Below are 244,157 nucleotides of genomic sequence, written 5' to 3' on the forward strand. Positions count from 1 at the left end.
AGAGCCTGAATGCCATCTAGTGGCTGCAGCAGGAGGCCCGGCGGAGGCGCTGCGGCACAGCAGGAGGGATCAGAGGTCACGGAGTGAGCGACTTCAATGTCAACAGCACCCCCTGCAGGCCGAGGCCCGCACTGCTGCTGCCACACACAACATCAGCTGCTGTGCTGGCATGGAAGTCTTCACTTGTTCAACACAGGCTGGTTAAATATTTAGTCTTGCGCTCGTTAGAGAGACGTATGAGAGTGAAAATCATCGACTGTGCCTTACATCACGATTGTTGTTTTAAACTCGTTTCTTCATTTGTAGGCTGACTTTGCGTTGCAAACTTCACACCAGACCGGGAACTACACACGAAAAATTAGCCTCTTTCTTAATTCTGACATACATTCAGTGATGCTTATTAATATAATACGCCCCTGAACGAGGGATTGTAACAAAACCACATCAGTGATTGTTAACCTCCGCTACAACAGGTGCAGTGTGACAATATAATAATTACTGATTTAAATTAGCCTGTTTGAAGGTATTTATAAAGGTGCACTAGGTAGTTTGGAGAAAGAAAGATACTCACAAGAGAAGGATCTTCACTGATTCTTTTTTTATTTTATCCAAACAAACAAACTTAAAGTTTTCATGACCGAATAAACAAACTCAACTTAAAGGACAACACAGCTTCATACTGTTTTACTTTGTTTATATGTGGCGGACCCTGCCACTTTACTAACTTCAAACAATGTTCTGTGGACCTAACACAGTTATGGAAAAAATAAATATCTCTCAGTTTGTATTATTACCTTAGTAATATGGTAAATATTATACAATTCTGAGTTTGAATTTGATCTCCAAATACTACACAGCAGCCCTTCAAATATACACGTTAAAAAATAATACTTATTTAAAACAGTTTTTCAGGCAAGGAATGAGCAGCAAAGAGCTCCATTTCTAGTTCTCACTCACTTTTTGCTCCTCATTCATCTTCTTCATCCTACCGATGCACACATTACAGTAAGTAACCAACATCGTACTCTTTCGTTTTCCTCCAAGCAAACTGGAAGCTTTCAGTTTCTAATTGTGTAGCTGTCATCTATGGAAAGAAACTTACATAAAATCACACATCAGCCAGTTATAGGGGCACAATGTAGTTTTTGGAGATGAAATTCAAACTCATAATTGTATTATGTACAGTTCAATGAGGGCATAATACAAACCCCTACATTTTTTATACAACAACAAGCTGTTCTCAGAGGAAAATAAGGCCCTAGAACACTGTCTGAAGCTAGAAAGTTGGCAGGGTCCGCCGCGTATAAACAATGAAAAACAGTATGAAATTGTGTTGTCCTTTAAGTTGAGTTTATTCAGTCATGAAAACAAAGAGTTTGTTTATTCAGTTTGTTCAGGCTTAAAATAATCAGTCACTGAAGAGCTTTCTCCTCTGGTCTCTAAGATTTCTTCCACAAAAAATACAGCGTGCACTTTTAACAGCAAATAAAATGTATAATAATACTATGCTGCATAAGCAGTATACTATACAACTCTCATAAAAGCAATGCAAGTTTATTTATACAGCACCATTATGACACAAGGTCATTCTAAGTACTTTACAGGGGCATGGAAATACATTCAAAATAAGAACATTTTGGAAATTGCGTTTAAAAGGCAATAAAAACTCAGAGATTACGAAGTGATTATATGTTAAAGAAAGGGATAAACAAAGTAAAATGTATATTTATAAATAAACCCATTGATTTTACTGTAGATCTGGCGTGGCAGCGTGTCGTCAGTGACTTTAATATACATTTAAGTAGAACGGATCAACACAGTAAAACTATAGTTGAGCGATTTCACTGGATCTAATGCAGTGCAGACTCTCCCTCCACATTAACGTCCCAGCGGCCATCAACATTCAGCTGGTGAAGGGAAAACAGGGACAGCGGATGGGCCTTCAGTGTGTGACTGCGCTGTGAAGGAGCAGGGGACCATGGAGACTGACAGGACACACACACACACACACACACACACACACACACACACACACACACATACACACACACACCCCTTACAAAATCGCATGAGTTTGTGTGAGTGTGCATTCTCTCAAGGTGTGCTTGTCTATCTGTGTGTGTGTGTGTGTGTGTGCGTGTGAGAAGCTGTGGATCTCCTAATTTAGCCTCTAGAGAGCTGAGACGTCGGGGTGTCAATCTCACTGCGCCGCTTTTTTCCCCACTTAACTTTTTAACCGAGTTTCCTCCTCTTTGCAATCCTCTGTATTTATAGCTGCCAAGCCTGGAGCAGCCACGTATGTCTGTGTGTGTGTGTGTGTGTGTGTGTGTGTGTGTGTGTGTGTGTGCGCGCGCGTGTGTGCATGTGTGACTGCGGTATTTACCAACATTAAACTCTTTGTGCTGTGTGTGTGTGTGTGTGTGTGTGTGTGTGTGTGTGTGTACGGGTGTGTGTATAGCTGCACAGCTGTTGATATTGTGGGGTTAGGGGTTTGGTATTTCAGTCAATTTCCACAGAGACGAAGATGAAGCGCAATGCGAGAGAGAGAGAGAGAGAGAGAGAGAGAGAGACAGAGGAAGTGTGGAAATCGCTGGAGGAAAAAGAGAGAGCAGAGGAAGAAAGAGAAGGAGGTGAAAGGGATGAGGAGGGAGGGTTGGTGGTGGGGTTTGAAGGGGGTAGAGGGATGGATGGAGGGATGAGGCAGACTTCTGGCCGGGCGAGCTGCTCTGAGACTAATTAAGGTGAGGGCAGTGGCAGAGACGAGGTAATGATGAAGAAAAGGATTTACTCCCTCCATCCGTTCGTCTAAGACACACACCACCACCTCTCTACCCATCACTCAGCCCCTTCACCTCGCTTCCTTCAACCCCCCCCCCATCCCCTGTCCATCTCCCCCCCTCTCAGTCCTCCTCTTGTCTTCCACTGCTTCACCTCCATTTCCTCTCCTCTCTCAACAAACCAGTTTACGACCATTTTCATGAAACACACTAACAGTGATTCGGCTCCAGAAACTAATCCAAACAGGATAAACATCAGTTTCACGTAAGGAAAAGTTGACAGCAGGCGACAAACGAGGCGTTAACATGTCACTCGAGAGCAAACAAGACCTGAGGATAAGCAGGTGTCTGTGCTGCCCGCTCCCGTCAGTGCAATCTGAGATTTTGGGATAAAATTGGTATCACTCCCTCAGACCACACTGAATAAGGTTCCCTAACTTCAGCAATTTGGGAGCTGCAAAACAATATGATCAAACAAAGAGAAATATGAGTCACAAACACAACAGCACAAGAACATGCAACTCTTGAAACGACACAGGGATGGAAAAAAGTTGACATGCAAAAAAAATACACAACCCTAACACACAAAGCATGGAACATTCACACATGACATAAATTGCGCCTCAGTTTGTTTAAAAATTGATTCAAAACACGGGTGGCACTCGCCGCCGATTTTTTGGGTTCATTTCGGCCCCTTCTGAAAACGGTATTTTGCAAAGTGATTCAATAAAAAGCCGCTTCTTTTAGTGTTCTCTTTAAAAGCTGTTCCAAACAAATCACTCCTTAACAAAAATGACAGGTGACCTAGTGCAGTGGTAGCGATGCATATCGTGTACTGTGAGACCTGCAGGCAAAAAGCGACGACTTTAAAGGCGATGGTAAGTCTGTCTTTGGGTTCGTCTCTGTTCATGTCGCTCTCATTATCTTTCAAAGCACCCAACGTGAGGGGGGAAACACTACCTGCATGTAATTTTGGGGAACATATTGGTGCGGAAAAAATAATAAGTGATCAAGTTTAAACACGATGAACAGTCTGATGTAACCGTGGTATCAGATTATCATTACTTTTTTAAGACAACGCTGGATAAACCTTTATGATTTGTATCTTTGAAGCAAAAGGTTATAATAATCTTAAGACTGCAAACACGTTTCAACATGATCATTTATGCTCAGTCGGCCACTGGCAGATGATATGAACACAAAAGTAAACAGCATTAAAACAATTCTGGAATAAGTTAAATTATTAATAAACACATGAAATCTTTTGCTTTCATTCCGCTGCTCTGTTCCACTTTGTCTCCCTCTAATACTCCGTACAGCAGCGCCGCCGTCTGCTGAGGCCCTCACATCTTCACGTCAACACTGATTTGACAAACTAAAGAGGAACAGGTTTGGTTTCAGCTTGAAGGCTGCGCAGTGTTGTAATGTTATCAAAAGGTTTCCGAATACCAGCGGTGGTGCATCTTCCTCAGACCATTATCTTCGCACCAGTAAAGTAATGCGCAAAGTGCGCTGCGTCTGTGGTTTAACGCTTGTCGTATCAGGCGCAGACTGTTCTTCAAAACGATGGGATGACACCTGCTGTCACCGAGCGGGGCGAAAAACGATTTGGGAGGGTTTTCAGGCACTGGTGGGAAATCAATAATAATACCAGACTGCAGGTGTGCACGCTCAGTTTAATGAAGCAGCTTTTGGAACTGATCTAGTTGCCATTTAAATCTGTGGTGTCACCCTTTAGCACCTTTTGAGCCCTTTGACCTGTCAGTAATTCTCCTTCAATCAATCAGTTAGAGGGACGATTTGTTTGTAATTGACAATTTATAACATCAGTAACTTTTTGGGGGGTTACTTTTATGTGATGTTGCTGTGACACAGGTTGCTGTCGTATAAAGCTTTGCCATATTTCATTATGCAATGACAATAACGGTATCCCTCGACCGTAGCTCTTTATTTCTTTTTGTTGATACATGCCGTCTTATTAAATCACATTAAAAAAAAGTTCAACTCTGATTGGTTTCCCTGATCTCCCCCAGTAACTACCAACAGAAGAGAATACAGCTAAAACAAAGTGGTACATGGTCTTTGAGTCACCAAAACAATTTAAAAAAAAAAAAGAAGAAAAAGAAGTAAGAGCAGCACAAGATAATAGCCACAGAGACTGACAAAAACAGTTCAACACAACGGTGCAAAAAATACATCTAAGTTCTTAAACAAAATTAGTTTGCTCATAAAAAGGATTTAAAATGCTGATTGCACTTGCAACCGAGATGTTTGGACCATTTTGCTTATGAAAATGATATTTAAGCAACAATGTACTTTTTAAAAGCTGTTGCGATTAAATACATATTTTTATTGAAGTATCTGATTAACTCAGTAAAATATAATAACATATATTCAAGTATTTGATTGAGAGTTTCTTATTGTATATACAGGTTTTTACATTAAACTTAACCACTATTTAGCCTTCACGTCTTGTACTGTATGTGCATTTTAAATTTAAAGGCTTCAGAAGGAGACTTGGAGACGTGAACTTGCTTGAACATTGCTGTCCAACTCATCTGACCCTCATCACCCCCCCCTTCACTGTCAGACAGGTGTGTCTGCTCGCTCGCTCCAGCTGTGATTCCTCCACTGTTTTTTCTCCTCCCTCCATCTTCCCCTCTTCTGCTCCTCCTCGGGCATCTGTCTGTGGGCAAACAGGCAACTAAGGCGGCTTATCATGAGGCCTCCTGTTCCAGCCCCGCTGACTGTGCTCCTGTCAGCGAACAACACCACTTCCTTCTTCCGAACAATCACCTCCACCCACATTTTTCCTACACCTGCTGCTTGCAGCGTTTTGGCCTTTTGTTACATATTTGCGTAGGTTTTCTTGTCATATCCTCTGTACAGCCTCTCCTGTTGTCGGAGACTTTAGTCTGAAGACTTCAATGGAATGATTGCATTTGACATGATATTGCGTGGCCGTTTGTATAACCTGCACTGAGACAGATGTCTCACGGTTATGGGAATGTGATTTACTGTAACGTGAACCCTAAAAATGCAATTTTATTTCAGTTATAAGGAGTAACACGGACTTAAAAGAAGTCTGAATGGTCACATAAAACTATGTAACTCTTGAAAACTTAAGTCACATGTTCACATTTAAGTCTATCCTAAAATAACACTCATGTATAAAGGCGTAGTTTCCTCCATAACCGGCTATTTAAACAAACAAAAATACATTTTTAATGTGTTTCCCTTAAAAGAAACAGGGGACACAGTCCACAGTCTTTGCAAAAATGTTTTCCAAAGTTCAGATGAAATTAATGTAAATCTGAGTGAATCCAATGAGGGTCACAATCTGGTGACACTTTACAATATGGTACACAAAAATATCAGTAGTTACTAAGGAACAAGTGAGGAACAAATAAGGAATGACCTAATAATTAATGACTCATTAATGAGTAATTCCTGAATAACTGTGTGCACGTGCATGACGTGCTTGAAATATGCACTTTTTCAGGTGTGTTGTATGAACTGAGTTAATTCCTGAAATCTGGACCGGAGAACTTTTCTTTTAAAAACCCTGTCCACAAAAATCATAGTCGTCAAGACTGTATTCCAAGATTTGTAAGCGCGAAACGGCAGGATATTCTTCATGATGGACCAAGGGGGCAAAAAATTTTATTCAAAAGATTTATGACAAGAAGTCAGGACATCTCCAGCCATATTTAGGTTGACTAACACAGATATTGATCATGATCTTTTCCTCACCCCATCACGTGGTTTTTGTGCCCACACCTACTGTAACCAGATCATGAGCACAGCATTGTCTCAACATAAAATAGAAAAACTGAAAGAAAAAGTTGCAACAAAAAATATTTAGTAGAAGAAGAAGTAATTTTAACACAGAAATGTGGTGGGGGGGGGCAGTGAAACTGGATGGCTTGCCTGGTGTACAAACATCTCATCCACTTCGAAACTAATGTATTTCAGTAAGGAATCAGAGGGAATTCAGGCTGACTCTGGTAAAGATGATTTAATCTTTTCAAATCTAATGTAATTATTTGTTTCCTGCGAGCACGTCTGCTACCAGCTCAGTGAACCACCACGAGATGTGAGGCAATGTAGGAACAACCTGCATCACTAATGGGTAGCTTTTTATTCCTGGGGTTTCAATGAAAACATGAATTCTCTTGCTTCACGATGCTCTTCCTTTCTAGCTGATTTTCCAAAGGAAGTCGGTGAAATGAGCTGCATGAAGATCGCATGTTTGATCACTGAGCACAACAGACGGAGAAGAAAAAGCACCTCAGAGGAACTTTGGTGTCGTTTTTTTTTCTTTTTTTTCCCCTCACAGGCTCGTTCTGTAACTACTACTACAGTGTATAAATAAGAGAAAATAAAACAGCGTAGTTTTGGGCTGAAAGAATACAGTACACAATCACTGTCTGGGGCTGTTAAAAAATTCCTATAGAAAATAAAGGTCAAACATATGTCTCCCTTGTAACTTGATTATCGCTATGAGTGAAAATTATTTGCACACACACACACACACACTCACAAAAAAACCTATTACAATAAAATACTATATCAGTAACCTTAATGGTAGAATTATGTCTCCTGTAAGCGTGGGAGAGTCATCATGAATTTGTGCCATGCAGCGAATAACAGTTTTTTTTTTTTTTAGATTATCATAGGGATACCAGAGTTTCAGTGTTCAACATTAAAGAGGAAATCTGGACACTAGCTTTCGCAGACCACTTAGGTTAGACCTGAGGAAGGCCCTTGCTGGATCTGATCAGTTTCAATACCATTTTCTCAAGCATTTACTTCCTGTTTGCACCAGAGAGATTTTCCCAAAGTATCTCAGGACGAGGTGTGCAGTAGGACCAATTTTGATGAGCCGAACACTGTCCTCTCTTAGGGACAGGAGAAATAGCTCGAAGTAGCAGGTCTTAAAGGTTTTACCGTGTCATCACAGGCTCTAGCAGCTTTTTAACACAAATAGAATTAAGGGGATGTGAGTTGAAAATACTGAACTTGAGCAAAATTTTCATGTTGTCGCTGTCTTGCAAAAGCCCATAGCCATTGGCATTTCACAGTAATGTCATGACAATAACGTCACTGATGTCAGGACATTCATGATCAACAATGTAGGAGAGGATAATAATAATCCAGAGCTATACAATAACACCTACTCATACCAAGACAGGACAAATAAGGAGCTGCCAAAGAGGGAAGTGAGTGAGAAGGTCAGCCTGGTAAGTTTTGGAAATACAACTCTCGGCTGGTATCGATCCGAACTCCATTCAGTGAACAAGCATTTAAAATGTTATTTGCTCATCATCTGGCCTACACACCTGACGAAGCCTGAGTTCAGGTTTTTTACAAGATGGCATTTTGATGTTGTTATTTTGACATTCTTCTGATTCATTTATTGCCATCAGATCACAGAGAAACACAAGTAGACTTGATTAGAAATGTATAACCACAGGATTGAAACTCATGTGAGTAACGTAAGGCAAACATTTTCCTCACATTTGGTCTGAATACCACATGAGGTTTTGCTTTTATTTTGGAATTTGTGTATGTTGTGGTGGTCAACAATTGGCTGACGTTAGCAGACTCTATTACTAAGTTAAAGTTCACTAGATGTGCACATTGTCAACATAACAGTAGTTACTATTGTTTGTCTATATTAGCAAAATCAACTACTGTTAGCTAACATTAGCCAGCTTGAACTACAATATCACCTCATATTTCACATGTTGCCGGCGAAGTTACCTTTGACTATTCTTTGGTGGGTGCTGGTGGTTTATTGACATTAGCAGACTGTATTTCTATGCTAATATTAGCTATGTTGCACTGTAGGGAGCAGAGGTGACACAGGGCAATGAGGAGCACACCTGAACATCACATCCTTTGGATTTTCACCTAAAAAACCCACAGGCTGTTCGAGGCAAGCAAGGAAGTCAGGGAAGGTTTTATTTATTAAGTTACTTTACAGTCTGTTTTGCAGTACAATGTGATCATTACATGTTAGTTGCTTATATGATTCTTGTATTTAATGTGAAATGTGAGCTACATTAACAAAATAATCACCACTGACATTGACTGTTGAGGTGGCTGCAGAGCAGAGCTAAACTACACAGTCAGTCACAGTGGCATCTCATTGAATTGACAATGAATCGACCTCTCAGTGACTGCTACCTTTGGACTATGGTACATGTGATTGTGTTTTGTGTTCTGGTACAATAGTTTTGTGGCATATTCTGTATAATTTGAGTTATATATATATATACTTTTTTTTTTTTTTTTTTTACGAAAAGCTGCCAAACTCAAGACAACTGTCTGGATCCAAAAAGAGACTGGATTATTTGTGCACGGTCAGCAATCTGTTATGTCAACTCCCACATGGTGCCCGTCCCTTCCTGCAATGCTTTCTGAACTGATACTTGCATTCAAATTACTGCCTATCCAGGTGAAGCCTGAAGAAGAAGAAGAAGAAGAAGAAGAAGAAGAAGAAGAAGAAGAAGAAGAAGAGAAACAAGTCTTTACATTGCAACTTTCATTCACTGACCCTTTTAAACTAACCTTAATTTATCTTAATTCTAATCCTAATGCTAATGATTTCCAAAAGAGGGATTAAACAAAAATAACTCACTTTGCAAAACATATCCTCATTACGAAGATCAAGGACAGAAGCACAAGGACACACACCTAGAAATCAGTGATGGAGTCCACGTTTGAGTAAAGGAGGGGTGAAAACAAGCCTCTGACAAATGGAGTTTTTGTCTGCAAAATAGTGAGAAGGCAACCTTTGACCCCATTAGATTCCAGCGCCTAAGAGGCGGAGCCCGCAGCCCAGCGGGCGCTCTCATTGGACAAGGTCGTTGGACATTTGAGCTCTGTGGGGGGACGTGATTGGAGCGCGAGCCTTATGCAGAGCACAGGATGCGGGCGAGAACAAGAGACACCGCCACAGCATGAGACACAGGCAGAGAGAGAAGGAGGCTGAGACGAGAGAGGGATGGATGGATGGAAGGAGAGGCGGTGAGGAAGGTGCGTGTGTGAGCATGTGTGTGAGCATGTGTGCGTGCGTGTGTGTCTGTGTGTGTGTGTGTGTGTGTGCTACAGAAAAGCCCGGATAGCAGTGTGTCAAGAGTGCTGTCAGTCACTCATCCATCCAGCTGGCTAATTGGCTCCTTACCCTCTCTCTCTCTCTTTCTCTCTCCTTCTCTTTGCCTCGCTCACTCTCTCTACCTACCTCCCTCCATCTCCCCCCCCCCTCGCTTGCCCTCTCTCTCTCCCTCCATCAGGCGTTGCTCCTAACTGCGCGCCGGAGGCCAAAATGCAGATGAGCTCTGCCTCGCGTCAGGGGGAGCTTCTGCTCTGCTTAATTATCTGAGTGTGTGTATGTGTGTGTGTGTGTGTGTCTCTGTGTGTTGTGTGTGAGAGATAGAAGGAGAGAGAGAGAGAGAGAGAGAGAGAGAGAGAGAGAGAGAGAGAGAGAGAGAGAGAGAGAGAGAGTGAGAGTTAGCTTATCAGCTTACCAGCCCACACACACGCACATTCACACACACTGTTCATGCTGCGGCTGCTGTTGCTGCTATGCTAAACAGCAAGGCATCCTGGGAATTGCAGTGACAGCTCATTTTGGTTTTTTCGCAGTCTATGTATGAAAGCTGCTGAGAGACAACCCTTCCTCCCCCCCTTTGCCTCCCCCCTTACAACACACACAAACACACACTGACATATACGCACACTCGCTCTCCGCGGTGCTCATGGGAACGGGTCCGGGGCCTGTCACTAACCCTCCCCCCCATCCCTTCCTCCCCACATCACCCCACCCTTCCCTCATCGCCGCGGTGACAGGGCTTGTTGACAAACGCCAGCAGTCATCAGGGCACCATGGGAAATCTTCTGCCACCATTTTGTCAGCAGAATGACAGAAGTTGTTAATGTCTCGCCTCTCGCCCTGACACGAGACGCCGGGGCTGACAGACTCTGACACGCGGCATACACACTCACCAGACACACACTCCTTGAGATACACACTACCGTGCGCAGCCGTACACCGGCACAAATGTCACGCTCAACACCGACACAAACACACACTTCCATGCACACACACACACGACATTCATGTCCACATTTTGTGCCCCCCATCCTTCACTCTCCCCCCATCTCACTCAACTAAATCAGTCAATGTGTGTGTGAGAGTGTGTGTGAGAGAGGGTGTGTGTACGTACGTGTGTGTGTGTTGTCTGAAAACTAGATGTGTATGGATGTTTAGTGTGTATGACTTGGGAGTGTTAATGAGGATATGTCTATGAGTGTGTATGGCTCCTAATGAGTTGTACTCTAGTGTGTGTGTGTGTGTGTGTGCGTGTGTGTGTGTGAAAACAGTGTCTCAGCTCTCGTTATGGATGCGGTGTATGCGTCTGATCAATAACATTTACAATCCCGACAGGAGATCGAGTCTGGCGGACAACCCTAACTGACCGTTATGAGAACATGATGAACTCCGGACAGAGCGAACACACACACACATACACACGCACACACACACACACACAGATACATATGGGCAGCTTCTCTGGACAGCCAATTACCGTTCCTCATAATCCACTTGCTCCACACACAGCCTCTGACATCCACCTGTGTATAGTCAGTGTACAACCGACAGATGTCGAGATGTATTTCTCGGGCGTATTTCTCAAGTGTGTGTGTGTGGTGGTGGTGGGGGGGGGTTGCTGAGGATGCCAAAGTTCCCTCATGAATCCACAAAGATACACCGTCTTAGGCACACAGGCCCCTGATCAGATCAACATCGGTAGTTTACCACATCTCGCTGCACCGGCTGCACCTGTTAGGAGCTGAACTCTCTGTTTAATGCAGGATTTCATTGAGTCGTACCTGCAGGGACGGACACTGCGGAATCTGTTGGAAAAAGTGGAAAAAGACGTGTTTATATAGAGCTTCAGAGTGTGAATTAGAATTCGATTGGTTGTTTCAGGAAGTGGAAAAGAAGCCCAGTGAGTGAGTAGGAGCATTGCCAGTTTGAAAATACAGATAACGCAATGTAGAGGTAAGATCGGGCCTAAAAAATCCAGCCCGACCCGACCCAGGCCCGCAGGCATTAAAGCCCGATCCAGCCCGAGCCCGACCAATTAACTTGATTTGCAGGCCCGAGCCCGAAGCAAACCCGAAATTTCAATTTATCCCATAGTATTTTACGTTCACGAAATGTCCGCAAAGCCGTGCACAAAGCGTGCTCTTGCTCTGCGCCTCCTGTTTAGTAGTAGTTATATAGCAATTACCTTACAGCGCCGCCTTCTCTGTTTTATCCAAGTTATTTATTTACAACAAGTATTCCTTAGTTTAGTATCCACACATCGTTTTAGTATACATTTTTATAAACATATATTTATTTAAAAAAAAGTCAGCGAGAGAGAAGCCCGAGCCCGACCCGACCCGAACGTAATGATTGACATTTTAGGCCTGACCCGACCCGAATTTCGGGCCGGGTCGGGCTCGGGCTAAAGATCTTACCTCTAACGCAATGTGACATCTCTAAAACAAGACATGTGGAGGCCACTTGAGTAAAAGGCCATATTAGCCGACAGCAGGTCTGGAGGTTGTTTTGATATTAGAGAACGCAGGTATGTGTGTTAGATACAAAAGGATGGTGATTAACCATCTACTCAGCGCTTCCACTCAATTCATCTTCTTACACTCTAAAATTGTAATCGGAAGAGAAAGTTTTTCATTGACTGATTTTCTTTTATGCTTGAACAAATTTTTTTTTTTTAAATCTTTCTTTTCTTAACAGAATAAACAAACTGACCTTAAAAGGACAACACAATTTCATACTGTTTACTTTGTTTATGTGTTGTGGGCCATGCCAACTTTTCTACCTTCAAACAGTGTTCTGGGACCTTATTGTCCTCTGAGAACAGCTTGTTTATTCAGTTATAACATTTTCTTTTTACATTTCTGAGTTTGTATTGTTACCTCTGTTAATGCTGAACATATAAACAATTCTGAGTTTGAATGTCTTCTACAAAACTACGTAGTGCACCTTTAAGTTAATCAAACATATACCAGGGAGTCTCAAGCATCTTCCTGTCATATTCACATACAAGAGGAGGAGCACAATTGTTGGTGCAAAAAAGATGTTATTGTTGATTTAATCTTCATCTCAACACCCATGACTCTTCACTGCAAAGTCTGACCCAACCTGTTCGGACATCAGAGCATGAAACTTGCATATTACATATGATCAGTGGGATTTGAGTGACTCGAATGTGGGTATTTGCTGCTTTTTTCTGTTTTATGTCATTTAAAGTGAATATCTTGGGGAGTTCAAACTGTTTGTTGGACAAAACAAGACATCTGAAGACATCTTACACACTGGGAATTTGTGACAGGAACTTCTCACAATTTGTATACATTGGAAAACTGCACTCTGTACTTTAGATACTTTGAAATGAAGGTATATCACAGCAGTAATCAAATATCAGTGACCTGCGATAACTTTCAAATCTTGTGTCATCAAATTTTCTAAACCAGGGATGTGTCACAGTGGAGGGTGCTGAGGGGTCAGTCTATGTAATGATGTCATGGTAAATGGTGCAAGACATTCATGTTTTTGTATTCAGTTGAATGGCCGTGGTTATCATGCATCTGATCGTTACTGACAGTAATTCACTACAGTTTGTTTTGTGCTATAGCAGACGGCATGAACATGAACATCAACGCGCTGAAGGTCGAAGCAGCCACACTGACTGCACTCGGCAAACCGCAAGGGGATGAAGAGGCAGAGGGATTCCCCAGACTCCCTCTAAAAATGGCTCGTTTTTGTGAGTTGTTTAATTAGGTGAAACTTTATAAACTTTGTGAAGTGCTCTCTCTGACAAATGCTTAATTATTTGGGTCGTCTTGTAAATTCTGCATATGTTATAGACTCGTTTTAGGGTCGCTGCAGTCCCCTCAGCAGCTCCCACATCCATATCGCTCGATCAAAATACTTTGGGGGCACCAACTTCTGTAAGCAAATTCCCACTTACCATCTAACCTGCGAAGCTAAATTTACTAGCAATATTTTGAGCAACGTTTCGAATGTAATTATGCAAATTAATTGATTTATCCAAGTTAGACAGTACAGGGATTTGCTTGCAAGATCTCATCTATTCGTCCCTCTCCTAAGCGTTTCAATTTTTCTTCTTGCATGTCGATGTCCATAAAAGCCTTTTGCTTAATAGTGGTAGACAGAATTTACGGGGCGAATGAGCAGAACAGAACCAAACAGTATTCATCTTTAGAGTCCCCCAGTCTACAGCACGTAGAGTCAACAAAAAAGTTTGTCTCTGTACACAGGGCTTGCCCATGATGGCCATTTGTTTGTAACGCTTGTATAACTGCCATAACTGTCTTTCCTAGTCTATTCAGAGCAGAGTTCTGACTATTAGACTACCTAAACTGGGTTAATAGTATCTACACACACACACATGCACACACACAGTGGGGCTCTGACATTTTTGCAGTATTAAAAGTTGCACTCGCTTGCTCCTTAACAAACACTGTCAGAGCTCTGTCACTTGTACAGTAGAGACAGCAAAACTTTTAACATCACACACGCCCACTCACACTCATTCTGACACTTGTACAGTATGTAGGCTGTATGGAAACCTGTTAAGCATCACTCACATACACTCTCTCTCTCTCTCTCTCTCTCTCTCTCCCTCTCTCCCTCTCTCTCACACACACACACACACACACACACACACAGACACTGGTAGAGATTATTGGAAACTAGAGGGAAGAGCTTGTGAACAAATGCTACAAACAGTTGCTGTCCTGGTTGTTGGTTCAGATGAATCATCACACTTTCACTGGAAATGCTTTAGAACTTGCCTCTGTAATATTGTCGGTTGTGGTCTTGCCAATAAAGCTAATTGGAAATTGAGAGGAACAGAGTGCAGAGATTGGCTGAGCTGCCTAAACCCTACAGATGAAACATTATACCATCATTATGTGAGGGTAGGTTGTCACACAGATCTGCTCTAACACTGTCATCTCCTCCAATCAGAAACAAGTTGGAGTGACATCACTCAGCCCTCTCGTGTTCATTAAAAGCAGATCTGTTCTTTTTTTTCTCGTCATGATTTTGTAATTGAAAACAATGACCAAACATGTCCTGTCCAACCCCGAACTGGAAACAAATAGCTTAATGTTCTCTTCAGCACTGATATCATCACAATCATGTTCAGTGCATCTTAAAATATGTCAACATAGTTTGAGACCTTTCAATCGCTGAATATGTCTCTTATTATTAACAGCAGGTGATAAACAATATTCACTAAAGGTCCGCTTGTGCTGAGGCATCATTGATGAAGATCTTCAAAAAAAAACACCAAAAAAACATAACAATCTGCAGTGTTTTGATCCCAAATGAAGAAAGTCACAGTTTGTGGTAAAGTAAAATACCATGTAGTTTTGTATTAAACATGTCAGACAGGATTAAAAAAATGTTTTGTCTTCCTCCTTTCACCACCTGACTAAGTTACCACACAATCGCATTAGTGATGTTGTCTCCCTGAACAGCCACCAAAACCCCTGAATTAAATATGGTAGGGTTGCTCCTGAATGTTAGCAGCTCACACAACTGACACAACTGACACACATCTACACTCTCACATAACTACGGTCTTCGATATGACCAGATTTAGTGTGATTGTCACCTTTTTAGTACAGTTTTCTGCACAGTTGGCTGCCATGTTGGTGTTGGTGGTGACGCATGTCAAGCCAGACAATGCAGTTTGCCAGCTTCAAAACAAAACTAAATAATATCTTATTTTATTTACAACAAACCCTTACTTTCTTGACTTAAAAACATACCTTTTAAACAGACAAACATCGTGTGCGTGGTTTGCAGCAGAAAATCGTCTGTGGCGTGGGGCAGCGACGTCCGGCGAGGTCCACCGGAAGGGGCGTGGCTTCGGCTCTCTATAAATGCACAATGAGGGCGTGATGTGGAGAGACATGCTACTAACTTTATAGTGTAGCTATAATTTTACCATTTATTTTATTTATTTATGTATTCTTATTTTTTTCTAGTGACAGACCCTTGACCCTGACTTCTCCTTTAGTATTTTTCTCGCGTTCCGGTATATTACAGCGCAGTGAAACTTGGATAAACACATACACGCACGCACGCACGCACGGAGTGAGTGAGTGAGTGGAGGAAGCGCGCGAGTCAAGTGCAGCTTTCAGCAGGTGCCGCCCCGCGTGAGCCGGCGAGGACGAGATGAAAGACACCGCTGCACATCGACTCCTCTCTCCTCTTCTCTCCTCTCCTCCCTCCCTTCCTCCCCCCCCCTGCGCAGGCACCCCGTCCCCTCCCTCCCATCCTCCCCTCCTCTCCTCCCCTCTCGCTCGCTGAGGCAGATTTGTAGTGACAGCAGCGGGTGCATTCGCCAGTCATTCCCCATAAAAGGTTCCGTCTGATCAAAGCCCCGCTGAGGCAGGGAGAGGCAGGGAGGCGGCCCCGCTATGTCGGCGTGTGTCGGTGTGTGTCTGCGGTGTCTCGCAGGGTTGAGGCGGGTTTGAAGCTTTAAAAACACAGAAAAAAAAAACTCCTCTCTGTCTCTCTCCCCGCTATTTACATTCGAGCTCCGTTTTGCCTCGGCAGTAAAACATTGTTTTTTTTTTTTTTATTCCCTCCGCCTGCAGCCCGTGTGACAGCCAGGCTTCGGCTGCATTAATCAACTCCTCCCCGCTCAGAGCCAAGGATCCCTTAAACTGGGAGAATTAAGCCTTTAAATGCGTTTTAAACGGAAAGCGTCTGACTGAAGTTATGTTAACAAGCCCCGCAAACCCGGTGCGTGCGTGCGCGTGATAAGCGGGGCGCACTCCCCGGTGAGCGCTGAGGGGATCGAGGCCCCGCACATGGAACAGCACGAAGACAAGGGAGGCAGCGTGTTGATATAAATGCACCCATCCGCTGTCAATTAGACAAACACTTATAACAGGGTGTGGAGAGAGAGACAAAAAAAAAAAAAAAAAAGAAGTTCGGGCCTCCACAATGGGAACACCAAATATCAGGGAGGCGGCAACCGCAACATGAACTTTAAAGTCACCTGCCAGCCATACTCCCCAATCTTTATTTATTTATTTTTTTCGCATATTCATGTTGCTTTAAATCACCAGGAAGCCCGAGCATCCCTCTTTACCTCCTCATTATCATCAGTCGTCTCGTCAGGAGCAGACAGCGTTGTTCACCATCAATTAAGCGCGCAGGAATCCACAGCCAGCCCGCTGCTGACACATCTTGATGCAGGATGCAAATGCAAGGGGAAACAATTTTGGAAATGCAAATTTTGGAAGTTAAAGACTAGACTCCCCCCCCCCCCAACAACACACACACACACACACACACCACCCAAAATCTTTTTTTTCTCACTGTTGTTATTATGTGCAGCACAAAGCTGTCTATACATTGATCTTCTCCTTTGCAATAGTCCCTCATCCCTGCTGAATTAAACATAACCCATCAACACCGCTTGAAGTTGTTGTCCGCGCATCAAGGCCTTCAATCAGCAGCAGGCGGAATGTAAGAGCAAAGAAAAGGAAATAAACTGCGGTGATTCTTTGCCTTGTTACTGGAAACAGTACCGCTACTACTTAAAGTGGCACTCTGTTGTTTCGGAAAGGAAATAAAAAAACTCAGAAATATATATATATATATATATATATATATATATATATATATATATATATATATATATATATATATATATATATATATATATATATTTATATATTTATTTATTTATTTATTTATTTATTTCTCCATAAGTGAACAAGCTGTTCTCAGAGGAAAACGCTGATTGGAGCCAGAAAGGAAAGGATAATTTGTTTATTTAGTTTGTTTAAGCATAAAAAAAAAATCAGTCATTGAATATCTTAAAAATTCTCCCCCAAGACTACATACTGCACCTTTAAATGTACTAATCTTATCTAATTCTACTCAAACAGTTTTGGGTGTTTCACATGGCAGATTTCTGCATTTGGGGATGTAATGAGTTTTCTACTTCCCTTCTCTCAGGTGCTGCTCAACAGCTTTGTTTGTTAGTTTAGTTTATGTAGTCTTTTCTTAGTTTCCTAGCATGGCCTGACTTCCTCCATCTTTTTGTTCATCTTGGCCAGACCTCTAAACACCCAGAGTTTTGGTATTATTTTTAACTAAACACTTTATTTTGCATTCTTGTTCTAGGGTATGTAACCCCCTAACCACCAAATTAACTGTGTAAGGCCTGTAGAACAGTGATTAAGTTCACCAGTTGGACGGCACGGTGAAATGTATGTAGGCAGCAATGAGCAATGAGTATGTGGATACTAGTCACGCTTGCTCAAAAGCAAGAGAAAGAAAGACACCTGAGTTTCCGCCACACTGCTGGATTTGGTCTGAAACCAGCATTCAGCGTCATGTTTTACTGGGACAAGTTACTATAAATGAACCAGGGGGGTCAAAAAAGAATAGCAAACCCAGAACTGAGTGTCAGTGTGGTTATCATCACACTATTTAATCTCAACAGTTGGTAAGAAAAAAATATTACAGCATATATAAACATTAGGATCACTCAGGCTCCTCTGAGTGCTTAAACTTCGCTATGTTACATTCGACTCACTGACAAGTCCACAAAATCCAAGGCAACGTTCCTCGACAACATTCTGCTATAATTTAACAGCCTCTAAGCAAAGTTGAATTTACACAAGATTCCTCAAACACACTCACACACTGTTTCTGACTCGTCTCTGATCAAGGCAAAGTGGTGCTAGTATGTACAGTCTGTTGTGTGGATGTTAGCGTGCGTATAGCCGTCATGATGAATCTGAAGATCAGGTTGTCGATGTCATTTTAATTTACTGGGGGTAGGCTTCGATCACCATGGCATGACCCTAGAAATGTAAAAATACAAGTACAAAAATAGGGTTAAGATTATGTTGAACAGCTAAATATTAAAGTGCTGTCAAATCTGAGCAGCCCAAAAAGTATGTAATTTGGAGGAGATGACCTCCCTTGTCATCAGATAGGAAAAAAATACTACAAAATACGGTACACACATACAAAAACGTTTGACTTTAAACTGTGAAATTTGAACTGAACGACTTGTGTGACTGCTGTCTCATGCACATTACCTGTCCTCCAGCAGCGCAAGCCGCCACAAGTCCGTACTGTCCTCCCTCCTTCTGCAGCCGGTGTGCCACTGTGGTCACCAGCCTGCAGCCTGTGGCACCGAACGGGTGACCCAGAGACAGAGAGCCCCCCCACAGGTTGAACTTCTCCATGGGAGGAGCTCCCACCTGCACACACAACAGACACAGGATGGTGAAAATCAGAATTCAACATTCAGATGGGTGGGGGGTATAGACACACACACTGACTGCCAGAGTTAAACCTCAAATGAATAACTTTTCATTTTTCAACCCATCTTACAGTCTTCTATGTTACTGGATGCAGTTAAAATGGAAAAGACACACTGAAACATCCATTAACATGAACACTTTTGTTTCTTTGTAATATCCCTTGATGTAAATTAATGAAATTATCATTATAAGTATGAGTTTCCTTGATATTATTTTGGACATGAAACATTATTATGGTGTAAAACTAAGGAAAAACTAGGGATTGTAATATAATTAGGTGTGAAATCAATAAAAACTGGTAAGGGTCTAAAATCTGTTATTTTCTATTTCTTCTATTTTGTTTTTTGTTTGTCCATTTTTTTTTTTTTTGCTAGTCGTCAAGAGAGAGAAAGTGTATCCATCTCTATCCATCTTGACCAAATGTACTCGATGTTTATCTATTTCAGCACGTTGTTAGCATCCACATGTTCTCCGCAGATCCAATCTGACCAGCAGTCACATGTACCTTCGATTTCCTGCCCAAGTACGTCTGGCCAAACCAATCAGAGTCCATAGCCTTCAGATTTGCCATTATCTGGCCCTGGAAAACACACACACACACACACATACATACATCCACAGTTACCATAGATACCAGACAGAAAACACATTGATTTCTACTGATTCAGAAGTCCAGGATATGAGGAAGACCAATCAGATCTTCCTCCTCGTTGAATAACACAGAAAAAAAAATTGGATCATGGCAGACAGAAAATTGAGAGTTTAATCAATCAAGTGATGCATCTGTAACTTAAAACATCTTGGAGATTGACAGGTTATTAATAGATCACTGTACGCATTCAACAACCACTACACATTTTTTCCCCCACTGAGTGTGCCGTGATGACTTACTGCGAATGCCTCGTGGAACTCAAAGACGTCAATGTCATTCATGGTCAAACCGGCCCGTTCCAGGACCTTTGGTGTGCCGTACGTTGGCCTGCAAGAGTTTGACAGAAGACAGAAGAACATTTTGCTTAAATAACACATAACCTAAGCAGTTTTTTTTCTATTATGGTTGCATTGCTGCCTGCCGTTCTTTGTGTGTAACAAGCAAGAGAGCAAGCAGCCTTGTGACTGCGGTGAAAATGTTGTTTTTGAAGCTAAACGCCGACAAATCTGGACTGTCTTTACGAGTCGTGAAACAATCCCGTGCAGCCGCCACCGGATCTAATTCTGCAAGTACTATAACACTAATAACATCAGTTTTATCTAATCATTAATTAATTATCGGAAACTGTGCAGAAATGCAGGCTTTAAACAGAATGATTAACACATACAAAAAACAAAAGAAAACGCTACAAAACATTCATTATGAGAAATGCTTTGAAGCTTCAAACTATTTAGTACAGCCCTATTACCTGCTGACGCTAATGTAAAGCAGATCAAAACATGTGCTGCCAACGTTTATGAAAAATATATAAGCTTCACAATTAAATAAGAAAAACAACCATCAGCTGACATTTTCACCAGGCAATCACCTAACACAGAGGGACTCACCCCAAAAGCAGCTGATCTTTGGGGTCTTGAGACACGTAGACAAAGTCTCTGCAGGGATGAAAACACAAAACATGATCAGCACCTCAACTGCAATAGCATCCCTGGTGAAGCTGAGGCTGCTGTGCCAAACAGAGAAGGTGCAGTTATACCTGAGGTAGGCTTTGGGCTTGTAACCCATGGCCAAGGCTTTCTCTTCAGACATGATGAGCACAGCAGAGGCACCGTCGGTCTGAGGAAACACAGACGAGCAGTTTGGTTCAGGGTTCACACAGCTAACAAGAGACTGAAAATCAAGCACTTTCAAGGTAGCTGAAATGAAAATTACAGGATTCCTTTATACCCACAGCATTTAATGTATAATGTGACCTTGTTTAATTTACCAACTGTTCATATTCTCTTTGATTAAAAATATCAAAAAAACCTTTGGTTTAGATGAGTGATTGTGCAGACCAAACACCACTTTATGTTGAAAAATTGAGCATTTTTCAAGGAGTATATTCGGTTTCAAGCACATTCCTAACCTTGAAGACTGGTTAAAACATTTTCTAAACTTTAAAGACTTTGTACCAACTTGGTTACTTATAGTCAGGAGGACAGGTTATGAGTTTTGGCAAATGTTTCCTCTTGTGAGGTAATCAGTTTAAGTAGTTGGCAGCGAATCAGTGGGGGAAAAAAAAAAAAAATCATAAGCAAACCCAGAATGTCACCAGAAAATTAAATGATGTGTAAACAATGTGTAAACAAGATAATAAGAAAAAACTGAGCTAAAGTTGGTTAACATTGTTTTGCTTGAGGTAATTTACAGCTTTGTGTTTGCAGCCTGAAGTGTGCGCAGCTGTGTGTGTTTGTTTTACACACAGAGACAGATGCTTGTGTCTATGTTGAAGGTGTTTATGAACCAGAAAGGAGGAAATAAGGAAGGCTGAAAGTGCTCAAGGGTCTGATGAGAGTGTGTGTGTGTGTTTACCAGGAAGGAGGAGTTGGCAGCGGTCACTGTGCCGTGAGGTTTGATGAAGGCGGGCTTCAGTTTGCCCATTTGCTCCATGGAGGAGGGGCGGATTCCATTGTCCTTTGAAACAATATCACGACCTGGTGAAGACAAAAAAAACATGAAATATATGAAAAAAATGTTTAGGTTGTGCTTATTTAACATCGTGTTAAAGACAAAGAAAATACTATGCTGCAACTGCATGCAACCAAGTGCATCTCTTATACAATCAACCTTTAATCTGACTCTAGACAAAAGATAAATACAACAATATAACCAACAACAATTAATGCACACCCAAGTATGAATGTATCTCAGTCATGTCTACCTGGCACTTTAAAGGAGATTACATCCTGCAGCAGACCGGCATCCTGAGCCTTTTTGGCGAGAGTGTGTGATCGTAAAGCAAACTCATCCTGTTCCACTCGGGTGACCCCGAACGCAGCAGCCAGACGATCTGCACTGTGACCCATCGTCTCAGCTGTGGAGAACTCAGCCACAGCAGGAAGCTGAACACGGACGCAAGAAAAGGGTTAGAGGAGGAAAGACTTTACTGAGTCCAAAAGAAGAACTTCCAAACCCAAATTGGTGCAGCACTTGGTGCTTTTATGTGAATATGTACCTCTGGGGCAAGGTGTGCCATCCGAATGCTGCCGATCAGACTGAGCTTGGCGCCGAGGGTCTTTGCCTTGTTGAGGGACAGCATGGTCTTCCTCATCTTACGGCTGTGACGGATAGGAACGTCGGACATGAACTCCACCCCTCCTGCCACGACCGCATCACTCTGGCCTGCAGCAATCAGACCGACACCTGGAGAGGGGGAGGGAGAGAGAAGAGTCAAACAGGGAGGCGACCAGAAAAACTAATTAGGAAACTTAAAAAAGGTAAACTTTTACAAAAAACTACATATATACACCTCTGTTTTTTGCAAAGTATTTTTTCTTCCTTATATCAGTGAGAAAGGACACGTGATCTCAGTCTCCTGCCGTGATCACCCTTCTTTTATCCCCTTTCATTGTCAAAAGACACCTAGGTGTGCCATACTGACATCCTGAACTTGGGCAAATTGCTTGTTTTATAATTAAAATGCTTTTTTAGTCCTTCAAATGTATTCTCAGTGTACAAAACTCAAAACACCAAATAATCTCACTTTTGTTTGCAGCTACAATGTAAGACTAAGTACATAATTATAACCCCAGCCCAAAATATAAAGTAAATGTCAGATAGAGGAGGCTTGGTGTAGAGACATACCTGAGGTCATTGCCTGGTTTGAGGAGATACAGGCCATGGTGACGGTGTGAGCTGGGATCTTGTCAGAGAAGCCTGCACCCAGGGCTGCCTGTGAAACGGAGGATGCAATATATGAAACATTAAAAAGGCACGCAGATTCTATAACCATTACACAGTGTACTGTATGTGTGTGCAATCATACCTCTCTCGCTACGTTGCTGGTTTTGACCTCCTGAATGACTGTTCCATAGATGATGTAGTCTACAGCGTCTTTGGGTAGACCCGTTTTATTCAGCAGACCCCTATTGAAACCCAGATCAGACATTTTAAAATCCGCTCTAAAACAAAAAACATCTTTCTGTCAAGCATCAAGATCCTAAGAATTTGAGAAACAGTCTTGTGACGAAACAGAATGGAAACTAATAAAAGCATCCTGAGTGAATTTACTGTGTGAGAAAAGGGACACAGGCAGCTGTTTTTTCCAATAACAACCTGATCACAGCTCTGTTAGATTTTAGCTGCAGTGTTTTTCTATCACTGCTGCTCCCTAAACCAACATGTTTCAGCAGTTTCCAGCTGTTTAATACATATGAAGGCCACCCATAATTAACAGAGGAAAAAAAAGGGAAATGACTTCTGTTGTAATGAACATTGAGAAACATGACCAGGATCAATTGACAGTGTAATGAAATGACTGTACATATCATTTACTATGGAGAAACCCTCTTTAATGCTACTCCGCCTTAGTGGCAAGTATTGAATAGAACATCGGGCAGCTCATTGGAACAACTACACACAAAGTGGTGACGGTGGAAAAGAAAACACAACCTCAGGAGACACTTACTGCAGAGCTGCTCTGGCCAGGTCATGGGGCATTAGGTCAGCATATCTGTAAACACACACCAGAACAGTTTTATTTTTAACGCTAACGCTTTGTAAAAATAATTTGACAGGGTTTCATTGTCAAATAAATTAATTCATTTTTCTGATCATCTGAACGTTTTTTGAGTGATGTTCTCATTAAAGCACCGTAAACTTCTGTCTTAAGAGAAGAGTTGAGACGTACGTTGTTCCAGACAACAGGAAAGGGGTTCGAACTCCTTCAACCAGAACTATGTTCTTCATACCAGGCCGAGCCAGCGACTTTTTGCTCTTTGTCTGAACTGAAGGAACAGACAGACGGACAGATATATACAGAAACGGGTAGATTAGATATTGATAGCTGTAAGTTGACCTGAAGAATGTATTTGAGTACCATCTCAGTAGCATTTAATGTATTTTCAAACACTTAGATTCCATCTGGGGAAGACAGTTTTGCTGAGGTTCTGTCTAGGCAAATAAATAAATCAATAAATAGAGGCTTGTAATGATCAGCTCGAATTTTAAATCACTGTGATCTCCACAAGACTATAATCGGGATTTCTATGTGAATATCAATGATTTCACTGAGAGTAATGACTTACCCTGAGCCTGAAGCTGGGCTGTCGTACTGAGAGAGCGAGCCCCTGAGCAACAAAGACAAAAAGATTCTTTATCATTCTCGACATACATATTTTTTTAAATACTACAAACTGTGGTTGGCACAAATTTCCCAAAAGATTGATGATAATGATAAAGGCTAAATAAACAGAAGTGACACTGGCCAAAGATAATATCATCATGACAATTAATATACTGTATGCGTAACATTTAAAAAATCTATTAGCTGTCTGTGTTGTATCTTGCATTTGGTCTTGTATTTACTGTATTTTCCTGTTTTGGCAGAATGGTGCTCTCATTACTTGGAGATATATCTGACAAGAAAGTCTGTATTCAGCTTACCAATCCGCATCGCCCAGGAAGGGCTGACCGGGCAGCTCCGCATTGTGCTCAGCAACATGGAAGCCATTATGTTCTACAGAGAAAGAAACTGTAATTATTACTTCCAGGATTGCAACTAACATTGCTTTTCATTAACGATAAATCTGACCATTGCCATCACAATTAATCCATTAACTGATCACTCTATAAAAAGTCAAAACATTTTGGAAAAATGCTCATCGCTAACTCCCTGTGACGTCTTCAAATTGCCTCTTTTGTCCAACCAACAGTCCAAACCCAAACACTTTCCATTTACAGTCATGAATGACAAAGAAAACCAGCAAATCTTTAAACTGAACTGCAAACTATCAGCTAATACAGTATGTAGAAAATCCCATTAATATAACTTTGGCTAAATAACAGAACCACCTACCTATATAAAATGAGCAGAAAACTGAATAGCACTGCTGTATCAGACAGCAACATTTCTACTTAATAAACTGGGAAATGGCAAAGCATCCTCTCAAATTCCCATGCAGTGACCAATTTTCCTGGTTTTCCATGACTTCCTCAGACAACCTGCCAAAGTCTTGGACCTCCTATTCTTAATTCAGGATGACAGTTGTTTTATTCTTGACACCACCATAAGGATGTCATTGTCCTTTAATACTTGTATTTAATTGTTTTATTCCTTTTTCTTTTAGTGCCTCATATTGTCATTTAGTGGGGTTTTTTTCACATTTTCTGTTGTGTTTTCTTGTTTTATTCTAGATTAAACAAGGCTTCATTGTGCTCATCTTGACTGGTGAATGTTAATTCTGTAACACTGTTTTTCTGAGTTTCTTTTTGCCTGCTTATTTATTATATTACCATTATTTACTGTGTGAGTGTGTCCTTAGAGTGACATAACCACACTACATAGCCTCGGAGGTAACACTCAGATCTGGCATTGTAGGTGAAAGGTCAACCTGGTACTGGGTTGCTGGATCAGACTCTAGACAGATAAAACTGTCACCTCTGAGTCCCATGGTCAGTTTGACTGTTTATGACCAGGTAACTCATATGACTCTACAACATATGAGCTGATAAGGTTGTGATGGGGGAATTGCAATATGCTTGAAAGATTTTCCTATATTATGGATTGTTGAAAGAAAAAGCAGCTAGTGTAGAGAGAGACACCATACAACATACAGCATAAGAAAGTGTACTAATGCAATGATAACTTGTTATTTAGTACAAACACACACACCTGGTAAGTATATCATAACCCTAAAGACTTTTAATTATTCCTTTATAAACTTTAATGCGTTTTGTATCTCCGCATATGACATATCAATGGGGATCTTAAGTTTAGGCTGTGAGGAATAAATGTGTAATATGTCCTATTTTATCTATCCTAGTCTTTTATTATGTGGGCTAATGTGACATATCGTTGACATTCACCCAGCCCTACCCCCCTTATCCAGACTGTGACCCTTCACCTACATTCCTAGCTGGAGAATGACAGAGACAGAAATACAGGATCACGCGACTCAATCTGGATCAAAACTGTTCTCAGAACAGCTAAACATTTGGTTGTAATAACCTTTGCACGCATTTAAAATAATAATGACAATGAAAAACAGTGGGCAGTGTTACAAAGGGCACAACGATGACGCTGAAGCTCCATACAAGCTAATAAAGCTAGTTAGCTACCTGTTAGCTAAAGTTTCCACTAAGTCAATTCGTATTTCCTGTGTTTGGGGTACACACACACATTTGCAGAGCTGACACCATACCTTTGCTATTTTTGAACTGTATTAGTCACAGAGACAGATAAGTTGAAGCTTACCTGTACCAGTGTTCTATCTTTGCCGACAGCGCTTCCCTGTCAGACGATCAGCCAGACTCAGAAGCTCTGCTGGACTACGCTTTCAAGGACCCGTTACCGGTACAGCTGTCTGACATAATGCCTGCATAAAACACACGGGTTACCATTGCGTAGTCACTTACCTACTTATGTCTGCGAGGTATTATGATGATGAATTGTAACACCAACATGATAAAATATTCATATTTTACAAATTAAAGATAATTATTTGAATACAATAACATTTTAGTCCAGGGCAATCTTTCAGTGTGTTTTGAGGTCCTTATCCTGTTTGCAACGCTACACTGTTGGCTCTGCTCTAGCGCCTCCAACGGTCAGAATATGTTATGTGCACAGAACCTGTGATAGGTGCGTTGAATACACTTTTCTCCATTATTGACAGGTAAATAACAGCTGGGTGACAATAGCACCATCTCATATACTCTCATTAACTGGGCCAGACTGATGGTTGACCAAAATATCAAGCCATTTCAGTAGAAGTATAGCTGTGTTATAATGTGAGTGACTTCCTATGATGTGGAAGTTTCAATCCTGTAATAGTTATTCAATTCGGATGTTAGCTCAAATTATCCTTTATTTGCATTGTCAGTATCACTAACAAACTGATTTAAATGTTCCCAATGGAGTTTTCCTGCAAACTCTCTAAAGTTATGTTTACATACACTGTGGACACATCAAGACACACTGTGTGTATCCTTGATAGTTTGATGATAAATTTAAAAGTACTTAAAAGATTTTCTTAGAAACAAAGTACAGAGTACAAACTGCACATCCATCTTGTCTCCAAAACAATATTTTGACAACCGCCACTGTGTAATCGACACTGGCCCTTTGCGGTTCACTTTCTTTCTTTTTTTTTTAATTTGACATAAGGTCATCAGAGCATGAAGGATGTTTAGTTAAAAAAAACATTCAATGTTAAATGTTAATGTTAAATGTTATTCAAATGTTCAGTCAGTTGGTGACAGGCTGGTTCCCTCGCCCTCACAGTGCCCTATACACCCTTGAGCAAGGACACCATTCATGTATATTTGTGCAATATATGCTAACAATACTACAACTTAGCATTATACAATACTGGTAGCCCACTGCCTGACGGCCTCTCATCTTTTGTACTCTTCTCTCCATCAAGCTCCAACACACGTCAGCTACCAGCTCAAGGATGATGTGGCAGATATACGACTCAATGATCCAACAGCCAAGGTGTGTGTGTGGGTGTGTGTTTATGGAAGAGAGTGTGAGACAGTACATGCATGTCAGGGAGACAGAGAGATTATGTTTGTGACAGTCCTGACTGCCTGTCTCTGTCTCTCGCTGACAGATGTGACATGACTAATCAGTGTGTGTGCGTTTGCTGGTGAACACACCGACGGCGCAGATGAAGTCTGAGCCGATGGAGGCGATGGGAGAGATCTGGTCGAACGGAGCTGTGATGCACTGTCTTCATCTCCGGCAAGCCTGGCTGCTCCATCACCGGAGCAGATATCAAGTAGGCTTGCTGCAGTTTAAACAAGTGTTTTCCGTACTTACGTGTGGTCGCTCCTACATTTGTATGTTGTTTGAACCAGAGGTAAAACGTTAAGTATGGTGCATTTTGACATTTTAAACTTTCCAGCAAACTGAAGACAGTCACACGAGTCACAACCATAAACATATTTTGAGAGTGAATTAGGCCTGACCATCAGCTGAACATCAACACCACCACCAAAGACCCCTAGGAGCTAAGCCTTCTGATCCCCCCCAAGTAAAGCTTTTCTGGCAGTTATTGATACTTTTGATGGATCTGGGTCAACATACCCTCTTTAACGATCCCCCGTATCTGTACTTCTATAAAACTGTATCACTTTTTTCATTCCGATTACGGGTTTTTTGTTGCTCATTATCTTGTGTGGCCAGTCCTCTTCCAGGTCACCATGTCAGAGTCGAGTTTGTGTGGCTCGGGCACCACTTAGCGATGTCGTCCCCTGGATCCAAACGTTTCACATCTATTTTATATAATTCCATTGTATCAGTCCATGATTTTTGTAAACTGTGTTTTTGTTGTTCTTTTCTGTACATTCGACATATATATTGCATGTCTGTCCATCCTGGGAGAGGGATCCCTCCTCCGTGGCTCTTCCTGTGGTTTTTCCTCATTCGAATCAAGGGTCTAAGGACAATTTCGCTCACTGTTCAGACTGTAAAGCCCACTGAGGCAATGTGATTATGATTTTAGGCTACATCCATGGAATTTATTTGATTTTGATTTAATTTGACCCGTTTTTTTTCGAAGGTAACTTTTCAATGTAAAATCACATTTTGCTGATGATCTTCATGGACACATCACGATGTATATAATGAGACGGATTTAGGTCAGCTAAAGATGGCAAAACACTATCTAATTACCTGACGTATAACGTTTAAACATTAGCTATCATTGAATTTGAAGGAGATCGCCCGGTGTCAAATCTGCCAGCTTTGGCTAAACAGGATCACTTTTGCCACATTTCTTTCGATTGGTCAGTCTTCTTGGCGGGTTTGTGCCCCACAAGCCATCTAGTTCCATTGTATTTGAGAAACTTCTCCAAAGCTTACGCCTAAAGAAACTACATGGACAAGTAGCACTACAGGTATGAGGAAAAACATGTTTTTTTGATTTTGGGTTGAACTGTCAGTTTAAAGTATTATGTCTGTCCCCCTTACGTCTTTACTCTCAGCGTGACTTAATCTTGTGAGAGCAGTGAGGAGGTCACCCATCTCCCCTGGGGAAGGTCAGAATAGACTGAGAAGGCTCCAGATCCCTATCTGCCCGCGCCACTCAGAGACCGCCTCAAACAGTCTGCATACACACTCCCATATTAATCAGTTATTCACTTAATGTCTTGAAAGCACTGTCACAGTCTTGCGCTGGTGGCTACTGAGTTCCACTGGAGTGTATTAAGGTCAAGAGGCTCACTTTAGGGGATATCTGCTCATAATATCAGCAACCGGCTCGTGTCATGCCCATTTGGTGTGTGTGTGTGTGTGTGTGTGTGTGTGTGTGTGTGTGTGTGTGTGTGTGTAGGTGGGTCTCCGCGGAGCGTCTGACATGGTGCTGACAGGCAGGAACTTCAGGGCAGATAAAGCCATGGAGATGGGTCTGGTGCAGCAGCTTGTGGACCCTCTGGGTATGTTCTACGTGTGGCATTTCTTCGCTGCTGAAGAAAGATAGTGTTGTTTTCCTGCTGTAATCTTCTGTGGTTTTGATCCTCCCAAGGGAACGGGAGGGGGATTAAACTGTTGTGCCTGTTAACTCCAGGCCTCGGTTGTGAAGCCTGAAGAGGAGAGAAACTGCTGAATACCTCAAGGAAGTTGCAGTGGACGTGGGCCAAAATAACTGCCAGCAAGACAGTCTATTTTTACCTTACACTGCTGTGTCCAAACAGCCTGTCGATCTGTCACTGCCTCTGACGGCTGTTTTATTTGACCAACTTCTATGCACACGTCTATGTAACATCTATGTGGATGAAACACAGGAGGATAACTCGCTTTCCAGAGGTCATTACGTTTTCTATTTATTTCGTATTCTCTTATTTATTTCTTCATCGCTCTTCTTACAGTGGCCTTGCAGTAACATGATCACATGAGAGAGAGAGAGAGAAAGCGAAAGAGAGAGAGAGAGGATGTATGGAGTTTCTGTCATCAGCGTCAGCGAGCAGCCTCTGACCCGTCTGCAGCCTTGTCAAGCTGCGGGAATGTTACGGAATTTAAAGAAAAATTGATCTCAGACAATACGAGAGAACAAAGGCTCGAATGGCAACAAGAGAATCACAAGAACTAACACACAGGATTACTTTGACGTTTACAACAACATAAATTTGCATTTTCACAGTTGTCTGGCCGACATGGATGATCTTGATTCTTGTAGCTGAGGCTGAAGTTCCTGGTTAGTTAACATTTTTATCATCAGGTTTTCTGATTTCAGACTCAGACTTGTCTTATTTTTTTAAGGTGTTTTTAGTTTTTTGTGTGTCACCATAGATCAAAGTAGTAGAATAATTATTAGATTTTCTCATGTTCCATGCACCTATTTTGATTATGTCAGGTAGAGGATACAGCAATTTATTTAAATGTCGGGCTGTTACTCATTATTGTTTTCTCAAGCTTTCAATCAGTCGAGTAAGAGTTAAGTGCAGGAAATTTAGGAAACTGATGAAAAATGACCATCGAATTCCCTCAGCTTATTTCAGAAAGTTTAAATGAGAGATGTTGCTAGAAAAATTGATCATTACCTACTAAAAGTTTATAATTGTATTATCTATTATTGGGCTTTGTACCTTCTCACATTTCTTTCCTGCATTTGTTTTTCTTTTTTTTCCAGACCTATTACTTCCAGGCAGTCTTCAGTGTGTTTTTGTGTCTCGTGATTTGTAGTGAAAGCAAATAATCAAAATAAAACATCCCCAAAATAATATCTGGGGAAGTTGTAACTTCTATTAAAGATGGCAACACATCTGTATATCTGACGACAGGCGGACAGACATATTGTGTCACAGAGGAATGTAAAATTGTTTAAAGGGCATGTAAAAAACAACTGTATATTGAAGTTCAGGTTCATAGTTCAGTGAATCATTGATCGGTACCACACACTCAATCAGTACCTCATTGGGTGCTTCTAACTCATACTTTCTTAAATTCCTTTTTTTTTATGTTACACTTTAAACAACTAACTCTTTATTGGCTCCTCAGAACCACTTTGTCAATTGAGCCAATTGCAGGCTGCTGAGGCTCGATGAGACGGATGAAGGACATTCAGGTAGGAACAGATTCAATGTTACATCTGTGTCATCACATGTCACCAACAGAGGCTGTAAATGCCCCTCATAATGAAAAAAACAACTTACATGAAACCTTCACTGTTGTTTGAACATTTTTTCTCTGATGCAATATTCTCCATTAGTTAAAATATTGTTTCTAGAGAATGAAAGAATTTTTCTCCCCTCACATCAGATTTTGTGTGAGGGTTGCACAGATCCACGTAGAGCTCAAAACCTTTTCGCTGTCTCGGAGAATGAAGAATGTGGTCGAAAAACTGCCCAGATACAAATTGAAGTGGGGCGCTCTCATCATGTGGCCCTCTGTTGTAGTCATTTGTTAGTAAACTAGTCCCAGTCTGTGATTCAGACAGGAAGTACACAGTTAGTCTGGCGTGAGAGCCAGTCAAGTGTCAGTCCTACAGTTTGACCACAGGGTGGCGTCGTTTCCTTTAGCATAATCTCAACGCTAGTCAGTCGTGGCTCAGCAGCCAGTCGGTCACAGTGGAAGGCACATTCAGGACGGCTCAGTAGCCAACAGGCACATTATCAGGACAGTGTGTGTGAGTGTGTGTGTGTGTGTGTGTGTGTGTGTGTGTGTGTGTGTGTGTATGTATTAGATCTTGGGCCTCCAGCCCTGTATGAACTGTGTGATCTTGGTGACATGGAGTCGGCTCAGGTGGAAGTCATGTGACAGGATATCGTCAGTCAGCTGCACCAGGAGACTGCCGTCGATTCGCTCCCTCTGGAACACGGCCACCGCGGCCTCTGATAGGCCGATGAACCGCAGACAGGCCGACACTTCCTCCAGCGACAGCACCGACAGATCAGCAGGGGGCCGCCAGGTAGGGTCAGGGGTCGTGGACAGCCCTTCAGTGACCCCTGTGGACGTCCCGCCACCCTCGGCACCTCTGGAGGAATCTGTTGTGGGATTGCCTGCAGGCTCAGGCGAGGGGCAGGGGGACTGGCGGTTGAAGGGGTTCAACGCACCGAAGGGAGCAAATCGACTCTGTGGAGGTGGCGGCCTTAGTCGCGGTCCAGAGGAGGTGAAGGAATCTACCCACGGCTCGGCCCAGGTGGCCTGTGCTGGCTGAGGATTGGCTGTGATGTCTACAGGGAGGGCAGAGACCGGCTCAGGACTGGCAGGGTTAGGAGCGGGGCAGTCCGCCCACGAGCAGGGGTAACAGTAGAGGGAAGCATCCGGAGAGGGCGAGCAGCTGGAGCAGAACAGGAGAAAGAGGCATGAGCTTCTAGTATCAGTCAACATGACTCAAAGCACCAAAAAATTAAATATGAAAAACTAAAACCATACACTTTTTATTGGGGTATAGTTAAGATATTCCCATATATTGAGGGTCAGAAGTTATCCAGACCTGTAGGTTACAGCTGGGCTGAAGTTTTTTCAGTATTAGTTCAAAACTTATTATTTTTTTTATTAATTTTTATTTCCCAGTATTTAAACGGGCTTCGAGGAACTTTAAACTGTTCATGAAACAGTCCCAAATTAAAACTGATGCCTCTATACAATCTATCTCTCTATTTATTTTTAATGCCAGTCACTACTTTGTTTATTTCCTACTTATCCAGATTGAATAGGTCATAAAATAAAAAGATATTTTTACGGTGGAGTGCTGAGGATGAATTTAGGGCTCGGACAGCCAGAGGAAAGAAGATGCTCTGTAGTCTGTAGTCAAACGAGAACAAAGTTGACTTTGTTTCACCCTCATCATCTTCTGTCCGAAGGGTGCAGAATCAACAAAAAAAAGGAGTTCCTTGTTGCACCTTAAAATGTACTTGAATTCAATCTCATAGTCGATTAAACAATCTCACCACAAGCTCCCTCAATTAGCTGCTCTGAAGCTTTGATCATATCACATGATCATCAGCAGATGGAGTTTGCCCAGTTGCCACAGAATTGTAAATCTCAATATTTCCACTTTTTTTAGCACTTCAAGGACTTTGTTGTTTGTGTCGGCTTAACAGCTGAGGTTTAAAATATTGAAGTGCTAAAAAAAAAAAAAAAAAAGTTTCAACATCCATCTACTGTTGAAGATCCCGTGTTTAAATCGAACGCTATAGAACAGCTGCTACATGGAGCTTTTGGTGAGACTTTTCCAATATTTTGGTTAATCTGGTCACTGTGTAAAAGGCTTTTTAAAGAGCAGAAATTATGATATTTTGTGGCAACCTCTGATTTGTAAACACAGCGTACATTAACTCAGTTTGAGCTGGAAGAGTGTTGGCCTCTTGTGCGATGTTTGTGGGCTTGTTTGTGCGATGAAGCCCATCCAAAGTAAAACAGTATCAGTCCTCTCAGTAATTATACTTATGATTTAGGGCTGCAACTAATGATTATTTTCATTGCTGATTCATCCATCGATTCTTTTCTCAAATTAGCTGTTTGGTCAAGAAAATGTCAAAAATGTCAATTCGTCTTTCCAAAAGCCCAAGATGACGCCCACAACCCAAAGATATTCAGTTTGCTGTCATAGAGTAAGAAAACAGAAAAGATTCACATTTAAGAAGCAGGAATCAGACACATTTGTATTTTTTTTCTTAAATCATCACTCCAACTGATTCATTAATCATCAGAATAGCTGGTGATTCATTTGATAGTTGACAGCTATCGGATTAATAGTTGCAGCTCTACGATGATTCTAATTAAATGTGATATGATTTGTTGCATGTTTTCACACTCTACCTGTCCTGAAGTCCAGAGGAGTAGAAGGAGAGGTTGGGTCTCGGGGAGGTGGAGGCTTTGGGGAAGCGAGGTGGGACGGGAGGGCTGGGGGCCGGACTGGAGATGGAGCCTCCTTTAGAGCAGCGGGGGGGAACTGGAGGGGCGATCAAGTAACGACACTCCTCTCTCACCTACACACAAAAACACACAAACACCGCACAGAAACATGAGACACAGTAAAAAAGTTAACTCCTGAAACTTGACTTCTCAGGAGGCTTCGTGGAGGGATTTTGTGCATATGTGTGCGAGCGTGTGTATGCGAGCGTGTGTGTGTGTGTGTGTGTGTGTGTGAGTGAGTGAGTGTGCGTGTCCGCTGGCTTGTCTCAATGTTCTGCTTGGTAAATGTCAAACTTGGTGACCTTTACACCTCAAACGAACTCCCTCACACACAGCAGCAAGCTCTTCACACACACGAGTGCACACACACACGCACACACAGTCTTGGCAGGCTAAATATCAGGGAATGAAGAACGCGGTGTGCGACAGGGTATAATCCAGCTGCATAGCAGACATCAACACCCACACACCCTCTGTGTACTGCTGCTAGCTGCCTTCACTTTGAAAGAAAAAAGTTAATTGAGCAAAACAAGCATGATAATTTTCCCCTCACAAACGCAGACAGGCCATATACACTAACATATGAACACCAATGTTGGTGAGCAACCTAATGGCTCCAAAATAAGAGCAGCTCAGCTACGAGAACAACCTTGTTTGAACCATCACACCACTATCTGGTTCAAAAACTATTTCTTTTTGAGACGTATTTACGTATGCAAGTAACGTGAGAAGCATCACACAAAAAAAGAATACAAAAAGTTTGAGAGCAGCCACAAAAATCTGAAAAAGAAATTGAGTGACACATCATGTATTACACATGACATTAATATTCACAACCTTCAGAGATATTCTAAATAAGAGAGGTGTCTCTTTCTATCAAGAGATGTTACACAGTGATGTTCTGCCTCATGTTGTTCATGGAAGCCTGTGCTTTCTTACTCTCTGATTGATATAGTATGTTGTGGAAATGAACAGGAAGATGCATTTTCTGTTTCCTCGTCATGTTCCTCGTCAGAAGAGGAAGAGGAGTTTGGACACCAAAAATTTCAAATACTACTTATTCAAGTATTCTAGATTAAAGGGTAGCCAAATTTACACATTCAAGTTTACATGTCTCAGGGACTACGATTGCATATGCGAAGTGTCCAGAAGAAGCTGCTTGTAATCTGACAAATTGCCCCCTGTTATGTCACTCCATTGTTAACATGCATTGTGGGTAATGAACACACTAATTTTTGAAAAGCGGTCCACTGGTCTGCATTACACTCTTGTAACAATGTTGGGCTTTCATTCCTCTCATTCTCCTCCTTTTTTGAAACCTGGGACCTACAATTTCCCACAATGCAACTAAGCCATTGAGTTACATCACTTGTGGCTTAGTCTTCAGCAGTACTCCCCAAGACCTGAAGACACACTTTAATCTGTAAAATTGGTGGAGTTACCCTTTAAGATCAAGTGCCTTACCTCTGTGAGAAAAAGGCAGAGTCCCCCCTGCTAATCACTGTTCCACTAGCATTATGGGAGCTTTAGTTGTTGAATATAAACAGAATAATTGCTATTTTACTTTGGTGTAATTATGAGGTGCACAAAACTGCTACCAAGGTACCGTAATGCTTAAAATATATACGGCATGTTAGTTGTTAGACCCATTTGTAAAGCAAATTTCCCACTTTTCACTGTTTCATATATCTGAATAAAGAAATTTAATCAAATACATCTAAGAAAAAAAAAAAAAAGGTATTTCAAGATTCCACCTGTTCTGTATAAAGAATTAATTTAAAATAAATATAGATTTTGTGACTAAAGACCTTCTACAGGCAATAAGGCCTTTTGATAACATCTCCTCAGTAGCACTTCATAAATGCTAGGCCAACAAAATCAAATATCACAATATTTTGGCAAGGATTAGAGCAACAGGCAGATAAGATCCGAAAATAACATCATCTTACTGTAATGCAGCTTTAAACGCAAGAAAAAGACAAAATTTTGGCTGTATAACAATATCTAAAATCTTGGACAATATACGGTCTCATATAAGATTAGGGATAACATTTTGATATATTACACAGCACCAATGCAAAATAAGTTGCATTACTCCACTTGAAAACACAAGCTTGCACTAGAGGCAAGAACCAAAATGGTCGAGAAAAAAGGGCAGGCAAAAAAACGTGTCCGAAATCCAGAAACAAAAATACACTGTCCGCTCTGTTTGACTGACAAGTAATCTTTTGGGAAGTGGATAACCTCTTTTACAGGTCACTGTCACTTTGTGGCTGGAAACAGGAAACGATGAAAATAAATGTTTTCACTATGTACAGAAATACTGCTAGACGTAGAATGCATAACAGTGAAGTACGATAGCTTTTATGTTTTTTTCTAATCATCAGATTTGATTTGACTGTCACTTTGTGGCCACTTTATGTCATGAAATCCATAATAATTTGGTTGTTCTGAAGACTAAAGTGACCATCAGTATTATACTACATTACTGGAATGAACTGACTCCCAGCTTTTTATTTAACTCTTGTGTTTAATGTATTCCAGGATACAGCACACGTGTACCTGCCTTCTTGGCGATGCTGACGCATGTATTCATGTGCTGTGAGTGTATGGCAGCCTTTCCAGGAAGTCAGTGGGTGTTTGTGTGTGTGCGTCAGTGAGGTTTAAAAGCTGTGATGTATGAATAATTCAAGGCCAGGCATCCTGACTTTTAACAACCGGATGCTGCTGTGGACAGAAATGCAGGATGAGAGATGGAGGGATGAAGAGAAGGACGGGAGGTGAAGACTGAAACTCACAGCATCAGATTTTGGAGGTACAGGTGGCGGGGTCGACACTCTTGTCACCACGGTGCCAAGAGAACCGTCCAAAGAGGAAGACGAATGGAAGGAGATGAGGTTTGGCTCCTTCCCCAAGCCTTCTGCATTCTGATTGGTCCAAAGTTCCTCATAAGGGATTTCCTCACTGGTCCTCATTTCAGCCTCAGTCCACTCAGGAGTCACATACTCCCGCTCCTCACCTGGCCCCTCCCCCAGCCGCTCTCCAATAGAGTCCCTGCAGCGCTGTGATAGGCTGTCCGAAACCCCACCCCCATACCCGCACATGGAGAGGCGCTGTAGCGCCGGTGCCAAGGAGTCCTGGCCCGACACACACATTCGAGAGCGCCGCGGGCTCACACACTCCTCCGTCATACACTCCAGCTCTGGCCGGGTCTCTCTAACAGCCCGAGAGTAGGCATCTGGATCAAACGAGTGTCGCAACAGGAGGCTCTCTAGCGCTGCTGTGTGGACGGAGGCCTCGGCCACGTTGAACCGGGGCATGCAGCGCAGCAGCAGGAAGTGGGAGGGGGAGACTTCCTGTCGGCGAAGAACCATGCAGAGCACCACCGTCTTGCTGACGATGTTGAGCAGCTTGTACCGGTGGCCCTCCCGGACCGCGTGGCGGTCATAGGGGTTCCGTGGTGGTCGTGAAGGCACAGACACATTGACGGGGAGGCGAACCCTCTCGATGATGCTGCGTACCGTGTGCTCCCCCCCCAGCATGCCTTGCTCCAGCGGGGAGCGTGTGCAAAAGCGTCCACGGCAGCCGAAGGGCAGGCTGACGCTCTGATTGGTGCGATGGTTCATACAGACCAGACAGGGAGTTTTACCTGAGGAGGAAGACAAAGGTGGATTAGGTCAGAGAGCACTAAACAAAAAATATATGTGTGGGAAAACTGTTACACACTTAATCGATTAGATGTATTTGGAGACAGTCTAGATTTAAGGTGCCTGGTGGGCAACTCACATGCAACGTGCTGGCGACCCTTGCATTAAAGACATTGTAGATCGTACACTATACAAATGATCTGTCCAAGTTGTTTGTGCTCTGATTTGCAGTGAAAATACAATGAAGGAAAAGAAAAGAATACGGGTGCAATAATTGGAGGCAAACAAATATATTTGTGATGCCAATATATAATGACAGATACTAACAGACTGTCTGCTCTCATTAGCATGTTGCTGTCCCCTACCCCAACCCGTTCCATTACATGACCAAGTTTATAGCATGCTCTTTTGGATATCTGGGAGACAAGCTCCTGGGCTGCGTCTCTGAATTGTTCACACATTGGGAACAAGTGCTGATTTGCCTCTCATAAGGAGCTTTTGTTGCTTTTGTCTTTGAGCAAGTTAAAGATCAGGATTAAAGTTTTATAGTGGGAGCCTGGAGCCAGGAAACTGCTCTTTTTTCTTTAACCCTGAAAAATGACTTGATGTCATAGTTCTGGTTGGGGTTATAAACATATCTTAAGCGGAGTTTGTAATTTACAGTTTGGCAGTGCGATGTACTGAGCATGGTTGACTTTATTTCCAAATACAGTGCATCGCTGGCAGGTCACAGCTGCATGGTCAAAGTTGAATAAACTGCAAGTCCATAGGGACTGAAACAGGAAACAATGAAACTAAATGTGATCACTATGTACATAAATGCTGCTAGAAGAAAATGCATTCAAACAGCTGCAAAGATCACTCTACCCCTTTCAATCTTTGAAACAAGCCAATCAGATCACAAGGGGGAATAAACGTCTCACCCCATACAGTTGGGACAAAGATTTCAGTGATTCACTTTTCCCTTCCTTTCATGTGCCTGAACAACGACTGAAATATGACTCAGCAACTCAACAGTTTGGTCTTATTTACTTCTAGGAGTCTTGCCCAGGCGTCTCAGGAGCGCGCTAAGTCCCGTCTTTTCCTTCGAGGGCGTGGCGCAGAGAAGCTCCGCCTTCCCCATGAGTGACAGCTCGTCTCCAGCCTGCAGAGTGAAGCTGTAGGGCTCGCTGTCCTCGCTGAACTCGCCTGAAACCACCTGCATTAAGCACACGTATGGGCATGTGGACATGATATTGCATGAGAAGAGCTTAAACATTATCTGGCAAAAGCAAACAAAATGCAACGCAGTGCACAAAAGTACTACTAAATAAGGAGATGGGGTAAAGAACCATGTGTGAGTCTGTAAGAAAAACAAACCTTGACGCTAAATGTGATCGTCTCCATGACAAAGACCCTGTCAGGGAAGACTCCAGCAACTTCCTCAACACTGGAAAAATACTGGACCGGATCCCTGACGTCTCGGTCTTCATCCAACAACTTGAACTTCCCTGCAGAGAAAATGGAAGCAGGACAGAGGAGAGAGAAGAGGCGGGTGAAGGAGGTTTAAAAAAGGAGGTACAAAGATGGAAGGAGGAAGAAACTTGTAAAAAGGAAGAGAAGGAAAGCAAGATGGAAGAATAAGGTGGAGGAAGCCCAGAGGGGAGGAAAATGTGGGCAAATGAGGAGGAAGGAAAGAAGGTAGGCAAGGGAAGAGGAGGAAAGAGAAGGAGGGAGGAAAGGGTAGAGGAGGAAAGCAAGGAAAGGGAGGAAAAAAGGTCAAAAGTTGTTTTTGTTCTGCATTTTGCTTTTTTTCCGGACTCCCCGCAGTCTTACTGAAATCACACACACACACACACACACACACACACACACACACACACACACACACACACACACACACACACACACACACACACACATCTGCAGGAGACACTATGTGGATGAGAAGAATACAAAGACACCTCCATGACCTATGACCTGGCACCAGCTCCCGGCCAATCAACAGCCGGCGGGGTTGGCATGGCAACCAATAAAGGACCCCCATTCTCACGCAGAGCAGAGACACATCACCATGGAGACACTCTCACATACACACTCACGCACACATATACACACTCACACACACACACTCTCTCTCTCTTTCACCCTTTCTTACTCTTGCTCATCCCCTCCTCCGTCTGATGATCTGTAAGTCTTTCACATTCGCTCCAGTAGCTGTGTTTGTGCTCTCTGTTCTTAAAACTGTAAGTGTTTTCGGTCCGTGCCACATTTGATGCTGAACCACTCCAAGAGGCTCCAAATCAGCCTTGTTAAAATCAAACCACCCTTTATTCTTGATTACAGTACTGAATTGGAATTAACTACAACAACCCTCCAAGGACCCCCTTCTCTTTCTCAGAGTCAAAGTGTTTGTGTGTGTGAAGGAAAGAGAGAGGAGAAAGTTTTTGTGTCTGAGAGGCAGAGCAGAATACCAAACTCCACCATCCTCTCGCCAGAACCTCCCTCCCTTTCTCACCCCCTCTTTCTCCTGCTCCCCCCACCTTCCAATTCAATCGGAGCCCCCAGGATAAGGAGCCTCCACCGGCCAAACATTGCCAGCAAATGCTACTTTTCAACACAACCCGCGAGAAGAGACCCCGTTTTTACCATGCTTGACTTCTGTATTGCTTATTTATCTAATAATTTAACAGTAATTTATATGAAACCATTAGCTAGCTAAGTTTGATTAGTCATTCTCAGCTGAGCTTTAATGTTTGCTAGCTTAGTTAGCAAGCCTCTTACCCTTGTGCAGATGCACGCTTCCTTAAGCATTTGACATTAGTTAACTTAGTTAGCAAGCCACTCAACCATGAGTAGATGCATCCTGGGTTTTAATGTCAGCTTGCTTTGTCAGCTTGGTTAGCATGCCTCTATGAGTACTCTTCCTACTGTGTGGTGACAGGGTTAGTGTTAGGGTTGCTGGAAAGAGACATTGATTTTTTTTTTTTTTTTTTTTTATGCCATTGTCGTTTTAATGTGTAATAATGTTTAGTGCGTCTGTAGATGATTTTAAGTCCCCAGGTCATGATTTCTGGAAAGAGACTTTACTGTTTGGTTTTCAAATTGTTACCATTTATTTCACTGAGCACCAGAAGTCGAATGCCATCTGGTTCCACTGTATTCAAGAGAAGGTTTCATCTCCAAAACTTGCCCCATAGGTAAGCGGGTGTCTTTTTGAACTGTCCCTTTAACAAGCTACTATTACTGTGTGAGAAAATGTTGCCCCGATAGATAAAAACAGAATCAGTCTGAGGCTTTTAAAATCCTCACACAGAGGGCTTTGGCAGCTAGTTCCACATAACAACTGTGGCTGTGGCGCCACTGGCTTCCCTGAAACCCATTCATTCAGCTTTTTCTGCCCTCATCCTCGCCTCTCACTGATGGACAGAGGAGGATAACAGACAGAGAGAGAGAGAGAGGATGAGAAGGAGGGAGCTTCCTGTTGTCCGTCCCTGGGGGGAAACCTATATTGCTCTCCTCCTAAGCTTATTTAGACTTCCTGTATGAAGTCATCACACAGACATTAGCTCATCACTGGCGATGGCCTCTGATTCAACAACTACTCACCTGTCATATTTAAAGAGACTTGTGTATTTAGGTAGCCCTAAAAGTATGCATAAATCTCAACTGGCTGTGTTGGCTGTCTCGCTCTTGTCTACCGGAATGCAATCGTTAAAACGACTCACAGGGATGATTAGGTTGATGTAATGCTTCGGGGTCTGGCAACAGAACTGCCCCCAGCAATGTAAACGCATGCATTATTTTGCCAGAAAAACCTCCCAGTCTGAAAGAACCCTGTGGCAGCCCTTTTAAAGTTGTTACTAAGACCTATTAAACCCCATTTAAACCAGTGAAACTGTTTTTGTTCCTTCTCAACGGTAACTTCCATTTGAAAAAAAAGTCCCGGCACACACATTACTAATGAGCTAAACTCAAGAATGTGGGTCTTTTTGAAAAATCTGGCAACCAGATGATTAAAAAAAAGAAGGATCAGCAAGAGAAGGCAATGTTACAAAAAAAAGGAAAGTAAATAACTATTTTTTGAACAGGTCAGAATATCTATGATTACATTGTACAGATCAACTGACTGACCAGTTAGCATCAGAACCCCTAGTTATGTTTGTCCACTGTTAACTGTATTAAAATGTATTAAAAGAAAACAGCCGCATCTTCAACAATGTTGACCATAAGAGAGTAAAATTTGAATTCTTACTTTCCTATAAAAGGAAGTACAGTCACTTATCTTTTGACAGAAGCCCTGGGGGGAAAACTGGACCGCGAAACTGCTCAAACAGCAAGACAGCCAACCAAAACTTCTGATAAGCCAGAACTCCATCTGATTGTAGATCTGATAGAAAACTATTTTTAGAGGTAATTATTTGAAAAGATTACTGCAGTGTACTTTAATTATTAGATTCTGGATGAAGTTTACTGTTTCAGTGCACTGATGTAATTTTAATAATAGAATTTTATGGATTATTGCAAAAATCAGATAATATTTCATACACTGTGGGTATCAGCATCGGCCTCAAAATCTGATCATATGTCCAGCTCTGGTTGTAACTTCCATGAATGTCAAGCAACAACGAATCTGGCAGGAATTTGACCTGGTTTGGTTGGAGGCGACCCAATCAGGGTGAAAATCATGCTTAATTTGCACAGTATGTGGTTGACTTTAAGAGGTGTAGATGTAAACTTTGAGACAACAATGGCTACAGAAAGTTTCCACCATATTTTCTAACATTACTGTGGCTTGATCGTAATATTTCCATTATTTTTGTTTTAATATATTAAATTATAATGCACAATGACGAGGCTTTTCCTTTCACCTATAACCATTGCGGCTATTCTTGACAGTACCTGTGAAGTGGGGGGAAGGCAGAAACATTGTGTACAAGGAACGTCTGAGCCACTCTTGGAAATTTTGGTGAAAAAGGGCCTTAAAGAGATACTCAGGTCAAGTCAGTGCACTTGCATTATGAGAAATGTAGGATCCAATTTTGCTACTGAAACACTGTAATTGTCCCTCTACCATATCGAAACAAAGACCATTACTACTCTCTTAGTATTTGGACTCGGCCGTTAATTTCTCCAGTATTGGTGGTCACACACTTCCGATGTGAAAAGCTGAAATGTCTAAAATGACAATGATCTCAACATCCCCTCCCCTCCCACCCAAAATGTTCTTTCATTCTTCCGAAAAGGAGCCTGAGAGGCGGCAAGCGGAGAGAGGTGACATCAGCAGTCCATCAGTGAAGGAAACAATGAAGAGGAGGCATTAGGATCCAGTTACAGAGCGAATAATGTGACTGGTCAGACAGTCGGAACAATGGGATAGTGGGGATAGAGCTCCGGTGAGGTCATAATGACTCGACTCATTCAGCAGGAAGACAACAGGTCAATGGACAGGAGGAGTCAGGGAAGGTCATATCTACAGGAGCTGGTGGGATGAATGAATGTGAGCTGCAGTGAGTGTAACGTCGCTGTTTTTTTTTTTGTTTTTTTTTTAAGCCTGAATCACTACTGTTAAACGCAAACATTTATTTGGAGAAATGATCACTTGTTTTTTCACAGTTTCACACAAATTACAATTTTCATAGTGTCTGTGTTCACTGTACTGTTAGTGAATGATGTGGATGTAGTGACTGAAGGTCAGAATTATAGCAAGTAGAACAGCCTGGGAGGAAATGTTCCTGTCATGCAGCCTTTAAAGCAATCTTATAACAAAACCTTTCCCTACTTCCCACCTCCCTACTAGTCAATCAACTGATATGAATTAATTGAGAAACCCAGCATTTCCCCAATGAGTGAGCACTTGGCGATTGTGGCGAGAAAAACTGCCTCTTAACAGCATTTGCATTGCTCACACCTCGCCCATTTTCAAAACAAGCAACCCTTTTTTAATGTATTTTCTCAACTGTACACCTATAAAGCTCCCTGATTGTTTCTTGCAGGGTTCTGATGCGAACTGCGTTGATGAAAATCTGTCCAGAGACATGCAAGCACCTGGCAAAATACTCAAAATCGCTCCTGTGTTTGTCCCCAACAACAAAAGGTGTCGCTAGGAACACATTCTGCTGTGTGTACTCGCACACAGATTCACATACTGAAAACATCAATCGATGCTGTCACAGCTGGTAAAAATCTAATACCAATTTAATCTCATTTTACAATAATGTTAAACTATCAATGTATTGCCATTATGTCTGTATTTTTCCATCAAAGGGAGAGATGTCTTACGCTCCTAAGTCAGTCTGACATATTGCCCATATCTTTGAAAACTTTAAGATGTTTCCAAGGATTTCATCTTTCTGTATGTTGGAACAAATGTTGTCTGCACAGCATGAGTCTGTAACAGACTGGCTCAAGACAAAAGGCTAAACAAGACAAATTGCAGTGGTATTTCTTATGCCCAACATGAAACACAAAGAAGGTCATGAACATAAACTCTGAGATATATAACACAAACATACAATTTTACTGCTGACAGTTTAAATCATAGATGGTAGTCGGGACGATTGTGGGAAACATATTCACTTTCTTTAGAAAGAAATCTGTCATGACTCTGGGAGTTTATACTTGTGTTCCCTTTTACCTTGGACTTGAAAGGTCTGAGCTAATCCGTCTTTCTTTCGGGGAGTTCATGTTTTGGTTCTGCGTTACACTGAACTTGAAAGATTTGGGATGTTGTCTGCCAAGTTCATGATGAGTCACCAGAAAACCATAAAATAGGAGACCGCTCCACTTCCAAATGTCTTCTCATTTTATCTGAGCTCCACTAAGACAAACTCTTATGAACTTGGTTCACATGGGAATAAAGTACTGAACTTGAGGTTACTGTATCTCAGCTCCAGAAATGATCTTATCTTAATCTGAAGAGACAATTTCCCCCCCCCTCCAGAAAAAAAAATAAAGGGATTTATTTTCCCCTGGAGGAAAAGAAAATTTAGGGGAAAACTGGTATTTGAAGGGCCAAAAAAGGGCCGAAATTTTGACTGACTATTAAATCCTTTTGTGCATGCAAGACTAGAAATGCTGTGTGTGTGTGTGTGTGTGTGTGTGTGTGTGTGTGTGTGTGTGTGTGTGTGTGTGTGTGTGTGTGTGTGTGCGTGCGCTTGTGCGTGCATGTGTGTGTGAGCGAGCGTGCTCACCCTGGTATTGCAGAGGGATGTCTATCTTGGGTCCAATGACGTAGTGTCCCTCCTCTAAGCTGTGGGCAGTCACTGTGGTCCACTGACGACAGGAGTGTAACAGCACCACATCCTCCTCCGACAGGCCCTCCACACATTCACCTGGAACACACACACACACACACACACACACAGACAAATGGATTAGGAATAAACTAATAGTCTACCAACAAAAAGATAACAGTTTTTTTCATTATTTCAGAGCTCACAGTAAGTATGTGTAAGTAGGGAAAACAGTTCAACACTCCTCCTGACACACACGCATCCAGCTTCCATAATTACCACCATCAGTGATGGTTCACTAAGCCTAACCTCCTCATCAGGACGCTGCTATACAATTGGCAACCCACTATTACACAGCCCCCATACATACACACACGTACATTCAGCCACGCACACACACACACACACACACACACACACACACACAGAGCTCTCCAGCTTTCACTAAAGCCATCATGTCGCACAACAGCATTGATTTCTGCTGATAGCACAGTGGTACAATTCAATCACATCACACACACACAACCACGCACACACACACACACACACACACACAGAAACTCACACAGATCGCCTCTTTTTGCTCTTGTTGCTGATGGATAGCTGTTAAACCTTTTAAACTAACAGTCATGTTGATGGATGGGTTGAACACACACACAGGACACATGATGAGAGACTGTCAGTAGAAATATAAAGGGGCCCTCTGACATGGTAATTATCAGCTTCTGATACCTGTATGAGTCAGATCGCTCTGGCCGGTGAACATGTCAAAGCCTTTCGCCCAAAACACCAAAAAACAGACACATGTCCCTCTCATCCCATCTGTACCGGCTGCCATCTCTCCTAAAGTGCATGGCTCCTGGATAACTCACAGGCCCTGATATGAAACGTTTTCATCAAGAAGGATTTCCTGCTGTCACGAAATCCGTCACAAAGAAAAAGACAGTGAAAGGAAGTCAACTGAACACTTGTCTCCATTACAGACAGACAGCAAGTTTATTATCTGAGCTATGATGAACGTCCACTTGATCGGAAGCTAACACGACGTGTTTGCATTGGTGACGTGTGTGGAAGGACGGCTGTGTATGTGTGTTTGTTAGTTGATTGGTTGCCTGGTTGTCGGTCGGGGTTGCCTTGTCAGCAGGATTACACAAAAACTACCAGACGGATTTCAACAAAACTCAGATGGAGGATGAGTCTCTGCACGGAGCAGAGCCCAGTAAGTCTTGGTGCAGATTCAAAGAAAAGGAATAGTAGCCTGTAATGTATATTGTACAGCTGCAATGATTAGTTGAGAAGTTGTCAGCTAAAAAGTAAAAGTCCAATATTTCCCTCAGGAATGTAGTCAGGAAGGACAAAATAATGACAAAGGGGTACTTCAACATTGAGTAGATAAACTTTTCACTTTCCTTTACTGGCTACAACCTCGGCTACTTCCACCCAGATTACGTGTTAAAGTGTTGTTTTCTTGTGATGAGTAATTTACACTTCATTTCACTGACACGCAGACTGAGAATGCATTTGTGTCGCCTGATTTACCTCGCAAACAAGGCCATACTTCATCCGTAAGGCAAATATTTAATCTCGAGTTTAAGTCTGGAGCGTCTGCCAGGTAAGCCAGTGAAATACACCCCCACACTCACATACCACTGAACAACAGTCTGTCCATGCTGATGAAAAAAATCAGATTTTGTATGTCGTTTAATAGGCACTTTGTGGTTTTGGAGTAGACATTCAAGCTCAATTTACAATATTAATGAGGCGATAATACAATGTTTGCCATAACCAAATGAAGGAGCTGTTCTCAGAGGAAGATAAGGAACACTGTTTGAAGCCTGAGAGGTGGCAGGGTCCGCCACATATAAACAAAGTCATTGTTTACTCAGTTTATTCAGTCATAAAAACAAAAAGTTTGTTTATTTGGTGTGATTAAGCACACAAGAAATCAGTCAGCGAAGACATCTGAATACAGTTTCTTCCCTCAGACCACACAGTGCACCTTTAATATCTAATGAAGGGAAAATCTCGCCCCACCGCGCTGACTGACATCACGCCCTGTTGTAAATAACTAACCACCATCTGTGTTGGCCGTCCGTGCAAACAAACAGGCATCCGTGGGGGTGACTACAGTACGGTTAATAAACACCCACTGGGTGCTGCCGTCCGTCCCTTCACACAACGACGCGCGCCCGGCAGCGGTAAGGTGCGTAATTTCGGGGAGCGTGCCACGGCTCGGACGCGCGCTTCTCTCCAAGAAGTAAAGTTGGAGGTTTTTCCTGCTCGTTAGTATTCACCACATTCACCGACAGATTACAGCATTTACATATGAAAAGAATTGAGCAGCACTTCAGCAGCACAACAGACACTTTGTGGCTTTCCGGGCCTCGCTGGACTGGAACAACTTTGGCCATGACACCCATCGACCGTTCCCAAAGTAAAGACCCCAGATCGGCTCGATCACGCAATCACGATGATGGCGGCAAATATAACAACTGATGAAGAGAAAACCGAACATGAATGTTGCATAATGACCCCTCCTTATGCAAGTCGGTGGGCTGATGTGAGCTAGAAAAGTCAGTTTCCGAGAATAAATGCTGCAGCTGCGTCAAGGTGGCCCGATTTAACCGAAGTCTTAACGGACATACAGAGATGGTACTTTCAAAATAAGAGCACCAAATGTTTCCAGGCAGCTAACCCTAACCCAGTCACTAAAACCTGTCAATACACTGGACATTTATTGACAAATGGCTTTGTTAATGTTTTGTTCAAATACATCAATAATGTCCAAAGCACGTGTTGAGCAAGTAACAGCTGCTGTTATTTGATGAAGCTTATAAGTTATATTCAGGAGAAAGTTGAGGATGAGACTCAATAATCAGCTTTTCTAACAAATAGCACCTTTAAATGCAGTCTTGTATTCAGATATTTTAAAAGAAACGTTATTTATACACTCTGTACTCTATATGGATTGTGAGTCTGACTCATCATAGATAAAATGTACTTGATGAAAGTAATTTCACTTGTCTGTCACTTACTGAATGTGTTGACATGGTAACCAGGAGCGGATTCATTCATGTGATTCATTAAGTATAACACAGGCTCATAAGCAGAGATAGTCTCTAATCTACAAGTGTCATCAGTAATATTGCAGTTCTGGGTAATGGAGTTCCAATTTATCATCCAGTAGTGTGAGAATGTTGCAAAGTCAAATTTGGGTATCACCCTGTTGTTAGTGAATAAAGGGTAACTATAAACTACTTTTCAGACGGTATAAAGCAAGAGCACTGAGACAACGTCTTGCTCCACTTTAATGTCCACCTCATCAATAGGACATCTGAACACTGACATCACCTCACTGTCTTACATTATGTCACTCCGCCAGTATTGATCATCACTGACATTACAGGCATAATTAGTTCCCTATCTAAATTAAGGAACAGAATGAAAAACATATAATTTGTCTAATTGCCATTGATTACATTACTGCAGCTTTTTACTGCTGCAATTATATGATTGGGACGTACTACTTCATTATCACAATGTACCTTGAACTTTGACCCTCTTGCTCCTATATCTGTTGCAGCCTTAGCAGGACATTTTGGAGTCCAAATGGAATGCACCAACCCTGCGCTCCAATACCCATACTACCATGCTATTTAGTATGTCAGAAAAAAAAGATTGAGAATGTACCAATATTAAGACTGAGAAACACAGGATGCCAAAAACTCCAGGATGCCGTATTATATTTGGTCAAACTGTTGCAGTATGGAAGCCAGCATGCTTTTCTGGCTATTCTGACACACAGTCCTCTGCTCAGTGGGAGATATGTCACAAAAGTCATGGTGTGTCATGCAAATATAAACACAGACGAGATAGCACAAGCATATGACTGCTCACTGACACCACAATAAGGGATGAAGGCACATTTAAGTGAAAGTACTTCCTTCCTTGTCCACAAAATTTCATGCTAAGGCTGCGACGGATATGGGAGCAAGAGGGTGAAGGTTCAAAGTGCACTGTTGTGACAACGTCGTACGTCCCAATTGTATGTATACTGCATGCAACAGTATGTAATTTGTAAGGGCAGCCGCAGTAAAGCAAAACGAGAAAGTATGCAATTCTGAACACACCTTAAATCCTTTTCTGGGATACTAAATAGTATGGTGGTATGAGTATTGAAACGCTAGTATTTTCCAGTTGTACTCCAAAGTTAGTGCTAGGGCTGCAACAGATATAGGAGCGAGAGGGTCGTATTCAAACCCAGATCATTATTTCACGATACACATGGCACCTTTAACTTAATTTAAAACTCTTGCTTTCTACTATTAGATCATCGCTATCAACATCACTTTATGATCCCTCTGATAACTGATTACATTCGTTTATTTTATTGTTTAAAAACGGTTGTGGTTTTTACAGATACATGACAAAGTTAAAGTGTTTATTTTGAAAGTTCTGACCGGAAGTCGTGCCCTTTCCTGTCGCACTTGACGCCGTTAGAACGCTCCACAGATTCCTCACTAAATTACTGCACTCGTTCATGAATCCCACCGTCGTTTTGCTCACAAAACCTCACAGAAACGCTCTTTCCTCGATGAAAGTTAAAGTTTTCCCTCTCTCCCTGACTGTAAAAGCACATTTATCGACATTTGTCATCACTCCTGTCACGGTTCATCTCGACTCTGGCGACGTGAGACGACGGAGGAGCGTCCGAGTTAGCTAACAGTCGTGATAAAAGTGGCTAAAAGTTTTTTTTTCTTGTCAGCGGCCGTGCTGGAGGGTCGAGGCACCGGGTGGAGGTGGACTCTTACCGTGGGCCAGGCGGACCAGGGTGGGCAGACGGAACTTGCTGACCACCGCGTCCAACGGCAGCGCCAACGGGCTCCAAGATATCTCCGACAGGCTCGCCGACAACTTCTCCATCCTCCCGGGTCATCACGGTACCGGAGATAATGGTGATGGTGATGGCGAAGGTAACGAGGGTGGCGTCAGCGGCGAGGAGGGCGGCGAAGCGGAGGAGGGTGAGGGTGATGATGATGATGGTGGTGGTAGTGGTGGTGGTGGTTTAATGTCAAAGAGTTTCGCCATGTTTGAATGTGGGAGAGAGGGAGAGAGAGAGAGAGGGGGGAGCGCAGTCACAGTCGGTGCGCACGGGCGGTGGGAGGGAGCGAGAGCCCTCTCTGTCTCCCTGTGTCATTTATCAGCGTACACCACCCACACACACACACACACACACACACACACACACACACCAGTGCAGGGTCAGTCAAACTTTAATCTTAAACAGTTTGTCATCATAATAGAGGAGAAGATCAAACATATGAATCAATCAAACTTTATTTATACAGCACTTTTCAGACAAAATCAAAGATCAATTCAAGTGATTGAATGAAACATGGTGTAAAATCAGCTGTAAAGACTAATATACATCCATATCAATAGAATGGATAGGAGAACAAGAAAAGACTAAAACAAGCAATAAAAAAAATGTTGTTAAAAAGTAAATTATTTAACAGTGATATGTAAACACAAATCTACGGAATATAGTACAAAGAATATAGAAATATATAACCATAAATATTGTAATACATTGCATAAAAGCCAGACTGAATAGATATGTTTGAATTTAAAAGTAAATGGACTTACATTTCCACAGTGCTTTCCCAGTTTATAGATAGAAAATCCATATAAAATGAAAATGCTTACATTGTTTTAAAATAAAATAATAGGGTAGATAAAATAAAATACTGAGGTAAATAAAATATTGAGGTATCGAAGAGAAAAGGTAAGTGGAACATAAGGTGCAGCTAAAAGTGCTCTGCAGCACTTGTCACATTAACTCACTGATGACAGAGGCTGCCGTGCAATGCAAGGTTCAGTATCTTGCTCAAGGATACTTGGACACGTAGCCAGGGACTCAAACCAGCGACCTCCTGATTACTGGATGACCTGCTCCCCCTCCTGAGCTACAGTGGCCCCGTAGTACCGATATTTCCAGCTCCTCTCAGATTCTCCAGCAGGCTGTTGGAACGGCTCGGACGTCGAGCCTCTTATCTGTGCCATTGTTTGATAATCTGACTCATATCATCATGTTTTCCTCATCAATCATTGCACCAGTTTGTCCACAGAGGTACCCACCCACACACCTGCCTGAACAGTAGATTCAAGGACTGTTTGATCAGGATTTCACAACGTTTTCTGGCCTGCTGTAGGCTCGTTGTAACATCCCAACATTTTCATGAGCCCAGCGATTACAGATGTGGTTTGCAAGTCGTGTGAATTTGATATTTTCTAACCCAGGTGATCAATCAAGCAATAAAACTTCATTTATACAACATTTTTCAAGCAAATCAAATGCAATTCAAGACAAACAAAACAAAAATGACTTTAATGCATTCCCTGAAGTACAGTGCTCGAGATTTATGTACATGACTTTGTGCTACACCTTCCATTCACTACATTTGAAAGGCACTAAATGGACACTTTACAGTTTAATACACAAAATCAGTATTCAGCTAAAATGTGATACATTGCAGTGGTTCCCATCCCAACCTGGGTATCATGATCCCATGCATTTCAAAAAGAAATCTTGAGGGTCAAGAGATGATTCACGGGACAGGAATGTAAAACTTACTTCTGCTTCAGAATGCTACTTAAGCAGTGCTTAAATTAAATTATTAATGAATTAATGAATCGTTTTCACTTGTGATAATTTCAGCACAATGGTCTGATTTGAAGAAGATTTTCTACAGAAAATTTAACTTCACCTTCGATGGGGGAAGTACTTTGTGTATTTAGACATCCGTGGCATGATATCCTTGGCACTCGGAGCAGGATGGAACTGTGACAGCTCTCCTAGACACTCAGACAAAGACATTTATTTAATGATGTAACATTTTTTCGTCAAAAGCCATCAATTCATCTCAGTCCCAAGAGAGCAACTCTACAAAAGACTACTGTATCTATGACATAGACAAAGGACAGTCTCATTATTCAAAAAAATAATAGGAAAACAAAGATGTTTTTCGAGGCACCCAATTATGTTTTGGGGGTGGATTTTATGTTTAGCTTTGACACAACAAATGAGATGCAACTGAGATTAACCTAAACTTCGATCTGTTGGGTGGTTTCTAACTAAACCTGTTGAAACTAAACAACTTCCTTACAATTTCAAAATTTGAAATAGACATATCAGTTTTAAACCACTGTTGAAACATGCTTTGTTATAATAAAAGAGGTAACGCCATCTTCTGTACACCAGTGGTGCACGTGCATGAAGTATTGAACCTCAATATCATATCAATCCAATCACCAGCATACACAGACAATAGTGATGTTGTGGAAGCGTAATCACTTTATCCACCTCTTCACCCAGCACTAAACTTCTGGCCCTGGGCAGGACTCTGGCCGACTCACTCTCGGGTCAATGAACCAAACTGTAAACAGATACTGATTTATTTGCTATTGATTTTCACCAACAAACCAGTTGTGATGCTACGGTCCTTTGTGATAGAACTCAGAGTGAGCGGTTCAAATTCAAAATAATTTGAATTATTAGCTCCCAGTTGTTTGAATTATACAATTGGGAGCTGGAGTTCTATTCAAAGAGGGGGGTTGTGTGTCAAATGGAGATTAGCATTATCACACTGGCTCGTGCCATCACAAATATTGGGTGAAATGTGTGATATCTGGCTTCCTAGAATCACCCACCACGCCCAGGCTCACCGAAGACCAAACATGGCAGTGCTGTGGCTTTCTCGCTGTTCAGTCAGTTAAAATGTAAACTCAAACTGTGATTCATTCGCTATTAATAGCTCACTCATTCATCCACAGCATACAACAGCAATGAAATAAGAGGATACATTTTCCCAAGGACCACGGAACCTGCACTGAACCAACCAAAGAACTTTAAAAACTGATTATAGAATGGATTTATAAGTTTCAATATTGTTCATACTCCTAACTGAAACATCGGATGTACCATTAAGCATGACACTAAATTAGGATGCATTAGTCCATTGAATTTTCCTGTGTTTTTCTTTAAATCAACACAGCTAATTATCCGTGTTTCCAATGTCAACTAATATCTCGTTATTATGTGTCAAAAATGTAATCATGTTATCCACCTCAGTACAAATCTCTGTAAAGGCAGAAGCAACAAAATTATTGACCATTATAAAGTGTTCCTACACCTCTTACATGGCCCAATTCCAAATTATCCCAGCAACTTACATTTGTAGTAAATTACATATTTACAGATATATACAAATTATTTAACTATATTACTTTTATTTTGCTATAAACAACCACAATTATGTTTTATGTAATTCCACATGATGAAAAAATTAATAAAAACTAAAATATGTAATATTTCAAAATGTGTCTCAGGACTCTTAGATTTGCCATCTGTCAAACGTTGAAAATACCGCTTTAAAATGCAAGTGTTTCGAAGGATTTCCAGCCCTAGCAAGAACCCTTAATATACATATTAAAAATATATTAATTTTCTGTTAATCTGCTGCTTCATGTCAATTCACATACCGCTCTTTTGATTGATTTTGATCTTTTTCTGTCAACAGTCACCACTGCGTTTCAAAAAAAAAAAAAAACAACTAATTTTGCATTAACTTATAAAAGGACCAAAGTAAAAAAACAAAGAATGGACAACAATGAAATGATTAAAGGTTTGGATAGCAACTTTATTTGTTCCATATTAACAAAAATTCTAATATGAAGCTGAACTTCTGGACAAACGGCAAGGGGATTATTTGACAACAGGAGGGGGGCTGGTCAGCATGTTGGAATACTCAATGGGCAGGCTCTGTAAAAAAAAAAAAGAGGACCACAAAAAATTAACATTTAAACAGATTGCTGAAATAATACCTTTCCAGCCAAGCATGGGAAGACCAAAAATCTTCAAAATATCAGCCAGTATTGACCAGATTAGCCACCTTTCAGTGACATCTACAAGAAAACATCTGTACTTGCACAAAATCAAGTTCAGTTTTAAAAAAACCCAGGTAGTACTGTTATATATACAATGGACACAGAAGTGGACAACATGGGTAAAATTCTCCAACATGATCTACGCATTTTGTTATCTCGCTAGAAAGATGCACATCTCTATCTCTATCTTTCTATTCATCTTTATAAACAATTCCCATTGATGCTTGTTCTCATTCATTTGTAACATTGCCCACAGTGGCCAATATAGCCAGACATCAAGGGTCATTTTAGATATCTAGGGGTGGGCTAAAAAATAATATCACAACATAAGTGCATTCATAATTCACATCTAAATTGCAATCTCTTCTTTATTTTGAAATGTCCTCTAGATAAAAACTAGACTATGACATGGCCTATCAATGTCTAAATTAACACCATTAAAGCACAATATTGTAATAAAGATGACACATCCTCATCCACCACACTGCTGGCTATAACTCCCATTGCATCATCTGCAACCACCCAAGTAAGAGTTAGAGCCCCATTCAAATTCCTTCAACTAGCATAGCCATCTACTTGCCTACATTAATCCACTGATTTGTTGAAATAGTACAGATCTGCCAGTCAATGAGGTTGTGAAAAGCTGGGAAACTAAACTAAGAGGACATTAAATACCACAACGTCTAAAATTCATCTGAAAAGTTGAATGTGGTTCAAGATTGTTCACCATCTAAAATCGTAAGGTCACCTACCCCTAGGGATATCTATAAATGGTATCGCAAAATCTGTAGGTAGACACAATTTTATCATCTCACAATATCATGTAATCTGTCTTTCACTAATTATTAAGTATGAATAAACAGAATGCAAGGTTACTCACTGTCCTTTACTGCCTTCTTGCCTGGAATAGAAGGAAAATAATGAGATATTAGTTGCTTTAACTCATACCACAGAAACAAAAACATAACAGAAAAACATCTCAGTTCATCATCATACAGCTGCTTACATTACTCATATTCAGCACTATCAGAGCCATTTATTTCAGTTGTGTTCACAGCTACTGTAATAATAGTGACAATAATGTAACATAACAACATTATTATGATACCATATGTTGTTTGTATAATGGAATACATATGCATTTTCAAACTACAATATCAACCATTAAGTCTTGAACTCACCCCCGTAGGAAAGTTTGTAGTAAGCATAAGCCATGATGCCTACTCCAACCCAGACCTCCTGGTACGCCTTTGAGTAGTATGGGCCCATCTTGGTCCACCAAGCTGCAAAAATGCTTCCAGCCATCTGTGGAGACAGCCACAACACAGTATCAAAACAGTGGTTAGGCCGGTGCAAATGCTCCAACATCATATAACACTTTCTTTAAGTAGAAGCGTGACTGCCAGAAAGACCAAACCAAACTCCATTCACAATTCTACCGATTTACTCAAGTATTGCTTTTAAGCTTATCTGGCAGAGTTACGTTTCATCTTATATAGTCATATTTTTGAGCGAGATATATGTAATTTATACATTATGTGAACTTGTTTGCAGCCCTGACCCTCAGCTGTGATAGGCCTAGCTAATGACTTTGGCCACCTCTGAAAAACCGATCAAAAGAGGAGGCACCTACAATGGCAACATCATTTTACTCATGTCATCTGTGCTCTTCGCGAAATGGGTACCAAAGCATTTCACTGGCACATTCAGTAACGTATCTTTATTGAGACTGTGGATGAATTTACAGTAACGTAGCTGGCTAACGCTAATGTGCTGCTGCTAATATCACAACCTCGGATTTGACAAAGTCAGTGGTAGCAATAAATGTTAAATTATACGAGCCGCTTAAAAATAATTATAAGGACATTCACACGCAGCCAGAAGGCTGACATTTATATTGCGTTCATTTAACAATACAAGCGTACTAATTCAATCAATGAATGGACCCCGACTAGCATTAGTATGTACTCTACTGTAGAACCAGGAATGAACGCTAACTAGCTTTAGCTTGAGGCTAGCTAGCTAGCTGAGTACACCTGCAAAAGTGGCACACACAACAACAGCAAATAGAGATGTTAGCTTGCTCTTTTAATTGTTGTCGTGAGACATACTATGATTCTTTGTTACAACTGAAGTAACTTTACTTACTTAGTGCAAACTCTTCTCTTACCTTTCAGTTTGTCACGCTACAGAGAGAAGGTCAGGACAGCCGATGTTGCTATACGTCAAAGTCGTGGGGGAAGTCTTCTTCTACGCTCCACTGTGTAAGTGTTGCATCATGTTTTGGTGTGTAGCGCCACCAGATGGAGGTACATGAGTAACGTTTTTGATCTATGTGTAGTTGTCTCTTGGCTCCACCTTGAGGACAAAGCGGCTTATGTGTGACATACACCATGATTTATATTGACATATTTCCATTAATTAAAAAAATATATTAAACACAGTGCAGTCCATTGATAGTGTTGATGACTGCATTCATTGTATTTTAAACATCTCAGAATTGGATCTGATCTGATATCATACAGCTTATGAAACTCACTGAAATTACAATTTTTATCTGGCAGTGGAAACATGATTTTAATCTTAATTCTGTCAAAATGAATGAATGATGAATAATGGGAATCAAGGTAATTTAGGCAGTTCTCACATTTCCTTCTATTAATGATTACTGAGCAAAGCCAACAGTATGTTTTTCAAAACAGTTCTGATTTGGTCACCAGAAATTCATTCATTGCGAAATTGTATGGATTGGTCAGCTGTCACACATTAAAGGTAAGGAAGGCAATTTTGGGGAAAGACCTTATTCCCTGGTCGTCAAATATCCGTTTGGGTCAGTATTTGGCCCTGAAATTCTTAACCAAAGCGTCATTAATTGACGACCCAGACATGACACTCATCAAACAACTATCTTTCTCTAGCATACCCTTCCATCCCTTTAATGTGTGGGGTAAGAGGCTGGATATTGGTAAGTAAGAGTGTCTGGCTTTCATCTAGTTAGGTTAAGGGTTTGATGTTAGAAACTTGTTCATGCAGTTAAACCAGACACTACTTTGCTTTAATCGTCGCTCTCATGATCTGTGCTTTTCTTGGTCACGGACTATAACAACCTTCTAATGTGAAAAACCTCCTGCCTCACTTTCAATTTCAGTCACACGCTCTAATCGTGGTGGATTTTTTTAGTGATTAGTTTTCTTCTTCTTGAGGTTACACAGTTTGAGACTTTCCAAAGGAACAGTTCAGTTATCTTATATCCTCTTCTGCTCTTTGGTGGTTGTGCCACTGCCATAACAGGGAATTTGAGGTGCAGCTGCTACATGTATGTGGCACACAGACTTTCCACCAGCTCTGTCTGCTCACCATAGTGATTCAACAAATAAAACACTGGCACTGCTTTCAAGGGTAAAGATGGCATTGTGTAACGTGCCCTACTGTCTGTGCGCCCTCTTTCACTCCATGTGAAACTAATAAATATCGAAATAAAAAGGGATTTTGGCTCTCGATTTATATTGCATTCAATTAAAGCCCTAAAATATCACTCTAACTCAATATGAAACTGACTCAGAAAGTCCCTGTGTTCTTTTTTTCTGTGCTGTTATGTCATTGCAGAGATACAAACAGAGAGACTATCATTTTTGTTTCCTGGAACATCAGTAACAAGTAAAGCTGAAAACAGAACTAATCCACAGTGGGCTTTGTGAGGACATGTTTTAGCCAAAGGAAACTGAGTTGTATGTGCGCCTGCGGGAGTGATTTGGGCCTGCAGTCAGCGTAGGCGGGACTCTCCACCCTTTTTTTGTCCTCATGCTCCAATAGGCAAGAGGTACCTTGTTTCATTTATGAGCACCTAAAGGCCACATCCTATTTGAAGGGACTCAGCACAGTGAACAAACGTAGACCTGTGCCAGTATTAAAGGACACAGCTGAGGACATTTATTGTACACAGTCTGCTGGGTTCTTCATTGTAATGCAGTCAGCTGCATTAGCTGTCTTCACTGACCACAGCCCTGCTACAGGTATGTTAAAGATCTGTGACCAGACCGTCTATTTTTGTATATTTACATGATGGCAGTGTGAGGCCGGCTCTTTACACCGCCCGGTTATTCCTCCTCTTTGAACGCTTTGTTTAAATGTTTGCATGTGTCTACTTGCATCTCTGTGGTCATGTAATGGTGCGGTGGGTGTGTTCTGACTGCAACATGACTAATCAGGCTGTAGCGGCAGCTAACTAAAATGTTTTGGACAGAATTATTCCTCTGGGTCACTGTGGATCTCACATGGGTTGACAATTTTACTTATCCATGTCCCTTGCCCCCCCTCTGAGGTTGATCTCGTGTTGTGGTTGGAGACCACATGGCCTCAGGTGGAGCAGGGGAAGACGATGGAAGCATTCCACTGGATATTGACAACGTGCACATGCTCCTCCAAGGTCAGTCTATTCCTGTACTTTTGTAGATGTTGTGACATGTGCTGTACTCGGGAATCGCAGTGTTGGCCAAATCATGAACTGTGTTGAGGAGATACTATTTCAGTGTCTCCTGCATCACTTTCATTTGACATTATAATATGTGCTCTGAAGTCATAACCAAAAGAAAAAGAAGCTTAAAAACTGAGAATGAAAGTGGTGGTGTTGGGTGAGAGTGGTGGTGCTGGAGGTTTACTGTTTTTTCCAGTTTCCTAGCCACAACAGTTACTTTCAAAATGTATTAGCAGCAAACAGCTCTGACCTCAGACACACTGAGGATGTTCCTTGTGACAGATTGCAAACTTCACCATGATACTGAGGGAATACTTTTGCAGCATCTGTCTTTATTTTTTCCGTTGAAACAGAAAATGAATGATTTGTTGTTCGGCCCTTCCTGCTGAAATAGGGAAACCTGCTATGTTTGCTAGAGTCATGCCAAAAAGCTTGCATGTGACTCCACCACTAATTGGATGAAACAGTTGAGTTCCTGGTCAAACTGGTCTTTAACCACATGATAAAACATTTCGTCCAATGACGAATCAAATTGGTCTTCTACTGCAGAAGGCAAAACTACTGTACAGTAATTGTGTCATGATGGCTACAGTAATGAAAAATTACCTTGAAAGTCACTGTATTCATCGACCAGACTTCTTTGCACATCTTTTTTCCTCTCTGTAAGCAGTGCGTGTCTTAAATCTTACCATGTTTTATGTGAGCGGAAAATAGTCGTTGTGATTGCAAGATGTGCAGCATTTTGTCAGCTTGGCTTGGCATTTATTTCACGAACACAAAGGAGATGACACGACCTGCCATTAACATGTCACTGCAGGCCTAATTATCAAACTTAAATAAACTATTTAGCTTTATGTGTTAACTTTACATTAAACTGTCATATGTTGGCTGTCATAAGACCATCAGAATTGTGTCATGAATATTTTTTCTGACCTCAACTACAGTGGTACAATTTGAGCTCATCATTAAAGCAGAGAATAAGTACCAAAATTATTTTGAGAGGTGTGCTTGTTGCCAAAGTAACTTAATTGCCACCTAATGTTAGCTGTAGCTAGTTAGCTCATTCGGCTTTGAAGCTACTGTAGCGCTCCTATTAGTTTTGTCAGTCCTTGCATGCCAGGAGCCAAAACCACATTTGTTGTACCCTGCTGTCTCAAAATGACACTTTATAACAACTGTCATAAACATACATAAAAACTTTATCACGTTCACAACAGGTGTCAAGTCAAGGTTACAAGACATCATATCGTGTGTTTCCTTAATATGTGATGCTTCAAGAACATGTGCTGTGTTTCATGGTGTCCAGTACCAGCTATATGTTATTTTTTACATAATAATTTAACTGCATGAGGGAATATCAGACACAGACAATTTTGACAGTGCATCATGATTAAGTGCCAGAGTATGAGAGTAAAATAAATTCACATGGTAATTTAAAATTGACACTCACATTCACAATTGATATTACATTTTTCCACATTGCATACTCTCACGGTTGTATTTGTGTTTTGACAGCATGAGAAAACTGATTTGTTTGTCTGATGCCGTGTTACAATGACCTAGAGCAGGACGCCATTACTGACATGTTGAAGCCTCTTACTGCTGTTTGTACTGGCCGTGTCAAGTGAACTGCCAGGTTAACTGGGTGGAGTGGAGTGATTAAATATTATCATGAGTTTCCTGCCTCGACAGGCTCTTAAACAAACAGCAGACCCACTGAGTCAGATTCAGGGCTTAATCCCATTTGCACGTGTGAGTTCAGCAACCCAAAAGTTAGCCTATGTGTGCTTTTCTGATGACCTCAGACTAAACATCAAGCTCCTTCAATTCAATACCGACTGAATCGTTAAATAGTCTCAACAGATTGTTATAATGTAATAGTAGCAACACTGCACACAGATACAGAAAGTAGTGGTTAAATTTAACGAAAGTGATGCAGAATCATATGATTATTGGCAACATCTAAAAGTTCATGTTGGGTACAGCTTGGATAATTCTTAAAAAAGTGAATTAACAAAGTAAAATAATTTTACTCAATGCATTAAATGCAAAGTATTTCTAAAATATACAATGGACACAAAAAGGGCCTGTGTGCTCCCAGCTGATCACCAGCTCCACTTACTCTAAGTATCAATATACTCTGACTAATACCAAAACCACTTGCCTGTGTTTTTAACTTTCCTGTCACCTCCATGATACTCTAATTCAGGAGGCCTTTATAATGTTATATATAGTAAGAGGTTCATGTTTTGGAAACAGAAGCTCAGGATTTGGTCTACCTACTCTACTCTTTGGTACCTCTCAAGAACCATGCATGATCAAACCCTTCACTGTGTGTGTGCATATGTCTGTCAGGAGATTCAATCTGTGAGCTTGTCTCTGTGTGTATCAGCTGTGTGTGTGCGCGTCAGTATCTATGTCTGTCACTGCCCTGGAAACGGTCCCGTCATGTAGCAAGATCCCTGCCAGGAGCCTTACTTTAGCTTAAAGAGGAAGTCTGCCACTCGGGGTCGACTTGTATTAGCTCAGGCATACATTGTAGCCCCTTCACTTATTATACATGGATTCATTTGCTATTAGTTGTAAGCATGGAGGCTCGAAAAGTTGTTCAGTTCTCTGATGTCGGTGAGTAGTTCACGGCCTACCTTTAGCTAATATCATGATGATTTATAGATTGTTATAAACTTCACAGGAGCACATGTCTGACAGGAAAACGTCAGGTTGCTTTTGAGGAAAATGCTCTTATGTATTCTGTGCATGTGTTTACATTAGTTGGTGTTTTCAATCCAGCTGGAGTTTAAATGAGATTAAAAATGATGCATGAATGAGAATTTAAAAAACAACCATTTTATATCAAATGCCAAATTTCAACTGTAAATTAGTGGAACTTTTGTAATTAATTAATATGCTGGACTGTATTGAAGTATTTAAAAAAAAGTCGACAACATAAAAGCAAATCTATACATTTATATAGCATTTTAAAATTGCATTCGCCTATACCTAAAATGAAACAAAATAAATAAATAAAATGGGGAGAAGTTGAGAAAACCCAGGGATACATTTAACTAATTAAAGAATGTCTGCACCTGTGTGCTACTGCCAGCACACACACACTTCCAAAATCCACAAAGAATCATCATTTTCCAATTGAAACTATGTGTTTTTATGTTACAGCATTCCATCTCATTGATTTTCGTATCCAGTACTTCAACTGTGTTGATGCCAGTGAAAATTAAAATGCAATGATTAGATTGATAGATTATAATTTTTTTGTCTGTTTCAACAGTGGAGCATGAACAGATTCAGAAAAGGACATTCACCAACTGGATAAATGCTCAACTCTCGAAGGTATGTTGATGCGGAGTGAGTGAGTAAATGAATTAACAAGAAATAAGTATTTATTAAGGAAGACAAGAAACTGCCAGAACCTCATTTTTGTGAAAAAGACGTAACAAATATATGTATGTATCTATCAAAAGAATCTAAAAAGTGCTTGGATGGTTTTACATCTTTGGAGACAATATCTAAACTCTAATGCTTTATTAAAGCAGCATTCCTGCTGTTGGTAGTATCAAACAGCTGATAAGTTTCAAATAAAAAAAGACCTGATGCTTTTAGATCAACTGTTAAATAGGATATATCTTCTGGAGATTATCTTTGTTCCAGTTAAATTACATGGTGAATTAGAAAGAGGCTGGAGCGATGAAAAAGTAACACAAGGCTGCCAGTCTACATGCAGCATCAGCATGTAAGAAGGACCTTGTCTCTTCCATGCACTGCAAAGCTTATCTTTCTCTAATATGTGAAATATTCTGTCTGCAACAGAATGTGTATTATTATTTACATGTTTTTAAGTAGTCGAATGTGTCTAGTTTTCACCAGTTTCATTATGGTTGGGGGGAAGTGAATCAATATTTTTAGGTTTCATCCACGCGAGGCCTTGATGTGAGCTGTGTGCACAGGGTAGGAAACACGTGTCGACGTCAGGTTTACACTCTGCATCAAGTTTCAAACAATACACCTGTTGACCTTTGACATAGATTTCTCTTAAGGTTCAGCAAAAGTTGTCATCTATATATTCCAAAACCTACTTTTAATTTGCCTGACGTCTCAACTAAATACTAATCAAAAACCTCATTTGATGCTTTTGCTTAGAGTTGAACTGTTTTTCAGTTTGCAGTATTTGGAGTGAAGAGTGTTAAAGTATAAAAGTAATGTTTGGGAGCGCTCTACTCAGGTAGTGTTGGAAAATGACATGACATCATGCTGTGGCAGAGCTGTAAATGATATGAAGCAAGCTGCAGACATGCTGACTCATTGTTCAGACAGCAGGGTGCATTGAAGCAGCTCACCGTGGATCTCAGTGGAAAGAGTCCTTGAGCGGCTCGTGACGGACGCCAGGAGTATAAATAGTGCTTCAGTGAAGCAGGACAGCATGTAATCTGAATCCAGCCACCTCTTCATAACCTCAGGTCCATATGACTCCTCGCTAAAATCACCGGTTCATAACCTGTCATCTGTTACAACAGTCCACTGACAACCCCCAACAAGAGAGACTTCCTTTATGTCTCGAGGACATCGGTCACCGTTTGTGACTTTATCTAAAGCGTTGACCTGGAAACTTTTAAATGCTCCCAACTCAGTTTCAGTCCAGTTGGATGGATGGATTAACAGGCTCTGACCTTTTGGGTTGTGGATGTTTATGTGAAGCAGCATTTCAAAAAAAAAAAGATCATGTCATTGCAAAATAATTGTTGAGTGTATTGTTTCTCACAAAGTAGATCCCATTTCCCATAAACCCCTTTACTTCCCGTCACACAGTTTTCTTCTGTGCTTTGACGAACATTCGAGAAATGTTTTTTCTATCAGCCTTTCGCTTTTTAGTACCACATGACATGGAAAAACCCTGAATAACTTCCTGTTTGTACAAAATGATGCAGCACGTTACCCACCAAATCTGAAAGGATATTATATGGATTCATTAACAGCTGTTTAGTTTGTGATCTAATTGGTGCTCTTACTCAAAATGAATGTTATGTGATGATATTTAACAGTGCTGTATGTTTGGTCTTCTGCATCAAAAATTGAGGAGCTCAGATGCCTTTCTAAGCTCTGCTACTTCCTGTTTTGAGGTTTGAGGTTTAATCTGCTTTGAATGTGCTCAATACCAACATCAGAAAGTTTGAAAAATAGATAGGTTTTAATAGTTTTACTAATTATGATTTCATGAATAGTCCTGTCAGTTATTTTTAATATCCAATATATTTGGCTTGTTTTGCATTTTCTCGTCTGCGATCTGAGATCTAAAAAGATTTAAAAATGAAGAGATTTAATACATTTGATTCTTATTTTAAACACACAACTTTAGGGTATGCTTCTGTGTTGGTATCTTAGTATCAGTACAATCAGTATCATCTCCGATTGTAGCAGATGGAACAGTTGAAGTTAATGTTGGGTCATCACCTGAGCTCACACGCTCCTTTATTTTGATGTACTGTGCAGCTGGACATATAAATTGATAACAGTATTTGTGTGATTTGTTGCAGAGATGCCCTCCCTCATTTGTGTCAGACCTCTTCTCCGACCTCAGAGATGGGTCGCAGCTGCTCGACCTGCTGGAGGAGATGAGTGGCCAGCGGATGGTAAGTTACTACAATGTGCTAATTAATAAATTCCATTTAACTCCGATAGAAACGTACTTGACAATTAGAAAGCCTAAATGACCCAAAAAAATCCTGCAATAGATATTAACGTTACAATGAAGCTGATGTGTTATTTGTCTCCAAAGAAAAGACAAAGAGGCCGTGGGGTTTTCCAGCAGAGGGCCAACATCGAGACAGCGCTCAACTTTCTCAAGAGAAAATCTGTAAGTTTCAACAGAACAAAAACCCAAACAAACAAACAAAGCATGACATCTGACTCTACAGTTTGTGTTACCAACATTTGTCATATTTGGTTTCTGTAGATCAAACTGGTGAACATCAACATCTCAGATATTATAGATGGACGGCCCTCCATCATCCTCGGTCTCATATGGACCATCATCCTCCACTGTCATGTGAGTACAGATGCTGAACTAGTGCTATCACATAACACATACTCATACTTATGTGAAAGAGAAGAAACTACAGCAACAGCATCTTGTAATACATGAAATATGATATTAAGAACGTACAGATTAGAAATATATGAGCATATTCAAAGATACTGATCACTGGAGATACAAGATATTGTTTTATTCTCTCTGTTTTAGATCGAGGAGTTGGCCAACACTCTCTCCTTCAGCTCTCGTCATTCCTCCCTCGACTCTCTGTCCAGCCTGGACTCCTGGTCTGGCAGCCCAGTCCCAGCAAGTCCGGTCCCTGGGGGACGGACATCGCCTCTCCACAGACGCTTCAGAGTGTCTGCAAAGAAAGCCCTGCTCATGTGGGTCAGGGACCAATGCCAAAGGTGGTTGTTCTACTATACATATGAATGCTTGAAATTAAATCTTGATCACTGGCAACCTGAACAGTTTTCTGGGCAGCATTGTGTCACTGATCCTTCACAGGAGGAATGACAGTCAGCCCTAAAGCTGTCTTTGTCAGGTTTGCATGTGTTTCCATAGTTTGCATGTCTTTTTTCTTAATCAAACTTTGTTGTAGCAAAGTTCAGACACATGCAAATCAGATAGACAAGCTAAATTGCTTGTTGGTAGTGACGATAGAGTCAAAGCAATAACTGAACAATTACTGATGTTTTGCTGTCACTTCAAGACAGATCGGCTCAGACCCTCTTAGGCACTTTCTTCTTCTTAATTTGTGTGTATTTCTCTAGGGTCGGCTGCTCTGTCAGTGTGAGGGACTTCAAGTTAAGCTGGAGAAGTGGAGAGGCCTTCTTGGCCATCCTGTGCTCCCTCAGACCACAGCTGGTGGATCTTTCACTAGTCAGGTCCAGAACCAACCACGAGAACCTGGAAGAGGCATTTCACCTGGCTGAGAGGGAGCTAAACATCCCCCGCCTACTGGAGCTGGAGGGTGAGGCTCATTCAGTAGTGACTCATATTGGTTCTCAGTATCTTTAAAGGAGAAGGTGAAACCTGTTGCTTCAGAGGGATAGTCAGGTTACGCAAACTAACAGATTCCTGCTCCTACAAAGCCGTGAGAAAAAGTAATGTATTATTTTTCATCATGTGTGAACCTTTCTGTGTTTTCACCTGAACCTCAGATGTTGACGTGAAAGACCCTGATGAGAAGTCCATTATGACATATGTTGCCCAGTTTCTACAGTACTCTAATGACATGCCATCACCTGATGATCATCTGCAGGTAGGACCTGAAACCCTCACTGCAGAACTGACTTCATCTACAACTTCCCTTCTTGAAAGCTTTTGTCCCTGCTGCTTATCTTTCTAGTTTGAACCCACAATCTCCTGCATGAAATAAACCTTTCGTTACCTTACCTTTTCTCCTCTGGTGGTGCAGCTGTTTCCTCTGGTCCAGCCCTCTTTTCTTTCACCTGAGAACTTGCCTGCTCACTTCACCCCAGCTGTTGCTGTCTCACCAATACGTCAGGTAGCTGTATACTGGCCGAGGATGTCCTTCCTCAGCTATTATTTGTCAGTCTTTTTAAATGTCTTTATTTCCATTTGTTGCATTGATGCTGAAAATCTTATTTACAAACAATTCAGCTGCTGTTTATAAGATGGATGGCTGTCAATGCACAGGGCTTCTTAAAATTTCAAGAAATGTTTTTTCTTGCTGCTCTTTACAAGGATCAAAATCTTTTTTCTCTGAAACCTTGTCGAGGTAAACTCTTAGCTCTGTTTGAGTATGGCACGTGATTCTTACATTTATCCACGTTTTTTTTTTTTTTTTTTTTAACCTAGACAGATGTTATTAATGACAGTCTGTATTTTGAAAATGTAGGTCTCTCCAAGTGAGCGTGCACAAGAGGTGACTTGCTGGCTGCAGCAAACTTACCAGGAGCTGTCCAAGTCTCAGACAGCTACAGAGAAGTCAAGCTTCGCAGAAAAATACCAGGTAAGGTGAAGCAGAGGAAGAGCTGAGAGAAAAAAAACTAACTAACTGAAACTTAATTAAGTTGTCATAGATTTGACATTTGTGTAATCACTGTTGCCTCAAACATTTTAATCTCATTTAATTTTACCATCTGTAAATTAATTGACTTAATTAAAAAAGTCAAAATTAGTTATTCAGATTGAGCTCACTCTAATAACAATATTCTGACATGAAACCTCTGCATGGAGCCATATATAAACAACCTTTATACTTAGTTGCCATTCTTGAGTAAGAAAATTGATGTGCCAATGATTCAGTCTTAAATTTGGTTACAACTTTTCATGAAAACATCAAGTGTCTGATACCTCTTGACATTGTTTTAGAAGTTTGAACTGTATTTGGATCATTAGGTGTTTCAGAACTTCGCTGATTCCTTCACTGAGCAGAGGAAACCAGTGATGACCCTCCTTGCCGCCATAAGACGCCGTCCTGAGATGAGCCAAGAGCAGTGTGCTCTCAAGGCAGCATGGGATCGTTTAGAGCAGGAGGTGAGGAGATCCACTGAGAATAATAAGCAGTATGCTCAAACTCTGCGCCCAGCAGCTTTTTAGTCTCTTAAAGTCTTGGTCATTTACTGTTTCTTGTGTTAAGTGTTTTGTGTGTGGTGCATTTGTCTGGACCGTTGCTCCTGAGGTTGCTTTTAATCTGGAAATTGGCTCCTGCTGTGTCACTTCCTTTATCTCCAGATGTGTCAGACTCATTAGACAACGTTACAATCAGCAGATTTGTGCTCATAGCAGGTTGTTTATGTGTGTGTCATTCCTCAGCTGCAGCGACGCAAAGCAGACCTGGACTTGAGTCTCCCTCCTCCCCTGGACTCAGTTGTCTTGTGGCTGCAGCGAGCAGAGGCAGTGCTAACAGGAGAGGGAGGAGGAGGGAAAGATCACGCAGATGCTGCCAAAGAAGCAAGATTTCAACAGGACACACTAAAGGTTATTTTTAATTTGACACTGCAGAACAAATCAACAATCGAAATGAAACATTTTCTAGATAACTCTGAAGCAGCATATATGCTGTGGGACGAGAATGTTGCATCTTATTTTTTGTACTTCTAGTCTTTGCTGTTTTTTTCTTCAGACTTTAATTAAGGAGATGACCCACCACGTCAGTATCCTTGATACCTTCCGCAACATGGATGACACAGGAAATGTAGTAGTGCCACTGGAAAAGTTTGATGAGATAAAAAGACGGTACGTGAAATAATTGTTCAACCTCTGTGATTAAAAATGTGATAAAAAATAAAATCCGTAAATCTTTAAATCTCTGTTAAATGTATCTGCAGTTCTGCTCCTATGAAACACTTATGTAACGCATTCACACCTTCTTTGTTTATGAACAGTTTAACCAGTGTCCGAGTCACTGCCAAGTATCAAGGGATTAAGTTGGAATACCAGGAATCCCATCACACTGTTCTGCATCTCCTGGGTCGCATCAATGATAAGCTTCAGACCTGGAAAGCTCCCTACAGATCTCAAGAGACCGTTCTTGTGCTTCTGCAGGACTGGCATGTAAGTATCTGAAAGAGCTAGATACAAAACCTTGTAAAACCAGTTCCAAAAACATACCAGTGGTATAATATCAAAGTCGAAAACATCAGAAGTGATTGCCTCTGTTGGTATGTTGTCTAGGACACAGTGGAACGGCAGGGACTGCTTTTGATTCTAATGGATGCTCTCCAAAACCTAAAGGAGAAGGCGAATGCTTACACCAGCAAGGCAGCGCTAGGTATGTGCTAAATGGGCTTGTTCTATAAGCACAAAAGCTCAGTTTTATCCTTTCATGAAGATTCTTTGTTTTCAAAAGTCAAGACCTGAACTCCACACACTCTTCGCTCCACCAGGTGAAGGTTCCCAGTGTGTCACTCGTCAGGTGAAGGAAGCAGAAAGCGAAGCTGAACTGGTTGCACAGGCTGTGACGGCTGTCAGGGAGATGATGGAGAGGGTGGTGTCTGCGTGGGAGACCTACAACAACTGCATCACTTCTCTGCAGACGTGGTTGGCACAAAAAATACATTCACACACCCAGTCTCCCGCTGCAGGGACGCAGGTAATCTCAGCTTTGTTTGGTATTTTTGTCAGTGAATGAACTTAAAAAGATTTCTTTATGACTCTCACTATGAAGTCTAGCGTGGAAGCTGCACCAACCAATGTTAATGTGTTAGATTACTGTATATCCCCTTGATGGCTGCAGAAGAGAAACTTTGCATCCACCTGATTTTTTTTTTTTTTTTATCTTGGTTTGGTTTTTGGTGGACTGGTTTCTGTAGGGTATGAGTGAGTGGACGTCATGTCAGGCTAAGCTAAACCAAGCAGGGAACTTACTCATCGAATTGACAGAATCTTCAACCAGCCTCGCTCTGGCTGAGCAACTCAGCAAGGTCAACATGCAGTGGGCTGAGTGCATGAAGAAGACAATGTTTGTAAGTATGCATGCGCTCACTGCTTTTTCCATTGTAGTACAGATGTGAATGGATGGACAGTTCACGTGAAATTGATGTCCAGGATTTTGAATGAAGTAACTCACAACTTTTTAAACACTGTTGCTGCTTTTCATTTGAAGCTTTTGTTTTATATATTTTGAACATAGTCTTTAGACATGAGAACAACAGGACATAAAGACATAAATACAGGTTGTCCCTCATGAAGCACATCTTTCTTAGGAAGTATCATCAGAGCCCAGTGTCGGTCCCCTCTGTTTTCAAATGGTGCATTCACTGACCCAAGAAGCCAGCCAGCTTCTGAGGCAGCCACTGGATGTGGCCTCTGTCCCACTGAAGGCTACCAGACAGAAGTTACAGGTTGGCAAAGTTACAAGTAGATAGATATAAATCACAGAAAGAAACATATAGACACAATCGTTAAGTCTTTCTGTGCCCGAGCTAATCTCTCTTTATACTTTATTTTGTTAGCTACTGAGTAAGAAGATGGCCGACGTGGACCTTTCATCCCTCACTTCATCCCCAGACTTTCAAACAAGCCACATAGAGAATCTCATGCAAACTCTCCCACAGGTACAAAAAGCTGTGACTAACTGTGATAAATTTTAACATTATGTCATGTTCCAGTTTTTGACTATGAATTGTTTCAATTAAAACATTTCCATAAGATGAGTTGTCCCATTATTGGTATTATTTTTTAGTATGACAAAGTAAGGATAGGCTTCACTCCTAATTGCTTGTATATGTACATTAGATGCTTGCTGAAGCAGAGAGGAGCTGTGGAGAGCTGCAGAAGGCTGCGTCCAGGCTGGAGGGCCATCTGGCTGAGCTGGATCACTGGACCACAGACGCCCAGGACTGTCACCAGCACCTAAAGGAGAAAAAACACAGAGGACGCCCTGCTGTGGAATCTACAGCCAAAGTCAGCAAATCACAGATTTCCGCACCTTCAAACTAAGCATTTTTTTGTTTTGTCATTTAAGACATCACAAATTATCAGAGAGCCTGTTTCAGAAAAGCATTTGTTAACATGGATAGAGCAAGTGTTGGCAGAGTTACAATTTGCAAATTACTCTCAAATTGTGGATACATTTTAGACTCGTGTTTGGTTAAGCTCAATAAAATGAAACATTAGAGAACAGATAATCAAATATAGGCTGTATAATCCTTTCTAGGTCCTGGTCTCCCGAGGCTTGCAGCTGGAGAGCCAGGTTGTAATGGAGGGACAGGATCTGCAGAACCTTGTGGCACAAGTACAGAGAACGTCTCCTCTGCAGCACCTCAGTACTTCTGTCATGCAAGATAGGATCTCAGAGGCAGTCTCTCACTGCCAGGTGAGTTAGATCAATGTAAATAACCTTTTCAAGTTCTTCAACACTCAAATTTATATGAGACAGTAACATTTGTAGATGTTTTGTTTTTTTCAGGAGATTCTTGGGAGGTTTGGTTCCCTTGGGTTTCTGCAACACGTTGAAACAGCCGATCAGATGCAGACGCAGCCACAGTCGGGGTTTTTGGTTGTGGCCAGAACCAAACATGTCGACCAGGTTGGAAATGTTGTGCTGCAAGCTCAAGACCCAAATCAGGTTTCAGCTGTGAGCCCATCTCAGACACCTCAACAAAGAACAAGAGGTCTCCAGGGTTGGCCTGAAAAACAGCACATGGACACACAGGAGGAACCATCCATTGTGCTACCACATGTTCAAATCCAGATGCTGCCTCAGCATTTGGGGGCACCAGGATGTCATATTCACTCTCAAGTTTCAAGCCCAAGTCAAAATGATCAACTTTTACCTGCATTAACCCAAGCTCCTGCTGGATCAACTGGTCCAAAAAGTCCAGTTCCTGTGGAGAAGGAAAGCGCATCCTCCCCACAGATCCACAAGTCAAAACCCAGAATAAGAGGGCAACCAAAAACCCCACAAAGTAATAATACATCTCCACAGCCACCAGTTTTGGTCCGCAGTGAAGTTCATTCAAAAGCCCAGTCAATGGCGAGGAGCAGACTGGAGAAGGCCCGGTTTCGTCTGCAAGGACGCATCCAGCAAGCCATCAAGTTATTTGGTGGCAAACAGATTTCAGAGTCACAAGCCAAAAGGAAACAGGTACAGATTTGAGTATTTTGGCTGTAGTATTTTTCATTCATCATGAGAAAAGTTTCTCAACAGCAAAAGTAAATGAATGAATAATGATTTACCCTGAAAAAAGGAACTTTGCAATTGCGAGTAAGTGTTAATCAAAGTGTCTATAAAGTTGGCTTTGCACCCACTTGTTGCTTAAAGAAAATGCTTTCATGCTCAAACATCCAGACCTTGGAAACTCAAAAATGTAAATCAGAATTGGGACACATTTTTTAAAGGTCTGTGCTGTTTTGCTTTGCACAGCTGCTGTTTTTGTCTGTGTATGTTTGTCCAGTTATGTGTCTTTCTGTGCAGAGAGCTTTAAAGATTCTGCAGCCTGCCTTCCTGGAGGAGTTCCTGGTTGCAGTGGAGGGTTTGGGGGCCTTTTGCACTGGGCCCAAACTTCAGGACTTGATGATCCTGTCTGACTCAGTCAGAAAGCAGTGGGAGGTACGACAGAGACTGGACACAGAACACTGTTGCACCCCTTAGAAGGGTTTCAGTCACCTCTGTCATAAAGAAAAGTTTAAAGGAGCTTTTGAACCAGTCTATAGGCTTAATCATACAACCGTACACTATATCCCTGAAGTTTAAGCTGTTTTATTGTCCTCAATCTTACTCTTAATATGGTTAACACCCAAACACATTTTCTTACATTATGTAACTTTCTGACTTATCCCACCTGCATCAGTGTAGTTCATCATCATAACTCATAACATAACCCATTTCATTCAGTATTTTACTGGTTGCCTTCAGCTTTAACAGCTATGATATACCATGATAACGCTTACGTCACTTACATGTTTCTTAAGTGTCTTGTTTGTGTCAAACTCAGGATGTACGCGGAGAAATGGCGGCCTATGTTCCCGTCTTATTGTCTAAGATCAGAGAGGGAGAGCAGTCTTTATCTGTTGTGCAGTGTGAAATGCAAACTAACCATCTGCATGAAGCCACTGACCAGACTGACCTTGACTCTCTGTTGCGACAACAGGTATTTGCATAACTCTCTAACATTCGCATTAACATCTAACTGTGTCGTGTAATAGACTGTATGGTCTGGGAAACGTTAAGATAGCCAGACAGAAAGAAACTTGAGTCACTTGTCTCCCAGGCTGTCATGGACGATGCTGCATCTGCTGAGGAATGTGTTGAAACGCTCCAAGAGCTGTGTGAAACACTGACGCCAGGTGAATCCTCCTGCCTGGAAACAGACCAACTGAGGGAGTCAGATGAAGCACTGGAAACACAGCCTAGTGACACAGTGCTCCCATCCGACTGGTAAGATAATGGGGCCGCATGAGGTGTGATACATTGCAATTCAACACATTTAAAGATCCACTCCACTCCACACATCTATTAAGGCATATAAAGACAGAGTCTGAGAAGGTTTTTGCAGAAAATCATTACAAAAGTATAACTGCATTCGAATCCTAATAATGGTCACACCTCCGACATTGTTTAACTGAAGCAGACAGCTTATTTATTAACCATTGTCACTCTGTAATCCCTCAAGTCTATTAATCTTAATAAGCTGCCTGTAGGACTGAGTGGTTCTAACCGTCCATCATCGACCTCCCACTGATGAACACTTCTTAACTCAGCAGGGGACAGCAGCTCTGGGGAAACACCCCACTGAGAGCGACTGGCATGTCGGCTGACACGCAGCAACAGAGCAACAATCTCCCGCATAAACAAAGCGTAGACAGCCCACAGCAAGTCCCGTCACCTGGGGGAAGTGGTGGGGATGTCGCGACATTGCGAGTTCAGGATGTCCCAACAGCGAGCGAGGGAGACCTCACACAACTCTGCGGCGGTGGGTCGGTGAAAAATCTGAAGCCATCACTTCGAGCCAAAGAGCAGTCGCTGAAAGTTCGTCTGTTGCACATCGCAGGGGACAATCAACAAACCCAAGCTCATATACAGGTATGAAGAGGGCTTTTATTTAGATTCTCTTAATATTATGAGCTCTATAGGTATGTTATTGCTCTTAGGGCTGCAACTAATTATCATTTTCATTATCGATTAATTTGTCAGTTATTTTCACAATTAACTGATTGTTAAGTGACAGCGACATCTTCAAACTGCTTCTTTTTGTCCATCCAACATTCCAAAAGCCAAAGATTCTTCACTAACCATCATAAGTGACTCAGAAAAGAAGCAAATCTTTATAGATAGTAAGCTGGAATCAGCAAATGTTTGACAGTTTTGCTAAACAGAAATAACTGAAATGATTAATTGATTATCAAGACTGTTTTTAATAAACTAGAATCAACCAATTGTCAGAACTAATTGATTTTTCAGCTCTGAATTTCAGCTAGAAACAACGATCAGCATTTTTATTGACCTAGCAAAGACGTGAGTGGTGAATCGACTTCTTTGGGTGCATCAAGTGCTTCAGTTTTGTTGTGTAGGCTCAGCAGTAGATAATAATAAAAAAGAATACAGCACATGACATAAAATGTATGCTTTAAATTAAAGAAAGAAGGGGAAAGCTTAACAGCCATCACTTGGATTTGCCCTTTTTTTAAATCCTGGACATCAATGTCTGTGAACATTTGGCCTCCTGCAGCAAAGAAAAACTTATTAGTAACCCTTTCTGCCTCTTTCTTTGGTTTTCACTGCAAGCCAAAACCTCTCTACAACCCAATTACTATGTTGGGATGCTGTGTTTAACATAAAAAAAAACAAAAAAAAACGACTGTGATAATCTTATATTTCTTTTTGAAATACACTTGATTGTAAAAAGTGCAAAGACAATATATTTAAGGTTTCCCTTTATTGATCCACTGATTTTTGTAGATATATGCTCATTCTAAATTTGATAACAGCAAAAACATCTCAAACAAGTAACAAAAGACTGGGAAAGTTGGTAAATGCTCCAAAGGGTCATTGGTTACAGGTGATGGTATCATGATCCTCCTGGTCAGAAAAGAACTCAGCAGTTTGGTTGGCTGTGACTGACCTGGAGAAGTCACAGCACCAGCTGCAGGGCACTAATCCTCTGTAATTGGATCGGCACGCTGCTTCATCTTTTCCTCTGTTCCTCGCTCAGCTGTTACAATCCAACTCTCCCATCTCTCAGGCGGTTGTCAGAGGCAACACTGTGGAGACCAAGCAGGAGGCAGAGTGGACCGTCATCAGAGAGACAGCCGCCCCACCACAGGAAGAGCACCCCCCCATACAGGAAGCACTGGAAAGGTGTGGGTTAATACTGCTGTCTTTCTTTTTTTTATTTTTGTTTAACTGTGTGGAATGTGGAATTACGTTTTAACCTGACATATTATTACAGTAGAACATAATCCAGAATAGATCTAATATTCATTTGCCTTTGAGGAACATCTGGTTCAGCATTATCCTTTCAAATTGATCATTTAATTTTTTTCTTAACAAATATTTACATTTCATTGTGGGTTTACTATGTTATTGACTGTGTAAACCATTTAAACAACAATATCATGCCACGGACATGCCAGTCTTCCATGTTCCTTATTATCACTGTGGTGAAATAAGAATAAAATCCACAATAGTGCCATGAACTGGATGTTACGGATTTTGCAGCACGCTCTGTTCCCATGTAGCCTTTCAGTGTCACAAATGAATCAAATGTTTGGTTCAAACAATGTGTTACTCTTTTATTATAGGTACAGAAAGTCCTGCTCCGAGTTTCAGTCTCAGCTTCAGAAGAACAAGCACCATTTGGATGAGTTTATTTCGGACTCAGTCACCGTCTCCACCTTGCAGAAACACAAGAAGCAGCTACAGGCAAGTTTAAACGTCATTTCAACACTTAACATTCATCTTCAGGTATGTTTTGATCCATGTTTGGAAATGGTGCTCTCAGTGCAGAGTGAGCTTGGCGTCACTTGCATTTGCATTTCTACAACCTAAAACAAAATAGCTGTTAAACAGACATTTGTTCACAAGGTCAAACTTCACAGTATCAAATAAATGCTGTGTTTCTTTGTGAACAGATTTTAAAACAGGCAACAGAGGCACTATGGTTTGAGTTTGAGCTCCAGTACACCCAGCTGTCCCAGTGCTCCCATCTGATGACCACGGAAGATAAGAGCAAAGTGGAAATAATCTGGGTGCAGCTGACTCAGCAGTGGAGAGACCAACAGATGTGCCTACAGAGCAGGTACAGTACATCTTTCAGATTAATCATTCAGTACTGACTCAACAAACAAAAGCACATTTGTAACACGGTTCCTTGTTGGTCACTTCATAAAAAGATACTTTACCACAGATGTTTTTGACTGACAGATACAGTACACCTGTTCCTGGCCATGTACGAACAGTGTTATTGGTTTTAATCATTAACCCCATCAAATGTATTGCACAACTGTAATACAGATATAATACATAATGTTTAAAATGTCTAAAAGCAACCTTTGTTAAACATTTTGTTGAGTTCTGCATTGAGATTATCCCAAATGCTTCCAACAATGTTCGGACCCAGAGAGAATCTGTCAGTTCGCTCAAAGTAATAGTGTATTTCATTTTGTCATCTGTTATTATATGTTCTGTGGAGAAACCTGATGCATCAGGGAGAGGAAGTCAGCAAACATGACTAAACTTAACGTGAATAAAAACTTAAAAACATGACCTCTTCCGTGAACAACAGAGTTCTGTTGTTCTGGGGCTTTCAATGTTATTCCATGATCCTTATCAGCGGATTCTTTTACCTTGGTTTGTGTCAGGATGACATCTATAGAGAATACTGCGGACCTGTTGGAGTCTGCAGAGGATCAGATGGAGATGATCACAGAAAAACTCGACCGGATCCTCAGAGAGTCTGTGGACATCTCCTCCTTCATTTTGGTTGATCCTACACTGTTGTCTGATTTAAAGGTACATCCAAGCTGTTTTCAAACAATTAGCACTTTAATTCTGAGAGTAAAATATGCACATATTAATCATAAACCCCTCTTGTGTTCCCTAGGAACTGGACGACAGACTGCAGTCAGAAATGAGAAAGCTATCAGAACGAGGCTCTGAAGAGGAAACACAAGGGCCAGATGCCACATCCCCCTCACTCGTCTGCCTGGCTGTCCACAACAGTGTCCATCATCTGGAGCAGCTCCGACAGCGGCTGGAGAGAGTTCAGTCAGCTGCCCAGGCTCTGGATCACTTCCTGGCCACAGTGAAGGAAGTCAAGGCTGATATCCCAAAACTGCTGGCAAACCAGGAACCCAGCAGACAGCAGAATGATGCAAACTGGGAGCAGCAGAGACACTCTTGGCAGGCAGCAATGCAGCAGAAGTTGCAGACTGCTGCGGAACAATCTGATAGTGTTGACAGCACTTTAAAGGCAGTGGGGATGACTCTGACTATGGATGGTGCAACAGTGACGTGCCAGGATGTGTTGACATCATTGTCCCAGCAAGCCGTGGATGTGGGAAAAGAACTGATGAGTGTCAGGAGGATGGAGAGAAAAGATGAACTGTTTCCAGTGGGAAAAGAGCAGATCCAGGAGTTGAATCCTCTGGAAATAGGTCAGATAAAAAATTGGGATGATTCATCACGGGAGCAGCAGCATCCAACTACAAGTAGGATGGAAGAAGAGTTAGGGATAGAGGCCAAAAGGAGTAGGCTGGAGGTGGATAGAAAAACACAAAGGGAGGATGAGGCTGAAACATGGAAGTCTAATGGGGGTCTTTCAGAAGCCAAAGACCAGAGAAGAAGGAGAAGCAGCCAAGTTAAAAAAGAGGAAGAAGAGAAGGAGAGTTTGTCCCGGAGGAGAGGTGCCTTGTTAGGCACACTGAGGGAGATAAAGGAGGCAGCTGAGCAGCTGGGGTTACAGGAGCCCACCCTGCCTGCTCTACAACAGAGGTACAACACTGATCTGGGTCATAAAACACATAATTCTTAGTACGGGTGTAAAATTAATCAAAATATTATCAAAATTGTATTATATTATACTCCCCTCGTCTAGTAATGATTGTGTCCTCCTCTGTAGGACACGTGCTTTGACTGAGCTGAAAAGTCGTCTTGCTGGCCACCTCAGTGAGCTGCAGCACATACGAGATGCATCTTCACAGTCAGAAATCCCCGATGTGAGTCAAACCCCAGAAATGGAGGATGTCTGGGAGGAGGTGACAAAAGCTGTAGCTGAAAGGTAAAGAGAGCATATTCACTCCTTTGTGATTTGCTTTGATGACTTGTAGTTGTTTGCTGAGTTTGTGTTTGTCACATCATGGATCACATGCAGGCTGGAGCGATGTGATATCCTAACAAAGCTGCTGAAGAGGTTTCAGAGCATTCGTGGTGAGCTGAGTGGGTCACTGCAGAGGGCAGAGAGTACCATCAGTGAACAAGCTTCCTACATGGGGAGAGACAATCTGCACCGACAGCAGACTAAGGTATATCACAGTTAAATTGAGATGATGAACGGATGCAACAAAAACAAAATGAAAATTATTTTGTTGTCCCTGGCAAATTGTTGACTACTCTGTGTGTTTCTTAGGTCCAGGAAACAAAAGCAGAGCTTACCAACCTTGGTGACGGCATAGAGGAGGTCCGCAGTGTCTGCAGGCAGCTTCACACTCATTTACGTCACCTCCCAGAATGCACCATCGTCCCATATGACGGTGAAGCAGATGCTCTCATGGATCGCTGGCTGGATGTGAGTTCTGTCACTTTAAGGGTGCACTTTGTTGTGTGTGTACATATACATATATATCTGTATGCATATAGTATGTTTACTCTTTCAGAACAAAGCAGAATCTAAATTGACAGGTAACAAAAAGATTAGAAGTAGAAGGCCGAGACAAACACAAAAAACCTGAGGAGAAAAACTAAACTTAACTGAGAACAAACCAGTCAGACACATGAAACACAGGAATACAGATGAAAGATAAGCTGCAAATGTAAACAGACTGATAACTGAAAAAGGGAAACACACAGGAGGCTAATCAGAGACAAGTGAGACCAATCAGGAGAATCAGAATGGCAGGATACATGTAGAGAGTAACACTTTCACAATAAAACAGGAATTTCACAAACTTGTACCCCAAACCATGACAGTTCATTTACGTTACAGATATCAGAAAGAACAGATTTCTACTTTGAAAACCTCTGCCATGGACTGACTCTGTGGGATGGGGTCCTCCAGCTGGGAGCAGTGGTGGAGAGCTGGACTGCCAATAAACTGGCAGTATTTGCTGAATCGCCGTCCTTTCAGACAGAGGAAGACATCAGTGCCTTGCAGGTAGAACAGTCTTTCTGTTTTATTTTGTAATGCACAGGTATAGACCAGTTTGGACAGCCTTATGGGAAGGAAATGTTCTTCAGGTTTATACTTTTAACAAAGATCATCTCCTTTTAACTTCATTCAGAATGAGATTGTGGTCCAGGAGGAGAATATGGAGCGTTTCCACAGACGAGCTACTGAGATTCAGACGCTGCTTCAAAGCACGGAGCCTCCTCTGGAGCTGCAGGTACAGCATGTGATTTGGTTTCCTGTTTGGGATTCGGGTGCTTCAGGCTGAATCACTGTAAAGCTGCAAGGACTGACAGATAAAGTGTATAAATATAGTACTGAATTAGTTTTCAGCTCCAGTTTAACTTGTTGAACCGAACTGCTGTTGTGAAATGTTGATGCCTCTATTTCAAACTTCAAACTTTATTTTGTCTAGGTTGTGGGGACTCAGCTGAGGAAGAAGATGGAGCAGCTGAAGGAGCTTGTTTCTGAAGCTGAGGATGTTTACAGGCAGATGGTGGCTGCTAGGGGGCAAATTACTGCCAAGATGGATGGATGCTTTAACTCCCTTCAGAGGATTCAGGACTCCCTCCTCACACTGAGTGCTCCAGATGCTGCAACAGTCCTCGCAAAACTCAAGGTGAGGACCTCACCTGTGGTATACAGTGAAGCACACTGAGGCTGAGGAAGATCTTGCATTTGATAAAGAGGGTAGTGATACATGTCTGAGGCTACAACATTAGATAACTGGTGCTTTAAAATGCTTTTTCACTTACAGTAACTATCTTTCTTTCCAGGATTCACTTAATGAGCTGCAAACCCAGGATGAGCAGGCAGAGAGCCTGCTGGAGGATCTGTGTATTTTGGCCTCCATAGTGAGTTCATCCAGCCTAGAGAGTCTGACTGTGGATGCGCAGCAGCTGCAGGATAAAGTCAGAAACACCCAGCAGCTCCTCTCAGAGGTGGAAGACCAGACTCAGAGAAATATCCAGGCTCTGGACAGGTAGCAATAATGTTTTGGATGGAGGAGTAAGATTGGGAGATTATTCAGGCAGAACCTGTTAGTAGGATGAACTAATTGTTGGTGTTACTGTTTTCATGGGATTTGTGAACAATCAGGACAATATACAAAATATATCCCTGAAACTCTGAATGTAACAGACTAAAGTTTGAGTTAAAATAGAGATTAATGCAGTTTAAACTGTAAGAGAAAAAAAAAGACAGCAAAACAAGTTCGACTTGTTTTCTGAGGTCTCTCCTGTAATGTTTCTTGATACTTCAATCTACAGTGCATTGTACATACTGTATATAGGTGTGTTTGTGTCATGCCTGGACTCATAGTGTATGATGTATATGTTGTAGGCTGCAAAGTGAGTGTGAGCAATTGGACCAGTGGTTGCAAACCGTTGAGGAAAAAGCTGCAAAGGAGGAGGATCTTAATCTCCTGCAAGAGGAAGTGCTTCAACAAAGGTCAAACTGTTTTCTGATTTCAGTTATATGTGGTCCAGCTCTGTATACTATGTATAAGTATTTTAAAGTAAGCTACAGTTGATATTCTCACTAAAAGATGCTAACAACTTCCAAAATACGTACAAAGAAAAAGAAAAAGGGAGATGCAGATGTGCTAAGTTAGACCCAGAGGGGTGAAAACTGTTACCAAAGTCTGTAGAAACCAGGACAGAAAGTAAGACAGTCTGCAGCAGGTAGATAGTTTATTCAAGGGGTGTGAGTAATGATACAACTTATTTTTAATGCTCAGTTTTAGTTCCCATCGCTAACATTTGAAAGTGTGAATAACCTGTGACTGAACATTAACACTGTCCATATTATTCCACTGCAGGGGGAGGACAGAGGCCCTCAGTCGGCTTGTGTCATCCTTACAGAGCAGCACACTCCAGCAGTCTCCTCTGGTGCCAGAGAGCAGCAAACTACTGGAACGATACAACAACTTTCAAACAAACGTTCTGTGTGGCTCCAGTGAAAAGCAGAGCTCTCCAAGCAGAGATGTGTTTCAGACTCTGTCAAAGTCAATTCAGTCCTGCAGTGGACATCTGGGACAAGCTGTTGACTCTCCACTTGGTGAAGCCCGCGGCCTCCAGAGTCCTGTGGCGCAGAGACTCCACAGTGCGCAAGTGAGACAACATACTCAGTTTCTCTACATATCTGGCAAATCACCCATTTTCACACAATTTTCACTCTATGTATTGTTAGCACCCACTTAAAATCAATGACAGTGAACACATTTGGAATGTGACAGTTCTGGTCATTGAAAGGATACTTGAGCTCGCCTAATAGGACATGTCAGACAAAAAAAAGGTTGAAAACCGCCAGTTAATCAATATAAATGATAAGCTGTCTGATTTCGACTTGGTGTCCCTGAAATGTCCACAGGGTGTGTGTTCCCGCCTCGAGGAAGGTGTGAGTAATGAGGAACATTTTGGCCGGTTGCTGCAGGACTGCCACCACAAACTGACTTCCCTGCAGGAAAGGATGTCAGCCTGTCAAGCTCCGACAGAAAGCGCAGCTGGACTGATCACAGCTCTGGAGGTGATGTCCCTTAAGTAAACTGACGCAGTTAATCATGCATAAAAGCTCCCTTACATTTCCACTCGCCATGATAAAGGACATTTTTAGGAGGCCACCTATATTGTTATTTGTGTTTATCTCTCACCTCTTCACTTTGCAGGATTTGCTACAAGACGTTGTAGATGTAGATAAAGAACTTTTACAGATTGAAACACTCAAGGACTCGGTCACAGCCAGTTCCACGGCCAGGGCCTCAGCCAGCTTCTCCCAGCAGGTTGACAACCTCAAAAACCACAAGAGGGCGCTAGACAGCAGCATCAGAGAAAATCTGGCGCTGCTCAGAGACAACGGCAATCAGAGAGCTCACCAAGTGGAGGAAGAGGTCTCCTGTGTACAGACTGCACTGAAAGACCTGGCTGAAAATGTTTCAAATCTATGTGAGAACCGTGGAGTGTTGCCTGATATCAGCCAGCTAAAAGTGCAGTGGAACACAATACAGGTATTATTTAAAGATCCGATGAAATATTGCTTTTCTCTGAGTAAAAGTTTAACAAGTTAACAGACTTATCCACACACTCACAGTGTCATCGGAGGAGCATTTATCTCTCTCTCTCTCTCTCTCTCTCTCTCTGTCTGTCTCAGGACTGTGATACCAGGCTGACAGAATTGGCTGCAAGCATTTCCGGCCTGCAGAAAACTGGAGAGTTGAGCATCACACAAGAAACACTTCCCGCAAGTGTCAATTTGTCTGTTGAAGCAGTTGCTAAAGACCTTGACAGGTATTTAACCTTGTTTCAAAACATATAGCTTGCATGCTTCACATTGGGAAAAAAAAAAAAAGCTTTTGGAACCAGTTGGTCAACACTAGGACAATTCTCAGACACTAGCATAAGTAAAGTAAACAAATAACAGCTTGGCAGAGAAAATCTGATTTCTTTACATAGACTTTTACACTTTGTGAAATGTACATGAACACACACAAGCTCAAAATCAAATTCTTCCATTATTCTGTCTCTTTCGCTCTCTGTTGTTCTCACTGTAGCCTCAGGTCCATTTATGAACAAAAGAAACAGGAGTGGGCTGAAATCACTGCTAACAGGGTGAGACAGGTCGTCAGTCAGCTGCAGAAGTTGAGCCAAACAGTTCATGATGAACCATCATCCCTCTGCCAGGTAAAACAAACCAATGTGTCTGTACATTTCTCTGTTAATCGATTTATTGATAAACAGAATATTAACAAGTATGCACATTTGACAAGCTTAAAAAAGGTTTCTGTAAATTTGCACACTTGTCTTGACAATATAGAAAAACTGTTATTAAGACATGAAGTCTAATTTATTCAATTAAATTTCAAGTATTGGGCTGACTTAAATAAAAGTGTCATGAGCTTCTGTTGTGAATTGGTGTTATATTAATACATTTTACTTGCCGTGACTTCTTATCTACTTTTACTACTGCAAGAAGTAACCATGAAAAAGACAACTATTGGCTTTTTAGTTTCTGTTTTCATTCCTAATGACAATAAAAATCTGTAAAAACAGGTCACAAATACTGTGTATATTTTTACTTGATAAAAGGGTTCCGGAGTCTCCTGAAACAGCTGGGAACTCTGAGCAAACTCACAGCTGAACATTTGTTGGGGGTCTATCTGGTGTCAGTGAGAGAAATGTAGAATAAAGCCAGATTTATCACTCGATATGATAAGTTGATCTTAACATACAGGTCTCTCATCAACTCTTAAATAATACTACAGGGGGGAACCTTCTTTCCTTTGTGGTACATGGTGAACATAAGAGTCCTCATAAGAAGGTTGTGTCTAAATAGGTTTGGTCCTTGGCATTACTAAGGATCGGGAACATGTTGGAACTCATTTACCATCTGCCAAAAACCCTTAATCTTTTGTTCATTTACCCTAATGATGTTAGTCATCGCCTGACTTTTCCCTCGAGTGCAACCATCAGATATACTTTTTGCAATTTTTTGTGTAATGGCATAATGTCAGCTCTTGGATGTATTGCCTTAAAATTCTGTTTAGACATTCATGTTCCTAGCAGTTTTAATAACTTTGGCAATCCATTAATTCTTCATCTGGCACTGACATAAAACCAAATCTTACACTTAGCCTAAACTTAAACCCTTATAATGCTTTAACTAATGACCAAATATTTGTAAAGTGACAAGCAAAGTAAATTTTAAGATATTCAAAATACGAAACTGTCAGATTGCTTCTCGTGCTGGTTGTTGCCTTCTCTCTTCTCATTGCTTAGGTCAAGGATCTCAATAAAGGTATCTGTCTGTGTGTTCTTATAGGTAGCTCTGGATGAGGGCTTGATGCATCAACAAGCTCTTCGTGAAGTGCTCTCAGAGCGAGACTTTCTTCTAAACTGTCTGGGAACGAACGTGACAGAGGAACTGCAGAAAAGGGTCTCAGATGTTCTCAGTGAAACACCTGCAGTTGAATCCTTAACTAAACACCTGGTGAGTCTCTCCTCAGACACAGTCCTCTATCAGCCAACATAGTAATGTTAATAGTGTAAAGATGTTTTTTATTAATATTTCCGATCAATTCAATGTGTTTCACAGCTCAGCCATGGTCCTCGTGAAGGAGAATTGGCCAAAGTTGTTTACGAAGCCTTTAAAGGAGAAAGTGATGCACCACATTTAGCTTCAGCCGCTGAAACTCCAGCTGTGTGTCCTGCTTCCTCTCCTTCCCTTTCTGAAACAGATGACAAGGGAAACTCACACAGTGGTCAGAATGACTGCAGAACAAAAACTCAAGGCACTTTGGAAACGGCCAGAGAAGATGCATTTGTCCCTCATCAGTTTTCTTGTGCAGAAACCCCAGATGATTTCAAAGCAACAAACCAACAAGAATCACATTGGCTAACATCAACTCCACAATATAAAAACTTGACAACGGATGATAGTGACACATTAAGGAATGGTAGTATTACTTCAAACAATGGGCTCAGGACACTTTCTGGAAATTGCTCAGAGCCTTTAATGTCAGGCACCCCTCCTACTCTCAACAAAAGTTTAACAGCTCTGCAAGAGGACACTGAATCATTTCAGGGAGATGCAACCTCAACCCAGGACTCAAAATTGTCGGCTATAGGCACAGACCGTGCCAAAGAAATCGATTCAGAACTCTGTATCCAATCCCTGGTTGGATCTCTAGCCACAAATCCAGACAAATCCCCCGTTTCGACCCCTGGAAATGTATCTGAACCCATAGCAGCACAAGCGGAGATGTTTAATTGCGAGGACGAGAGCATAACCCCACAGAAAGTGTTTACAATAATGTTAGACATTGAGCCGCAGGACATGCAGAAAAATAAAGATGTTCATCCAGATATTATCAGATGTTTTCAGGGAGCAGTGCTGTATGACGCACAATCAGACACATTTAAGTTTGTTACTGATGCTCAAGAAAAGGCGAAATGCTGCGAGGAATTCAGTGTGAAACCAAATGAAGTGTCGCCTGAGAAGAAATCTGGATTCTTTACAACAGTAATCGGTCCTGAATCTGATCAAACAGACTTGAAGATCCACCATTTAACGAGTGCATTATGCGACTCTCAAGCAGCAGAGTCACTACCAGAAAACCCTGCGGCATCAGTAAGTACAGAATTTGTCGAGGTAAAACCAGCAAGCGCCAAATTATCCTGCAAAGAAAACAGAGACGCCTGTGACCTAATTACCAGTGAGGTGTTGAAATCCTCTGAATTATGCAGTAGGTTTGCAAATCAAGCGGAAACAACATGTCCGGATGTCAAACATGAGGAAATGACAGGTTTCTGTCACAGTCAGGAGCAAACAATGAGCTCAGTTGTGAGCATGGTGGGGGAAGATGTCTTAACTGAAACACAAATACCTGCTGGGGACAGTAAACAATGGACTGCTGCCAACACGGCGCAGAGCACAGGTACAGGACGTTTGGAGATGGCAGAGGGAGAAACCATTGAAGAAGAAGCAAGTGAGCCTGACCGCCCGAAGTGGGGATGTTTGAAAGTGCCAAGAAGACGAGTTAAAGCTCCGCTGCTAATAGAAGAATGTAAAGTTAAGGTACAAAGCAATGTCCACTTCTGATTCATCAAAATCTGTACCATTAATGAACATTTATACCAAAATTTGTTTACATAAATGTATAAAGAGCTTAATTTTCCAGTAAATCTAAAAAAAATAACCAAAGATTAGAGAACATGTTCATCCTATATAACCAACAGATGTATTTTGTGACCCCATAAGGGAACTATTGTTTCAGTGAGAATCAACTTGATTATCAGTGTGCTGCGCTTTGCAAGACACACAGCTGGTCGTGGGCAAGAAACTGTCGATTCCACAAACCTGTATTAAGTGTTGGCAGTGATTAAATACAGTATATAATCAAGTTAAATCAAATACTGGCTTCAAATTAATCATCATCAGTCATCTTCCAGTAAAGTGTTAACAGCTGGATGACTATCAAGATGATCAATTCTACTGTGCAGAAATAAAGTTATAACACTAAGATTACAGACTGACAGTAACAGGTGATTGGATGGTACAAGTCAAAGGCACAGAGGAATTCCTAAGAACACCTGTCATTATAGTGAGTAATAACAGTGTGAATTCTCTGTGACATTTGTTTCCAGCGGTGAATGTTGAGCGTCCTGAAAATGTTCACCAAAATTTGTATTTAAGAAAGCAGTAATTGGCTTCCTGACCTTAATTTGACTTTCCTGTTCTTTAAATTCCATATTATAGTGGAAAACCACACCAGAGCACTTCTACGTTATTCTCCTTCGTATCGTGTTTCCTGCAGCGAATAAGAAATCTGCTGCACGTTTTCAAATCCCCTTCCTGCTCCACCTGCACCCTGCTACAGCATACATATTGGTCATGTCCAAAACATTTCAAAAGCCACCTCCCATGTTTGTACAGCCTGGTAGCGGTGCAGTTCTTGTCATGTTTTGGTGTCTAACCAAGTTATAACAGACCAATTATTTCTTTAAAGAAGCAAGGGAGGCTGCACTTTTTAGATGAATAGACCATGTCTTTCTCCCTCAGGGCAAACTGCTCCCTACTCAGGCACATTCTTGTGTTAACTGTACTGACTCGCCTGGCTGCTGTCAGTATAGTAATATTTACCAGCGTGGAGCGGGGTAAGAACAGGAAGCTCTGTCATTATCTATGGACAAACAGCCCCTGTCCTCTGTGTTTGTAGCATCAGATCCAAGAAAGCATGGAGCCTGAGAGCACAGCGCCGGGTTTGGCAGCCGAGGAGACATCTGATGGATCACTGGAGTCCTGCGAACACGAGTGCAGCTTGCAGGATATTTTGTCTGAGATCCAGAGCTTGGTGGAAAAAATTAACATAATAAACGTGAGTATTAGAGATGCAAGATTAATCAATTGCTAACTGATTGACCGGGAAGACGAAAAGTCAAAATTATCAGATTCCAGCGGTGTGTGAGTATTTTCCATTTACTTACCTATTTTATGACCGTAAACTCAATATATTTAGTGTTATTTAGGAGTATAGAAATGAAAATAACCAATTAAACATTCAAGTGTTATGATTTTTAATATAATTGCATTTGTTCAAGTTTCCAAACAGGCCAAGAGGTCAGTTTTAATTGCAATAAACAGTGAGGCAGATAAGAGCTGGCAGTGTTTTGATGGATGTCTGTGTATTCCCAAGATGCTGCTGACAGGAAGGTCCACGGGAAGGATCTAATGAGGCTCAATGATTTCCTGCAGGGTCATTAGTGGGTTTAATTGCTCACAGCGTCCAGTCTCTGACCTGCCCAGATAAATGTTCTCTTATTTTAATGTTTTCTGTATTATTTTCAAAAAGATGATTCATCAAGTAGACCCGTATAACCTTGAAAAAGAAGAGCATTAAAAGAGGCAAACAAAGCCTAAAAAAACAGGATTTCATCTGGTAATCACTGGCGCCCTTGATGACCATTTTGTAAACAAAAAGTCCTTTCAAGGCTGCAGTTAGACTCATATTTTTGAATTCCAAGACGAGAACATCACGAGCTGTAATCTGATTACCCTGCTTGCTTTTTCTTGTGCAACTTTATTATGCTTATTTTTCTCCTTCTTTTATACATTACAATCAAAACACAGAAACAGTTCATTGATAAATTATTCATACATGTAAGCCATTTTTCAAGCAGTAATACAAAACATTGCCCTTTGTGTCATGATAGTAGTTCAATCCTTGTAGCTGTTGGTCAGACATAACAAGCTGTGTGAAGACATCAGTTTGGGCTGCTCAAGATGTAACAGGCAGTATTTTGCAATAACAACAAAATGAAATGAGACTTGGAGACTTAAAAATCAGAAGGAAACTCCAAGACACTCTCTTTTAAAACAGTAGCAAACCATTAGACTCCCTGATAAAGGCTTAATGCTGACATGTGAGTTCGTTTTAAGGTCTAACTTGAGCATGCCATGACAATAAAGGGGTTGTATTTTTTTTCCAGCAGTGTAGCAAGTTTATTTCATGAGTAGATTTCTCTTTTTTATTCTTTATTTTGTGACAGCGCACACCACACATTGACTTGAATTGGTACCTGAAGTCCTTTCCCGGTGAACCCGAGATTCGATTAGTAAGAACTGTTCAAAAAGTCCTGGCATGTCGCTATCAACCAGCGCAGCTCGACGTCACCGTGATGGCCAAACAGATGCAGGAGGCGGAGGTATGTACTTCTGTCTCACAAGTTATTTAGGGAAATGTTACGAGCTGATGTCAGCTGATGTTTTTTGTCTTTCTACTGTAGGATTACAGGCAGTCTGTACAGGAACAAGTGGCCACCATGAAAAGCACGAGTGCCACCAGGATTTGTGATGCAGGTGCCCTGAAACGTGTTGAAGGACAGTGGAGTGCTGCACTGCTGGATGCCTCGGCCACCGTGCAGGTCAAAGCAGCACAGCTGGATCAGGTGAAACAGTATCACAAACAGATGAGGATCATCAGAGCTCTACTGGAGGTTCTAGCTGCTGAAAAAGACAAAATGAGCTTGTGAGTAATCCTTTGATCCTTTTATAAATAACTTGTTTTCACACCCTAAGCTCAGTTCATTTGGTCCAGAATAGGAAAAAATGTATATTCATTGTTATATTTAAGTTCTGGTCCGATTCCTGTTTATGTTTACTCTTGTTTCATTTCTAAAAAGTCACTGTGATGTTAAACAGCCTGACATGTGAATCATGTGTGTCACTGGTGTTTGTCATCCTCCATTATGTGGCCCTAAGCTGAAAAATCAAATTCCAGTGACTGACAGAAATGCAGCACTTTAATGCTTCTGATGTATATATTTATGTTCTGTAGTGTCGCAAAGAGACTGCGGAGAAATAACCGATTTTCAGAATTATTAGACTCCGAATAGACCACATTTTATGAAGAAGAAACCGTCGTACACTGATCTCACCAGCAGCGACGCCTATCAAAATGGTAACATGACTCAGTAGTCATCACTACACTATTACATGTAGACATTTGATAATGTAGTAACAACTACACACCCTTTGAAGTGTTGTGAATACATCTTGTGACACTGTCACGCTGAAAAGAATCTGTCCACATACAGAGAGACAAACAGACAACACCTGGTAAACACCTGGCAAAGTACTCAACACTGATTCTGTGGTTGTTCCAGCTACAGTTGGAATCTCCTGGACCACATTTTGATGACACACACACACATGCACCAAAAGTAAAAACATTACTAAGTGAGATTGCTAATAATAACTAACATGTCGAGACAAGATGAAAGGAGGAGTCTTGTAAAGTAATAAAAGTGACTGTCAGATTGGTGTTACTCACTTTTTAATGGACTAGATAAACCGATAAAGTAATCTGAGTAGGATCCCAAAGCAGCTGTTTTAAAAACTTCTGACCCTTTAAACAGGGAAAATACATGTGCTGACTTGTGCAGGTCTTAAAGTATATGGGAAGAAAATATTGCATACAATTAGACATGGCTCACACAGATCATTATAAAATCACTTCATGTACGGATTTCATGATAAGCTGATGGATTTGTCAGTGTTTCAGCTATGTACCATCACAAAATCACTTGTGGTTGCTTGCTTTCACTTGACAAATGAACCGCAGTAGAGTCCACTTCGTAGGGCTGGATACTACCCTTTCATGGCAACTTGGCCCAATTGTTTTATCTCGCACCCCTGTTTTGAAACACTTGCTTCAAACGAGCCAGGTGTGAATACACTTGAAATAATTTATTGTGTACCTGACAAACTATACATTTATATTCTTTTGTTACTGGTTTTGTCAGAAATACTTTGGGAAGCAGCAGCCTTCAAGCTGACAAACTCCAAGCCCTGCTGAACACCATGGAAAGGAAAAAAGACAAGATGGAAGAACTCCTCCATTTGAGTAGCCAGCTGTCAGTCCACTTGAGCGATGCTGAAAGTTCAGGTGCTCTTCTTGCCCAGCTTGGAGATGTGCAGGAGGAATGGAGGCTTTTGGAAGGAAGTATCAAAAGAGCTCTACAGCATGCTTCAAGCTCCACCTGTCAGTCCTCTCTTCTTATAAAACAGGCCGAACAGCTTAAAGGGAAGCTTGAAGCGCTTCAGATATCCACCTTTGAAAGCCAGGACAGCAAAAGTGCTTTAGAACTTGTTTGTCTGACCACAGACCTAAAACTGTACAACCAGCTTTATCTGCACTTAAAGTCTCAGTCGGATGCTCTCGTCAGTTTCTCTCTGGGTCAGAAAGAGAAGGATGAGATCAAATGTAGTCTTCAGGAACTGGGGTCCTTGCTTGATGACACCAGGAGCAAACTTGACTTTTCCACACACAGCTGTGGAGGCATTTCTTCAGCTAAGATCAATAAGCAATTAAAAGATTTGATTGTATGGGCAAAGCAGGCAGAAAACCACATCTCTATTGGGCAAAAGTTGGCTCTTTTCCCAGAAGAGGCTCGCATTCAGATAGGTGAGATGAAGAAATTTCAGACTGATATTTGGTCTAGAAGGTCCAAGATGCAAGTAGAAGTTGAACAGATTAAAGATTTAGCACCTGACACAGAAAAGGAGGAAAGCGACCAAGTATTGAAGACAGTAGAAGAACTTTATGAAGCTATTGCCGACAGCTTGGATCATGTCCTGCGCACCATGAAGAAAAATCTGCGGGAGAGAGAGAAACTGTTATCCCAGCTTGCTAGCATGGATGCCTGGTTAGCAGAGACGCATGCTAAAAGAGACCCCTGCGCCCATGTTGACAATGTTTCAAAGGCTGACATTAGAAAGCTAGAGACTGAGCTGCAAAACCACAAATTGGCCACAGCGGAGATACAGAGCCAACTGACGCTGGTGGATGCACTGACAGTGAATTGCAGGGAAATATCTGAAGGGTTGAGTCCAGCAGAGAGCCGCTACCTTGTCAACAGACTGTCAGGCCTTTGGACTGAATTAGATGGATTGCTAGCTCATGAGAAAGCAACCAGCTGGGAATTAGAGGAGCTGATTCATGAGAGAACTTCCTCAGATGAGGAGTTATCCACCATCCAGGCTAGTTTACAGCAAATTTCCACCAATCTTGAAAAGCAGAGGTTCCCTTTAACACAGGAAATCCTCTCAAAAACTAGCAAATGGAAGCACATGCTAATGGAACATCAATGTGAAGTACAAGAGATTCAGCACTGCCAGGAGGCGAAACGAAACTCCCTGCTGTGCACCATTGGGGAACTGCAAGACCAGTGCAAGGCTCTTAGTGTGAATGCCTTCGAGCAAGACAAATATCTGCACCTTAGGAGACAAATGGAGGAATCTAGGGACATTGCCAAAGAGCAAATCCAGTGTACCAAAGATAAAACAATCAGTGTGGGTGAGAGGTTCAGACTGTGCCAGACGCTTTTAGTTGAACTTCCTCTGGTAAAGACACAGTGTCAAGAGGCAGCAGACCAATTGGAGGCCATAGCTCAGGAGTTGTACCCATCTGAGCTTAACTCAGAGAGGCTAAGGATTCGCCACACAGTGGAAACTTTAGTCTCCTGGGAGTATTCTGTCACAGGTCACATCAAAAACCTAGTGGCCGGGCTTCTACAAAGTATGCATTTTTCCTCCGAGCTTCCTGTCTTAATGGAGCTTTTCAAAAGAACAAGAGTGGAACTGGAGGAAGCCGAACCAGTAAATCCAGATGAAAAAGCTGTAGACAATGCACTACGGAGGTGCTGGGTCATTTGGAGAAATATAGACTCTGGAATGAGGGTGTTGGAAGGTCTGGGACGAAAGGAAAAAATAAACCTCAAGAACTACGAGGAACTTTACACTCTTAAGGATACAACCAAGCAAAAGTGCCATTCACAAATGGTAAGCTTAAATTTTCTTACTTTTGAAGATACTCAGCTTCATTTTTCATCCTTTTGTGTGTTGTTTCCCAAACTGTGCTTGATCATATCACACATATTCAACAGGAAAGTTTATCCCAGGCCAGAGAATCCTTGAAAGATTACCAGTGGGCTGCTCAGGGAGCAATAGGCTTCCTTCATAATGCTGAAGCCACCTTCCTATCAGCTCCTGGAGGGTTTTTGGACTGTACTGAAGAGCAAAGACAGACTCAGCAGGCTCTAGAAGCTCTTGAAGAAGGATTTCAGGCTCATATCAGCCACCTTGGGGAGCTGCTGCCACAACAAACCTGCCTGTCCCGACCAAAGACTGAGCAGCTCCACATCAGCATCCTCAGTCAGTTGTTGGTGGGAAGAGCCATACTGGAGGCCCAAGCTCAGCTTAGGCTGGAGTCTTTGCAGAGGTACTGGCAGTTCTTGACTCACTGAAGGATTTATATATCACATTGTTGTGATTATATTTGTCTTTCTTTCTTTCTGTCATAGTTTTAATCAAGTAAAAAGACCTAAAAGCACATTTTCTTATAGGTGTGAAACAAGACAGCAAAGCCACAGGAAATGTCATGAGGATATATGTCAGCGTCTTTCAGGGCTTGAAGCAAAGCTCTCAGAATGTGCTGCAGAACAAGTGACTTCCTATGTAAAATGTCTCAGCCAACAAAAAAGAGCTAAGGTAAGTTTGCAGCCTTATTTTGCGGGTGATTTGCAAACGTTTGTACATCTTCACATATGCTGGATCTACTTAAACTTAGAATGTTATACACATATACATTTTTTTGGTAGCCATATTCATGACGTAGATGGCGATGGCGATTGGTTGGTTTCTTGGTCCATCCGCCATTTTGATCCGGGCTAAAATATCTCAAAAACCATTACATGGATTTCAATTAGGTTCACAGTATTCATGTGCACCAGCGGACGAATCCTACTGATCTTGAGCAGGTTGACAGTTTTTGCTATTTAGTGAAACCGCAGTCGCTATTATATTAGACAGATATCCACGTTAAATCACACCCATGGTGATACCCTGACTTTTTCCCTAATCACACCATGATATTTGTGGTTTTAGATGAAATATCCCTGAAAATATTGGATAGATTGCAATGAAATTCGGTAGAGAGTAATTTCTACATTTATCATGGACTGTAATCAGTTGGATGATGACTTAACTTTACATTAGGCATCACCTTCCAGTCAAAATATCAGTTTTAGTACTTCCATAAGCGAGTTAGCATTTAACTATTAAAACACTTTTGCCAACAACCTGACAGAGTTGCTAACATGACTTTGGACTCTTAGACCTGTTGATTTACCTGTCCATGTGCCACATACAGACATTTTGACTGACATATTGTACAAATAAATGGACAACTGCCTGATTCAAACTTTAATTTGAACTTCATTTCATCTCTCCTTAAAGCTTTTGATGGAAGAGCTTCGCTGTCTTGCTGGTAAGATAGAAGAACTGAGAGCTGGATGTCCAATGCAGGGCTGTGGGGTTGGAAGGGACGGTGAACTGGCCGCTCTGTGGAGGCGCTGGGTGTCATTACGACGAGGCGTCGGCCATCTGGTGGCGCACACAGAACAGAGAGGAGAGGAATGGAAGGACATCACAACAAGTGTGAGTTATAGAACAAATCCTCATACTTTTGCTTTTACATCAGTACTGTAATGCACAGTAACATGTTTAACTTGATGCACACAAATAAATAAATGCAAAATCCTGCATATAAAATAGTATTTTTTATGGGGTTTTTTTCTGGTTTCTGGTTTCCAAATGTCTTCAAGGTCAGATCTGGTTCCCAATTAGCCTTTCTTTCAGGAAAGTTGTACTGTTTTTATGTGACTTTTATTGCTTTCCAAGACAAATTTAATTTACTGACGCATTGCATACAGGATGTAAAGGAGAGGATAGTAATATATGGATTTACTGAGGATTAAATAGCTATTTGCTGAAGTGTTGATGCCCTATGAGCTCAGATCGGATCCTCAGGCAGTGTTTTTTATCTTTATTCCATTTGTTTTTTATCATATATATTTATTATATTATATTTTTAAGCCTGGTTTAACAATGCATGCTAATTGATAACTTGTTTTGAAAAGGTCTGAATAAATAAATTCTTGTAACTTTAGATGGAGCAGTGTTGCAGCTTTTTGGCCAGTCTACAGGCAGACGTTCCAGACTCCTCCATTGTGAGCTTTGCTCAAGAAGAACCCCAGGAGCTTCTGGCTCAGGCTGAGATGAACCAGGCTGGGCTGGAGCAGGAGCAGCAGGCCTTGGCTTCCCTGGAGCATCGACTTGAGCACGCTCTGAGCTTATCTAGTTCCCAGGATCCCATCAGCCCTGGACCGGTTGGCAAAACCCTAGTGAAGATCCAAGAAAACGTCAGGAGGTGGGGATGCATGCAATATGCATGTGGAAAGTGATTACTCATTAATGTGAGAGATACTAAGAATATACTATTCTCCACAGCTTGAAAGAGAGAAATCTGCTGCTGGTAGCTGCAGCCCAGGCAGAGGAGAAAGAGAGACAGCAAGTCCAAGAAGAGATAGGAGCAGTGGAGCAACACATGTTCTCCATTCTTTCCTCCCTGAAGGCCTGTTCAAATCCATGCAAACAACAGGTCATGATAATTCTTAAGCTTTTCTCTTTTAAAGATGGAGCCAGCAAAATTTGTGCAGGGCTGTTGTTAGCTCTCCTTCATCTGTTAACTAGAAAATAAGTTAAACAAATTTAGGAAAGATCTCAAACTTAACGTAACCTCTAAGATTTTCATTGCTACTGCTTGATCAAACTTGTCTTGCATTTCCATCCTGACAGGAGCTCAGAAAGGATGTGTTCTCCCAGCGGGCCAGACTGAAGATTATCATGGAAGCTGTGCAGAGGCGGTACGCTGAGATACCAGCTGACATCAGCAGAAGGTTACAAGAAGTTCAGATGTCTCTACAAAGAGAGGAGGACAAGGTAACTCAAAACAGGATAGAATCCAGCAAAATCTCCAACCAAAACCTGTTTTATTTTGCTAAATGCTCGCGCGCATGTGTGTGTGTGTGTGTGTGTGTGTTTGCATTCTACAGTTCATGGAGAAGAGCTACCCAGTCCAGAAGCTGAACCATCAAGTCGTGGAGCTGGGATCAGGTCTTGAGAAAGTGAAAGTGTTACTGGAGCAAAAGAGTCTGACAGTAGACAAAGCACAAAATTTAATCAAGGTGTGTGTTGGTTTGTGTTCGCATGCGTGTCTGTGTGTGCATGTTACATAAACCTGCAGACACGCAAAGACATGTTCCTCTAACTTCCGCATTAATGTCTTGAAAATAAGTTCCAAACTTCATTTATTAATTTTTTCTATCAGTCACTTATAGATATCTCATTGTTTTTAGCATGACTAAGATTATGTTGAAATCTGATGTTTGCACACTGCTTCCAGCCACCAACACAAGCCGCTATTGGCTACGTTAGCTATTGTGCAGAATGTATGTAGTCTAGAGGGAGTGTGGCTAAGAGACCAGAAGCTACAGTGGAAACAAATATTATGACTACTAAATACATGTTAACAGGTTATCAGTGTCAAAATAATCACATTCTGGTAAAAAGTAGCACACAACTTAACTATGTTTGTTAAATACTGACAACACAACTAGAACAAATCGACTGTAACAGCCACTGTTTCATGAGAGCTGATGACAAGTCAGGATGACATTGTCACTACATACTTTACATTGTTTGTTCTCCAGCACGTGTGGGATGAGCTGGATGCTTGGCACAGCCGCTTGATGCTCCTAGAGAACGAGGTGCAGGATCTTGCGGAGGACTATCCTGATCAGGCTCATCTGCTCATTGACCAACTCACGCAACCACTGCAGTTCTACCAAAATGCAGCACAGATGGCCGAGCAACGCACTGCTTTCCTCAGCAAGGTCAGGAACATGATTCTATACTCACACCAAGTGACAGGAGCCATGGTTTGACTTTTTATGGATCTAAAACACAAATACATCTATATGGAAAGTGGCCTCTAAAAGTGTAAATGTCTTTGTAAAACTGCAATTCTGCCTCCCTTATATTTCCTCTACTCCTTTTGTCAGATCCCTGCTTGTCTCCAGGAGTTTGACGGTATTTTGCACGGCGCCACCTGCTGGTTAGATGAGGCCCAGGCGTGGCTCAGTGCTCCCTGTTGCTTTACAACAGCCAGAAGCCTCCAGAATCATGCAAACTCCTTACAGGTCAGAGACCAAGCAAACAAACAAAAACGTCTGAAGAGACAATACTTTTGACATGATTCAATATTGACCACAATTTCGACAAGCATTTGCAAATATTTCATGTAATCAATGAATTTCATTTTCAAATCATGAACTAAAGCTGGTGCTGGATGACTCAGAGAGGATCAGACACGCCCTGCAGGACTTCAGGCCCGTCTTGGAGGAGATCTCCGCTGTGTGTGACATGAGCACCCAGGAGAAGAAGCTGGACCAGAATGACCAACAAGTCCACAAGATGCAAAGCAAGATCGTACAGCCACTGGAGCAGCTGTTGCAGGCTGTTGTGGTAAACATTTTTAAAAAGAGGAGTTCCACAAATTTCAGGTAGTCAGGTGACAGTCAGAGGAAACAGCTGGGGTGGGTTTTTTTTCCTAATGCGTTTTAGCCCACTCACAGAAGGTTTTCTTTTATTGACAGACCTGACACCTGATGGGATGATCCTCTGTATTCTGGTCACATTTTGACATTGATAAAGTCAAAGGCAACACTAACAGTAGCATCTTGGAAATGCATTGCTTTTTATGAGCAGTTCGTACAGCTTTGTACAGCTTGTGAAACTGTCTTGATTATAAAATTATAGGTCAAGTTAAAAAAAGTTCCTGGTAATCTTCATTCCAGGTGGTGGAGGCAGTAGAAGCAGAGCTGAAGACGATGGAGAAGAATGTCCCGAAGATCAGAGCGATTTTATCCTCCATGGACAACTCCAACATCACTCTGACGGAGCATCTTCAGGACCGACAGGTGAAAGTTGAAACTACAGTGATACAGTAAAACACTTTTTAAGATTTTTTTTTTAAGATTTTAAGAATAAGAATCAAAGTGTCTAATCAAAGACGCATGACATGTGTAAAACAAGTCAGGGATGCATTATAATGCTGAGCTAAATCAAGGACTGTATCACAAAGACAGGAAGCATACAGTTCTTACCTAAGCATTATACGACATTCTTATTATTAAAATTATTAAAATGATGTCATCACAGATGCTAAATGTTATTCATGTGTTAGTCACACATGTAAAATTATTGGTTAACAAGCTTCTCTGTTTCAATGTGAAGGTGATCCTGGCCAATGTGCAGTCGATGCGGAGGACATTGGAAGAGATGGAGAGATGCAAAGGAGATCTTCACCTCCCTCGAGGAGCAGAGGAGAGCTTGCTGGTGTTCTCCAGAGCCAGACTGCTCCTGCAGCAGCTGGAGGAGCTGGAGAAACTCACCCAGCAACAAGCCACGCTGCTGGAGGTACAGCTTTAAGTCTCGTTTCAGAGCACATAGGAGAAATAATTATTTTGATCTGTTTCTGCAGAAGAAGAGCAGAGAGGTTTCATGAATACTAACAATCATAATAATTATTTTGTTAGCAAGATTGAAATTCATTGAATTCAAACTGAATTAAATAGCTATGGTTTCACATTCTCCTGTCTGTTTGACTAACTTAGAACAAGATCAGTGAGAAAGATCTTGGCACCACCACAGTCTCTGACACTCCTGAAGAAACCCAGCAGCTAGACAGATCTGCACAAAGACACTTTGGCCAGGTAATAATGATTAACAGTCATAAGTTATAATTTTACATCAGCTAAAATGAGAACATGTGTGATGTTTGAATGTTGGAATGATCTTTGGAACTTATCAGACTTGTCCTCTCGCTCATTTTATGTTGACAATTTGTGTCAGTCAGCTACTTTTTTAATTGAACTGCTTTGGGAAATAAAAGTGGCAGTTGCCAAGTCTGTAATTCCACAATTTTTGAATGAGGGATTAAGAAAAATTGGTTGTAAATTGCCGTACCTGTCAAGTAATAATGTCAAAACTGAGGCTGTTTTTTGGGAAAATTGTTATACTATTGTCATACACCATGACAATGTATTCATATATTGCACACAGTGACTGGTTAAGTGTATATTGGTATTATTAAGAACAATCATCTGGACACACTCACGCTCATAAAGCTCAGCCTCCAAATTTGAGATTCGAAGACTGCACATAGCAATTTAAAAAATGTTGTTTCGTGGGTAAGAGGACAAGTAATGTGTTAAATCGTTTTATTATGAATCTTCCCCAAAAAATAAACTTTTTATCAAATACATATTCACTAAGTTTACATGCATTCCTCTCGTAGACTCCAGACGTTAATCCTACCTTTTTCTGTAACACAGTATAATTCTAAACTGTGGGAATAATTCATAAAATACATTTAAAATCATATTTGTTGTAAACATTATGTTGTAAATAATGCAAAAAAAAATAGCTGATGACTGCTTATGGAGCTGAGCATCCTGAAAAAATAAACCACTTCTTCTCACCGATAGCGTTTGAAGAAAAGTTATAATTGAGATAATTGAGGAAGTTGTTAGAAAGGCAATTTGTTTTTCCATTTTCCTGTAAATCCCAGTTTTGATCATATCGTTCACCCTTATCACTAAAATCAGGAGGCTTTTGAGGTGTCTAACTCAGAGGAAGAGGAGGATGAGGAAAACAGGAGTTGTCACTCGTCGTCCTCTGACACACTAACATGCAGTATTCCGGAGGTAAATCTAAAAAGAGTATTCTTCTGGGGATCTTCTTTTGTTTGGGTGTCATTCCAAAATGACAGAGTGTAAAAACTGCTGTCAATAAAGTTTAGCTGTTAAAAAAGACCTTGAATTTAATGTATGTTATTCACAAATATATACATTTGAGACTTGGCAAGGGATTCGCATGAAATATTGATTCTAAGTGGTTTTGGAGTGAATCCCAAAATTCCTTGGGCTCCTTCTTCTCAAAATTCACTTTTGAGTTCCATTCCATTCACTTTTTTTTTTTTACTTTTCAACACTAATATTGCTTCTTTTTCCTGTGTTATGGAGGCTTTTAGCAGATTTTGCATGTTTATGTGATACCTTTTTAGGCAGGCTGTCCTGGTGAATCTACTCTGGTACTGTCAGAAGCAGCTGCTTGAAATGTGTTGCTCCTCAGAAACCTGTCTCCTTTCCTTACACACACATGCACACACAGACACACACACACAGAGCGGCATGTGTATTTGTATATTTATACGTTTCGTTTTTAGGACCCAGACGAGACATTCACCGCTTCAGATGTGCAACGTGAGGATATAGTTGAAATTAAGCCACTATCAGATGTGAAGGTAAATAATATTTTTCATTTCATAGATTGGACCCTGGACACTGGACACATTTGTTTTTCTTGTTATACTTGCATTTAAAAAAATCAAACAGGTTTTGCTGTGTTTTGCATTAATCTCGATTAGTAGTGTATTTTTTTCCTCAGGATAAAAGAATACATCTATGCAGATTAATTAACATGTTAGTTACAACGAGAATGACAAATTGTGATGGTTTTTTAAATTAAAAAATCTGTCTACACCAATGGTGTCTGGTCATTTTCAGTTAAATCATAATTAATCTTGTCTTTCAGGCACTCGAGAGCAGAGAGTTTTCTTCTGAAGTGAAGACGAGCTCAAAAGTTGAAACTTGGCTCGATTCAAAAGAGTCAGAGGATGTTGGAACTGGATTAACAACAATGGATTCCAAAGCCGATGTAGGAAAAGCATTTAATCCTGAAAAAGTGACAGCAGAGTCACTTATCAGTGCAGCTGAAAACCAGCCTGCTGCTGCTGCTCCTGCCCATGACCAGCATGAATTACCAAACCCTGAAACCCTCGTCCCCAACGCTTTAACAAAATCCCCTCAGGCAGCAGCTACATTGGAAGACACAAGATTGATTCCTGACAGACCTGTCACTCCGTTTGCTGCTACGAGAGCTTTGGATGAGTTTATAGAAAGGGAAGACAATGATCTGCCTTTGTCCACAGTTCCCTGTCGAGATCTGGTAAGTGTCTGAGAGAGAAAGAGGCATTTTTTAAAATCATTTTCAAAACTTTGCTCCAAAATGTCTAATCTTTTTAAAGTGGAATATTTGCCAGTTAGTGATATCCAGCTCTGAACTAAGGAGAAAAAATAACTGCATTGTTAACATGTTTTAATGTTAAGTTATATTTCATATTTGAAATGCCATGAAAAGATTCTCAATAATGTGTTTGTTTTAATTGTGTTTCTCTTCCGACTACTCTTAATGCGCTGAAGGAGCAAAATGAAGTCAGCATCAGTCACAGTGGTTTGGTGGAAGAATCCCAACAAGCCCAGGGGTCGTCTGAGGTGCCAATCAGGTAAGAGAAAGTGTATGAGTCACATGCGTTGATGACAAACTCTCAAGCATTCAGCATACCATAGACTCAGGCGTATTATGTGTTTCCTTTGGTCAGTAGCTTGACTGGAGGTGAAGAAGAGGCCAAGGAGCCACTGAGGTGGAGCCGACTTCATGACCAGATCTCTCAAAAACTGACCACTTTGAAAAAGGTTCAGGAGGAGCATCAAACCGCGATCAGCTCAGACGATGGAGGAACTGGTGGAAAGGTGGGAAAATACATAAAACTAATAAGATTGATTCTGATTTTTTGAGGCGATGTGATGTGGATGAGTGATGTGATGGGACCACAGCAGATAGAGGGAAAACTGTTTCTATGAAGTGCATGGTAACAGTGGGTTAAGCCTTTGGTTAGCAGGTCCTGTAGTAAAGTGGGAGGAGGAACGGAGGATTTTGTCTGCGCTCCTTTCACTTTGAGATTTAGAAAGATCTTAGTTTTACAATTTCATTAGAAAATAGGATAAAGGGAACCAATAGGATGAACCTTGTAAGTATAACTGATTGAAATTATTGTCTTATATCAAAACAGTTATGACACAAATTTGTCCTGGTAGGAAAATGAATGAATTTCTATGTTTTTTCAGGTTCCAGAAAGGGAGCTGGTATCAACTGGCTCTGCTTCTGCTGTTCTGCAGCGGCTGCATGGGTCCATCGCCTTGCTGAGACAAATGGTACGTACAGTAGCGACAGAGGTTAGATTTTTGCATTCAGTTGTGTTTCTGGTGGAAAGGACTTGTAGCTTGTACCAGTAGCTGCAGAGGTTGTTGACTCTATGAAATCAAACGCTGTGGTTTTGATAAATTGTACCACAAATGATCAACTAACATGGATCTCTGTGGCTTGAAAATGTATTGAAAAAAAATCCTTTGATTCTTTGAACAGCAAACATGTAAACCTATATGGATTTACCTTCTTATAGTTGACCAAATAACTGAGCTTCTTAAAATCAGACCACTGGGGGAAAATGCTTCTTTACTAATTGCATAAACATTGCATTGAGAGCTGACATTTGTGCAATTTTTGCTTCTTAGGTGAGCTGTGCAGACGGCTCAAGTCCGAGTGTGAATGAGGACTTGTACACGACAGTACGGAGGGTCCTCCTCTGTCTGGACAATTTGACCGACCTTCTGTTGACTCCTGGTGGCTCTGGTGAAGGGGACCCCCAGCTGTGGATGCTACAAGAGGAGGTGACTACACATTTTAGTGGCGCTATATTATGAAATCTACTGTATTTAAAAGAACTGCTGCAGGTAGATGGATGAAGGACCAAATCTTTCCCCTTTTTTAAAAAAAAAAAAGGTGTCATTTTGTTTTTACTTCTCTGTGTTTGACTAAATTCCTGCATAGTGTGTATCGACTGAGTTGGTGACGCTGGCTGAGCTGCTGAGTAAAGTGGAGTCAGACACCAGACCTACACTCTCAAAGGAACAACCAGAAGCTCTGTGCTGTTTGACATCCCTTCAGGATTGCCTACAAACAGTCCAGCAGGTCTTCACCTCATCCCAAAACCAGTCTGCAGAACATCCGGGCATCACAAACCAGGTCAGAAACACAAATCAGTCACAGAGTTCAATACAGTGTAAATTAAGTCATTTCTCACAGCCAGTGAAGTCACAACCAGTGAAGTCTTTTTGGGCTAAACTTCTGCTTCTGTGACTTTGGCAGAGAAAGACTTACAGTAAATTAGATTGTATTGATGCATTAGCATTGATTCGACTACTGAACACCATAGAAAGTCATTAAAACCAGCGTCAACATGGAAATGCTGCTTACATGTCCGTGCATCAAAAGCCGATAATATATGCTATTACTTTAAACCTAGGTTTTGGTGATAATATGTCTTTGGTTTGACATTAGCAGCATTTTTAGGAATTTAAACTTGTACTCAATTTTCAGATTGTAGTATTGATGATTTTACTTCAATAAGGGATCTGAATACTTCTCCCACCCTTGTTCTGAAACAGAAGCTCGTCTCCAACCAGCTGTGTATCTTGGATGAGTTTGAACTTGGACAAGATGAGATCTTCCCCAGTATAAAAGATGCTCCCAGTTTGGAGGTAACCAGCACTTTTTAGCTCTTTGTGTGTGTGTTTCTGCCAAAGTCTGTGCACACTGGTATAAAATGCCTGGTACATCTGTGTCTAGGATACCCTAATGTTGTTATCCAAGAGTGGAAATTAAAGGGCATAAGTGCCAAATTAAGATCTATAACGACTTTGAATAATGAATGGCCAATATTACAGGTTTACTAGAGGGTCGAAAAAACAAATTATCAGTTAAAATCAGTAATTTACCAGCTGTAATTAAAGAATAATATCAAAGCGGGAGTGATGTAGGATCTTTCAAAAGTTAACAGAATTTTCCCCTCAACTTTGTGCCTTTCCTGCATCTCTCAGCAGTGTGTGCTGGGCAGACATCTGAGGGAGAGGCCAGGGGAAAAGGCCAAGCTACAGCAAGCTTCCCGCTCCTTGCTTCAGGGGATAACGCGCCTCCTGGACCTGGGTGAAGAATGCATAACAGAAGGGCAGATGGGCCGGGTTCACAGCCGCAGCCGACTTCAAGCTGCTCTCTGCAGACGCAAGGTATCTCACTGTGCTTTCAACAAGTTCTTCAACAGGCGGGCAAAGGCCAGATTCAAGCCAGGCACCTTCCCAAGAGTGTGTAGAGGCAGCTTGATGTTTTCAAAGAGATGCCCAGTGCTAAAACAACTAATTTTTGTGTGGTTTGTTATTGTGATGCAGCTGTGACATCATAATACATAAAGTATCCCTTCTCTATAAAGATATCACATGTAGTGTCTGTTTTCACATCTGCTGCTCCTACTTTGTAATTATTACATTTCTCTTCTGGTCTCTTGGTACTCCAGAAGCTCCTGCAGGTCCTCAGGTCTCAGTTGGCCTTTGTGCAGCATCTTTTCCAGCGTGAGCCAGAAGCACTCCGGTGTCAAGAGGATGAGCGGGTACAGCTGGAAGTCAGAGCCAAAGCTTTGCTGCACCAGGCTCTGGAAGACGAAGTGGCTTCTCAAAGGAGGATCCAGGTTTGTAGTGCAGATTGCTGCGGGCCATACAGATTCATACATAAACATAAGTGGATTTTCTTGCAGAATAATTTCTCGTATTGGGTGTTTTGTGCTGTTACATGAAATGTTAAAACTGATGAGTGGACGTGCTGCAGGAGTGGACGCGTTGGGAGGATAATTGTGGTCGACTGGGCAGGCTGCTGGATGATGTTGAAGCCTTCATTAGCAGTGGGGAACCAGAGGGAGACAATGAGAAGTTAGCACAGCAGCGACTAGACGCCTGCCAGGTAAACCCTGTCACACTGAAACACACTGAGTTTGTTCATTATCTCATCAGATCTGTCCGCCTTCCCTTCTCACTTCTTCTCCTACTCTTCTCTACTTCTTTTTTCTTACTAGTTCCATTTCCTCAGCTTTAAGTGCCCATTTTAATTACATTCCCTCTCAGGTCTGCCTTTCTTCTTTCGCTCTCCCTGCTGCAATAATGTTTTGCAGGATTATACGTCAGGTTGCCTCCTGATAAGACTTAAGTTACTGATTTTTTACATTTCCAGCATGCCTCCAACAGCCTTTAGGGAAAATGCCCGAACTACTTTGCACTGTATGTCTGTATTTTATAGATGGGTGGTGGGAGCAGTGGTGATGGCATTCGCATTATCAGGGCAAGAGAAGAGAAAAACCTAGTTGGACTTTTTAAGCATGTTGCTATGGAGTTGTTTCAGTCAAAGTTAATGTGTCTTCTTCACCTATGATGAGGTCTTTTTTTGAGAGCATTAATTATTCAAGGAGAGTTCACTGATCTAAGGTGCGCCCTGATCAGATTCACATAGTTACACATTCACACCTGGAAGCTGCCCAGTTTGATTCACTGGGGAACAGCTGGGGTGAAGGGCCTTGCTCAAGGGCACCTCAGTGTGGTAATGAGAGAGAGGTAAGCACTGCCTTTCACTTTCCCCACTCAGATTCATCCTGCTGGTCCATGAATCTTAACCTGCAACCCTCTGGTCACAAACCGGTAGAAACATCTTTCCCTGAAAAAAAAAAAAAAAGAGTTTTTCTTGCTTTTTAGTTTTACCGTTAAAGTAACATTATGTAACTTTTTTTTACCTTCAGTGATAGATAGTTGGAGTGGCATCACTTAATCAAACTGTGGTAGTTGGTTTGGTGTTTCTGTATTCATGGCAGTACTTCACACTCATGTTTCCTTAACCTGTGTCTTTTTTCACCTCTCTGCCATCCTCTACCATTTGTATGACATTTCACTATTCGCCTCTTAACCCACCATTTTCTCCACTTTACATCACAGTCAGTCCATGCTGTCTCTTCAGTCATTAGTGTGAAATAGGCTTGTCAAGAAAAATGTCACGGAGCTTGATGTAAACTCGATGTAAGCACTGTTGGTTCTCCTTTTCACTCAGCGAATGCTGGTCCAGCTGGATGAGAACAGAGCTGCTTTAGGACTGCTCCTGGATCAGGGGAAGGTGCTGCAGACCGAGCCAGAGTTTGCTGCCACAGTCAGTCAGGCACGAGGCGCCCTGGAGCTGCGATGGCAGAGCGCCTACAGCCGGACAGAGCAGGAGCTCCAACGCTGCAGAGACATCCAGGACAGCCGGGTCAGGTGGGACAGGCTCTAAAATACCAACATCCATCTTATGTTTAAAAAAAGTTTATAGGTTAATACTCTTTCAGCAATCACACAGTTAGAACCTAATGAAATCTGAATCTAGGATTATATGTTATTTTAAAGTTCCCAGGTTGCACTATGTGTGTTTTGTGGGGTTCTCACTATGAATATGTTTTGAGTCTTGTAGTATTTATATGCATTTTAAAATGTACTGCTATATGTTTTAATGTCTTGTACACCCAGAAAACCTTGAAGGATTTCTAATGATTTGATGTCAGTGTTTTTATTTGATTTCAAGAGAATCACTCATCTCTTTTTACCTATATTTGGCAAAAAAGTTGTTCTGTAAGAATAATAATTTGCATCTCAGTCATCTGGGTTTGTTTGTCATATGTTCTTTAAGTATTCCTTGCTTTTACATTTTTTTTTCCTCTTTTGGGGGATGATAAAGGTTACATTGGATAATATAAATAGTTTTTTCAACAGATGTAGTCGAACTCTTGAGCAGTGAGGCCCAGTTAGAGACGACGAAAAGCGCGAGCTCACATCCATCACAGTGTGAGATTAATACAACTTTTTGGAAAAACTGTTATACTGGGTTTTAGTTTTGTCCAAAGAAATTCCCCCTCGATCTTGTCAATCAATATGAGTGAAACAGATTTTATTTCTGTGGGGGATTAATGCCTAAATTCTTCCCCCCACAAAACAGTATCATTCCAAAAATCTGCTGTTCACAGTCTACAGTCTTGTTCAGCAGTGTTAGACCCATGCCCGAGTCCTGAACATCACTCTTTGTCAAGAAACCATCATGTTCTGATCCACTAAATAATCTGTTTTTCTCATCCTCCCCACAGATTCCAGACTGACTTTGCCTCAGTCAGTGAATGGTTGATTGATGCCAGCAAACACCTGAAGACTTGGTCAAACCTGGCAAACACCCCTGACCTGAACCAGGAGTGTATTCACAACCATCTGATCAAGCTGCTGGTGAGGCTCTCTCATCTGTTTAGTGTGTTTATATATCATAAGCCAAAGATAACTATTGTCAAAATGGTGGTGAGGTTTTTGACCGCTTTAAAACACACATCAAAATGTCAAACACATCAGTGTGGTTGATAAAGGCAGATGCATTTTCACAAGTTTATAACAAATGGGATGAACAGCAAAAATGACTGAAATAAACACATTTCTTACAGGTGTGTAAGAAAGCTGCTTGACACTGAAATTGAAAGTCAGGAGGCAGTTCAAAATGCATCAGTCACGCGATACACATGTTTTTTTGACTCAGGACTTCTCCATGGAGACTGAAGCCATATCAGTGAAGAGGGCATCTGTATCCAGGGAAGCTTCTCGGCTGCTCAACCTGAGGGAGGCTGACTGTCCCAGGCTGAGGGCTCAGCTCACTAAGATGGAGGTCAAATGGAGCCAGCTGACCCCTAACCAGACCAAGATACAAGAACAGCTGCAGCAGGTACCGTAGTCACAAAGAGACGTCCCCCTCTGATCAAGACGAACAGAGTTTAAAATAGTTGCACCAAAACTTTTAGTTGAACTGTAGTTGCACTTTGGTATAATTATCATCAATAAATTATTCAGTAGTCACGATGATCTCCAGCCTTTATCGGATATCAGCGGTAGTGTTGGTGGTTTTTCCAAACGTTGGATCAAATGTCCAATAAACTTTGACATTACTGTTTTCCAGTCCAGTCCTCCAATAATTCAAAATGTGATGGTCCAAATGGACGTGCTGTTGGTTTTCAAACATAGTTAGGCATTGAGAAATCCCCTCCTCCTGAAGGGGAGTGTTAACCCTGATGAAATCTTTTGGGTGACTGAGGACAGGGAATTTGGGAGGACTAAAAGAAGAGGTGAAGGACACTTTTTAGTTTTTACTCAACATTTATCACCAGTGAATGAAACCAGATATTCTGCTGTATAATTATTGCACCAGTGTTGCCAGGTTTGTCTAGCTGAAGGTTCATTTTTATGTCTTAAACTTTGGCAGTCACCTCAGGAAAGGATGTTAACTTGCAAAGAATAATTTGGACAGGCACAGAGGTCAGATTGTATTAGAGCTGGTGTTTACTGTATCACTACATTAATGGAAATATGACAGGTGGAAATGAAGGTTTCAAGAATTCATGTTAAGGGAAAGTCACTCTCTTCTCTGTTGTCTTGTGTCTGTCAGCGGCTCCTGGAAGCATGGCCACCGGTGACGCTGCTGTCTGACCTGGAGGACTGGCTGAAGAATTTGGAGACTCGACTGAGCACGGAGAAAGAAGCAGCCCTCGAGGCCAAAAATGATGCTCAGATCACTAAAATCCTGCAGAACTATAAGGTGCTAATACATCCACTGTCTACACTGAGTTTCTTATGTGAGTCTCTTTCAAGAGAGGTTCTATTTGCCTATTTGTTCTTAAATGCCAGTGCTTTATTTTAAACTGTGGCCATTTACTAATTTGCTTACTATTTAGAGAAATTACCATGGCATTCATTGACATTGATAATTTGGTCATCCTTAATGTGTTTAATGTGTAACACTTTCTGTAGTAAAGTGGACACAATATCGTGAACTGCACTGGTCAGTTTTGACATTTTAGGCTTTATTGCATGTTTACAATCGTTTGAATGTAAATATATATATATATATATATATATATATATATATATATATATATTTTATTTATTTATTTTTTTTTTAACCTTATTCACTTGTAGTGTCTCAACATATTCTTCACAAGAAAACATGCATTCTTTGAGAATATCCAGAATTTGTCTTGGATTCAAATTTCCTTTACTTTTAAAGACAAAGATGTAGGAAAAAGAAACAAATCTATGATTGCAATAAAAAGCACTACAAATGAGATACGAAGCTACAGTAAGGAATTGTAAGAAATAAGCACATAAGGGAGGAAATGTTTCTGCTGCAACACCTGAAATAGAAAATAAAAAAATAAAAATCAATATACAGAAGCGCAACAAGGTGCCTCCATTATATCAGAAAATGGCTGACTTGTACTTATGTAGAAAATTAGAAAATGTTTTTTTGTATGTTGGAGTGTTTGTATTGATGTAATTCTCTTTCTCAGGAGATAAAGGCAGGCGTGGTCAATGGGCAGCTCCTTCTGGATTTCCTGTGCCAGTCTGGGCCTCGGGTAGTGAAAGTGGACAACAAGGATCTGCGCTCTGAATGTACAATGTTTGCAGAGAAACTTGGCGCCCTCAGACTGCAGTGGTTGCACCTTCAAAGAGAGCTGGAGAGCCAGGTGTGTTCATCAGCTATCGATGCACAGTAAAATCTGAAGTTAAATGTTCCAACTGTGACTCCTCTCTTGATTTTCTGGTCCAGTATGTTTCATTAAATAAGGTTGAGCTGGCTAATATCTAGGTTGAGGCTTATCTAATCACTGGAAACCATTAGTCAAACTATAAACATAATTCATTATTTGCCAACAGCAAGGGAATAAGCTGTCCTACTTAAAAGAAATCTGACTTTTTTATAACTGACTTTTGTTTCTTTGCATGAATCAGCAACTGTGTAACTTTGTGCCCACAGACTGGTGAAGCTGAGCGTTTGCATCACACGTGTGCAGACAGAGAGAGACGACTTCAGCGTCTCCATGGCTGGATAGAGCAGCAGAAAAAGCAGCTGAATCAGAGGAAACATTTCACCAGTCAAACTCTGGCCCATAAGACTCTGCTGGACTTACAGGTATAGTAACAGGATGTGAGCAGCGGGTCTGTGTTTGAACTGCCTCTCTCGCTGCTGTGCTCTGATCTGAGACTGCTTTGTTTTTCTTCCAGGCTGTTGCAGGCAGAGCGAAGGACGTGGCTGCAGCTTTACAAAAGCTGAAAACAACTCGAGTTCATGTTGACAAAAAAGAGGATCACCCCTGTGATATTTCTTTCTCTGGCCAAACAGAGATTGTGTTTCAGGAATGTGGGGATCTTAGTCAGCAGGTGAAAATAAACCTGTAATGGCAGTGAGAGGCACGGAAACATTAGTGTCCGAAGAGAGCGAATCAGAGTTATTCACCAAGATTTCTAGCCTAGTTTAAACCAAAACTGAGCAAAAAGGAGAGTTAAAATTTGACTATCAACTGTGTGGTGATCAGGAGCAAGACCCCAAATAAATGCTAATGTTGCTCGCTCACGGACACTTTGACAGTGTCTCTGAGCTTGTTGCGTAGAGCAGACAGGCTGGGTGGCGGACTGTAATATCGTGGCGCAGAAGAAATGGAAGGAAAGTATATCAAGGGAATGCGAACATAGTAATTCTTGCGGGGACCATTCGGAGGCTTCATAGTTTTGTTAACAAATTAGGCATGGCAATTGTTTACCAGCACATTAGCCATATTGACTTCATAAGGCCTTATCATTCAAAACAATTCTGTGGTGGCCTGCAACAAGACTCAAATTAAACACAATTTGTTGTCATGTTAGCCATGATTAATTGTTTATCTCTCTATGATAAGTGCAAACCAGTAATAACCTCTTGTGTAGTCCCACTAAGTTTGAATATATGAGTTATCTATGGTTTAGCATAATGCTCTTTATTTATTGATTGTAGTAATGAATGTTAGCATAAAGCACCAGAACCAATGGTCCATCAGGAATGCCTGGATTTGCCAGTGCCTTTACATCTTTCAGTCAGTTCAGACAGTCCTATAGTTCTTTAAAACCAGGAGTAAATCAGTTTTAGTGTGAGAGATGGTACTTCACCAGACATCATCCTGTCTTTCTTTGCAGATGGCAGCTCTAAAACCAGTTCTACAGCAAACGGTGGAGGAGTGGGGATGTTTTGAGAAAGAACTGAGGGAAGTTTCTCTGCACACCACCAGGGTGCGCTGTGCTCTTCAGCATCAACCGCTGTTCTCTCTACAGCAGGCTGAAGGGTACATGGATGTCCTGCAGGTGAGCAAAAGCACTGAACACGAGTGGCTTTACAGCTATAAGAAGCCATAATCGCATGATGTATTTTAAAATGATGATTATCACAGTAATTTGCAGCTTTTAAGACACAATTTAGAAAAGCCTAGAAGTAACTGTGTGTGTAACAGCCAGTTCTGTGTATGAGGTTAAAAGCCTGTCTAGTTTTGACAGTTTCAGTACAGGTCTGGGTGTTTATGGATGTAAAAACTCTCAGTACTTTACAGTGTTTTGAAAATTTAAAAGGTGTTTTTCTTGCACAGCTTCTCCAGGAGAAGGCCAGCAGAGGGGAAGAGCTCTTGGCATCCGTGGACAAATCATATCAGAGTCTTGTCAAGGCACTTTATTGTGAAACAGCTCAGGTTCTGGAGGCTCAAATAGAAGGAGAGCGAAAAAGGTCAGTGGCCTGAAAGCCAGAACAGAATCACTGAAATAAACTCTAAATTCATAAATGACAGCACAAATGAATAAAGTGTTCTTTGTGGACTCTTTATGGATAATTTGAAAAATAAATTGTCAAAAATCTGAACTGAACACAGTAACATTGCCTGTTACTTCTGCCCTCTTAACTCATCTTTTTGTCCATGCATGGGTACATCAGAATCAGGAAGAAAAAAAAAGTTCAAATATTATCCTAAAGGCAATATATTGTGTGCTGTTTTAAAGCTGATCATTGAATTTGTGTTCAAAAATGTCAATACAATCATTTTCTACAGTGTAATCAGACAACTGTAGCTTTAAAATATTCATGAAAGAGTCATATAGAGTTATAGAGGACTAATGTATTGTGCTTGTGTCAGGTGGAAGGACGTGGTGCAGGAGCTAAAGGACGAGCACATGAAGACTGCAGAGACACTTTCCCTGTGGCAGGAGTTCACTCACCTCTCTGATCAATGCTCCCTTCAACTGCAAAAACTGTGGCATCAGTGGGAGGAGCTGTCGAGATGTTCACCTCAACAAGACACACAGGCCGCAGTTCACCTGGTAGAGGTGAGTTCAAGGTGCCATTCAGAGAGTTAGAGTAATAAGCGAAATGCAGTGATTGTTGTACATCTACGGTAAGCTGACTGATTTAGAAATCTTGAGGCCGAAACCATTTTTAAGTGTGAAACTTTTTTTATATGAACACATAACTATTGTACAGGACACCTTTGTTAAAAGAATTGTGTCAGGGTCTTGATTGAGACACTCAACATTCAACAACTTAAAGTTTTTATTTTTTCTATTGCAATGTACAGTGGTAGACTCCAGCTAATTGCAACTGGTGTCCATTGACATTTAGCTGTTTTGCACATCCATGATCAACAACAAGCTTCAATTCTTTCAACCATGTAATTCTTTTCCCTTTTCAACCTTTTAAAATAGTACACTGAAAGGTCTATTTATGGTTACTTGCGTCAGGAACATCTGTGGAAAACAGGCTTTCCATTGTTCTGGAGGGAAAAAAACAGCTAGAATCTCATGAGATTTGATTTTTTGGCACATTGCTGAACAGTCAAAAAGATTGTGGAAGGCGATCAGTGCTACATAATTAAATTAAATCAATTAAAAGCCGCACAGAAAAACATAAACGCGTCATTGTTGTCTTCATCCTCTCATTCCTCAACCTAAGTGGCTGTTTTTTCTCTCACTCATTAGCAGCAGCTGCAGATAGCTGCGATGGATTTGCAAAGCCGCATGGGAGATGTTCTCTCCGCTTCCAAGCCTCTTATTGGACGACTAGAACCACTGGGCGCAAATTTAATCCAATCAGAGACCAGACTACTGTCACGTGAAGTCCTGCTGCTGAGCCAGGCAACATCACGGAAAAAGAAAAGTCTTCGGGTGAGGAAATGAGCAGAAATAATGCCTTATTATGAATAAATTATTAGCAGAAACATTTGATTTAACTCGACAGTTTTTTTTGTTATTATGACTTAGCGATGAGTTTCTTTTAAGTTTATCGTGAACTGTTAATGGTCAAAATTGATGGATTCAGTCAATGTTAAAATCACCTTTCTCTGTGTGCAGGAGGATTTAGAGCAACAGGAACTATTTAACACACAACTGGAGGCTGTTGAAAAGCAGACACAGAGTATACGCAATAAACTGAAGGCCAACATGAATGACAAGGACCCTGTGAAGGTTGGTCAGAATCCCTGAACATTACGTCTGTGCTTCATGCACATCATACCACCTGCTTTAAGATTCACTGTCACTTCTCTTATTATCTTCCATTGTGGGAAACCTGCAGTCTCTGTACACATGCTTACATTGCAAATCAGGAACTTCTAACAGTTACATCAGAAAACTTTTATCAGTCAAAATGTACAAGAACATAGACAAGAAATATTTGAAGCTGATTAAAACAGTACCTTCATACTTGGTGTTTATTTTCCCCCTTCAAAAACTTGATTATGGGAGCTGCATAACAAAACTTGGAGCACTATTATGCCCCAAATATAAGTAAAGTGAAGAATAACAATATAAGTGACAAAATCCAATAATAAAAACATTTACCTTGTTGTACTTTAAGTATCTGTTGCCCTTAGTAAGGCTCTGAATGTCCAGTCAATATTGTTCTCACAAGGTTGCGGGCAGTCTGATGATACAAGACCGTTTTGTTCATTAACTGAAAATGCGCTATGTGTTTTTCTTTTCTCGGATGTGCTGGCAGGTTCTCTCCGAGCTCAGCGGCCTGTCTGCGTCACTGGTTGACGTCAGGGAGATGAGTGGCTGTGTGACCCTTAACAACCATGAGGCTGAGAGACTGCACATGCTCAGGAGACACTGGGTTGAAAGCATGACTCATACAATGGATATGAACAGGTGAGAACATTCGGCTCATAAAGATGCACAAACAGAAATCCATTTAGTGTGGAGTTGTGTGTGTGTTTTCACGTTATTGCTTGTTCGTGGAATTTGCACTAAAACATGAGCTATGATAAATATTTCTTTGTCATTTCAGTTATATTTACCATGTTAAGAAATCCATCTAGTTATTTCACAAGACAGAAATGAAATGAAAAGTTTGAGCTGTAATGTTATAAAGTGGATCTGTGCACTTTGAGGGACTCTTGCCACTTGTCCTTTTTTGTCTAATGTCGAACGTCAATTTTTTTCTAATTTCCATTATTTTTTCTCTCCAGAGAGCATCACGTTGATCATCAGCGCTCCCAGAACTTTCAGGAGAAGTGTATGAACTTGAAATCTATCCAGAAGAAGCTTGAGGAGGAATCAACATCCAAAAAACCTCAAAGCTACTCCAGCCTTCAAGAGATGCTCAATGTCCATCAGGTACCAATACACCTCACCATTTCTCTACACTTCTTTTGTTTCGTAGACATTAATTAGAAACTGACTAACTGGAACCAATTTTTGAATGGCTTCAGGGCTTTTTTCTCAACTCCTGGAATTGGCGACAGAAATCATAGATAAGTCGAATTGCTAAGATTTGAATCAAAGTGTCACTGTGTTAAGTGTCCCTAGAAGCAAAGTTTATTCTCACTTGTTGAAAACTAGTGTCAAATTGATAGGATATGCACATACATACATTTTTAAGCCGATACCGGTAGCTACCAGCTTCTCTCTACTCTATTCATCACCAGTGTAAAACTAGTCTGATGATTGACACTGTGATTGTTCCAGGACAGGATGCTTGTTTCAAATATTGAATATTACAGAAAAATGTAGTGTTGAACTCACGCTGGTTTAACTGCTGGGTTAAGAGTCTAATGAAAGATTTAAGCTATTGCTCTCCTCATGTTCTCGCTCCTGTTGTTATCTCTCCCTCCCACAGAGCCTTCAGGCTGAAATAATCATCGGACACCAGCTTCTGCAAGCTCTTCTCTGCCATGCAGTCGGATTCATGGAAAAAGAAACGGGAGAGAAAAGGTAGGTGATGCGTGACTCTTCGAAAGCATTAAATGACAGTTTAAAACTTAACACAACTCTTTGAACGTGTAACAGCTTAATGAGGTTTGAGTAGCAGATTGTTCCTTTAAGACCTCATTGTATCTGGTTCTTCCCTTCATTAACACGTTAATAAATTCACAGGATCGTAGTGTTCCTCATTTTCAGGGGTGTGCTCAGTTCAGCATGCAGCTCATTTTGATCGGCCGTTCTGATTCATTTTGCATCACATTGGCACCAACATGGCCCCCATAATTCTTAGTTATTACAAAGTTTATTACTGGATGTTAGATACAATGAAATATTTGAAAGCATTACTGTAAATAAGGTAGTGTGTCAGGGATATTAATTACCACTAAGCCACACAACTATACAAGCTACTTACAGGCTCTCCTCTGGTGATCTCACAGCTTTGTGTTGGTTTCAGACTATTTAGGTCAACATAAACAACACAGACAAAAACATACACATAATACGTCAGGAATGAGGGCTATTATTCATTGTCCAGCACGAAAGGAGTTACTTGTTACTCCACAGCACGTCAGCTTTTTCTCTCTGCTGGTCTTTCTCCCTGAATTTTTGTTGTCAAGGTTCAAGGTTTCTCCGTCTTCGACAGGCTCATATTCAGATAAGATGCACAACACCAGTCAATAGGAAAATGACAACCACTTCAGGGGAAAAAGGGGAGGTTAGACTGAAAAAGATAGAACAAGAAAGATTGTATGTAAGGTCAGTGATTTAAATAGTATTCAGATGTATTCTTCTTGTATTGTGAAGTAAAATTATCAACCCCACACTACGAAAATACTGAACTACAACAAAAAGTCCTACATTCCAAACATTAAAGGTCCAGTGTGTAGTATCTTTCGAAACTGATCAGAACCAATAATTGGTTTATCCATCCCGCGCTACTGTAACATGGCGGTGCAACATTGCAGACTCTATGGACGAGTACCCACTCCCTTTGTACATATAACAGGCTTGTTAAGTTACGAAAAACAATTCTTAGCCATTCATAGACATTTAAAACAGGACAAAACATGAGTTTATTTAAGTATTATCAGCAATTCTCTTAAAGTTGTAACATGTAAGAATTATGCAGTTAAATGTCTAAAAAATATCCAGACCTTTCTTATATGTTTTGTTGAGTTGTGTTCTTGCATTGTCCCAAATGTGTTGACAATGTTTAAAATCAGAGAAATCCACATCTCCGATCTGTGTTCGGATGCAGTCAGGTTGATAAATGGGAGTGAAGATAAATCTTCAGATAAAATGAAACTTCTTCAACCCAAACGTCCTGAATGCTAAAATTGTGTGATTCTTCCATTTGGGGATTAATGAATGTTTTACTCATTAGTTTTGGTATGTGGACCGAACCTGGCAGGTTTCATATTGGCACAAGTATTTAAAGAATCTTTCTCTCTGTGTGGGTGCCGTGCTACAGGGAAACTGTGTTATTAATCTGAGTCATCAGAGCGTGCTGAATTGCAGTCTTGTGCTCGTCAGAAACCCAGTCATCTGATAAAGTAATTAGATTTGAGGGTTTTTGGTTGCATTTCGTTCTTGGTCAATAAGACTGACACACATTGGGTGTTTGCTGACACAGAGGATCTGTGTGTGTGCAGGTGTTTCCTTGCCTGGAAGTGTCACAGTGGATGTCTCTTTCCCTAAATCATCTTTGGAAAGTTTGGAAAGAAATTCCGATTTTTTTAAGAAGCCAACAGAAATTTTGTTCTCTTACCCCTGCTGAGATTTCTACTTTGGGCTTTAAGACAGTCTTTAAAACCTGCTGATTTTGTGTGGATTTATCAATTGCCCGTGAATGAAGTATGACAGACTCATTTGTATTTTTCTCTTTCTACCATGTTATGAAGCATGAAAGACTTTCCTCATAATGTCACAAATATTCCACTTTATAATTTTATAATTTTATAATTTTTTTGGATATCAATTTGTAAGCCTACATTTGTCAGCAGCATTGTTTGTCTTCACATATATAGAAGTCTGAACCTCTTTTGTGTCTTGTCATGCAGATCTGAGCTCATGACACAAGCGGCCTGTGTGAGGCAGAGCTGGTTGAGCTCTGTGGCTCTGGTTGGCCAGCGAAGGTCCTTGATAAAAGAACAACTGGGTCAGTGGAGGGTCTACCGTCGTGGCTTGAAAGTTCTGTGGAAGCTGTTGAGCGACGTTGACCCCTTACTGCCTCCTGCTGGACCTGCTCTGTGTGCACTGCATCAGCAGTGGAGCTGCAGGGATGATTACCAGGTAAGAAGTGTACTGTGCTCCTACTCCTGTGTGTCAGCTTCTTATATCAGTGGGAAAATTGTGGTTGAAATGCAAAGTTGTGTGTAATTTAAAAAATGTACAAGCACTGACTCTCCTCACATCTTTCAAAGTGTGTTGAAGATGCTCTGGGTCTCCACTCCGCGGTGTACACACAAACACTGGAGGCTGGAGGACATTTATGTGAAACTATGACAGAGTCAGAGTGTCAGAGCCGACTGCAGTCAGAGCTCCAGGCTGTACAGGAGGCCTGGGAACGAACCAGCTCACGGCTGGAGACGAGACGAGACCTGGTCACCACAACTGTTCAGGTAACACCAACACACTTTTAGTTATTATTATCATTTTTTGTTAAATCTTACAATTGATCTTGTAGTGTTTTAGAACAAATCTATGCAATCAGACTTCTAAATATATAGTAGATATCATTTATATAAATCAAACTCAATCAAAGAACAACGGGATGTTGTTAACAACTACAGTCCAAATTTCCCTTTTTTTAACTTAAAGTGGTAACAGGCAACTATAACCTCCTAGCATTTCCAAATAGTATTATTGTTGGTGCCGCTGTTGCAACAACAACTGGATTGTTCCAGTTTTCCTCAGAGTAACAAATAACAACAACAACACAGGACAAAACGTGAGTTTATTCAGTCATTTAGTCTGTAATAGAAATGAATTCCCACTTAACCTTGCATTTCCCAGGTGACTGTGTGGCAGACAAAATTGTATAGTGACAGGTAGGTTCATGAGGAACCAGTGTAAATGCTGATGGTTTCATTATTCTACATCCATTACATCATGCAGTCAACATGTACTTCATAATAATACCTTGAAACAGAAAATCATAATATACACACATTCAAAAACTATTCTTTCAGTACTGTGCTAACCACGTCCAATGTAGATGTGGTTAAAAAAACAGTTAGCTGGCCTTAAAGGGAATATTTGCCGCTTTTAATGTGGATGTCCAATCAGTGTTGATGGAAACTGTCATCAATTGAAGCAGTGCATTCCGATATTGACCAAAAAAACTGGTCTTCTGACACCAGTGACGTTATTGGTGTTAATGAAAAATTACAAGCCAACCCTAAGTGTAAACACACGGTGTGCTGCCATTCATAGACAAAAGTGGTTCTCTTGCTTGTTCCCCAGCTACATTTCCAACAGTGAAGATGGCGCCCATGATGTAGTGGACAAGTATACATTTTTGCTCACAATGAATCCTGGCACATGTAGGAACTGCTGGCATTCAGCTGGCATTCACCCACTGAGGAATTTATTGCTTCAGTTAACTAAATGTACCAACAGCACTGATTGGACATCCTCATCAAACATCCCAGATTTTCCCTTTCTGTACAGCTTTGGACTGATAGAATCCAAAAGAACATGTATTACAGTATTAACAAGGGAGCAGGAGGTGTCAGCTTTTCATGACCCATATCCAGGCCCTAATCCTACTCCAAACACACACACACACACACACATGCACGCACACGCACGCACGCACACACACACACACACACACACACACACACACACACACTGACCTTCAGCCAGGGATCAAAGAGACGGCTGGTTATCAGTGTCTGTCCCTTTTTAATTCCATCGCTGTTATAATGCAGTGCTCATATATTGTACAGCAAGGCATGGATCATACATGTGATCTAATGAAATACTATACTATTAGTGAACATACACACATTATGTAGGATCAATGCATGTTACTGGCTGTTTGGCAGAAATGTTTAACAAACACTGATTGCGTAATACGTCTGAGCTCTGACTGATCAACTGTCATATGAATGACAGAAGAGACAAGCAGCTTTGTGATTTGTGTTACTCAGAGCATTCGGATGTTTTGGTTCCCAGGTCCGGTAAGGTCAGGGAAAGTTGTGTTAACCCCTTCAAGATAAACAGGCGGGGAAATCCCTCCGAGCAACATGTCAGAGATCACACAGAGAGAGGCATTGATGAACAAAATACAGCTAACAGCAAGAGCCCAACTTGGTCCTCATAACATGGTCAGAAAGGTGTTGCTGCTGTAGTTTCCATCCATTTATTGAGGCTATGAACCAACCTTTTGTTGTCTTTAGGTCTTTGTCCTTTTAACATCTGACATGAATGATTTAGTTTCACAATGCATTTTAAAGACTTACATTGATGGGAATATTTAGAAAAATCAAGACATTTAAAGTAAGCACACCTCTTTGTTTCTCATCACTTTACTGCCAAGTCAAAACTGGCAAAAATAATTTCTTAATTCTAGACCAAGGCATGTTGAAAAACAGGTTAGTTTTTCATTTGTGTTTTTCCTGTTTCATCTTTCCACAGCCCAGGTCTCTGTGGTTAATCATCTATCAGATATTTGTTAGGGTGATGCCTGAGATCTTTTTCCTCTGTCCCGTCCTGTTTAGAAGTGGTCTGAGTGTCAGGATGGGATCACCAGCATCTGGTCTGAACTAGACGAGCTGGAAACTAAGCTCAAACAGCCACTGCCTGAAAGACTGCAGGGCTCTGAGGAGGAGAAACACATGCAGGTAATTACAATACATGTAGTCTATGTGTAACTTGACTGTGTTCCTATTCCTAACTGCTAGATTAGAATAAATGGCAACCCTTTCTGAGACCACATACAAAGTACAAGACATTTTATAGACTCTTGTCAAGAAGGCCTTTAAAAACAACATAGACACAGAAATGGTCCAAAGCATTATGCTGTGCTCGGAGTGGAAAAAATAAGCACCTGTACTCCCCCTATTCATGTGTTGGCGTGTGTGTGTGGGAGGGGGGTAAAGAGGAGGATGCTTGAGTGGCTTATACAGCGGCTGTCAAACACGATTTCTCCCGGTGCCCTCCATGGCCAGTCAGACTATGCCGGCATGAGCGCGTCCCTGGATATTTTCTCTTCTCTCTGATTTTAGTTTGTCACACAAAAAACACTTCATGCCCCGACAGAGAAAAGCAGGCAGGTGAGAAATGGAAGCGCATGTATTGCCCACAACAGTATTATGTAGATGTTTACTGGTGAGCACCAGAACACTTTGAGCACTTCCATTATCCAAAATAATATGAGAAATCTAATCTTTATGTACTAAATCATGATTTTATTATGCTTATGTCTACCAACCTCACTTACTATTGAAACGTGTAATTCAAGACAGTAGTTCAAAACAGTTTTCTTCATGGTAAATGTTGAACAAATTGTTTTGATTGTACATCATATATAACATTAAAGCATAAAGCTGAAAAATAAGTACTAATAGATCATCAGTATGAATCTGTTGGATGGTCAGCTGGTTGGAAAACTGACCAAAGTTCCCCCACCCCTCAACTCCATCAGTGGCTACCCCCCATCCCGCCAGAGTGCCTCTGAGTTCCCCCCCTTTCCCTTATTTAATACCCCCATGCTTTCACTCCCCTCCCCCTTTTCTGCCCCTGCTACCCTCCCCCTGTTCCGTCCACAGCCCTTTAATCTGGACAGTCGGAGCGAGAAAGAGGGACAGCAGCGTGAGCGGACAGCTTGTGCATGGCTCTCTGAGCTGGTGTTAAAGTGTATGTGTGTGTGTTATGCAGGAGACCGAGCTCTCTCTGCAGCGTTTGGCCAGTGGACTGAGAGACCTGGCCACCATGAAGACGGACCTGTCCCAGTACGTCGCGGCCGGCGACTCGGCTCTGCTGGAGCAGCAGCTGGAACAGCTCCACGGTCAATGGGAAGAGCTGTGTATAAAGGTGAGAACTGATTTTTTTTTTTTAAATGCAGCGGTAGAGAGAGAGAGAGAGAGAGAAAAGGGGCCATATAGTGAGCCAGAGGAAGTGAGAGATTGTAAGTGGTGCAGGTGGATAGGAAGGATTAAGGGGGAGAGACGGAGAGAAGGAGGGAAAAGTTGCTACCAGCGGTGTCTTGGCTTTGACCAGCAGCAGCAGCACAAAGCCTCTGCACCACTGGGGCTGGACACACACACACACACACTCATTTGTTTGAGAAAAGAGCCACCATGTGCAGGTTCATGGAGGGAAAATTACATTGTCATGTCTTCTTGTTAACACTTTCTTTTCCCACAGGTGAAATTAATTTGTTTTCTTAACATTTCATCTCCATAAGTACTAAAACTGAAACTTTTTGTTTGGGTTGGACACGTCTTTTTTCCTGCTTTTATTCGTTACTAACATAAGACAAACATAAAGAAAAGTGTAGCACGCTGCAGTTTATCGAAATGCTTTCAAATGATGCCTTTGCAGCTTTGCAGGTTGTAATTACTTAGACTCACTGAGCCATCCGAACGATCACATGAAACTTGCGACAGAACAGCCCGTTAATTCTGAAACTGCATTACTGGTGAAAGCAGCCCTACTGTATACACACAAATTCCTACAGTTAAGTCTTTTGGCTTAAACACAAACACATTCTTGTTCCTAAATACCAACGGTTGTGACATGCGTGGGACATTTTTGCCAGTTATTAGGGGTCACAGGCTAATTTGCAGTCGTGCTAATTGGGTCCTCACTCAGGCCGGCTGCTTCCACCTGCTCCTGTCTTGGCACAAGCTGCCGGGATGCAGCAGCTGCACCAACAGCAGCCAGCAGTTTGACCAATCATGAAGTTTTCCGTTGATATTTGGTTTTATGCATGTTGGATTATTTATGCAAACATGCTATCTGCTTATTTTAGCTCCATAATTTTTCTTATGTCTGTCCCAAAACAAACCTGAAGTCAAAACATTACCTGAAAAGAATATACTTAAGCCGTGAAAAAAATCAATTTTTTATGATAATTTCTGCTAAATAGTGAAACTGATGGACGAAAATATAAAATGAGGTTATTTGACAAAGCACAGACAATTTTCAGCTGTTAAATCACACAAGATTGTTCATCCCTATTAATTCCTGACATGGCCGGGGGGGCCTGGATCTGAGCCACAACAGTTTCCTCTGCATAGTTAACAGGTTGTAGGTGGGGGAAGCCACTGGAATGGGCCCGATGAGCAGATGGCCTGGCTGGGCTAAAGGGATTCAAGGGACAGGCTCTATTGTTCCAGGGGGAAGCACAAAGTCCTCACGGGGTGATGGCAGATCACAATGCACCCTAAATTCTCCAGGGTCCAGGAAGGCCCAGCGCTTGTTAGTTCGTTAATACCAAAGCACGGTTCATTTAAATCAAATAAATGCCACAGAACGGTAAAATATAGCTGGTTCAAACATGCCCCGAGGGCTCGCTAAGCCCTTAAACCTCAAAAAGATCATCGGCCCCCTCCTCAGCAATGTAGTGGGGGGTTTTCGTGGCATTAAGCTGTCATTAGGAAAATGGACCTTGTTAATTTTATCAACCAACCAGAGTCCCTTTGGGGATTTCTCTCAGTTCAGTTGATGACTGACTCTGCTGCAGATTAAATGCTTCAGTGTAGTAACACACTTCATATTCAGTTTATTTATAGGTAATCTGTTGTATTGAACAGTACTCTTTTACAGTACCCATTTTGAAAGACTTCCCTATGAACTAAGCTCAAATCTGCAAAATGCACTGTTGGAGAATTAGGTCAGATTTTTCCTGGAACATACCAGGAAGTAACATAACCAACAACCCTGTTTTAGACTGGATTGACATTTGTCAAAATCCAACTGATGGGCCTGGCACAAGTTAAACAGTAAAGACTTGTCTCTGTGTAGTAATAGTTCCCAAGAAGTCTGTTTTAAATTTGGCAGAGAAAGCAGTTAATCTTGTAACTGAGACACATTTGTTTTACTGGTGTAAATGTTGTCGGTTTAATGGTTTGTTTAAAAGCTGTAAATCATGTTTAGTGCTTTGTGTGGATAAAGCTCCATAGTTGCCAGTTCATCAAAAAGGGTCATGTGAACCCTGAACTAATGGTTATTCTAATTATGGATTAATTTGCAGATTATTTGCACGATTAATTGACTGTTTGTTTAGTCTATAAAATCTCATTTCAACTTCCCCAGAGCCCAGAGTCACGACTTCAGATTGCATCTTTTGTCCAACCAACAGTCCAAACCCCAAAGACTACATTTACTGTCAAGAGTGACGAAGAAAGAAGCAAATCCTTCATTTTAAGGCACTGAAACCAGAAAATGTTTAAATGAATAATCATTTATCAAAACAGTTGCAACTAATTATTGCAGCTCTAATCTGGTGACCCTTAACTAACATGATAGTGGCATCAAGTGTTGCTGCAAATACCAAAGAAATGCTTCTAATACTTAAATGCTCTCAGTGCACAACTTATTCTAACTGCAGCTTTACCTATTCCACAGGTGCCTACAAGAGCAATACAGTCTTGAAATTGCACCAGGCAGCTTTTTTACTATATAAATACACGAAAATATCTGCACGATGTGAAATCATAAACTGATGATTATTAGACCACTGATACTTTTCTTTGCCATCATAAAGCTTTTAATAGTGTGCAAAGCTACTAAATGCCACTTTTATCACTTTGACTCTTCCAGGTGTCCTTGCGCAGGCAAGAAATCGCAGACCGCCTCAACGCCTGGACCATCTTCAACGACAAGAACAAGGAGTTCTGTGATTGGCTGACTCAGATGGAGAACAAGGTGTGCCACAGCGGAGATCTGAGCATCGAGGAAATGGTGGAGAAACTAAAGAAGGTACAAGCTCAGAGGAATATTAATCTCTTCCTTGTACAACTGCCCACACATTACTGCGCAAGGACATGGAGAGGCTATTTTTTTGTTTTTTTGTTTTTTTGTATTTGGATGAAATTGGAGTTCCCTTACCTAAAATCTAACTTAGTTGGAGCTTGTTTTGCAGGTATTATTGCTCCTGTATGCATATTATTAAACATTAATATAGGTTCTTCTTGAACCATATTCCCCGAAAATAGCACATTTTCTAAATCCACCCATGATTAAGGCCATGGACACCACTTGTTTATGATAAAATCCATACATGAGCAACATGCAGTACAGTATGTTGTTTATGACAGATGGTGGCCTGGAATGAAATGGCTGCATGTCCTTTTGTTTCAAACACAACAGTTGTCCTTTCAGTGGCTGAAAGCCTTTTGTAGTTTCCTGTTACATCATGAAGCATGCTCATTTAGTCAAAGAGATAATAATTGGTTTGAACGTTGCTGAATTGTTGTTTTGAGCTGTTGGATGAGATGAGAAAATTAGAGGGAATGTGATCAACCCTTTTAAATCATTTGGAAAGCAGAAGTTGGCACTTAGTGGTGATGATCGACTTCTTCGGGTGAATGGAAACAAGTGTTTGGGAAATAAATGGGACACTGAAACTTCGAAGCATCCTGCTTTATTTCAGACTGAACTGAACTCTCGCTTAAATCTTTAACAAACAGTTACATCAAAATGAAGATGTTTCCCTCTCAACATTTTATAAATTCTATACATTTTCTATTTTATTATATTATTAGGAAAGTTGAAATCGTGAGATAAAGTGAAAATTGTGATAAAAGGCATATTTATTAGATTAAAAAGTAATAATTATCAGATAAACTGTCAACATTTATCTCTTCTTTTCCAGTGAGTGAGTGTCATCAGTTTCTTTTTCTTTAACTTGAGGACATGAGCGTCCACCTGTTTGATCTTGGCCCACCAGGTGTTTTTTTGGCCCTACGAGGGAAAAACTTTGGGCACCACCTGGGGCAGATTTAGTTTTTTAGATTTTTCCTTTTCTTTCTATTAGAACATAATGTTTATATACTAAAGCATCGTGGTATCATGTCATGTCTCCATAGGACTGTATGGAGGAAATCAACTTGTTCAGTGAGAATAAGAGCCACCTGAAGCAGCTGGGTGAGCAGCTGCTGCTGGCCAGTGATGAGGCCAAGCAGACGCAGGTCCACGGCTCACTGCTGGAGGTCAGCCAGCGCTGGCACAACCTCTTCCACCACATCGAAGCCAGGTGAGAGAGCGGCCACAGCAGTTTAGGTTCAGTTTACTGTGTATTTGTATAAGTTAAGCTCTTTGCAGAAGACCCGAAAGGACAGAACAGATTCAGACTTTCGACTCTCCAAAAGCAAGAGGGTTGTTAGATTAAATGTCGAGTTGTGTGTAGGTGTGTGTTAATGGTTTTCTAGTTTTGTTGCGTAACACACTAAATGTCATCCTCTTATTAGCCCTCTCAGCCAGCACCTTTCACAGCAAAGCCACTCTACATTTAAAGAGCATCATTAAGGATTAAATTGCTTGAACTGGGAGCCTATAATTAAACAGTGGCTCTGATGTGAATCCATCCACCTGCTGTTGTGCCCGTCGTGCTCTGCAGCTGTCAGGAATACGTCCTCTAATGTACAGACTGTAGGTTAAGCCCCTGTGATATTAAACTGTTTCTGCCCCTGACACCCCCCGCCTCCTCAGACAGATGGAGAGTCCTGTAGAAGAGCAGGAGATACAGACTCCTAACCCTGCACACTCCGTCTCAGACAGTACCATATGTCCCCTCGTCCACGCTGACTCCCCCAGCCCTGTTCTAGTGTGTGTCAGAGTGGGACAACATGAGGGAGGGCGGGTGGGTTAATGTGGGAGGGGCTGCGTCTGTCGGCATGCATTAACTCTCAAAGTGAGGACCCCTCAAAGATGCAGGGGGCTTGATCCCATGCAGGCAAGATGTGGTCACTCTGGGCTGTAGAGAATGGGTGCAGTGCGCATGTTGAAGATAATGTGAACAAAACAAGAAAAAAACGATTATTTTAGTTTATCAGATATGATAACAAATAATTTGACATGATACAATACACAAGTAGGCTTAACAGAAGAGGCGTATTCTATAATAGATGTAGCCAGCCCAGTTACTAGTCAAAGTAAAATAATGGAATTAAAAGCACATGTACAGTGAAAAGCTGCATCATTACAGCAACAGCAGTAAATGCCAGTTGGAGTTTACAGTCTCTGAGTAACTTTGAGGCCTCCTGTGGTCAGCTGTACTTTGTTAAATTCATCCTCCGACCATACATCCTCACTTATCCTCCGGCCCTTTTCTGCTCCGTTTTCTCCACCCATTCTGCTCTTGTCCTTTTCCTCATCAGGGACCCCTGCCCGGGTTTTGTGTCTTTGTTGGATCCTCCGCATGAAGCTGCTGGTCTTTGTTAGGCTGTCAGAGGTAGAGAGGCGGTGAAAGAGAGAGAGACACAATTTAGTTGACTAGGATGGTTGTTTGTGCGGAGGGGGAAGAGCCCTTTCTGGACAGAATTTACACTCACTCCATTATGTCTTCATTACACGGACATAAACATAAGGCCACTTAAACTACACACACTCAAACGTCCACTGACTATACACTGTACATCACTGCTGAACTTTGACAAGGTTTTGGCATCAGTTCAGTTCTCTTACTGGTTTAAAATCCAGCACCTGAGGTTTGGAACAAATGCTAGCAAGAACACAGTTTTAATCCATTATTTTCTTTTTTTGTTTTATTTCATTAAATTCCTTCAGTGTGTGATTTTTCTCATAACGCAGACTGCTGTGTACAAACCGTATGTAAAAAATAAATAAATAAATAAAAAGAGCTTTTGGCTAAACAAGAAAAACTAAGATTGTGAATCTGAAAAAAAAGAAAATCTGCAAAGCATCAGCATGCTCAGTTTCACTGTAGATATGGCAGCATACACCACTCAAATCACCACTCTGCTTATAGCTGCTGTCATTTTAGCTAAGTAGCGGTCCTGATGTCTTTTCTCTTTTAATGCATGAGCAGGATGAGAGAAAAGGATTACTGACCAAACACTCTACAACACTGATTACTGCTGGAATATAGAACCAATTTTAATAAGAAAATAACATTTTACAACAGCAGCTTCTAGTGCAGCCATTAGTGAGGCTGCAGTTTCATGCTCTTGTCATTCCCCAAAAGTATGGAAAACTTTAAAGCTTAACAAGAGATAAGAAAACAAAATGTATTCATAGACAGAACATGAACTTAAACTTAATTGCAATTCTGCTCCTAAATCTAAGCTAACCACTTGAAGAAGAAAGAGCCATTCAAAATAACAACAGCTCAAACCGGATCAGGAAAGATCTCAAAGGGCTCTCACACACTCACACACTCTACTTATCCAATGTCTTCCCAATGTCCGGCATCTGTTGGGACCCTTTCATGCATTCTTCGGCCTGCCACTTACACTCACAGCTGTTTTTAGTGCTTATTATTTTGGTGGAGAGCGTCTCCCTCTCGGCCCCCGACAGGCCCTGCTGGACCCCGACAGCAGAGGAAGGATCAAATGGGGGAAATTAACTCAAACTCCCAAACGGGGCACACTTCAGGCTTTTAGTTCAGCCGCAGAAGAGAGCTCGTATTGTCCCAGGCGTTGCTATGACTCCAGTCAGTGTGGCGCAGTGTGTGTGTGTGTGTGTGTGTGTGTGTGTGTATGTGTGTGCTCACTCATGAGGGGGGTCGGTTGCCATGGTGACTGGAAGTTTTGGTATAAGATACCTGAGAATGTTGTAGGTTGGTGAATAGCTAAGCTGTTTATTTTGTTCTCTTTTAGTTCTCACTGACTTTCATTCTGTCCTTCAGTCGTCCCTTTTTCTGTCTGTTTCCTCGTTTGCCCTGTCTTCCGTCTTCATACATTTTTCCTCATCTTTCACTTTTTTGTTTTTCTTTCCATTTTTTTTTGTTGTTTTATTTTATTTTACTTTTGGTCATTCTGCAATTCTTGTCTTTCTTTGTCATTCATGTCAAGCAAGAACAAATGTTATCGGATCTTTTCTTCTCACTCTATCAATTTCTCAAACAATAGTGAGCCAAGAAACATACATGGAAAATAGAAAATTGAGAACATAAAGTTTGTCCAAAATGACTACTTGAACACAACACATACATATATAGATCTATTGATACGTGCAGGTAGACATTATTTCATTTTAAATGGTCACTAACCAAAAAGGATTTAGAACCACTTGGTTAGATGTTGTTAATCCATGTAACATAAAGAAAAATACACACGTTGCACACGGTCACAATTGCTTATTTGAATACGGATTGCTGAGTATGAACTGTGGATCATACAAATGATTAAAGTCAGTGTGTGTTTGTGTGTGTGTGTGTGTTCAGGGTGAAGAAGCTGAAGGAGACTCTGGTGACGGTGCAGCAGCTGGATAAGAACATGAGCAACCTGCGCTCGTGGCTTTGCCGCATGGAGGCCGAGCTGTCCAGACCCATCACCTACAGCGTCTGTCACCACCAGGAGATCCAGAAGAGGCTGGCTGAGCAGCAGGTAGCCCAGAACACACACAACCAGTGTCTTTCTTCTTTCTGCCTTCGTTTTTTTTTTAGTTTCCTTGTTCTCCCCTGTTCTTTTCTGTTTCCGGACATGTTTCTAGTTGTGTCTTTGTCTTCACCGTATTGTTTGTGTGGTTTTAATTCCATAATTTTTTCTGGTTCACTGTCACTCCCTCTCACTCTCTGTTCCTCTTAATAATTAATAATTCATATCTGTCCTTTGTTTAATTTTGGGAGTGGTGGTGGGAGCTGCTGTCCTCTGTCTGTGCGTCAGCAGGCTGATGTTTTAACACGTGGTTTCACTGCCGTGGACTGATGTGATGTCTGTCTTGGTGTCCGTCCAGGAGCTGCAGAGGGACATCGAGCAGCACACGGAGGGCGTCGCGTCGGTGCTCAGTCTGTGCGATGTTCTGCTGCGCGATGAAGATGCTGCCGGCGGCACTGAGGCAGAGAGCGATTCCCTGCAGGAGACCAGCCACAGCCTGGACCAGCGCTGGAGGACCATCTGTGCCATGGCTCTGGACAGGAGGCTCAGGTAGGAACTGAAGCATACACGTACTGTACAGTGTCCTCTCACTTTTCACCACAGATGATCAGTGTGGACCAGAATCAGTCATGCATGCAAGTTTTGAAGGTGTTGTGACACAATTGGACAGCTTAACATTTTTGTGTTCTTTGTCTGTTACTGTTAGTGCTGGTTTAACATCCATAAACTTATTCTGAAGTCTGTGATAGGCTATAGTATACAATATAGAAACAATATTAATACTTTACATTCAAATAACAGTTTTGCTCTGCGGTCAAGAATCATGTTCCATTTAATTAATTTCTAGTCAAATCAATCATTTAAATGGAAATAAAACATTTTCATTCAGAACTTATTTTATGCTTTACATTTTAAAAACTCAGTAATTAAGTGCCAGGCAAGGCTTCCATCTGGAAGAAAACATTCTCCATATATTGATGAGAAAAGCCATAGATCAGCCTCCACAGCAGACTGTAACTCCAGCGTGACGCCTCCTTGTAGGATCGAGGAGACGTGGAGACTCTGGTGCAAGTTCCTCGACGACTACTCGCGGTTTGAGGATTGGCTCAAGATGGCCGAGCGCACCGCTGCCAACCCGAACTCTGCAGACGTCCTTTATACCGTCGCCAAGGAGGAGCTCAAGAAGTTCGAGGTTGGTTGTGTGATTTGCAGTGATTGGTGAAATTGCTGTGTTCTGTTTGCTTGTTTGGTTCTCAAAGAGGAACATTCTCACTGTTCTGTGTCAAATTTCACTTGAGTGAATTCATTTTGAATTTCTGATGTGGAAAAACCTTAAATGTGTTGGAATATCACTCTACCGTGACTCTATGATCAATCATTGTCTTTTTTATTTCACAATGTTCTTTCTGGTCTCCTAGTAGATTATAAACCAAAATCCAATTAATTTCAATTTGAAGTAATCTGCTTATTATTTTAGCACAGCTGTATTTGAACAAACGTGCCTTCTGTCCGCCAAGTGTTACTACAATATTTGGAGACATAATCGTCTCTTTTCTTTCGCTCTTTTTTTAGGGTTTCCAGAGGCAGGTCCACGAGCGGCTGACCCAACTGGAACTTGTCAACAACCAGTACCGCCGCCTTGCCAGGGAGAACCGCACTGACCGAGCAAGCCAGCTCAAAGCCATGGTCCACGAGGGCAACCGGCGCTGGGACACCCTGCACCGCAGAGTGGCCGCCATCCTCCGCAGACTCAAGGTGCAGGACTGGACAGAGGGCGTGACACAGCGCTGCTATTTGGAATACATCGTGCGATCCTGTCATCACTCTACTGTTTGCTCTGTAATAAATATATGGAGAGATATTTACTCATCACCTTTTTCCTCCACCTCAGTATTTCACCACCCAGAGGGAGGACTTTGAGGGCACCAGGGAGAGCATGCTGGTGTGGCTGACTGAGCTGGACCTGCAGCTCACCAACGTCGAACACTTTTCAGAGAGCGACGTCCATCACAAGATACAGCAGCTCAACGTGAGGACAAACTGTAGCCACAGAGACACACACACACACACACAGACGCAGCTGACTGTTGTATGGCGACACCACAGGGAGCAATCTCTCCTCACTTTAATTTTCTGAACAAAGTGCCCCCTTTTAAGCCTCTGTGTCTTTTTTTATCATGACTAATAGTTCAGTTACATTTTTCAGCCTGTTAACATGGTTGAAAACTGCCAGAGCCTTTACAGTGGCTGATTTTTAGGAAGGTTTCTGTTACGGCTCGTTCACCATGGACACACGTCCTTTTGGTGGTCAACATTTTCCTGACTGAGTCTTTTGTTTCCACAGAGTTTCCAGAAGGAGATCACCCTGAACACAGAGCGCATTGACGGACTGATAGTGTTTGGAGAGGGTCTGATCCAGAAGAGCTCGCCGCAGGACGCCGCTCTGATCGAGGACGAGCTGGAGGAGCTGCACTCGTACTGCCAGGAGGTCTTCAGCCGACTGGTCCGCTTCCACCAGCGCCTCAGCCAGCCTCCGGTGAGCCGGATCACACGCATACACTACGACCATTCTTCAATTCATAACTCAATTTATCGAAATTAAAACAAATTGCACAGACTTTATTATATTCATACAAGTTAACGGTTGGATCCTGCCTTTGCCAAACCACTGACTTGCTGACGTTTAAACCTAAACTGAATAAAATTTCTGATGTTAACTTCATAATAACTTCAGTTTGCGCTGTAATCCCGAATGAGCCCTTCCAGGTGAGGATATGAGTGGTTTTTAGTGTCCCACAGTGAGGACATGTCAACGTCGATATCCAAGGCAAAAACATCACCACGCCACTTATATTATTTGGTTGGGGGGAAACAGAGTTACAAAGTGCTTAACAGGAAACGAACTGAGCAAAAAATGAAATATGGTAATTAATGTAAAAATAGAGCCGAGGATAAACCAACCAAACAGTGAAACAACAGACAATAAAAGGACAATAAAAACTTAAAACACAAAACAGTTTGTAAAGATGGTTAAAAGATGCTCGCCAGCATGGGGCCACTACTGTTTGAGCGAGCAGTGCTTACATGCACATCCGGTGGTAAATATAGCAAAGTCACATTTCGCAAATGACTTTGCTGCGTGAATTTGTCAGCCCTTTAGGGATCCTGATTTTGGCCGTGCTCGTGTTGTTCCTAAAACATCATAACTGATGTCGTCTCAGCCACAACCGTCATTGCAACTGACCAGTGGCCTCGTTGCGATGTGATAATTGAGTTTTGTGTTCTTCCTGAAACGTCATAATCATGATCAGAAAAATCTTGTTAGAATGGTATTGATGTGATTAGTTTGTTAAAAGTCCCTGCGTCAGTATTTTGGAACGAAGTGAGCACGACTTTGTCTTGCTGATTACTTGTTATTTCTTCCCAGATGATCAAAGAAGAGCCGGAGCTCTCTGGCACCACCTTTTCCTTGGAGTCGAGCTTGGAGCTGATATGTAGACCGTGGCTGGGGCGGAGCCAAGGAAGCCTTCCGGCCACGCCCACCCACCTGCTGGCCTCGCCGCTGGAGCGTTCAGGCCGGGAGACGCCGGACTCCCTGCCACTGGAGTGGGACCACACCGTGGACGTGGGAGGGTCATCATCACATGAGGATGAGGAAGAGGAAGAAGAGGAGGAAGAAGACGAGGAGGAGAGGACCTACTTCAGTGCACTGTCAGGTAGATTCACATCGTCGTCTTCAGTAGTGTTTCGTGGTTTTTATTGAAATAAAGGTTTTTAAATGTCATTAAACGCGATGTCCCTTAAAAGGTTTTCTGCAGTCATGCTGTCATTTAACACCAAAGTGGAAGTGATAAACATGTCGTTTAATGAGATTACCAAACAATAAGTAGAAGCTTACAGAAAAGGAAAAAACACCGATTCCACACACACAGTCATAGCCATCCATACACCTCTGCTCTGACCCCTCTCTCCTCACAGAGGCCGAGTTGTCTGAGTTCCAGGAGGAATTTGTTGAAGCCCCGGAGGCCCTACGAGCCTCCTCACTGGGTAGGCTGAAGAACATCTTTACCCTAATAAATTCACTCACAGCTCTGGGTGCTGGAACCAGATGCTCATGCATCACTTGCTGCTGCTGCTCTGACTCCTCCCGAATGTGTGATTTGGAAAATCTACTAAAAGGCCAAAGCCAACACTTTCTGCCTTTTCTTCGTTTTTCCACACTCTGTGGTCTGAATTTCGGAAAAGCGCACAACTGGCTCATGGGTAGGATGTAATTAAAGGACAAACATCTCCAAGAACGGGTCCGATTATTTTCATTTTTTTATTTCATGTTGTGAGATGGGTCTTAAATTTTCCTGAGAAATACTTCACTCAGGAAAAAGACTCCAGACGCCATCCACTTCACTTGCAATTAAGTTTATAGACAACAATGTTTCGGTACTTAGACAACCTGATGAAGGTCTAAGTACCGAAACATTGTTGTCAATAAACTTAATTGCAAGTGAAGTGGACGGTGTCCGGAGTCTTTTTCCTGATTCTGTCTGCCTTCAGTCTTCTCCTGTGCACCTGTCAATCTTAAGGTGTGCAAAAGCTTCACTCTGTAAATTGATCCTTATTTAAAATACTGGTCTAATTTTTGATAAAACACTTTCATTAAAACAACTTATACTAAATGTGATTGGATCCACTTTTGTATCAGCTTCTGTGAGGACACAGTAGATTGCTTTGGTTTTATTTTTCCATATGTGCAGAATTTTGCATGTTTTTGTTACCTGTGTCTTTCTCCACCCAACCTCTTATTTTCTTGTGTCCGATCTGTTCCGATATGTTCAAGGTCATTCTGGAGAAAGTTAGTTGATTGTTCAGTCTCATTCCCGGGGTCATCAAATAGCAATGCTTTGGGTTGGTGTTCAACCTCAAATTTTAACCAAAGACGCTGGTACACTCAGCAATCAATCTGTATTTTTGTTGTCACCAGCCACAAAACTTTACACTCTGTCTCTGGTTGCAATTTGTTGGAAATCTGAGACACTATTTTACTGCAGAGGACAACAAAAGCTCTGCCTTTTTGTGAGTTTACTGAGGAATGGTAACATAGCGCCATTAAAAGTTGCTGCCCTCATTGTTTAGTACGGTTGTGAACTGTTTTATAAGTTTACAGCTGCAGCTGTTTTTCTTCAGTAATCTTTCTTTCCTGCTGCTCAAATAAGTGAATAATGGTGTTTGATTACCTCACAGATCGCAAGTTCTACAGTTTCCTGGGGCTAGGCTATTTGTGCTTGGGAGGCGTCTTTACTCTGCTTTATTTTTGGCAAGTTTTGGCTGGTATTCAGTATTGTAAAAGTTTACAGCTTTATATCGTCTGTGTCCTTGTTTTCCGTGAGAGAATATAATTGTGTTTATCATTGCAAATTTGTACCACATGCCGTATCCCAGCATCAGTCGCTGAATCATAATTTCATTAGACAGATATATCAAAGCAGAAATTGCCAAAAATTTGTAGTATTTCTTGGGCAAAACAGAAAAAGTCCCGCCAGTGAAGCTTCAGAACCCGGGGTTTCTAAGTGGAGAGCATGATTATTGATACAGTAAACCCAAATTATTATTAATAAGCCTGTGTTTTATGTGTTTCAGCTTCCAGCAGGTCTTTGGCCGTCCATGAGTCTCCAAGATGGCGATCGCAGGCAGACGCAGAAACACAGTCTCTCCAGCTGGACTCAGAGGGCCACCCCGAGGCTCCACCCACCCTAACCAGCACCCCTCTGAAGCAGGAACGCTATGTAGGTTTTTTTTAAAAAAAATAGATGATGCCAGTGATGTCTCAACAGAAACAAAATCTGAGCCGATGTTTCGTACGAACCTGTGTGCAGCTACTAACGTCGTGTCCGTTGTGTCTCCAGCTGCGTCTCATGTCTCAGTGCAGCGGCAGCATCGAGAACATTAAAAGAGTCTCGCTGATCCTGGATGACGAGGAGCAGCCGGAAGAGCTCGGCCTGACGGGACTCAATGCCTCGGACAAACAGTCTGGTGAGAAACCCTCGTGGCTCTATGTTCACGGTGATGGAATGTATGAACTCCAATTTGAAGATGAGATAAATGTGCAGATCATAATCTGGTCAGAAGAACAACATCCAGTGAATGTCTGGCGTGGGTGTTTCATATTTTTTTTTTTTTTTTTTACAAATGATGCCATGTGAAATGATGACATGTTTTTAACTGCAACACAGAGAGCCAGGCAGCAGAAACACTTGAAACAAGATGTTTTTCATTAGAGTGTCCTAGACTGCCTGCTGTTTATTCTGAAAGTCAGGCTGCGACAGGGCCCGTGTCCACATAGCATTTTTCTCGGTCAGAAAAACGCTGGTTATGTGCTGAGAGGAAGCTTAGGAGTGGCCACTCAAAGAAGGTGGAGCACTTGTAAATAGGACGCAAAATAACAACTAAATCCACCACCAAATGTGGCTCTTCCAGCTGTGATTGAACGCTGGGAGCTGCTCCAGGCTCAGTCCAGGAGCGACCTGCGCGCCGGCCCTCAGGAGCTCACATCGGACCTCGACGACATCACTTCCTGGTTAGAGAACGTGATGCCGGAGCTCGAGAGCCTCCAGCAGTCTGACCCGTCAGCTAGCATTGAGGACTTGGCAGCCAAAGCCAAAGAACTTAAGGTGACGGATAAGAAAAAAATACAACAGATCCGATGGGAAGTATTCAGCGTTTGTGTTTGTAATAATGGATCTTCTTTTGCAGGAGATGCAGAGGATGTTTACTCGCTACAAGTCCATCATGCTGTCTGTGAACCTGCGAGCTCAGGAAGCTCCAGAAAAACAGGACAGCCTGGCGGCTATGAACCGAGACTGGAGCCGAGCGTGTACAGGCCTCCAGCAGTGGGACACCAGTCTGAGGAAGACGCTGATGCGCTGCCAGGTGAGAAGAAGTGCCAAGTGTTCATGAGAGACTATTAATAAATGCAGCCTCACGTCTTGTAGTGTTTTGAATCAGAGAATTATATTTTCCTGTGGCATCCTGGTGCAGTCGCAGTGACGAACGTGACACACAAGGGGGAAACAATGGCAAACTCGCCTCCCAGCAGTGTGAAAAATTCACTTAAAACGCTTAAACACTTTTGGTGTCAAGTTGTAGTATAGCAGAGTCAATAATCTGCCAATTCTGTTTGGCATCATTAAGAACTAATCTCTTGCCTCCATACAGGAGTTCCATGAAACCCTGCACTCCCTGCTGCTGTGGCTGGCCCACGCAGAGAGCAGACGCTTCGCAGTGGACATCCATCACCCAGACACACCCGTCACAGCCCTCCAACAACACCGCAACACGCTCACAGTAAGCAGAATGAATCCAGCATTGTCGAGTGTTCACTCTCCTGCTGGGATGGACTCTGATTGTTTTTTGTTTTGCAGAGTCTGCAGGAGGAGCTGCAGGGCAGGCAGACTCAGCAGGCCTCACTCCAGGCTCTGTGGTCTCAGCTCCAGCCGGAGGAGGAGGCCGAGGAGAGCGACGAAGCTCAGGAGAAACTCCACGTGACGGGAAGCAAACTGAAGCTGCTGCTGGAGGAGGTGGAGCGGGACCTCAGCAGCCTGCAACAACGTCTGGTAAGACTGCAGAGGGAATTAGTTTTTTCAGTTTCTTGAAGACGTTTCACTTCCTCCAGAGATTTTCCTGCCATTTTTTTCCCACCAATACACTAGTCATAAACACAGGAGGGAAAACAATGTAGATTTCAGTTTAGAAACCTCCGGACTTCCATAAGGTTCTGTATCTAAAAATGTGTCTTTTGTCTTTAATTCAGGGTAGTGAATCTGCATCAGGTGTCCAAGACCAAGGCGCTACTGCAGAAAATTCTCAGGAAGCCAAAAATTCAAAGAAAGGCTCCTCAACTCAAAGGTACACAGAGAGACATCAATATTGTGTTAAAACAGTACAATTCTTTGTTTTCAATTGTGATTTAAAGAAGAGTGCACTTACCTTTACGACTGACACCTTTGTTAACTAACAGCATGTCAATTTAACGTCCTGGTGTCTTTTGTGACGTGCAGAGAGAAGAGGGACTCGTCGCCGCCTCGCTCCTTCTTCTACCGGGTCCTTCGCGCTGCCTTCCCCCTCCACCTCCTGTTCCTGTTCCTCCTGCTCCTGCCCTGCCTGATCCCCCTGTCAGACAGCGAGCCCGGCTGCACCGGAACCAACAACTTCGCCCGCTCCTTCTACCCCATGCTGCGCTACACCAACGGCCCACCACCCACCTGATGGGGACGTAATTGGAAAAAAAGAGACGAGGGGCATTTTTCTGGGGGGAACGCGCTGAGAAACACAAGCCACCTTTTGAATCACTGAAACACGTGAAAAACCTGTCTAAAACTAAAAATGTATTATACCGAAAGAGGCGATCGTCTTCTAAAAGAGAGTCCAAAGTGCTGAAATGTTGTCTATTTATAAATGTCCATTTTAAAAGATTTGATCTTTGAACAGATTATATTTATTCCATGAACAAGACCACCCTTTTTGAATCAGGAAAAGTGCCACACATGAAGAATAAATTTAGACTCTTTAGAATCTTGAGTTTGATCAGGCAAAGATCTTGCCGCCATCCAAGAAATCCATCAGTGCAGAAGGAGTCGTACAGTAGATGGAGTCTTGTAGTTGCAGAAAAGATGCTTCAGTAACAGGTGAGATCGTTCCGCTGTCCTTTAGCTGCTGTTGAAGCCAGCGAACACATTTTACAGAGAGTTCATTCAGTAATAACTGAGAGGTGGAGATCAAATAAGAGGACGAGATCACAATATTCCTCTCTTGTTGCCAAAAGCTGAGTTTGATGGTCTAAACCTCACCATCCAAACACACTGTAACAGTGACTATCAGCTGACTTTCACTGCTTAGTTTTTTATCAGCTGTTTTTTTTTTTTTGATTAAATGTAAACATTATCATTGGGATTTACATGTTTGTATCCAGATTTCACTCCTGCCACGGTCCTTATTTTACGTCATTTCTTATAACTGCTGACATTTCATTCTGTGTGACTCGGCCCTGAAAACATACAGAACACTTGATCTATTTTCATGTTGTACTGAACTCTAAAAAAGTTTATTTTTTATGACAAAACACACTGGTTGGTTAAATTTGAATGTAATCTTTATTTAAAAAAAACAAAAAAAACAAGATGGCAGTTTTATACATAATAGTACTGTTTGTTTTTTTCTAGATGATTTGTCTTGAGTAGATTGTGAGCGGACATTTCTTTCCTTCCCACTGCACTGTTGAAACACTGTAGATTTAGCAGAATGACGTGTATGTACAGAGTGTAATAATATAATGCTTATTTATAACATCCAATGGTGGATTTATGCTCCTAAATTTCTGGTAGTAAACACTGATTTTCTTAACTCTGTTTTGGTGTGATTGATTGTGAGAGAAACAAACAAAAAAAAGCTCTGAATCAACAAAGTTAAGATGTTTTAGGGCTGGAATAACCTTTTAAATCCCTAAAAATAGGATTGTTTGTTTATTTGCACCTTTACAAGAGTCAGATTGAGGAGATTAATACCACTCGTGTTTGCACATGACAAAAAGAGCTGGAGGGGAGAACCAGCAAGTCTTGCTCTTTCTGTATGTTTAAATCAAATGCCACTAGCAGCTTTTAAACTCAATGATTAATTCCTATCTCGTTTGTTTAATCTGAACACAAACAGAAATGTAGAAACAATCTGTGATGCAGCGTCTCGGCACTGCGCTCACTGTGATAGGACTGCAGGAAATCGCTGCAACCAGCAAGTGATTTCAGCCACAAACCTCACAGCTGTCAATGACCACTTAAAGATTTTTTTTTTTTTTTACAAATACGTTACATTTGAGTGACACTACAGTCTGTTAACTAAAGCAGTCTGCCCCTGTGGTTGTTGTTCCCATGAAGACGGGGCAGAAAAGTGCTACCTTTACCTTTTATGATTAAGTTCCGACATCAAACTCACGAGAAGAAGCCTTTTTCCGCTGGCTTGCATCTTGGCACTTGAGACACAACTGGTTAAGTGTCCAGTATGGAATCTCTACTTCTACACCGTTTATTACAGTCATGCATGATGTAGTATATACGGACTACAAATTCAAAAGAAACTACAATTTGTGTCACCTAGTTCATTTGTTGCAACCCAGTTGACAAAAAATTTTTACTTTTCATGTTTTGCTTCTGCTAAAATCATTCACGTAAATGACTGATAAACAAGTGAATGTCACTGTGTCGTCTGTACAATACTTTTGCTTTATTTCAGGGTGAAAACCAGGCACAACGGGTAAATGTATAAACACATGACAAAAACAAATGATCATGTGCAAACCGGATGTCCACAGTTGACTTGTTATCATTCATCGTCCACCTTTCAAATCATCAAAGACACAACAGCAGTTCACTTGTTCACGCATCATGTGATCATGAAGCCATCATCACAAATTAACCAGCCGCGTTATGATGGATATTTTTTGGGGAACATGAACAACAAGAACATGTACACAGCGACAGTGCAGTTTGCAGTGATGGTGGTAAAGAGTCCTTGGGGTACATTTTCAAAGTCTGCATATTTTCATGTCGTGCCCTTCTTGCGGTGATCCTGTCAAGCTGCATCGCAATAGTGCACACAGACATTGGCTACATCAGCGACTTTTAAGATACAAAAATAATTTTCTTTTTTCTTTAAGCAAAACTTGACAGATGCTGTATGAGTGCAACTTTGCCTTAAGAGCTTTAGTGGTTATGACTCCTCACAGGAAACAACAGAGATGTCTTAAGCTAAGAATGAACAGTGATGAGTAATCTGGTTCTGTGATTGTGTGCTGTGAAGCCCCCTCTAGTGGTCAACAGGAGGTCTGCGGTGACACGATTCAAATTACAATTAGCCGTCTCAATACGATTCAGACAGTTTATTTTCGGTGCTACTTTCTGATTAGAAAAATCCATGAAAAAAACTGACCAAATCCTGTTTTGATAGCTTTTTTAAAAAAAAACTTCCTAGAAAAAAAAACTACTTCAGCTTTTGTTCTGCTAGCTACCAGTTTCAGTTACTTTTGCAAGCTTTCAGTGGCATTACTGAAAAGTTGTCTGTCCATTTTCAAAAATAAGTAGTTCTCTTCTACTGTGCTGAACAGTAGAAAATGATCTCTGTTTCACTTTTACCAAGATAAACAACAGTGTTGTTTGTAGCAACCTCAGCTCCCAGCTGTTGTTCAAATGTAACTCATTCATCTCAAGGTGCTTATCTCTCCTGACAATGAGCCACAGATAGTGTTATATCACAGTAAGTTTGCATTAAGGGAATGTTCAAACATTTTTTGTTACAAAGTGCTTACTGTTCTTGCAGAGGATTAGTTGAGAAGATTGAAACCACTCTTGTCTGCACAGTAAATAAACACTGCAGCAGAGACTTTTAGTTGGCCAGCTACATGCTTAACATACAGATGTGAGAGTTGTATCAATCTTCTCATCCAACTCTTGACAAAGCAAGAGTTCAAAGCAAATAAGATCATTTGCCAAAATGTCAAACTGTTCCTTTAAAATATAAAAGCTATAAAATCAGGCATTATATGGAATTTCAAACCTGAACCCTTTTATCGGTAAGATGGGATACCTGAGGTGATTCATCATGTTCATGCAAAACTCTTCTTAAGTTGAAATATCTGTGCCCACAAAAGACCACAAAACATTTCTGGCGCTTCAGAGCAAAATGGTGTTCTCCTAAACAACTGATGCAGATGTATAAAATGGCTGATCATCAGTCTTCTGATGTAATCCCAGCATCCAAAAGCCCTGAAATCTTAAATTGATATGAAAAGGAGTTACGGGCAATATTGTCTTTTCAAATCACTTTGGGATCTCGGGGCTTCAGGAAACATGGATTACGCTGGACGAGCTGTATGGAGCCATTTTAACATTTCAAAATGAGTCCCCATCTACTCCAGCTGTTGCTGTAATAATCCAGTTATGTTTAGTGGACTATGACACTTCACCCAACTTTTAATCGGCATGTGGATGAGTTGATAATGAGGGAAATTTAATTTTTCTCTTTTGCCTCTCTGTATCCTCATATGGCCAGATTCTAGGTGTAGCAAAGCCACAACATGGGTTACATATGTCTTCTCTTGATAGCCTGGTTCTCTTCAGTGATTATTTACATAAGGATTCTGTGTTGGAATCTCTCTGTAACAACATATCAAGGTCTGTAATAATGAATGAATGTGATGACTGAAACTGTGGTTCATTATGTGATCTGAAACATTACATGAACTTAAGCAAGTGCTGGTGCTACTGGCCAAATAATGACAGCAACCTCATCATGTTCCTGTTCCACTCTGGCATTTTAATATGTGGTCAGGCAATGAACGCTGCTAATTTGGTGTGTCCGCAGAGTGAAATTTGAAGAGCTGAAATTTCCACTAGAGTTAGTGCACAGTGTGTCAAAGTGAGAGTTCACAGAAAGCAGCGCTCCGCAGTGAACTAGTCTCGTGTAAAGCGTGAAAAGTCATTGCATCTGAATTCTGATCCGACTACTGCAGTTCACCTCTGCCTCCGGTGCTGCTGGGAGTCCAGGTGTTCGAGGGGCCGGAGGGACCGGGGCTGTGCGGGCGAGCAGGACCGTCGCACTGGTCCCCCGTCTCCTGCTGGGGTGACCGGCGAGGCAGACGGGAGCTGTGCATGATGTGGGCGTCCAACATCTCCAGCAGCAGGTCGTACAGCGGCACCATGTTCTTCATTTTCATGCCGTGGAGGTGGTCCATGCCTTTGTTACTGAACATTTAACAAGAAAGACGGAAAGTCATCGTGGCAGGTCATTTTTTAAAGGAACATGAATAACATTAAATAACACATTACAGACATCGCATCCCGACATTTGATATGGGGTCCTTTTACCTGACGTGGCGGATGTGAGAGAGCAGCATGAGCAGGTGGGCGAGGCGGGTGTACTGTTGGCGGAAAGTGAGGCCGGTTTTGGCGATGGCCCACACCAGCGCATCCGTGACGGCGTCCAGAAGATGCAGCAGCTTGGAGCGACTCTGCAGCTCCTCGCTGCCCTCTGAGGAGCTGAGGCACATGTCTGGTAACACACAGACACAGTTTGGAATTAACAAAACAGGTCATTCATGCAGGACTGGGGCTATTACGCATTTTCATCTCTGGCTACTTTTGTGATGATTAGTTGCTGTACTTCTCGTTCATTATAAGTCATTATTTAAGAGAAGATTGTGAGGATGGTGACCTCAGGGACACACTTATGATAATGAGAAAATGATTGTGGTTCTGAAGAGGATCTTCATTTCCATGGCAGAGGACGTAAAACAGTTAATGTGTGTAGCTCTGAGTATTAACAAGTTACCTTCATGCACAGTTTTTCGGTACATACATTTACAAAAATAAAAACTAAAATCTACAAACAAACCTGTTGTGAGAGCTCTCCATTTGCAGGGGGGTTATAATTAGTATTCAGAGATCTGAAGTTATTAACTGAGCTAGCACATCTCGTAATTTCACTGACCAAAACTTGAAAATAAACAAAAATTGACAACAGAGAATTGTAGCTGTTTCTTGAAATATTAATCTTGAATGGTAAAATGTGGAAAACGGATCAACAAGCAGTACTTCATATTCAGAAGGTGATAACTGATTTGAAACAGTGAAAAGAGCAGTTTCATGAGGCAACTACTTGTGATAGTTCTGGCGAGCAGCTCAAAGTAATGCGGTAATGACGCCAACAGTCAAAAGAGTCACACAAAAACAAATGAACATGGAGCCATGAACCCAAAAGGACGGTATTTGATAATCAGGGAATGAGACTCAACAATAAACTATTTTTCTCCAGAACTGCACTGAAACGTTTCAAAATACAGCAAGCAAAATAAGCAAATACAGGCAGAGAGCAGCGTCTCAGACACCGCCACACACTTCAAAACGGTTTCCACTGATACTTTTGGCCAGGCCCAGTCGGACCATGCCATGAAGAGTAAAATTATTTTCATGTGTGGAACAAGAGACAAACATTTTTTTGATGAAGAACTATTGAATAGTTTTTTCACACTTGGAAAAATACATTTTTAAAAACATTATCCTGGCAAAACTTCCCCCCCAGTTCTAAAGTACAACAACAACAACAACAACAACAACAACAACAACAACAACGTAGATCTGACGAAAAATGTCGTCACAGACACAAACAGCTCAAACTTATATGAAAATGTTTGAAAAGGAAATGGAGGAATGGAAGAGATGGAGCTAAACACATGATCTGAGTTTGACTGTGCTGGTGGAGGAAAACAGAGACATTAGTCAGACATTAATTACTCGACGGCGGCACTGCTCTGGCCCTGTTCATCTTCAAACAGGTACTGCCTGTTACTGCGAGCAGTCAGCGCAACCAATCCCAGCTGAGACTCCAACTATACACGGTGTTCCCATCAGTTTATTCACTGCTAACTCGGATACTCCGTCCCCTCGCCAACCCAGTGCATCACACGCAGACAGGGTTACACACCGATAACACCTCAGGTTTCATGTACTGCAGCATCACACGCACACACAAACATCTCTTTATCTCACGTACACACACATACAACCCACACACACACCAAAACATGTTCACTCACTGGAGTTAAGGAGGATCATGGCCTTGAGGCAGACGTACTCCTCCCTCTGGAGCTTGAGCTCTCTCACCCTGGATGTGGCGGCTATCAGCATATCAAAGATCTCCAAGAAGCCCTGGACACAGCTCCCCTCTTCTCTGCCGTACAGAGACACAAACACAGCACACATCGTTTCAAAATTAGGGAGAAATCATGTGACTTTTACGCAAAAAATGATGCATGGACAGTAAATCCATCAAAGATGCTAAAGATGGCGATGGAATAGCACTTTCACGCCACTATTAGCAGATTCAATTACTGTTCAAAAAATAGTCAACGATATGTAATTTCTGCCCTTATCAAAACGAAAGACGTTTGCAGAGTGTTGTGTGGGGAGGGCCTGGAGCTCGACTGGGTCATAGCTGTGCAGCTGCTCAGAGCCAGACCTTCTGGAGGAATAAACACAGAGCCACAGCCAAGTCTGCTCTGATCCAGAGACTGGAGGTTACTGACAGGAGGAGAGCTCACAGATTTTCACCTGCAGGATTTAAAAGAGGGTTTTTCAACCCGACTGCAGCCGCCACCCACAGAGCTGACCTCCATTGTCAGGTGTTTGTGTGCTGTAATGTTGACTGCCGACTGGAGCTGGAGGGGAAATGTACTTTACAACAAAAACAACATTACAGAAAGAAGAGCGGGGACAGAAGAGTGAGCCGGAGTCTCCGGTGAGTGCTGGATTTAGTGAGAGCTGAATGTGTGAGTTCAAATGTTCACAGTTATGTTAATGAGTCACTTCCTTCTAATTAGGTATGAAATGTGGCTGTTGGCTGATGTTATCTGAAAACATCTTCCACCACAGGAAGAATCAGCTTCCTATGACTCGAGCACTGAAACCACGCTCTGCACCGTTTCCAAGCTGTAATAACGCACACCTCAAAGGAAATTTAGTTTCGCACAACGTTAAAGGTGCGCTCATCGAATGAACAGGACACTTTGTTCCAGCTTCTGAAGCAGACGAGTGTCAGTAGATGTTCTCTTGTTACCACATGTCAGCGCAGATTGTTTATGGTCTCATTGAGTCTGTGGTGGGGATACCAGTTTGCACGCACACAAATCATTTTCTCGTTAATTAAAACAGACTGCATGTTGAATACATCCACAACTGTATAAACAATTGAAGAAATTCCCTCATCAAATATTGCATTCACAAGAATGGGACAGATGGACGGAGAGCCTGAAAACGCCTCCAGCTACAGCTGTTGCAGGTGCATAGCCTTAAAAAGATAATTATACAATGTAAATTAATGGAAAACATATATAAAAACAGGTGATGTTCAACCTAACATGGAAGTGGGGGGTGTGAGTTCTCGGCGGTGGTACCTGCTCAAGCTGAGGTCTGGGGAGAAGATAAGTTTCCCTGGATGATCCACGGACCTCCACATCAGACCGATCATCAGCACCTCCAGCCAGCAGCACTCCAACAGGTGCACCTGGTCCAAGAGACCGAGCTCTAAAAACCCTGAGAAAAAAAAAAAAAACATGTGATCAATACTTGACATGTACCTTAACCTTTCTTCTGGCAGTATGATGCTAATTGGTAAATTGACGATAATTCTTCAAACTGCTAAACATTTTAGTCACATTTCATCCCAAAATGCAGAAAATGTGTTTGTTCCAGCTACTCAAATATGAAGATATAAGGCCTTTTTTTCGGATTTATAACACTGCAATTTTAAAACCTGTTTGTTCTGGACTGTTGGTCTCACAATAAAAACAAGCTGTCCCCTTGGGTTCTAGGAAACTGTGATGTGAATTGCAAACCAAATTCAAACGTTTATCCAGAATCATTTGGTCACAACTTTAACAGCAGTCTGAATCAATCAGCACTGGCGAGTCTAATAAACAAATACACACTGTAATCACAGCTCACTGTCCACCTCCAGCTCTAAAAACACAGCTACTTGGATTTGTAGGACTGGACTCACATGCTAAATAAAGCAGGAACAATTACTGCGTCTGGACAGTCATTAACTCAGTTCCTCAGATGACTGAGCGGCTCCGCAGGGATGTTTTAAAAGATGACTGGCATGCAGACATTCAGATGTGTAACTCAGGGTACCATTAATGCATTTTTATGTTGTTGTTGTTGAAGATGTTCTGTGTACTCTTCAAAACAACAAAATGTTATTTGCTTTTTACCCTGTACTTATCATTAGGCCAATTTTCATGAGGTCAGTATGAGAGCTGAAAAAATACAAGGTAGGAATTGTGACACAATACATACAGTCTTCAGTTTCATAAATGTTATTTCTACGAATTCATTAGAAATAAAATGTAATTTATTATTTTTTTTTAAGGATCGCCGTACAACCCCGACACACACCTGGAATCTTCTTGGCCCAGGTGATCATGTGAACCAGCTCCTTATCGGCCAGGTTGGTGAGCGACATCATGATGTTTGCTTCAGTCAGCGGCCTCCTCACGTCCTTCATGAGATAGATCTCTGGCGGCTCTGCCTCTATTATCCGCTCAATCAGCTGCTTTGAAGTCAGTGCGGGAGGTTGGGGAGCGTTTAACGGACCCACTGCTGGTCCGTTGGTTCTGCCCTGTGAGGACAGACGGGTCACTCGCCTCATCTGGGGGTTCCTGAAGTTTCCACGTTCCTTTCGCATCCCTGAGAGAAAGAAAACAAGACATAAACCATGGCTTTTTATAATTTTCCATATCTGAGATACACGGCTATGCTTGAAGGATTGATTTTCATGTTTTAAATTCTACTTCAACACTGAAATATCATCCTCTTTAAAGAACTCACTGGTCAACACTTACTTATTATCTTATCTTATTCATACATCCAGCATATATTGAGCATTTATTTGTTTTTCTGAACACCTGAGGTACGTAGGTCTAACTTCGTTTAATATCTGGCTTTTTACTTTGTGTGGGACATGGCAAACAGTCTGCAGTTGTTTTTTTAAGAGCATTTTTGCTTTCTACTCCACTTAACACAGCTGTTGAACAGATTAATTTTATGCAGAAATGAACAACAACATTCCCTGGCTGTTGTCCTGGAGGGTGATCTTTTTTTCTCTGCATAAGAAAAGGAGGGAAAATTCTTGAACAAACAAAACCCCCAGGGAGATGGATATTGCCTGAATTATCATGACAGGTGGAATTTAACAAATATCACAACAGTTGCTGGTTAGATTATAGAAAGATCTGGCTAGAGATAAATACAACAACGACACAGACACAAATAAGGGAACACGGAGACACTAACCACACTTGGTCATGCCAACGTTGTAGCATTTGTGAAGGCGACACGCCTGGCAGCTCTTACGGCGGTTCTTGTCTATAGTGCATTGATTGGTTGCTGGGCAGATGTAGTCATTGTGTCCTGAAAGAAAGACAGAAAGAAAGACAGAAGGAAGGAAGGAAGGAAAACAAAGACAGAAACAAAGAAGTTGCAGAGAAAAAAAATGAGAAGATGAGTTTAGCACCGTCTCAATGCACCTGCTAAAAGACGCCAATGATAAGCAAGTGATTATTTTCTTTTGGGACCATTTTAAGCTTTTTACTGACCTTTAAATCTTTAGTTATACTAGCATATTCAGTCATTGAGTGCAGATTCTACAGTTCAGACAGTGAGATTTAGCTACATTAAACCCAAAGCTCATGAAACAAATGTAAGGACGGTGTTTCAGAGTGTTTCAGAATGATAATTCCAAATGTGATGTAATTCAGTCTTGTAGAAGCTCATGAATATGGTTTACAAGCAACTCAAGAGGTCAGTGAGAAGAGTACATGCATGGATGGTTCAACATTTCCCATCCAAGTTCTAGAAGAAAAATAACTCTACAGCCATGCTAACAGCTCTCTGAAGTTGTACTTGAAGACAAATGCATCACTTTCTGCTACATGCTTCCTTCTTCACAGTGACAATGTTAACAGACTGACTTTCAGCAGGTATAATGTCAACCATCATTTACCGTCTTAGTTTAGCATGTTAGCATTCCATCATTTGCTATTTAACACTAAACAAAGTGCAACTAAAGTTGACTGAAATGTCATTAATTTGACAGCTATTTGGGACATAACATTTCAATTATACCATTTTGTGATAGTTCATTCAATAGATGGCGATAAATCTACAGGAAAATCACAAAGACCAAGATGGCACTAGGGGAAAAGTCAGTAGGTTGTCTGGGCACCATGAATGTTTGTACAGAAATGTGCCAATCTATCTGGTAGCTGTTGACATACTTTATTGGATCATCAAATCAAGTCAATTTTATTAATATCCCCCAGCTTTTAGCAGGGGTGGTGGACTGACTTACACTACCATCCTTAAACCTGCAGCATATAAACATGCCTAAAAATAAAAAACCTAGACTCTGTGTTCAGGAAAAAACTCTCAAATTATACTTGATGACATATTTTGCATGAAAGCAAGACTCACTATGACGTAAAAAGGGTCACGAACACCTTACAAAGTCCCTACAAAAACTGAACATGAATGCTGGCAAGAAAGTGGCACCCTTCATGATTGTATGAAAACAAATATGTATGTTTTTGGCTCTCACTTTGGATGCTCCTCTTGAAGAAGGCCTTACACCCCTCACACGACCAGACGCCGTAGTGGTAGCCTGAGGCGTAGTCGTGGCACACAGCACAGAAGTGGAGGTCCGCCTTCCCGCCTGATGACACCTCGCCCTCCTCGCTCTCCTGAGAACGCCTCCTAGCACTCTTACTAACAGATAAGTCGGAGTCAATATTCAGATTAGCAATCTGGCCTCAGCATGCAAATCAGTTCATTAAAGTGTTCTGCATGTTCCATTCTAATATGTCATTTCCACATCAGTAATATGATTACAGGCTATTTTGACTCACTGCAGGAAATAAAACCAAAATGGGAGAAAATTCTGAAAACTCAGGAGAATTTGTGATTGCCATTATCAGGAAGTGATGCATAATCTTACCTGCTTGTTAACACATTGTCCAGTGGCGACAGCTCCACCCATGGACTCTGGACTGGCTGCCCGTGCTGAGGTCGAGCCTGGAGGTGGTGCAGGGGTAAGGTGGTCCCCACATGACCATGGCTGGGCCAAAATAAGGAGGAGCTTAGTGTCTGATGGACGGAGGGGCGGTCTGAAATGCTCGGCGGATTGGCATAGCTGAAATTAGTTGGACTGTAGAAAGGTATGGCGGGGAAGTCGTGGCCACGGTCGGTGTAGGGGGAGGGGATGCAGATGGGCTGGTTTGTTTCCATTGGGGAGCTGAGGACCGGGGAGAGGATAACTCGACTGGAGTCAATCTTCTGGAGCTGGAGGAGGGACTGATCCTTCTCTGGAGAGCAGGCAACGGCCATCGCAACTACAGACACTCTCGGTACCACTAGATTTACCACATGATCAACACAGAATGGGCCTTAGATAGAGTCATTCTTTCTTGGTGTAAAGTTCACAATACAGTTAAAGAACAGTGGATCTATCTACACACGTCAGGCCACATTGTAAATTCCAGGAATGATGAAAAACCGTTATTTAATTCTGCTCACAGTGAAATGCCAGGGTTGAGATGAATCACATGATCAACCTGTCAGTCGATGCTGTCAGATGATGGAAAGAATGTTGAACACACAGGACTGCAGTTTGTCTGCACCAGAGGAGGGAAGGTGTGCTGTGCTCAGTCTCAGTCCAGCCATCAGTCTCACATCATCAAGTCGTAGCATGTGGAGTCAGATGTGTGGCAAACCTTTCCACCTGGAGGACGAAGAGAAAAGCACTGGTTTATTACTGGTTGTCTACTACCAAAGTTTGAGTTTGTTCTTTTGGTTGCATCTGCCAAGTAACAGGTTTAGTATGAGAATGTTGAGTTGGAGGGGTTTTTTTGTATGAAAGCTGTTCATTATATCATTTTCATTCTCCTGCCCTCTTTTACTCATCCTTTTTTGGCATTGCTGTGTGGTTGTCACTTTTGTTTTGCCTTTTCTAAGTTGGAACATCGTTCTGTTTGTAACTAGAGAGGTCCTGTTGTTCATATTGGTTACTTTATTTGATTATTATTTGTAAGGACAAAAAAAATGTCTGGGCATGTATGTGAGGTTATTATCAGGCTGTTGCCTCCCCTCAAATATTGTTTTTGGCTTTTGACTATTATCTAAAAATCAGTAGAAGAAGAAGTAACTTAACGTAAGACTGATTTCAACCCATCACTGCATATCACGTTTGGCAAACAAGACACAACAACATGAAAGATGTAACAGACAGGGAAGGAGACTCAGCTGGAAAGATACCGTACATTCAGAGTCTGAACTCTCTTACTTTTACTTGAGTAAACAAGTTGTTTCAGTACTTCGACTTTCACCCGAGATTCTTTTTTACACAAGTGTCTGCTCTTCTACTTGAGTAAAAAATTTGCGGGGTCTGGTTAACTGTGAACACTAGAATAGTGTTTTTTTTCTTTCAATATCATAAAGAATGAGTAAAGTCAGCGATCAGACACATAAAAATCAACTCTTTATGAGAAATACAGCTGATACCTGTTGAACTAAAATGTTTGCACCGCAAGTTGGAATCTCCATTGTCTGAAAAAAATGGGGAAATGGGACATCTGAGTGTGTAACCAAGTTTAGACAAAGACAGCTGGTGGATCAATAAACAGACGCATGCACGCACGCACACACGCATGCACGCACACACACACACACACACACACACACACACACTGTACTGAACTATCACGACAGCAAACTCAGAGTTAATCATTTCTGAATGGCAGGTCTCTGTCTTCAGTCAGAGCTGGTACATTTTGTCTCCTCAACCTTTCTGGCATAAAGCTCAGACCTGGAAATCATTATTTATCTGAAGGAAAAGGGTCCATTAATCTCACCAAATGGCCTAGAGAGAAGCTGCAGTTTGGGATGCCAACAAAGGTTTATAATCCGCAGGAGAAGTTGGAGTCTTGCACGTAAAGGCGTAAAATGAAGAGTGCGGAAAGCTGGCAGTGCTTAAAGTCACAAAGCTGTAATAAGCACAAGTGACCATTACATATTTAGGATACTGTGAACAGTGCCTAAGTGAATTTTCATTTTAATGATATCTAATAATGATGTGACAGGAGGAATCACTCCAACAGCTGTGAGAACACAAGTGTAGCTCTTCAAGCATGTTCAACATTACTTTGATTGTACTTTGTCCACTCAAGCAAACTTCAGACAACAACTTAATTTTCACAGCATTTAGCGGCAAATTACACTGAACACTTTAAAGGTTAAAGCTTTTCATTCAATTTTCAAAGGCAAGTTGACCAAGACAGGGAATGTGATTAAGGCAATACTGTTGATGGTAATTCGCCTGCATTCGCCTATGTGTGCCTGCAAAATTGAGAGAGAAAAATATTCCTTTATCCATGGGTAGGGCATGACATGAAAAATATCCAACTCCAGAATTTCAAATTCTTGTGGACAAAATAGGATGCGTGAGGACGGCATTTAGGGCTTCGAGAAACTCTGGCTGATATTTCTCAACAGTTTGACATTCATAGAACAAACAACTAATTGATTAATCAAGAAAACAGTCGACAGGTTTAAATCAACAAAGAAAATAATCATTAGCTGTGGCCCCTCAACACAGCAGGAAAATTAAGCACCTAAAGAAAACCAGATGAGTCCTAAAACAGTGAAGAACACATTTTTTTTACTTTCATCAGGTGGACACAAATGTGATGATAATTTTGCTCTTCACACTCAGCTCTGAAACTATTATGATTTAGCCTTCTACTGGTCCTACAGTTAACATGGATGCTTATTAATGAGTTTAGTGATATTCCAGACACACAGTGAACCGTTTCAACATTTATCTCAGCTGTTACGGCAGATTGTTTTATTGAATAGTTGGGCTTCGAAGTGTCATTCGGTTTGACAAATGATCCATTTCTGGCTGATGATACACAGTGTGTTTGGCACTGGGAGGATGGCTTCACATCTGTCTTCTCTGGGTTTATCGGTTCTTACCTGACATCCAAACTGATGAAACGTCAGGAAATTAAAGAGTTTGAGATATTCTTTGTTTGAAATTTAATTACACTGCTTGCCAGCTCATCGGCCTCTGGTTGAATCATGGGGAATGATTGATGACTTAAAGTAATAGACTGTGTCACCATAACTTCTACAATCTACAGGTTGTACGTTGTTGACAGAATTAAAAGAGTCAGAGCAGTAGACTTTCACTATGTTTCCAATGACCTTGTGTCTGCAGGCCAGTAAAGTGACTCCTAAAACAACTGAGGCACTTTAAGAGAAGAGAAAAGAGATTGTGGCAGGATTTTGTTTGTTTAATTACTATTTGGGGGTAAAAGGCAGATGTGATAAAGTTTCGGTTTCCTTTGAAGCTCTGACCTTGCCTTCAAACCTCATCACTGCCACAGTCTCCACCAGCTGGCAGCTTGTGAGAGAGAAAACCTCCTAATTCCTCCACGGTGCTGCTCATCCTGCCGCCTCTGAAACCAGCTCATACGCACAACCAGTAAACCCGTCTGATGGAGTTTTGAGGTTAAAGGTCCAGCTGAGGGCCACAACAGTCAGGAAATGTTCCTCAACAACTACAATGTTCACTTCCCCCAGGTCTCCAACTATTATTGAATTACAAACGCACAAGTTCAACACAGCTCAGGGTTGGGACGTTTCCAACAGATAATGCTACTCATGTTACTCTGCTCTCAGGGAATACAAAGACTCTGGGTTAAAATCTGATTATTTGAATTACATTACAGTCCACAGCCTTTCACTTATAGCTGCTTTGCATGATTATATGCAGCACCGCCAAGTCCAATTATTATATAATATCAGTTACAAATATTGGTAGTTGTGCGTCGGCTAGTCTCTCAAGTAAAGTTGCTTCCATGACTTCAGTCTCTCCTGTATAATAACACCTAAATGGATAGTTTATTATGTTGCAGGGTCCATGAACAACCAAGGATTTTACATTAAGATCTGGACACAGCCTTGGAGACGGAGCGCTGTTCATTCCTATTAAAGCTGCTCAGTGGAGCATGAAGCTAAAATGGCTCAATTTCCTGGCAATAAAATACACATATCTTCCATGTGGTTGGGCAGTGAAACAAGTCCTTTTTCGAGAGTTGTGATGCTTGAAAAAAAAAGCATCCAGTGTGAAACCATAAATCAGCAGTAAGTTATTTAAGCTTACCTATGTAGTGAAGTTACCATCACACACATAACACAACATAAATTACCTTAACATCAGTCATTGAAGCTACAAAAGTGATGCAGTGATTTTAAGCCAAACCATGACGTTGAAACCACTGATGTCTGTCACTTGTACACTGCTACGGTCATGTAGTTTTGGGAGTCGCTGATAATGGACCTATTCAATTACTGTAATGTTAATATGTCAAAAAAATCTTTGTATATGGCAAAACACATGGTAGATTCTGGTCTTTCAAATAGTAGCTATGTTTTGGCTTTTTGAGGGCAGATTAAATACCAGTAAACCTCATTATACACAGCTGGCAAACACATGCACAACAAAATGCTAACGCTAAGCATTTATCCCATCCAAAAAAATAAAATAACCAAAAGGTCAAAGCCAAATAAAGTAAAAGCTGCTTCTGGTCATTAGCCAAAACTGCATGCCTTTTGCACAAAAGCTCAAGGACATGTCCTTTTCCAAACTAAAACTACACTGCCTCCCTAAAATCAGACGGAAACGGATGTGAACCAGCTCTGCAGAAAGAAGCCGGACCTTACTATATACAGAAAGGGAGTGTGAGCCGGGATGTGAGCGGTGGTTGCTGCCAGAGAATTTTAAAAATTGCAATGAATTGTTTGCAACAAAGAAAGTAAGAAAAATGTACCTTTAAAATTAAACTTTAACAGTATCTATGACTGATTTACCTGCTCACTGGCTTAACCTACAAGTGTCTCATTCCTCAATATCTTTCAGGTTTTTATTTTTTTCTACCCTCAGACAGAAGGAAATTCATTTGTTACTATTGTTCTAGAAAATGGTGACAGGATTGAATCATCATCTGTCTGACAGTGTGTCATAGCCAATGTCAAACATTTTTTGTTTCCAGCTTCTTTGCAGTAAGGATCTGCTGCTTTTCTTTGTCATTTATGACAGTACATGACGAGTCTCTGACTTCTGTACTGTTGGTTAAGCATTTCCCACAATTTTGAGAGATTTTATAGACTAAATCAAAATAAATGCATCGTGAAATTAATTATCAGATTAATCGATAATGAAAATAATCACTAGCTGTGACCCTATATGCTACAAAACAAGTGGTACATAACTTAAATCTATAATTCTTATAAATAAGTCTTTCTGGGGAAAGGTTTTGGTCTATAGGTCATCAAAAAGAGTTCTAGAAGTATTTGTGTTTTTTTGAGGTGCATCTGAACTGTACAATACTTCACCTCGTGCTTTTAATCTTAAATCATTTTATTTGCACATGTAAGAGATTCATTGTGTCAGATCATTACTCAACCCAGTGAAACTTCTTCAACTTGAAAAGTAAACTAATTTAAAGCACAATTAAGCTTATTTCTGTTTATTTTCTTACCTTTAGGACAACAAAAACTTAAAGTACACATCACTACAACTCCTTATTAATTTCAAGATAACCACAGTGAAAGCACTCTCTAAACAAATGACATATGCAAGTTGCTGCATATTTATATGTATGTATATTTAAAGAGTGAGGACAGCTGGGACACATTTCAACTAAGATATGAGAAAGGCTGCCATTGCTGATAAATCTGTTGTTTATTTGGTCTATAAAATGTTAGAAAATGGCAAACAATGTCAGTGAATTCAGGGGAGACATCCCCAAATGTCCCGTTTTGTCCACAGCCTAAAGATATTCAGTTTACTGCCACAGAAGAGTAAAGAAACCAGAAAATGTTCACATTTAAGAAACTAAAATCAGAGAATTTTGACATTTTGAGTTTGAAACCAATCACTCGATCATCAGTAGCTGGCCATTCACGTAACTGACACCATGAATTATTCCAGTCATTGGTGCTCTAGATACAAGCTTTTAATCTTGAATTCTTGAATTGAGCACACAAAAATACGCTTTAAGAGGAAAAATCAGGCCCACGCAATCCAGCCCTTACAGCTGACAATTATAGACACTGTAATCAATATATAGCACTATCATGCAGAGTGCAATAAAAACTGCCATAGAAAACACTTCAACTCTTTATTAAAAGCAGTTTTTAAGCAACTGAATTGATTGAATTCATCAAAATGATTCCCCGTAGAAAAAGAAGCTGGATAAAAATCAAGCTGTTGCATATCTGGATGCATGTTTATCATGATCAGGATTTATCACTATCATTAGTATTCTGATTAGTATCGATTAATCTGTTTTCTCATTTCAGTTCATCAGTTCATGTTGATGTGCATTATTTCAAAAGAGTAAAGTTTTGGCAGATGTCAGCCAAATCAGCTGTTTGACCTGAGCACTCTGGAGATAAAGGAAAACTAAACTCTGTGCACAGTTCAAACAAGAGAAAATGAAGCTCTTGCTGCGAGCTGCTCTGTATCACAGCAGCTGGCTGATAGCAGCAGCGTGTTTACACAGTCATGAGTACTTTCTGAAGGAGGCTTGTCTAAATGTAAAAGCCGGGTTCTTAAGCCAGGAACAGACGCAAATCAGTGCCAGCGTTTTCATATGGTTATATATCGATAGATGCACTGGAGATAGTCAGTACAGAAGCAGCATTAATTATCTACCTGCCCAAATCAATCATCTTCAACATTAAGTCGTTGCCATGCTTTTTTGTTGCAGATCTAGAAATGATTAAATGACCCACAGCCTCCTATAAATGGATACACTGTGGATTAAAAACGTCTCGCCATCTTGTTAATGGTTTCTTTTTGCGAGTTTATTCTGTCACTTGTTAAGAAATTTAAGTAAAAGTCACAGCTACAGGCCTTCTGCTTCTAGTGCGTAGCTTTAATTTCTGATCACTGGACAGCTGGACATCTCCTCTGCATCGCTGCCAACTTTAATACGTTTAAAAAAAAAAAAAAAAAAAAAAACATGACTAAGTCGTATCATATTCCTACCTCTTGCCCGGACACACCAGTTGCTGACAAAGTTGTGACAGTATGACGACCCGCCGCGGTGTCCTGTGCAGATGAAGCGTGAAATAAAAATCTTTTTTTTTCGGAGCCAGAGAAGACGAGCAGCGACCGAGTTCACCGAGGACTCCCGACGACGCTCACGTAGGACTCGTGTGTGTCGCCTTCAGCTGTCAGCCCGGAGACAAACTACCAGCTGCGCTCAGGGAAGATGGCGTCAAAGCGGACAGGATGAGGCTTACAGCATCCGGTTTGTACCTTCAAATTAAAACCCACCAACGTCGTCCGCCTTGTTCTATTCAGTCCGGCTTTTATTTTGTGTTAATACGCGTGTTAATGATTTCATAGTTTTAATATTTGTGCTTGTTTTAATTGTTTTATAATTGTTTTTTTTATTTTCATAGAACAAATGAATGATATAGCAAGCATTTTATCTTTTTATTGTTATTATCATTACTATATCATGCATATTCATATTACATTATTACATATATTTGTCTTTTAAAAATCATTTTCAACGTTTTAACTAAATCTTATCAAATATTTTTCTCTCACCAATTCAAAAACATTGAAACCTTTGGGGAGTGTCGTCGAGGATGGTTTTGGAGAGTGCAGTATTTTGTGAACTGACTTCTCAGTCTATTTTATCCCAGTTTGTACTCTTATTTTTCCCGTGAAGTATGCTGTAATTTTGTTTTGAAAAGTGCTATAGACAAATTAAAGTTTGCCTGCTCTATCAGTGCAACTAAACCTCTCAGCATGGCGAAAACTCTTTTTGTATGCATGTGCATGAAGATCTATGGTAAGTTTCCCTAACAGTGCTGAGTGTGATGATCATAAAGCAACAACACTGTAAACATCGGGCAAAATATTGGGCATATATTGTGAAGAAATATGTTTAACTCAGTATTAGATTACGTGTTGATATTGTGCTTTTATTTTGGCAGGAACCCCTTCAGTTCCGTCTTTTTATCTTATCACATGAACTTAACCCTCCCCAGGGAAAAAAAAGTATCCCGACAACGTCAGAGTTAACCACACCTTCCTGCTCGGTCTGTAATCACTGCTCAGTCCCTGTCAATCAAACCCTAATTGGTGCAAGTCCGTTTAAGTGTTGCCCGTCAGTTAAGGTCAGACACAGCAAGCTGAGATCAGAGACCACATAATTGATCTAAATCTTATTATACATGTGAATATTTCAGCTTTTGACAGAAAATAGATATTGGACACGAAACTAAATACAGAGCCATTCAGAGTCATCCACAAATCACAGCAGGTGAAATACATCTCAGCCAGTTTATTACACATCCTGTAGACGTTCTGATCTACTGGGCCTGTTGTTGTTGGAGACACTTGGATCTCCTCTCACTGATGAAAGAATCTCTTAATGTTTGATTCAGAGAGGCCGATGTGCTTCTTGGGCAGTTATGAACAGACATCACAACTATTCGTTTGCGGCATACTGTGGCCTTATAGTCTTGATTGCGATAAAGTCGGAATCACGTGCTTGTTGTTTCTCAGCAGTTGCAGCATTAACACAGGGTTATCCACAGAGCACACTTGGCCTGGACCAGGTCTGTGTTCACAACAGCGAAGCCTGAAGTCTGACCCCTGCTTTCCTCTGAGCTCATTAGCAAAGAGTCCAGGGAGGAAATTGCTTATGATTCCCCAGCCAAGGCAGCAAACAGGCCGCGAAGTGGTGCGGAAAACAAACAATGCTGCACGTACTTAATGTCTCAAGTGACGGGCTGCGAAGGCAGAAATGATTCAGTAAACTGAGTCGCATAATCATGACTCTGCTGGAGGCTGAATCCAGCTGAGTGTCCAGTTCAAGTGTTGTTGGGAGAGTGGTAGGGACACAAACGATTTCACTGGTTTAAGACTTAAAATCTGCCCACCCATAACAACCATTTTAATTTCTTCTTAGCTTCTTTGCATGACACCTGCGTGAGACATTCAGTGTATATGATAGAGTATTTAGTGCTTGAAATTACACAAAAATGTGCTGAGCTGAACATCCTGGGAAAAAACAGGGTGCGGCTAATAAATGATCGGATTGGTGCATAGACTCACATGCTTGTCAATACTAGATACAGCATTGTATGGTGGTATTGGTGGTACGGAAGGATTCCCACTCTGACTAATGGATAATGTGAGTTTTGTTCTTGAGCCACTGACCTGCCAAATAAAGGAAGCTGATGGCCTGAGACCCACAAAAGGGTCAAGATTAGAAATAAGACACACTGGGTAGGAAAAAAAATCTTTCAGCTGACAGTTCGCTTTGTGCCACGGCAGTGAAAAGGCGAGGTTCTCAAACCACCGGCTCCAAATCTCAGTAATGTTCATTCGTTATGTGCCATCATTACAACTGAGGGTTAAAAGCCCAATTTTAAGGGCCAAATTGCTCCTCAGGTGCCCACAAACCAAATGACAAAAAGACGAGAGGAAGCCATAGTCACAGCTTCTGGCACAATTTGCACCTTGTAACCTGCGGCGCTCTCACATGGGTTCGGCCAGACTGTGAAGACTGTAGTCCATTACCAGGTAATACCAAATGAGCCTCTGAAGCACTGATAGACTGCGCAGACACAAAACGTAATCACCTTAATTTGATTTTAAGGGGCGAGAAATGAGTGCATCGTAATTCTGAGTGATTATCTCGACAGGTGGGAAGAGCTTCTTTTTTTTTTCATCAAGAAAATTACAAGAGTGAAAATGCTCTCTGGGAAACAGTTAGTCTGTGCCTCTGCCATGTGGGAGAGCAGGTGTAGAGGGGGGATCGAATCTGGAGAAAGTATTCCAGGTATAAAAGCTAATGAATGATGCATTGTGTTCCCTGTGACTTCTCTAATTGCACCGCAGAGCGTTCTTGCTTTTCTTACGTGATTTTTTTTTTCAAGAACACTGCAGATTTTAAGCACAGAACAAATTAACATGCTGCACATCACTGAAGCATAACTGTTTGCAGGGACAATAGAAGTCATACAATTAGCAGAGTGGCTAATCAGCAGAACCAGATGGACATCATGATATAGATGCAAAATGATACACTCTGCATGTAGACAGGGTTCATTAAATGTAATATATATATATATATATAATTTTCTGGTAGAGAACATCTGGAGCCGTGTTCATAAAGTGTCCTAGTCCTGAGAGTTGGTCCTAATGAAATTCTTATCATTGTATTCTTAATTATTCAGCATTTTTCCATTATCAGTATTGCCTATAAAATAAACACATTCAAAAATATATATATATGCTACTTTGGCTCTGATGCAGCATCCTCTCATACAATGTCCAGGTAAAAGCCTATTAAAAGCCTATTAACAATAAAATAATATGAATCTGCAAAGTAACTAAATTAATCAAATAAATGTAATGGAGAGGAAGTGAAAACACTCAAAACACACCTGAAAACTGTTCTTAAGAACAGTACTTGACTAAATTTAACTTATTTTATCAGTGGTTGTTCGAAATTTTGACGTGAAGATTTTCATCTTTATTGCAAATGAATATCAGTCATTTTCTAATAATCTGTACCGGTATCAGCCATGAAGAAGCCACATCGATCGGCCCTGTATAAAGACTGGATCCTTGTAAAGAAAAAGTAATTCACAAAACATCTTAACTCTTAAAAGAGCTTCTAAGATCAAAGTCTGTCAGGAGCATGAGGAGTTTCTTATTTAGGAGGAGAATATGGTGGACGGACAAAGAGGAAGGAGAAACATCCTCCAAATGCCAAATGACAGTGAGTTAATGAAACGTGACAGCTCGGAATGTGCATATATATATTTATATACAGTTTATTCAAAACAATGTTTAAGTTGCAATCAGGGATTTCTGTGCAAACTCTCCTTCGATAAATTGATCACTCAAACAACTGCAGTTCAACTTAAGTCTCCCAATTGTTATTTAGCACTTCCCGGTGATGCCATCACTTAAATATAAGTTTTTCACTTGTTATCAAACATACTAGAGGTTAATGCACATAAATACATGTAAGCAAACAGCTATCAGCATGACAAGAGGCGACTATATGTTTTTTTGTTTTTTTTTTTAACAATTTTTTCTTATTTTATTCAACAGATAAATTCATCACATGAAATAGTCATTATCACACCATGATCTCTGTTTTGTTATCTTCGTCGCCATTTTGACTGTAAGTCTTGCAAGCTTTAACTGGTGCTGGTTGCATGGTGCACTGCTGACATGGACACTTGGATGATTCGGTAATTTTAGTATGAACTTTGTTTATGTGTATGGCAATTTTTCAGTGATTTTGGTGCGGAAACAGCTGGCACAGAGAAAGGAGAAGTCATCTTGTGCCCTGGGAGACATGGATCCAGTAAGAGGAACACAGAAGGTTCAGAACCCCAAAGCGCTGCCCTTCATTTTACTGCTGGGTGACTTGACTTTATGGCTAAGATGTTACATAAAGTTTCTTACACCTTATTTATGATGGTAAAGGTGTCAATGATCCAGGGACAGATCCAATTTTACTCTTCAGGGTATATCAACCTGAATGTCCCAGGTCCCCAACTCCAGGCAAAAAGGCATTTCTACACACAATCTGTCCACAACAGCTCATAAACAAACACATCGGCGGTTGTTTACCCAACGCAGAGCATCAAAACAAGGAATCAAAACTGCCCGACCTCCAGGATGGAAGAGTGCTGCCAAGGTCAGAGGTTCACGTTGACCTCTGAAGCCATGGGTCCAGGCAGGAGTCACATGCTGGCAGCTTTATAGAAGTGAGAGTGGGAAGTTGCTGCTCTTATTGTGGCAACCTGGCACATGAGGTTATGCTGAGGGCACCGCTTTGCATTGTGGGTAGAGGGGTGTTCGCACGCTGACCAGTGTGGGAACTGTTTGTTTGTGGTAATTTAATTGTGGCAGTGATGAGTCAGGGCAGTGACGGTTTGGGATACAGGGATGCTGGTCTCAGTAGCTTGCATGCAGGCTTGATCTCCGCAGCCCATCTGACAGTTCCTGTGTCCAGTTTTTCATTTCATCGTCCTCAAATCATTTGTCAACATTTTCATTTCAAGCTATGTATATATTCCTACACTTGTTTATATTCAACAAGTGATATTTACTGCATTATGATGTGTAGTCAGGAGGCAAATTTCAGTAGGAAATCAGGTTAATGGCAAGTGCGTATTTTGCACAATATAGAGAGATTGTCACGTTAGATACTAACAATATGTCCTGGAGACTGGGCTGCTAAACAGACTGAACTACTGCCAAGGTTGCTGAACTTTCCATTTCTTTTTGTCCAGTGTGCACACAAATAATCATCAACATGCCGACATTTAATGAATTAAAAAAACACTCAAATGCTCTAAAAGCTTTTCAAAAATTTGCATATGTGCCTCAGCAGACATTCAAATGGTACAAACAGTGGAGTTTTGCTAATGACTAATAACATGCTGTGCCTAAAATGTATTCTCAACATTCATAACCATTCATAACAACACGGATGAAGCTAAAACTTGGCAACTGGCAGCAATACCCAAAAAATTAAAAAAAACCCAACCCACAACGAAAAAACTTCTCAACCAGCCTGTGCTATATAAAGGTTTGTAGACAGGTTTTCCTTTTTTCTTTTTTAAAATCTAAGATCCAAAAAAAAAAAAAAAAAAAAAAAACTCTGAAATTTATCTTAAAAACAGATTCCACCTTCCATTAAGGTTTTGACAAGCTCCTAAACCTTTAAAACCTGTGGAAAATGACAGAAACAGGTCCCGGTTCAGATGTGGCCAAAATGAACAGGAGAAAGTACATGACAGGTACAACAGTTGTCTTTGTATTCAAAGAAGTACAACGGAGCAACTCAACCATCATATACTAGAAGTAACTCTAGAATTCAATACATATATGAGCTGACCAATCACAGGAGTCTGGGTATTCACAAGGGGGGCCCTTAAAGAGACAGGAGCTAAAACAGAGCATTCAGACAGATAATGCACAATTTTGTTACAATACATCTCTTTGTTCGGGATGTAAAAGACTGACGAAGTCATTTGGCACAAATTGACTTGAAAAACTAATATTATTCATTTACTGCAGAAGTCCGGTGTTAAGTCCAACTGCAAGACTATTTGTAGTTGGTGAGATTTTCTAAATAAGGAAGAACTGCAAAAGACTAAACAATTTCCCCCAAAACTACAGCAGAGACTTTTGTTTGACAGTGATGTGGACCAAAGGTTGGTGATATAGTGGAAGAAAACAATGAACATTTTTTAACAGAGGGAAAAAGTAAAAGACAGGCTGAGAAGAAAAGGTTGAATGAGTGTATGAGTGTGTGTGTGACAATGTAGGTGAGTATTTGTGTAATAAAGATAGACCGCTCTGGTGTGTATGTGTGTGTTTTGTGTGTGTGCGTGTGTGTGTGTGTGTGTCAGTCCCTTGGATTTTCTGCTGCTGGTTTCCTGTAGCAGACTGAAGAGGTTATTTATTGCTGGAGAGCGCCGTGCCTGGCATTCTCTCTCGGTACACATTGTGATGTGGGAGTAGTGCAGCCCTTCTGAAAAGCAATTAAAACCATCTGGGATATTGAAAAAAAGAGCTAGCAACCCAAGAGCCCACACCATTATTCAACCTTGAATTCGGAAAGATGTTTTTTAGGCCTTTTTTTTATCCTGCGGGTTGAGTATAGCTTGGGTTAATTCCGGTTTGACATTCAACGAGCAGAATAAGATGTTCTTTTCTGTTCACTCTGAGAGCATTTTTGCTTGCTTGCTCAAAATATGGTCGAAGAATAAAATCTAGTCCCCTCCTCCCCCTCAGCGGAGGCACATCTGACCATCTCCTTCAATTCCTTCAAAAAAAGCTTCAGAGTTTTAGAGAGCTAGAATTGAAACCACGGTACTTTAAAGATGCCGATGTTGGTTCTCAAACCAACAAACCAGACAGGAAGGCTCGACAGCGAGTGATTAAAAACCCACCCAGAACGTCAGTGGTACCATCTACAGAGCATCAGTGACATCAGTGTGGTGAGATGTCTGCACAGAGCCCAAAGGATACTGTAGACTGAAGACAACACCCACCCCAGCCGGTCTGTTCACCCCGTTGCCATCTGGCAAAGGATACAGACAAACCATTTGCAAAGTCATTGAATCATCTGAAAAATGCATTGACACAAAGCTGAAAATATGGCTGTTTTTCATAGCTCATCAAAAGCTGACATTTTGAAGATAAGACGTTTTGACTGGACAGCTACAGCATGTCAGCCTTATAGGGGCATCAGAATAGAGCCTGTTGAAAGTTCCTTATATTACTTCTGACCCACAGCGTCTGCTTGGTTCAACTCGGGTTCAGCTGAAACAGAGAATCTTTTCCCCAATTACAGAAGGCTTCCGGAGAATCCACAAAATAAAGTGATTGTATTTCTTCTGAGCAAAGTTAAAAGCCATTTAATGGCTTGGTCGACTTTTATCTTGCAAATGAATCATCCAGTTCTGACTGAGGAGTGGGAGACTCAGGACGAGTTTATGTGATTTTATCTGGTTTCGTGAGTTGTTGCTCCCAGACTGATTTATAGGCCTCGATTATGTCTCTCGCTTTTATACTGTGGTTAACATAAGAGAAAGGTCAGCAGCTTCAGATGTCGACTTTATAAACGTGTTCACATCCCGATGACACATAGCATGCATGGAAGTCATTGGTGAAGGAGACTGCAGCAGACTGCAGCCTGATCTAAGATGATTTATTGCCAGACTGACTAGACTGTCACAAACTCTCCTCAGCTCAGGACAAAAAACACCCACATATATTCAGCCAGAAATATGAAAACGATCTAATGACTCGGCGGAGACAAATCTTATCTCTTGCCCAGTTTTCATTTTGTCTCAGTATTGGCTCAGATGGGATGAGACACGACACTGAACCCTCTCCCTGTTGCAAAACTAATGTTAATGTCAAAAGACCAGACAAGAAAAGAGAGCAAAAAAGTGACTCTAAAAGTTCCCTCTTGACATCGCCCTGGCCACTTGGGGGCAGCGGAAACAAGCTGGAAACACAATCCTGACCTCCAGCATCATCACCCCTGGCTGCTGGACTGTGGATGTCTTTGTGAAGGACTCGGTCGGATTATTGGTGACAGTCCAAAAGATGTGACTTTATGCACTCTCTCAAGTGCCTCGTCGCACTCTAGTTTAGCTCTGGTTATGGTTTCCACCAGCGCCTGAAGAAAATATCGGCTCTTTAGGGAGAACAGTGTCTGACCGTCACACGTTCAGCTGTCAGGAAGGTCAGCCGTGTGTTCAGCTGCAGCAAGTAAATGTAAATATAAAGAAATAATTTAAACTGCAGTTTTAATGCAGATAGAACAATATGACTAATTCTGTGCTGACTTAAGTGTCTGTCGTGTATTTTATTTTACAATTTAAAAAGGTGCTCAGATCTTATCAGCCTCAGTTGCAAATACTGGCCGAAGAAGAGAGGAACAACTTTAATGCTCCCTGGTGAGGACATGGCCCCAACACAGAGGTAATGACAAAGTCAAAATTAAAAGTAGTTTGACACAGTAAAGTGTGTTTACAGTACTTCAGGAGTACAACTGCATATGGTATAAAAGTAGTATGAAGCTTTTTTTTCGTGGCTCTAGACTAGACGAAGCTGCAGGTTTTGAAAAGCACCCCGCTGTTCTGACCCTGCTGGACTCATCATTGGACAGTTGACAGTTTTCTTTGTCTACATTACCCACATTGCAACTTAGCCACTGAGGAACATCACTGGATTAGATGACATGCAGCTTCTTCTGGTGCCACCAAAGGCTTTATAGTACATACTACAGTAGTACTCCCCAAGACCTGTACACACACTCACTTCAATGTGTAAAATTGGTGGAGTTGCCCTTTAACTGTAACAAATGTTGGAAGGTTGGAAACTACTTGAATGAAACCCATATGTATTCACGCAGCATGACAGTGCACCCTAGTGGTTGATTTGCTCAAACACAATGATGTGATGTGCAGTCAAGTTTCCAGATATATCACAACAACATCAGGTTTTAAGGCTTAAAACAATAAAACATGTTTGTTAAAGCGGATGAGATTTCTCTGCAGCATTTAAACTCCTGGTATATCTATCAGTTCTATCAGTGTTGAGCCTTTTCAAGGTTTGACACAGACACTAGAGTTGGTTAGTGTGGTTGTTAACAGTACACTTCACAGTACATCCCCTTACACTTCATTGATCTCACTTGACCACTAGAAAACTGATTCAGTCACCTCCTGACTGTGCAATTTGCTAGTACCCAGTTCGATAACGTCTTTTTGAAGAGGACGATCTCACACTCATGGTTGATCTCCTGTTCATTAAAAATTCTTAAACACAATTTAAGCGAGGCCTCTTGATCGCTGCACACATATCCCATTTTTCGGAAAAAAAAAACAACTAATGAATAATGAATGAATGGAAATGAAGTGCCGCTTCAGTCTGATTATCAGACTTCTGGAGATCGTTCTTAACCAGACACACACTTTAATCTCAAAATTATGAAAATATTGTTTCTGTAAAACAACAAATCAATTATTATAATTACTGTCTGAGGACCTAGAAATTGATTGGACCATTAACACACACACACACACACACACACACACACACACACACACACACACACACACACACACACACACACACTAGATGCTAATACAAAGGGAGGAGTTCAGTGAACTGTAAAAACACTAATGGGATCCCTGACAATATAATTAACTAATGAAGCTGATGGAAATGACTGCTCTCTGTCACCAGACACCCACTCCTCCCCTCTTTCCCTCAACAATCCTCTCTCATAGAGATTCGTCATTTTATCACTTATTCTGACACATTCTGCTTCAGTCACAAGTGAAAATCAATCAATTTCACTCTGATGACATGGACCAGCAGTCTCTTTTCTGGTTAGTTTGGTTCTGTATAAATAACTTTTTGTAAGCAATCGTTAAAGCGATTACTATTTTTTTATGTTTGATGTTGCATATTGTCAGCCACACTGTAGGTACGAAACATGCGATAAAAATACCTTTTTCCAATTTTTATTGGTGGATGCAAAGCGTTTGCAATGCGTTGAAAAAACATCCTGCAGATTCTGTCCTTGATCACACTTTCAGCACTTGACCAGCTGGTGCATGAATCTCCTGCTCTGATCCGTTTGATTTACTGTGTTTACCACCTGCATGTTCTGATTACAACCTGTACAAATATCCAGCCTGCTGTGTGTGTGCATGTGCGTGCCTGAGTGTGCTTCAAAGCCCTCTGAGGCTTTAACTGCAGGTGCATAAGTTAAGTGAAGCCTAATCTAATACTTATTCTGTTCAGGGTGTAAGAGTCACATGATCCAGACGGCCTTTGATGCCTTATCTACTTTTAATTTATTTCTTAAAGTATGAAATAGACCCTGAAGTAAAGAATACATCTCTACAGACAGCCACTGTGAGAAAAAAAAAGCATTTTCTCAAACAGACTCTGGTGAATCCATCCCCATGATTGTTCCATGTGTTTGGAACGTTCCAGCTGTTGACTGATTGGCTAACCTGGCTGCTGGTTAACAGTTAACCTCTCTCCACACTCGATTTCACGGTTTGTGCAACAATAACCAAAAAGGAATGAGGAGAGGGTCAGAAATGTGAGATTGTTGAGTCGCCAGCGTGGCTGTGGCCACTACAGAAACATCACTGTCACATTGTGTTGAAGTGTCACTGAGAGACTGCAGCCACTGATTTATTGCCGAGCTACAAAAAAGGCTTCCTTTGTGTCGTGGGATAAAAGCCAGGAATGTTGGACGCTCCATTAATTAGGCAGTTTGTTGTGCTTTTGCATGGGTACACTGGTAATGATTAAACAACTATTAACATACGCACACTTGCACACACACACACACACACACACACACACACACACACACACACACACATAGATGTAAACATGCAGTATGTTATTTTGATTTTTCATTTCTTTGGTATAATTCTGTTGTTGTCATATTATTTTAAAGAAACTACCCCATTAGAAATTGTCTTGCATTCAAAATCCTACACAAGTACAGAGGTAATGTGAGTAGATATCATACAATAATATTTTTAGCATTGTATAAGGTACTATAAGGTCAGGCTGGAGTAAAAGTAAAGATATTGAGTCTATTTTGATCTATTTTGAAATGCATCACTACGGCTCTGATGCAGCATGTCATCTCCAAAGTAACTTGTAACAAAAGTTATCAAAATAAATGTAGTAGATTAAAAAGTACAATACTTATTAATACAATATGAAGAATAAAGGAGCAGAAACTGCAAATCAAGAAAAGTACAAATGTACTTCAGTAAATCCACTTAGTTACACATCATGTATTATATTAACTATTAACTTAGTTACACTCATAACAAACAAACATTGTTCTAAGTATTCAAAAGGCAGACAAGCAATCTACCGTAGAACTAAGAGCAGCTTATCGAAGTTACTTCATTTCTCTTTGACTTTTCTTCCCTTGAGCCAATAATTCTAAAGAGAGAAGCTGCTGTTGAGCCAAAACGCCAAAAATAAACAACTCATCTTTTTTTATGATCATGATAAAACAATCGAGGCGAGTTGTATGGACCATTTTCCAACAGTAGAGGTCAGCAGAACCATGTGTCGTCAAGTGTGCGTACAGTACATGAATCCTGATGCCTCCTAACACACACACACACACACACACACTTCCATCAGTCCCATGGCTGTACGTTGACAGTGCTCTCCATCCTCACATTAGTGTTCTGTCTACACAGCAGTCTGATGATTAGCAGCAGCAGAAGTGCTGACCTGCCTGCCTTCATCTGCCTCGTGCTGGACATTCAAGGCAGGATCGTGCTCTACGCTGGATGGTGCACGCGTACGTATGAAAAGTACACACCTTGATCAACAAGGTAAATATCTTGTCAGAAATGTTCCCTAATATATAATCACACTCTGACTTGTGGATATCAGTGATGAAAGGAGGTATTCAGAGCTCTTACCTCAGTTATTGGTCTGCAAAATACTCAAGCTACAAGTAAATACCCTGTTTTATTACTAGAAAAATACATATATTTTATTACTGGATTATTTCATCTGGTAAAGGTGCGGCGAATTTCAGCTACTTTTTGCGCTGCTGATAGCTCTGCAGTCAAATAGATGTGATGGAGTAAAAGCACATTTGCCTTTAAAATGTAGTGGAGCAGAAGTATAAAGTAGCATGAAATGGATAAGACTCAAAGGATCCTCCCAGGCTTCACATCCTCCCCTCCCCGCGGAGTTTCTCGATGTCAGGCACTGATGCCTATCTTCACCATCCGAGCATGTGTGGGATGGTTCTGAGCCTCAGGTTGGCCTGGATGGCCCACCAGTTTCAACTTGTGCACCACTCTGCCTGTTGCATGTCTTGGTGTGATAATTTCTAAACAGGGACCAGAGGCCTGAGTCTTAAGAGGATTTCAAAGAGGTGTTTGAAAGGAAATTCCAGTTTTATATAAACCTGAGCCGTAGATTTACATGTTTTGGCGTGTAAGTGATCCATGCTGACCAAAAGTTAGGAAGTTAGAATAGGTTCAGTGGAGGCATACATTTATTATTTGTGCCTGGTTTAAAGATACAATATGTAACTTAATATGAACTTTCATGCACCTGTTTGTTTGCCAGAGAGTACGACATGAAGTTGGCAAACATGACTAATGACGTTTTTTTTCAGCACCACTCTTGGTCGCGCCGAGTCAGACCGACCCGAGCTGATTTGGACCTGCTCCAGAACAGGGCCAAGCTGGGCCCGCCCCTCCTCCGCGCGGGGGCCAACCTGTAAAAAACATCCATCCTCCTTTAATAACTGTGTGTTGCAAATCGATACTTAACTTGTGCCTGTGGAGGAAACCTGAGAGAAAGATGTCTGTGAGAGAGAAGTCTGTGTGCGTGTGTGTTACTGCTGCTTAAACCTGACATGTCCTGTAATGCTGCTTCATAATCAAAGCTTTTAAATGACTAAATAAAGTGGGGCTTTTTTGTGAAAAAAATCATAGGAGGGGTGGGGTGTGAAACAACTGCGTAACTGGTTTTAAGGCGGTAGAGGTGGCAGACAAGTCGTGGTGGAAGTGAAAAATCCCTGCTGCACCGAGTCAAATCGAGCAGAGCCAGGAATGTTTATGTAGTGGAAAAACAGCATAAATTTAACTCTTTCCATCCATTGCTATCTCTTTAATAAGAGTTTTGTTTGTGTCGTCGATCATTGTGTTTTCTGTTGATGGAAGGGAACTTGCAGGCTATGCAAAGGGTTACTTCTTCTCTTCCTTTAATTTAAACAATCATTTCCTTTTATATACCAGGAACAAATTCACAGATCAACTTTACCACCTGTGTGAGAGAACCCAACAGCCACGCAGCCTCTTCCTCTACATTTTTTCACGATCATGCTGAAGAGATAACAACGGGAACTCATACAGCTTCAGTCCTGCAGCAGTTATTCTGTTCTCATTTCTTCGCAGATATTATCATATTCTAAAATGTTATCCCAGGCCACTGTTTAAAAATAAACAAGCTCCCCGCGAGAGAGAAACCTTCCTCCTTGCCTCCTCCTCTCTTTATTTTTCTCCTCTCTGTGTGTGTGTGTGTGTGTGTGTGTGTGTGTGTGTGTGTGTGTGTGTGTGTGTGTGTGTGTGTGTGCATAGTAGAAATCCTTCCCTCCCTCCGCTGGCTGTAAACTTACTGACCCTCTTTGCTGCAGCAGGAGTGCTCATCTCTGCATTGACTCCTTCTGTGGAGAAAATCAATAAGCAAGGGTCAAAACAGCCACTGAAGGAAGGAGTATTGGTAACACTATAAAACCATCAGCAGCAGAGGATTTACTGAGGATGCAACTGTGATCTCAGCACGAAGGGACCTCACTTGTGTCCATGTTTACATGAACTACATTTTCTCTACACGAAAGCTTGATCGAGACGATGATAGCGATGACTGCTTCAAATATTTTCATCGTGGCTCAAGAAAGACGGCGCACACTCTCTCTCTCGCAGATGCTTGACACACACACACACAAAACCTCTGATAGGCCTAATGTGAAGACATCAGCCTTTCCCCTCTCCACACATGCCTCTCACCTCTCAGCACTCTCAGCCCTCATCACGAATGTGCCGCCGTGGAGTATCTTTGGCTCCGTGCCTGTTGGTGTCCATGCCGCGCTCGAGCTCCTTATCAGGTGTCAGATGTGGGTTAGGTGTCAGTGAAGTCCCGTCCATTTCCTCCCACACCCTGCTGTTTCGCTTTATCACACGGGCCAAATAGCAAAAGAAGAGTATGGTGCTCGTTCGCTCTTAAGATCAGCGCAAGTGTAGTTAACCAAGTCTGTAATTTTCTTTGAATTTTGCTAAATCGTACCTTATTTATTAGAGGCATTCTCTTTTATTGAACCCTCCAAAAAAACACTCTCAAAACAGCCAAGGGTCGCCCCAAAAAATGAACATTCAGTCGTTATCTACGCTCGCCCCAATGCCAGTGGAAACTCAGGTGAGGTTTCGTAGTCCTCAAAACATTTCTGGAGCTTCACAGCAAAACAGCGTTGCAGCATTCTCCTGAACAGCTGAAGTAGGTGGAGTAACTTGTTTTAAATGTAAGAAACATAAAATAAAATCAATAAAATGGCTCTGGCAAAATTCAAGTTTCCAGAAGCCTTGTGATTCCAAATTGATTTGAAAGGACAAAATCTTAAGTGTAGCTGCAAAGTTAAAAGGGTTAGTGGGTGGACAAGCTCAACCGTGCGTTGACTGTGTAAATATTTCTTTTATTTATTTGATAGGACAGCTTGAGCGATGATAGGAAATGGGACATACAAGAAAGGGCGGCTGGTCGGACTCGAGCCCTGGGCCACTGCACTGAGAGCCGGGCCTCTATACTCTACCAGCTGAGCTACTGAGGCGCCCAGTATTGTCAGTAGTCAGTCAGTCGGTTCAAGGCTTTGAGAGACTTGAATTTCCAGAGAAGTTTCTCTTGTCAGTTGTTTTGTTCCATTTAAAAAAAACTTCCACTGAATGCTGCCGTGTTGTTTTGCTGCAAAGCTTCTGAAATGTTTTGTGGATTATGAAACACACACAAAATCCTACCCTTCTGAGGCGTGGTCGGCGATTGCTTGTTTTATGAGTCAGTGTATCCACACACACAATACAGATGCTATCATTGATGAATATTTCTGCTGTCGGACAAGTGAATGAGTAAACCATGAAACAGTGATTTGACAAAGGGTCATGAACTTGAACTGCTAATCCAGACTAATCGCACAATCACGGCTCATTCATAGAGACTTTGGAGCAGTTATATTACAGGAGAAGTCACCCACAGCATCCGTATTATGAGCCAAATCTGAACCTCGAAATTGAAATTTCAATCATCAAGATTAAAGAAATGTTCGTTCCTTCGTTCTTTCGATGAGGACGTCCAATCCTGAACTGTCTGCGGGTCTTGGAAAGTCCCGTAGTAGCACAACCGTGGGAATAGGGGACATGAAAGCTTGTGTCTCAACACCAGGATAAGTGAATGAACTGTTCAGATGCGACGTTGTCTCCTCGACATTACTAGTGATTAGCCGCTGATAAGTGGGCAGGAAAGGCTTGCATACAACACAGTGGTCTCAACAGAGCTGATGCAGTCACACGCCAACACCAGTAGATCACGGGGGGGTGGAGGAAATGCAGGTTCTTAGAGGTTTGTTTGATACGGGCAGTGGTTCTGTAAGAAGGTTTAATGGAACAAATCCTCTAAACTAGAGAAACTAGGCAGAATAGATGTTGGCAATGCAAGTTTATGAAAACCACGGATATGGTGACAATGTGGTGCTATTGATCTGGTTAGGTTTAGGCACAAAAACCAGCTGGTTAGGGTTTAAAAAATATCCCATTCTGTCTCAAAACACAGGTTTTGGTCACCTAAAAGCACAAATAGGGATGTTGTAGCTTCCCATCAAAAATGATTGTCTTTTTGTTACCATCAACATGGTTGCAAATCGCCCCAAGGTTGTCCTGAAGCTACATAAAGACAACTTGGGGTATAAAAATACAAGACACATAAAATCAGAGGCAGGACTATGCAGCGAACATAAAAGGCTACAGCCTGTTACAGCAGGAGCTGACTGACTTTAAACTGATTACACTATTCAAACTGATTATTACAACTAGCTAAAGATACAGCCCAGATAAAGCTGCAGAATAACCAGAAGACTATCTCAGATATGACTGATGTGGTTCAAACATATTAAACTTGTCTAAAACATGGATGGGGTTTGTGGACGGACCGAGAAGTTGTCCTAATGTCAGCATCAGTCAGGTCAGCTGAAAACATCCTCTACCTGGAACAATCATCTGACAGACAAAACACAGTTACTGTGACAGATGTTGAGATAAAGTATAACATGTGGATGTTATCGGGCTGAAATCTACAGAAGAAAAGACGAGATGGGATGAGATGGGGCCTGTGGAAGGCAACAGAGCCCATATAGCCTCAAGTGTGAGCCCCCGCTGTACAGAGGCATTTTTTGTTAAGACTACAAGTACATTTATTTGGAACAAAGACAACTTTCTGTCATCAGCAGATTAAAGCTGAATGCACAGTGAATGTTGAGGAGAGACAAATGGAGTGCACTTGCAAGTACAGATGTGTGAACCATCAAATCACTTCCCCCAAGGGGTTTTAGACATAGTGTAATTTGTCTTATGGTAGCTGGATGACGCGGTTAGCTGCCACATTATCCAGAAATTTTAAGCTGTTGATTATTCGAATGGGTATTTTAGACACTTTTACTTATATTGTGCCAATTCCCAACAGATGTTATCTCATGACATGAGTCATGACAGACCTTTTCATTAGGAGCTGATGAATCTGAATTGTAGGATTTACAACTTGGGTAAAAGCTTAAAGTAAGCAGTGGAAGAAGTCCTTATCATTCTCTGGTGAAATAAAAGAAATAAGACTACAATTTCAAAATCATCTGCAAGTAAAAGTCCCACATTTGAAATAAAATCATGTGTTATCAAGAAAATGTGCATAAAGTACTCATCATGCAGAACGGCTCATTTCAGATGTTCATTTAAATGTCCAGTGTGCAGGATTTAGTGGCCTCTAGTGGTGTGGTTGCACATTGCAACCAACTGAACACCTCTCGTCACACCCTTGAGAACCAGTATTTGGTTTTTCCGTTCTGAGCCGAACCTTAGAAGCTAGAGGTCGGCAGGAAGTGGATCCAAAAGGCGACCATCATGTTGATAGTTTGGAGCAGGAAAAAAGCTCATAGGTGATTAATTCGTCAATGTGGAGCACAGCGCCAACACATTTTTTTTTTTTTTTATCTATAGTAATGTTCTATATAGAATTATAACAATAATTATGATCTCTACATATCAGCTCATATACACATTTATCATTACCATTCTTTATTATTACGTTAATAAAGAGTAAATGCAAATGTGAGAAATCCTAAAACACTTGGACCTTGCCTTAAGAACCATCTGAGCAACATGTGATCGGTCACATTGACATTGCATTGCATTTTGAGCTGGTGGTTGGTTTCAAATGGTTTGAAAATGGGATTCGAGTTCAGATTCGGGTCAAAACATGCTTCAGTCCAAACCCTGAACCCCAGTAAACACACACACTTCATTCAGGCTGAGAATCTCGATCATCGGGAGGAATTTTCTCCCTCCCTTTGATGTGACTATTTATACAGCCACCACTTGTTGTCTGGAAAGTGCAGGCCTCTGCTGCTCCGTAGATCCCCACTGTACACAAGCATATAAACACGGCCCGGGCTCACGGCGCTGCCCTCCTTATCGACAGGAACCCAAAGTTCCTCCAGTGGAAATGTCTTTGTTCCCCCTCGGCTGCCACACAATGAGCGCGACTCTCTGGAGTCGGCTGAAGGCACTGCAAGCGAAGGCCTTCGCTCATTCCACACATAGCACAGCGAAGGCTTTGACCTTGGCAAGAAGCTATTAAAATGTTCTCCGTGGAGCGTGTACAGTCACCTTGGTACACAAAAACACACTCCTGTAAGCAGCAAAACATGTTTCAGTATGAGTACTGAGCTTAAAAACAAAAGGGAGATCAGCAGAAAGATGTGTAGTGCAATGTGAAGACTGGAGGAAGATTTTTCTACGTGTCCTTCTGTCGTTCAAATCCATCTATTAAGACCTGCACCACCACATCATACTGTACAACTGTACAGCTAAAAATTATGTTCCTCATTGAATGATCTGCAGAGTATTTTCTCAAATAAACATACTGCAATTTGATTTGCACATTCATTTTCATTCATTCATGAAACCAGGGGCATGAAAATGCTCATCCATTAATTGTAATGGAAATATCATTTACATTTAGGGCATTTAGCGGACACTGTGGTCCAAAGCAGTTTACAGTATTTCATACATGCTTTCATATATTTTTGCCGGTGGCTGCCATGCAAGGTGCCGACCAGCACTTCAGGAGCAGTTTGTGGTTCAGTATCTTGCCCAAAGACAATTTGACGTACAGATCAGGGGAATTGAACCAGGGACTTTCTGGTAACAAGATGCTGGCTCGATTCCAGAACCACAGGCGCCAATCATATGGTGTTAAAGCTCTCAATTAAGCATAGTTTATCTAGATATCTATCCATAGCCTAATATTGTACCTGTAAGTGTATCATAGTTACATTGCAGGTGAACACTTAAATACTAGATTTTTGAGGCTGATATTGACATGGATACACATTACACTAGGACTAACAAAATTCTCATTGTGTCAGCAGTCATCTCTCCATTAAAGAGAAAATGTCTAAAATTAAGCTTTTTGGTTAAAAATAACATGATATTTGATCTCGTAGCTCAGTCCTGAGATACAGTATTTATTGTGTAGCTGAAAAATAAAGGCCACATTGCCCAGGCCTACATTACACGTTACATATAAAAAAAAAAAAAGTTGTTCTAGATTTCATCTATTCTCTATTTTGGATACAATACAAGATACAAACTGAGCGGAACATTTTACGAAAATGAACTTGTCAGTGCTGTCTGGTGGACAGACCACATAATGCAGACCTTGTTTCTAAGTTACCTTAAGTGCAGTTTGGCATTTTGATACTGTGATTATACAAATGTATATACAGTAAGCTAGTGGCCGATGTACAGGCTGCCTCTAAAAAGGACATTGCAAACACGTTTTCATTGTACTGTATCTACCATATTACATCTCCTTTATGAATAAGCATCTTCTTTATCTAGCTTATCCATCCATGAAATGTATTAATCTTAAATGTCGTTCCATGAGTCTATTTCATCACACCCACTTAAAAGATCCCTCATCCACGATCCTACCCATCAGCCCATTTATCTACCTATCTATCAGTGGAGCACTGTTCCCTCCGCAGGATGGCATGACTAAACATTTGTTCCGACATGTTTGACCCTCTGCCAGGTACAAGATGGCTGCGCAATTGATCGACCAGCTCAGACTCTAAAGAATGTACAACCTCCTACATACAGCATCAGCACAGAGGCGGACAGCTCACACACACACACACACACACACACACACAGTTTTCCCTAATGACTTGCCTCACGGCGGCAGTCAGTTGAAGCTCCGCAGAGGATGAAATCCTGTTACAGCTGGCTTTTCATGACGCCTTTAACCGCATTACGCTCTCCTCTCAAGTCTAGATCCAATTTCCCTATCAAACAACAAGGTAGATACACGCGGCCACACTGGGACGAGCCTGTCTCCCTTTAACGTCGTCAAAAATAAAGTATGTTTCCCTTCTCTCGGTATCTTCAGTGGCCGAGCCTCTCTGGCTAGATGGGAACAGGAACTCAGTCAGACGGACGGGGAAGGAGGGGGGGAGCGGTGGTTGAGTGGATAATTCACTTGACATGTCATCCCCCACGATGGAGGATGTTTGCATGTGCGTGCACAACTCCTCACAACGATAGAAAGATGTTGAAAATCCTCTGAGTACGAACATTTTGTCCTCACCTGTTCACTTAGCTTGTTTAGAGGAAGGACTGGGAGTCATATAAGGATGTGAACTAGGTTAAGTACAGAGTTAGGCCTGTGGTGACGTGGTCAGAGAAATAAAAAAACACTTTAAAACATTTCAGTCTTGCTCAACTTGCTTTGGGCAAGTTTTACTGGCGTGGTTGGCTTTCTTGCTTCTACCTTGCCCGAGATGTTTAGCTAAAATCATTTGTAGATAAGTTCAACAAATTACAGAAAATTCAGACACATTTTGTGATTCCAGCGCACAACTGAGGTACTTTTAAAGCAGCATATGTGAAGGTGAAGATGCTCGGTCATCCAGGTCACGGTAGAACGGAGTGCTATGCTAAGCCACCTGGACTGGCTTTAGTTTCTTGAAGACATTTTACCTCTAATCAAAGAGGTAAATTGCCTTTAAGAAACTTAAGCCCTTTGAGTTGCCCCTCATGATATTTATCGAGGAAAAACACACAAAAAGTAGCATCTTCATGCTTTGGAAATTTCACTGACTGTTAATAAAACAAGCACAAACCCGCGACAGCTGTGCAGACGACTTCACAAACACTCGACCGCTGTGGCAAATTTCAGCCCCCTGGATGTGAAAGTTTAATGCAGTTTTGTGGACCAACAAACTGACGGACAAGAGCAATGAAAGAACAAATTCTGTTCAATTTGACTCTGACGTAAGTGTTCAACAAACCCAAATGAGCAATGAAGGGTAGCGTGGTTAAAATGTAGAGGCAGGGGCAACTCTATTAAAAAAATAATTTTGCCAAGGATGCCTCCCATAAGAGTCTAACAGCTGGTATATCAGAGCTTTGGAACTAGCTCATAAAATGGAATGCAGCTATCATTTCTGTTATAAATTCCACCTGTGCTTTTCATGCTTTGATAAGTCAAAATGTCTGCTGGGAAAAGGATCGACTAGCATGGACAGCTAATCTGCCCTTTGGCACGTGTGTGTTTTTGCGATAAGCCCCGCCCATTGCCACAACAACTAGACTTCCGTGTTGAATTTCAGCCTCAGAGGACTAAAACTGTGGCTGCCAAAGGGACGGGAAATGTTTGAGACAGGCCGATCAGCTGACAGAGCGACCTACAGAGTGCCAGGAATAACATACTGTGCATTTAACCAAACTAAGTGTATAGAAGAACTCTTGAATCAGCCAACAGAGGCAGAATTCTGCAAATAAAATGGTCAGTCAGTCAGATTTAATGTCCACTATCTCCCTGAGAACAATCCTAATCAAGTCTGACATAACGAGCTATAGAAAGGCACAATCAGCATTAATGATCTTTCAGGGTAGGTGGGTCCACAGCGGGTCACGTCCCCCCGGTCCCAGCAGCAGAGAAACCGTCTGCTGCTGCAGCATCGGCCACATGTTCGTCTGCAGGATAAAAGGCCTTTCTTATTAAGTCAGCTGTCACATCGGGCACTTTGCCAAGTGACACATCCATCCGCTCGCTATTTCCAGCTGTGCCGTTATCGCTCAATGCCAACGCCGAGCGTGACCTCGCACAACCTCGATTCAGAGATTTACACCGCAGTCTGATTCTTAGCGGTGCTTGAAGTGGGCTGCACATTTTACTCTACTCTGTCCGTGGCATTCAATCCCAAGATCAAAAATACTGCAAATCTAGACCGACCAAATATAAAAAAGACTTATCTGGTTGGTCTTTTTAGGTGCATGAGCGACCATAGTTGCCATCAAATGCAAAGTTTTCCTGAATGAAAGGGACCATCAGCCTTAGAGAACACATTCTATTATCTTTAAGTGTAACTTTCAGTTAGCCTTTCATTCAGCCATTGTAAATGAATTGATAGAGAACAGATGGAGTTGACCTCCGATCAGCTTTCTAAGGTCACGTCTGTCAAGTGTCAAGCTGGGAGAATTGATTAACGTATTGAATGGGGTTTCTGATGAATTGATTTTTTTTTTTCTTCTTGAGGGTGTCACTTTCACCCATTAACATCAACACCGAGAGCAGAAACATTTAAACATTAATCAGTCACCCACAGCGGATAACCGCATTTCTCCTTGAGATCTGGACCCAAAGATTAGTCTGGTCCCAAAAATGTTTTCCTCTTTTTATTCATCCAATGTATACTAAATACTAACTATAGGGGAGGGAAATAAAGTGTCTCTTCCACCCTCAACAAAAAATATCAAATATTCCCTCGTTTGAGCTTTTCCACTGGGATGAGTGTGGGCTTTTTACCTCCACCAGAGAGGTAATGTATTCGCCCGTGTCATAGTTGGTATATCAGTCAGAATAAATGAAAACTGTTCAACAGATTTCCATGAAACTTGGATAGAGAAGTGGTCTCAGCTCAGAATAGACGCCATTAACTTTCAGTGCAATCCTGATTAAGGGACGGATCTTTTTCTCACTTTTTGTAGCATTGTTCTGCATTTTCATAGCCAGCCTTTTGTCTGGGAATAACGCATGGATCTTGATGAAAAATTCAGGCATATTCAGGGGCTAGTATCTGTGAGCCAGTACAAAAGTTATATGCTCTACTGAAAACCTTTATAGTTTCCATTATAGATTAATCTGTTGATTATTTTCTTGATTCAATCAATGTTTTGTCTAATAAATGTCAGAAAAAACTGCTAATTTTTTCCAACGTGCCATGTTAAACTGTCTCATTTTGTCCAAATTACAGTCCAAAACCTAAAGATATTCAGTTTAGTATCATGTTTTTGTATTTTTGAGACTGCAACTAATGTTCTATAGTTACATATTAATTCCCTGTCTAATCAATCAATCAACTAGTCGTTGCAGCTGTAGATTATTTAATTTATGCTGCAACATACTTTTGCTAGGAAGCTCCAGAAATGTTTTGTGGAAACTTTACACCACTTTCCAACAGCATGAGTTTAAGTACTACATGAGTAATACTTTTTGGGGTGAACTGCTCCTTTAACAAGCATTCTACACTATCGTCTGTCATTTTATGCAACAAACAATCATTCAGTTAATAAAGGAAATTGATAACAATGAAAATAAATCGTTAGCGGAAGCCGTACTTTCACTCATTAACCTGTTCTGGTTCAGTGACCTTTAAAGGAGTGTGGCTGTGTAACGGGAATGCAGAAAGAAGAATTGTCTCTGCTAAGAAAAATGCCCTTGAGCAAGGCACCAAGCCTCTACATGCTGCAGTTGGGTTGCTCACTCACTGATAAAATAAAAGGGCAACTAACTGACTGCAATAAATAAACTATCTTGATGTGAAGCAAGGCATTTCTTAAATAAAGGTAAATGTGTTTTGCGGTAAAAGCTCAGTTACTATCACTGGATCTGAGCTGCAATCGAGACTTTCAGTATGTTTTGATTGTGCCAAATCACTTTCTCTTCAGTACTGGCTCAACTGTACGTGACATGGCTCAAGGCAACACATTTCTTCGACATGCCCAAACCAATCGAGGAATGTTTGAAATTACAAAATCCCTGATGCATTATTTCCTAAGTCATTATGGACCAGGTGAGTCAAGGCTGAGTCATACTGTAGGCGTGCAGGTATGAAAATATTCACTAAATGGCTTAAATGCACGATAGACGGTTCACCCCCTTTTCTCTGCAGGACGCTTGTGCTTTTCCATTACCAAAACCTGATCCTGTCAAGATCTGGGGCCAGGGACTCAAACGCAGAGCAGAGTGAAGTTAGAACACGTGTGAATTTATTGAAAGCACCAAAGCAAGTTGTGGTTAGCGTGGCAGGTGTTTTCCGAGACGCTGGAGAGTGGTGGTGTGACTCAGGCTCAGGGTTCGAGGTCGGCAGTGCTGGCGGGTTGGCAGGGTTCAGGCTCAGGTTTGGCTGTCTGTGGCGAGACAGAGAACAGGTAAGCAGAGGTTTCAAAAAAACACAAGAAGTTCAGGTGCAGCTGGTGTTCTCACTGCGACTGATTCAACGATCCGTCGGGGTCTGGAAGGTTGGTCTGGATATATATGGGTCTGCTGATTTCGGTAGATGAGCTGCAGGTGTGCTGACCGGAGCTCCAGCGACCACGCCCACCAGTGGCCTCCAGAGGAAGAGAGGGGGAGAACACAACACAGGGACAGACACAGAACCCAAAACACACCAAGCACACAAAAAGGGAGCAAAATAAGACAAAAAAAAACAAAAAACCACAATCATACAAGCCCCACAAGCCCTGATCACAGCCTGTGGGTCGTGACAGATCCGTGTTAACAATCAAACTACAATGGACGCTCGAGGAACCACTTACTCGCTAATTGCAGTGAAACAGCAGCTCAGAAAACAGCGTTACCAAAAGTTTTTAACAGATTTAGTCACTTAAATCTGAATTCATGAAAAATGTGCAAACTTCATCCGTCTCTTTGAATCAAGCGTGAACAATGCAGGCCGTGAACAATACAGTTGAATATCATTTCCATCTAAGATTTTTTTTGGAGATGTACGAAGTGTAGACAAAATGTACACATTAAAGGTGCACTATGTAGAGACATTTAAAACAGAAGCGAAAGATCTTCAAACATTTTGTGCCTTAACAAACCAAATAAACACACTCTGCCTTTTCTTGACAGAATAAACAAACTGACCTCAAAGGACAACACACATACTGTTTTACTTTGCTTGTATTTGGCGGACCCTTACAACCTTCCTATGGATGTATATATTATTTTCTCCTAAGAACAGCATGTTTATTCAGTTATGGAGAAAAATGTCTGGGTTCATCTTCATATCACATAAATATTCAAATTCTGTGTTTGAATTTAGTCTCCAAAACAACACACTGCCCCTTTAAACATCTGCCCTCCATGTCAGTCTGTCTAAATCTTATTGCCATTAACAGTATTTAGACCAGCTGTGCATCATAATGCACCTGCCTAACTGCAACCGCAAAAAAAAATAAACTCTGGCAGTTAAAAACATTTTTGTAAAAGTAAAACAATTACGTGACAAATACTTTCCACGCGTAACAAAACTGATTAAATGTGCAGCCTGGAGCAGAGAACAAGTATAAGTCCACTGCATTGTTAGCTTACATAGCAAAGTTAATTTTTCGCCAAGCCCATAAACACGACTGAACAGAGCCAAGGCATTGACTTACATCATGCATGTTAGCACAGGCAGCAGGTACGTACACCTGGTGGAGTGAAGCTGTGAGCCTCCCACAATGAATCCTTTGGGAAGGCTCGACAACAGGAGCAGGCCCGGAAGTGAGTGTGGCAAAACAAACACTTACGTAATCCGCAAAGTCATCCTAAATAAGGCTGGCCTGACTTTAAAATGCTAACATTAAACATTTTCAGCACACGTTCCCAGCAACATCACAGTAAAGTTTGAGGAAGTCTGCAGCGGGGCGAGCCTAAATAATGTCATCTTTTAAATAGACAGCCATGTTTTAAAGGGGGCGCTGGGTATGTTACAGCCACAGGGGTCGCCTGTAGTGAGGGACTGTAACTAAGTACATTTACTTAAGTACTGTATAAAAGAGTTGTTCCATTTTCTGCAACTCTGTACTTCCACATTGTTGAAGCAAATACTGTAGTTTTTACTACACTACATTTATTTGGTAAGGTTAGTTAGCAGTTACTTTGTTACTTTTTTTATTATTATTAATTTATTTTATCAGCATCAGATCAGAAAAATCCATTGATTCTGATAATCAGAGAACTGTTGAATATCAAATCAGATAATCAGCCAGGACAATAGCCAATCCATAATATACAGTGTATGCATACATGCAACTGTACGTATAATTTACTGTTACTTGTACTTTTGATACTACAATACATTTAATATCAGAAACTGTGTGACTTATACGCAGTACTATTATTGGATGACTTTTATTTTTTTTTTATAAAAGTGGTATTTTAACACGATATCTTTACTTTACTTTTACTTTTACTTACCCAGTATCTAAATACTGTGGTCACATGTGGATAGTAGTATACTCTCTCATCATACACTGGATGCTTAAGTGCTTCAGAAACACAGATGTTGGTGCCGGCACTGTTCTCAGATACTGTCTGCAAACACAGAGAACATCCGTGTATCTCTCTCGCTTAGCACGTATTCAGTAACTTTGTATGTTCTTGCAGCGTACATACTGTAACTTGCTTCAGAGTAGCTCCTGGGGGTATTTTTTACACTCTCTGATGCCACTCAGGCTGAGAGGTGCAAATTGACCTTGCATATCACTGTACAGGGTGTTGGGTTTGCGCTGCACCCTGTCACTTGAGCGTGTACAAACAGACATGCATGGAATATGTGTGGGCTAACATAAGACGGAAAACTACAAGATGAAATCTAAAAAAAGCAAAAGACTGGAACACACCATCTTTCCATCTGCGTCAAGGTAAACGTCTGTGTGTGTGTGTGTATGTATATATATATATATATATATATATATATATATATATATATATATATATATATATATATATATATATATATATATATATTAACATTACATTAACATTACATTAACATTACATACACTGGCATCATGTCATTGCATAGTATGTGCACATGTGTGAAAGAGTATATGTGTGGAAAAGGCTCCTTTAGGTGAAGTAGATGTAAATTCACAGCTTGTTTGACCCCCTCTGACCTCTGACTTTTCCTTCTGCCCTGCAGAATCCAGTATGTGTGTTTTTGATGACTACGCCTCGCTGGGATCTGCCCATGTTACAGCAGGGAGGCAAAACAGGCCAATCAGTCAAGTTTGACATTTACAGCATTTTGAATATCACATCTCTGTCGAATTAATTGTGGTTCTTTGGAATAATCATACACATTACATATAATTACTCTACTCAATTAACTCTGGTTCAAAAGATTTCTACAAAACACCAACAATATTGTTAATGTTTATGGTTTCATATAAGCAAAAGAAGAATCAACTACTTTAATTGAATAAGTATGCAGCCTTTTGCCTATTGTAGCTTAGATACCACCATACGCTCTAGGAAATTAGGATTGTGAATTTTCTCTTTTTGTGAAAAGAAGAAGAAAATAATCAATAATCATAACCAGAATGGCACTAGACAGCACACCTCTGCCAAGGCCCAACACTCCCCTTTAATTCAATCAAGTCTAATTCAATGTCCAATAAAAAAAATATTTATAGGAGAGCTATAAAGTTTTTGTAGATTCCAACTCAGAATTGTAATATTTACAATATTAATGAGGTAATAATACAAACTATAAGTGAATAAACAAGTGGTTCTCCGAGAAAAATAAGGTCCCCAGAACACTGTTCGATGCTAGACAGGTGGCAGGGTCCGCCACACATAAACAAAGTTAAACAGTATGAAATTGAGACAGTTTGTTTATTCAACTAGATCAACTGCTAGATCTAGATTTTTATTTGGATCCACATAAAATTGTTCTCACTCGCGTTATTCCCTGACATTTCTGGATTCATCCCTTTTTATCCAGATCTGCATCAAAGGCTAACGAGATCTATTCTCGGCCCATCCTCCATCCAAGTTGGGTGGAAATCTGTTCTGTAAAAAATAGGGCGAAATGAAACCTCCTTGAAGCCCTATTTTCACATTTTTGAATTAAAGATTATATTACCTTTACATTTCCCACATATAAGCCGCACTATAATTGAAATATCAAAATTTTAATCCAATGCACATATTGATTAAAGAATACTTTCTTGTGCTTAGTTACCTCTCTGAACTGGCAAGTTTACCCAAACAAATCATTTAAGTTTCCTTTTAAAACCCATTTCCTTGTTTAGACACACACACACACATGAACACACACACACACACACTGAACAGTTGTCCCAGAAAAGCTGCTGTGGCACAGTAACACTCCCCCCGCCCCCTCTGCCAAGTTGATGTCCCCCCACCTCGTGGTGCAGAGGGTACGTGTGAGAGTTACTGCAGTGGCATCATAGAGCTGCAGTGCCAGCCAACACACACACAAACACACGCGCGCACACACAAACACACCCACACACATACACACACAGCCAGTACACTGTGGCTTGTTTCCCTTCCCTCAGACGGCCCACAGTGCCAGCTGCAGCCCGCTGTCCACCAGCACGTGCCAGCTTGATGCCCCGTAAGAACCATGTTTGGTTTGTGACTGTGTGTGTGTGTGTGTGTGTGTGTGTGTGTGTATTCTATGTGTGTGAGTGTTTAGAGGGACGGAGGGCTTAGCCTAAAATCCTGTCACCCAGCTGCTTTCACTGTCAGATGGTCCCAAAGACCCACATCAACAGATGTACAGAGCAGCGACAGGGAGCAGGAGCACACACTAAATACCATCTCACAGTCAGTCAGTCTGCTGCAGCCTGCTTGTGTGTGTGCAGACGCTGCATGTGTGCACAAAAGAGACGGCAGCCTTCCCCTGCTTTCACACGGCAAAGTAAAACAAGACGTCCTCTACGTTTCAGCTGTTTCCTAGTCTGCGAATGCTTTCGGCCATTTTGAGCTCAGTGTTCTGTCGTAGTACTACGTGTTTACAAACGCAGCGCACCGAGATGTCCTTGGCTGTTGTAAGGAGCCACTTTTGGAATCCGGTGTCAGTTTACTGATGCAGTCTGGGATCAGTGGAGGGGTGGAGGGGGGTTACTGATGCTGACAGGCACAAAGGCAACTTGGCATCACATCACACACCTCCTCTGTACTTAGCAATGGCAATTAGTAAACTGCTTAATGATCAGACACGAAAGCAGCAACCAAAGGATTTATTTGACATCACATTAGTGATGGGATCAAGTAGATTAAATCAAAGTAAGTAAAAAAAAATGTTTTCAACCTAAATATCATGATTTTTTTTCAATCAAGATCTATGCATTATTTCTTGAGAAATTAACCAACATGTCTGGTATATGCACCCAAACAGTGTAAGGATGGAGTCAGCTGTACGCTGTACTAATACAGATTATGAGGCTCTTTGGGGCAATTCTGTAATTTTTAGGCAATATGGATAAATTGCGACTACATAGAGCAAAACATCGTGCAGTCAGTTCTAAATTGTTGATTAAAAAATAAAGCAGAGATGTGGACTCATGACATTGTGACTTTAGCTGACCTGAGTCACTGTCGTACACTTGGACTTAATTACTTGATATACATACTGGAGAGAAAAAGTTCTCAACTTTTCTGAGACGATTTCTATGTTTTTAGAAATGTTCACATACCAGAAACAGTTCAGCAAACTGTCAAATATTTAAAAAAAAAAAAAGGGTGGAAAAAGTGCATGGCCAAATGTATGTGGACACCTGAACATTACGCATGATTGTTCAACTTTTCATCGCAAACCATCAGCATTAATCTACTGCCTCACGAGCCTCCATTCTTCTGGTTTCAGGGTTTTGAGTTTGGAACCTGGCTGCAGGTATTTGTTCCCATTTAGCTTCAAGAGCATCAGTGAGGTGAGACACTGATGTTGGGTGAGAAGGTGAGTCGGCATTCCTGTTCATCTATGCTATGATGCACTTTTCTCTGCATGGGATCAAATGATGTTGCACTACAGGAAGAGAATTTACAGTCATCCATACATTAATATATCCGTAAACATCATCTCTCATCTCTCTCCTCCTCATCCCCCCGATGACTCCAGCACTTTTGACGAAGCTCTGAAAGTCGATCTGGCCTTTCCGACAAGAGAAGGTCCTATTAGCGCCAGCCAGGAGCACCCGTGGGATTCAGGAGGAAAAGTGTCCCACCACACCGCCGCTCCGCCCGGCATCATAACATTACTCATGAAACATTCACATCATTATGTGGTGAGGGCGATCACGCCATTCTCCCATTGGCGGAGGCTGGATCGGCCCAGAGCAGGAGAGGAGGTTCTATTGGTGTGGTGGGAGTGAGAGTGATGGCAGGAGGCTGGTGAGGCTACTGGATCGATCGACCAACGCCGTCCTCAGCCCACACAGACGAGGGCAAGGGCAAGGACTGCAGGGTTTCACAGGATTGTTGTTCTGGTGCAAATAGCAACAGTTAGAGGATGAGCGAGTTCACTCTGGGGTGATCTGATGCGCAAATGCAAGATGATTTAGTTAAGAGACAACATAATTTCATTCACATTCACACTGACCTTGCAGCTGACTTTTGTACAGCCAGTGCTTTAATATCTAGCTGTGCAGACTGCTTTGCTCCGTTTTAAATAAATGTCTCCAAGATTCCTGCAGTCACACCAGTACTACAGGGGTGAAACCAGTTATAATGTTTAATGAGTGAGAAGAGGTGGACGTTTGGGTCAGGTGACCCTGTAAAGCACTGGAGAACATTTGCACTCTAGTTTTCTGTATTCTGTTTGGATATTCTGGATTTGGTCCATCACGCTGAAGCAGGGGGTGCAGGAGACGCCAGGCAGGAAGTGCAGAGGACGAGGTTTTAATCAGGATCGCAGCTATAGGAGGAACAGGCGAGCAAGACGGAACATCAATGAAACAGAACAGCAGGATCGCAGGAACACAATAGATGACTCGACAAAGACTGAACATAAGACGGGAAACTAATTGAGCTAACGAGGGAGAGAGCTTCAGGTGGAGCGAGGAGGATAAACACAGGTGAGGATAGTGAATGGAAAAACACCAGGAACAGGGAGGGGGCTGATGGGCTGGAAAAACACTGGGAAGAGGGACGAACAGTGCAGGTGTGGAGAAAAAAGCAGACTGGGGAGGCACCCAGGTTACAGGGCTGGGCTCAATAAACAGATACGAGAGGAGCAAAAGAAAACAGGAGGGAAAACAGAACACTGAGAAACCACAAGACACCACAAGAACTTAGATAACATGCATATGGCGAAATACATGACAGGGTGATGACACCTAATCCACTTAAAACACTACGAAAGACTTTAATATCAACAAGGTCTTGGATATGCAAAAACCACAGCTCTGACCTTTTCACATGTTGGTTCATTAATATAAGTGAAATATTTTCTGTCATTAGCCATGTGAACAGCATTTCAGACCATAAGATATATTATTTAACTGTAAAATATCATGTCTCAGTTACATATCTCAAATATCAGCATCAGCATCTCCCCCCCAAAGAATGATCGATCAGGCTCCAATTTGCATAATCCATGCATGCACTTCTGGCCAATGTTCCCCTTTTCTTCTATCTCTGTTTTTGGTCTCCTCCTCTACTCTATGTTTTAGTGGAAGTATCTGGCTATTTAGCTTGCTTAATGCTAGTGGCTAATTAGGTCAGCGTCAAAGTTGGAAGACAAAAGAAATATCTACCTGGTGCAGGTAGGTGAACAATAAAGTCTTACTTCAAAATCGTAAAACCAAAATAATCTGAAAGACGCTAAACGTCAGTTACAGGAATAATTCCCTGAAGGTTTCTCAACGCAAGCAACCTCACATTTTGCAGTTATTTTATCAATTATTGGTGCAAAAATATGAATTACTGCGGCTTTACTACTTTGCTTTACTACGTACTTTGCTTATACGTGGCGGACCCTGCCACCTTTCTAGACCATATTATTCACTGAGAACAGCTTGTTTATTCAGTTATAGGGACATAAATATGTATTTTTGTATCATAACCTCATTAATATCATGAACATTAAAATTCTCAGTTTGAATTTCTTCATTAAAACTACAAAGTGTCCCTTTAATGGAAGTTTGGTTTGTCAGCAGCGGTTTCCAAAGTCAAGAATGGACTATGATTTTGAGATTGATTTTTAAGCGTGGATAAAAGTGGCTACAATAAGAAGTTGTGAATGGAAATTACGAGCATGGACATCAGCATGACAACCTCGCAAACTCAACTGGCTGATGAAGGTTTCCTCTGCCACGCCTTCACCCAGCTTGCTCGAAGCTTACTGGACAGTAACATTTCAGTGTTGTGTACTGCAGACCAAATATAACAAGCGCCATCAAGATGTGTCAAAACTGCTTTAATAAATAACTGGGATGATTATTTAGAACAATGAAACATCCACTAAAATAATGGAAAACCTTTTTCACTTTGTATAAAATTAACTCGTGTCCCTTGTAGAATAAAATGTATACAATATGCATATTCAGCTTTTAACACCAGCAGTGATGCATCTTTAATTCTTTATTTTGCTATGTCCCATTTACAGAAAATACGATGGCGTTTTTGAGACAGTGACATGATATGAAAAGGGGTCATTCTGAACCGAGTTGGTAACTTAAAAAAAAAAAAAATACAAAAAAAACAAAACAAACATCTGCATGGTAGCAAAAACATCTGCAAATATTGTTCCCTTCATTAAAGCCTTTAAACCAAACGTGAAGCTAATGTATGATTTCCACATTCTGACCTACTGACACCCACATTCCTGACACTCAAAAAGAGCCACGGTGGACTGTTCTTTACTTTCATTTCTCCTGTAAATCCTCTATCGGGTGTTTTTTGTTCCAGAAATCTCCGTGATAGCAAAGTGAGACGAGGAGAGCACTTTACTCAGGCGAATAAAACACGCCACTATACGACACACAATGTTTTTTAAAGAGTTACTTTCCTTAATAGTGAAAACAAACCAACAACATAAAAAGATGACCATTGATTACACAAATAACGCATTGCCCGTTACATTAAGGCACCTGAAACAAAAGGGTTTGCGATGGGTTTAGAAATGGTTTGAGAACTTTTTAAGGCTGTGATGTCGGCAGCGTTGCAACACTGCCGTTGGATTATTCTTCTGACTGAACAACAGAAAAAAGGGAAAAAAAAACAAAACAAAACAAAGAACGCTGATATTTCTAATAGAAAGCGTCCAACGGGGGGTAACAACTGGATCGAATACCGCTGAAGTAAAAGCTCAGCTTTCTACAGAGCAGAAAAAACAGGGCCATGTAACACCTGGAACGTGGATGTACTCCCTGAGCTTTTCGAGGGAACCTTAAAAGAGAGAGGGGTCATTACGTTAACGATTCTCGCTCTGGTGCCAGGCTGTGGGAGATGGAAAACTAGGGCTGGTATTGAGAAACATACCCAACACATCTACTTCGTGTGACTTCTGATGAAGAGATGCCACAAGAGAAGGAATAAACTTCAGAGAGTAGAATAATGACTGATTTGTTTTACCCCCAAATGATTGACAGGGCTGATGATATTGTGACCAAACAGGTCATCATCACCTTTCCCAATAGGGACAAGCAACGTGTCTTAAAGAAATCAGTGGTTATTCTGCTCCCTCAAGTGTTTCTCATTTTCTGAAGGCATTTCTTCACCTGAAGTCACACGACACAGCCATGTTGGGTTTATAGTGATATTCTCCACACGTCTCCCATAGACTTCAATACAGCCGTCAACCACAGTCTGGCGACAAAGTCAGATTCGGTGATGTGATGACCCTTGCTAGGTGTCAGGAAAACGATCCCATTGACATCACTGATTAAGGAGTGGCCAAGAAGACAACGTTATTGAAAGTTCCTGCTTTTAAAACGGCAGCAATGGAAGTTAAATGTCCAGTTTATAGTGCTGCTATGAAATGCTAAGAACACCGTCAATCAATTATGCATCTACAGGCTTCCTTTAACGGAAAAAAATAAAGTCAGAAATAATCGGGACTTCAGAACTATGCATCTAAATTAAAATTAAAAAAAACAAAAAAAAACAAACAAAAAAAGGCCAGATCTAGTAATGGCGGACAACATAAAGCCAGGAAAAAGATTGTTTTGAGGAGCAATATTTTGTTTTCCTTGTGAGAGTAACTTTACGGTTTTAAAACCACTTAAGACATGGCCAAAACCATTTAACGTGACAGTTTTTCCATAAAAATAAAGAAAAAAGAAATGCATTGTCATGACAAACCATATATAAACCCTTCAGACATTCCCTCATAGGTGGTACCTCATTGTAAAGACTCTAACTGTGGGGCTCTGGATATGAAGTGTTATAAAACGTGCCTATTTTGACTGGCATAAATAAAAGGAATGGCATTGTAAAAAAAAAATAAAAATAATATTAGTCATAATAATAATAATAATAATAATAATAATAATAATAATAAAAATGTGTGACTTGTCTTTAAGTTACTTATTTCAAATATACACAGCGACTCCTTTAGTATTTACACGTATGTACAGAGTATTCATTTCTATTTTGATCAAATACCTTGAATGGCGTTGCTGTGAAATTGAACTCTTTAAATGTACACTTATATCCCTTTGAGTTTTGAGAACGAGGAGGTCAAACTGGGCAGCGCGACTTGGAGCCTCGACGCAGGGCTCGTAGAAAGGCACTTGCTACCAACTCAAATACTGCAAAAAATCCTCAAACCGAGCTTTCAGCCAAGACAACTGAGAGACAGGAGAAAAAAAAATGGAAGGCCACATAGTAGGCACTGGGGTTTCTGTCCCCGCTCCCCCCCCCCTCCAGGCCAAGTGTTTTGGTAAGGCTGGCGCATATGACGGCCGCAGGTGGATTGGTGGGCAAAGCAGGAAAGAGACAGAGCAAAGGGAGGGTTTCCTCTGTTACTGTGGCTGCAACAGTCCATTTCCCTCAAAACTCTTCCTTTACTGTCCCTTAAGTGTGTGTCTGTGTGTCTGCTGAACCCCCCCCCCCCCCCAAAAACCCGCAGACACTGAACAGGAGCCCGCTGACAATTCAACAAAATCATAATCTTCTGTAAACGAAAACATCTTTATACAGGTTGGGGTTTTTTTTGTTTTTTTTTGTTTTTTTTTAATATCTCCTTTTTCGATGATTCATCGTTTCTTTAATGGTACAAATCCATAAACAAAAATTGCAGAGAGCTTCTTTTGCCTCCTGGTAACATTTCAGCTCCTTTTTGTACATAATTAAAAAAAGAAAATAAGTGAACAGAAGCAAAAAAGGATGTTCACTGTGCTCGAGCCTCCTGAATCAAAAAGAATTTCAGGTGACAGTGACGAAAACGTGAATTCATGAAAGCAAATAACGGCTTTTTAAAAACACAAAGCCTTTTTTTCTTCCCAAAAGTAGTCAGTCGCTGCCTCGCAGCTTCTCTCGCTTCCATGGCGCGAGTCCTTTGTTTAAATTTCTTATACACAATGGTCTCTGAGGTCTTTCTGACCAGTCAAAGCGGCACTGACATTTTTCCAGCGGTTGTCTTTGGGGCTGTAGCCTGGGGTCCGGTGGGGTGCTTTGAGGGGTGAACTGGAGCTGTGCAGGGTACAGATCAATCCCCCACTGGACTGCACTGCAGTCTTAGAGTATTTGCTAACGGGCTGCTTTCCCGCCTCTGCTCCACCACACTCATCCTCGAGCTCAAGCTCGCCTTCTGTCTCCTCCTCCTCCTCCTCCTCCTCCTCCTCCCCCTCACACGTCCGATAGGAGGGGCCCATGAGCTTTTTGCGCTCCTGCTCGGCCTCCCTGTTGCTTTCCTTCAGCTGCTGCTGCTGACGTCCCACGATGAGCCGAAGTGGCTGCAGCTGGTTGTTCACGTTGTCATCAGCGGCTGATCTGACGTTCCTCTCGCGCTCTTTTCTCCGTTTGCGCGTCCACCAGACGCACACGATGATGCAGAAGAGGCAGAGCAGGCAGAAGACCGCACACAGTAGAGGCACCAGGTAATCTGTGGACATCAAGATCATGAAAATTAGTGTAAGTGTGAACAGAACTGTGAGGAACTGAACGGGGGGCCGATAACACACCCTTGTGGGACACCTGTGTTAATCATTACTCACCCACTGAGGGGGGCATAACCTGTGTTTCCACTTTGACCTCAATGACTGCCAGCATGATGGTGCTGTTGTGCCGCTTGGACAAGGTGCCCACTATGGCGCTGGCGGCCTGCTGGATCAGATTGTGGTCTGGAAGATCCTCTGGCTGGAAAGACTGAGAAACCAGAGCACAGGGAAGAAATTAGACATAATGGCAAGCAAAAAGCATCGACACAACATCTTAAGCATCTTTATTCACACTTCATGTGTTATAAAGCTGAGAGTTTATGCTTGGGCCATGTTGTCTTAATAGCCTGAAACAATAGCTAAAAACGAACAAACAGTCAAACAGCATAGGTTTAGAAAAGGTTGTTAAGGGTTAGACTGAGAAGTTCATCTGTGAAATACTGATTCACTTTTCCTGCCAAGAGATCGAGACATTTTTTTTTTTACGATGGAGCTGGGACCTCCAAGCTCTTGTCTTAGCTTAGCAACACTGTTTGTTGATATTTGGCAGACCCTGCCAACGTTCTAGCTTCAAATTCAAACAGTATGAAACGGTGTTGTCCTTCAAGGTCAGTTTGTTTATTCAGTCATAAGAAGATCTGAAGGTCTGATTAAACTGTCTTCCCTCAAACTACATAATGCCCCTTTAATCTAAAAGGTTGTGTAAGCATTTGAGGGGTTGACTGTCCTTTGGCCAGACGGCAGCAGCAGTTGTTTGGGTCCCAACCAAGTAAAACTGCCAGCTGCAGTGCATGAAGAACTAATGACCTCAGACACTGTTGTGCTGTTCAGCAATCTTTCAATAACACAACCTGATTCCAAAAAAAAAAAAAAAGGTTTTACACTGTGGTTCTTCTCACATTGAGTTGCAGGCATCAGATCCATTCACTTTTAGGAATCTGGGTTGTACTTTAAGCCATGAAAAGGATCATATACAAATTCTAATTGAAGCTGATTCTGATCATTCACTTACTATAGCCACCTCTACAGCATCCTGATTCGAATGAGAGAGGTCACACAGCAGGAGAAGGGCGTGGTCTTTTGCCAAGCTTCGGGTGTCAGGAAGATACCTCAGCTCATAGCAGATGCTCTCCACCGTTGTTCCCTGCATATTCACACACATACGCGCACTGATCAGCAACGAAACAAAACCCTGAGTGTGTTCAGGACTGCGCAACTGCAACGAGACAAGTTCTGAGTGAAGAGATGACTCACTGGTGGCACTTTGTCTCTGCTGAAAACAAGTGTTATGCGGCCACAGCTGTTGTCCAAATGCCCGCTGTTCGGCTGGCACTTGGTGGTTGCTTGTGGAGGTGAGGGTCCGGCCATGGAACAAACGCCCCACTCATTGCAAGGGGGAGAGAAGCAGGTGAGGTAGCTGTGCTCCACACACTCCCGTCCTGCCGGGCAGGCCTGCTGCTTCCGGTCCTGGCCTGATAACTGGAGCCGGCAGGGGCGACGACCACACAGCACCTGGTGTCACAGGGTCAAAATGTTCATCCACCCTGCATGCTGCCTTTCCACGAAAACCAGCATGTGTTAACGCATTCATTTATTTGCTGTCACTGCTTCAAGTGTTACCTTTGTACACTCCACTTTGCCATTGATGCAATGGCAGCTGTTACACTCTTCCTCCCAGCGGCTGCTGTGGGGAAACTGCAGCCCGGCGTAGTGGCAACTCTTCCCAATACCTACGACTAAAGACAGAAACCAAGAGGAACGTTCAACTTCTGTAGCTGGACGTCGACAATTACAAGAATCCACACTTTGACTCCACATTCCACAAGATTAGTGAATCAGTGAATTAAATATCGTTTCAACAGAGATGTATTTACACTCTTGGCATCGGACTCCTGTTCTACCAGGCGGACAGATGCAGCGGAAACCGTTGATCTCGTCCACACAGGTGGCACCGTAGGCACAGGGTGAAGACTGGCACTCATTTATATCTGGGAAAGGACAAAAGAGCATAAAATGTTGGTACGACACCAGACCCTGGATCCTGACATTTTTCACTTTATGACCTTTGATAGACAAGTACCCCAATAACACCAATTACGTTGGAGTGATGCGGAGCTTTGGTTTATTGGAAAGACGCTGGCGAGACGTCTTCCGAGCGTAACTTGTGCCGTCAGGACAATGTCTGCAAGACACTTATGTGCTATTTGTATCCTCCTATAAACCTCTTCAGGACAACTAACTCTGGGTGCATGGTCTTTTCTTAACTGACGGCAATTTATTGTTAATTTATTTTCTTTTTTTTCATTTCCTAAGTTCTGGTTCACATTTGTGGTCACTGTATGTTTTTATGTGCAAGTAAGTTGATATGTGATTCTAAAAGCGCAGAACGTTCCGCAATGCCAGTCGGCAAACCACTGCAGCCAGCTAGCTACCTGCTAACATGACAACTGCAGACATGCTAGTGCTGTTCAGTCACTATCCCAACACAAACTTCTCTGTTCCCTTGAAGGGCGACACTGTCATGGCAGCTCGTTATTGGTGAACTGCGCGACTCTGTGTGCCACCAATAACACAACACGAGCTGATATCCAGATTGTGGCTTTAGAGACTCCGAAGAAATAAAACTCTTTAAGATTTATTTTAAAAAAAAAACACCAACGTTTTTGCATGGCATTCGCCTTGTATGACCAACTCTGCCAGTCATCCCCTGACAGTCAGGTCAAAAAGCGTTCAGTTATGGTGAAATAAATCTAGGATTAATTAAACCCAAGAGCTGTACAGTTCAAATCCCCCACATTTTAACGTCATATATGAGCCAAGTCTCCACGTGTGTAACTGCCAACCTATCAGCTATCTGAGCGACACACATCAGTTGCGCCTTCCCACCAGAATCACGGGGAATGTCAGCCATTGTCACCCAGATCCCGCATGAACACGGCCTGGATGAGGATTCTCAAATTCAAGCCTGACAGAAAAGGTGAATGCTATCCGGCCGAGACAAAGGAGCAGAGAAGAAGAATTTCAGGGTCACTGGGTAATTTGTCTTCCGTGTGTGTTTGTGTGACTCTGAGAGTATGGAGGAGGGACGACCTCTGACCCCCCGAGGCGTTAAAGGATCGAGAAAAAGGGAGAGGGCGGCGTCCCGGTCTTACATTTAGGTGTCAAAGTGTCCATCTCCTCCTTGTCCTCCCCCTTTTTTTTATTTTTACTTAAAGGTCTTTCCTCGCTCCATCCATCCATCCTCTTGATTATTCTTCATTGTTACGGCTATGTTGTATGATTAAGTACAACACAGTCACTTTACTCACTGATTCTGCAGTCTGGCCCGGCGAAACCGGGAGCGCACTCGCACCGAAACCAGTTGACTCCGTCCACGCAGATGCCGCCGTTGTAACTGAGAGAGGGGAAGAAATAAATAAAAAAAAAGAAACGTTAAGAGCCACATCCTTTCCAGCTGCAACAAAGCACATCGTCTGTGTGTGTGTGTGTGTGTATGTGTGTGTGTATGTGGCGACGGTAGAGGGGGGTCACAAGCCTCAATTCAGCTCATCAATACAAGCCTCCACCTTTCAGATGCTAATTGCCGTGTCCAGTCCCTCCCCTCCCCTCCTCTCATCATGCCTCCTCAAAGCCGGGCTCCCCCCCAGGTCGCACGGGAAGAATGGACACGTATGCCCTCACCCCCCACCTCTGCACCCCCCACCTGCATTCACCATGGGGAAGGTGGGAGTCTTGTACCCCCCCGCCCAAGAAAAAAAACCTCTCTCCCCACCTATTCAATATCCAAGCCCCCGCTCCTCCCCTACTCTGAGAGATGCCCCCTTTGAGGCTTGATTTAAGGACGACTTCCACTGCTTTTAGCGGCCCTTCACCCCTCCAGCCCTGTGTGAAGTGCGGAGATGAGGGAGGCAGGAGAACGGGGATAAAAAGGTTTGGTTACGCCACAGAAGTGTGGTGTTGAGGGAGGAAACGGGACATACCACGGATGAGGGTTGCAGTCGTTGATATCTGTGGGAGAGAGCAGCAAAAGAGAGACATTTAGTGTTTTTACACCCAAAAAAAACCTACTTTATAGTTCTACCAATCTTCGTATAGCATTTGTAGCTTTCATTTTAATCTATCGTTCGTAGTTTGTCTGATTCAGACAAAGGTTTTTCAATAGTTTATTCAGTGATGCAAAACTTAACATTCCCATCAGTCAAAAACAATTTATAAAATCTAAAATAAAATCTAAAATCTTGACCATATTGTGCAGCCGTTCTTATATACCACTGCATCACAGAGAAGTCCCTTAACTGTGTGGCCTTAAAGTGATAGTTCTGGTCTTCTGATGGGCTGTATGAGCTACTTATCCCCAGTCAGTGTATTACCTACAGCAGATGACCTTCAGCTCTCCTGCTGTGTAGAGAAGCAGCACGTCGTTACTGCTGCAAACTGCACCAGCAGCAAGACATATTTAAGCCCCCTAAAATAAGCCGTCTTCCTTCTGCACTACTTTCAGCTTGTGTGTTGGAATATAGACGGTGTACGGTTGGGGGAATGCAGTCCCAGAGGAAAAGGCTGTTTGACAGCAATGAAAAGCCCTACGCTAGTGTTCACAACATAGCATAAACTGAAATAGATCAATATTTTTAAGGTAGCTAAAATACGTCTTGCTGTCGGTCCCTTTCAGCAGTACAGTGCCCTGCTTCCTGCTTCCTGCTGGCACCACATGCTGCCTCTCCACACAGGGAGACAGCGCTGATGCTCATCTACTGCAGGTAACGCATCGACGAGGGGTAAGCACCTTAAATAGCCCCGCAGCAGAAGACTCGCACTATCCCTTTAAATGCCACTGTCAAATCACACATTTGCTTGTCTTAGGATAGTTTTAAAGCTTCTAGCTGTGCAGGTCAATTAATAGAACATAGTAAAATAATCTAATCCACAGTTATAAAAAAAAAAAAAAAAAAAAAAAAATCATTCCGTGTGGGTCATAAGACACTGAAGTAGAAAGATTTCAGTTAAGGAAACACAGGGGATGTGGGCATTTAAAAACATTAAGTACAATCCAGCTGGGAACATGGTGACATTGACATGCAAAGCTACATAGATTAACGTACTTTGGCCGCAGGTTGGGCCTTCCCAGCCCTCTTTGCAGATGCAAGTGAAGGTGTCTCCTCCTCCCACGCAGGTTCCACCGTTTGAACACGGACTGGAGGCGCATGTGCTGTTCTTGGCTGTGGGAAGAGAAAGTGTTAGTCAGACATCACAGAAATAGTGTCAACATCTACACACAGCATCCTCGCGCAGGAAATCAATGATGGCACAGTTTTTGCATTACAGCACGACAGTATAACGTTGCCATTTTCTTAACGTTATCCAACCTGATTTTTAAGGTATTTACATATATTACCCGAGGATCTTTACATCTGTCTAAATCGGCAATAAGGCTTTTAAAGAGTCGCAGATAGACTCTGAATTCTCGTCACTTGGTGCAGATTTAATCCTGGTTCAGGCAAAACAAACTGACCCCTCTCCCTGACAAGGAATGACTCAGAATAATATCTGAGGCATTTTACATTCTGCAAAACTCGAGTGAATCTGTAAGCTACACCATCAATCACTCGCTTCCTTGAACCTCGACAGACTCCATCCTGAGGCCTCACCTAGGTTGCATGTGTTTCCTCCCCAGCCAGGTGGGCAGGCGCAGCGGAAGGCATCCCCGTGGTCGTAGCAGGTGCCTCCATTGCTGCAGGTGGTTGCGTCACACTGGCGCTCGCCTGGCCGGGATTACAAAGCAGAAACGCCGGGGTCACACACACTCACACACACACCATTTCCAGGCGACTATTCATAGCATCGGTAGGACGGGATTGTTCATACGCTCGGTGCAGACATCGTGTAAACATATTTCAGTTGTCAAAACATACAAAGATGTGTAGCGTGGTGGAGTCGGGGGGCCACGGCTGGCCCTGAACATAAACACACACATTAACACACAGTGGACATGACTCACGGGAATGGCAGGTCTTGCCCTTCCAGTTGTCGGCACACTCGCAGTAGAAGTCGTTCACCAGGTCGACGCAGCGCCCGCCGTTCTTGCACGGGTTGTGTCTGCACTCGTTGACATCTGAGGAAGATTTACATGATTGGAACTTTCCCAAACCTGTCTCTGGATTTATTTTACAGCTCTGCCACTGGCAGGAGATTTTGTTTAAAATGCTGCACAGGCCGCCTGAGAAGATGAATAACTGCATTTGGTTTCAGGCAAGGAACTCACTGAGGTCGCACAGTCGACCCTCCCAGCCCTCGGGACAGAAGCACTGGAAGGAGTTCACCCCATCGATGCAGGTCCCTCCGTTTCCACAGGGATTCTCGAGGCAGTCGTTGATATCTGGAAAAATTCAAGATTGACAACATACTTCCAGCAGGACTCAAAAGATGTTTTTCCTTTTTTTAATAAAGGTTTTTGGTATTTCTTCATTTTTTTCCCAGCCTATGAAGCATTTATAAGTGGTTTATAAGTATTTATGTTTCTAAAAGTTTTATTATACACTATGATGCAGTTGTAAGCAAATCTAAGTCCATTTTAAGTGTATTGGCTAACATTATATATCATTAGATATGATTTCATTCTGTGTATATGTACTTTTTTGACATTTGAAATGGTTTGTCACATGTGATAATTAATGCGTTATAAACAATCATAAAACAGTCCCTAGTTATGATTGGCTGAGCTGCATTTAAAGCCTCTGTAAAATGGTGTATAAACAACCACCCATGACTTTATTCCATCAGTATTAGTGAATGGAAGAAAAGTACAAGAAGGCTGACATGCTGAAATTAATGACAGATATAATCCATCAGTAAGCTGTGAGCGCTACAAGTTGTGATTAACAACGCCACATAGCTGCTCTGAAATGACTTTTACCAGAGTGGTGGGCTAAAATGTCGAGAAATAAAGAAACATTTTTTATTTGAAGTTGTGATAGGATCAAAAGGTAAAAATCCAAAGTCTCCACATACTTTCATGACAGTAAATGCCACTGAAACCCGGATCACACACGCAGGTGAAGTTTCCGGCTGGCTGGCTGATGCAGCGTCCTCGCGGACCGCAGACATTGGAGGAGATGTGCCGCACTCCGGCTGAGTCGTTGGTTGCTATAGCAACCGTGCAGCTGTCAATGACTGCAAGACAAAAAAAAAGTTTCAAATTCATTACTTTTCTTTAAATTAACTGTTTGTCCATTATCGTTTTATGATTGCGGTCGACTTCAGTCACCTTGACACGGGGCGGTTTGGCAGGCGTCCCTGAGCTGTTCACATGTCTTCCCCACGTAGCCTTCGGGACAGGCGCAGTAGAAGTCCTGGTCCATGCTGTGGCACTTGGCCTCGTTCTCACACGGGTTTGGATCACAAGCGTCTGAGGGCGACCAGCTGGAGATCTAAGGGGAGAGAAACACCGTATTTACATTACAAAAAAATATATACAGATCAAATTGAAGAACTGAAACAAATCAAGGTTTTTGTATTTAAAATGGATGAAATGGCTGTGGGTTTATCATGATGTTAGAGAACATCAGTATGTAAGCATCGCTCAGTTGATTATTTTGATTTGATGACCTGCAACTTTATTGTTTGGTTCAGTTTCACTCTCGTTCTCAGCATTGGTGTCACTTCTAGCAGCGGACAGCTGCTTTAAACAAAAACTTTTAGGAAGCGACTGAACGTTTCCTGTCCAGCAAACGGCACACGGACTAGCCATTCAACATGATGGAGTTTAACTGACTAAGAGATGGCTTTTCTTCGGGGGTTGGTTTAGACCAAAACAGAGCTGAAAGGAGTGTCAGCATATCAGGAGTCTGGGACCTTCTTGGACGTCAGGGACTTTCCAGGCCCATTTCCCCAACATTCATGGACCCAACAGTCTATACTGTGAGACATGCAGTGAGGCTAACAGATCAACAAAGGCATTTTCTATAAAGACTACGCTTTAAAGAAGTGCACAGACAACACTTAACAAGAGAGAGAGGCTTGAATGGCAGAAAATGGTGGCATTCACACATGCAGAGAGCAGAAAATAGTCTATTCACTGATGTCAGCAACTTTCATTTCAATTTTTGAATAAAATGTATTAATTGGAGCAGTTTCAGTGACCACTGTGTTGCAGAAAAAGGACGGATGAATGTTTACAACTTGTGTTTACAGCTTATTGCATTGCCCCAAAAAATGGCCAAATAATCTATGTATGCAGGTTCTGACAACATTTAACAGCAACCTTTTTTTTCTAAAAAATATTATTCATGCGAAATAAGTCGTTGACAATCTTACATCTTAGAGACAACCAGCAACAACACACTCCTTCACAAGTGTTGACTCACAACCCTCTCCTGCCAACAAGCAGCTCCACTAGGTCAGACGGACGATGGTGACTTGCCAATAGGCTCTTGGACAGCGGTTGTGGGAGGTGAGACGGTTCCCTCGTAATCAATCAATCTGAGCCGATCTTTGGCCGCACGCCTGCTTCTGTAGCTCGCAGACAGTCACACTGACTCAGTCCACCAAACGTCATCGCCTCGCTGAAATGATTAGTCAAACAAGTGAAGCCAAATGAGCGATAGATAAAGCAGATCTAAAGTCTGCGTAGGTGAGCGGCTTAGCTCGGCTCAAGCCACCGCCGCTGTTCGGAGCAAATCGAAAGTAAGTGGACGAGCGAGGCAAAGCCTCAGAAATGTTCCCTAAGCTCATCAAGGGAATCCACGCTTTTGGTTCTACATCTCTGTCCCGCTTAATCTTGCAAGATTATTCTGAGACAGAAGCCTGGCAGGAGAAGGAGAGAGCGCTCGAGAGAGAAAGTGAGCGGTGCAGAGACAGAGAGCCCATTATGAGGGCGAGCGTTGACTCTGGTCCAACATCATGCAGAGCCACCGTGGATATAATGAAGATAAATCATCTGTCGTACCACCGTGACACAGAAAGAGCCCGACTGGAGGCCGAGGTGACTTTCTTTTTTTTTTTTTTTACCATTTCCACACATTGCAACATGCGGGTTGGAGTGAAAATCTCTCCGTCTATGTAAACAGACGCCTACCGTGCGTAAACTCTAAGATGCGCCCCTTCGCCATTTAAGGCGCTGAACATGAGAGTTTATTTTACTCCCAAGTGTCGGAGCCAGATTCATTTTTCTCCTCCTCTCTATTTGCATGTGTGTGGTCAGGGGCTCGTGTCTGAGGGCAAGAGCGGCCATAAATCTCCTGCACATTAATGTAACTGTTCGCGGCAGTCGGGGGACATTTTTCATTGTAGCAGACAGGCGGTGAATTTATTTAAACCACAAGGCGACATCATGATTTACTCGTGGTCAACCATAAAAACTACATCCTGCAATGAAACTTTTAAGACTTTTGATGATTGCAGGATTATACTTGTCTGCAGGGGGTTTAAAACAAAACACACATTCTGCTGAACATTTCAACAACAAGAAATATATTGGAGCTTCTTTTGTGTGCTAGTCCTCGCATTCTGGTGCATTCAAAGCAAAACTGACACATGCAATACCAATTTTTTATGCTTTGAAAGCAGCGTTCAGGTTAAAAATTCATTCTTAACCAAAAAAACAGCAATATCTGATCATGAGGTCTGTTTAGCAGCTGCTCTGGAGCTTTGCATTTATTCATAAGATTCATTTAAACTTAAAGATCACTGAGGACAGGCCCCTCTTTTACAGTTATGTCAATGTGAGAATAAGACCATACATTTAAAACAAGTATATGAGTACAAAGTCCATAATAGACACTAGAACAGTCCAACTAAAAGCAGGTAAGAATAGAGGCTGAGGGGTTTAAAACCATGGATTTTAATCCATAAAATATTCTCAAAGGGATGTTTTATGGTGCTGCAGAATGAGTCCAGACTTCTCATGGAATTGTAATTATTCACATGTTCTTCCCATCTTTCCCAACAACTTAATGAGAACTTGACACCTCCGGAAGATCATGGGAAGTAATGTAAAGCCTGCAGTGAGGTTATTTTCTGCTCCCCTTAAAACATAATGTTCTCCAGTAAAGATAAAAATAGACGCAACACTTGGGAATTAATCAACCATCACTTTCAGGTTACGTGTCTATGACCTTTCATTTTCAGGAGGTGGAGGGTGCATTTGTGGCGATCAAAACAGGTATTATAAGACAAAATATATTTTCTTTCCTAACCCTGACCAGACCATAAGCACACTGTTGCCACAACATAAAAAAAACAAAACAAAAACTGAACATAAAGGAACTCAAAGTTATTCTGGCACAAATTTCAACCTGCTGGCGGCGACGATAAAGACAGTGTATTCACCAACATTTTGAGGATACATCATCTGGGGATAATGAATGTCTGCACCAAATTTCATGACAACTGCAACAGTTCTTGACATACTTCATAACAAACTGAAGTCAGTAAAAATACAAACTATGTATTTGGGGTGTTGAGTCCCCAAAGAGATTATAAGTGTGCGCACAAAATTTGTGAACTGGCATCGTATGATCAAGACCAGCGTGTCACCTACTAAGAGAGAAAATGTGGCTCATTTCCTCTGGGATTCAAGTTGTCCTTAATACTTACGAAGTCACAGTTCAGATGTGGAATGAGCAAAAAAAAAACCAACAACAAAAAAAAACACCATTACACAACCAAATCTTCACGGACTGGGGAGGAGACACTAATCGGAGAAATATGAAGCTGGCGGCGTTGTAGTTTTGGCACCGCAGGGCAGGAATGTACACCGTGCCATAGCGGGCATCAGAGCTCAGTAGTATGCGGGCAGAAATCCAGCGTCACCTCATTCAGAGAGGCTCGTATTTATAGTAGAGATGCTAAAACAGGATTGGCTCCTGACCAGCAATGTCCTCCATTCAGGGCCCGAGAGACTCAGGGAAGTGTCGGTTTCCTCACTGCTAACCTACATTAGCTTCAAACACACACTTGAAATAAAAAAGGCTGCAGCAAGGACACTGATATGTAATGTCTATACCAAAATAAGTTACAAGAGGACTCCAACCTGGGCTTGGGTTAATGGGCTGATAACATAAGACACAACTTTTAGACAGATCATAACAAGTATTTGGCCAACTGCAACGGACAGTTGGCTCAGACGTCTGCAGCTCTGCAAGTCGGTTTGTGTGTATCGTCCAAATTCAAGGCTGCCAAGGTCACGCTCTTTTCACTCCGTTGTCAACATGGCATGCAGGAGTTTCAACAACATTTTCTTTAGATTGTTAGATTTCACTGGCTCGTTTCTGCCATGGAAACTGCGGTCTAGTGCAGACAGCCAGCACAAACTCGTTCCTGGCAGATCCAGATTGTATCCAGGTTGATTTTAGGATGCAGCAACATAAACACATGAGACGAGATGTTCGAGAATCGGATCTTAGCCTTGTTTTGAAGGTCGTGCGAAAAAACTATTTGAATCTGATGCATCTGGGTCCAGAAAGTGTATCAAGGTGTCAATTCAGAGAGACAGAGGTGGATCCGAGCAGCTGGGCAACCCATACAGATGTTGTTATGTCGGGACGCTTCAATCTGATCCCATCCCTCGCAAAATAACAGTGTGAAAGATCTGATTTAATCTGATTTGTCTGCTGTCTGAACAAAGTCTTGCATAGTTTAGACGACTGCCTCTGGGTCTGTGCAGAGGTCGCTGTCCAAGTAAGCATCCTCTGTTGCACAATGTGTCATTTCATGTGTTCTCTTGCCCGTCTCCGAGACCGTCTAGCGTCTCACTTTGCTTGAGCAAGATGTTTTAAAAGCTTCGAAAACTCCCTGTCACAGTAAAGTGATGCTCCGTCACACACAGTCCTGGCAGCTGGATTAAAAGTTTTAGATCTGTATCTGGTCCTCCTCTCAATTTCTTTCTGACAGTAGCTGGAAGCTTGAAGTTTCATTTTTTCATGGCTTCTCCCAGATTCAAGTGAGCAATGTATGACAACTTTGTCTTAGTAGGAATCCAACATGGAAACACAGCAGCAGGGTACATCTCCACTCCACTCCACTCGCGTTCTGTACCAGGTACTTTTCTGTACTTTGACACTAATCCCCTAAATGTAGGTGAATTTTTTACCGATTGTCACGGACCAATCAGTGGTCTACAAGCGATCAGTTCAGCTACTTTGAACCTTAACAAAGGTGACAAAAAGTCCAGTTAGCAGGCATCATCCAAAGTGGAAAAAGAGAGAACTTAAAAAAGAAAAAAAAAGCTGAACTGTACCCTGAAGCCTTACAGGTAAACATGTCCCAATAAGTTTAAGTTCTGTATAAATGAAGCGTACCAGCAGCCACTGAGTCCACAATAATCAAGCGCTGTGAGAGATTTGGAACATGACACTCACCTCACACAGCTGTCCGGCAAACTCCGGTGGGCACTGACACACGAATCCGTCCAACACTGCGTGACACTGGCCGCCGTTCTGACATGGTCTGCTATCGCACTTGTTCCTCTGAATCTCACAGCGAGCGCCCACGAAACCTGGAGGACACAGGCAGTGGTGACCCCCCGGGACCTCCTACAGAAAACACGAAAAGGGGAAATGATGAGAGCGAGCGAAACCTTTTTTTTTTTTTTGGTCAAAGTATGCGCAGCAATGTAAAGTGCAAAACAGCCGGTGGAAGCCCGTACCTTGCATGTTGCTCCGTTCTGGCACTGACCGTGGCAGCCGCTGTTGCCTGAAGAGGAAGAAGAGTTGATTATCAAGAGGAACGTTCGATTGTTTCCACGTAGCAGTTCATTATGGGGTCATTTTTCAGGTGCAGTCTACACATTGGGATGTGCACAGATTAGGTCAAAGTTTGGAAAAGAAACTAGTGGAGCCAAGAGAGTGCCAGATAAACCTTTGATAGATTGTGACTGGGCATGCACTGGATCCGGAGAGAGGTACTGGCATGCAAGTTCAGTCATGATGGCACAGCTGCCAGCTGAGTTTTGCCAAGAGGAGAAAGAAACGGGTTACCACATGTGGGAAAAGTGAGTGAAGACAAACTACACCTAAGCTGCGAGTCCTGGAAGTGAGAGGTTTTAACATGGCCAGAGGGAGAAGGACGCCAGTGGAAGGACAGAGATGAAGATTTTTTTTTTTGGAAAAAAAAAAGGGAAGAAATACTGACTGATGTCACAGTTCTGTCCGGACCATCCCCGAAAACAGTCGCAGTGATATCCGCCAATCAAATTTTTGCAAGAGCGAGCGTTCACACAGGGCGTCCGTGCGCACTCATTTTTATCTGTGAAGGCAGGATGTAGAAGGAGACCGAGTCCATCAATTGAAACAAACCAAGGAGAGGACACAGAGGAAGAACAGAGACCAGAAACTGAACCTTTGAAGCCACTGCTAACGCCAAAAAATGACAGAACCGGCACTGTTTCTACTGCAGAATCAAAAGGTTGTAGCCATGTTTGAGCACACACTGGAGCCAGAGACAGTTTTTTTTAAATGACACTTTTGTTAGAAAATCAATTCACTCTCAAAGGTTTGTGGGAAATGTAGGATCCAGTGTTACTGAAGCTTGATCTTTTGTAGGGAGTAGAAGTCAGAACACCTACTGAATTTACAAAAGTAGTAAGGAGGCACAATATGTATTATTCATTGACTGATGCCAAAAACCAAAAACCAAACCAATGTTGATAGGATAACTGTATGGTATTTCAAACAGTTCGGGTATGACAGTTTAAGATGCAGTCATCTTCTTCTGCTCCTACATTGGACTGTGTTGATGCCGAGCTCATCAAATCAATAAAAATTATTTGGCTTCGTAGTATTGGCTGTGGGACTTGCCCATATCCTCAATGTTCAGCAGTTGTGACAAAAAAAATAAAAAAATAAAAAAATAAATAAAAAAAAGGGGGCTGGGCATCCGGTGACCTGAGCCGTCACCCTCATTACCCTCCTCCCCAGTCCCCTGAACTGTTCGTCCAATGAGGGCTCAAAAACTGCTGTTGCCAGTTAGCAAATCTATCAACCAATTTTTTTTTTTTTTTTTTTTTTGTACTGGCAGCAAATTTCACGTATGCACTGTGTAGCATTTCCTGCTGTGTGACAGACCAAAAGAGAATTACTTCGTGAGCCCGTATCATCGGGTCCCGTGTGGAAAGCTCCAACCATGAGGTCCTCTGAAAAGTGTCACAGTGAAAAGCCTCTGAGAGACGACCGCTGACAGTTTTCATCTGTTCGACGCGGATGGAGTGTCAGCGAACGGCGTGGCTTCCACCACAAACGTTCAGCACATCCAAACACATCAGAAGTGTTGCAACAAAGAAAAGAAAACGCAGCGCTGCTCAAATATTCAAAGGGAAAAGGGTTGGGGGGGGGCAGTCTGCAGGGAGTCCTGCTGTGCTCGCTCACACACACACACACACATACACACACACCTGTCTTCTTTCTGTAACCCTAAACTACACACACGCACACTCACACTCACACAATTGCCAGGTAAGACAGGAGGCCAATGGCTGCCTGTAAGCTGAGATCTGAGCTGGTAAGATGACACTGAACTCTTGGGATCTCTTTCCTACCTTCACACACACACACACACACACACACACACACACACACACACACACACACACACACACACACACACCAACTTTGTTTACCGGTCGTAATCCATTTCCTGGCTTCATGCCGGTCACGTCCGCTTCTCGGGACGGCAGCGATATAGAAAACGAATGCCACCGCCGGCGACAAACAAACAGCCGGATATAGACACACTCGTATGGTGGCTCATAAAGTCATTGAAGGAAAAAAGAAAAAAGAGAAAAGGAGCCCTGCAGCTGCCAGCTCGTCCAGGATATTGACAGCTTGTACCCAGGCCACAGGGCTCAGGTTGCCGGTTGAAAAACACAGCCATCCTGAGCAGCGAGCAGTGCTGTATGTGTGTGTGCCTTAGTGGTTGTTTTATTTGTTTTTGAAAGTGGAACAAACAAGAGAGAAATCATATCTTCTGTTTGCCAAAAAATCCTGTACGCAGGATATCCTTTTTTAAAAAAAAAAAAAGAACAAGAAAAAGAAAAAACAACCTCTGGTGCACCAACAAAGTAAAAAATGTGCGTGAGTAGGTGTACTTGTTGAAAACCTACCTATCTGGCAGGTCTTTCCCTCCCACTGTGGAGGACACACACACTCGAAGCCGTCCTCCAGGTCGATGCATGTTCCGCCCTGAGCGCACGGACCGGAGGCACACTCGTCCAGATCTGAGGAAACACACACACACACACACACACACACACACACACACACACACACACACACACACACACACACTTTGACTCAGTCTCCTCTTCTTTCTAACCACTTATGAAGCTAATGTTGGTCTTTATTTAAACTTTGAGAAGCAAAACATCTCGAAATGAAGATGAAGCTGAGCAAGAGTTGTGCGTGAATGTACGTAGCGTGGCGACTCACTGTTGGCACAGGTCGGACCCTCCCAGCCCGGAGGACACAGGCACTCGAAACCATCGGGAACCTCGTGGCATGTACCGCCGTTGGCGCACGGACTGGAAATGCAGGCGTGCTCGGCTGGTGGTGAACAGAGATGGAGGGAATGCTCTTCAGTCACTTCCAGAGAATGATGTACGGCATCGCTTGTCAACGCTACAGTGAAGCTAGTATGTTTTGAAGCCGCGATGTTGAGTTGAGTGATCAATTAGCCGATCGCTATAAAATGCATCACCAGCTGTTCTGAAAACGTCAAACATTTGCTGGTTCCAGCTTAGAATTTAATATTCTTTTGGTTTTTATTTGTTATTTATTACAAGGATGTTGGAAAAAAGAAACTAAGGCAGACAGTTTTTTGATAATCTGCAGATTAATCGATAATAAAAAAATGATAATTAGCTGCAGCCCCTACATGTACTGATTTCATTCATTGCTTGCTATCCAAGCCAATTATACTCTAAATTAATTGATCAACTGCTGATCAAAGTGTCAAGAAACTATGAAACAATAACAGTCCCAATTTCTCACAGCTCAAGATGTCTTTCTTTTTTTAATCCAACCAAAGTCCAAAACCAAAAATAGATTCTGAATCAGAATCAGAATGAAGAGCGCTGTGTCCAGTAATGCTCTCTCCCCTGCTGACTTTGCTTCTGCAGCGTCATAGTAATAACGAATGTGACAGAACAAGATATCAGGCGATATTGTGTACATGTCATGAGGTCCGTCTGGACTGCGGCCTCTCCCTCACCTATGTGACAGGTCTTGCCCGAGTATCCCGGCGGACAGGAGCAGTGGTACTCGTCGGGCTCGGTGTTCATGCAGGTTCCTCCGTTCAAACAGGGATGGTGGCGGCCGCAGTAGTTCAGATCTGGAGGCAGATACAGCGAGGAAATTAATTCAGTGCCGGACCAAAAATGTTTGAATTAAATCTGAGAAATGGCACAACTTGAATTCAACAACCCTTCCTGCGTCTCTCCGCATCATGATACTGAACATGCGGCATTTGCATTTCAACGGGATGGGAACAGTGACTCTCTTGACTTGACTTCAAAGCTGCCATGAGGATCAAAAATCAAATGTTCATGTGTGTGTTTTTTTTGTTTTTTTTATTTAAAATCACATGTCTTGCTCTGTATCTACCTATACCTTGGTATCAGGCCCAAAAATTGCAATAAAGTCATTTGTAGGTATTCGTAACAGTATTTCCTGGAAAACACTAAAAACTGTTGTAAAAATGATCTGAAAGAATGATGCCTAGAGTGTCTGGGTGCCTGTTTTCACAGACCATCTACATAAAAGATGACCTTCATGCAGGTGACGAAATTACTTGTGCATGTAAAATTTTTTGCCATAAAATATCCTATGAATCTGTTAAGAAGGCAAGAAGTATCCTCTTGTTATTCAAGACAAAACAGACACAGCAACACTATCTTTTATCCGTGTGAGTAAGAAAGATGAACTCTTGTGAATACATATCTAACACTGTCTGAGAGAACCTCCGATGTCAGTCACATCCGAGCCTTCAGACTTTGTGAACTGGATCGAGCCCGTGAGACAGCTCATCGCCCGTTTCACCGTTTTCATCCTGTCGGTGCCGGACTTTCCCAGGAAGCTTGCAGGGATCTTCACTCAGTGTGGAGCACCAGCTGTCAGCTCTGACAGGAAGCACAGAGTGTTTTCTCAGCCCCTCTGCTGCTCCGCATTATGATAGAGCTTTTACAGTATTTACAGAAACGCGGCCGAGTGGTTTAGTTGCGGCCCTCGTTCAGTCAAGAGACTTTTGTCTCGTACATTTCCACGTACAGAGCGAAGCAAACCTTATTTGATCCCTGCCCAGCGTCCTCAGGCTGAAGGCCGGGTCAGCCTACAGGCTGGTAAATAAAAGAGCAGGGATCCGTCTCCACCGGGGATCTCAGGACCCATTCTCATCCCCCGAAGAGCCCTCAGTGACGAAGGGATGTGGGGGGATCGAGTGTCCCTGCTGCTGCTCAGATCTCACAGGCAGTAAAACTATCCAGCTGCTGCTCCTCAGTCAGAGAGGAGAGGGTTCAGACCTTGTATAAAAGGTGCGTTAGCTCTTGTAATACCCGACCACGCTGTTAAGAAGCGATCGAGCTTCGGCTTTCTCCGAGATGGCCGTTGTGTGACTGGACGCGGACCAGGTGTTTCAGCGTGTTACACGGCGATGTGATGCTTCCTCAGCAGTCGTTACTTTTGCATTTCTTGCTCTCTTGTTTCTCATCAATCACAGGAAATGTGTAGCTTGTGGCGACGTGCAGAATGAGCGCGGGGGACTCCTGCCAGCCTCTCGAGCGCGAGGTGATGAAACAAACACCATAAACAAAACTGTTCCTTTACCTTTATCGCACAGCAGACCACCCCAGTTCCTCTCGCAGTTGCACTGCCAGGGGGCGTTGCAGGTCCCGTGGACGCAGCCAGGATAGACCACGCATTCATCACAGAATTGGCCCTGCCAGCCGTAGCTACACCTGCGAAACACAGACGCCAAAAACACAACCATAAATCAACGTGTTCTGAAGAATCCATATGTCATCACCTGCTTCGTTTGTTTCTTTATTATCACTCTTACACAATCGCTCCCAAGACCTCTGTATTATTAGTAATCAAGGATGCCGATAACAGATATTTGGAACGATGCGCATTTGCAGTAAAAATGTAAATCTTCACGCCGTAAAGTTTGTACTTATGAACCGCTTTGTACTTACACTCCACCACGTTGCAGGTTCTACTTTTTACCCAGCTTCATTTAACCAATAATTGACGACACGTGTTAACTTTGTAAATTTGCATTAGTCAGAGTCGTTAGGCTGTTACTCGTGGCGTGTAACTGAAGAAGCACTTTTATCATTTATTCCATTCTGTGGCAATTGGAGAAGAAAATAACAATAATGGGAACACTGCTTATCATTGGATCTGGCTGAGGGGGCGTGTGCTCTGGGGTCACTTCATAGGCCTTCAAAAACATGACAAATCATTTTCTCACCATATTAAGATCGATCGGTTTGTCTGATCTACCGGTGGTAAACTTAGCCATTATATTGATTTTGTCGTGCACGATTTCCTCCTTCTGACGTGGATGTAGCCAAATTAAATCAAATCAAAGAAGATAAAAAAAACAAAAAAAACAACAACAACATAATTTCTGACTCTCTCTTACAATCCAGTTCTGAGAGCTGACCATCCTGGTTTTTTTTTGGGTCCAGTGAGAAGTTGCCACAGAAAGCCAAGTTCCTCGAATCCAATTTATCTTATGTACGATTATAAATAATAAGGAACAGCATTTGTGGGGAAGTCTGTGGGAGGAGGAACTTCTGGTGCAATCTTTTAGGCCCTGGCTCAGCCTTCTGAGCTGCTGGAAGAGGAAGAAGGGACGAAGAGAGAAGTCCGTAAGTGGCGGCAGCGAGCCCTTCGAATGCAACCTGCCCGACAGTGGAAACACACCTAACACTGTATCTGCTCCCGCGTCAACCTATCCCACGGCCTCCAGCCAACTAATCTTAGTGGAGGGTGACATTCCAGGGCAGGAGGGTTAAGAATACTTCCAGCGGCTCCCGTCCTCGGGTTGGAGTCTGGGGCTGAGGGCTACAAGGGTGGCTCCAGTCGACTGTGCGTGTGTGCGCGCACGCGCGTAGATACCGCGTGTGTGCGCGCACGCCTGCAGCTTCATGACAGCGCTCGGCTATTCCGAGGCGGCGGTGTCGTCGAGCCAGCTGTCTTGTCAATTGACGGCTATTTTGAGGCTCCTGCAGACGGCACCGCTGTCTCTCTGAGAGACCTTCAGACATCTCTGCCATTCTGAGGCTGAGAGGGGAGGGGGTGAAGGGGCATCAGGGAATACTTGGCATGCTTCCTCCACTGTATATGATTAGCTTCAGAGGGTCTGACAGCAATGCAGCAGCAACACTAACAGAACTTTGGCAGGGTGACTCGCCGACTGCTTTTTAAGCTCGAAGGCAGCAAAAGAGGCGTCCCGTGGTTTAATTCTTGGCCATACTGGTATCACGATCACTCCGAAAGCCCTCGCGGGTGTAGGCGTGATGCTGGAATGTCAAAGTGAAACCTTCGGAGAGGTGGAAAATGCGTTACATTGCTTACCCAAGTGATTCTTAAGGCACGGCAAGCCGACCAATGTGTCAGAACAAGCCTAATGTGTGCTGATAAAAAAGAGCCTCAATGGAGCAGTGTAACAACAGGCACGTACCAGCCTTTGTGTTTCTCAAAAGCCTGTGGCAAGCAGGGCAAAGCCCATAAAACTGGGAATGAAAGGAGATGGCGAGGGACTTTTTATGCCAGCTTTCTGTGACCTGAGGCTTCATTAAATTCATGCCACTGCAGGAAGATTCTCCACCGCTGCTCTTCTATTCATGTCACCTTTCCTGTTGACTACGACTTGACATTTCGGAAGAATAAGGAGCTCCCCCCCCGGTTGTCTGTCTGCAGCCCACTGATCCGGGCAGACACAAAAAAATGCGAGGCAGTTTCCTAAAACTGGTCTTCCCCTGTTATTCCTCGGCTCCGAGCCAAGTGTCTCTTTCCATCTGGCAGGTGGGAGGGACGGGGTTTTACAAATGACGACGGGATGCAGCACATCCTGGAAATCTGGACCTATGGGGCCACCCTACGTCACTTTATCTAACTGCCGTTTCCACTTTGGGAAATGCACATAACACAGTTGGATATTCATTTCCTCCCCTGCCCCCTGCCCTTCAAGGAGGACTGCAATGCGGACTGGGGAGGGGATATGACAATTCCTGGCACGTTTACAGTGGTCAAATTCACACACCGACGACTCCCTGCTTTCTTCGGTCCAAGCCACAGAGAGCTGATGAGACTCTTGGTATTCTGCGGAGGATTTCAGGTGGCTAAAAATACAAAAAAGAGGCAGGCTTGGCATTGCCCTTCTCTTCTGAACCGAGATGGAGATGCCCACAAGGGAAGAAAAAGGCTGACACAAAAAAAAAACCCCAACAGGCTACAACAAGAGAAGGCGCCTCTGAAATCCATCGTTCCCTTTGCCTTTCAAACATTGAGCTCAACTGCTGGGCTAATTTTTGAGGTCTAACATCACTGCAGTTCCATCTTAATTGTTACAGAAACTGCCTTTCTACTACAAATCAAAAAATGTAACTGCATGTACAGTCTGAAGAAGGATCGGGCAATATATCGGTATACCGTGACACCGATTCTGGATATCGTTACTGTAAATCATCAGAGAGAAGTGTGTTTTCTTTGTTTTAAAGGCTGCGTTAGACTGTTGCAATCATTGTCTGTACCCAATTGATAAGAAATCCAACATTTATTTGAAAAAAAAAAACAACAAAAAAAAAACAGTCAAGCTTGTGCCCCCACTTCAGACCGCTTTTAGCTTGGATTACGTCGGGGAAATTTTAATGTAGCCATTTTATACCTCTTTACAATTGTATTTCTTCTGTTTTTCAAACAAGTCCCCTTCCACTTTAGTTGTTTAGGACAATGCTGCATCGTTGTTGTGCTCTGAAGCTCCAGAAATGTTATGTGGACTATAAAATCTCACCCCACTTTCCATGGCATGGGGTTGAGCAGACAATGACTGAACTTTTCATTTGTGGGTGCACTATTCCTTTAATATTGTGCCAAAATATGGTGAAAAGTATCATAATCTTGAATTTTGTCATCCAGTCGTGGCATTTATGAGGAGCTTTTGATAGCTACACATCATATGTCATGACATAGTCGGAAAATAGCGTGATATGGTTTTGAAAACATCTAACCCTGGTATGAAGGATCTTCACAAAAATTAATGTAAGAAATATAATCTCTTCCAGGATAACAGCAGGACATCAGAGGAAGTAAAGATCTGAACAGGCACATTTTCTGTACATGAAAGACAGTCATGCTCATCTTACTTGCACACTCCTGGGACGGGGCAGCTGCCATGTAACAGGTTGCAGCCTTGCTTGCAGATTGCTGTGAAGAAAAAAAAAAAAAAAAAGATGACAGAGAGAAACGATTTCAAAGGTGTGATTTAAACTCCTTGGGGAGACGTGTGTCATTACATCTTCTTCCCATAAAAAGAGATTATTCTCTGAGACGGAGGACCGGAGAGATGGGGGGGGGGATGACACGTAAAAGGAGGGAGGAAGAGAAACTCGTTTGTTTGCCATCTTTCTAACAAGCGCAACAAGACGTGAGAATTCATGGCACTCTGTCCAGGCGAAGGGGGGGGGGGGGGCAACTTTATAGCTTACATGTACAACACAGCCCCCCCACCCTCTTAAAAACAACCCAGGCTCTCTCCTCTCCCTCCCCTCTTTGCAACCTTCGTCTTCTAAGGTCAGCGGGGTGATTTATTGGAGGCCCCCCACTCTCTCTGACACCACCCACAAGCACGGCCCCGACGCTGCCGCACGCCAACACAGGCAGGCGCGTTTCTGCCAGGCGCTTTAAAAATGGCACTCGGACAATGAATTTCAAAAGAAAGATATGTTACCGCTACTCGTGCAATTAGGGCGGCGCAAGTAAACTAAATTGTCGCAAAATTGCAATAAGCACAGGCTGCAATTTCAGCGATATAATGTGTGACAGACGCATTATAATTAAGTGCTGTGGTGCTGCAGAGGTGTCACGGTCTACAGATCCTGTTCTCCAGATGTAAGAGAACATGTTGGTTGAGTACAGACCCTGGCAAACGTCACATCATCATCATCATCATCATCACATACATCATTTTAATAGTTTTAAGTACAATAATCATCCCGAACCACTCCTGAATTATATTGCAATCTTACAATACACACACGCAAACTGTCTGACAGTCAAGTAAGTGCTGTGTATTTAAGGATTTAATGAAAAGACTTCATGCTTTCAGCAGGTGATCTGAGTCCTCTGCACACTACTAATCGATGAATCGTCGCAGCTCTAAAAAGTGGGTCACAGTCAGGTCAAAGTCTTTTCCTGTGACGTCTGCAGTTGGTGGGTTTAATATTAACAACATAACATCAAACTGTCTTCATCGAGCGTTAACAGGTATTGTGGACACCAGGCTCCGGCAGCTCACCTGTCCTGCAGTCTTTGCCCATCCAGCCGTCGAGGCACACCTGAGCCCCCGAGGGCTCGCAGCGATAGTGGCCGAAGTAGTCGTCGCGGGGAACGCACAGCTTGTTGCACTTGCTGCTGTAGTAGTTCTCGTCGCAGCGCACTCGGATGCGGTAGCTGAGGCGGGCCACTGGGCCGTCGTGCAGGACGGTCTGCCAGGGGTCGCCGGGGTTGATCATGCCGGTGTGAACGCTGCGTTCAATCAGCAGCTCCTCCTCGTCTGAAACACGAAGCAGACGAGGGACAAATCAGTCGGCCCGATTTCAGCACAGACACATGAAGATGAACATTTAAAATAGCCCCTGAAAAAAAAGAAAAAGGAATCACCCACACTCTAGAGGGTATCTCATATCCATCTCTCTTGAATCTGAGGCTCTTCTCAATTCAAGGAGTTTTTTATGAGTTTCAGCTCCTTGTTAAGCAGTCCGGTCTCATAGCGTTGTTTTCAGCAGCAGCTGGCAAAAAAAAGTGCTAAAAACAGTGTCCAATACCTGCTCAGCATCAAACAGCTGACAGCACTGATCGTGACAGTTAGCTGGTGATCATAGTCAAGCATTCAGCAGCTACCGAGACAAATATTTCCCTCAGGAGTTTGTTGGGGAGTAACAATTGTCCAAATCCACTGTTCGGTTCAAAACGTTTTCTGAGCCACAGTTTAGTTGATACATCCGGGTGTTTGGTGGTTGGGTGTCCGGAATACCATTTTTTTTTAGCCTTTTGGGCTTCAGAGCTTTTGGAGTAGGCAACTGCAAAATATTCAAAGTTTTGGCTGGGAGTAGAGGGGACTGAGAATGATACGAGAAGGACTCATACAAATCCCAAAATTGATAACTGTATGTATCCATCAAACGATTATCTGAATAACCAAATATTCAGGTCCAGCCACAGAAATCTACAAGTAATCCTGTAGATCTTGACTTAAGAGAGTAAACAGGAGTCCAGTTTGAGGGGGAAATAATTTTATGTGTTTCTATCACAGTTTTTGTCCTTTTGACTGAAGACTGTGGACGTTGGTATCTTAGCTTAAGTCTCTGGTCTCTACCAACTCCTACCGTTGTGACGATTCTAAACAAACAAGAGCTAAAAGGGAGTGAAAATTGGATTTATGTTCCAGAAACATTCAGACTCCAAATGAAATCTAATGTTGCTCTTTAACCTCTGAATGTGTAAATAAGCAGATGTTCTACATATCTATGCAAGACATGATTATACGTCAATGCTGTGTTCACAACCTGTTTCCTGTTTTTACAGGTTTAACAAGCGTAACGTTTACCGTGCTGCAGTGAGCTGATCAGAGATATATCAGGATGTGGATGGATTCTTGGCTAAACACCTTCAGTATAAAATCCCAATCTGTTCAACAACATGACAACGGAAGTTAACACTAAGCTAAATTCAATAATCCTGAACAATGTGGTTTAATCAGTCATCCCCAAAAAACTAAACCACTGCATTTAGTGAGGAGGATAAAAATGTGTTATCCAAAATGCGCTGCGGAATCTCCTTTATTCTAATGTAAAGTCACTCCTCAAGATAAAGCACTGCATTCTTATTCAGCCGACAGAAGCTTTGATATCACATTGTGTGTGTGTGTGTGTGTGTGTGTGTGTGTGTGTGTGTGTGTGTGTGTGTGTGTGTGTGTGTGGGGGGGGGGGGGGGGGGGGGCAAATATCCACTGAATTTTAAGCATGCAATTGAAATTCATTGTCTGCAAATTGATCCGTTTTCTGGCGGCGGCACTCATCGCCACCGAGCTCTGAGCTCTCTGTTCATGCACTGTCATGTCAGGAGGTTGTGACCACTTAGCCTCTCACACACAAACACTCGCATCAAATAAGTTGTGTGCCTCCGTCTGGCTCGCTGCAGCGCCGGCTTCCAGAAAAGAAAGCAATCTTTATCGCAGTGGGATCGAAGTTGGCAAACAATCTCTATGGAAATAGGGGGTCTGTGATTTCCTTTGCTCAGGGGCTCTGGGCTGCAGTGCACCATGGACATTTTGAAGTGAGCAAGCAGGGAACACACACACCCACACACACCTTCCTCTGCTGGGGACTGACACAATGTCAGACAGAATTAAGCAACAATAACAGAAATAACCCCCGGTAGTTGCCAGATAGAGAACAATGGGCTCCGGGCCCAAGCCGGGCTCTGCTACCTCGGTGTCTAAACACTGAGCCCGGCCGCCCAGTCCACTCAACTTCCTGCTCGATAAACACAAGGAAAACAGCCGGCTGCCTTTCCTGAGGACACAGGGGGAGGGGAAGACACGCACGCCGGAGGACATGACGCCGGAGGAGAGGAATCTCAGTGACAGAACCCGACACGCCGATGGGCTCTTACATAGGACCAGACACGATGAGGCTGCTGCTGACTCAGGCCGGAGAACGACTTCAAGAGTCCAGCAGAAAACTCGCTGTCATGCATTTCAACGTTGTATTTCACATGAAGATCACCTCAAGGATTCATTGCTCGGCCAATTCACACGCAGCGCAGGTCTTCCAACAAGTCTGATTTTCGACCAGCGTGTCCCGCTATGCTCCTGATTGGGAAATTCTCCCGTTAATCTCTGAATTTCAAAAGGGATTCAAATCAATGAACTAAAAACCACAGCAGTGAGTTTGTCGTCTGCATCACCACAGTATGAAATAAAATGCCATGCCTACAGATGATGTTACTGCAGACGAGCAAGAAATGCCACAACACAAACCTGCAGCCTCGTCTGGACGTTGGTTAAGAGTCTCACTCGATCCAGTGACAGCTCGATCGCTTAAAGGGTGGATCATACTGAACTCACACTGCTAATCAACACACTAAATAACTGTAAGCAGACTTTTTTCTCTCTTGATGCTTATTCTGTTAACAACTGACCCCCAGACGGCTGCAATGTGGTCGACGGAGCTTAACCATTTACATTTAGGGCATTTTTAAGCGACTCACAGGAATTCATCCATTCATACTCTGATGGTGGGAGCTGCCATGCAAGATGCTGACCAGCGCATCAGGGGCAGTTTGGGGTTCAGTATCTTGCCCGAGGACACTACGACATGGGGAACAGAACCAGCGATCTTGCGATAGCAAGACGCTGGCTTCACCCCCGAGCCACAGCCGCCTCCATCTGATCTGAGCTGAAGCCAGTCAGCACAGCACCTCAATGACACTGATTAATTGCCACGCCTTGTCAAAGTGAAAGTCGAAAAGATATTTACAAAAGGTGGCCTTTCATTACATTCATGACAAAAAAAAATTAAAAATGCCTGTTTTTAGCAGGTTGAACCACAAGTTAATCAAATCAAAGCTCTGAATTCCACAGATGAGATAATAGCGGAGTGACGCATGTAGAGTGACATTGCATATTTTGTTAAAAATCGACATCATGAGCTGGACCTGGCAGGCGAAGGCCACGGTCTCTGCTGTAACTGTGGCCTTACAGAGGTTCGCCACTCTGACCAGACTCCCTTGTGATCTTCCACACAGGGAGAAAGGAGCACTTGTTCAAGACGTTTGTGTTTCTTGGACCCATGACATTGAGGTTGAAGTCAGCTGATGTCTGTGACCTCACAGCAGCCTCAGTGTGGCTTTCATACAGAATCCAGAAGGGATGAATGAATGAAATCTGTTTCTCTTTTTTAATCAAATTTCTTCTACATTTGGGCTTAAAACAAAAAAAAAGAAGAAATATGGTTTTCCTTGCTCTCATCTCTGGATGTGCTGATAATGTGTTTCTTGCGTCTTGCATCCTCTCACTCGAAACACTTATTTTGCGGCTTTAAAGCAGTTTGGCTGAGGCTTGAGCGCGAGTGGCTGGCAGGAAATCAATTAGACGGTTTCTCAAACAACATTAAGGCCTCACAATCCATCAGAGACATCAGGACTAATCACTGTAAACGCGCACAATTACTGGAGGCCCGCATGCAGAAACGCAGTCTAATCAAAGCGCTGTGATGTCAAAATCTATTTCTTCCCCATTGTCTGCATTCTGGGGTGGAAGTGCGTTTGATGTTATGGACAAAACAGGATGTAATGACCTCATATAAATAAAGGAGCAAGTTTAGACTGCAGAGAACAGTATGGATATATACATGCGCTCGTGTACACGGTCGCATGCACAAAAATGTACAAGAGGCTCGTGAAAAATGTCCACAGATCAAAGCCACGTCTGAACATACAGACATTACAGTCCTCAATGGGTCCTCTTCCTCCCAGACTGAGCTACTGCTCAGACGGGAAAAAAGGGGCTGTACAGGAGTCCACCCAGCGGACATAACCAAAGGAAAACAGGATACAGCTGGTCAGAAGTGACCGCCAGAGCCAACGTGTCTGAGACGAACCAAGGATTATATTCTGCGTGAAGCATCTTGAGGAGCTAGAGTGTAAAGTTAAACTTCAGAAATTCGATGAAGTTTCCATTTAGACTTGAGAGAAGTCTTGGCGAAACACATTTCAAGATATGAACATGAACCCTGTCGATGGAGAGCTGACTTTAACCTCATGTCTTACCTAGGGGTTCTGCAGACAGTTTTGATCATAATCAACTACTCAGAAGATTATTTTCTAAATTAATTGCCAAACTAGACTTGAAATCAAAAGGAATTCAGCTTCTATCAATAAAATGGGGCTGCAATTAGTTATTTTCATTATCCATTATTCTGCCTGATTAATCAACTTGTCCTCAAGTTGGACAAAACAGAAGCAGCCATCAATGATTTTATTATTTTTTTTGTTGATTGTTATTATTTTTTTCAAATAAAAAACACACAAAAACAATAAAAAAAAGTGTTTGAGTAATTTTCTGGATGTTGTTCTCAATTCGACATCAATGACATTGATTCAAACCCAAAACAACCACTGTACACTCAAAATGTTCAAATCATTTTGGATCTGTAATTTTGGATCCATCCAAAAGATGGTAAAAGCTGGACCAGATAATAAAAAACACCCAAAAAGCTTATCAATAAAGTCTTCTGTTTAGCTGGTCCCCCAAAAAGCTTGGGTGCTGCTCCTGAGCCCTGCAATGGTAGGGAAGTCTTCATGTCGTGACTTACTTGTAGAAATTTCACAGATAATCCTTTTTACCTGCCAACGTTTATCTCCATCTGTGACAGTTAACAGAAGCAAATGCACTGAGGTGTGTGTGAAGCTTAGACTTACTGTTGCGTGTGCCGTTGTCCCAGTCCCAGGCCTCTACGATCAACGTGTACGTCCGCTGGAGAGAGAGGAAAAGAGGAAGGAGTCAGGCGAAATTCAGACAAAATAGCAAGCAGATCCCTGGATTGGCAGCGCTAGATTGTGGGTCATTGCCCGTTTTGAGCAAGTCATCCTGACTCTAACGTTGTCACTAACAGTACAAACTTTAACAAGCCTGCAGCTGTTACCTTTTCCTTTTTGGCAAGTATTTAGCCATTTTAATGCCAGGGCTCCATTTTGCAGGGGCACCATCGCTTCGTGCTGGGGTTAGTACCACCAACGACCATTGTGATCAGTTTAAAGAAACACAAACACGCAGAATGACAATGGTTACGCAAAACCAAGCGGCACAAAACTTCATTCAAACAACGTGAGGAAACACAATGGCCCACACAGGAATCAAAAAAACAATGCGATTCCAGTAAATGATGTCTCACATTACCTACAGACTCACTGGTAGGTATGATATGACCACTAGAACAAGTCAGAGGTTGCCAATTTTCCAACACTGACATTTGAGCATGATAAAAAAAAACATTAATTTATGCATTTCACTGATCCAATTATTAAACAGAATATACACCATTTACAAAACAAGAAAGGTAAATCTCAAATAATAGCTGCCGGTGACTATATATCACCAATTGTACATCATTAATAAATCACAGTCCAAGAAGGAACATTGAACAGATGGCCTTTGTTATTGTGTTCCCAAATTCAGATTTGCAGAGAAGTAAACATTATTTATTTTACAGACGTTATAATGTGGATTATAATTTAGCCAGTCATGAGACTCTTCCACAACAGCTCTCTCTCTCTCTCACACACACAAAAACACACAATGCGAAAAAAATCAATTTCACTGCTACGACAGACTCTCATACGCAGCTCGGGTCTGCCTGGAGGTACGCTCGAGTTAGGCTGCCAATGAAACCCGATGATTCAGAGATAAAAGAGCAAGAAACGTCGAGTAGAGCTGTGGGAAGAAGCCAAAAGAAGGGAGGGGAAAAACGTGGAGAGAGCAGCGACGTCCCTCTGGCTCAGTTTGTAATGTGATTATATGAACCTGTATGTTACTCCTGCTGGCACATCAGTGAAGCTTTGCAGCTCACATACACACATCCTGGCAACAGGAGGCCACAGCATTGATGTGTCATGGTTCAACTGAGGCAAGGGCCACAGATGCATGAAGATACTCGAGGTAAACGTAACAAGCTCAAGAATGATTTCAGAGAGTGCTTCATTCCTCTTTCAGACAACCGCTGATTTCCAGCAATAACAGTCACTCTGTAACTGAGACTGAACAGTTATATTTTTGGGTCTGACAGTTAGTTTTGAGGCAAAAAAATTAGCCAGTTACCATCAAAGTTAAATTCTGACTTACAATAACCTCGTTGAGCAGGTTTTAATGACAAGATATACATAGTTCCAAAAACGGACTTAGCTAGCTTCGGACTTAGCTAGTTAATTAGCCAAAAGTAGCGTCATAATATCTTTATTGTTTCATGTTCATGTTAACATTTTCATAAAATATGCTTATTTCCATTCTTGTCGCGAGTAAGCTGAGAAGATCGTCTTTACACTAAATATGAAGCTAGAGGCAGTAGGCTGATGGCTCGGCATAGCTTGATGAAAGAGAAATTACTAGTTTGGATTGGTCAAAGGTTAAAAAAAAAAAAAGAAATTAAAAAAGTCACAAACTAACATGCTAACCGTTTAATCTGATCGAAAAGATCAGATTGGTTTTTTTTGTTTTTGTTTTTTTTTTAGGAGGTTTAGTCTGGGACTATTTCCTGACTGGAAGCAGGAACATCATCAGCATATTTCACAAGATAAACCTTTGACATACGTTTATGCATCATAGCTAGCCACTGACCGTTAGCAGCTGGGTGAAACTGATACATGCACACAGCAGTTACCTGACAAGACTGCTAACCGCTGACTAGTACTCTTCTGTAAGCCAACCACTGAAACCCACCTGAACCTTTTTTATTTTATTTTTTTATACCTCCTTCACTTCTAATCTTATTCCATCTCAGCTTTCTTGTAACACGATCAATATATTAAAAGGAATAAAAAATGTTGAGGCGTGAGGTTTTTAACCGTGTTTTCAGGAAAAATAAAGCCTCAGCAGGTATGATGCCCATTAAGAAAGTCACTTTGCTGATATTAGCTGTGCGAGACGAACTCTGCCTGGCTTTGTCCTTGGTTGTCAGACAGTGAGGTAAATCAGCAGCTAAAGGGATTATCTTCTTTTACTCCAAGTTATGCTTTACAGTTGACCGGTGTTACAGTGCTGGTGCATTAAGTAAAGGAGTTTATACTGTGATATCAGTTATATCAGTTGATTAATTAACTTTTTTTGGCAGTTTTCCTTGTTTTTCTTATTTGGATAGTTTTGGACTCTTGTTTGAGGTTGGTTGAGCCATCTTCTACACCATTACATTTTAACAATTAATCGATAAAGGGAGAAATCTTTATTTGCATTTTATCTATCTATGCTTCTATCTGGGATCCCCAATACTACTGCAACCAGGCTGCAACAAGTGATTATTTTCACAATTAACTGATCCATTTAGTCTATCAAATCTCAAAAATACAGCAAAAAAATTGACTTCATATTGTTTATCTTATCCAAATAACAGTTCAAAAACAAAAGAATCCTGACATTTAATGAACTGGACCCAGCAAACACATGCATAAACACACACTCACAGATGGAAACTAACCAAGCTAACCAGCATCACCGGAGTAATCTAGCTGGTGTGCTGTAGGGCACACTGCTAGACAACCAGCTGACCTAAATAACACCCATTACGTCACCACCAGTGACAGTTGTAGTAGCCACAGAGTGACTGCTGTGACCTCTACTGTAATGTCAGTGATAGGACGTTGGCCTGGAGGGGGGGGTGGTACCATAACAAAAAAAAAAGCATAAGGCAAGTATTCAAGGGACTTGCGGTTGCTTCAATAAAGCGGGAAAGAGAAATCACAGGGAGGGGGATTGGAAATTGTGTGTGTGTGTGTGTGTGTGTGTGTGTGTGTGTGTGTGTGTGTGTGTGTCAGTCTGTGTTGTTGATCTGGGGGACCAACAAGCTGGTAGGCTGGTTGCTGCTGGGCTGTGGGATTAAGTAGGCTTGTCTGGCTGTGGGTGGTGGTGGGAGGAAGGGGAGGGGAGTGTTATTGTGGAAGACCACGGGTGACAAGCGAAGGGGATAGAAGATGACAGGATAGGGGTGAGCTAAAGGGCTCGGGTCAGAGTTTGAACACTGGGGGTACAGCGGTATGACACTGTAGCTACTGGTGAGACGTGAGAGAGGACGAAAACTAAGCAGGGGTTAGGGGAGGCGAGGAGTAAGGAAGCAGAGAGTCTGGGGGTTTCGGTGGAGGGCGATGCTCGTGCTGTTGATGCCGGAAGCTCTGCCAACCCGTCCAACCTCAGACGCACAACAGATGCAGCCTCAAAGATGGATTATTTGACATGAACGTGGATCATCCCACGACATGTAGCTCGGCTTCTGACCTTTCCACCCATGGCCCCTCCCCCAACCACAAAAGGGTGGGCTAGCCGCCCCAGTCTGAGCATGTGGGTGGGTGTGTGCATATGCCAGTGCATACAAGAGGAACCGTGAGTGGCAATGCATGCATTAGTGGCAGGAGACCCTGCAACAACGCTTGTACCGTGAGGCCATGCAAAGAGCTGCAGACAAACCTTGGTATCAGAGATACCATACTGTGACCTCAACCTTTTGGGTTCACCTAAAATCCAGGCTTGCTCACATGCCTACACGTTGTAAACGTTTCCTGACTCAGTGTATGTTTGGGTTGAGCAAAGCCACGGACTAGCCTGGTTTCCCACAGACCATCCCAGTCTGTGATTAGCTGGATTAAGTGACAGCTGCCCAAATGGTTGGAACAAGATAGATGGATGGGCAGGGGGATAAAGGGGTGGAGTGGGGGAGGGAAGGGGGAAAGGCTACTGAACAAAGACCCTTGTCCCAACACCATAACTCACCCCCATCCCAATCAAAACCATTGTCCATGAAGAGACACAGTCAGCACGGAGACAATTAGTGTCAGCAAGTGTGCTACTGAGCCTGGGCGGGCCAAGTCAGAAAAAGTTGCCTAATGTGGCATCCAACTGGGCTATAATGCAGAAAATATCCTAATTTCATTACCTGACCTTTTTGTTACTTACCCTACTATATCCGACAGTGTGAAATACTTCATCCTAGACTGCAAAGAATCCTCCATCAGTCAAATCTCCAAAACCCTACCCAGCCCTTCCCCTGATGGATTAGAGGATTTACTTGGGAGAAATCCTAGTTTTAAAGTCAAGAAGGGGGGCACGGCAGAAAAAAAAAAATTGGACGTTTGTGTGTCATGACTTCAGCAGGTCTGGGTTCGCTCGCGCTCATGTACCATCTTTGCATGGCGTGCCACAAAATTAACGAAAACTCATCACCTCACTCAGCTCCGGTAGACTCATTCAGGTCATGACAAAAGGCTGTTTCGGTGACGTCTGGGGAGAGCCACAGGTGTAGTTTCCCACGCCAGATGAGAAGTGGTCATTGGAATAAAGACGGGACAGGGAACAGAGAGAGGTGGCAGTGGGAAGTGGAAGCCGGGGCAGGTTGGGGTCACTAAGCATGGGATCTGCACACTTCTTTTTCAAAAGATGGGGTCAACCCTCTGCATGTGGGGCGATGTGCATGTTTGCATTTGAAGAATACTAAGAATGTGAGATCCAGGCCTTGTGTGTAATCCCATGCAAGATCCCAGTCTGCCAACAATTCAGCATCAATGGAGGGGTGCGTCTGCATTGTGGATGGGAGGTTTGATTGACTCATTTCTGCCTCTTGGGGAAAGTTGGGAACTTGAATGCTGATTCAGCTTTGAGAGGAGCTGTTTTTTTATGCCTTTCATGCAGCAAAAATTCACAGATGTGCTCTCCCCTATAAAAACTCTCTGTAACCTTGAGCTATTTCTGTTCCCATGTCATTGAGAGGTGACCTGAATGTCCACCTCCCCTGTTCCTCCATGGGGAGTTCCACTGACATCTCCTGATTTATTGCCTTCTGATGGGACATGAGGTCATCACGATTCATCCCGTGGCCAGTAATCGCCGCATGTAATCTTCATTAATCTGTGATGTCAATCCCAGCTTTCGGTTTTACTAGGGCTGAGTCTACGCTATTCCAGCAAGGGCACAGAGCTACACCGTCTCTGTTGAATAGGAGGGGAAGTGGGCACAACAGCATATGAGGTACGCTCTACCTTCTTCAGATGCAGATCTTTGGAATTACTGGTAAAAATATGGATGAACTGCCACTGTTAATGGGCATTAACGGATAAAAGCAATCTCTATACATGAGGAATATTATAATGAAAGATAGGCCCATAAAATTAATCAACTCTGAAATGTTCAGACGCATCCTTTATTCTAATTAGTCATTAAAACTAACTGGAAGTGAAATCATTTGGTATCATTAACTCCTAATGATACTGATGGTCATTAACGCATGACACTGAACAGGCTGAATGTCTCCAATTTTTCAGTGGGAGTAGAGCTTGTTCGGGGTTTTTTTAATTTGGGGTTGATGCAAATCGGTCTTGGTCTCAAGTTCCTCAATCTGTTCGGAGGCAAGGATCAAAGACCTCCGGTGGTAAAATCCTTGCGAATGTGGCGATGATGTTGGCAGGCAGAGAGGTTGGAAGGCTTTTGAACCTTTGCAACACTTTGCTCGACCTGTGATTCCTGGTAGACAAAATCAGATAATCAGTCTTGAATATGTGCAATCAAACCATAAAAATGTAAAATAAAAAAGGATATTTAGTCGTGCTCATTAACATGACAATTCCTTCCACTTTTGCCAGACGGATGAGCAAAGCCAAGGTCAGCAGGGGTAGTTTGAGCATGTTTTGATACCATCTGAGATAAAATTGTTTTGCATTTCATATTATTGCATCCTTGCGATTGAGTTAAATTTCTACGATAGAATCAAAAAGATGACCCATCACAAACTATTTAACACCATGACAATCAACATCTGAAATTGAACATCTATGAATTTCTCCATTTGTACCATTAGACACAACATTGCATTACAGATAGTTTAAACAAGTATACATTAAATACCAGGATCTATTATTTGTCTGAAAAACAGATTGTGGACAGCTGAAATCAGCCACCCCTACATACGATCTCAGTTTCCTATATAAAACACTTCACATCAACTTGCCAGAGATCCTTGATCGCCCTTGCAGTAAGATGGATCCTGCATTTACCAACTTAATCCATCATTCAGTAGATTACTCTTCTACTGAATGTTAAAACTGGACTAAACTTAACCTCGTCCCCTCTTTTACAGCGGTGGTTTTTCATCAAAGGCCAGAGTGTCGAGGCTCAAACAAAAACACAATGCAAGGAAGCAGATTCTGACAACCTCAGAGAATAAGTAGGCAAACCTGTAAGGTAATCAGCCTTGGTGTTTTTCCTGAATGAAACAAGACTCCACTGACCAATGACCCAAGGAATACAATATTCCTTCACACTACTATAACTACACGTGTGGTTGAGAAAGCAGGTTACAGACCGTCATATCTCTGCTGGGTAGAGAGGTGTTGGGGGTGGGGGGGTGGGGGGCACGGGACGCACACAACACTTGCCAGCGTTGTGTGCCAAGAGATGTCGCACTGAAGGCAAGGCATTTGGCCGGCTGGTGTGTACCGGCTGTGTACACACAAGCACGGCCCATTGAGCATGCTGCTACTATGCCAACAGGGTCATTACCCATGCACTTCCAATACAACAAACCCCTCCCCTCCTGGTGCTAATTAACCAGCATGATCCAAGACTATGCAACACGTAAAACAAACACAAGCGTGCACATTTGCATAGAGGAGCCAAACGGCTTCACGTGCAAACCACAGATATGTTAGAGCAGACAGCCAGTAATTAACCTACTGAAAAACAAACTGAAGGCTTCACAGTGGTTAGAGACTGGAAAGCAATGCTGCCAAAACAGAAGCCGTGTTGATTCACGTAAGCGGATATTTCTAGCATGCTTAAAAAAAAAGCAAAAAAAAACAACAAAAACGGGAAAATGTAATGATTCAAAGGCAGTTTTTCATTCCTTTATCAAAGACAGGATTGCTCTTGTACAAAAACAAGAAGGTATCTCGTATCTTCATCACGTGTGCCAAGAAACGTGACAAACAATCAGGTTAGAGCTCGGTTCTCGTGGATAGTCGTCAGTGACTTCCTCAGGTGTTGATTTGCCTGAAGAAGTCAATGGACACACTGCACAAGCATTAACAGGCTGATTCCTGATCCAAAGCAACAGGGCGCCTGACTGGAGAGCACCGCCTCCAGCCGAGCGCCATTATCATTTCAAACAGGTTCAACAGTACAGTGACAATTTAACAGCCCATGTAATGACATGCTTTAATTACCCCCCCGAGGAGCCCCTAGCACCTGCAGACCATTCATTTAACGAGAGGCAGGACATGCAGAGGGTCACAGCAACAAGCTCAGTACAGCACATTCAAAACAGTCACATCGGTGCAGAGCGACAACAGAAATATGCTCATGCACATACATATCACTGCACATCTGGTGCGCACCTCGCAGTTACACAATGCGTGTTGACAGCAGCACCTGAGCCTCATGCAGTACTTTGAAGTACTTTTGTGTATGGCTTTTTCATGGATGGCGTTTTTACCAAAAGATACGAAATGGTTGGAGAAAAGTGGTCATCATTGTACATGTTGAATGTCGTACTGTCATTTATATCATATGATTGTGACGGTGGTATAGTGTTTTTACTGTCATTGTCGTCAAGCAATAGTTTGAATAGTGTTTTTTTTGCCAGGTTAAAACTTCAAACAATCCGGCAGAAATACTAGAGATGGCAAAAACTTCTGCATTGTTTGCAAATTAAACAGGTTACTGTTCAATCAAGGTTTCTTCTAAACCATCACGCACAGGGCTCAGGACCGATGTCATAACAGGTACTGTAGAAAATCTGAGGCCTTCCCAGGATGCCTGAATGGATGAGAATGATAAAGTTAGTCTGGAGCCTTGAGCATCCAAAAACCCTGCACATACAGTTAAATGTGAAGTAAGTCTCTGATTGGCCAACACAACAACATCACTTCAGCCTCAGATACTGTGGAGCTTCCTCAAGTGTCACAAGTTAAGGCCCAAAGGACACTACTCACGCCAATGTGCTTATGAATGCACCCAGAGGAACACCTGCACTGTCACAACACCTGGAGTCATACTGTCTCTTTAAAATGCACGGATGTCACGCACCTTCAGGTTGTTTTTCCTCACTGAAGGGGAAATGGTACAGACTGTCCATTTATCATGAAAAACTCAAATCATCTCAACACAAAGTCCTCATGATCCTGTTGATGCAAAACATTTCTATTTCCACTGCAGCCCATGACCAATTTGAATGCTGGTTTACACAGACCATTCACAGTGCAGTCGTTTGCTTGAACTGTGGTTTGCAGTGAGGCATCAACCTGAACAGGAATACAAGTATTTTCATACACCGTGACCACAGGATGCGTCTCTTTCAATTCGCTTTTGAATACCTTAGCTGGTAGCATGCAAACAGAGGGAAGAGATGAGATGTGAGCCAACGATTTACGATGGCCTCCCACTGTCGCGTCGACCCCGTTATCTCAACCAGCTGAGGTGTCAGAAGAGTCAGATCAACTCTGGCATCCCTCCCTCCTTTGCCGGGTTTAAAGTGCCTTTGCTGCCACATATCTATAACTTAGCTGTGTTCAGCCCCAGACACTTGAGACAAAGTTAGCTGGCTGGCTATACTGAGGAACTGAACTGAGAAAACGCAAATAATAAGAAGCACAATAACAGCAACCTGACAGAAGGAAGCGTCTTTTGTGCTCTCTGGCAGGGTGGCCTTTTCAATCACTATGTTAAAATGGTCGATGAGTGTCAGCCACCAGTGATGGAGGATGGCATCGTCTATCGTCCCGACCCCACTTTGTAGGACAGCTGTTGAATGAACTGAACTTGTAGATAAAGTTTGGACTGGCAGCTTTGCAAGTAAACTAGGTAAAGAGGACAGGACCAGAGGGATAACTGGCGCATTTTGGCACAGACAGAATTGTGTCCAAAATTAGTAGAAAGTCACTGAAACAGCGAACACATGCACCATCAAACAAAGTTCAAATCATCTGAACCAGGGCAAAAGTTAAAGAGGACTGAAAATGAGGCTGAGCTTCAATGACAGCTGACGTTCAAAATACTTTGAGAAAATAATGACAAACTTCCAGCTGATTACAGACCAACTAACCTGATCCTGGTAAAGAGCACACGTTTAAAAACATCATCATGTCTCCGAGGTTAGAAAACTGCCTTTTAATTATTGGACCCTAAACATATCCACTTGTACACGGTGTACCTTTTGTGCAATCACATGAACAAAAACAAAAGTGTTCTCAGAGGAAATCCCCGCCGCCTGCCCCCCCCCACCTTACACCACAACACCGATCCATTTAATATTGAGACTGTAGTCAGAGTCAGATGGAGTTCAGGGCACACGAGTTTCCACAGGGCAGCCGTCCAGATCACACAGTCGCCACTACACTACATCTTTGTTGATGAGCAACCAACGCAACAACACAGATGTCTGTCAGACTTGTGCACTCTGACGACAGGCAACAGTACGTAAGATTTCTGAGACACAGAACGCGCAGTGTCTGAGGGGGAAAGGCATGGCTGGGAAGAAAATCAGAGCGTGGGTTTAGAGTGATAACAAAGATGAGACAGTGAGGAGACTTGTAGTTCTCCGACCCGCTATGAGTTTAACACAAAATAAATGTCAGTTTAGGATGAAACGTTTTACCAATAGTGTCAAGTTGAATGAGACGCATGACTTAAAATTACAATTTTGGAGAAAGTCTATGGCTCCGTTGCTTTATCCATAGCAACACCAACAGTTGATGGGGTCTATAATGGGCCAAGGCCCCTCCTCCATCCAGGTTTCATGGAAATCCAGGCGAAAACATAACCTTCTCGGTGGGGGTGATAAAATCGTGAGCAGCAGCGTGCTGTTGGGACAGCGCAGGCACACTTCACGCAGTCTTTGTGACCAAGGCATCTGCTTTTATGATTCGAGCATTACGAGCGTGGGGCTAGACATTAAAATCACCCAGTTGGTCACAAATCAGGAACATGAATTCACACAGTAAACACGTCGTAAAGGGACCATTAAGCATGAGGGAGAAGCTTCCTTGCGGCTGGCAGAAATGTGCTCCCCCCAAACCGGTCTGCCGTTAGAAACAAGCTAATGAAAGCTGGAAGTTATTACACAGCAAACCTTCTTTGCAGCGCGCACAAAGACGGCGTGTGTGTCCGCGCAATTACAACCTTGAAATCCAAATATCAGACCCTAAGCACCTCCTTTTAGAAGAAGGGCTGTCATTTTCTGCCTGCCCGGGTAAATGCCCGATCAATACAGAGCCGAGCTGAATCACAGGTGAGACTGGTCTAAGTGGCTTTCCACGCAGCAGCCCTGGGACCACAGGAGGAAGGATGGGGGAGGGAGCCGCAGAGAGGGAAGATAATTGTTTACTAGAGGCCCATGTAGCCGTCGCCTAGCAACAGCCCTGACAAGCTCCGCATCAGGTGAGGCTAACCATGGCAGCCTGCGCTAGCTTTTTTTTTTTTCTCTCCCTGTGTGTGCATGTGTGTGTGTGTGTGTGCATCCAAAATAACTTTTACCCCCCTCACATGTAGCTCAGCATCATCTTCTACTGCAAGTGTTTGTACGACAGAGAAATAGAAACAGAAATCTAAGGTGAAACCTACGTACCGTGAGTTTTCAATTTTTATGTTTTAACAGAATATAGATTAAAAACTCAAGTCATATGAACAGGAATCCCAGATAGATAAGCATTATGAGGAGCTCTGTACTAAGTATGATTCAGATTATTACATTTTACAGGACGCAAACCTTTTTAGAACAACTCAAAAGGAGGTTCAAATCTAATTTAAAGAGGCGACATATGTAACAGGGGGGTTGACCAATATGGCTTTTTCAGGGTTTCCTTTGCTGATTATAGGAAATCAAGCAGACTGAAAACTGATATTTGCGACCAATATTCATTTGTAGTTAAAATGAAAATCTTTGTGTCAAAATTTTGAGTAGCCAATGATGAATTAAAGTACAATGAACCCAAGTAAGGCACTACGATAATCGGTCTACCCCTCAAGTAATATAGTTGGTTGTTGGGTCTTATTCCCAGGTTGTCAAATAACGCTTTAGGTTGTAGTCGGGCTTTCCACAATCCAAAGCATTGGTATCCACCAACCAGGGAATAAGATGCAACAATCAACTGTCATTGTCCAGGCTTGCAGTGAGTTTAAGTATTTGCGGACATCCAAATAAGTTACAAAAAAAAATTAATAAATCAGTAAAACTCCATAAAACTATAATCACTTTTGCTTTCAGAAGTTGCCAAACAACATACAATACAAACTGGTGATCATCTGTAAAATCTCACATAAAATTGTTTAAAGTGCTCGTCGTAGAAGCAAAATAAGTGTTTCGTTGGCTTATAAGCGAGTCAAGTGTTTGATTTACTTGTACAACCAGAAAAAAAGATGTGCAGAACAAAGCTTCACAGTAGCACAAACTGAGTGGGACAGCAACACTATGTCCTTTTGACGTACACGTGGCTGCAGCAGCAAGCCAAAGCCATTCAAATAGTTTGGGTCCGTTCCAAGAAAAACAATCTTCAGCAGGTCTGTGCAGATAAACACCTCGTTTAAATGTGAATAAGATCGCCCAATCATGCCTCCCACTTCGAGACGATCAACCTCTTGAGACTGACAGCGCACTGAGGGAGAGCATGAGCAGCAGACCAAACAAGCCGACTTGGTACACACACTTCATCCCTTGATCATAGAGACACTCCAGAGGCTAAGTGTTATTTTCACAGGAATATGGAGCTCCCGATCATCTCGACTGTCTGTTGAAATAACACTGCAACAAACCACTCAAGCTTCTGCTGCAAGAATGAAGCTCCCTGATGAGGTTGGTGGCTGCTGCAGGTCGGACTACGCGCATCTATTTACTAGCCGAGGGAGGTCAGATACATATCCGAGTTCAGAGCAGATACAGTTACAGGCAGGCTTGTATCAAACGGACGTCCGGCTGATGTCGCTCGGGTTGGGGAGGGAGAGAGGGAGGGGGAGAGAAATTTCACCGGCAATTTCATTAGTGATCAAATGGAAGTAAGACGTGTCCCTCTCCCTGCCTCCCTCTCTCCCTCTCCTGAAGTGCTCACACAGCACAACAAAATGGAAACTCAATCAGGCCTAACGAGGCCTTAACTTGGTCAGCTGACTGCTGAACCATGTTAAACACAGAGGTACTGTATGTGGTCCACATGCGACTGACACTGTCTGGTATTAAACATTCAACGACCGTTTTATTTAAAACACTTTTTTTGGGGTGATAGCATTTGTAGCATTTGCTACAGAGCTCATGGCAGGCGGTGATTAGCCTAGCTTAGCATAAATGTGGTAATCAGAACATAAGATCTTGTTTATTTTTAGAAATTTAAAAACAATTTAGCCAACAAATTATGTACAAACAGTAATTAGCTTGCTTTAGAGAAGCTGACAGAGGCTAATTTTCTAGCTATGCTAATGAAAAAAATATAATGGCATCCTACAGTGTCTGTTGTACTGCTAGTTAGCTAAAGTTGGCATAAACATGCTAAACTAAGATGTCCAAAAACGGTGAACATTCCTGCTAAACATTAGCCTGTTAGCACTGTCGTTTTAGAGCAAGTTAGCATAATGTTGATAGCATCTGGCTACAACCCTTGCTGAGAATAAGTATAGCCTCAGACCTGCATGTCTATAGACTCTTGTACATCTATGGACAACATCACACCAACATCTGGCTTCTGTCCTCAGTGGAAAAAGATACAATCAGCATTCATGGTGCCTTCATGTGCTGTTGGAATTGTGGGAAAACAATTTTTTTTCTACTGCAAACGTTCAAGTGAATGCCGTCTAAATTCGGAGCGGCAACTCAGAAAAAAATTTGGTAACACAAGATGCCCAGCTGACCTCTTAAGATGCTGAAATGTGGTGGATGAAAGAAACATTTTCCCATTTTTCATGTCTACATACTTTTGCCATCCATGTTGCTCCCAAATTCTGACATGACACACATGAACACATACACCGAAGTCTGAAGAAAAAGTTCCCAACTTGGGATATGGAACCACCTGAGGAGCATGTGAATGCAGCATTATTCCCTGGTCAAATGACTGCAGTAGTGCTGGGTATTTATTGGCTGCTGCTCTGAATGGCAGTCATAAAAACATCACACCACAGGTGGACGCACTAATTTACGCCCCTTTTCCGTCGCAACGCTATGATTTGTGTTGAAGGACATTGGTGTATAAATACTTTTCCATCAGTCTCTGTCAACTGGATGATTTTCAAGCACTACTTAAACAGCGCGTTGGAAGAGGAAACTGAAGCAAAAGATATAAATTAAATGGCACTCAGTAGAGAACGTACGTCTGCCTAAGCCCAACAGTCCGGTTAAGCCTAATCCAATATCGAATAAAACATATTTACATCTGCTAGATCTGGATTTATATTTGGATCCACAAGCAGGGATACATTCCTGGATCCAGATCCCTTTACCCAGATCCACAACAAAAGTTAAAGGGGTCTATTTTGAGCCAAGAGCCATCCTCCATCTCGGCTGCATAGAAATATGTTCAGTAATTTTTGTGAAAACTTGCTGACTAACCAACCAACAAACCAACAGATCCCTGACCTCCATGCTGCTTTCTACTGTTCCCTGGTCCGAACATGACACACCAGAACTAAAACCAAAAGGCAAACTCTTCAAATACCTATGAGAAAAGTGTCAGTAAAGATTCCTTCCCGTTAAATTTACAATGATGACACTCTAACAAAGGACTACAAAATGCATGAGAATGGGAAGTAGAAGCAGTGTGCATTTACTGTAAACTCAAACCTGTGGGGAAACACTGAGTGTGGGCTGAGCTCAGAGGTGGCAGCAGCATCAATAGTCAGTCTCTTTACCGGCATGCTGGCAAGATGAACAGGAGCTGTAGCATCACTGGAGGACTTCCAAAGAATGGATAAGCATCGTGCAATCTGAGTCAAAGCAGCCATTAGTGACTGCATCACACTGGCGTGATGATGACTGGGCCGGGAGGAGAAGAGGCTGTGATGTCTCTGCCTCAGTGTCTTCGCAGAAGAAAACGCCTTTCCCAGAAACGCAGGGAGAGATTTTCACCGTCAGAGCTCAACTGCACTACAATAGACTGGAAAATGAAAAGTGTCTCTCTGAGAATTGGTTTGAGCGTCAATTCAGAAAATTAAAAACGGTATCAAATGGGTATTTTCACAACTCTTTCAAGGTCAATAGGAATCAATGTGTTTTGGGGAAATTAGTGATAATTCTTTGTAGGCTACAGCAACTACAGTTTTACCAAGGCTGCAACGATTTAATTGATTATACTACTAGTTGTCATTAACAGAAACCCATTATGCTTTTTCATTTACTTCCTTTCCTTTAGTGTTTTATATACAGTATGTTCTTGTGCATGTGAAAGATCTTGGATAGTCCGCACCAACAGAAGCTCCCATCTCCCACGGAAAACACTGCCCCTGAAACGCCCCATCAGTAGCCCCGCCTTTAATTCTGTGACTTGGTGACAATTTATACCGATGTTCACGGTGGAAGAGAAGCTAGCTGTAAGATGAGAACGGGACAGAGCCGACTGGAGGCACAGTGAGTGTTGATGGCTCAGGCATGTTTGAGCTGACCAATCAGAGGAGACTTGGTGCCTCTTAAAGGGGCAGGAGGTAAAACACAGCATTTCAGACTGAGGGTGTTTTTTTTTAGCATTAAAGCATATTAATCTATTCTAGCATTTGCATATTATGCCTCCTATAAATTGATCACCAACTATTATGATGATCGTTTGAACAAGTAATTCTAAGGGGGAATAAAGTTTCTTTGATTCCAGCTTCATGAATGAGAGTATTTACTGGTTTCTTTTCTTTACGTCATCTTTGGCTTTGCGAAACACCGATCAACATTTTCACAATTTTCTGTTTTATAGACCAAACAGCCAATAGATCAGTTGAACTGACCATTAGTTACAGCCCAACATCAGAGGGACCTGAGTCTTTCAAGACCTTAAAGGCTACAGTTTTACCACATTTTATGAACATTTCAGTGACTTAGAGATACATCGATTCAATCAAAACTTTATTTCCAACATGACCAACTTATTAAGACAATATCAGCTGTCTCACGAGATCGGTTCAAGCAGCTCAATTCTGTTCATTTATGACATTCAAGCCATTAGTAAGAGATGCAACATTTCAGAATTCGCAGCCGAAAGCAAATTAACTTTCATTTTCAGAAGCTGTGGTTCAGATGAAGAGTCCGGCCCTCATTGGTTTCCATGGGGCTTTAAATGGGCAGTTGGCCAGATGACACAGCCAATAGTACACTGCATCTTTGTTTCTTCAGTCGGGAAAGCGACAACGCCACAGCAAGTGACCCCGCAGGCTTGTTGTGACATCTGGCACTGGAATAGTGCACCGTTATCAGGCCGGGCCACTTAACAGAAAGACAACACACCAGAATAGCCCTCTTCACCTCCGCCTCGAGGTGTCAGTCAACGAGTCACATAAGAGACTCCGAGTGGTTCATACTGAATGTCAGACGCATGATGTTTTATATATGAGTAGCGTCGAGATAAATCCAGGCCTGGCCCCAGAAAATTGGTTAGAGCAGGTGGTAAACGCTGCCTCTAACCCACCTCAGCACCTGATGGTGTCAACAACAGCCTCCCTCATTAAATATATGGCCTTTACAGTGTGAAATCACACCTCTGACATTTTAGCCTGAAGCTGAAATACGTGAGAGAAGGCGGCTGTTAATTCACTAAAGGTGGACCGCCTCCGCTATAAACTGCTGTGGGAAACCCTGACATCATTAAATAGACAAAGGAGAAACCTGGATCCAGCATGTGATGCCTTCAACACAAAAGAATAAAAAAAAAAAAAAAAAAAAAGGTATTCAGGAGAATTACTGACACGCACATCATCTCATTATTTGGACCTGGAAAACAGCTCAAGATTTATTCAACAATTGATTTACTGATTATTTTTCGAAATAATTAATAATTTATTCATTTGGTTGTATTAAGAAAAAGGAACATCACTAGCACAGCCTGACTGATACCTGACAGATACAGATATTGACATCAGTGAACATGATCAGTAAACTTCACTGGGAATTTAAAAATAATCATCTCATCGTTTTTTTTTCCAGACTTATAATCTCTTAAAAAAAAATGTAAAAATTCCTTATAGGTGCATATCGGACATTATGTATGCCGATTACATATACCTTTGTTAGCCCAAATCCTATAAGTCCTAAAAGCAAACTGTAATGTCTTAAAAAAAAAAAATTGTGTGACTTATAATCAAATGCACACTGACATGGAGTTCACTTTGACAGACGGTGAAGCTGACCAGAAACTTTTGACTTTCAAACCAAAAATCTGGATCTGAGCCTATCATGTGATCTGTTTCATGGTCACATGTGAACATTCAGTTGTATCTTCTCACATGGTACATTAAAGGCTTGAGCCGGTGATACCTTTGCCATTTTTGCTTAACTGAATGCCTAAAATAATTCATCTTCCGTCGATAATCTAATCTAGGTCTCTGATTCATGCACATTTCATTATGAGCTCCATATGTTTGGGATTAATTGATCAATTTGTTCAGAATAATTTCTATTTTTACAGTCAGAACTTCCTACAACCCAACATGATGTCTTTGACAATCTTGCTTTGTCCAACAAACAGCCTCAAACCCCCCAAATATTCTCTTTATAAATCACGTAAAAACAAAGAAAACCAAGAAATGCAGCCAACTGTTAATAATCAAAACCTTATTGGAGGTGCCTCATCCATCAGCTATCACTCATCTGCAGTCAGACCAGCTTAATTGCGCTGGAGGGGCCACCAGGGGCCACCTGGCACCCACAGCAGGAGGGGAAGCTGTGGGGTGCAGAGCGGGGAAGGGGGGGAGAAAGGTGTCAAAACCAGCCGGCGGCGCGCTCAGAACCACTGCCCAGAGGCATCGCTCACTTCAGCTCAGAAACACGTTTCATTCGCGGAGCATAATGTCACCCATTCATCATCATAATAGAGAAATTAATTGGAGCGTCCATTCAACACACGCAACCAGGCTGCACCTTGGAGTGCAGTGCGTGCCATTCGCGTGCACCACACCAGATGCCTGAGAAAATGTGGTGGCTTAATGTCTTTGCCCCGCACGAAAGTAAAAGTTAGGCACCTCCCAGACTCTTCTCAACATGCAAATCACAAACCACTTATTTCCACATAAATCAACTTTGCCTGGTATTTCACAAATTCATCCGAGAAAGCCGCCGGTTGAAGTCAAGGTTGAAGTCTTAATCTACCTCATTCCACTTGATGGATTGTAATTTGATGAAATTCCCCTAAATGTCATGTTCAGAGGGCTGAACAGCTTTTCTAACCGTTCCTCCATACGGGGAGTAGCAGAGAGTTCCCCCTCCAGGGTCTACATATCAAAGCGTTTCCCCCAGTCTAATTACCCTATCATGGCCTTGGCAGGTGCAAGCTGCTGGATTGGAACAAAGCCAGCCCTCATATATCAGGGCAACTTTAAAAGATGACCCAGATGACACTTGCGAACCACTGTAGCTGCAATCGGATCCTCGTGAAGCATGCGATCGTTTAGCGGCGATGTGTGTTGATGCTCATAAGGACAAGACGCTGCCAAGAAGCCCCGTTTAATGAGGTCCGTCTTTCTCTGGAGGAGCAGATACATGTGATCCCACAAAACCTGGACCAAACAGTCAAAGATTCACTGCAGCTTTAGCACCGATGTGATCCATTTAGCTGCAGTTTGTATTAAATTTCAATTTCTTTCCTTCAAGCCTTCCACTGTAGAGCTGGGAAGAGCTGCAATGATTCCTCGATTAATCACTGGGGCAATCCATTAATTGTGTAAGCAGTTCTTCAAGCAGAGATGCCCAAAATGTGACGGTTCTGGGTTCTCAAATGTGAAAATGTGCCCGTTTTCTTGTTCCTACATCATTATTATTCTGAAAGTGTGAATTTCTATCCAAATTAGTGCTGCTGTCATGTACTTGATGTATGCAGAATGGGAGAGTGGGTCTAAACCATTCACAAAAGGGTTTTAAGATGTGTTCCTTCAGGCATTTGCAGGCATGGATCAGGAGATGAACATTAAATTGTTGATAATCTAAATGGAGTTCTGTGTTGTGCTCTCTCCAGAGAAGAAAGGTGCCAATAAAAACATGCTTGTAGCTTTAACTTGAGGAAGAAATGACACTCACTGGCCATGTAAACTGGAAGGGGATCAATATCTTGCTAGCAATGGCAACTTTATCCAGGACAGAATTTTCTTACCGTTTCCTTAGGTTTCATAGACAATTAATCAAATAATCCATGGATTTCCTGAAACCTTACATGCAGCCCTAGTTTGCAAGGAGTTGTGCAGAATGAGAGAGCGGCTCCAGATCACTCATATATGATTTTAGGACGTGTTCCCTCGGGCATTTGTTGGCACAGATCAGGAAATTAACACAGAATCGCTGAAATTTTAAATAGAGTTCTCTGTTGTGCTCTCTCCAGAGAAGAAGATGCCAAAAGCTTTAACTTGGGGAAGGAAATGACACTCACCGGCCGACTCACTACCACCGAACCTGGTAGTGAATCAATATCTTACGACTTTGTCCAGGGCACAAATTTCTCACTGTTTTCTGATATTTTATAGACAACCAATAAAACAATCAGCTGTTTTTGTGTTTTTTCCCCCATCTTCTGAGTTAAGCTCTATTGTACTAAATGTACGCTGAATGGGAAAGTAGCTCCAAACCATTCAGAAATTATCTTATGATGCGTTCCTTCAGGCATTTGTGGGCATGGATCAGGAGACGAACACTAAATCGCTGATATTCTAAACGGAGTTCTGTGTTACAAACAAAACAGACACTTTAACTTGGGGAGGAGGAGACGACACTCACCGGCCACGCGAACTGGAAGGGGATCAATATCTTGCCGGCCTCGTCGACTTTGTTCGGGTTATTCTTGGCGCTCTTAAAAGAAAACATATTTCCACCGAGAACTTGCGTAGATCCAGCCCCGAACGTGCAGGTGCCGGTGGGGGCCACCTCCATCTGGTACTCCTTCAGGCAGATCTTGAAGTAAGTGTCGCACTCGTCTCGGGTGCAGCGCAGGTCCGGGGAGCTCCTGGAGCCGTCGCAGCACTCCCCGTCCGCCAACTCGCCGTTCACATTCTCCACGGAGATCAGCTGCAGCTCGAAATAGCCGGTTGACTGGGACACCTAGGAACAACATTTCAAAAATACATTTATATATATATACATATTATATTTGGGCCTTTATTAAGAGGCTGCAGCGTGGGGTTTGTGGTGCGTAAAAACGGGGGTGGGGGGTGAATAAGTGGCCAAACTGCGCCTTAATGTTCATTAAAAATAAATAAATAAATAAATAAATAAAAATCGGCGTAAAGCTCGTGCAGATTGGGTGCATGATCCAAAAAAATTATGTTGCACCATGAATGGAGCACGTGAACAGCCTATGGGAAGGCTTTTTTTTTTCGTCAGACAATCAAGGTTTACTCTCAGACGGGGAGAGAGGAGGGAGGAGGAGGAGGAGGAGGAGGATGAAGGTAGGGGGGCGAATTAACCGCTGCAGCAGCCAATTGATGCAATGCAACTTACAACTTCTTCATTCAGGCCTTAAAAAAAATAAAGAAACACAGACACACAGACACACACACGCTCACAGGGAGAGAGAGCCCTCCCCTCCACCAAAATGGAGAGAGAGAGAGAGAGAGTAGCCTGTATCAATTCCTTCATCAAATCTTGTCATGGTAACACGATCACATGCTCCACAACTGACGGCTACGTAATTCAATTATCGATTAATGTGATGCGAATATGCACCGGGAGGCGAACACGTCTTGCCCACGCCCACCAACTTTTGACATGGCTCGTTTTCTTTTTTAAAAAAAAAAAAACATTGTATTTTTAATATTAAAAAACGTGCGTGTAACGGAGGAGAAGGAGGAGGAGGTGGGGGGGCTACATTATTTTTAAGGGGAATTAATAAAAAATAAAATAATATAATATAAAACCCCACCAAAGACAGGCTCCCTTCTTACCTCCGTCCATAACGTCAACAGCAGCCACACTATTGGGAGGCAATTCCTAATCCTGGTGCGATTCCACATGCCTTCCGATTAATTAGAGTGACATAGGGGGGGAGAAGCGATGAGAAAAGACAGGCAGCCGCGGACCCGGCGACTAGTTCCTCCTCTCCTGACATGCAAAGACACAATATTCACATGCGCGTCTTCTCCTCCGGCCGGATTCCAGCGAGGCGTTACATGCGTGTGTGTGCGAGCGAGGCGGCGGATTGCAGCGCGGCGATGATGGTCCATGAACAGGAGTGTCCCTCCGTCAAAATCTCCTCACAGCAACTGAGATGTTCCCCCGGCCACACAGCCTGAGGAGAGGCAGTCTGCTTTGATTGGCAGCTCCGCAAACCACTTACAAATTGGCCTGCGGGCCAGTCTCTGAGCCAACCGGATTAAGGGGCGGACAATAGTATGATAACCCCCACCAGCCCTGCTCCCTCCACCTCCTCCTCCTCTTCTTCTTCCTCCTCCTCCTTCCCAAAACTTGAATTATACTGGATTTTTTAATTAATTCATTTATTTTTTGCGTTCATTTGGAGAAAAAAAAATAACAAAAAAAAAAACAAAAACGCACAACAGCATCAGGACCGGACTTTAATTAAACCAGGGGCTTTTTTTTCCCGAGCCCTTGAATAAAATGACTGTCATTATCTGATTCACTGCCTGTTCCAGACATCAGAGTCATGTCATGTTCCTGTTTCACTCGTTTGTGCCGAATTTTTAAACGTGTCGTTTGACTTTAATTGCACATCCACGTCCCGATATCCCTAACTAATTGTGAGTAGTGCAATTTCTCACCACAAGTTGTTTTATTAGTTGTTGGGGTTTTTTTTTCTTAACAAGACTACATTTCTAGCAGCAGTGTGGACTGCCTGCATGCGGATTTGGTTACGGTGGCAAATGTTCCGCATCCACATTGATGTCCCTGCTATTACCGCGTTGCTTTTACCCCCAGTGACGCTCAAACACTGTTTATTTCCGGACTCTGAATTTATTTGGTCCTCTTGACTTCTGTTCGTGTGTTTTCTGCAGTGTTAGTGGCCGCTGGGAGTCAACACACATCAGTTTTATCCAGTAATGAGACGAGACTTAACAAGGAGCTCTCCTCAGTTCAACCCCCCCACCACCGTTCATTGCAGCAGTGTAGAGCGCCCTCTACTGTCCGCACCTGTCACTATCTAACCTGGATAACATGAGGGAGCGAGATACAGAAAACTAGAACACAGATTTCTTATATGCTGGTGTTCTTATAATTTCTGAGACATCAGGTGCATCTTAAAGTGGGAAGAAAAATGCACCTGTTTCTGTTCTCTTTTTGTGAAATGATTGCTTTTATTCATGTTGTGTGGTTTGTTCTCATCGGTGGTTGAATTCTTCATTTTTAAACTTATCCTGCAATCCAGAGTCTTATTTAAGTGAAAGAACACAAGTAAACGCGACAAAAGAAACCTCATGATTGTACATTGTAAATTATAGTTGTTTTATACTTGGCATTTATAAATGTGACAATCTGCAAAGCAACTGAAGGCAGTCAGAAGAGGGTATACCACAACTCACTCATAGATACACGCCACCTAAATATGACTTTCATCAAAAGCCACACATTATTGTAGCCTTGGCAAATTCATGAAAAATGTCAAATTTTGCAGTGTTTAAATAAGTGAGGAAAATTCCTGGATCGGCAGCAGAAGTGACCGGGCTCTGTCCTGGGCTGGGACCCGTCCTCCATCCAGGTTTACTTCAAATCCATTCAGTAGCTTTTGTGTAGTCCTGCTGACAGACCAACCAACAAACAAATATATAAGTGTACACGAGTGAAAACCTCCTCGGTAAGACATGTAGTGCAGTAATTAGCAGTACAATAAAGACACTAACACATGAGTTACATCCCACCATCATCACTATCTGCTGCTGCATCGACCTCGTCTCTCACGTTACACGTCTCTTCCCTCTGATATAAAACATGCAGCGTGTTTTTACTGAATCAACTGGTTTTCCTCCACATTAGATCAGCTGGAAACCCCGGACACAAGTGCCTTTATTCCTTTTTTTTTTTCCTTTGAAAGGGCCAATGACAGCTCGGTCAGCTGATCTGATCTCTGTCAACAGATGGCGGGTGGTTACAGTGGCTGTACCCATTTAAAGGACCATTCCAGGGTGTTGCATCTTGAGTCTATTTCTAAATAAGTGAGAAGCATTTCTCTCCTTCTCATCCTCATTCCAAAAGTTCACTGACTTCCTTTCTTTTCAGTATCGGTGTGTACACAGTTGAATGAAATCAGGTAATCCATCGCAGTGATCATGGTCTTGTGGTTTCCATGATGAAGCCTGTTTGGTGATTATTTTTTATTGTTTGTAAGCCGCTCACGCTCCAGTTCTGCAGGGATCATGCTTGGCCAGTAGACTTCCAGGAGGCCTCGCCGTCACATCACGAGTGAAAACGATATGGTTAAATCATGTGAGCTAATAATGTGGCAAGAATAAATCATTGATTATCCCAATCGATGATCATCTCAAGCAAGTTCTGAGATGATTTACATAATTTGTGGTAATACATGGTAACCAATGGTGTCATCTCGCAAATCAATGAATCAATTAGTCTATAGAATGTCAAAAGGGACGTCCTCAGATTGCTTTTTTTTTGACTAACCAACAGTCAATAAACCCAAAGACTCTTAACATTGCAGCTCGACTCGACTGTGACCCCATTTCAAAATGAAAAATATATCAGCAGAGGTGAAGTTTCTTACCATCACAGTGAAAACACAGAAGCTTCATCAAGACTCTTGTGATCTGAACCCATCTATTGATCACTTCAGCAAAAAAAAAAACCACACACACACACACACACAAAATGACTAAAGCATTATTATTTCTACAAACAAGAAGTTGTGCAGCTCAGGTGTGAGTGACACACACCATGCCACCGCTGGAGTCACCCCGCTCCACTTCTGATGAGGACAACACAAGAGACAAGCTGCCAATCACAGTGTGTGTGACAGCGTCCCCCCACCCAGCCCGCCCTTCGTGCCCTCCGTGTCTCTGTCTCCTCCTCATCAGGCGACTGCCAGCCCGTCAGATAGGCCCTCAAGCAGGCTGCCGATAGCCTGAGCCGCTGCAGCCTCTTTGACTGGAACATTTCACATGCAGTCACAAGTACATGTGAGTGCCTTAAGTTGGGTCACACCTAGTGAAGTGCCTCAGGTGGTGAAGGGACTGTGTGTGTGTGTGTGTGTGTGTGTGTGTGTGTGTGTGTGTGTGTGTGTGTGTGAGTGTGAGTGTGTCTCCTGTAGCGTTTTAACCAGTGTGGGTTTTTTAGCCGTGCCGGCAGCGTGGCTGTGGGAATGACAGTCAGTCGTGTCGTCCACAGTAAAATATCTGAGCAACTTCTGGACGGACGGCTGTTAAACTGTTTACAGGCGCTCATGGTCCCCAGAAGCTGAATCCTACAAACATAAGCCATACGCAGACGTTTCCTCTCGCACCACTGGCAGGATAGCACTTTCGGATTCGAGGTCATTCTTACCACACTGACGTGTGTTGAAGCGTGTGCATGGGCAAGAGCTTGATACTATGGCGTCACCAGCGCAGCACGGAGCGCTCGTTTCCAGGACATCTTGGCTTCATTTCGTGCTGTGGGAGGAAGTGAAGATGCATTGTCCATTTTGATACGTGCAATATTCAGCGGTTTGTTTTGTCTTGAATATACGCTGTTTGATAACCAATTTCTTGTGCTGAACCTTTATTCTTTTGGAGGTATTTTCCATTTTCATGCACGGAAAATGGAAAGCATCCAGCGCTTACCCCCAGACCGGCCTCACGTCAAGACGTAAATGCCTCTGTAAAAGCATTTAGGCCTTAATGATTCACTAATACGAGCCTCGCCATTGAAGCTGTGACTAACGACATTTGTTAAGCATCTCTATAAGCCTGAGTGATGCACCGGGGGAACATGGATGCATTAGGCCTTCAGACACAAAAATGGATCTCGCAGAAGGAAATACAACCAAAAAAAAAGGTGAGGATTTTAGATTCCCAGGATGATTTATGAGGCTCTCTTTCTTCACGCCAGCCATGAATAATATCTAATACGTCCTGAAAAGCTAATATCAGTCCGATCTAGCGGAAAACTGTATTATCTCCTGAATACTAACACCTACCAGAGGGCCCGGGGTGGTGTGGTGTGCCTACCTTGTCTTCCTGTTTGCATACACCGCATGCGTGTGTGTGAGGCGCAGAGCGAGGGAGTGTGTGTGCAGCAGGAGAAGGGATTATGAGTGGGAGCGCTGTGGGGGGTTTGCCAGCCTCCAGGGGGGAGGTGAAGTGGATTTCTTCTCTCATCCATTTTTCATGGCTTTTCTCCTTTCAGATCTCCCAGTCTCTGTACATACGGCTGACGGGTCGATTCTCTTTTATCTTTAAGCATCTTTTGGGGACTCGGTGTGTGTGTCTGGTGGCGTTTTGGGGCGGGGGGGGTATGATGGTGGCAGCATGGGTCAAGGTTGAGACATGCTGTTTTTTCATCGAGGCCTAATGACGATCTCACCACACCGGCTGCTCAGACGATGCTCATTTGCGGCTGGTTTTATGGTTTTTAATTACATCTTCCACGAGTGGTTACCGAAATCTAAATATTCAGCAGAGACAACGTGGATTTGTGTGTTTTCCACAGATGGATGAAAGGGTGCGATGCAAGATCTCACAGGAATATTATGGAGGTCGCTCCACATGGGCTGCAGATAAACAGTGCTGTTTAATAGGAGTTTATTCCCCTTGTGGATTAATGCAAACATGTATGTCTCTTAAAAAAGGGGCTTTGAATATTTAATGACCTCCGTTTGTGACCTCTAAGGTTCATCATCATTGACCAGACTTGTTTCCTGGCCTCCACCCTTCCCCTCGAGTTCCCTTTTGAGCTAGAGAGACCTTTAACATCTCTGTGTAGAGAGGAAGTTATTCAGCATGAAGTCATTTGAGCCTTCATGGGCTGCTTTTTAGACCGAGGGATGTACATCTGAAAAAAGCCACATCGTTATGAAAATGACAACCAAGAACGAAAAAGCTAAAGCACCAGAAAAACAGCTGGTTTCTTCCTGTTTGGCTTGGTGAGCAACAAATTTGGTCTTCCCTCCACTGATAACCATGTTTTGTGCGTTTTTTTTGTTTTGTTTTTTTTTAAATCTTGATTACATTTTTGTTTTCAGCAAACGCTTTCATACCAGAATGCAACGCGCAGTTACTAGCCAGGCTAACCAAGACTAACGTCATCTGTCGTCATACAAGCGCATCTCTCGTCGGGGTTGGGAGGGCTATTTTAAAGGTGTATTCCAACACCGCCACTAATTACCTGTTGAAAAATTTAGTCGGTGACGTAATTCAAGTGTCGCCGCAACAAAGTAGCGTAACTTGATCTCCTCTCATTACGTTTGGATTACCTCACTAACAAACCTACACAAATGAAGACAAGAGAAAATAAATATCGATAGGATGACTTTTATTTAATCCTAATAATTTAATGCATGGTAACAGACTAGTGCGGCATTCTTTAAAATTGTCAGCCTGTTAGTAATCCCCATTATAAGTGAATGTATCTGTAATCTAATAACACCTTTTCTCTGTAACTCTACCAGAATAGTTACTTTTTTCTTGTATCCTGATTATGTATCCTATTATATGTATTTCTTCACTCCCAGGCCTGTTCACGCCCCATCCAGTCGACCTTGTTTCATTGAAGTATTGCAGTGAATGGAGAAGTCATGAACTACAAATATTTTTGTCAATTTAAAAGATGGCTTTTCCGATTGTGAAATTTGCAGTGTTTCAGAATTATTTGTCCCTCTCCATCCACTACCATACAAAGTTTTTCTGATATAAGGTTTCATGGGGTCCCCTGGAGGGGGCGTGACTTCGGCTCTCTATTGACCACACAGAGTGCTGCAGGGGTAATGTTGTAGGAAGTTAGCATCACCCTAGTTCCATCGACAGAAAGCCTGCGGAAAATAAGCTCAGTGGCTAACACAACTTTATGACACCCTCGTGGTGGTTTGGTTCTTCACGCATGAACACCACTTTCATCATTTTGATTAGTTAAAATAAATCCCCAGAAGTGAAAAACACGGCAGCTGACAGAGCAGTCCAGTCAGTGTTATTGACATAGTCACCAGCATTTACCTACCTGTCACACGGTGTCACGGGCTGTACCTGGCAAACTGCACATAAAGCTGCATTCCTCTGCCACCAGCCTTGGTACAGTGCACACTGCAGTTTCCCCATTCTTTTTTTTTTAATTCTTTTTTTTTTTTTTACAGTTGATAAACACAACTAAATCTGTTGCTGCATCACGTTTTACTCCCCTGAACAGTGAGAGAAAGCATGTGGAAGCATGATTCATGCATGAGGGAGTACGCACCTTTATCAGCACCACTGATGTCTGATACCTGGATTTGTAGCAGACAGATAACCTCAACGCCCTCGGTTCAACTCCGGCCATCGATTTCACTCGAAAGAATGCTCGAAAGAATAATAAACATACCGAGGACAGAAGTCATTGGGATAAACAAGGTGAGACGTGGTTCGAGCCACTTCTGGAATGTGTTTACAGTAAACCAAAAAGATGTTGCAATGCCAGATGCCGAGTGTGACAGGTGATCCCCGTGCAACGACTTCTTTAGGTCTGTGATTCAGAAAAACAAAAGATAGATTCCTATTCTATAACTCAAATGTTATATTCAGAATAATAGAATTTCTGGCTTCAATGCCTGAAATAAGGCCTGTGGTTCACACAAGCTGAAGAGATTTGCACCTTTTGTTCTACATGAAACACGTCAGGAAACACCACACGGATTATTTACAAAGTGTTAACGCGCCTTTGACCACAGAAGCTGTCACAGTCTTTTGAACGTCATCATACTGAACACAGAGACTTGTTTACTCACTAGTCCGTCTTTACAGGCCGACTTTAGTTACAAACTATTCAAACTCTTACTATATAACTTGCAAATTGAATCAATTTGAAGTAACCTTTGTGGTGGTGTATACATGCAAGTGACGAGTGGAAAACACGCACCACAATGCTACCAGAGTGCATTGCACAGCTACTCACACAGACAGTAGAGTGATGTAGGGATGACGAATTTTTGTAGGCTTAACCACGGTGTTGGCATCTTCCTGGTTCCCTCGACAAAAGGCCTACAGGATTTTTTTTT

General features: G+C 42.0%; 7 protein-coding genes and 3 long non-coding RNA genes across 17 annotated transcripts; 3 read left to right on the forward strand and 7 right to left on the reverse strand.

Moving 5' to 3' along the window:
• Positions 1 to 18,318: 18,318 nt before the first annotated feature.
• Positions 18,319 to 26,670, reverse strand: hadhb (hydroxyacyl-CoA dehydrogenase trifunctional multienzyme complex subunit beta). Its single transcript, XM_037086401.1, has 16 exons — positions 26,582 to 26,670; positions 24,772 to 24,844; positions 24,414 to 24,455; positions 24,017 to 24,113; positions 23,795 to 23,839; positions 23,153 to 23,252; positions 22,972 to 23,059; positions 22,343 to 22,530; positions 22,049 to 22,229; positions 21,700 to 21,821; positions 20,882 to 20,961; positions 20,733 to 20,780; positions 20,085 to 20,172; positions 19,699 to 19,773; positions 18,966 to 19,130; positions 18,319 to 18,725 (listed from the first exon to the last, which is right to left on the reverse strand). The coding sequence occupies exons 2-16, from the start codon at positions 24,836 to 24,838 to the stop codon at positions 18,690 to 18,692; spliced, it is 1,422 nt and encodes a 473-aa protein (XP_036942296.1). The 5' UTR covers positions 24,839 to 24,844; positions 26,582 to 26,670; the 3' UTR covers positions 18,319 to 18,689.
• Positions 26,671 to 26,714: 44 nt separating this feature from the next.
• Positions 26,715 to 32,142, forward strand: hadhaa (hydroxyacyl-CoA dehydrogenase trifunctional multienzyme complex subunit alpha a). Of its 6 annotated transcripts, XR_005072503.1 has the most exons (6): positions 26,738 to 27,002; positions 27,753 to 27,823; positions 27,942 to 28,109; positions 29,664 to 29,766; positions 29,856 to 31,394; positions 32,013 to 32,142. XR_005072503.1 is itself a non-coding variant. In XM_037086404.1 (5 exons), exons 1-5 carry the CDS (start codon positions 26,947 to 26,949, stop codon positions 30,210 to 30,212), a joined length of 321 nt encoding a protein of 106 aa, XP_036942299.1. In that variant the 5' UTR covers positions 26,895 to 26,946; the 3' UTR covers positions 30,213 to 30,331. The 6 variants fall into 6 exon arrangements, 3 of the variants coding, with proteins under 3 accessions (XP_036942299.1, XP_036942298.1, XP_036942297.1); XR_005072502.1 differs by lacking the exon at positions 32,013 to 32,142 and having other exon boundaries at positions 26,715 to 27,002; positions 27,999 to 28,109; positions 29,856 to 30,024; XR_005072501.1 differs by lacking the exon at positions 32,013 to 32,142 and having other exon boundaries at positions 26,895 to 26,968; positions 29,856 to 30,024.
• Positions 31,105 to 50,234, reverse strand: gareml (GRB2 associated, regulator of MAPK1-like). Its single transcript, XM_037086400.1, has 7 exons — positions 49,862 to 50,234; positions 45,009 to 45,149; positions 39,196 to 39,326; positions 38,869 to 39,034; positions 36,988 to 37,838; positions 34,094 to 34,263; positions 31,105 to 32,609 (listed from the first exon to the last, which is right to left on the reverse strand). The coding sequence occupies exons 1-7, from the start codon at positions 49,971 to 49,973 to the stop codon at positions 32,009 to 32,011; spliced, it is 2,172 nt and encodes a 723-aa protein (XP_036942295.1). The 5' UTR covers positions 49,974 to 50,234; the 3' UTR covers positions 31,105 to 32,008.
• Positions 50,235 to 53,728: 3,494 nt separating this feature from the next.
• atp5mpl (ATP synthase membrane subunit 6.8PL) lies at positions 53,729 to 56,315 on the reverse strand. Its single transcript, XM_037085443.1, has 4 exons — positions 56,167 to 56,315; positions 55,178 to 55,301; positions 54,877 to 54,897; positions 53,729 to 53,871 (listed from the first exon to the last, which is right to left on the reverse strand). Exons 2-4 carry the CDS (start codon positions 55,299 to 55,301, stop codon positions 53,858 to 53,860), a joined length of 159 nt encoding a protein of 52 aa, XP_036941338.1. The 5' UTR covers positions 56,167 to 56,315; the 3' UTR covers positions 53,729 to 53,857.
• A 1,555-nt stretch (positions 56,316 to 57,870) lies between these two features.
• On the forward strand, positions 57,871 to 137,591 carry LOC119011997 (nesprin-1-like). Its single transcript, XM_037085440.1, has 113 exons — positions 57,871 to 58,009; positions 58,318 to 58,422; positions 61,757 to 61,818; positions 64,017 to 64,112; positions 64,259 to 64,336; positions 64,436 to 64,528; positions 64,724 to 64,920; positions 65,287 to 65,486; positions 65,677 to 65,777; positions 65,934 to 66,023; positions 66,378 to 66,491; positions 66,881 to 67,018; positions 67,298 to 67,462; positions 67,608 to 67,720; positions 67,870 to 68,038; positions 68,159 to 68,255; positions 68,371 to 68,576; positions 68,797 to 68,949; positions 69,190 to 69,327; positions 69,439 to 69,540; positions 69,722 to 69,889; positions 70,143 to 70,301; positions 70,395 to 71,072; positions 71,403 to 71,537; positions 71,923 to 72,078; positions 72,199 to 72,365; positions 72,689 to 73,010; positions 74,170 to 74,285; positions 74,729 to 74,849; positions 75,059 to 75,225; positions 75,788 to 75,938; positions 76,030 to 76,919; positions 77,047 to 77,205; positions 77,299 to 77,449; positions 77,554 to 77,712; positions 78,130 to 78,297; positions 78,425 to 78,526; positions 78,725 to 78,928; positions 79,086 to 79,291; positions 79,651 to 79,758; positions 80,129 to 80,420; positions 80,680 to 80,835; positions 80,975 to 81,313; positions 81,457 to 81,593; positions 81,857 to 81,986; positions 83,125 to 83,292; positions 83,398 to 84,879; positions 86,021 to 86,179; positions 87,351 to 87,506; positions 87,588 to 87,829; positions 89,106 to 91,143; positions 91,248 to 91,582; positions 91,707 to 91,851; positions 92,599 to 92,799; positions 93,312 to 93,571; positions 93,652 to 93,802; positions 94,000 to 94,143; positions 94,257 to 94,388; positions 94,914 to 95,096; positions 95,265 to 95,402; positions 95,542 to 95,727; positions 96,060 to 96,182; positions 96,499 to 96,681; positions 96,879 to 96,977; positions 97,872 to 97,970; positions 98,492 to 98,569; positions 98,860 to 99,273; positions 99,528 to 99,610; positions 99,707 to 99,857; positions 100,233 to 100,319; positions 100,680 to 100,835; positions 100,996 to 101,190; positions 101,613 to 101,705; positions 102,045 to 102,230; positions 102,515 to 102,685; positions 102,823 to 102,954; positions 104,086 to 104,285; positions 105,146 to 105,278; positions 105,580 to 105,762; positions 106,480 to 106,629; positions 107,381 to 107,557; positions 107,848 to 108,003; positions 108,096 to 108,251; positions 109,041 to 109,205; positions 109,484 to 109,617; positions 110,021 to 110,210; positions 110,859 to 111,044; positions 111,231 to 111,344; positions 111,877 to 112,028; positions 112,349 to 112,496; positions 112,999 to 113,093; positions 115,145 to 115,376; positions 115,508 to 115,705; positions 117,812 to 117,934; positions 118,971 to 119,126; positions 121,860 to 122,018; positions 123,128 to 123,294; positions 126,445 to 126,607; positions 126,957 to 127,147; positions 127,640 to 127,790; positions 128,171 to 128,353; positions 128,490 to 128,627; positions 128,943 to 129,134; positions 130,026 to 130,314; positions 130,577 to 130,645; positions 132,233 to 132,378; positions 132,499 to 132,625; positions 133,070 to 133,263; positions 133,346 to 133,522; positions 133,808 to 133,936; positions 134,014 to 134,205; positions 134,403 to 134,497; positions 134,650 to 137,591. Exons 2-113 carry the CDS (start codon positions 58,347 to 58,349, stop codon positions 134,855 to 134,857), a joined length of 22,317 nt encoding a protein of 7,438 aa, XP_036941335.1. The 5' UTR covers positions 57,871 to 58,009; positions 58,318 to 58,346; the 3' UTR covers positions 134,858 to 137,591.
• Positions 124,072 to 125,695, reverse strand: LOC119012000. Its single transcript, XR_005072325.1, has 2 exons — positions 125,434 to 125,695; positions 124,072 to 124,482 (listed from the first exon to the last, which is right to left on the reverse strand). It is a non-coding gene; the product is annotated as an uncharacterized LOC119012000 (long non-coding RNA).
• esr2a (estrogen receptor 2a) lies at positions 136,843 to 153,547 on the reverse strand. Of its 2 annotated transcripts, none has more exons than XM_037085441.1 (10): positions 153,305 to 153,546; positions 146,764 to 146,968; positions 146,186 to 146,600; positions 145,790 to 145,956; positions 144,487 to 144,603; positions 143,590 to 143,880; positions 142,587 to 142,725; positions 141,231 to 141,364; positions 139,504 to 139,687; positions 136,843 to 139,380 (listed from the first exon to the last, which is right to left on the reverse strand). In XM_037085441.1, the coding sequence occupies exons 3-10, from the start codon at positions 146,572 to 146,574 to the stop codon at positions 139,140 to 139,142; spliced, it is 1,662 nt and encodes a 553-aa protein (XP_036941336.1). In that variant the 5' UTR covers positions 146,575 to 146,600; positions 146,764 to 146,968; positions 153,305 to 153,546; the 3' UTR covers positions 136,843 to 139,139. The 2 variants fall into 2 exon arrangements, with proteins under 2 accessions (XP_036941336.1, XP_036941337.1); XM_037085442.1 differs by having other exon boundaries at positions 139,140 to 139,380; positions 146,802 to 146,968; positions 153,305 to 153,547.
• Positions 153,548 to 165,045: 11,498 nt separating this feature from the next.
• LOC119012001 lies at positions 165,046 to 166,882 on the forward strand. Its single transcript, XR_005072326.1, has 2 exons — positions 165,046 to 165,222; positions 166,648 to 166,882. It is a non-coding gene; the product is annotated as an uncharacterized LOC119012001 (long non-coding RNA).
• Positions 165,882 to 167,077, reverse strand: LOC119012002. The gene is made up of 2 exons (XR_005072327.1): positions 167,032 to 167,077; positions 165,882 to 166,124 (listed from the first exon to the last, which is right to left on the reverse strand). It is a non-coding gene; the product is annotated as an uncharacterized LOC119012002 (long non-coding RNA).
• Positions 167,078 to 185,150: 18,073 nt separating this feature from the next.
• On the reverse strand, positions 185,151 to 237,409 carry jag2b (jagged canonical Notch ligand 2b). 2 transcript variants are annotated; one of them, XM_037086754.1, is made up of 26 exons: positions 236,917 to 237,409; positions 235,754 to 236,074; positions 216,552 to 216,606; positions 211,366 to 211,623; positions 210,215 to 210,275; positions 206,667 to 206,797; positions 205,057 to 205,176; positions 204,276 to 204,389; positions 203,951 to 204,064; positions 201,985 to 202,098; positions 201,500 to 201,546; positions 201,213 to 201,386; positions 196,121 to 196,283; positions 195,865 to 196,026; positions 195,119 to 195,232; positions 194,855 to 194,968; positions 194,505 to 194,618; positions 193,959 to 194,075; positions 192,837 to 192,864; positions 192,165 to 192,250; positions 190,731 to 190,844; positions 190,477 to 190,592; positions 190,111 to 190,368; positions 189,869 to 190,000; positions 188,914 to 189,064; positions 185,151 to 188,801 (listed from the first exon to the last, which is right to left on the reverse strand). In XM_037086754.1, the coding sequence occupies exons 1-26, from the start codon at positions 236,983 to 236,985 to the stop codon at positions 188,269 to 188,271; spliced, it is 3,780 nt and encodes a 1,259-aa protein (XP_036942649.1). In that variant the 5' UTR covers positions 236,986 to 237,409; the 3' UTR covers positions 185,151 to 188,268. The 2 variants fall into 2 exon arrangements, with proteins under 2 accessions (XP_036942649.1, XP_036942650.1); XM_037086755.1 differs by lacking the exon at positions 201,985 to 202,098.
• Positions 237,410 to 244,157: the final 6,748 nt, after the last annotated feature.

Source organism: Acanthopagrus latus, chromosome 22, assembly GCF_904848185.1.
Source record: "Acanthopagrus latus isolate v.2019 chromosome 22, fAcaLat1.1, whole genome shotgun sequence".
NCBI lineage: Eukaryota > Metazoa > Chordata > Actinopteri > Spariformes > Sparidae > Acanthopagrus > Acanthopagrus latus.

Bases quoted from the DNA above. Each gene is read 5' to 3' on its own strand.
- hadhaa (XM_037086402.1), top strand. From the start codon at position 26,947: ATGTGCACAGAACCTGTGATAG. The intron at 26,969-27,752 runs GTGCGTTGAATA...CTCTCCATCAAG, and splicing joins GTGCACAGAACCTGTGATAG to CTCCAACACACGTCAGCTAC. The intron at 27,824-27,998 runs GTGTGTGTGTGG...CCGACGGCGCAG, and splicing joins TCAATGATCCAACAGCCAAG to ATGAAGTCTGAGCCGATGGA.
- atp5mpl (XM_037085443.1), bottom strand. From the start codon at position 55,301: ATGGCTGGAAGCATTTTTGCAGCTTGGTGGACCAAGATGGGCCCATAC. The intron at 54,898-55,177 runs GTGAGTTCAAGA...CTTCTATTCCAG, and splicing joins CTACAAACTTTCCTACGGGG to GCAAGAAGGCAGTAAAGGAC.
- esr2a (XM_037085441.1), bottom strand. From the start codon at position 146,574: ATGGCCGTTGCCTGCTCTCCAGAGAAGGATCAGTCCCTCCTCCAGCTC. The intron at 141,365-142,586 runs GTACCACCGCCG...TCTGTACGGCAG, and splicing joins CCAGACCTCAGCTTGAGCAG to AGAAGAGGGGAGCTGTGTCC. The intron at 139,688-141,230 runs GTGAGTGAACAT...GTGTGTTACCAG, and splicing joins CATGATCCTCCTTAACTCCA to ACATGTGCCTCAGCTCCTCA.
- jag2b (XM_037086754.1), bottom strand. From the start codon at position 236,985: ATGTGGAATCGCACCAGGATTAGGAATTGCCTCCCAATAGTGTGGCTG. The intron at 216,607-235,753 runs GTGAGTGTCGTC...CTCTCTCTCCAG, and splicing joins CCTTCCAGTTCGCGTGGCCG to CGGACGTACACGTTGATCGT. The intron at 194,969-195,118 runs GTGAGTTCCTTG...AATCTTCCTCAG, and splicing joins GGGTCGACTGTGCGACCTCA to ATGTCAACGAGTGCAGACAC.
- hadhb (XM_037086401.1), bottom strand. From the start codon at position 24,838: ATGGCTTCCATGTTGCTGAGCACAATGCGGAGCTGCCCGGTCAGCCCT. The intron at 23,060-23,152 runs GTATGATTGCAC...TCCGTTTCACAG, and splicing joins CCAGCAACGTAGCGAGAGAG to GCAGCCCTGGGTGCAGGCTT. The intron at 19,131-19,698 runs GTACATGTGACT...TTGTGTGTGCAG, and splicing joins ACTTGGGCAGGAAATCGAAG to GTGGGAGCTCCTCCCATGGA.
- LOC119011997 (XM_037085440.1), top strand. From the start codon at position 58,347: ATGGCCTCAGGTGGAGCAGGGGAAGACGATGGAAGCATTCCACTGGAT. The intron at 69,890-70,142 runs GTCAGCAAATCA...AATCCTTTCTAG, and splicing joins CTGTGGAATCTACAGCCAAA to GTCCTGGTCTCCCGAGGCTT. The intron at 134,206-134,402 runs GTAAGACTGCAG...TCTTTAATTCAG, and splicing joins GCAGCCTGCAACAACGTCTG to GGTAGTGAATCTGCATCAGG.
- gareml (XM_037086400.1), bottom strand. From the start codon at position 49,973: ATGGAGAAGTTGTCGGCGAGCCTGTCGGAGATATCTTGGAGCCCGTTG. The intron at 39,035-39,195 runs GTTTGTTTTTCT...TGCTTAATGCAG, and splicing joins CGATCACATTTAGCGTCAAG to GTGGTTTCAGGCGAGTTCAG. The intron at 37,839-38,868 runs GTAAATAAGACC...CTTCCTCCTCAG, and splicing joins CCTGGGCAAGACTCCTAGAA to GTAAAACTCCCTGTCTGGTC.